This window comes from Euleptes europaea, chromosome 15 (genome assembly GCF_029931775.1).
Source record: "Euleptes europaea isolate rEulEur1 chromosome 15, rEulEur1.hap1, whole genome shotgun sequence".
In the NCBI taxonomy this organism is placed as follows: Eukaryota; Metazoa; Chordata; class Lepidosauria; order Squamata; family Sphaerodactylidae; genus Euleptes; species Euleptes europaea.
In genome coordinates, this window is record NC_079326.1 from 24739248 (window position 1) to 25027605 (window position 288358).

Sequence of the window (288358 nt, forward strand, 5' to 3'; positions counted from 1 at the left end):
CTCTTTGCTATCGGTGGGATATTTTGGGGGTGTAGCCTGAGGAAGGTGGGGTTTGGGAGGGGAGGTACTTCAGTGCCATAGAGTCCAATTGCCAAAGCGGCCATTTTCTCCAGGTGAACTGATCTCTATCGGCTGGAGATCAGTTGTAATAGCAGATCTTCTGCTATTACCTGGAGGTTATGGCAACAACAATTGGTCAGCCTGCTGTAACATGTGTTGAAATGAATAACAGCAGAAAATTGCCCAGCTTTTTTAAATAACCAAAAGTGTAATCACTTATAAGATAGTGTACATCACCAACCAATACACATAAACAATCCTATAACATCATATATATGTCTAAATCAATCCAGCTAATAGAGTCCACATTGGAATATTATTATCAGTTGCTCAACTTCCTTTTTGCAAAGTATTGTGTTTTCCAAGCCTCAGGTAAGTTAAAAAAGGAAATTCTTCATATGGTGCATTCATGGAGTAGTATCCTGACAGATGCACAAATCTTCATGGACAGACCACAGGTCTCACAAACCAGCCAAATAGTGCTGCAAAGCTACAGGGCTCCGGGTATCGTCCTGTTTCGACCCGTGTCTTCTTCAGGAATCAACCATGGCAGCAACTATATCTGCTCTTGCATTGATAGGAACGCTCTGTTCTCTCATTACCTGGAGGTTGGCAACCCTATTTGTGCCCCCAAACAAAGACTGCTGCATTTTTCTCTGTTACCTGTTTTGTGGGTAAACTGGGAGAGGACGAGGCATTTGTTCTGGTGACCTTCCTCTCCAGAATCTTTCAAAAAGTTGAGTCCCCAGCAAGAAGAGGGAAATTAAATGCGGAACCTCTCCGTACTGTATCAGCAAAGGAGCATATTAACGATAATTGAAATTCACCTCCACGAGGGGGATGACTCATCAGAAAGGAAAAAAAAAAACCACCCAGTGGAAAACAAGGTTGTGCAACCTTAACCAGAGTGTGTCACTGGCCGGTGGAATTTTTAGAAAGGCAGCAGTTTGGGCTCATCACTGTGGTTCGTGATTGCACACACCTGTTCAAGCCTGGAGGTTTTGCAACAACAAGAAATAAGGAAGCTGAACTTGTTTCTTTCTCCTGCCTGGTGCAGGAAAAAAAGCAGAAAACCACAGCTGCTCGAGCTGTTAACAGACACCGGCGGCAACCCCTCCTTCCCCACGAATGCCCCCCCACCCCCAATTACATAATTGAGGATAACGTTTTCAAAGCATATGGACCGGAGGTATTATCATCTCATTAAAACTTTAGGTAGGAAACAATCGAGCATATTCTCACACATTTCTGCTTGGGTCTCTATAACAAATGTTTGTAATTAGGGATGCTATAAACAGTTTATTAAATAATAAATGAAGAGAAAAGCTTGATGAGCTATAGAAAGAAGGTAACGGGCTTTTATGTATGGTGACATATGAGCCATGGGATGAGCAATGAACGACTGCTTCTCGTTTGCTTGATAAACTAGTCACTTTGGGCAGTATAAGTGAGATGCAGGCTGAGCTGCTGCTGATGGGCTAGCCCTCTCAAAGAAACGGGGGCTCGAAAGTTGACAGTCCTTACAATTTATTAGGTGGGGTTAGCACTGAAGATCCAAACTCTTAACAAAAGCTGCTCTTGTATGTTTAAGGTGCTTCTCTGGAATTGCCAGGTACAGCCAGACTTCCTTCTTAACTAGTTGAGTTAGCGGGGTGTGGTGGTTGGAGGATTGGACTGGAATCTCAGAGACCCAGGTTCATCTTTTCACCCTGTCAAGAAGCTCACAGGGCCAGTCGGCCTCCTTCAGCCTTACTAACCTTGCAGAGGCTGTATGGCATAGTGGTTATAGTGTCGGACTAGGATCAAACAGATCAAGTTCAAATCCCCACTCTGCCATGGAAACTTGCTGATCGATCTTGGGCCAGTCACAGGGTTGTTGTAAGGATAACATGGAGGAGAGAAGAACAACGTAAGCCAAATGAGGAAGGGAGAGGAGAGCCACGTGTGGTGCTCTGAGATCCTTGGGCCATTTCTCTACAGCCCAATGTGAAGAAGTTCTGCTGTTGAAGCTTTTCCTACTGTAGGAATAAAGTGAGGAGGAATAAACAACACCTGACAGTTTTCTGTGCATTGGACTATAGTGAAGAAAACTACATGTGGTATCTAAGAAGGCAGCCCTGCTGTAGACCCCAATCCTAGAAGATGTTCCAGGACTGTAGATTTTAACTGGTGTTCAGCAGTTGTACATTTCATATACATTGAAAGTTGGCAGCTCAGGCAACGTTTTTGCTTCCATTATTAGTTCAAATTTTTAACATTTTTCTTTCATCTATTCACTTAAGGTCACAATCCAGGGCTCAGGAGTGCATTTCTCTTATGTCTGCACTACCACAACCTGGCCATGTACATCCAGGATTAAAGAACAGTGCTCTCAAGGTAATGGGTATAACTTCAAGCAGGTTTGATATCCAGAACCTACAGGAGAAAGCTCACACCCTGCCAGAAATGTTATTCGTCTTTAAGGTGCTACTGGACTCTTGCTCTTTTCTACTGCTATTGACAAACTAACATGGCTACCTATCGTGATCCAGAACCTACAGGGTTAGGATACTGTGAAAAACCAAAACCAAAGCATTCTAATACTGCAATGTATAGTGCAATTCTAAACAGAGTCATACCTTTCTAAGCCCATTGACTTCAGAGGATTTAGAAGGGTGTAACTCTGTTTGGATTGTGTGTATGTGTAAAGTGCCTTCAAGTCGCAGCCGACTTATGGTGACCCCTTTTTGGGGTTTTCATGGCAAGAAACTAACAGAGGTGGCTTGCCAGTGCCTTCCTCTGCACAGCAACCCTGGTATTCCTTGGTGGTCTCCTATCCAAATACTCATCAGGGCTGACCCGGCTTAACTTCTGAGACCTGACAAGATCAGACTAGCCTGGGCCATCCAGGTCAGGGCGATTGGGATTGTACTGGTAGTTTATCTTTGTGGCCAGGATCCAAAGAGCTTCATGTGTAGGGTTGCCAGGTCCCTCTTCGCCACCTGCAGGAGATTTTGGGGGTGGAGCCTGAAAAGGGCGGGGTTTGGGGAGGGACTTCAATGCCATAGAGTTCAATTGCCAACGCGGCCATTTTTCTCCAGGTGATCTGATCTCTATTATTACTAACTTACCTCTGAAAGAATTTAGCTCGACTACCTCTAGCTTTAAATTTAACCTCAAACATTTTTCCAACTGTTCTACTAGTAGGGCCGTTTACGGTATCACCTGCAAATGCGGGAAATTGTACGTAGGCAGTACCCTTCACCCACTCAAGTTGCGCATAGGGGAACATAAGTCAAGAATTAGGGTGCGAAATTTTGACGCCCCTTTAACGTCACATTTCATTAATAATAAACATAAAGAGAATGATCTCTGGTTCTTTGCCATTTGGATTTATAAGGGTAATTCCTTTGATGTAGACAATGTCCACCGGCCGGGAGGTGCAGATCTATTTAAAGCCCCCCCCCAGCCCTGCCGGGAGTCCCGGCAGGGCTGGGGGGGGGGTCTGGAAACCCTCTGCGCTGCCTGCGCAGACAGCGCAGAGGGGCTTGTTTAAAGGCCCCCCCGCGCGCCTTCAGGGAATCCCCTGAAGGCGCACGGGGGCCGAATTTTCCCCCGAACTCCGGATCCCCCCGAATTTCCGGGGATCTGAAGCGGGGGAATTCAGACTGCGGCACGGCCCAAATAAAAACAGGCCGAATTTTGCCGAAGCCGAACTATACCGAATTTCTTTTTTTCAACAGCCCTAGCTCTAGCTGCAAGCAGTTAAGAGCAGAGCAGCCTTGGGGGCGTATGTGTATTACTATTGTTATCAATGAAATTGTTTCCATTCTAAAGGTATGTTATTTTGTTGTACCCAGCTTCTGTTTCTTATTGCATATATATAAAAAATGAAACTGAATGAAACTAGACATAGTGTAAATATAAGTTTATTGTTATCTATAGGAGCTTTGTCTCCAGTGAAACGGAGAAATGAAGAGCTGATGAAGCTGCCCCTGCAGCAGTGAAAACGCGAAGCATCCAGACGGCGTTTCTCGCGTCTGTTGTTCTCACCCCGCACCTGTGGGATTATAAGAATTTATGAACTTTAAGAATTTGCGTCTCCATCCCGCATTTGTGGGATTATTGTACAACAGTCCTGTGTGACCAACAATAAGTTTTGAATTTTTTTTGACTGTTTGTAATTTATCTTGTTTGTTACTGAGTTCAGTTTTGTTTCCTGTGTGTGTTCTAGTGTTATTGTATATATATATATATATATATTATAATTTTTCTTTGATGTATATTTGCACTTTTCACCTTTTCCACTGAATTTATATAAATTTTGCAAGTATTTTCAGAGTCCCGTACTAACTTTTCCGCAGCTTGACTATTTAGTACGTGTGCAATTTTTGCTCCAACTACCTGGCAGTTGGCAACCCTATTCATAGGCAAAGGAAAACACCGTCATGCACACCCTTTTTTTGTGGGGAGGACTGATTTCCCCCTGTATCCTTAGCTGCAGCCCCAAAACATCATTGCATACAACTCTGAAAGGTCATCCAGATCTCAGGAAGAAAATCTCAGGAAGAACATTGTGTGTGTGTGTGTGTGTGTGTATGGAGTGGCTGCAGAAGGGATTGGAAAATACCCAGCATATACATGGAACACTAATATAGCTTTCCAAATCCCAGTCATAGGATGGTGGAATATCCCACCAACACATTTAGCCAAGATTCACATTAGAGAACTCCCAGCATGTTCTGGGCTACATCCTGAAGACTGGACCAAGCATTGGTTCTATTTTTCAAAGAATAAAGTATTAGGTAAAGTGTTGTGTAATTATTTGGGATTGTGCAATTGCCTGAGAGTTTAAAATCTGGAACTTCCAGCTCTCATAGGTACCAGAGCCAATAAGGGGGATAGCAACTGAGACTACATTTCTCCCCATTTTCAGAGCTCCTTTGGAAAATACACACAGCCCCCCTCCCCCAAATCCAAACAGAAACTCCCTTTCACGTTTCTGCATTAGCAGCATTAGTAGCAGGGGCAGCGGGACAGCATTTTCTTCCCAGGTAGTCTAAGGCTGTACCTAAACAACAGAATGCAGGCGAACATATTGGTCCACTGGATGGAAGCCCCAGTAAGAATAGTTCTAGGAGGATTCACAAAGCACTGAGAACTTCCAAATTATACACAGCTCTTTCTCAGGCTCAATGTTAGAGGAAAAGGAAAAGGAAAAGCGGAAGAGTGAGAAAAATGTTAGAGGGCAATGTTAGAAAGCCCATTGGCAGTATACTGTGGTCTTAACATTGTGATTTAAGAAGCACGTTGCGGGCTAATAAGATTCATTTGTGTCCAATGCAAAAGGGTCACAGGTTGTCCCAAGGCATGCCAGAATAAAGAAGCCATGATCATACTCTTTTTAAAACTGCAGAAAGCCAGCAGTGATATGAAACTATCTTTAACAGTTCATCAGGCATGAACCAAGCCCTGCTTTCTGGTGCTTAAACAGGTACGTGCTGCTAGCAAATCAGGAGCTCTGATGTGGATGGCCTAGGCTAGCCCGATCTCATTAGATCTCAGAAGCTAAGCAGGGTCAGCCCTGGTTAGTATTTGGATAGGAGATCCCCAAGGAAGTCCAGAGTAGCTATGCAGAGGCAGGCAATGGCAAACCACCTCTGAAGTCTCTGGCTCAGACAATCCTATGAGGGGTTGCCATAAGTCAGCTGTGACTTGGCGGCACTTTACACAGTCAGGCTGCACAAGCATAGTCCTGGTTTCAGTCCACAAAATGCACACACGGCCCTTGGTGCTTGAACGTTTTCTCCTGTTGCATCGGGGCCATAATCATGAACATCATTCTTTATTTTGTTGAATTTTCTTTATGGTTTTGAAAGCATCTGGAGACATGGAGGATGTACGCTTTGGAAAAAAGAACCACCTTCCCCACACACACCTTTTAGTAGTGTTATTGCAGCCAGGGCTGTGGCACATGAGGAGGGTAGGATATGCCTCCCCTCTTGCCATTTTCCTGACCTGAAACAGCTACAGGGAACTCTTATTTGCCCCTTTGGCCTAAACTTTTCAGTATACATAGATTTATCCCAGTTTTCCAACAGCAGCTTCCCAAGGCTGTTTCAGTTTGGATAAGCAGTGCGTAAGAGGAAGCTCAACCCATCCCTTCCTGCACACTGCAATCCCAATCTGAATAGTGTGCCTGAGCTTAGAAAATAGCTGGGAGCTCCAGAATTCCCCACACGTGTTTGGTTTGGCCCTCGGCCACAAAGCCAATTGGGATCCCTTAGGCCAGACACTCTTTCTCAGCCTACTGACATGACAGGATAAAATGGCTCCTTGGAAGAATGATGGGATAAAAATGTGATAGAGATAAATAAGAAATGATTGTATTCATAATATTGTCGAAGGCTTTCACGGTCAGACTTCATTGTTTCTTGTAGGTTATCCAGGCTGTGTGACCGTGGTCTTGGTATTTTCTTTCCTGATGTTTCGCCAGCAGCTGTGGCAGGCATCTTCAGAGGAGTAACACTGAAGGACAGTGTCTCTCAGTGTCAAGTGTGTAGGAAGAGTAATATATAGTCAGAAAGGGGTTGGGTTTGAGCTGAATCATTGTCCTGCAAAAAGTATCAAAGGAAATGGGCTAACCATTGTCCTGTAAGTATCCAGATAATGTGCTAATGAGGGTGTGGTATGTTAATATGGAACCATTGTATCCTGAAGTGATCTGTTAATGTGTGAAATCCAAAGCTAATCTGCATGGCTATTGTTGAGTGTAGTCTTTGTTAGTCTGGAGGTTTTCAGGACAGGAAGCCAAGCCTTATTCATTCTTAAACTCTCTTCTTTTCTGTTAAAGTTGTGCGGATGTTTATGAATTTCAATGGCTTCTCTGTGTAATCTGACAAAATAGTTGGTAGAATTGTCCAGTCTTTCAGTGTCTTGGAATAAGACCCTGACACAAACAGGACACAGGGTCTTATTCCCTGCAGGCATGATCAGTCCCTTTCAGCACAATTCTGTTCCACACAGTAGATGTAGGAATGAGTTTTACCCTCTTCCCCTCCCCACTCTCCCCTCTCCAGTGGCCATCAACTAGACACCTTATGTTAGGTTCATTGCTACCTGCCTGTCCATTCCTATAAACAGAACATCTTGCAGGTTTCCCTTAGAAGTATCCTTGAGCTGACTCATACAAAGGAACTTAGGGTTGCCAGCTCCGGGTTGGGAAATATTTGGAGATTTTGGGGGTGGAGCCTGAGGAGAGGGACTTCAGTGGGGTATAATGCCTTAGAGTCCACCTTCCAAAGCAGCCATTTTCTCCAGGCGAAGTAATCTCTGTCACCTGGAGATCAGATGTAATAGTGAGAGATCTTCAGCCATAATTTGGAGGTTGGCAACCCGATTTCCAACCTCCAGGTAGAGACTGGAGATCTCTTGGAATTACAACTGATCTCCAGACCACAGAGGAAAAGAAATACCTCCCATTCAAAAGAATGTCTAAAAACATGCAGAGATATGTTCAGAACAGAGTTGTCAACTCTAGGTTGGGAAACACCTGGAGATTTGCTGGTGGAAGGCAGAGTCTGGAGAGGGGAGGGATCTCAGTGGGATATAATTTCATAAAGGCCACCCTTCAAAGCAGCCATTTTCTCCAGCGGAACAGATCTCTATAGTCTGGAGATAAGTAGTAATTTCATGAGATCTCTAGGCTTTACTTGGAGGCTCGCAGTCCTAGCCAGAATAATGTGTCTGTCACTTACAAGCAACATAGGAATGGATAGACTGTACCATAAATGTCTGACATATATCTATAAAACTGTAGTATGTGGAGAAGCTCTAAAAACTGTAGAAATAAAGGATATTTTAACCAATCACTTTAGTCATGTTGTGAAATCCTGGAGTTTTTTTAATCTCTTCCCTGATTCCCAGAATCACCTTTTTCTTTAAGCCATCAATTACTGAATGATTTTTGGTGTTTTGGTAAATGAGGAAATGGAATTTATTGCTTTAATATGTTTTGTTCTCTCCTATTAACTTTCTTAGCATTTCTATTTTCCTGTTATGGTCTAGATTTTATTGTAACTCAGGACTCCTCAGACTCTAAGAGCCCATTCCTGAAAGGGGGGGTGAAGCTCCTTAGGAGGATGCACGACCCCATGCCAGTGTGGGTGCCACCTTATCAAGGAATAAGCTTGCCCCTACGCCGGCGTGGGGACAAACATGCTGGTGTCTGGGCGCCTCTGTCCCCCACTGCCAGCGCATTCACACTGGCAGGGCTTTCCCAGAAGGGAAAGCCCATGCTGGTATGGGGAGGGGGCATTCCCAGGAGGGTAGCTGCCTTTAGACAACTTTAGACAGTTGTAATAGCAGGAGATCTCCAGCTACCACCTGGAGGTTGGCAACCCTACCTCTGAATCTTTTATGCTTGCCAATGTTTTCCATTTTCTATGCATCATGGTTGTGTTTTCCATTCATTTTACCAGAAGAAATGCATTTAAATAAATGGCAAAGCTGATACATGTGCTGATGGGCCTCAGGAACTGCAGAGATAACGTTTCAGTTATGTTACAAGTCCTGCTGAATTTTTCCTGCTCCTTCACTATGAAGAAACCAAACATGGTCCTTGCAATTTGCTGCAAAAGAGTCTGCGAATGCTCCGCCATCTCCGACCTTCTCTTTCCCACTTCTTGTTGTTGAGAATAAGGAGGATTTTGCTGGCTATACTCCCAATGCCCAAGTAAAGTTTCACTTCTGTTCTCGTTTAGCAACTAAACTTTCTTTCGCTTGGAAGCATAACAGGCTAGTTCTTTCTGCAATATTAAAAACACACGGCTAATTAAAAAACCCAACAACACCCAACACCAAATACAGGAACGATGAGAGATGTGAAGCAACACAATGTTAAGCAATGTGATTTGCTGAAGTCGAAAGACTGGGCCCGATTCGTTTAAAAAAGCCATGGCTGTCTACAGATGTAAATCACTTATAGGCTTGCCAGGTCCCTCTTTGCCACCGGCGGGAGATTTTTGGGATGGTGCCTGAGGAGGGCGGGGTTTGGGGAGGGGAGGGACTTCAATGCCATAGAGTCCAATTGCCAAAGCTGCCATTTTTCTCCAGATGAATTGATCTCTATCAGCTGGAGATCAGTTGTAATAGCAGGAGATCTCCAGCTACCACCTGGAGGCTAATAATCAAACATACAGCACTAAGGCCAAAAATACCATACTAAGTAAACGCCATAAGATGCAAAAACAGCTTTTAGTGCCAAACTTCAACCGTGGTGCAACAATACTATAACAAAGCTACTATTATTACAATCTCTAAAACAATCAATATTATACAATATAGTACAAAATCAAGCACAACATACAGAAATGGACCAAGGAGACGAAGGACAATATGCAACGGAACACCACGCACAAGTGTAAGGTGATGTACAAAGATACAGTGTTAACAGAAAGGTCCCAGCCAGGACCGCAAGTCGAGGCTTCTCTTTACGCAAGAGCCGTAGCGAGGTTTAAAGAGACAGTGTCTTCTAAAGTGGAGAAGTTATACACTTTGGCCGCTTTGGCAATTGGACTCTATGTTATTGAGGTCCCTCCCCTCCCCAAACCCCGCCCTCCTCAGGCTCCACCCCCCAAATCTCCCACCGGTGGTGAAGAGGGACCTGGCAACCCCATCTCTAGGTGAACTGATCTCTGTCAGCTGGAGATCAGGTGTAACAGTGGGGGATCTCCAGATAGTAACTGGAGGTTGGCAAGCCTAACCACTAAGTAGTACACACACATACACACACATACATATATATATATACACATAAAGTACCACCGATGCACTGGATATGAAAGTTTTATGTGGTTTCAAAAACGTGATTTCCCACAAAAGATTCCCATTATGCAACAAAACAATTTTTACAAGTTGCATCAATCTATGCAAGTTTACAAGGTTTTGCGAATCTTATCCTTGTTTTGCTAATTGCATTAGCTTCATCAGAACTCTGTTGCTGCTGTACAGGAAGAATCTCGTCTTTTTGATTTTGTTCCCGTTGCTTTAATCCAGAATTTCATATCCAAATTATATAACAAATGGTTTGGTTGCATAACTGGAATCTTTTATGGGAAACCACGTTTTTGAAACCACATAAAACTTTCATATCCATTGCATCAGTGGTACTTTTTGTGTGTTCCAGGTACCACTCCCCTTTTTGTGTGTGTGTGTGTGTGTAAAGTGCCGTCAAGTCGCAGCCGACTTATGGCGACCCCTTCTTGGGGTTTTCATGGCAAGAGACTAACGGAGGTGGTTTGCCAGTGCCTTCCTCTGCACAACAACCCTGGATTTCCTTGGTGGTCTCCCATCCAAATACTAACCAGGGATGACCCTGCTTAGCTTCTGAGATCTGACGAGATCAGGCTAGCCTGGGCCACCCAGGTCATATTGTATGCTTAATCACTTCGTAAGGCAGTTCAGAAAGCAGTTGACAAGCCGAGGAGGAAATGCAGAGCCTTGTATTGGGGCGAGATACTTTTTTCTTTTTCTTTTTTGGCCAGGGCAGGTAAACTAGATTAATAACCGAATGCTCATAAGAAGGTTTCATATCTTTCCGTCAGAGGGTAGTAATTAATGATCAAATGTTAATGAAGAAGCTGGGCTGTTGATGCCATTAATTCAGCTCACTGGAGCCAGTCCTGCGGAGGACCTGCCACAGCTGTTACTGCATTTGCTTAATTATTCCAGTGCCTTTAGGCTCTCTCCCCCCCCCCTTTCCCTGCTAACTGCAGGACAGTATGTTTTCAGTGAAGCAGAATTATGAAGGATGCCCTGCTTGCTGGGTAGTGCCAGGCCAGCTCTGTTCAAAAAAACCTACAGGCACCGCAGAGGAAGCGCAGAACGAAACCCACACCATTTTTGGATGGAAGCGCCGAGTGGAAAGGGACAGTTGGGGGGTGGGGGGAGAGGAGAGTGCACACGCATGAACATGCACTGCTTATGGCTCTCCACTGATTGGGAAATATTTCATTAAGGGATCATTTAAAAGGCGGATGATGAATTGATTGCGTCTCGATGAATTGGTACGTGGTCCAAACTTCAGTATTGGTGCCTTCATGAGATAGCGAAGGTAGTGTGGTACAAGTTACAGTGCAGTAAACACAAGCTCTTGCTCATTATTTAAGGACTGCTTTACATTTCTTTTTAATCCCCTCTTTGAGTAACATGCCAGCACCAAAATAGCCTCCAACAATAAACAACAGTGTCTCTAAATGTCAGCCCCACTGATTAAAATTGGCCCTTACTGATTAATCGGGATGTTCAGACAGACATTTTTCTTGAATCTTATCTTATAATGACTAGCCTTATTATATTCCAGGAATGTTCTCAATATGAGTCTCCCTCTTAGAAGATAGTGTTGAATTATGCACTATACATATTTTTGAACTACTGCATGTATTTATTTGCAACAACAGCCCTGTGAGGCCTTGTACACCTTTAACAGCCCAGTGAGGCTTGGTTCTAAGTTTTTATCACTGTATTCATTTCTCATTATCATTTGAGGCTTATACTTTGTAACCTTGTTTTCATTGTTTATCTTGTATCCTTGTATCCTTGTTTGCCTGTTCACAGCTTGAGGTTTCTGTGTAAATTTCAACACAGTTAACCTTGTATCTTAGTATCCTTGTTTGCCTGTTGTAGCTTGTAGTTTCTGTGTGCCTTAACACAGCTTATATGATTTAACAGTACCTTTCATTCAAGCTCCTGCGCATTGTTTGATTCATTTCCTGTTGGTGTAATATTAATATTGCTTAGGTTTATAATTACTTATTTTGAAGTTTTCATATATTACCCCATTTGGGCTTACTTTAGTTTTTTATAATATTGAGCCATGTGCTGCCTTCTCCTACAACCTCCAGGTACTAGCTGGAGATCTCCTGCTATTGCAACTGATCAGTCCACCTGGAGAAAATGGCCGCTTTGGCAACTGGTCTCTATGGCATTGAAGTCCCCCCCAACCCCCCCACCTCCGCAGGCTCCACCCCAAAACCCTCCCGCCGGTGTCGAAGAGGACATGGCAACCCTACATGGGGCCTTGCCTGCTAGGCTGGAGCAAAGCTTAGCTTGTTACAGATGGTAAGTAGTTAGGGCAGTTTGGGGGGAAATAGGAACAAAGGCTACGCCCACCCTCCCAGTGACTGGCAGATCGCCTGCTTGCCCTTTATAGGAAAGATGCAGAGGTTTCAATTGTGCATGCTGGAAAGCAGACTGGCAGGCAGCCAGTGCTTCAGAGTCATAGGGAATAAGAACCACATTCACACGTGCCTTCAGCAGATAATATCCTCATCATGGCACCAGCTTAATCAGTTTACTGATCAGTGTGTGTGTGTATGTAAAGGGCTATCATGTTGTAGCTGGCTTATGGAAACCCTGTAGGGTTTTCAAGGCAAGAGACTAACAGAGGTGGTTTGCCATTGCCTTCTTCTGCATAGCAACCCTGGAATTCCTTGGTGGTCTTCCATTCAAATACTAATCAGGGCCAATTAGGGTTGCCAGGTACCTCTTCGCCACCGGCAGGAGTTTTTTTGGGCGGAGCCTGGGGAGGACGGGGTCTGGGGAGGGGAGGGGCTTCAATACCATAGAGTTCAATTGCCAAAGCGGCCATTTTTCTCCAGGTGATCTGATCTCTATCGGCTGGAGATCAGTTGAATTAGCAGGAGATCTCCTGCTATTACCTGGCAGTTGGTAACCCTAGGGCCAATCCTGCTTAGCTTCCGAGATCTGACGAGATCAGTACATTAAATTAACTGGATGCTGTTTTCATGTGTTGGGCATGCAATCTGGGTCAGAAGACCAATAGCAGGCAAAGCAGCTACAAAGTCCTGAGCCAGTCAAGGTAGCCTTCCCTTTATCATTACACTCCTCTGACCAAAACTCTTGAGCAGAAATAGGGAACAGGCAATCCATCACTACAGACTTGGGTGGATAGAAGGAAAGGGATATGGTTCCTCTCAACACATGGGCCGAGGAAACACAAGCAGAATCAGTGATGATGAATGAGGATACAAGACAGAACTGCTGATTCAGGGCCTTGATCTCTCAGCTGACTATATTGGATTTAAAAGCCTTGCAGCCAGAGGGAGACACAATATATTTGATTCTGCCTGATCACATGCAAAGCAAGTAGATTTTATACAGCACAGGACATGGGTCCTTTTAGGGTTGCCAGGTCCCTCTTTGCCTCTGGTGAGAGGTTTTTGGGGGGGGGTGGGGTTTGGGGAGGGGAAGGACTTCAATGCCATAGAGTCCAATGGCCAAAGCAGCCATTTTCTCCAGGTGAACTGGAAGTTGGCAGCGCTAGGTCCTTTGCTGTATGTTGCTGGAGTGCAATTTCCCCCCCCCCCAGTCTCCTATATACAAAGCCAGTGGGCCTATGATAAACATGCTAGGAACCCCCCCCCCCCCAACCCTACAGGGTACAGCTTGATAAGACACAGAAGAGAGGTGGTTTTTTTGGGTTGCCAACAGACCTGGAGAAAAATGCCCTGTCCCTTTAATAGAGACTTAAAGTGTGGGAATGGATAGCCGAAGCTTTTTGTTGAGGTATATAACGTCACCTGTAAGTAGGGTTGCCAGCTCAAGATTGGGAAATACCTGGAGATATTGCATGTGGAGTCTGAGAAGGGCACGGTTTGGGGTGGGAGGGACTTCACTGGGATATAGTGCCATAGAGTCCACCTTCCAAAGTGGCCATTTTTTTCTGGGCGAACTGATCTCTGTCACCTGGCGATCAGATGTAATAGCAGGAAATCTTCAACCACCACCTGGAAGTTGGCAACACTACCTGTAAGTAACATCTTATGACGATTCTATTAAAGCAAGGACTTTTCCCTCTAATTAATAAATAATAATACTATTGTCGAAGGCTTTCACGGTCAGAGTTCATCGGTTCTTGTAGGTTATCCGGGCTGTGTGACCGTGGTCTTGGTATTTTCTTTCCTGACATTTTGCCAGCAGCTGTGGCAGGCATCTTCAGAGGAGTAATGTCTGAGAGACATTGTCCTTCAGTGTTACTCCTCTGAAGATGCCTGCCACAGCTGCTGGCAAAATGTCAGGAAAGAAAATACCAAGACCATGGTTACACAGCCCGGATAACCTACAAGAACCAATAATAATAATAATTTATTGGATTTTTAGGCTGCTCTATACTGACAAGTTGAGCTCAGATTAGCTTACAACATCAGTTATACAACTTAAAATCAATACAATATATAAATAGGCTAGAACATCAATGAAAACCAAAACTGTAAATAATAGACTCGAACATCAGTTGAAATTGATGGCGCCCTTCAGTTATAATCCCTTAACAGTTGGCAAAGATGGTAAAACACCACTCTGGATACCGCTGTGACCTGTGCCACCAGTTATAATCCCTTAACAGTTGGCAAAGATGGTAAAACACCACTCTGGATACCGCTGTGACCTGTGCCACCATTGTGAAGTAGGGCAAAAACGAACAGTACCAGGCTGAAAGAATTAATGCAAATACCATCTATATTCGTAATTAAGGCAATACAAAACAGGACGGAGATCTGTGGATACATAAAACATCAAACAGCCACACGGCACATACAAAAAGTACAAAATCGCATACAAGGATAACATACAAAATTACCAGAATGGATATCAAGCAGGCAAACCCTCACAATCAAAGTCCAGAGTCCAAAGAAGTAGGACCATTGTAAAGTAGGTAGGGCTGTCAATTCGGTTCGGCCCAAACCGAAAAACAGCTGAATTTCCCCTGATTCGGCGGTTTTTTGTTCGGGACGAACCGAACTCAAAAATGGCGGGAAAACGGGGGAGCCAAATTCAGCGAGTTCGGAGTTCACGAATAAATTCGGCAAATACAGGGCGCAGCAGCATAACCATAAGTAAGCAGCATTCTCCCCCGGCCAATCGGTGGCCAAGCTGGGTCTTCTTCTGGCCAATCAGTCAGGATTGAGTACTGGAGGAATCAGCTGCTGCACGGCCCGGCCGGGGAGAGAAAGAGAGAGAAATCCTCGTGGGGGGTGGGTGTGCACATTCACTCCTTTCCATGGCTGCAGGGGGCGCATTTTTGTGGGTAGAGACCCCAAACTTTCAGCGGAGCTTCAGATGAGCCTTCTTAAGAGAACCCAGTTTGCAAAACCATATTTTTCTGCATATCTGAGGAGTTCATTGGGTAGGTAGCAATCTTTACCATGACTCTGGGTTGTCCCCATTGCATAGCTTTTGTGATCCACACAGGAGGGCCAGCTAGTTTACTATCAGTTATGGTGGTGATTATAATAATATTCTTTGTCTGTTGAGAAGGAGCCATTTGACAATTAGCATGGTAACCATCTCAATTATACTTGCTTCATATTTTTGGTTTTTAAATCTAAGCTCCTTTTGCTCTCCCATGTTGGACGAGGGCTACCTTGTCAATGCAGAATCCAATCTGTCTTGAGATCCAGCACTCGATAGCTGCTGCTTGTCTCGCTCCCAGACTGAAGTGCTTAAAAAAATGTGAGGCATGACAACAATTTCAAATCACTCTGTAACCCTGCACATGGTGATTTAAAATAATTGAAGCTCTTCAAATTTTTATATGCCCTTGAATTTGGAAGCATTCTCAGTTTGAAGCATATACCGTACACAGTGATTTAAAATTATTAGAGCTTTTCATATTTATCAGAAAAATGATAGGGAATCCAGCCCTTGGCAATGCAAACTGTTTTAAATGATCAGAGCATTGTGTCTGTTTTACAGGTGGGTCTGAGCCTGTTCTGGAACTTTAACAAAATGGGCTGCGCATTGCTTTGGGGAAAAAGTCATTTAAGCAGTTTCATATTTTCTGAAGGCAGAGTTTCTTGGAAAGTCAAACATCTTCCATCATTTTAAAAGCTATTAGGCTTTACGTGGCGCTGTTTTAATAGAAGGAGTTTGCACTTTGAAGTGATACTGGAAACGGCTGAAGTGAGGCTGTAACGTGCTTTGGTGTCTTTAAGGGATGAACTTCCACCTGCAAGCTCTTATGCATTGCAACTGGGAGGTTTAAACACATACTTTATGTGCAAGCAGGTCTTCCATAAGGCCTGAAGCTGTGCCCAGTTGCTTCATTGGAGTCTCTCATTAGGGCCAGCGATTGTGTCCTGCAGGGCCAGTCCCTCAAAGTATGCATTAGGTAATAGCATGTGCAAATGGGTATTAAGGCATGTAATTGCCCAAATTGTGTGTGCCAAATGTCCATCTGCTGGCACTGATTGTATAAGGCTGAGAGTGGTTCCTTTCTGAAAATGCTCCAGAAGTGGTTTAAGTTGATTTAAATTTTCAAGGAAATGTTAAAATGAATGCTGGTGCTTCACACATCAAACCCAGCATATTTCACATCGACAAACAACAGTCTTCACCTCAACCCTCCTTCGGTAGCATGTTGAATGCAGGGACACAGTTTTGTGTGAGGATTTTTCAGGATTTATCCAATTTATTCAGATTCTTGAACATTAAAGTATAAAGTATACTTTAAAGTATATAAAGTATACTTTTAGGCCATTTATGCAGGGTCAATTTTGATGCTCGCTCAAAGCTCTTTTTTCAAATGTGACCTTTAAAATGCCTATTCACGGTCCCGGTGCAAAAGGAGAAATTCTACCCCCCCCACTCGCCTGCTCCTTCGTTCCTTCCATTAGCAACAGCCGCTTGCATAACTAATGCGCGGCTGTGATTTTGCATGCTTCCTTGAGGGGCTTCTTCAAGGCGGGGTGGAGCAAACACAAACAGTCGTGTTAAAGGGGCTCTTAAGAAATGCGCAGCAGGTATGCACCGGCTTCGCAGTCACTTCCTAAATGATGGTTCAGGGTAAAAAACTCAAAAAAATATGCAGGGCACTTCAGCCTGGAACACACCCAGCATAAATGTCCATATACTTAGTCATATGATTAACTGGTAACTTGAGGCTCAATAAGGATGTCTTGAAAGAAATCTTTGGAAATTTCATGTGATGCTAAATAAGGAGCTCATCTTCTTTCCAAGAGAATGAGAGATTACAAATAGCACTTTATACCAGTCCTCCAAAATCAGGGCACAATTAATGGTGTAATCTTTGTCGATAAAAATCTAAAGGACTTAAGCTCAACAGACCTTACCATTGTTGGGCCCCATCTTGGTTGCTAGCCAGCCAGAAAACAATCCTGGAAGGTTTGGGGGCCTCCAGCAGCTCTATTCTCCTGTTATATTATTGGACATAGGAATGGTGGGTTTTCTATCTTGGCTAGTTTCCATTCATCCGTTTTCAAAACAGACTCACAATGCTGTCTGGGCATTGTGAAGAGATGGGAGATGCAGAAGTGTGGTTTCAGCACAGGGACCTGCTCACTTTCTAAGTGTGCTGTAACAATGCTGGGATAAACCTCTATCCTCACCTAGGAACAGATTTTCTTATGGCCTGGAAAGGTTTCTAGATCTTTGTCTAGACGAAGAAGATCTTTGTCTAGAAGAAGATCTTTGTCTTTCATGGGCCACTTGGCCAATGGAAGAGGACGGTTTCTACAGCTCAGCACCTACTGTTTTCTCAAGCTCCCTCTTTTCCTAGCCTGGGAGCTTTTCATTGGAAGCCATGAGGACCTGCTGGCTCCCTCGCCCCCTCCTGTGGGTGAGAAATTAAAATGTCAAAATGTGGGGAACTTGGAAGAATAGAGCGCTCCCTCCATCTGGTGGAGTCACTGGTAGACGGGGGTGGGAGGGTGGGGGTCACATCTTATTGGACCACCTCATGGTCTGAAGACCTGAGGTCACTCCCTATGTTCCCTAGTTTCTAGAGCTGGCCCCATAGCACATTTTTAATTGAATATGGAGTTTTGACACTGAAATGAATATCTTCTGTATTTCTCTCTCCTCATTGGGGTGGGGGGAAGTAAAACATTCGCACCAATTACCACAGAAATAAAGCTGAAGATGTTTAAAGGCACAGAGAGGGAAAAGGTAGTAAACGGCTGCTGCTTGAAGTGAACTGACGCGGACATATTAAAACTATGAATTCTTAATTAGGTTGTTTATTAAAAGTCAACAAACCTTATACATAACAATATGGCATCTATCTGTGTTCAAAGGCTGTAAATTACTTTTTTGCAGTTGAAAGGAAATAGGTTTTACAGTAATTCCTGTTCTATTCTTTGCAAAAATAAATAGAGTCTTAAAATAATATGAGGTACATTATTTTTATAGGCAGTGGTAACAGATTTGCACTTTTAATTTGACTGTGTTAAATGTTATGGAAGAAGGAGGTCACATTAGGGTGAACTGTCTTTATTGTTATCCTAATACATTTAAAAGGAGACATTCAAGTCCTACTAATTTGTGTGATAATAACACCCTCATCAGGGCGGTCCAGAGCCAAGGAAACTGCTTCCTCTCATTCATTCTTTGACTGACTTCTATTACATGTATTACCATGCATTAGGACACTATGTAAATGGGCCATCCTTTGAATGTCGTTTTATGAGAGTGCTGCTTTTGAGTATTATACAGGTATCCCTCTGCTGGCATTTTTGAGATGACTTTTCAAAGTCAATCTGTGATGATGATAAATGGCAGACATTTTTTTTTTTTTACAAGCATTACTGTTTCTTTGTCTCTGGCCCTAGTGATATTATCCAGTGCAAAAAAAGCAGTTTTGAGTGAAGGGTAACTCAAAGGAGTGTTAACCATTTCCTCCTGCTTCCAAATGCTAGGATTAATCTGATGGTCTTTAATTCGTCATTGAAACAAGGCAGGCTTTTTTTTTTTTTAAATGATTTGATTCCCCTCATATAGAGGTATGACCTAACAGAGGGAATTCATTCCCTCTATCCCCACAAAGACAATGTATATGCCTGCATTTCCTTAGCATTGAGCTCAATTTCTTGTTCCTAATGCAGGGTCATGAGCTCTGAACCCACTTGTTGACTGAATGCACGGGGAAAGTCAGGTTGTGAGGTCCCTCTTCGCTACCGGTGGGAGGTTTTTGGGGTAGAGCAGAACAAGTGGAGAAAGTTCGCACCATACAGACAGCCCAGTGATTGTGCAGAGGTTAGTGTGGCCAGTGAGCTCATGCCCTCTCTCCCTCCCCATGCATTTAGTCAATGCACAGAGGGGTTGTGTGTAGAGGGCTACTATGACCAGGGGTTAGGGTTGCCAACCTCCAGGTACTAGCTGGAGATCTCCTGCTATTACAGCTGATCTCAAACCAATAGAGATCAGTTCCACTGAAGAAAATGGCTGCTTTGGCCATTGGACTCTATGGCATTGAAGTCCCTCCCCTCCCCAAACCCTGTCCTCCTCAGCCTCTGCCCCCCAAATATCCTGCTGATAGCGAAGAGGGCCCTGGCAAGCCTACCAGGGTAGAATTCTAATTCTAGAAGAAGGTAGCCCCCTGCAATGAGGACAGCCCTATCAAGATAGCATTATCCAGACCAGTACACTGTGCCACAAATACAAAACAAGACTAGAAATAGGTGCAGTGCCAATAACTCCACCATCAAAATGTGTTTATATAATCTCTTGATTAAAATAAAATTGAAAAAGGAACTGAAATTTTATTTTCTAAATACTGGTTTCTGATAACCGATCATAAGTTTAAATGAGACTGCCCCCAAGATAATAACTAAGTGGGCTGGGCATCCTTTAGGACAACTAAGTATGTCAGGCCAACTCAGGCCTTCCCTGAATTCCAGCCTTCACTATAATGTGTTTATTTATTCATTTAATTGGGTTTATAGGCCGCTCTTTCCCGGACAAGCCAAGTTCAGAGCAGCTCGCAACCTTTTAAAAACATGATTAAAACCAACCCATGATTCACACAGAATTTAAAATACAAAACCAGATGACTTCACTATAATAGCAGTAGGGTTGCCAACCTCCAGGTACTAGCTGGAGAGCTCCTACTATTACAATTGATCTCCAGCCGATAGAGATCAGTTCACCTGGAGAAAATGGCCACTTTGGCAATTGGAGTCTATGGCATTGAAGTCCCTCCCCTCCCCAAACCCCACCTTCCTCAGACTCTGCCTCAAAAACCTCCCACCAGTGGCAAAGAGGGACTTGGCAACCCTAAATAGCAGCATAATTATAATCATATTAATGTAAGCAGCAGTAAAGTTTATACTATTTGTAGGAACATAGAAGAGGCAGAAAGAGGAGAGAAAAAGGGGGGGAAACGCCCAATCAGATTGAAAAAAACCTGTTGCTGTTCTCAACCATATGCCTGGTGGAACAGCTCAGTTTTATATGCCCTATGGAACTATTTTAAGTCCTGCAGGACCAGAATCTCACCGGACATAGTGTTACACCAGGCTGGGGCTAGAGCCAAAAAGGTCCTGGCCCTGGTTGAGTACAGCCAGATGTTCTTTAGGCCAGGGATCACCAGTTGATTTTCTCGAGTTGATCGAAGCACTCTTGGTGTGTGTGTGTGTTTGTTATCAGGAGAATTAGTCCTGCAGGTACGATGGTCCCAGACCATTTAGAGCTTTGAAGGTCAATACCAAAACCTTAAACCTGATTCGGTATTCAATCTGGAGCCCATGCAGCTGGTGGAGCTAGGGTTGCCAGGTCCCTCTTCACCACCGGCAGGAGATTTTGGGGGGTGGAGCCTGAGGAGAAAGGGGTTTGGGGAGGGGAGGAACTTCAATGCCATAGAGTCCAATTGCCAAAGCAGCCATTTTCTCCAGGGGAACTGATCTGTATCGGCTGGAGATGAGTTGTAATAGCAGGAGATCTCTAACTAGTACCTGGAGGTTGGCAACCTAGGTGAAGCACTGGTTGAATATGTGAATATTTTCCTATTCATTGTTGACATGGTAAGGCCTTTAAAATATGTAGTGGATGTTTCTTCTGCTGATGCCCTCATATGATGAAATCTGAGATTCCCCATAATCAGGAGAACAGTAGTTTTCTTGCATTTTCAAAACATTATAAATCTCAGAGGACATCACATATCAGCATAGTACTTCGCAGGGATATTTTCTGTGCAAAACCCAGCAGACCAAGGTTATATTATTTATTGAAAACATTTCTATGCCAACTTTCTACCCAAATAGGGTCCCCAAGGCATTGAATATCAAAATGTTATAACATTTCAACATTAAAACATCAGGACATTTAAATAGTACTTAAAATATAAGTGTATATAAAATATTTATAAACAATTTGATAACAATTCAATATAACTACACAACAAGGGAGGAAGGCCAATGACAGCTAGTGGGGGAATGCCAAACAAAACGAAAAGTTTTCATCTGCTTGCGGAAGACAAGAAGAGCAGTTGACAGATGAGTCTCTCTGGGGAGAGAGTGCCAAAATTTTGGTGTCACAACCAAGAAGGCACTTCTTTGCATTGCATCTGTCTAGCCTCAGATAGTGGGAGCCTCCAAAGCAGAGCCTCCAAAGATGAGTGGAGTGGATGGGTAGGATCATATGATAGTAGACGGACGTTTGATTGGCTTGAAGGTAGAAAAAATAACTGACAGACAAAATTAGGGATAAATATTGAAAAAATCTTACTTGTATGTAAGCCCCAAAGTGGGATTTTAAGTAGTGCTTTGCACATGGAAATAAGAAAGGAAATAAGAGAGGTACAGTTCACTCAAAATTTCAAAAATATAGATGTTCTCACCAAAATTACCTACCTTATTTCTTTACAGTAGTAGAAAAGAGCAAGAGTCCAGTAGCACCTTAAAGAGTAACAAAAATATTTTCTGGCAGGGTATGAGCTTTTGTGAGCCACAGCTCACTTCTTCAGATACAGCTAGAATGTGAATCCATCTGTCTTTAAGTAGAGGAGAGTGAATTCAGACAAGCATTAGTATGTAAATGTTAACAGTATGTAAATGTGAATAAGCAGGCGTGATGGGATTAGGTGTGGTATGCAGAAGAGTCTGTGATACCTGGGCTGAATAAAGACCTTGCATTCATGGCTCATTACCAATGCTGATTTCTCCACACCCATCTTTCCCCTGGACATCACAGACTCTTCTGCATACCACACCTAATCCCATCACGCCTGCTATTCATATTTACATACTGTTAACATTTGCATACTAATGCTTGTCTGAATTCACTCTCCTCTACTTAAAGACAGATGGATTCACATTCTAGCTGTATCTGAAAAAGTGAGCTATGGCTCACGAAAGCTCATACCCTGCCAGAAAATATTTTTGTTACTCTTTAAGGTGCTGCTGGACTCTTGCTCTTTTCTACTACTGCAGACAGACTAACACGGCTACCCACTGTGAATTATTTCTTTACAGTTTTCCTCTTTTGAAAAACAACAGCACTTTTTTCCTGAAGATCACTTAGGTTTTAAGCATTGTTTGACCAGTAGATATTACAGTTATTAAAAAAGAAGCAGAGAAAACTCTTTTCTCAGAGAAACATGTTCGAAACGAACATTTCCATTCCCGAAACTCTGACTTGGAAATATTCGTTTGGGAACTTTTTTGTGACCAAATGGATACATTTCATTTGACTTCCTTCCATTGTGTCACTTGCAACTAAACCTTCGCAAAAAATCACAGTGCTTGAGAGCTGGGGGGAAAAAATAAGCTCTTTTGAAAACCTGGCTTCCAATCTTTGCAGATTCGTCTTCAGTACTTAGTGCCATATGTGCTGCAGGAACAAGGTGCTGTACCACAAGCTATAGATAGAATGTCAGCTTTGAAATTTTCCACTTCCGTTCATTTCTATCCTACGAATGTTACATAAAAGTACCTTTTGTGCGTTAATATTACATAATGCTGAAATGGCTGCGGTCACTTTACCGCTCCAAACTCCCATTTAGAGACGAAAGGGAAAGTGAGTTTTACCGTGTTATTGCATTACCTGGTTTAGCATGTTCAGCTGAATTATTAATTTTCTGTCTTGTTAAGTACTAGATTCATGGCTTTTGCAGGAAGTGAAAATGCATGCAATGTAAAAATATGCTGGGAAACAGTTGTAAGAAACATCATTAAGCTCGGGTATTGCATAGCTTTGTGTGTGACAGTGACAAGTTTCTTAACAACAGGATCAGCTGTCATTTTCACATAGTTTATCTTTTTGCTTCTACTCGAAGCGACACATTCTAAAATTCAGGAGACAGTCAGGAAAGTTTGGTTAAATAATTTACATGTAACGAACGCTGCAAAAAGTCCAAAAAGGGGTGAACAGACCTGCCTGTAGAATTATTTAACAACTGCACGGTCCATTGGAGGTATTTAAAGTTACTTTCCCCTAACAGTTAGAGATACAGGGCAGGATCAGCCGGGAAATTTTCAACCACAACCCTTAATTGAATTGATGGAAGCTGTGCAAGTACTGGATATCTGTGGTGTTGTAGTTAGGGTTGCCAGGTACCTCTTTGCCACCAGCGGGAGGTTTTGGGATGGAGCCTGAGGGCGGGGTTTGGGGGAGGGAAGGGACTTCAATGCTGTAGAGACCAATTGCCAAAGCAGCCATTTTCTTCAGGTGAACTGATCTCTATTGGCTGGAGATCAGTTGTAATAGCAGGAGATCTTCAGCTAGTATAGGGTTGCCAGGTCCCTCTTCGCCACCGGTGGGAGGTTTTTGGGGCAGAGACTGAGGAGGGCAGGGTTTGGGGAGGGGAAAGTCTTCAATGCCATAGAGTCCAATTGCCAAAGTGGCCATTTTCTCCAGGCGAACTGATCTCGATTGGCTGGAGATCAGTTGTAATAGCAGGAGATCTCCAGCTACTACCGGGAGGTTGGCAACAATAGTGGTAGTGTCTTTTGTGGTCCTACCTTTTGTTTCAGGATGGAGAACTTTCTGGGCAGTTATGCCCTTGTAGCAGGCCTGCATCACTTGTGGCCCACTAAGCCAAAAGCAGACCACCGGTCAAGCACTGTAACCCAGCTTGGGCTTAATCACATATTTCATAGCCACAAGTGTTTCCTCTCCATTTGGATTTTAAAAATCTGCTAGAGGGATCTCCCAGGGCTAAGATGCAGGCTGGTATAATTCTGGAGTAAGCCTCAGGTTTGCAGGAAAATATGAAAAATAAAAAGGTGTGGTACTGGACAAAATAAAAAAGCGTAAAAACATCGAGTTCTTATCAGATTACCTCACAAGATCTTAGTGGTCATTTTCAGTTTCCCAGGCAAACTGAAACAACTGTGCTGACGTTTAGAGCAAGATGAGAGGAAGCAGAAGCTGGGTGGGGTGGGGTTTTTTTCCCTCTGCCCCACAGGTCCTCAAGGGTGTCCCTCATAGAATCATAGAGTTGGAAGAGACCACCAGGGTCATCTAGTCCAACCCCCTGCACAATGCAGGAAATTCACAACTACCCCCCCCACACACCCGTAGTGACCAGAAGATGGCAAAGATGCCCTCCCTCTCATCATCTGCCTAAGGTCACGGAATCAGCATTGCTGACAGATGGCCATCTAACCTCTTCTTAAAAACCTCCAGGGAAAGAGAGTTTACCACCTCCTGAGGAAGCCTGTTCCACTGAGGAACCGCTCTGTTAGAAAATTATTCCTAATGTCTAGATGGAAACTCTTTTGATTTAATTTCAACCCTCTGGTTCTGGTCCGACCTTCTGGGGCAACAGAAAACAACTCGGCACCCTCCTCTATATGACAGCCCTTCAAGTATTTGAAGATGGTTATCACATCCCCTCTCAGTCTTCTCCTCTTCAGGCTAAACATACCCAGCTCCTTCAACCTTTCCTCACAGGACTTAGTCTCCAGACCCCTCACCATCTTTGTTGCCCTCCTCTGGACACTTTCCAGAGGCTTTTATTTTAACTGCCAGTCTAGGAGTGAAAAAAGCTACAGGGTTGTCAGTAACCTGGCAGGCTGCAATTAATGACTAGTATATATGGGAGGCAGCCTGTTCTTAATCACTTATGGGAAAAACATTTGACTTAATTAAAGCGTGTTCAGTATAGTGTATATTAAGAGATTCTTACATTGAACCGGGGAGGGAGCGCCATCGTACAACAGTACTTTGAAGAAATAGCTATGGATAGTTAACAAGGGCAGTTCTGTGTTGATGGCTGCTTCTTTATTATCCTCACCTAGAAAGTACGGGCCAGACTTCAAAACTCTGCACAGCTGGTTGCTTCCTTCAGGGGAGCCGTGAGAGAGCCAGTTTCGCCAGCAAGGAGCATATGCTTATGGTTCAGGAGGGGACCATCCCCTTCCCCTCCTCCCTTCCTCTCTCTCAAGGGCAACTGCTCTCTCTAGAACACTTGTACCTTCCCATGCTAGGTTTAAGATAATTGCTCCAGTGGAAGTGTTATTATTAATCCAACTTCCAATGTCAATTTAAAGAGAAGCATGCCCTTAAAAGCAAATCAGCCCATGACTCAATTGGCTTGTGATATTTAGTTCCGCATTTAAAAAAAAAACTAAAAAAAAACCCTACCCTCAGCTGAGAGCAATCGCTGTTTCCAGGTTTTTTACCATTGTACTTTTTTTTTTTAGTTTCTGTCTCAAAGTGCAAGTTGAAATACCTTTTTAAAAACTTGGGAATCTACCAAGTTCTCAGATTTTTATAAGGTAAACACATTATATAAGCTTTGAGTAGAGGACGTCCTTTCAAAGCTTTAAAAAAATCTTCAAAGATTAACTAAATAAATAAAAATGGTAAAAATAAACTGCTTAAAAACAAGTTGGCTAGGAAGTAAAACAGAGAGAAAGAGAAAAAAAACTAACATGTAATTTCACCACCTCGCAAGGTTTATGCTCACAGTTATTTATGTATTTAAAACATTTCTATGTCACCATGGGCATCTCAGGTTCATAGGGTTACCAGGTCCCTCTTCGCCATTGGTGGGAGGTTTTTGGGGCAGAGCCTGAGGAGGGCAGGTTTGGGGAAGGGAGGGACTTCAATGCCATAGAGTCCAATAGCCAAAGTGGCCATTTTCTCCAGGTGGACTGATCTCTGTTGGCTGGAGATCAGTTGTAATAGCAGGATATCTCCAGCTAGTACCTGGAGGTTGGCAATCCTACAGGTTCAGGAGGGTGTGTATGATGGCAGTGGTGACTTTAGCAGTTTCCCACATATTGCTTATGAACCTTGTCCACAACTCCAATTAAATTCAAAGCCAACTTACAAAGGGCTCCCTGCTAGCCAGACTTCCCCATTTGTCCCTTTCCAGAGGAAATTTATCCTTGTAACAAACAGCAGACAGACACTTGAATCTATAATCCTCATGCATCCAAGGAATAATGGACATCCCAGCATACTTAGGAACATATAGGCCTGAAAGATGTCATGAGCATGACCCTCTCTCTGCTGCTGATTCCCTTAACTTCACAAAGCTTTCTCCAAGAGTATCCCCATAAATCCTGGAATGTTTTCTCTGAAAGAAAACTAGACAAAAAATGGAGCTAAATATGAGTTGGGAAATACCCCATGCTACTTTTTAGGTACAGGGGATCTAGAAGAAAAGCTAGACTAGGGATTCAATAACCTGCAGTGGGAGAGAGCAACTTGCAAAGTTTGCTTTAGCCTTCCACATGTGGAAGTCTTCTGTTGGATCCAATTTGCTACAAAAGTTGAGCAGGAGAAAAAGGTCTTTAATAGTAAAGGAAGAATGGGTGTAGTGAATTTCTCTTAGTGGGGATTTTCATGCTACTGAGCCAGGGACGGATTTAGGTTTGATGAGGCCCTAAGCTATTGAAGGTAATGGGGCCCTTTATATGTCCAGCTGTCCTTTGTCAGCAACAAATTGTCACTGAATATATGCTATATGGTAATTTATGACCCTAATAGGTATCTACATGCAGAATGTCGGCACCCTATATATAGAAATGAGCAAACCAGTGATATTTTAGGAAGCAGGCTAGCAGGCGGGACCCATTACTTACATCATAGGAGCCTACACAACACAAAACACTGTTGCTGTATGTAGGTTTTATTTTATTTGTTTTTTATCTTATATTTTGGAAATGTACATCCAGTTTTTTTTTTCCTTTAATTTTTTTGGGGGGGCCCAAGAGAGCGGGGCCCTAAGCTATAGCTTGTTTAGCTTATACATAAATCCGGCACTGTACAGCTACCACAGGAATGGCCCTGCACTGTATATCTACCAATCTAACTTCCAACATGGAAGTTAGACAGAATAGCATTTCCTTAGATGTCTCATAGAGGAATGAATATGGGGTGGAGATACTTTCTTCTAAGACAGACTTGAACAACTTGTAACCCACAAATGATGAACTTCGGCTATGTATGGGGCCTCCTAGGTGCTTGATTCCTACCCCTTTCTTGGAGTCCCATATGGATAGAAGAAACAGTGGATTTATCATGCCCATGTAGGGTTGTCAACCTCCAGGTACTAGCTGGAGATTGCCTGCTATTACAACTGATCTCCAGTCAATAGAGATCAGTTCACCTGGAGAAAATGGCCGCTTTGGCAACTGGACTCTATGGCATTGAAGTCCCTCCCCTCCCCAAACCCATCCTTCCACAGGCTCTGCCACAAAAATCTCCCGCTGGTGGCAAAGAGGGACCTGGCAACCCTATGCCCATGGCTTTTACAGGTAGTGGATACCAGCTCTAAGATTCCTTTCAGATTCAAAAATGGTATTCAGGTAAAATCTTAAAATACACACTGAATCTGTTTGTGGAATATCCCCAAGTCATAATATGCAGCCCATCTCTTCTGCTTGGGTATCATTAAAGAAAAAATAACCAACCCTACATACAGAAGAGAAAAACTCTCCACACAGCATTGCCATTCAAATATGCTTATTTGTACCTGCCTTAGAACTACACTACTATAAAAGCAGGATTTTTCATATCTCAAACTGCACTGTGATATCACACCCCCAGCAGTCAAGCGACGGAAGGTAGTAAGCAGGTTTTGCATACCTCTAGCCCAGATACGTGTTTTTCACTGCTGAAGTTAGTCTCATGGTGGTGCTACGAGGTTTGTAAAGATATCGACGCTCGCAGGCACTAACTATTCCAGGGGTCTTTACAAGAGAGTCTCTTCTTTGTCTAACTGCAGACTGGCTGTGAAAGAAACATTTCTTCTCCACTAGCAAGCTCCATAGTCCTGAATATGCACAGGACTATCAAGTTCGTTACTAGAAAGATTGATAATTGATTTGATATCCAGTAGAAAGCAAAAAAAGTACCCAGCTTGCTGGGGGTAAAGGGAAGATGACTGGCAAACCACCCCTTAAACAAAGTCTGCCTAGGAAATGTCGGGATGTGACGTCACCCCATGGGTCAGGAATGACCCAGTGCTTGCACAGGGGACCATTATCTTTTAGAAAGCAAAATGGTCTTTAGACAAGGGGAAACATTTGTATAAGCACAAGACTCCACTTCTGTGTGGACAAATACTTGTTTATAAACTTAAAAAGACTCTTCCCCCTCAGTAAGCATCAATCATGTTTGTTGCCATCCAGGTGCCATATAATGTTAAGGGCAACTGAATGTTAGTTTTAAAAGACAGGTGGGAGAAAGTGGTCAGTTACAGTTTTATGCTAATCCAAAGAGGGAAATTAACTATGGGGGATAGGTGATGTGAGGTATGCATTCCGCCATCCCTAATCCCTGCCTTCTACCTGCCCAGGGCTTTTAGGATTTTAAGAGCTCTGAATACTGTAAAGCTGAAACAGCCCCGGTGAGAGACAAATTCAAAGAAAAGTGCTTCCTCCCATCTTGATTAATCACACCCCACCAATGATTCTGTAAATTGTAAAGGGGGCAGAGCTGCTAGTTTATAGTACACTGAAATGGGAGGGGGGTAGGGTTGCCAACCACCAGGTGCTGGCTGGAGATCTCCTGCTATTACAACTGATCTCCAACCGATAGAAATCAGTTCCCCTGGAGAAAACGGCTGCTTTGGCAATTGGACTCTATGGCATTGAAGTCTCTTCCCTCCCCAAACCCTGTCCACCTCAGGCTCTGCCCCCAAAACCTCCCACTGGTGGTGAAGAGGGACCTGGCAACCCTAGAGGGGGCTGAAATTAGGGCTGGGGAGACAAGGAGGCACATTCCCCAGCCAGGCAATCTCATTACTATACTCTAACACACCAGAAATATGATGATTTGGCTTGGTAATTTAAACTGTATTGTCTAAAATGGTTAAAAAAGAGATTTGGGGCTGGTTTTACATCACAGAATCACTTTAACTCATGAAGATGCATTCTCATGGATTTTGAGCTAAGAAAATGTAATAAATGCTATGCAGTAGCTTTGGGTTATCTCTTGCAGACCATGCAGGGTTATATCAGTGTCAGGATTTTATCCCAAAATCTGTTATTCATGCATCTAAAATAAAAATCTTCAAAAATAAAAAGGAAATGTTAAGTACACCTCTTCTTAACATGTAGACTTTTAAACCTGTTGAACAACTAGATTGGTTTCATTTATTCACTGCCTTTCACCCCAATGGGGACCCAAAGCAACTTACATTGTTCTCCTCTCCTCCATTATATCTTCTCAACAACCCTGTGAGGTAGGTTAGGTTACACACATGTGACTGGCCCAAGGTCATCCAGCAAAGCTTCCATGACAGTGGAGATTAAAGATTGGGTCTTCCAGATACTTGTCTGAAACTCTAATCACTACACCATATTGACCCTCAACTAGAGTGCTGCTAGCACTGTGTGCATATTAAATAAAGCATTAAGGACCAAGCTTAGATGTGATGTTTTTAAAGTGTTGTGTCAGAGTTCCCTGGACTAACTCTGTCTACTTGCAGCCACACAGCAGCTGTGGGAATGTCAGTTTAAAAATAAAGGATCTCCTTATTGGGCTCAGGATGCTACCCTGCCATTTTTCCATGCTGAAATGGCCTTGGGGGAGGGGAGTTGTTTCCTCACTTTTACCACCTCATGTGGAGTATTCGGTGCACAAGGAGCAGCAAAACTAGGAAAATAATTCTCCCAACTAGGATTGCCAGCTTCCAGGTGGGGCCTGGATATCTCCAGTCTATAAACATCAGTTCCCCTGGAGATAGGGTTGTCAACCTCCAGGTACTAGCCGGAGATCTTCTGCTACTACAACTGATCTCCAGCCGATAGAGATCAGTTCACCTGGAGAAAATGGCCATTTTGGCAATTGGACTGTATGGCATTGAAGTCCCTCCCCTCCCCAAACCCCGCCCTCCTCAGGCTCTCCCCCAAAAACCTCCTGCCAGAGGTGAAGAGGGACCTGGCAACCCTACCTGGAGAACAAGGCAGCTTTGGAGGGTGGACTCTATTGCATTATATCCTTCTGGAGTCTCTCCCCTCCCCAAACTCTCCCCTTCCCCAGGCTCTGACCCAAACCTCAAAGAATATTCCAAGCTAGAATTGGCAACCCTACGCCCAAACATTTTATCAGGAAAATCACAGGGGAAGGAGGCAGGAGCTCTCCCTCCTCCCATGGTGATGTTCTGAGCCCAGTTGCGCATTCCTTTATTTTTAAACTGACATTTGTAAGGAGATAATTGGAGCTGGGGAGCTCAGACCCGACTCTTTAAAAAATCATGTCTAGTTTGGCCCTAATTCTGCAACTAATAGTAGTATTACTGTGAGTGGTAATAAAGAAGCAATACATTCCACTCTGTTTAAGACTTCCAGTCCATTTGCTGTTTACACTGGATGCCTCTGGGAGAGTCTTCAACCCTCTGCCCTATTTCCTGAAAGGTTCTTTGGTTTTATCTTCAAGGGTTTGCTTTATTTACTAGACTCTGACCTCTCCTTTAGTGTAAGTATATTGCTTAGTGTTTGAGCTCATTTACTTAGTCAGCTAAATAAGTGCCAAATATTGTTCTCTTGCAGGATGTTCTTCCTGGAATTCCACGGCACACCAAAGAGACATTCAGTGAGAAAATGAAAATAAGGTCAACTTTCCCTCAGGAGTGCAGAGTACAAGAAATATGCTAACACTGCCTGAGACTTCCTTCCCAGAAACCTTGAAGCCACTAATGCAAACTAGTTATTCCAACATATCTGAATCTACAGTTATTCTCTCTCACTCCTGTTTCTGATGCTGAAGCTGATGATGAAACCAACAGCGAAGCCCCTTGGATCATAATTCATTAAAAAAAACTGCTTAAGGTTAATATTAAGTTCATACATGTCACGTGATATGGGTAGGGTTGACAACCTCCAGGTACTAGCTGGCGCTCTCCTGCTATTACAACTGATCTCCAGATGACAGAGATCATAAAATGGCCACTTTGGCAATTGGACTCTATGGCACTGGAATTCCTCCCCTCTCCAAACCTCACCCTCCTCAGGCTCCACCCCAAAAACCTTCCGCTGGTGGCGAAGAGGACCCTGGAAACCCTAGATATGAGGCATTCCAATTTTCTGACAACTGAATTAGTTACTGTTGCTGAGAAGGGATGCATTTTTTTTGCATGTGGAAATGCATTGTTAAGTTAACTTAAAAGAGCAAAGATTTTGGGCTAGTAGCTTGGTTAAAACCATTTTATTTGGCCAGATAAATGAGAAGTGTGTGAAACGAAATCTTGTAAAAACTCTGTTTAGCAATACGGCCATAGCAACATTGAGGGAATGCATACTTTTAGAATCTTAGTGGACCTCTTCACCCCATACTAAGTTTCCAGAAACCGTGAATCATTTTTCTTGAGAGTCCAGATCCTCCAAAAAGGAAGCAAAAGGAAACTGAGAACGTTTCCCCAGAAAAGCAAGAGCAAATTAATGTCATATTCTCACTTTTGGGGTTTACTTACTTTATTTCTTACTTTATTTACTTACTTTATTTCTGCATGCATGCTCAGAAATAAACAGTAGTGAGTTCAGTGGACTTACTCCTAAGTGTATGCCATCAACATTTTCACCAGTTTAACGATGGATCCAACCATAATTTAAACCTATTATGTCCTGCTGATTTCAGTCAAAGAGTTAAGTGCTTACGTTTCCCCTATTAAATTCAACAGGACTTACAGCGCATTCCTGAAATGAATGCCTGCACCAGGCTTAGGAGGCAAACTAGCTGCGTTCCCTCCTAAAGAGGTTTCGGCACTGCCAAAACCTCTGCCTGGTGCCACAAACCCGAGGGTTGCATGGGAGATGCGCCAGCTAAAAGCTGGCATATCTTTACAAAAATAAAAAGGGGCGTTCCTGAGCCGAAAGTGCTCGGGAGGCCAACTAACGTCGGCACCCGCCTCACGGCCGGTGCCGTTACGCCCCGAGGAAGCCTCCCGGGGTGCCGGAATGCCTCCTGGCTCACCGCTGTGGCCTGTGCTGGCAGCCGGTGGCCGGCGGCAGTGGTCAGGGAGCAGTGCCCGACCCTGCACTCCACTCACGCTTTGGGCTTTGGGCCCATTTTTCAGGAATGGGCTGTTGGTGCTTAAATTAACAGCTGAATCATGCACTTTGTTGGTAAATATCAGGCAACAAAGAAAAATGAATATAATATGAATTCCATTTTAATACATCGAATGTCACTGTTATAGCAAGTTATTTTCCATGCACTTTTACAATTCTCATGTGAAGATTTAACAAGGATGTTTGCTTCCCAAATACAGAATTTGGCTGCATAATCTGATGTATTCAGTAGGCAGACTGGAGACATCTGTATCCTCATTAAGAGTTCACAGTGACAAAATACCCTAAAACAATTGATAACAATACTTAGTACTTACATAGATTTTAAAGTACTTGGTGCATTTCACATATATTATCTTGTAAAATCCTTACAATAACCCTTTAAGTTAAGTCAGTATTATTATCCCTGTATCACAAGATGGGGTTGGGAGAGGTAGGGTTGCCAGTGTAATGATGACAACCAGTGAGAGATTGGCCCTCTCTGGTGGGGCCTTTGTGGTGCTATAGTGAGCCAGCGTGGAGTAGTGGTCAAGAGTGGTGGACTCTAATCTAGAGAACTGGGTTTGATTCCCCATTCCTTCACATGAGCGATGGACTCTAATCTGCTGAACCGGGTTGGTTTCCCCACTCCTCCACATGAAGCCAGCTGGGTGATCTTTGGCTAGTCACAGTTCTCTTCAAACTCTTTCAGCCTCGCCTACCATATGAGGTGTCTGTTGTGGGGAAGGGAAGGTGATTGTAAGCCAGTTTGACTCTGCTTAAAAATAGAGAAAATCAGCATATAAAAACCAACTCTTCTTCTTGTTAGTGACATCACTGGTGCTATGATGATGTCACTTCCAGTTGCCCTGGAAGTGATGTAATCATGGCTCCTTCTATGGCTGCAAACCACCATTTTTCTCCAGCTGCCCAGCTGAGCTGCAGTGGGAAGGGGCAGTAGGGGGTTGAAGTGGGAGACCTGGCAAGCCTGGGAACAGGCCAGGGAAAACAGAGAGAATGGCTTGCCTAAGCTATTTAATGAGTTTATGGCATAGGTAAGATTTGAACTAGGGACCTCCACTATCACAGCTCATTCCCTTAGCTGTCATGATACACACTCTCTCTGGTGGCATTATAAAGGTCAAAAGTGTTTCAGGGCAATATAGACTATGATCTTAAAGCCTCAAGGGGGTACAGTTATTGCAACATAAAATATTGTTATTATCACTTTAAGGTTTATTTAGAAGAGCTTTTCAGAAATTGAGAATTACATTACAGTAACTTTTGAACGGATTTGGCCTTGAACACACGAAGCTGCCTTATACTGAATCAGACCCTTAGTCAATCAAAGTCATTATTGTCTACACAGACTGGCAGTGGCTCTCCAGGGTTTTAGGCTGAGGTCTTTTGCAACACCTACTTGCCTACTCCCTTTAACTGGAGATGCCAGGGATTGAACCTGGGACCTTCAGCATGCCAAGGAGATGCTCTACCACTGAGCCACAACCCCTCCCCCAAAAGTGGACACATGAACACATGAAGCTGCCTTATACTGAATCAGACCCTTGGTCTCTCAAAGTCAGTATTGTCAACTCAGACCGGCAGCGGCTTTCTAGGGTCTCAGGTAGAGGTCTTTCACATCACCTACCGTACTTGCCTGGTTCCTTTAACTGAAGATACTGGGGATTGAAGGTGGGACCTTCTGCAGGCCAAGCAGATGCTCTACCACTGAGCCACAGCCTTTCTTCACAACTTCCATTGATGTTAATTGGAATCCCTCTTAGGCACCCAAAACCAGAATTTCAGCTTTGGCTCATGCCTTTATTTAAGCAGGGATGCAGTGCTTCGGCTGGGGATGGAGGGCGGGAAAGAAATGGAATAAATGAATAAATAATATATATATGACTATATATGCAAATCTAAGTATCCAGAAGTGGCTGCTGCCATCTCTCATTAGCGTGGAAGGGTCCAAAGGCAACAGAGATGGGCTATTATTTTTGTCCTTCGTGAAATTAGTACATTTTTGGAAGCTGGTATCCTCTCTTTCCCCCCTCCCCAGTACCCTACTCTCACCTAATATTTTCTATATTTTCTTCACTGAATCAACAAACATGTGAAGTCACTCTGGAAAAAAAAAAGCTCTACAAGATCCCATGTGAGATACAGTTTCAATTTTACGGTAAATTTCCTGTTTTATGGATTCCTTTCTAAAAAAAGCTCCTTGTGGTATTCTTTGGAGAGCACTAACTTTTCTTAAAGCGTACAAACCTTCTGTCCTTTTCTCAGCAGTTTTACTATAATTTTATGGCTCTCCCTGTCGCTTATTTTTCTCAAAAACAGAGGGTATTCAATACTATTTTATTCTATCTGCTTTGAAAACTTTAGATTACAATCATTTTAATATTTTGTAAAACAGCAGCTTCTTAAAAAATGAATCCATTTTCAGTTAATTAGTGGATGCTTTCTCCTCCATAAGGATATCTTGAATTTAACCCAAAGTAAATGTTATGGAGATACATAAAGGGTGCCAAACTGCATCTTTGACCTGTACTTTCTTTATAATATCTAGTTTTAAAAAATGCAGAGCATGACATCAGTGAGCCCAGAACTTCATTGGCTGTATTTAAAACTCAGTTGGTGGGAAAACTTTGATGGCAGTGACACTGTGTCATGCATTGTGTTTTGTTCGATGTTGCGGGAAAGAATTTGGTTAGAGACATGGACTGGCAAAGGCCACATGCAGGGCCCAAGTATAAAGGTAAAGGTCCCCTGTGCAAGCACTGGGTCATTCCTGGGTGACGTCACATCCCGACATTTTCTAGGCGGACTTTGTTTACGGGGTGGTTTGCCAGTGCCTTCCCCAGTCATCTTCCCTTTACCCCTAGCAAGATGGGTACTCATTTGACCGACCTTGGAGGGATGGAAGGCTGAGTTGACCTTGAGCCGGATACTTGAAGCCGACTTCCGTCAGGATTGAACTCAGGTCGTGAGCAGAGCTTTGGACTGCAATACTGCAGCTTACCACTCTGTGCCATGGGGCTCATTAGGGCCCAAGTATAGGGGGAGGAAAATAAATGGCCTACTTAACTGGCACCTGGATTTCCAGTCTAGACCATTACATGGCTCGATCTATTTATGTCATTTCAGAAATAAAACCATACCCACCTGGCTCAACAATTAAGGGTTGAGAAATACCTGGAGATGTTGAGGGCGGAGCCTGAGGAAGGGGAGGTTTGGAGAGGGGAGGAGCTTCAATGTCGTAGGGTCCAATTGCCAAAGTGGCCGTTTTCTCCAGGTGAACTGATCTCTATTGGCTGGAGATCAGTTGTAATAGCAAGAGATCTCCAGCCACCACCTGGAGGTTGGCAACCCTATCAACAATAGATCTGTTAGTTGAAGTGATGTATAGCTCGTCTTTGTTCATTGCAAAGCGAGAGTAACACTGATTAAAATAGTTTCTGCCATGAAGTTATGATTCTTTGCAATGAATTAATATTTTCCAAATATTCATGTTAAAGAAGTTGCAATATAAATGATAGAAGTATCATTTCAGGAAACTGTAGGTTGTTTTTTTCTGAACCCATGTTGTAGAGTTTAGTAATAAATGTGGGGAAGAGCACAACTGTACCTAGTCATGGCAGGCCAGATACCCACAGGAGGATTTGCATGGCAGTGAAAGGTATAAAGCTGTCATGGCAACATTGCACCCGGTGAAAACCCAAAAGTGATATCACAACATTGGGGGTGATGATCTAGGATTTGTCAAAACTCCATTGTTAAACCATAGATTGTTTACCAAATCCTAGAGCAAAACCCAACATCATGGCATCAGTCCTGGTTTTTGCTGCAAGTGACATCACATGGTGGCTCAATGCTGGCACTCTTATTTTCTCCTTATTTTTGTCCCACTGGCCTTTGAGTTCCTGGTAGGTAATGGAGGAGATGTTCAGGAGGTCTCCTGTCATAGAGGGAGACCAGAAATGTCTAATTCTACCTTGTTTTGGGATGACGAAATAACTTGAGCTGACCTTGCAGTTTTCTGGGGCTCAGTCTCACATGTCTTCTCATGACCTACTGGCCTTTTCTACTTTCTCCCATAAGGCATGTGCTCAAACCACTCCTAAGCCTCTCTTGTGGTAAACACCACCAAAAGTTACTCACTCATGGCACCTTGCTTAGAAGCCTTAGCCTTCTCTCCCAGAGAGATAAAAAATAAGGCCGATGGTGCAAAATAAAGTAAATAATATTTTATTACTCAGGTAATAATCTCCAAAATTCCCTACATGCTTCGCCAAGAGGCTTCTTCAAGAGAATCTGTTAGTCTTGCAGAGATTTTCCAAAAACAGTACAAAATCAGAGGAGCAAACATAATTCATTTAACCTGTTCCAGCCTATATGCACATCAATTACTCAAACTTGTACTCTCTTTAATACACAACCACGTAGACTATTTACTTTATAAGGTTGCAGACAGTTCCCATTAAGATACAATTACATGGTGGGATTCAGAATAGGGTTACTAACCTCTATGGGGGGCACTGGAGATCTTCTAGAATTACAGCAGCTCTCCAGACTACAGAGATTCGTTCTGGAGGAAACAATAACTTTGGAGGGTGGACTCCATAGCATTACATCTTTGCTGAGCTTCCTCTCCTCCCCCATTTCTACCCTCCCAGGCTCCAATCCAGATCTCTAAGAATTTTCCAAGCTAAATTTGGCAACCCTTATTCAGAGGCATCTTACACTCTTAATACACCATTTCCTCTCTTTAATGGAAACAACAAAATACCAAGACTTCTGATGAGCAATGCGGCGGGGCCAGAACATAGGGTTGCCAGGTCCCTTAGCTCCACCGGCGGGAGCTTTTCGGGGCCTTGGCTGGCACACACAATGCATGTGCACGTCCTGCACACCTTGCCTATGTCACTTCTGGGTTTACCTGGAAGCTATACTGACGATCTAGCAATCTATGCCAAAACACTATGGTTTTCATAGTGTTTCGGGGGAGGTTGCTAGAGCATCTGTGTCGCTTCTGGGTAAACCCAGAAGTGACATGGGCATTGCTCATGTGCACACATTGCCTGCCGACCCTCAGCTGGTCGATGGGCAGCTGGGTGGATTGGCAGGATTTTGCCCACCACCACCAGGCACTTGGCAACCCTACCAGAACAACAGGGTCAATATTATGCATGTGGACTGAAGAAGGGGCCTCATTATTTCCTACAGACCTCAGGCAAATTCCCCTAGTTGCCCCCTGACAGGCAGCTCTGTTGGGGTTGATACAAATTAACAAAGGCCATTTGTTTGTGCAGGGCTTCAGAGGAACATCTCCCCCATTATGTCCTGTCCTGTCCTTTATACTCTGAGCCCCGGAACAAGTTTCTGGCAAACATTCTTTCAGGGTCACAATTGTCATCTGATGCTGACAGATTAATCTATTTGTTGTCAGATAAGGACCCGTATATTTCCAAAAGAATGGCACTGCATGGCCTGGCAGCCAAGACAATCAGGGCAAAGCAAACCATGAAAGGTGGCAAAGCTGGTTAGAGCCAATTGGGCATATTTCAATTTTTAAATTTTTGTATTCTTTTAATGATTCTGGTTTTGTATATTTTAACCTGTTATTATACTGTTTTAGATTGTAGAAGAAGAAGAAGAAGGTTGGTTTTTATATGCCGACTTTCTCTACCACTTAAGGGAGACTCAAACCAGCTTACAATCACCTTCTCTTCCCCTCCCCACAACAGATACCCTGTGAGGTGGGTGAGGCTGAGAGAGCTGTGACTAGCCCAAGGTAACCCAGCTGGCTTCTTGTGTAGGAGTGGGGAAACAAATCTATTTCACCAGATTAGCCTCCACCGCTCATGTGGAGGAGTGGGGAATCAAACCTGGTTCTCCAGATCAGACTCCACCGCTCCAAACCACCACTCTTAACCACTACACCACACCGGCTCTCTGTTTTAGTTTGTAATGGTCTACGGCCTTATACAACAAACTTGACTTGACTAACAAAGGTTGGTGTAGTTTGTTGCATGCATGTTGTTACAGTTTGGAGAGTGCAAGTCATTGAGGCCTTCGCTGACATTTTAAAGGAAAGAAGCCATTTCCATGAGTTAGTAGCTAGCTTTCATCTTAATCAGGCTGCATAAATGGTGACAAATAGCATCTTTGCATTCAGAAAGAGTACAAAGTTACTTGGTAAAAATCACTACATATGTTAGACCTTCTCAGCTCGTGCTATAAATATTAAAGATATGTGGGCACGGAATTACATGAATGCAAACAATAACAGGAGCTATGGAGCGCTGTCTTCGTAGAAATTATTTTTGAAAACAAAAACAATTGCAGATGCAGACTGCTACAACTCCTTACCACCAGTATATTGCTGCTGATGCCATTCTATGGTGTAACACCATCTGCTGGGATATAGGAGAAGTCATTTTTTATAAAGAGAGGAATTGAACCAGACTAGATTCTAGGAAGTTGATTACAGCGCTTCAGGAAAATCCATAGGTAGCACCTTGACTTTCATGGACCTAGGTATTCTCTAATGGCTCTTTTGAGGAATTCCTTTATCAGGAATGGCATTGCAGGATCAATTGATTTACCCCCTGGAATGATTCATGTCCTTGGCCCTCCCATATGATTACTTGATTTACTCCCATGGCACTTGCACATGGAGAAGCTGCTCCTACACTGTTGCAGATCTGTGCAAAAGTGTCCTCGTATGTTGGATGAACTGTGTATATAGATGGAAGAGTGGTGTGTTATGGAATAAGTGCTGTTGTTTGCGCGGAATTTTGGAAATGCATGGATAATTTGGAGAAGCAACCCTGAGCTTCCATTTGAGTAGTGATACTGAAGGTACAGATTGACTCGGTGCACATTGTGACCCCGGTGGATGGCGTAGAAACCATGAGGAGAGGAAGAGATGGTAAGACAAGCATGCAGGATTTGATACAGGAGTTCAGTTCAGGTCTGTGTGTCTTGTGATTTCTTACTAGATAATTGGCAGTATAGTCCTGGAATGTGAATTTACTGGTTTGAGAAGATGATCTTCTTATGTGCCCATCTGCCATCTCCAGGTTCCATGAGGGGATAGGATAGGATAGTGACCTCAGTCTGGAAAAGAATAGGTAACATTACACTTGGGTACCATAAATGATCAATATGGCCACTTTAAAACACTATAAATTAGATCCATTGGAATGTTTCCATGGACAGAAGCAGTTCTGCCTGTGGGATGTGACTTTCTCCCCTCTCCCTCCTGCTGCAGCTCAAAATGTCCCCTGAGGTAGGTTGGGTTGAGAGTGTGTGGGTGGCCCCAGGTCACTCAGCAAGTTTCCGTGGCAGAGTGGGAATTCAAACCTGGGTCTCCCAGATCCTAGTCCGACACTCTAATCTGGTGGAGCAAACCCCCTCACACACAATAGCCAGCAACTTCTCCCTGAAAACACACGTGAACCTTCATTGTAGGGAAGAACTGATAAGAAGAGGAAGAAGAAGAGTTGGTTTTTATATGCAGACTCTACCCTTTAAGGAGACTCAAACTGGCTTACGATCTCCTTTCCTTTATTCCATTCTTTATGCTTGTGGACCAACTGGTCATAAGCAAAACAAATTCAGTACATTCCATAATACAAAAATAAAATATCTAAACAGTACAGTTAAAAAGAGGTATCATTAAAAACCATAGATAATTTTTTTTACCACAGTGAGGGTTACATTTGGGTCAGTATCAGCCAATAACTTTGTAACTATCTCTTGCTGTAGGGCAGGTCCCCACCTCTGAATGTATATTCTGATCCATTTGTCTCTGGCGAGATCATGCTTTTTACAATCTAAAAAAAAAAAAAAAAAAACCAAACAGTGTCCAAACTCCCTGATCCACAATCACAAAATCGCTCAGAAAAGGGGACCCCTGAAAATCTGCCTGCTAACTCCCCCAGTGGCAGTGCATTTAAGGCTTACAATCTCCTTCCCTTCCTCTCCTCACAACAGACACCTTGTGAGGTAGGTGGGGCTGAGAGTTTGAAGCGAACTGTGACTAGCCCAACCCAAGGCCACCCAGCAGGCATCATGTGTAGGAGTGGGGAAACCAACCCGGTTCACCCGATTAGAGTCCGCAGCTCACGTAGAGGAGTGGGAAATCAAACCCAGTCCTCCAGATTAGAGTCTGCCGCTCTTAACCACTACACCATGCTGGCTCTCTACCAATGATGTCACCATCATGCCATGAGTTTGTGGTTTGGCTTTCTATGTAGCATTATGTCTTCTGTCGTTGTCCTTTTTTGGGGGGGCATGGTGGTGGCTACCAATGCTTCTGATCACGGACAGTTCTGCTTGTTTTCTCATGCCTGCACAGAGAAAGCATACATCCTTCTGTGCAGCATACAAGGAATGCTGGTTTGTGGTGACTGTGTATATTTTTAGCTCTGAAGAGAAGCAAAAAAACTGTTCAATATTGGCACAGTTGAAAGGGATAAGTAATAAGACTGTTGCGTATATGTACATTGCAATCTTCGAATAAAAATTTATAATAACAAATGGATTTAAGTTTCCAATTAATGAAGTGATGCATGAACATATTCTAGGCACATAATGGTTTTCAATGGTCACACTAACAAAGAGCATTAATAAATAAGTTCTTTCCAGCTAAATTATTACATTTTCCTGGATTTTCTGGATGGCATGTGAACAGGGACAGGAAATTACTGTTGAGCCTTATGTCAGTCAAAGGCCTCAAGAGAAAGTGAGTATCTATTATATGCTTTATGAGGACAAAGGAGATATCTTTATTTGTATACCTAAAGGCTTGTTTAAAGTTCTAATCGGCTGCTTATCATGAACAGATAGCCATAAAGGCACTATCGCAGTGAGGAAAAGCGGCATGTTTTGTTTGAAAGGGCAGCCTAAGAAACTGGAGTATATTGTGTCAGTTTGCAGCAATGCTATATTTTTATACGGGGACTAGGGCTGTAAGTGAAATGGAATTGTTCAGGAGGGCAATTTTAGAAAACACTTTAAAACACTATAAATTAGTTCATGGCGCTGTTCAATATATACAGTATCTTGTACTTACTGTATTGTTTTCTAATTTCTCTAATCCAGTTTCTGCATTCTTTATGACATGTCATCGTGTCTTTTACTGGTTTTATCGCATTGTTTTCTAGTCCTGTAATCCAGCCTTATGCACCGTTTATTGTATGGTTTATACTGTTGGTATAGCAAATGTTGTAATCCTCCTTGAGTCTCAGCAAGAAAGGAGGACTATAAATCAAGAAATCTATCAATCAGTGATCAACAACCTACTTTGTGATGTAATGTAACTTTTTTTTAAAAAAAGAAATACATTCAATGTTTCTAATTCTTTTTTTAAAAAAAATTCATCTTCAGATAACTGAGGTAAATAAGGAAAAATGGGAAAAGGTCTTGAAACATTTTGGGGGGGGGGAATGAGAGAGAAAGAATTCCATGCATGCTTCTTTGGATACTATCCACAGTTAATGAAGCAAACCATTAAAAAAAGCAATGAGGAATGTAAATATTTGAACCAAGCCACTGTCACTTCAATAACCCTAAGAAGAAGAAGAAGAAGAGGAGGAGGAGGAGGAAGAGGAACAAGAAGAGTTGGTTTTTATATGCCAAATTTCTCTACCACTTAAGGAAGAATCAAACAGGCTTATAATCTCCTTCCCTTCCCCTCCCCACAAAAGACATCCTGTGAGGTAGGTGGGGCTGAGTGTGACTAGCCCAAGATCACCCCACTGGCTTTGTGTGTAGGAGTGGGGAAACTAATCCAGTTCACCAAATTAGCCTTCGCCACTCGTGTGGAGGAGTGGGGGATCAAACCCGGTTCTCCAGATCAGAGTCCACCACTCCAAACTACCACTCTTAACCACTACACCATGCTGGCAGGTTTTGCCACAACTAAAGCTTCAATGAGGTAGCATGGCTACAGCCCTCTTGGCGTGAAAGAGAAGAAGAATGGATGGAGATACTGTCATTCAGTAAATCAGAGGAACAGTTGAACCAGCCAAAAGGGTTTTTAAGGGCTTGTCAAAAGACTTGCACTAGTGAATCCCTCCCTGGGCAGAAAGATCTGCCAGCTGCCCATATGAACTGTGCCTTGGTTCATCCCACAAGCTATTCTCCCTGTTGGTGTCTCATGCCATTTTGAGGATGGTTCTAGGAATCCTGCCTTCAATCCGTTCCTACCAGTCTTTTTACACATGACAGAAATTATGTTACAGACAGAGCAGTTCAAAGTATCCTGGATGACTTCCTCATACTGTGTATGTTTCTCATTGTCTTTCAAATGAGTAAATGATCCAGTAATGTCCACAAGAACATATCAGAAGCACATGGCGGTAAAGAAAACTCGGTGACAAAGGTTCTGATCAAAGTTCTTTCCAATCTGATCCCCCCGTTTTTGATGAAGAAGATTCACGTGGAGACAATTTAGCAACCAACCTCAGTGTTCAGAGCCCAGAGACATTCTAAGGAAATCCAAGGCTCCAGCTAAGCCACATAAAGAATATCATTAAAATGGAAAAAAAAAGTGGTGGGGGAGGGGGAAGAGAAGGACTATGGATAAATGTCTAGGAAGTGGAGTCCTTAACTTGCTGCTTCTGATTTCATTCTTTGACCTAACTTCAGGTTGTGTAACTCTCTGGGTTTTAAAACTCTCTGGGTGTAACCTCTGGGCTAGAAGTGGTTAATTAGTGCTTTGTGTTACACTGTGTTGCATATGACCCAACCATAGATAAAAAGGTTTAAAGGTCTCTTGTAACTCTGCAATGCCATTTGTAACACAAAAATAACCCCCTTTCATTACTGGCCTGCTACTGTAGCACACAGGTTATTTTTTCTCCTTCTCTGCAAAGAGGGCAGCTTTCGCATCAGAAGAATTCTTGGCAAATTAATGCGCTACCTCTTGGGCTAATTAAATTAGAAAGGATCAAAAATACAGAGCGGCTTTTGTGGTGGACACAATGTTGTGCTTCATGCATCTTGCTCAGAGAGGAATTTCTGCCATTTATCCCCCTTTTTGCCTCTAGCAGCGTTCTGGACTCTCTAACACAGTCAAGTTCCTAATTTGCCTCAATGAGAGAGAATTATTAACTGATAATAAGAAAAGGAGCATTCACAGCTCCAGGCTTGGCTATGCAGAAAAGGGTGAAACTGCACACAGCACCTGAAGCACATGCAATTTTTATTAATTCTGCCTAAAACAAGGCATTCAGGAGTAAAATTGCTGTGCAAATGACAAAAACAATTATAATATTAGTCTCCTCGGTTCTGAAAATGTGAACTGCTTTATCTCAAATAGGGCTAGCTTAAGCTAATAACAAGTTCACCTCTCCTTATGCCTACGCGAAAAGAATCTGAGTTTGAGCACTTGCGTTTAACTGGCTGTTCTATAATTTTAACTATTTGCAAATGCACCATGGAAATATATGTTTAGCTATCAAAATAATTTTTCTGGCTGGTTCCTACCAGCTTTTATTACTCATTATTGCCCAGTTCCCCTTCCTCAGTGCAACCTCACATGGCTTTTGTCCACATGGGGCACATGATCTCCTGCATAACCTCCTTGTGGGTAAAAAGAGACCCCTTCTTCCTCTTTAGTCCATCACAAACAGGTAGGGTCCAACCCACTGTGTTGTGTGTAGGGGCTTTTACCAGGACTATCAATTACACAAAGTTTACTATGGGTTTGGATTTTAAATATTTATGTAAAAATGAGAGGGATGAATTAGACTGTTCAGCATTATGGAGTTTCGGCCCCATTCTCAGGAATGGGCTGTTAGACTTTTTTTGGATATTTTCTAGGGCTGTTGATATAGCAAAGGTTGTATTTTGGCACAGCTACTATTACTCTCGCTTATCTCTGCCATACATAAATGGCACAGTCCCTGATGGAGATCCTTCTAAAAAAACAAGGATGGAGAGGTCAGGGACCAACAAGGAATCAGCACAGGCTGGGAGCAAGATTGCAGTGTGCGTAATTCAACAAAATTTCTGTTGAAGAAGCAGATACTGAAGAATAACATGAAGGAGGCACCTTGGAGACTAAGGGTCAAAACGCATGGTCACTTTAGCCTCCTTTACTCCCTGTTTCAGCCAGGATTCAGCCAGGATCGAACGCATGCGTTTTCACCGAACGTGCGTTCGATCCTGGCTGAATCCTGGCTGAAACAGGGAATAAAGGAGGTTAAAGCGACCATGCGTTTTCACCCTAAAAGTGCATTCCTGAAGGGGGATGAATGCTCTTAGGAGCTGGCGTGACCCCTACGCCAGTGTCCGTGTCACTTATGCCGGCCCTTCTGGACCGTGGCAGCAGCGTGGGGCTCTGGCACCAGAAGGGCCTTCCGCCAGAGTTCTCCCTGTGCAAGTCCCCACGCTGGCATCCTGGGAGGCGTTCCCGGGGTGTTCTGGGGGGTGGAGCTGCGGTTAGGCAGCTTCCAAACCCCTTTCGCCCTGGGAACACCTCCTGGGATGGCAGCAGTCCTGCACCTAGGGCTGTTGATTCGGTTTGGCCCAAACTGAAAAACAGCCGAATTTCCCCTGATTCGGTGGTTTTTAGTTCGGGATGAACTGAACTCAAAAATGGCGGGCAACCGGGGGGGGGGGCGAATTCAGCGAGTTCGGGAGTTCACGAATAAATCCGGCAAATTCAGCCGTCAGTAAGCAGCATAACCTTCAGTAAGCAGCAGTCTCCTCCCCCGGCCAATCGGTGGCCAAGCTGGGTCTCCTTCTGGCCAATCAGTCAGGATTGAGTACTGGAGGAATCAGCTGATGTGCGGCCGGGCCGGGGAGAGAGAGAGAGAGAGGGAAATCTTCCTGTGTGTGTGTGTGGGGGGGTGCTTGTGCACATCCGCTCCTTTCTGTGGCTGCAGGGAGCGTATTTTTTGGGGTACAGACACAAAACTTTCAGCAGAGATTCAGACAAGCTTTCTTAAGAGACCACCCAAGTTTTGTAAACATTGGGTCAGGGGGTCCCGAGATATGGGCTCCCTTTTTTTCTTTCCATGGCTGCAGGGGGTGCATTTTTTGGGGTTCAGACCCCAAACTTTCAGTGGAGCTTCAGATGAGCCTTCTTAAGACACCCCCCAAGTTTTGTAAACATTGGGTCAGGGGGTCTCGAGATATGGGCTCCATCCCTTTTACCTCTCCCCCCTTTTCCATTTCCGTGGCTGCAGGGGGTGCTTTTTTGGGGATACAGCCCCCAAACTTTCAGCATAGCTTCAGACAATCCTTCTTAAGATACCACCCAAGCTTTGTAAAGATGGGTTCAGTGGGGGCAGAAATATTGGCTCCCCCCTTTTCTCTTTCCGTGGCTGCAGGGGGCGCATTTTTGGGGGTGCAGATCCCAATCTTTGAGCGGAGCTTCAGGCAAGCCTTCTTAAGAGACCACCCAAGTTTTGTAAACATTGGGTCAGGGGGTCCCGAGATATGGGCTTTCCCCTTTCCCCTTCCCCCTATTGGGATGAATGGATCAGCTGATCCTGTGCATCTCCAGAGCAAAACCTCCCATGCCTAATTGGAATCGTCTTGGATTACAAGTCCTCCCCAGCCCCTCCTGATGGAACAGAAGACAGCCACAGTAAGACCCCTTTGGGGGCTTTAATCTATAATTTTTCTCCTGTGTGTGTGTGTGAGGGGGAAGCAGAGTCTGTGTGTGTGTGGGGAGGGAGCAGTTTCTGTGGGTGGGGGGGAAGCTAAAGGAGGCTTTTGCCGGTTCTGCCTGGGGTGTGTGTTCCCCCTCGAGTCTCTCTCTCCATGGTTTGAGGGGGGGTTTCAGTTGTGTGTATTCAGGTTTTCCCTCATTCATAAAAAACGTCTCAGCTGATTGTCGGGGCTGGGAGCTTTGTGCGTGGGCAGCAAGCTCTGCTCAGAGATGCACATTAAGGGTGGGGGGACCCCTTTCGGGGCCCATATCTCAGCCCCCCCGATCCAATCTTTACAAAACTTGGGGGGTCTTTCAAGAAACGTCATTTGAAGCTCTGCTGAAAGTTTGGGACCTCTACCCCCCAAAATGCCCCTCCAGAGCCGCGGAAAGGCGCGGTTGTGTTTTTAATGGCTTTATTCGGCCGAATTTTTTTTCCGAACTTTGAATTCCCGCCGAATTGCACGGACCCGAAGCGGGGGAGTTCGGACTTCGGCATATGCCGAATCTAAACGGGCCGAATTCAGCCGAATCCGAACTATACCGAATTTTTTAAAATTCAACAGCCCTTTTTAGGTGGCACAGTCCTGCTTTCTCCTATGGGGGGGGGAAAGGCGTTTTTCCTGGTTTTATTTGGGGGGGAAAGCTTTTTTCCCCCTCCACGGTGGAAGCTTGTGAGGAGGCTTCTCAGCTGCGCCATCCCAGCCGCTGTGGTTCCCCCTTCAGGAATGCACAGTAACAGAATTCTTTTCCAACATACGCTTTTGTGGACTGCAGAGCCCACTTCTTCAAGTGGAATGGGTAGATTCTCACTCTGCATTTTTGTAGGAGGTATATATAAAAAATGCAGAGTTAAGGGGTTATGAAATGCTGGAAGTAAAATATAGACACTAATAACTTGTTATACTCAGCTAGTTAACAATTGTAGTTCCAGGTTTTGTAAAATGTTAAACAATAAGATAACAATCCTAAAAAAAATCCTCTGGTGGGCTCCTGAATCTATTTAGAAAATCAATTGACAGCTTTTGGTCAACTAATTTTACATTGGACTGAAAGAACAATGTTTGAACTTAAAAGGTGCCTAAGCAAATGTGTGTCTTGACCTGGATGGCCCAGACTACCTGTCAGATCCCAGAAGCCAAGCAGGGTCAACCCTGGTTAGCACTTGGATGGGAGTCCTCCAAGGAATACCAGGGCTGCTAGGCAGAGCAAGGCAATGAAAAACCACTTCTGTTACCTGTGAGGGGGGAGCACTGGATCTTTCTCTCGGCCTCCTCTCTCTTCATCTTTATTTATTTGTTTGTTTGTTAATTCATTCAATGTTTTACCTATAAACTAGCATTTACACACAAATGGGCGGGGTGGGGGGGCAGCCGGAGAATTGTGATTGCATAGTTGCTTATTTCTCCAGTTTCCTTTAAGATGGCTTCCTGGGGCTTCATGGGAGGGGTGGAATGAAGGCTGACTGGAAGAGGAATGGGAGAAGGAAACTAGAATGGGGGTATGGGTAGAGAGATCCGGGGTTTGCTATATGCCCACAAATGGCATCGATTTGAACTGAGTTGAGCTCAGAGCAGACTTTATAGTCACGTTAAAACAGCATCGAGAAGATGCGGGGAAAGCGAGGGGTGGGTGGGTGTGAAGTGAACTCTGAGGGACAGAAAAATCATGCATAACTCCAACAAAGAACCAAATCAGTTCAGGGGAGAACATGAGTCAAAATACCCATGCACAAATGGCCTTTCTTTTTAAAAAAAAGCAAATCAAGCCTGTGGTGATTTCATTGTATATATACTCACCCCAATCCAGTATTCTCTTGTAGCCTGGATATAGCCAGCCTTTTCTTTCTAGCTGGAGCTTTAAAACCAGCAGGAGTGTCAAACATATGGCTCGGGGGCCGGATCCGGCCCTTTGAGCGCTCTTATCCAGCCCACAAGCCAGCCAAAAATGCCACTCCCCCACTCTCGAGCTGGGCTTGCTAGGCATGGCCTGGCCCAATCAAGTGGCATTTATGTCATATCCGGCCCTCATAACAAATGAGTTTGATGCCCCTGCTCTACAGCCCTTTCACCAAGCCTGTGTCTATGTGTATTTTCATGTTTTTGAATGTCAGAAATGTACAAAATAAGTTAGACAGAAATTTTGTTTCAGGTTTTGTGCTGTTATAATAAAATCCTTACTGACCTAACTCCCTTATTGCTTTTCCCAGCCCTTTTAAGCATCTTGCAATGTTCAGTCACAGTAGCTAAGGAGAGATTTTTAGGATGACTTAAGCACAAGTGTGATAATGATCATGAAAAATCCACCAAAGTGAATCTTGGGTGCATGGGGCTGCAGCCCACCATTTTAAAAATATATATTCAAAAAACTATTTTCACAATTAAAATTTATGCAGGGAGAACCAGAGCCTTCCAGGGGGCAGGGGACAATGCACATGACAGGCCCCAACTTGACTATGGCCTTATGAGCGGTGTTGCCACCTTCACAGAATCTGTTCTTTCTTTCTCACATACAGGTACCCTCACCAGCAAGAGTGTCTTCATTTGTTTAAATGATGAGGGCAGCTTTTATTACTTTTTCTTTATTTTTTTATTTTAAACATTTCTTTGCTACCTTTCCACCCAAATAGGGTCTCCAAAGCAGCAAAAATCAACATTAAAATAGCATTTAAAATTTATATATATATATATATATATATATATATATATATATATATATATATATATTCAACAATTCAATAAAAACATAAACAAACACACCGACCTACACATTTTAGCATTTATGGAGGTCCTCTACAGATGGTTCCATGAGCATATCAGTGTGCCTATAGGGTGAATATCGTTAGAGAAATAATTAAGAAAAGCCTTCATTGTCATTCGGCTGATTAAATTGAGATCTGCACTACTTTTAAGGGTTATCCATGTTTGTTTTATTTTTATTTCGACCCTGCATACTTTTTTCATGCGTCTAAAATGGAATACAAAGGAAGATGTATATATACACACACACATACATATAGTGTGTGTGTGATAGGGCTGCCTGGGGTAACCGTATCTGATGTGTTAATGATTCATGTGAAGTCTTGTTAGTTATATTCACATGTCTTTTTCAAAAAGAGATGCTGTCAAAATACTTTTTATCTTGCTACCATTTTTGTAAATACATTTTTGCTTGTTTTTTTTAATTGATAGGGGACATAAACTGTAATAATTCATGTAACACGATGGTTTCTAACCGAGCAACCTAAATTTACACTAATTTTTTTCTCACCACATCCTACCCATTTCAGCCCCAATTTTAAAAGAAAAAGGAAACAAAAGGCAGAACATCTAGGCCCTAGAGCTCCATAATTAGTGTGTGTGTGAGAAAGGGAGCGAGGAGAAAATCCCGGTATAGGAGTCTATTCTGCTATCATCATTTGTGTAATATGAGTCCTTGGAGGCCCCATCTGAAATCTGGATTCTGCGTGTCAAACAATGAACAAATGCTTACAGACAGTCTCTATCCCAAGCAGAGTACAATCTTAACTATACAAGTTCTAGGGACTCACAGATGGGAAGTGAGATTGCACTTTCTAGTTATATCCATTTAATCAATACAGTATGTTTACATTGTTTGTGTGGGATGAATCTGTACCTCACACTGGCATGTACCTGCCAATGTTATTGCAGCTCTCATTCCCCAAAATCACCACACACACATTCGCTTTGATGAGCTCTGCTTCTCATTGTCCTAGGGCTTCCACGTCTGTAATGAGTTCTCATGTTTGGTAAAGGATTTGTAGGCACATTTCCATGTCTAAACAAAAATCCCAACTAAACGGTCTCTCAGTAATGTTATAAGAGAGTCTCACCTTATCTTGTATGTAACCTGGTATGCCAGTCCCACAAAGCTTCAGGGTTTTTTTTGCTTCAGGTATTAGAAATAACTGTTTTGCTTTTCTTACAGTTAGGATTGCTGGTTCCTTGGTGGGGGATACCCTACTCCCAGGTCCTGTTTCCCATGGCTATTGAGAGCACTGGTGGGAGAAAAATAGAATTAAAAAATGGCCATCAGTAGGGTTGCCAGCTGTGGGTTGGGAATACCTGGAGATTTTGGGGGCAGAGTCTGAAGAAGGTGGGGTTTGGGGAGGGGAGGGACTTTAATACCACAGAGTCCAATTGCCAACGCTGCCATTTTTTCCAGGTGAACTGATCTCTATCAGCTGGAGATCAGTTGTAATAGCAGGAGCTCTCCAGCTAGTACCTGGAAGTTGGCAACCCTAGCCATCGGGCCTATGGCATGATGTCACTTCCATGGAAAACCTGGAAGTGATATCGTGCCTCTCCAGGAATCACTGGGAACTGGGAAAACATAGAGTTTCCCACAATCCCTAGAGAGGAAACAGAGGGTTTTCCCAGAAGCAATGTCACACCATCACCAATAGCCACCTCCATGTCCCCTTTAGGGGACAGAATGGTTCCCAGGGCAATCTAGCACACCCCTTTGTCTAAATTAAAGACATAGGCGTGGAACATAGGCGATACATGGGAGGACAGATTCTGTTGGACCAGCTGGGATTAATCCACTGAGGCCTGTAGCTAGTAATCCCCCCTGTTCTCTCTCATTTTAATTGCTTATCTTGGGACTGATCTCACATGGAAGCAGACAAGATGCAACCTGTTTAGCCCCATAACTTCCAGGTTTTCTACAGTAGGATCCTGGTGCACACCAGCTGTAGGGGAATGATTCCATTTGCAGAGGCCTTCAGGAGGTATCCATGAGGTGAAGAAATCTATTACAAACTGTATTTAACCGATGGTTACAGGCCGTGGCCAGTATACTTCTGCCATACTCACTTCCAGTGGGCTACACTTTCTCATCAGTAGTACTTGCAAATTCTTTCTCAGACATATTTATTATTTTTAGCCATAGTGCAGTGGAGAAGTTTAAATGTTGGAAGACCCAGTTTCAAAGCCCCACTCACCATGAAACTTGCTGGGGAGACTGGGGAGCAAACCCATCATTCTACCATGAAACTCTAAGTGATCTTGGACTAGTCGTTTTTGCCAGCCTAATCTGTCTCATAGAGCTGTTGGGAGGATGGAAGAGCCATGAACCCTGCCTTGAGCTCCTTGGAGGAAAAGTAGTATCAAAATGTAACACATAAATAAATACGTTTTTTCTACCTTTCTGTCCCCACATGATGATCACCAAGGCAGCTAACAACAATAAAAATCGAAAAACAATAAAAGTAAAACAATGAATATTAATAACAGCACCCAATAATACAATAAAAAGATCAGCAACGAAAAGAGGCATTCTTGGCTGGTAAACCAGGGATTGATTTTCCCCAGTCCAATGTGAATAGAACACGAGGCCATATTGGCTACAAGGAAAAAGCTGTCATCCATTGGGAAGGCTGAAAGGAGCAGCTTCATTGCTGTTTCTCCCTTGCAGCATAGCAGGCAAACCCCTGGATAGACAAAACCTCTTGATTTTCAGCTACTACTAGAAATACCACACATTACATACTTTGACCTGGATGGCCCAGGCTAGCCCAATCTTGTTGGGTCTCAAAAGCTAGGCAGGGTTGGTCCTGGTTAGTACTTGGATGGGAGACCACCAGGGTCACTACACAGATGCAGGCAACGGCAAACCACTGCTGAACATCTCATGCCTTGAAAGCCCTATGGGGTCACCATAAGTTGGCTGATAGCATTTTCTATCACCACAACAACTACATATCCAGTGTGGATCTCCTTAACGCCTACCAATTAGGTAGTCCCAGCTGGGCTTCTAGATCAGCTTGATCTCTTGATCAAACATGGCTCTCACCTCCTCCACAATTGTTCTAAATTCCTCTCCAAACTGTTGCTGTGATTCCTCTGTTCTTCACTGGGACACTCTGATTTCTTCTAGGGCTGCTCTTGTTTGCTTTATCTTGGCTCAATCACACCAGATCACAGTTTGTCTCCAAAGAAACACAATCCCACTTCTGACATCAGTGTAATGCTCTTGCCCCAGTTCTCTGAGCGGTGAAAAGTTCCAGGCACTGCTCCACTGGGTGTTGTTTCCTTTGTACCAGAAAGCACTAGAGATTTATGGTGTCTTGTAATATTTGCTTTATTTACAGATATACAAACAGAGCATATATTGGAAACAAACAGGCACCCATGTAGAAAGCAGCAGATCTTAACATCCCCTGCCCAAGACAGCACCTCAGTTTTCAGCTAGTTCCAGTTTGAAAGTTTTTTTGTTTTCCCTTTGCCTATGTCCATTCAAACTATAACCATCCTGTTTCTCCCCTGCATAAATGCAGCAGAACATGGTAGGTGGAGCCATACAAGATGCTGGAAGATTAGTAATTGAATCTCTATAGCATTTTTGAGACAGAAAGAGCTGACACATGAGAAAAGAATTCAGACAGGGGACAAATGGGTGGCAAGGGCTTAACTTCCTTCACTTTTGCCTGGTTTTGCCAATTGCAACCACAGTTACTATCCCCATGCTATTATTGACCTTGGAAGGAAGATGAGCAAAAGACATACATGGACATACATGACATACATGGACATACATGACGGTGCCTTATACTGAATCAGAACGTTGGTCCATCAAGGTCAGTATTGTCTACTTAGACTGGCAGCAGCTCGCCAGGGTCTCAGGTGGAGATTTTTCACCTCACCTCCTACCTGATCCTTTTCACTGGAGATGTCAGGGATTGAACCTGGGAACTTCTGCATGCCGAGCAGAGGCTCTTCCAGTGAGCCACAGCCCCTCTCCAATATGCCTTTAATTTTTTGCCTTCCATGGCTAGCTAACAGTGCAGGGGTAGAAGTAGGTTGATTTGATTTTTCTGGCAAAACCATGCCAGAGTGTAAGAATTAACCACCACCCCCACGGTTACAATCTGAATGGTAACAAACAAACTGATAAGATCTAATAATGGATCTAGTCTAGCTAGACCCAAGACTCCACTTTTGCAGCTGAATTGGATTTACTGAAACTCTTTCACTTCTATATGAAGCAAAACTGTATGAGAGAAGCCACAATCTCAACACATATAATTCATGAGTAGAAGATTCTCAATTTTTCAAGTAAAAGGATCTCAGGTAGGTACTGAGAAAGACTGAAGCTGAGACTAGGGCTGTGCATATTGATAAATCTGAACCAAAAATAAACCCGAAATTAGCCATTTTGGCAATATTAAGGTTTATTTTCAGCCGAATAACAAATCTGCCCAGAGCTGAATAACTGATTCCTAAAAAGCTGAATAGATATTTGGCTTTTTGAGGTTTTGGCTATTTGCCTTTGCTCAGATGCATGGCTCTGTTCCTTCTCCCATTTTTCTAACTTTGGCTGGTTTTCTTAGGACCCCATAGTTGGGGTCCTTTTGAGGTAGGGGTTGTGTTATTGGAACCATCTTGGTTTGACCAACCTTCCAGGTATATCACCCAACAGAAGGCTAGTCTGCATAGCAGAAGAGCATTTAAAAGACGGGGCACACCCAGTCCTGTTTGGAGGGCTATTCCCTCCAACTAAAAGCACCAGCTTTAGCAGCTGCTGACCAAACTTCTGAAGAAGACTCCCTCACTCATGTGGATGAGCAATCTCTTTCAGAACAGCTGCCTTGGTTAAGACGTCAGCTGGCTCCAATATCACCCCTCCCCTGAAAACCTGCTTTCAAACTGAACGTCGCCCTGAGCAGTAGCTTCGTTTCCCCAAACTGTGACCATCTCTTGAAATCAGATTTCTGATGAGTATATTAAAGGACTATTCACAGAAAGTCATTTGCCACCAAAAGAAATGGTTTATCTGCCTTGTTTTTCTTGCATTAAGCAGTTTCCCTCAGTTTGGAAGCTAATTTGCATGGACATCATGCAAAGTGATCCAGATATGAACTGAGCCACCAGACACTGAGGCGCCAATCGGCTCTTTCCACCAGTTTTCAGCAACGCTGACCTTTTGAACCTGAATACTGATTGACAGCTTGGCTCTCACAAATGCTTGGAGGATGGGGGTGACCCCTTTGTAGGCTGATAAAATTTGACCCCCTGTCCCAAACATCACCAAACTTGGGTGTCCATCTAAGGGGAGTCCTTTGCAGCTATACTGCAAATTTGGTGGGTCAACCTCAAAAAACACCCCCTCCAGAGCCTCAAAAATAAATTCCACAAACTATAACGGACCCAAATTATTTTTGGTAAACCCAGAAATATAGCTGAATATCCATTTACTGGTATGGGTACTTGGCTTATTCTGGGTTTACTGAAAAACATTGGGCCCAATAAACCCGAACCTGAAATTTGCCTCTTTTTTTGCACAGCCCTAGTTGAGACCTCGCAGAGTTGGAGTAAGTCTGAACACACAGAAAGACTAATGGTCTGACTCAATACAAGGATTTGGTTGGCTTAAAAATTCAAATAAATAAATAGCATCCTTTCTCCAAGTCATACAGTTTGGGGTTGCCAGACTGAAATTCTTTGTCAATACTTTTTATTTTATAAATTTCTAGTTCTGTCTGTTGAAGAACATAGAAACGGTGATATGTCATCTTATTTTTAAGGGTGATATAGTCCACAAAGCATACCCCTTTTCCATTTTAATGGAGCTCCAGTTGTCTCCAGAATGTGTCAGTCATGCTATTTTGTCAGCAAAAGGGAAAGACAGAGAGAGCGTGTACAGCACTTAGGCTATGTGCTTGGGGAATAATTCTACGATGCATCAGGGAGCAATATGTGAGTCTGAAATGCGCAGAAATCTGAGCTATTTAGTCTACTGCAGAGCTGATGAATAGACCAGGAAAGAAAATGTTGCTGAAGCTTCATCTCATTTGGCCAATATTCTGAACCCCGTAAACTGGTGGCTGACACTCTTTGGTAAGGATCCTCCTTAAACAGGCGTTCTGTGACATGTTCTCTACATCACAACCAAGAGTGGGGACTTGTGGCAGAATATTCTCTATGCCATCTTCCCAAATGCAGGTAGATACCACACTGACACCGCAAAGCTATGTCACAGCATTGGCAAGCTGTGAGATATCCACCTGCCATCTCTCACAAGAACTGGACTGTCATGTCAATTCTGTATCATCCTTCTCGTCTCTTATTTATCTCTGTGGGTGTGGTGATGAGAATGTGCTTGCCTGATCATTAGGGAAAACTGGAGCAAAGTCTTAAAGGCAAGTGTTTTTAAGCATGCCATGATATTCTAAGGAGCCCCGTGGCGCAGAGTGGTAAGCTGCAGTATTGCAGTCCAAAACTCTGCTCACGACCTGAGTTCGATCCCAATGGAAGTTGGTTTCAGGTAGCCGGCTCAAGGTTGACTCAGCCTTCCATCTTTCCGAAGTCGGTAAAATGAGGACCCAGCTTGGTGGGGGTAAAGGGAATATGACTGGGGAAGGCACTGGCAAACCACCCCGTAAACAAAGTCTGCCTAGGAAACGTCGGGATATGACATCACCCCATGGGTCAAGAATGACCCGGTGCTTGCACAGGGGACCTTTACCTTTATGATATTCCAACAAGATGAATGGGGCAGATATTTTAGAATTTTAGAATTAAAGAAGTCTTTTGACCACACTGTATTAGGTAGGATTTCCAACCTCCAGGTGGGGCTTAGAGTTCTCTGGGAATTACAACTGATCCCCAGAATACAAGGATCAGTTCCCTTAGAGAGAATAGCAGATTTGGAGAGTGGACTCTATGACAACATATCACTGCTGAGCTCTCTCTTCTCCCCAAACTGTCCCCTCCCCAGGACCCACCTCCACATTTCCAAAATTTCCCAACCCAGGGTTGGCAACCGTAATTAATGACGCACAGCAATCAAGCATAACAAATACATGTTTGAAGCCTAGTTTTTAAAGAAAATCCATAATGACTCTTTTTGAAAGTATTCATATTTCTACCTAATAAATCTATTCTTAAGTATTGTATCTACCAATTTACCACTGGCTTGGTTAAAGGATTGCCATTCCGTTAGTTACTTGGATTAGAGAAAGCACTGTAGAGTTGGTTGAAGCTCAGTTTGACCTGCCGAAGCATTTCCTGCTTTGTCCTTAGCAGAGTCAATCTGACTGAAGCAGTGGCAGACTTTTCTTACTTATACCTGCAAATACAAGTAGTCTCCAATTTCCTCATCTGGAAGAAGCAGAGAAAAGCTTGCTGGGGTGGTCATACAAAAAGGGATATTACAGTGAAGCTGTCACAGTCAGCAATTTGATATTTCACTACTTTCTGAACCTTTTCTGCAAAATCAGATGTTAGCATAATCAATGCTGAGTTCTCAAGGATTGCCCTGAGGCCCTTTTGGGTAGAAAGGTGTGTGTGTGTGTGGATAGATAGATAGATAGATAGATAGATAGATAGATAGATAGACAGAGATATCTTTCCCCAAGGAAGCATTTCTGCTGTGTGGAAATGGCACTTTTTAATTACCTAATCTTTAAAACTTATTTAGAAAATATATCTTGTGCTACTCAACTACAGGAGTCTTCATACAGTTTTAAATCAAATGAGGAAAATGCCTTACCATCATGATTCTTTCACCTTTTCCCTCCCACTTTTAATATTTACTTCTTTTAAGACTCTGACAGATCTTCTGATTTCAAAAGTGACTTGAAAAAGTTGTTTATTGCTACCCATAGCTTTGCATTGGCTCATTGCAGCTGAGTTTTCCCATGATTCTTGGGTGCGGATGCAGTCTATGAAAAGTAAGTATTTTTTAAAGTCTCCCCGTGGGGGTGGGGTGCGGTGGGGGAGAGGAATTTTTCAAGGTAGTCACCAAATTTGCAGTGTAGCTATGCCTTTCTATTGTGGAGGGGGGCGACCATTTGGGGACCCATAAAATTGGACCCCCTGTCCCAAACTTTACCAACCTTTGGGGTTCATGCAAGGAGAGTCCCGTACAGCTGCGAATTTGGTGACTCTACCTCAAAAAATGCCCCCTCAAGCGCATAAAAAAAATTCCCATAGGGAAAAGCCTGGGGAAAGCCGAAAAAAGCCGAATACCTATTTGGCTTTTTTAGCAATCGGTTATCAGGCTTGATTCCCAGTTTTAATATTCAGTTGAAATTAAACCCAAAAGAAGCCAAACGGCCTTTTCGGGTTTATTTTTAGTTCAGTAAACATGATATGCACACCCCTACTGTGACATGATCTTGCAAAATATCGACATTTTAAATTTTTTTCAAAAGGAGGGAATAAAAAAAAAGAAACCTTTAAGATTTTTATGTAAATGGGGGGTAGATCCCCCAGACTGTAAAGATACCTTCTCCTTCTGTACCAGACCCTGTTGTGCACATTTTTTGATTTGCACTCTGGGTCTAAATTCAGGATGACAGAGAAAATTTGATAAGATATAAATACACAACTCTCTATTTTCCGGTGTGCACCAACCCTTCTAGTGCACAGTTGCAAAGGCTTTAGTAATGACACGGCAAAATGTAAACCCATGCTTGGGTGTGTGTATGAGAGCACATAGAGTTTGGGATGAAGCAATCACATGATCATCACTCCACACTAGGGTTGCCAGGTCCCTCTTCGCCACCGGCGGGAGATTTTGGGGGCGGAGCCTGAGGAGGGCGGGGTTTGGGGAGGGGAGGGACTTCAATGCCATAGAGTTCAATTGCCGAAGCAGCCATTTTTCTCCAGGTGATCTGATCTCTATCGGCTGGAGATCAGTTGAATTAGCAGGAGATCTCCTGCTACTACCAGGCAGTTGGCAATCCTACTCCACACACTCTCCACTATGTAGTTATTAAGCTTCATAATGTAGTGCAAAATAAACAAAGTTTACGCCAAATGTCCAACAAGACAAATTTTACTTGCCCTATAAAAGAGAAGAAGAAGAGTTGGTGTTTATATGCTGACTTTCTCTACCACTTAAGGGAGACTCAAACTGGCTTACAATCACCTTCCCTTCCCCTCCCCACAACAGGAGGGAAAGGGACTTTACTGTCATTTGCTTATGTCCCGAGACTCTTCTTATATTGTTTGCTTTTTAAGCGAAGAATGCACCAGTGCAACAACGTACTCTCTCACACATTCTGGATTTTTCTCCATCAAGATAATAACACTGTTTTTAAAAAAATGTCAGCCTTTTTGCTGGGTCAGAAAGGGCTGTTACACTATTTTGTAAATGGCAGAGTCAGTGTGGATGAGACAAAAAAAGTGCTGTGAAACAGCATCCAAGTGAAGCCTGCCAAATGAGCACCAGGTAACTCATAGGGCTCCCATATCTGTCACTGCCAAATTAATTTTAGTTTTTGAAATTAATTTCCTCATGTTTCGGGGAAGTAAGAGGTGAATTAATTATTGCCAGCTTCATGGTACCATCCAAAGTGTGTCAGTCCCTGATTTCAGATTAGCAGGAAGGCAGTAATGATTGAGTTCCCTCTCCTTTATCACTTGAGGATTCTTTTACATGCCAAGACAATATACAACATCTCCAAGGGATACCTGGCTCTTACAGCATTCTCATTGCTTTGCAAATATGCTTCCCCATTGTTGAATACTGGAACAGAAGCATAGTGTGTGAGGATTTGTCCCACTGCTAGATTTTTTACCTAAGCAAATTCTAAGGTTGTCTGTTAGCACACACGTTAAAAAATAAAGTTTACTCAAGTTGGTTAAAGTATAATTGCTCTTCCTCACAAGAGATACAAATCTTGGCTTGGAATTTAAATCAGATTCATGATGCAGAAGAAAATGGGGAACTTCCAGGCCGAGCATTGCTGGTGGATCTGTTCATGTCTGGTTTCCGGCGAAAAATTACCATCATCATGGGATTTGCTTCATATTTAGTTGCTGCGTGGCTCTTTATGGTTGCACGTGATGAAAACTGTGCAGGGAACAGAATTAGGTAGCTCAGAGTATACAAAGTGAAATAAATCCTGAAAGTTGTCAAACAGATGCAAATTTACCATTGGAATGGGAGTCCTTAAAGGCTATGCGAGTAAAGAAAATACGTCTTGGATCTATAACAAACAGTTATGTGAATGGAGAATTCTGCTCTACAAATGGTGCCTCTTCTAGATGCATCTTGATGTTGCTGCCCTAAGTTAACATGTTGTATTATAACATTTTGTTCTTTTTATCTATCTTGACAGGCAGAGCTAGTAAATGTTACATGATTAAGTGGTCTCTAAAAGTGTCTTTCATTGATAGTTGATTTCATATCAGATCATAATTACTCTGTATCAAAGCTCTGTAGGCTGGGTAAACTCCAGTGAGTACATTAAGGGTATACTTTTAAAGCAATGAAAAAGCTCATTGTTCTCCTGGACATTATCCATAGAGGGACTTAAATAAAAATTAACTGAAAGTCCAGGATAGGAAAAACCACTCATTATATATGATAATTAAGGAACACACTTATTTCCTTTCATATGACCTTGATTTTTTCTTTGTCTACCACACAAGATACTTCGCTCATCAAAGTCATGAAAACATATTTGTTGGTTTGTTTTTTACTATTACTGCTTCTCTTTGACCACTTGATGGCTTCGATCCATTGGAAATTTCTCCTGACAGGAAAAAAAATTAAGAACATAAGAACATAAAGCGATGCTGGATCAGACGAAGGCTCATCAAGTTCAGCAGTCTGTTCACACTGTGGCCAACCAGATTTGGCCACATATATGCTGACCACTAGGGTCGTACAAAAACAAAAATTCACTAAATTTAGGGTTCGGGTTTATTGGGCCTGATTTTTTTCGAAAATATTTTTTTGACAATTGACCCTTTCAAGGAGATATCAGATTCCTCCTAAAGAGTTTGCACTGACCTTTTGGTGTTCTCCAACTTATGTAGGTATATCCACAGTCTGATCTCACTATGACCCCCCCCATTAGGGGGAGAGAAAAGCCCCATACTTGACAGTAGGGGCAGTTTTGGGTGTACAGATTACAAACCATTACAACCAGCAATAGAGCAGGAAATTCTGGGTTTAACAGGGAGTAACAGGATGCACAGTTAGCTGGCGAATTACATCATTTCTAGTGGGGCCACAAGAAGGCGGTGGTCCTATATTATGTGCTACTCCAAATAACTACTCCAGTAACTAAGAGAGTCACAGTTACTCCCATCATTTACCCATACTTAATTGAATTTCTTCACTTGACATTCAGAACATTAGGCAGAAATCATGTGTCAACACCCACCATGGGCCTTTGCAAACTAGGTAAATGAATATGCATCATCATTTTAAACAGAACCATTTCCATCTCCCCTGTATTGCAAAATAATTTCCAATCACCTATACATTTAAACAAAATAGAACAAATTAATAAAAAAGAAACAGTGATGGAGAAATAAAAGTAATTATTTGATTATGTACAAGGAATAGTGCCTAGTTTCCCAGTATATTCAGTGACGGCAGGGACCATTTTTAAGGATATTCAGGTAGAATGTGGTTATGTACACTGCCAAAATAATTCTTGGTTTAACTGTTGGGAACTTCATCAGGGCCAGGCCATCCATCAAACGAGTGGTAAATCTGTACAGATGCCAAATAATTTTAGTGCCAAGGTATACAACTTCTCATTCTATATGTGTGTGCTTGGCTGTGTTGTACCTCTGTAGATGGGGAGGAATGCTGGCCTGAAACCTTCCCCTGGCAATTCTATGTGCATGAAAGTATTTTTTTTTTTTTAGTTCAGGAGCATCAAGACAGCCAATTCTCCACCTGTAGCTTAAAATGGTACACTCCAGCAACAAATATATCACATGGGTCTGCAAATTTATTTATTTATTTATTTATTTATTTATTTATTTATTTATTCATTCATTCATTCATTCATTCATTCATTCATTCATTCCCCACCCGCTATTCCTGGCCAAACCCAGGTTCCAGGCAGCTAACAGCATCAATAACACACAACTCAATAACACTATATATAACAAACTTTAACACTTTTTAAAAATAGTTCCTAGGTAAGGTAAAGGTCCCCTGTGCAAGCACTGGGTCATTCTTGACCCATGGGGTGATGTCACATCCCGACATTTTCTAGGCAGACTTTGTTTACGGGGTGGTTTGCCAGTGCCTTCCCCAAGTTCCTAGTTACTAATTAATTGAATTAAACTAGTGGCACTCCTAAAGGGACTAGGGCCATAGTGGGCCTGAAGAAGCAGTCAGGGCCCACTGATTGGATGATGACAGCATAGAAAGGGAGGGGGGGTATGGAGGCCAGCTCTGGTGATAAACTGTTGCTGCCCTCGACTATAGGCCTGGCAGAAAATCTCTATTTTACAGGCCGTGCAGCAATTTTTTAGGTCCCACAGGGCCCTATTCTCACTAGGAAGGAAGTTCCACCAGGTTGGGGGCAGAAAAAAACCCTGGCCCTAGTTAAGGACAGCCGGACACTCTTTGGGTCAGGGACCACCAGTAAGTTGTTATAAGTAGAGTGTAACACTCTCTGGGGTGGGGCAAACCAGGAGAGATGGTCCCATAGATACGATGGTCCCAGACAGTGTAAGGCTTTACAGGTTAAAACCAGCACCTTGAGAACCAGCGTGGTGTAGTGGTTAAGAGCGGTGGTTTGGAGAACTGGGTTTGATTCCCTACTCCTCCACATGAGTGGCAGACACTAATCTGGTGAACAGGGTTGGTTTCCCCATACCTACACACAAAGCCAGCTGGGTTTCCTTGGGCTAATCACAGTTTTCTTAGAGCTCTCTCAGCCCTGCCTACCTGTCTGTTGTGGGGAAGGTTATTGTAAACTGATTTGATCCTTCCTTAAGTGGCTGAGAAAGTCAGCATATAAAAACCAACTCTTCTTCTTCTTGAACCTGATCTGGTGCTCCACCTAGAGCCAATGCAGTTGACGGAGCACTGGCTGAATATGGGCCTTCATCAGGGTCCTCGTGATGGCCCTTGCTGAGGCATTCTGTACCAGCTAGAGTCTCAAGAGCAGCCCTACATAGAGTGAGTTACAGTAATCTAGCCTGGAGGTGACTGTTGCATGGATCACCATGACTAGGTCTGGGCGGGAGATGTAGGCCACCATCTGCCTGCCACCCTGGCCACAGCTGTGACCTGAGCCTCCATCAACAAGGAAGCATCAAGAATCACACCCAGGCTCTTGACGGTGGGCACAAGTGTTAATGGCACAGTATCATGAGCTGGGAGTTGGCATGCCACCTCAGGGCTGCCCTGGCAGAGCCACAGGACCACCATCTTTGATGGATTTAGTTTTAGCCAGCTATGTCTCAACCATCCAGCCACAGCCTCCAATCACCTGGCCTGTGTGTCTGGGGTGGAATCTGGATGGCTGTCCATCAGCAGATAAAGCTGGGTGTCATCAGTGTACTGGTGACAACCCAGCCCGAAGCTCTGAACAACCTGGGTGAGGGGGCGCATGCACATGCCAAATAACATAGGGGAGAGGATCACTCCCTGTGGAACCCCACACCCCCAAGTGTGCCACTGGGATACCTACTTCTGTCCCCATGGAGAAAGGAGCGCAACCACTGAAGAGCTGTGCCCTAGATTCCAATGTTGATGAGACAGTGGTCTAGAAGATCATGTGTCAAAGACAGTGTCAAAGACTGTTGAGAGATCTAATAAAATCAGCAGCCCCAACCCGCCTTGATCCAGTTGTTGACGGAGATCATCTGTGAGAGCATCCAGAGCCATCTCCGCCCCATAAGATGTTCTTGTGGCTTCATCGTGAGCCTGCCACCAAACTTGCTCTAGCCACTAAGCTCCCATTTCTTCTCTCAGAGGTCTGTAGTATACCACAGATCCCGGCTGAGATGGAGAAGAGAGCATCGGGAAGCAATTTCATCAACGGCTTCTGAGAGTCAACAGTGCCAGTTCTCCACCAGCTTATCTAGGGAATCTGCAGGAGGAATGGGGTCCTGCAGAGAGCTCTGGAATCCAATTGGATCCATGAGCCTCCACAGGTGAGCAAAAATCCGCTCGTTGCCCAAACAGGGAGGAGATGGGAAGTCAATCCAAGCCTTCAGGATAAAGTGGTCTGACCATGGCACTTCCTCAGTCGACATCAGACCCCTATCTATCCCTGACCTCCAGCTCCTCCCCTCAACAGGCGACGACAACAAAGCGACGGTGATGGCGACTGAGGATCGTACTAGAACAGCCAGGGATGGAACAACAAAGGCAACCATGTTGGGTCAGCCAGCCCAGGCCGAGTCTAAAAACTGCTAGGTCACACCGGCAACTCAGGGCCTAGCTCCAAAATCACACTTTTGGGTTGTCACTGCTGTTTACTTAAATCTTTGATGAAACCTTGGTAATTCTACTAATGTCACTAATGCTCACTTCAAGCTCAGGAAAATATACATGATGTGAAGAATTTCTCTTCCTTGTTATTTTTTTTTTTTACAAACAGCGAGAGCAAGCTTGAGTGTCAGTAGGAACATCGCTTGTGCGGGACTTTGAAATCTAGCGAACGATAGATTTCACAAATCTGCAAGTGTCACCGAAGTCATAAGCATCAAATGCAGGAACCTCCTCCCAACTAGACAGATGCTTATTAAACAACCACTGTTTAAAATGCACGCAGGTGAGAGGCACTGGAAGATGTCTAGCAGGTGCTGCTGTGGTCAAATGTGGACAAACGGCTAATGCAAATTGTCGTCTATACTGTACAAAATGAAAGTCTACGAGAGCGCTGTCAGAGTGCCACATATAATTACAGTCAACTGCTTCGTGACACATTTTTGTTCATCGACAATGATTCCAATCTTAGACTCCTATTCTGCAGTAAGTGCTCTTAGGACTGCAGCCAATGTGTTTTAAGTAGTCTTCATCAGCAATTATAAAATGGAAATTGCCAAGTAAAACTATGCAAGCAGAGGCCATACTCAAATAAATACTTATGCAGAGAAGCCAAACATAGAAAATTCAGTGGATATCCAGGAAATCCTATGTAAAGGCACTTCCAAAAATCCTTGTGTATGTTTTTGAGATAATGTTCAAGAAAAATAAAGGGCTAGCTGTTCCCTGACTCTCATAATTTCTGTAATGTTGAAAAAAATTCTTTGTGCTATCAATATATTTAATTCTAAATGTGACCCCATTAGTGGATACAAATCCAGATAAATTTCCAAGGGTTTGAGCCATGAACAGACAAGACAGATCTTTCTACAAACATGAGAAAACCCCCAAATTTGCAGAAAAACTTGAAACCTTAATATATACTGTATATCGGGGAGTTAACCCCTGAAAAATAATACAAGCAGTGCCTGCAGCTTTAAGAAAGGAATGCCTGATCAATGACCATTGTTGGACTTGCTAGGCAACCACAACAGTATTGCCAGCTTTTCAGGCTTTGTTTCTGTCAGTAAAAGGGAGGGGCAGGGCTCTTTCCAGGGCTGTTTTGGCCTTTGAGGGAGGACTCATTGAGGCCAGTCCTGGCAGCAAAACTGGGCAAATTGATACACCATGATCTGCATGAGTCACATAGCCAAAGCCCGTGTTGTGTAGTGGTTAGAGTTTCAGACAAGGATCTGAAAGACCCAAGTTTGAATGTCCCATCTCCCATGGAAACTCACAGAGTTACCTTCGGCCAGTCACACACTCCCAGCCTAATCTACCTTTTTGTGAGGATAAAATGGAGGAGAGAAAAATGATGTAAGCTCCTTTGGGTCACCATTGGGAAGAGACCCATACATTAATAATAAATATAGCTGAAGATAGCAAGCAGATAAAAGGCCGGTTGCTCATCGGCTGGCAAGAAAAGAATGAAGCAGGAAAAGGAGAGAGGGTATGGGGCCTGCCAGGAGGGTGGGTAGAGAAAAAAATGGAGAGCGGGATAGAGGGGGGAATGAGATGCCTCCTGCAAGTCCTTGTGGGTCCCCCATTTGTAGTTTTATAATTCACACAGTGATTACAGCAAAGGTTTGAATTTAAAAACTAAGATGAAAGAGATACAACAAACAGATCACTTAATGCCATGGAGGGGGACCAGGGGAAAGAATAAGCTCTGAGCCAGAGTTCAATTTGCCACCATACTGTCATTTCAGTTGTGAAGTCAGGAAGACAGGTATAATGACCCTTCTCCTTCTTCTTATCTCCCAGCTCCCAGTAATCAGCTTCCCTGACACACACAAACCCCCTCACCATGTTAAGGTGTGCATCCAAAATGCTTCATATTGTATTTCGGTCACATTATGAGAAGACGAGTCACTGGAGATGACAATCATACTAGGAAAAGTTGAAGACAGCAAGAAAAGAGATGGATTGACTCAATAAAGGAAGCCACGGTTTGCAAGATCTGAGCAAGGCTGTCAAAGATAGGACATTTTGGAGGACATTGATTCATAAGGTCGCCATGAATCTATCAAGAGACTAAACTCCTAGCAGAGTCACTCAAGATGGAATGATCACAGCTGAGCCACCAAACGAAGATGCATCCACCACCTTAAGGGATCAGTGGCCACGTCCGCAGAAGAGAACAGGCAGTTCCAGTGGTGATGGGCGCAGAGGAATCCTTGAAGGTTAGCTACTTAGCAGAAGCAGTAGTGGAAGGTGACACTGGCAGAGGATCTTTCATAGACAATGGCAGTGCCACTACAGCTAACCCTGGTTAGTACAGCACAGAAGAAGGCACTGGTAAACCACTTCTGACCAACCTTTACCTTGAAAACCCTATGATGAGACAATCAGAGCTCTGAGTGTCAGCTTTTTGGCTCCGCCCACTCTTGGTCTCTCAGCTTCTGCTGAAGATTAACCCCTTGTTCGTCACAACAGGTTCACACTGCGACTTGAAAATCCAAGGCGACCTCTGAATTCACACTGTCTGTCTTTACCCTCACAGTGCCATCATAGGTTGAGTTACACCCTTCTAAATTCATTGAGTCAAAGGGTTTAGAAGGGTGTAACTTTGCTTAGGACTTCAGTGTTTGCAGCCTTGGTCAAGCCCGTGTCCTTTCATCCTCAATCTACTTTGTTGCCAGTGATATAGGTATAATAATACTGGCCTGCTTTAAAGGATTGGATTACTATGATATTGTAAGCAAAGTGCTTTAAGAACTTGAAAAGTGCCACAGAAATGTTAAAAATTATTGCCATCTGGCACCATTTCCTATGTGAAGAATCACCAACTTCTGTTACAGATAGGCGAGAAAGAAAAGGACTCATGGCAGAGCTAGCAGTAGAGGATCAGTGGATGCAGAAGTGCAGGTACAACATAGTCCTTAATTTTACAGATGGCCCCGTGGACCACGGCTTTTCTTATGTGTTATTTCACAGTAGAGGAAATCATAATTGGAGGACAGATTCTTCGCTGGAATAAACTGGCAAAACTCCTTTGGCTTCAGGGACGCTACACTATTGGCACACATTTTCAAAACAACAAACCAAAACAATGTCTAACTCACGTAGCAGAAAAAACTCAAAATGCTTGGAAACAACAATGCCTGAACTGAGTCTGATAAGGAGATTATGAAGAGCTCAACAAAAGGAATACACAGGGAATGTTTTAATTTAAAAAGTACTTATTGATTATGCCTTACTTGCAGGGAATGATACTTGGATGTAAACTCACCCCCCTCTTGCTTTTTGAGCAAGAAAACATTAATGCTCACCCATCTGCAGTAGCAACGTAGCTTCAGTTTGGAACAATGAAAGCCAAGCATATGGTATTCATCATTAATAGCAGCAAAAGTAGCTTCACTCTGCCACTGTTGAATGATTCCGTTTCAATCCTAATCTGAACTAAAATAAAGTTATGACTGGTTGAAAGCAGTGTCCCATTCCCCATTTTAAAAAGACATAATATTCTTGGACTACTTGCTGGGGGGGGGTTATCAGGGGAACAAGATCCTTCATATTAGCTGTGCTTCCTTTAACTCTTTAATTTAGCCTGATTCTCATATTTTGTATGAATTTGCTGAGGATCTGCAAAATGACAGAAGCACGGGGGCTTTCTTGACAACCTCAGGCTGGCCATTCTACAAGGTGGGAGCCACCACATAGAATGCACATGAACAAGCAGTCACCAATTTGACCCATTTGCAGGGTGACACCTTCAGAAGGTTTTGATTGGATGGGCAAAGCTGTTGCTGTAGAGAATAGCAGGAGCGGAAGTCTTGCAGGTAGATAAGTCCAAGATCATTAAGGGATTTGCAGGTGATGTCCTGATCCTTGTGGTACTCCCTGCCCCAGGATGTGGTGATGGCTACCAACTTGGAAGGCTTTAAGAGGGGAGTGGACATATTCATGGAGGATAGGGCTATCCATGGTTCCTAGTCAAAATGAATACTAATCGTAATGCATGCCTATTCTCTACAGTATCAGAGGAGCATGCCCAATTATATTAGGTGCTGTGAAACACAGGCAGGATGCTGCTGCAGCCATCTTGTTTGTGGGCTTCCTAGAGGCACCTGGTTGGCCACCGTGTGAATAGATTGCTGGACTTGATGGGCCTTGGTCTGATCCAGCAGGGCTTTTCTTATGTTCTTTTGAGCTAGCATGGTGCAGTGATTAAGAGTGGTGAACTGGAGAACCAGGTTTGATTCCCCATCCTCCACATAAAGCCTGCTGGGTGACCTTGAGCTAGTCATAGTTCTTCCAGAACCCTCTCAGACCCACCTACCTCACAAGATGCCTGTTGGAGGGGGGGGGGAGGGAAGGCAATTGTAAGCTGCTTTGAGACTCCTTACGGTAAAGAAAAGACCAGCCGATGGCTCCAAAATTTCTATTCATTTCAAGTATCTGCATACCCAAGGGTATAGCTTAAGGTAGATCCACACGTAATTGGATATTGTATTATTGTTGTGCTGTAGTAATCATTCACTTCCTCCTGTGTGGACAAGACAATTCAGGAGGTGAATGATTATGATGGCACAGTGATGTGTGGATTCAGATAGATAAGCATAGTATGATATTTTCCAGTCAAACAAGCTAAAGCCAAGCAAAAGGAGGAAAGACATAGGTACCATAAGCATCCCCAGCAGTAACCATACATATTCACTTATTTGTTTATTCCTGAATACCCTGCAATGCATCTTATACACTGTGGGGATTTCAAGAGTTCCATTAGCCTGGTAATAGGAGGAAAGCCCGAATAGTATAGTGTAGTTTAGTGGCTAGACTGTTGAGATTACAACCCAGGTTCAAACCCCCAATCTACCATGAAGCTCACTGGGCAGCCATGGGCCAGCCTCTCTCCCTCTCCCCTAAGCAAACTATTGTTGTGAGGATAAAATGAGGGAAGGGACAATGTCTGCAGTACTGAAACTCCATGGAGAGTGAGAGGGGGGAAAATCAAAGAAATAATAAAACCAGCAGCAACAACAAAAGTTTTTAAAGTAACATGTGACATTGGAAAGTAAAATATCACAATACAAGCGCTGACCAATGCAGGCTCATTTCTGGGTACCAAGTAGGGTTGCCAACCTCCAGGTAATAGCAGAGGATTTCCTGCTATTACAACTGATCTCCAGCCGATAGATATCAGTTCACCTGGAGAAAATGGCCGCTTTGGCCATTGGACTCTATGGCACTGAAGTCCCTCTCCTCCCAAACCCCACCCTCCTCAGGCTCTGCCCCAAAAATCTCCCGCCGATAATGAAGAGGGACCTGGCAACCCTAGTACCAAGATAACTGCTGCTACCTTCAAATCTCAGTTGCCTTTGAAGTGTAAAAGAAAAGTTGAAGAAAAAATTACCCCAAAGCCTTACCAAATGAAGCAAGTAGACCAAAGAACGATGTCTGTCTAAAAAAAAGTCAGGCTGAGTGAAACAGCTCTCAGACATGTGAGGCCTGTTGAAATAACACAAAAGCCCTGTACTCTAAACTCCTCAGTAGCCCTACTCTAGAAGAACCAAATGTTGATATATAGTAGGAAAAAGATCTTTATACTCAGCACAAAGTTTCATTTACATTTGTAGTTATGCATAGCAAGTGATTATTGATTCAGCAGAGAATGGTCTGTTTGGGTCAAGGTTGCTACTTCTGTTCCTGGCAGAACCGCCTGGATTTTAAATAGATGCATGACAGTGTGAAATTCAGCAGTTGCTGTGTGATGTAAAAAGCATTACCTGTTGGATTTCTCACCACCGAGTAGAAGAGAAAAAAACAGGAAAGCATATAAGGAAGAAAGGAAACTATCATAAAAATGGCACCACTATTTATAAATGAAACAGTTAATCAGTGGAATGCTTGTAGCTTTACATTTCTCCCCTTTTCTAACGAAGCTTAAAACCCTGTGTCTAAGTTATAGCAAAGGCCTTTTAGGACACATGAGAATGTGACAAATTCCAACAAAGAGTATGAAAATAAAAGTGAATAATGAAACGAGCAGATCTAAAACAATGTGGAGGAAAATTCATATTTTCCATATATGATTGCATGGATCAAACTTGTAGTCTTATGCAGCCTCCAGTTTAAAGTACATTTAAAGTAAAGTAAGGTACATTTGAGTTTGTTGTTTTTCTGAACCCAGGTGTATTTTTGTAAAAAAAAAAAAAAAAAAGGGAATGGTTTAGGACTTGATTGATAAAGTTGTAGTGCATTTATATGTACAAAGTTGTAGTGCATTTATATGTGATATGTTATATCACCTTCCTAAAAGTAGGGTGCTTGCTCGAAAAAGAGGCAGCCGACTTTTGTTTTCAGACAAAGGACCCAGGAACGGGGCAACGTTTTTCCTCCCTCACAGGTGATGGAATATGTACAAAGAATTTAGCAGAGAATGGAAGCCCTGTCCTCCTAACAGATGGTGATGGCCCTGTTGCTAGGATAAGGCCTGAAGAATTTAGTTTTTAATTCCACATTATTTGCCTCAGTGCCATGAATATCCCTGGGTTTCCTGAGGCGAAAATAGAAAAAAAAAATACCCAGAAAGAGAAAGAAAAGCAACACAGAGATAGAGAGACAGAGGAAGGCAAAAAGATTGGAGCCAGGTCAATAGAAGCTTTGGGGAAAATGTCTGCTCAGCTGTCTGCAATTCACCTGGATTTGAAAGGCAGGCAGGCAGGAAGATTGGTTTGGCATGAGAACCAGGCCTTTGATGCTTTCGATACCGCAGAGAAAAATACCAATTTCTTCCCATTAGGAGTCTGTTGACTCTCCTAATTAAGATAAACATGTTTCTGAAGAAGGTAGCGCTCACAGTACTACATTTGTAAAAACGACTATGTGCTTTTCAAATAAACACAAAAAGACATGTGCCCAAACTAGTGCTTGGTGGTCTGACAAATACTTGAGAGGAGTATTTTGTTTAAGGGGGGGGGGAAACCCTGCGTTCTTAAAAAATGGAAAAGTTTTATTTCCTCTAGTGAATTAAATATGTTCTTTCAACTCAAGTAAATAATAACTGTATGCACACAAATACTGTATATATAATTGTATATATAATATACATACATAGATACTACATATATACATACTCTCTCTGTGTGTGTGTGTGTGTGTGTATGTATATATATATACACACACACATACATACATACAAATGTGTTGTTGTTGCTGTTATTAATCTACTGTCAAAACATTGCATGTTTCAGTTTGTATCCTCTCATTTGTGAGTAAGTCACAGTTCCTTTCCCTATTGCTAAGATGCTGGGTTGGTGTGTACATCAGTGTTTTGCTCTGAGAACAGTTAAGTACTGTGGAACCTTTAGGTACCATTTTTTCCCCTGAATTTGAGAAATGAAAAGAAATAACTATTAAAAATCCTTGGGCTGTTTCAGTTTGATCCATTCAGTTTCCCCTGTTTAGAAACGCCAATCTTTTAAAAGGTTCAAAACTGGGAGCCTTGTAAGCCAAACCAGTATTTTAGCATGACAGAATATGAACACACACATATGAAGCTGCCTTATATTAAATCAAGCCATCAGTCCATCAAGGTCTGTATTATCTACTCAAACTGGCATTAGGTCCTCAGGATGGGTAGCGGTCTTTCACACCCCTTACTGCCTGGTCTTTTTAACTGGAGATGCTGGGGATAGAAACTGAGAACTTCTGCATGCCAAGCAGAGACTCTTCCACTTAGCTACAGCCCCTCCCCAATATGATGCCTGGTATATTCTCATAGTCACTGAAAAACACTTATGGTGGTATCAGATTTATTAGTAGTTTATTATATGTTCTTTGGGATGTTCCCAAAATATTTACATTTTCTTAGTTCTATCATATGTGCAAACACTATGTTCTGCACATCCATGTCAGCAAGTACCTCTTTACAGAGCACACTGAGTAGTTGGTGCGGTTGCCGAGTCACAGTTTTATAATGATGTTATTTGCATCGTTTCAATTTGCTGTTTATTTTAAGAGCCAAAGTAGACAGGCTGGCAGGACATCCCTGGCCATTTATGCTTGGGAAATTTGCCACTCTCCGGGCGCACCGTTTTCTGATCCGAATTCTTAAAACTCTATGCATGGGGGCTTTTTGCCCCAAAGATAATCCAGGAGTACCTTGCACTCAAGTATTCATCCCAAGTAAAATACAGAGCTTCTGAGTCCCTCCCCCCAACAAGGCTGCTTTTTAATTGTCTGTGGTGTATTGTTTGAAATGTGTCACCAGCCCCCACCAGCCCCACAGAAGTATTCTTTAATTGGTAATTAACCGAGTGGCCCTGATGTCTGAAAACTCCTGCCGTGAAACTGAACAAGAGAAGGGGGGGGAACGCTTACTCCTGGGCATGTTTACTCCAGTCCCACTAAATCCCGCTGGGCTTACTCCCAAGTAAGCATGCACAGGATGTCTGAAAGCCCTCTTTTTTTGTTTTACAGTCGAATTTTAGCGATAAAATGCTAAAATAGTAAACTTAAATGAAGAGCAGCTGAGGATAAGGCTCGGAGCTCCCTTGCCGTTCAGGCAATTCACTACCAAATTGCCCAAATTCGGGGGGGGGGGGCAACAAGTCTTTCCTTCAGCTACTCTTCATTTATGTTTACTATTTTAGCATTTTATTACTAAAATTCCACTCTTAATAAAAAGGGGGGAGGGAGCCCTGGCCCCCACAAGCCCCACAGCTGGATTCTTACATTTGATTTGATCCTAGTGGCCCTTTTGCAGCCAAAACAGAGAAGGACCCCCTCACACACACACACACACACACACACACACACACACACACACACACACGCACACACACACCAATTTGTTTCTGGCTATCTCAAAGCAGGGCTCTAGCGCTGGCAAACTGTAAAGAACTGCTGAAACTGACCAGAAAGGATGCGTATGTGGGGGGGGGGGCAGTTGGCGCCATTCCCCAAGATTATAAAACACACTGCTGAAACTCACCAAAATTGCTCCTAGGGGAGCGGTTGGATGAGGGAGGGACAAGCGAGAATGGGTGTGGAGAGAGAAACCTGAAGTTAAAAGTATGCACAAATTGCCTTAATTAACTTTGCTTTGGGATCGAGGCAAAAGTCTCCACACTGGCGTCCTAGGAGGCATTCTGGGGGTGTCCTGGGGGCGAAGCTGCCATTAGGCAGCTTCCTATCCCCTTTCATGCTGGGAACGCCCCCTAATGCAACGGCATTGCTGCACTACCTTTTTAGGTGGTGCAGCATTGCTGTTTTCAACGGGGCCTTCCCCCCATTTTGGCCTTTTGACTATTTTGACCCTTGTTTCGCTCTGAGGTGGCTTCGAAACCTCTGTGGAGGTGCGCAGCAGTGCCACGGCCACACCATCCCCAGCTACTCCAGCTTTCAGGAATGGGCTGTCAGACGATTCAGTCTGTGGTAACAGAAGATAATATTTTGATTTATGGAGAATTCCTGGATAATGCATACACAGGTTCGCGCCTCCAAACTCAAAGGTGCTTCTATCCTTGCAGCCTTCACCCCATACTCCAAGCTTCCCCAGAAGGACAGGGGAGTAGGGGATCCTTAGAGTGGGATGCTGTTGAACAGGAAATTTGTAGAAATTACCTATTGTCCTGTTGTGTAACCTCATTACCAATGGAGCAAGTGTGTATGTGGGGATTTCTGCCGATTTCACCTTCTTCCTGCAGCTGCTGTGCCACATCCCACTTTGCACCACCTTTCAAAAGAATTTTGCATAAGTCTGAAGAGGGAGAGATCTATTGCATGAACATCCTGTCCATGCTTCACACAATCCATTATTTGCTTAATCAGAAAACCTGTATGCCACCTCTCCAGAACCTGCTCGATGCTGTTCACAGCTAAAACAATGCCAGCAAGGAAACATAAAAAAACAAGTCATACTAATTAAAAACAAGTAAATGGGAGCCAGCGTGGTATAGTGGTTAAGAGCAGTGGTTTGGAGCGGTGGACTCTGATCTGGAGAACCGGGTTTGATTCCCCACTCCTCCACATGAGCAGCGGAGGCTAATCTGGTGAACTAGATTTGTTGTCCCACTCCTACACATGAAGCCAGCTGGGTGACCTTGGGCTAGTCACACTCTCTCAGCCCCACCTACCTCACAGGGTGTCGGTTGTGGGGAGGGGAAGGGAAGGAGATTGTAAGCCGGTTTGATTCTTCCTTAAGTGGTAGAGAAAGTCGGGATATAAAAACCAACTCTTCTTCTTCTAAATAAAAACATGCCAGGGCATAAAAGCAGAGTAAAAACTAACAGCAGTCTAAAATGATATTGATAAAACAGTCTTCAGGATTGCAGCCGTCCATAAAACTCCCCCCAAAGATGGATCTCCTTAGTTAAAAGCTCAGGTAAAGGGAAATATTTTAGCCAGGTGCCTGAAGATGCATAAGGTAGACTCTATGGAAGGAGGAGAGCATTCCAAATGGAAGTGGCAACCACACTAAAAATGCACCATCTCACCTTTTCTGGAAAGGACACAGAGAGCAGGCCTTGAAAAGGGGGATCTTAATTGGTGGGCTGGGTAACAAATATAGGATCTATGCCACTGGATTTTGTCTGAATGGGTCTAGCATGCAAGTTAAATTTTGACGGTCCTGCAAATTGCGTTTTGTTAGGAACGTGGTCTGAGCTCGTGGGGTCGCAGAGGAAAGAATAGGTTGAGCCATTTACTGGGCATTCTGAATCCCTCCAAGATTCATTTGTTTGAATACAAAATGTTACATTGGAACTAGTTCTTAAGCTATGAATTATTTTTTCCTTTTTAAAAAAAATCAGTTTTGTAATGGTTCTTCACTATATTATTAATCTTCTGATCCACTTATTTTCAAAGGAAAGCACACTGTTATGTAGCACTGTCAAAGCAGAAGCCAACATTAATAATTCTGTTTCCCGCTGTATGTCTGCAAACTTGTTTCCTAAGTATTTTCCTTAAAGATACCTTGATCTTCATTTCTTTCATACTGTTTGATCAGCTTAGGCTGGGCTTTTTCACATTAAAGCAAAGGTTGCCAGTGGCAGTGCTACCTCCTATGTAATGAAACATGCATGTTTGTCTTTTACTTATTTTATTCCTTAAACTTATCATTCATATTTAATACTACATGCACTTGACTTTTTAATTCCTTATATTGAATGAGAGGCACACATAGCACACACTTGCTGTGGGTTTGTTCTAAATGCTCATAATTGCTGTTCTTCATTGATGGAATAATGCTGGTTTCTGATTTATGACCCTTTCAAACAACTTGGAACAAAATTCTTCTGTCAGAGTTGGAAGTCAATGCTAAACTACACAGGCAGACCATTCCTAAAAGGGGGGGGGGTAGATCCGTAGGAGCCGGAAGTGGTGGAGCCACACCACCTCCTCTAAGAGTTCCCAGCCACCATGGAGAAAAAAAAGCCCTTTAAAAAATAAAATAAGGGGAAATGGGAAATTCCCCATTGAAAAAAGCGAGGCTGCACCATCAAAAAAGGTGACACGGCCCTGCCGCTGCTCAAAGGGGTGTTCCTGGGCCGAAGGAGCTGTGGAAACTGCCCAAAGGCAGCTCCACCCCTGCGAATGCCTCCCTCACACCAGCGCAGGCATTCTCTTCCGGGATTTAGATCCTAGACTGGCTGCGCTGGCGATAGGGGCCGGCGGAACTCCGTTGCTCCCGGATGCTGGCGTGTTTGGCCCCATGCAAGCGTTTTTACCACTTTCTCCCATGATAAAGTGGCACCTACACCGGCACGAGGTCACGCTGGTTCTGATGGAGATTTGCCCCCCTCCCTCAGGAATGCAGCCTTAAGAAGCCTAGAGAGTGTAAGAGTGGAATGCTAAGCAGAGTTACACCCTTCTAAGTCCATTAAAGTCATCCCTTCTTAGGACTGCACTGTAGATTGGGTAGGTGGAGGTAGGAACAGCCTGAGGAACTGTAAGATCCAGTGCAGAGCTGATGGAGAGATGTTGGGAGTGGAATGGTGGACACAGATCTATCATGCACAACTATCCTATACATAAACTGTTTTTTCCATATAATGGCTTTCTCCTCCACATATACTCGTAATTTTCTGTGGCTGTTTTGCTCTTCATACATTGTTCTTCTTTCTCTTGCGCATGTCCCCTTCCATATATATTACACATCTATGTTCCGCTTCTCAGGCTGAAATGATAAATACACACTTACTAGGAAGCAAGAGCCACTGAAGACAGAAAGTTATCTTCTTTCTTGCTCTCCATCTCCCGCATCCTTTCAGTCTAACTCCTTCCTCTCTGTTGTCATACCATACATCCTGGCTTGTTCTATAGCACATGCAGGTTGCACACTATGCCTTAGAGTTCAATACATAGGTTTACATTCTGAAGAGAAGCTATATCCACTACTTCAGTGCTCAAAAAACTAATTTATAGAAAACTGGGGGAAGGAGCACCTTTAGCATCTCACATTAAGAAAATTTATAAAATGCTAGAGCTCAATGCACTGCATGGCAATCCTAAGCAGAGTTATACCCTTCAGAAAAAAAGGGATTGTCCATGGTAAACAGGGGCAGGTGAAACATGTGTTATCACTATACGAACAGTCGAGGTAGGCTTCAGTTTTAAATTCTAAGATACCAAGTAACAGCTCACCAAAAAGATAACACAAAAGCAATTTGACGAAACTCTAACAGCATTTGCCATACATTTCTTTCTCTCTGAAGGGAAGATCTTAATATATTTAGTGTTCTGATTTCTCCTCAGTAGTTAGAAATGTTGCATAAAGTGGTTATTAATAAATCATTAAAGGCTCTCATCTCATTTAGCAGCCTAACTATGATGTTATTTTGTGTTTTCTGCTGCATGGAAACACTGTCAAGAAGAAGGAACTGTTATAACCAAGTAACTTTTTAAAATGATTAAAAAATCAATTGACTTTCCAGTAATATTCTTCTACTTATTATTATTTTTAAAATGGTGAGCCATTGTGGTGTAGTGGTTAAGAGTGGCAGGACTCTAATCTGGAGAGCCAGGTTCGATTCCCCACAACTCCACATGAAGCCTGCTGGTTGACCTTGGGCCAGTCACAGTTCTCTCAGAACCCTCTTAACCCCCGCAGAAGCAGGTAATGGCAAACCACCCCTGAACATCTCTTGCCTTGAAAACTCGTTGGGCTCACCTCACCATAAGTTAGCTGTGACTTGACGGCACACATGCACACACATTATTGAATTATTCACTGGTCAGAATGTGCAGTGTCTTCAGTTAATAGCTGTTCATCTTACATTAAAAATTGAGCTGCATTTTATTGAAATCTCTTGCAGTATTCTCATAGTTACAACTTTGGCTGTCAATCGATTAAAAACTGTTAACATGAACTTCTTCTTCATTGGTTTCATATTGTTCATTTTGATTTTGTTCACATCACTTTTTCCCACATACTGCCAAGACTGGCTTGCTCTCCATTTCACCTCCTGTTCTAATATGTTCAAGATGGCCTCTACCACTCATTAGATTGGATCCCACCAGCTTATTTCTAGTGATAAAGGGAGGAGGGGTGCCCTTTGACCACTAAGGAGGCAATTCTGGAAATCATGGGATTTCCATAGACCAGAGTTTCCCAAACTTTTTGAGTCATGGAGCACTTTGCAGGAGATAAATTAATCATGGAGCACTAATTTTCACCTAGCACCTATATACTTAACCAAATGACAGTAGTATTTTTCTTTCCAATCTCTTCATGGCGCACTGGGAGATGTTTTGCGGAGCACCAAGTGCTCCTTGGAGCACAGTTTGGGAACCTCTGCCATAGACCAAGATGTGGGACTGGGCTGTTGTAAAGAGGACAATGAGGTGAGAAGAAGTTGGCTGGATCCAACCTAATATATGTCCAAGGCTACACACTAAAGGGGCTTTCCTCTGTTCTTTTTCTTCCTTTTCTTCCATTGACTTGTATAGCCTCCTTGCAGAACTTATTACATTTTCTACATTCTCTTCATGTAGCTGTTGGGATGGGATGAAGAACACTTTTTAGACTTCTTCTTTGGAAAAAAAACTTATAAAGGACAATGTAAAACTGTTGCTCTGTTATCATCACTCTGCATCAGGCTGAAGGTATTGAAGAAGCAAACATCAGTAGAGAAACTGGTTGGGTTCATAGATAACAATGGGAAAACTACAGGTAGCTGGCTTATGCAGACCAGCTGTCTTTGGAAGAAAGTAAAATACTCTGGCAGTCCTTAACCAGTCAGTTTTGAGGGGAAATTCCTCCCTTGTCTTAAATATGCAGCCAGTGGGATCTTGATCTTGTCTTTATTGTGTTAGGGGATTACTGTGCTTCTCCTTAATAACCTTAACATCCATAAATGTTGCCAAGACACAGATTACAGAGAAAGAAAACAAGAGCTCTTCTATTCATCCACCCTAGCACTGGTGTTTTTGAAGTGAGGGACATCGTTCCTAATAAAATTGCTGTTGTTTATTAAGTTTCATACATTTACACACTCAGTCATCAAAATAATAGAAAGTTAACATAGCAACACTGATGAAATCAATAATTAATAGACGTGATCCACTAGGTTTGGAAGTTGCCCCCCATTATATGGGTGAGGAGATCTTCCTTGGGTCTGAAGTCTATTAGACACAGAACTCTAGAACCCAAACTTTTGTGTTCTGTATATATATCTGAGCCCTGACCTGGATGACCCAGGCTAGCTCGATCTCATTAGATCTCACAAGCTAACCCGGGTTGGCCCTGGTTAGTACTTGGATGGGAGACTACCAAGGAAGTCCAGAGACAGCACACAGAGGCAGGCAACATCAAACCACCTCTGTTTATCTCTTGTCTTGAAAATCCTGTAAGGTTGCTACAAGTTGGCTGCGACATGACGGAACTTTACACACACACACACACACACACACACACACACACACACATGCCTGAATTGCAGCTCCATGTCCACTGCTGAAACCCAATTTTTAGTAAACTATACTCTAAATGACATCAGCAGATGACATCAGGTAATAGGTAGTAAAGATACATATCTGCAGTTCAACATATTTGCAAATTGTACACACCTTTCCTTGTTGTCTAGTAGTCTTTATCAAGACAATGAAGAAGAAGAGTTGGTTTTTATTTGCCAACTTTCTCTACCACGGAAGGGAGACTTAAACCGGCTTACAGTCACTTTCCCCTCCCCTCCCCACAACAGACACCCTGTGAGGTAGGCAGGGCTGAGAGAGCTCTATCAGAGCTGTGACTAGCCCAAGGTCACCCAGCTGGCTTTGTGTGTAGGAGTGGGGAAAGAAATCCAGTTCACCAGATCAGCCTCCGGCACTCATGTGGAGGAGTGGGGAACCAAACCCGGTTCTCCAGGTCAGAGTCCACTGCTCCAAACCACCGCTCTGGTTAAGACCACACTCCCAAATCATCTTTTGTCCCTTTACTTTTGGGTAAACGTGGAGATTTAAGGATTTTTTAAAAACAACTTTTAATATTACAGTTACCATATTTGATATTTGAAACTGTTCCCCAAGTTAAATATCTGTGGGTGGATTGATTCTAGTATATGTATATTTACATATGCATGAAAACTAAGGGCCAAACTAGATGTGGGGTTTTTCACGTTCTCCATGGGGACTGGCAACCATATGCCAGCCGCTGGCCTCCATGGAGAACTAACTATAAAAGTGCTGTGGGGCTCTGCATCTGGTCAGAACTGTGCTGCAGAGGGATGAGGGGCTCCTGCCTCCCCCAGAACATTTTACCGACCCAAAACAGTGTCAGGTGGTGTATTTGCCCCATTGGGCAGTTGCACCCAATGCACGTGCAGCCCCCTAATGGGGCAAATAACAACCCCAGGGTTGTTTCAAGTTGGTAGCACCATTAAAAGGGGACACAAGAGACCAATTTGTTGAGTCCTCCATCCGCATTGCTTTTTGTGATGTTAATTTTTGAACTGTCAAGCATGATGATGTGCTATAGAACATTAGCAATCCAATCCTAAGAAGAGTTACTCCCTTCTAAATCCATTGGAGTCTGTGGGAATAATTCCAAACCGTTGTACTTAGAAGTAAGTCCCATGTTATTCAATGGGGCTTACTCCCGGGAAAGCCTTCTTAAGATTGTAGCCTGTGGGCTTAAAAGGATGTAATTCTGTTTAAGACTACTCTTCTACAACCTCCCTCTCTTTAAAAAAAAAAGCCCCCTTTCTTTTTAAATCATCGAAGAACAAGTTTTTGCAGCATAAATATGTACAACATATAAAGTAAGTCAGAAAGAGCTTTCAGCAAGTGTGAAGAAGCCAGAAGCAAGCCTGAGCCTTGCATTCTGGGGACAAAACAAGGAAGCATCATTTAGTAGAATAAGAGTGGGTAGCACTCAGATCCTTATCTGACTAACTTGCCCACTTTGCTGCCCTCTGCAGGGGCTTCTTTTCTTGTACAGTTAATGCTGTATATTCCAACAGAGCAAACCTGAGTAGGATTCTCGGTGGATTGGCTTAGGAATGCTCTGTTAGTTTAGCACCCTGTTTCATTCAGTTGGCCCCGGAAAGTCAACAAACACAGTATAGATGGCAAGGACTTCCCCTAGGGTTGCCACCTCTGGGTTGGGAAATAGCTGGAGATTTTGGGGGTGGAGCCTGGGGCAGGTGGGGTTTAGGGAGGGGGAGGACCTTAGCAGGCTATCATGCCATAGAGCCTACTCTCCAAAGCAGCCATTTTCTCCAGGGGACCTGATCTTGGTCAGGTGGAGATGAATTGTAAAAGCAGGAGATCTCCAGGTGCCACCTGAAGGTTGGTAACCCTGATCTCCCCTGATGTTTCCTCTTAGCGCTGATGTTTAGAGGTTTACTCTCACTGGTTGTGGAGGGTTACCCTTAGTCACCTTGCATAGTAGCCTATATAATTACCTCTCTGGGGTTGGGTGGGCTAAAGGAGGTCAGAGAGAGTTGCTGCTCCACTTCCTCTATTGTGTCTTTGACTAGGGAGCAGAGGCTACTGTAACCTCTAGGTCATTCTCCCATCTCCTGCTGGGACTGGGGGTCACTGGAGGGGTTGCCCTCCTGACTGGTTTGCACTCATTTTACCCCTATCCGCAATGGTGGGACTTGAAGGAATCTAGAGTCATACTCTGTTGTTTCCCCTAGATAGCCCTTCCATAAACCAATGGATTGCCCCAAAGATATCCTTCATTTTCTAGTGGGAGAAAGGCCTGGAACGGAATGAAATGCAATTCTTGCCGTGCTATGCTGCCTCTGCTAAGCACCTCTCCTATCAGGAAATGGGCCTCAGGTTTTATCTTCGATTTCCTGGTGAGTGCTGTTGAGCCAAACATTTCTGGCCAGCACTGGGCCCCATGACAGGCCATGGCCTTCAGCAGATGCCTGACCATGGTGGAAACTAGAAAAGGATGGTAACCAGGACCCCTTGTCTAGTTGAAAGGTGGCAAATCAAAGACTAGGTGTCTGGTTGATGTGAGGGGAAAAACCTTATCTGGGCATGACAACCCAAGGCAAGGAAAATGAGTAACGAAAAGCCTTTCTTGAAAGAGTTCCAGATCGGTTACAAAAGGAGAGAGGACATTGTAATAGTTCACCTCTTCCTTGGTTCTTGTGCTTTCCAGCGGGTCTTGCAAAAGAGAAATTCCTATTGGAAGGTTTCCATTATTTGCAACATGTCCTAGTACATGATTCTGTTCTCCCCAAAGAACTATTAGAAGCCACATTTCACATTTGGCTACCTTTCACTCTCTGTTCTGAGTTCCCAAGAGTTAATTTCATCATCAGGAAACACTTCCTGATTTTAGTTCTGTATTTCAGTTGTTGTTATTCTTTTTTATCTTTCTATCACATCAGCAGTTTCCTGCCAGGAGAGTGGTTAGCTCACTGCCTTCAAAGATTAGATTTTGAGGAATAGGCAAACACTGCTTTCAGTTCTTCCCAAGTCATTTTACTGTGTAATCGTAGCTACCTGATACATCCCTGGCACATGCCTAGTTGTTAAAAATCTGCCTTAGCTGTAGGTAGAAGTTTAAAACAGACTACCCACATTTTCCAGTCTCTAATTAAGACCAATTCAGCAAGTAAAACCTCCAGAAACAAGGCCAAGAAATGAACAGTATGTGCCTCTGCTAGTTCCCCCCCTTTTTTTTCTGAGGCGGATTCTTATTCTTGTTCCAGAGTATCCATAAATAAAGGCCTGTGGAGTCTTTTCTTTTTTCTCCAGTTTTGGTTTTAAACCGAGTATGTACTGTTGAATTTGGTCAAGATCCTATTTTAATCACTTTGGGGTTTCTAACCTGTTCAGGTTTCATAATCCAGCTCTGAGGAAATCACGGAAGACCAACAACTAATGTTACGAGGTTTTTGAGCCTGTAGCCAGTATTATAAGGGGAAATTAATATGGTGCCCCCTTCCTCCCCCAATTATTAACCATCTGCATCAGTTGCTAAGGTCATTTATTGTAAGATGGCACTATGTGGACATGCAATTGACAACGGCAACATAAGTTGATTTACTCATTATTTGATGTATCTGGAAGAATTATGACCATAAATAGAAGTTTGGAACGGTAACCTTTGATTTTTAATGTTTCTTTTTTACATGTCCACAGAAAGTTGTTCCAACAAATGGAAGAAAATAGAAGTGGTGATGTGTGTATTTGCTTGCTTGCTTGCTTGCTTTTCTTTTGTTTTTCTCAGGTAATTCGGAGCTTCCCAGTATCGAAGGGTTTGTTGACTCGCATCTTTGCCATTCTGTCTTTCTGTATACAGGATCCTGTCTGCCTGTTTCCTCTATTGCACTATTTTGTTTGTACTACTGTAATCATTTTGCTGGCCCAGATCTGTGTGGGTGTGCTGGCAGCTTTACAATAAAGTTACATGGGAACTGAGTTAAGGTTGAATATTTATTAGAAGAAGCCATCTGGCGTCAGGCAGTCTGTACAGGGGGGGCTCATTTCTTTAGTAGTCTCTCCTCTCTTTTTTTCTCCAGTTCTTCCTCAGCCTCTCCACCCCTCCCTTTTCCTTTCTCGTTTTCACATTTCACATATGTGAAAAGTAGGACACACATCTTTCCACATTTATTTTTTATCCTCCTCGTTGAGACGAATAACCCCCCCAACCCTGCATATTCCTGTTTTTATTCCAGCGCTTTGCTTTTTCCTCCCAGCTACCTCCTTAGCCCTCATTCTTACAGTGGCATTTGCTGCTGATGGCAGCCAGCAACATGCTGCAGGATTCCCACAGTTGATCCCCCCTGCCTGTGATGCAGCAGCTTTGAATAGTCCCTGAGCAGCTACAGTTTGCTTAAACATCCATCTCCTGCCCCCTTCCTTGCTTCTCCTCCTCCAGCTGGCAGCCTCATAAAAGAGCCCCGTTCCCGAGTGGAGTGTTCAGAAAGCTTACTACTCCCCTTGTTAAATAAACTGGCTAGCAGAAGGGTGTTGGTATTATTTCACCCTTTTGAATTGCACAGCCAGGCTTCAAAATGGAGACCTAAATTTCCAAAAGATGTTTACTTTACTTGTTAAGCAGCTCTTCATAATTCAATTGTTCTCTCTCTCTCTCTCTCTCTCTCTCTCTCTCTCTCTCTCTCTGGTTTTTCATGAATAAATATCATACTTCAGTTACAGCATTAGGCCCCAATTTTAGGACTATATCAAGAAGTCCCCCCCCCACGGGGAAGTTATGACATTATGATCATTTTGCAAGGTCCCTCACTTGAAAGGTGAATTTGCATCATGTCTGGGACATTTCCAGGTAGGATCCCAAATAATTCATCTTATTAACTATTAGGACATCGGTTGGGGTCACACTACAGATGAACAGAAATCATATATACTCTCCCATTCAGGAATTATGTGTCCCATATGCTCTGTCAGTTAGAGTCTCCATTGTCTTTCTCAGATGCTAACTGAAGAAATATTCTAGCTTAGTTTCCAGGGGCACACCTACATTTCGTAGGAGCAATATTAATTTCAGATGTGCAGTCATTTGATCAAACACCAAAGGAAACTGGGAAAGGAAAGACAAATTGACTCACTACCACACATGCACATCTCCTTATAGGTAAGTGGCAAAAAAAAAAAGCTTGAAGAGGGACAGGAGATCTAGGTGTGTGAGTGTAAAGTGCCATCAAGTCACAGACAACTCATGGAGACCCCAGCAAGAGGCTTTCAAGGCAAGTGAGAAGTAGAGGTAATTTTTCATTGCCTTCCTCTGCAGTCTTCCTTGGTGGTCTCTCTTCCAAGTATTGACCCTGATTAGCTTCTGAGATCTGATGAGATCTATAAAGGTAAAGGTCCCCTGTGCAAGCACAGAGTCATTCCTGACCCATGGGGTGATGTTACATCCCAATGTTTCCTAGGCAGACTTTGTTTGCGGGGTGGTTTGCCAGTGCCTTCCCCAGTCATCTTCCCTTTACCCCCAGCAAGCTGGGTCCTCATTTTACCGACCTCGGAAGGATGGAAGGCTGAGTCAACCTTGAGCCGGCTACCTGAAACCAACTTCCATTGGGATCGAACTCAGGTTGTGAGCAGAGCTTGGACTGCAGTAGGGCTGTCGATTCAGTTCGTCCTGAACCAAAAAACAGCTGAATTTCCCCCGATTCGGTGTTTTCCGGTTCGGATAGAGCCAAATTCAAAAAAAGGCGGGGAAACGAGGAGCCGAATTTAGCGAGTTCGGGTGAATGCTGAATAAATTCAACAAATTCAGGGGCTCTGAATCAGCAGCATAACCGTCAGTTAGTAAGCAACTAGCAGCATTCTCCCGCAGCCAATGTTGGCCAAGCCGGGTCTTCTTCTGGCCAATCAGTCATGGTTGAGTGCGTTAGCCCAGCTGCTGTGTGGCCCAGGGAGAGAAAGAGGGAGTGTCTGTTTGTGTGGGAGAGAGAAAACCCACGTGGGGGGGTGCGTGTGCACATTCGTGCCTTTCCACAGCTCTGAGAGGGCTTGTTTGGAGGTAGAGGTCCCAAACATTCAGTGTCATTTGAGGGGACCCTTCTTGCAAGAACCCCCAAGTTTTGTGAAGATTGGGTCAGGGGGTCCCGAGTTATGGGGCCCGAAAGGGGTCCCCCATCTGCCCATTGCAATAAAGCCATTACAAACACATTCACGGCTTTCTGCGGCTTCGGGGGGGCATTTTTGGAGGTAGAGGTCCCACACTTTCAGTGTAGCTTGAGGGGACCCTTCTTGCAAGAACCCCCAAGTTTTGTAAAGATTGGGTCAGGGGGTCCCAAATTATGGGGCCCGGAAGGGGTCCCCCCGCTCATCTGCTTATTGGAATACAGCCTTTAAAAACACATTCGCGTTGGGCCATACCATTACCTTGGCCTGGAGGTCTGGTTGCCTTGGCAGTTGGGCCGTACCATTACCCCGGCCCAGGGGTCTGGTTGCCTCAGCAGTTGGGTCATACCATTACCCCGGCCCGGGGGTCTGAATAAAAGGCAATTAATCCCGAGTTATGGGGTCCCCCCCATCCACCCATTGGAATGAATGATAGCAGGCCATCCTTAATGTGCATCTAGAGAGTGGCAAATCCAAGGCAAAACCTCCCGTGCATAAATGGCCAGAGAGTATGTGTGTGTGAGTCTGCTAGAATCATATTGGATTACTCCTGAGTCCTGATTCCCAGTCCCTGCTCCTGATGGAAGAGAAGAAGAAATCCACAGTAAGACCGATTTGGGGGCTTTTCTCTATAATTCTCTATACTTTTTTCCCCTCTGTGTGTGTATGTGGGGGGGGGAGATTCTCTCTCTCTCTCTCTCTCTCTCTCTCTCTCTCTCTCTCTCTCTCTCTCTCTCTCTCTCTGTGTGTGTGTGTGTGTGTGTGTGTGTGTGTATCAGCTCTGATGCATAATTTAGGCAAACACTAGCTATCCTTCCATAATTCTCATTGAGTTGGAAAACTCAAATGTCCCAGAAAACCAGGCCTGGGATTAGTATAGACATTCCTTTCCTGTCCAGGTCAGCAATCTGAAAGTTTGAGACCTCTACCTCCAAACATGCCCCCCCTGGAGCTGCGGAAAGGCGCGAATGTGCTTTAAATGGCTTTATTCGGCTGAATTTTTCCCCGAACTCCGAATCTCATGCCAAATTCCACGGATCCGAATTGGGGGAGTTTGGACTTCAGCATTTCCCAAATAAAAACAGGGCCAAATTTTGCCGAATCCAAATTTTACAGAATTTTTTTTCCAACAGCCCAGTACTGCAGCTTTACCACTCTGCGCCACGGGGCTCTTGATGAGATCTATAGCCATCAAAAATTAACAGCCCTAGCCATGAACACCAATTCCAGTAGTCCTGTTCACAAGTTACAAGGAACTCACGTACAATCTGTGTACAGCGTACACTTGATTGGTCTTTATACATGCATTGAATAATTCTCACAATACATTCAACACATGTACAGCTGAACGTGTGTTTGAAACTGCACATTTATCTAGGTACTGGTCCCTGATTTCATTTGTAAAGTGAATGTTCATTAGCTCTTTCTTACAAACAGGTGTATGCATGTACACGCAGGTTGTACATGCCTTTACTGTAACGTGAACAGGGCTAGTGAATTTTAACATCAGGGAGTTTGGTTTCCTCTTAATCTAAGAGCTTGGTTCAGCATGGAAGGAGATAAACTATGCCAACATGGCTCATCTTGTTTTGGAAGGGCCTCCTCAGCATGTGATTAGATCATTCAGTTTCTCTGCCCACACAGCTCTCAACATCTGAGACTCTCCAAGATGTCAGATTTTAAGGCTTTTCATAAGCTATGAGCTACTGTACATTTGGAAGATACCTAATTATACCAAGATGTTGGAAGACATCAGAATTGTTGCCTATTCAACGGCATCATATCAATTTTTTTTCAAAATTAGTACTGGACTCTATGTATTTAGATTGGTGACCTGGACAGGAAAGGAATGTCTATACTAATCCCAGGGCCTGGTTTTCTGGGACATTTGAGTTTTCCAACTCAGTGAGAATTATGGAAGGATGGCTAGTGTTTGCCTAAATTAATCATCGGAGCTGATACACATATACATGCAGTCCATTGCCTTGTAATTTCAAGATAGATTGAACTATATCCTTTGAAATGTTGTATCTCTGAGATGACCTAGTTAGCATCTGAAATCTGATGAGAATGAGCTAGTTTGGGCAATCCAGGCCAGGGCAATTCTCTCATTACTTTTGTACAGTTAAACAGATATTTGTCTATGGCTGGGACTGTTTGCTTGAGGAAGAAACATAAATCTGATCTATTGCCATGTTAGTAATATGGAGCAAATTTGTAAAATGACACGCTTGGAATTAGCCCTATTGAACGTCAATCTAAATTAACATTATTTACTATTAATTTATTCATATGTGTTATTTATGGAAAAGAATACAAATGGCAAAAGCCAATGGTCTCTGTATTTAAAACATGCAAGGACTGAATTAGTGTAGGAATGGTAGGCAGGAGGTGCAAACTTTGCCCAATACAAAGCAACATGCACAGTCTTGGACAGGATGTCACTGAGCAAGACTTGAGAAGACATCAGAGCCAGACTGAGGATGTTCAAGTAGGGATCGCTGTCACCAATTAAAACAATCATAAAAAGCCAGACATTCCATACTGAAATAACGAATAACAGATCCTCAATGCTGTGCTACCTTTTAGCGGAACATTGAGAGATGAGGGTTGGAAAGAGACAAGACAGACAGTCTGCATGCTCGATCGACTCTGAAAATATGACCTAGAAATGATAGGCAGAAACAAGTTCCCAACTCCCTGTGATCTTGGCAATTTCAAAACACACTATGTAATCCGTATTATTTCTGCTATTATGACAATTTAATTCTTTGAAAGGACATTCTTAGTTCCTTGTCTAGCCTCTCGTTCTCTGTCTCTCTCTCTCCTTTTTGTTCACGCACATAACTAAAAGAACATTGGCTGACTTAGTGGTTTTTAGTCCTACACTGAAAATAACACTTGTAGCTCCTGTTGTGAATGCCAGAACTTTCCAGCTTCTCCAGTCAGGTTTTGTCAGCTGCCCTCCATTATAATCCTTGTTTAGAGGGTTGTCTTTCATTCCAGCACATCCCAGCCCCATAAAACATAATGGCCATCCCTGATTTCAGAACCATATAATAGGTATCATAAACTTTTTAAAGATTGACAAGATTTTACCCCAAATGTGTTAGAAAGTTTTGTGTGTATGTCTGTGCGCACATGAAAGTATCGGCTGCGACCAGACATCCACTAAAGTCTAGTTCTTTCGGTGGGCTGCCAAAATGAAAGCTACTTTTTTTTTCTTATTTAGTAGCCAGTTTTTGTGGTTTACTTACAAAAACAATCTTTAAAATATAATTATACATTTTTCTGAGGGATGAGAAGTTTCAGGGTATCTCTGAAGATTTAGAGTATTTTCGCAATATTGGTTTTGTTTACATATAAGCAAGGAGATCATATGGGAAGCAAACAGTCACTCTTCAGCAGCTAGGTAGAAACACCCAGTGCTCTTTCTCTTTGCCCATTCACATGACAAAACCACTGTTTCTCTCACAAATACATCTGAGAGAACTAGAGATCCGACACCCACAAGTAGATCCCAAATCAGAACCACCCACAGACATGAAATGGACATCAACAGTACAATCTTAAGAACACTTTTGTTGGAGTAAATCCCATTGAACAGACCTCAGTAGGATTCTGACAGTGCATTCCTGAGCTTTCGGCATGTGGGGAACGTGGGGAAGAGGCACCGCTGCGACTCCCCCTAAGCCATTTCCCCAGTGCCGAAAACTCGAAAAAAAGACTTTTAAAGGCTTTAAAATTTTAAATGGGGCTTTTTGCCCCATAGAGAACAGTGAGGCTGCGCCTGCTAAAAAGCAGGTGCTGCGCTGCCATTCTTGCTGCCGGTATGCCAGGCTGAAAGGGGACAATGCCCCTGGGGATGCCAGAATGCCTCCTGGAACACCGGCATGGCACTTTATGCCAGTGGGACGCTGCTGGAAGGCCCTGTCAGTGTCCCAGGGTGGCGCTGCTGCAGCATCCGAGCATCCCTGCCAGCGCTGGGGCCACTTACGGTGGCATAAGTAGCCCAAACACCAGTGTGGAGGGCCCCAATGCCAGTGCAACCGCTTCCTGGCCTCCTGCGGACTTTTGTCCTCAGAAGTCAGGAATGTGCTGTGAGTCAACCTCCTAAGGATTTCACTTTAAGGGTCTTTTGTTAAATCCCTGACTCTCAAAGAGGACCATTTTAGACAAAACCTTAATGATAGTCCCATCAACTGTAATCAAAAGGGCCAAACTTTTTATAATATACTGACAGCATAAAATAAAGTGACTATAGGTTAAATTCAGGAATAACCAATTTCATTAAACTATCCGTATGTCATAATGTTTATATTTGTGGGAAGGTGTTTGGAATAAAACTATTGAAATCGTATGCAAATGATAGCGATCACATCAGGCTAAAATTAAACTTATAGAGGGTTTGCAGTATGTGCATTGAGCAAGCTGATCACTTGTGCTTTATTTTGTCAACTTTTTAACAGAAAATCACTTCGTTCCAGAGGCACCAATCTACAGATGAGGGTTTTTAAGCTTCCATTTAAGAATCACCCAGTGTGCCCATACTAAACCACAAACTGCATTTATGACGTCTCTGATTTTTACAGAGTGTTTCAGTGGATGAGATGGAGATGACTCCTAGACAGGGTTAAAAAAAAAAAAAGGTCCTTCTGTGGAATATGAATTTTTATCTCCCTTAGGAGTTTACTGCAGGCATCAATGCTTTATAAATACCATAGCAAGGGAAGGAGTTGTCGTTCAGACCTGGAGACTGTGAATATTGATGGGACACAGTGGCCAGATGCAAAAGGGAACAGGTTGATAGCACCTTGGGAATTTGCCGCCGGTGGGGCCTTCCGCCAGTGTTCTCGCAGTGCAAATCCCTGCGCCAGCATCCGAGGAGGTGTTCCCAAGGTGTTCCGGGGGGGCGGGGAAGGGGGCGGAGCTGCCTTTAGACAGCTACCAAACCCCTTTCACCCCGAGAACACCTCCCGGGATGCTCGGCAGTCCTGCACCACCTTTTTAGGTGGCTCAGGCCCACTTTCCCCTATTGGGGGGAAAAGCCCCCTTTCCTGTTTTTATTTTTGAAAAAAAATTTCCCCCCCCTCCACGGCAGCCTGGAAGCCTCTGAGGAGGCTTTTCAGCTGCGCTGTCCCGGCTGCTGCGGTTCCCCCCCCCCCAGAAATGGGCTCCAAGTCTTTTCAATCCAGTTGGCTTTAGTAAAGTCTAACAGCCCATTCCTGAGAATTGGGCTGAAACTCTATAGGAGGCGGTGTGACCTCACCGCCAGCATAAGTAGGGATCAGTTGTAATAGCAGGAGATCTCCAGCTAGTACCTGGAGGTTGGCAACCCTATCCAGTACTCAATCTGGAGCCAGAGCAGCTGGCAGAGCACAGGTTATATATGAGCTCTTCAAGGGGTCCCCGTAAGGACCAGCGCCACCCCATTCTGGATCAGCTTAAGTTTCTGGAGCAGCTTCAACGGTAGCCCTGCAATACAAGCCCTTCTGCCAGCCAAACTCTTAGGCCAAAAATAGAGCTGCTGTGTTCCCTGCAGTGCCATAGAACATTCACCCACACAAAGGTGCATACACAGCTTGAACTTTATCAAATGTTGGGTCATGGCTGCCATTCTGATTCAAAGGTCCAAGTATCCTACGAAAAACACACAGATCAGTGGGTGACCTCTTTCATTTCAGCCGGAGCCAGTCAGCACACAAAAGCACAGAGAGACCCTTTTGTATGCGGGAAAGCAATGAAGGTACTGGAGCTCTCATGTGTGTGTGTAAAGTGCCGTCAAGTCGCAGCCAACTTATGGCGCCCCCTCTCTGGGGTTTTCATGGCAAGAGACTAACAGAGGTGGTTTGCCAGTGCCTTCCTCTGCACAGCAACCCTGGTATTCCTTGGTGGTCTCCCATCCAAATACTAGGACTGTTATAAATGGGCTGTGGGTGTAGGATGCTGCACCTTAAGTTTAAAGAATTATGAATCACGGACTTCTGTGGATGAGAAAACAGTTCCACAGATGGTTTTCTAGGTTGGTTTTGATTTTCTTGAGTCTTTCACATCTTTGAATCTTTTTAACAGAAGAAGAGCTTAAATGACCTTGATTTTTGACAATAAATATGGTAACACCTGATTAAAGGCAGAAAGCTTTGGTTAGAGAGAGGATACCCAGCAAAGCGTAGTTTGTCAGTCAAGATTAGCATTTGATTATGGTGTGTATTCTTCTGGGTATGCTCTTGAGCCGGTTTCTACTTCTGGTTTTAACATTCCGCAGAACATCTATAAAATCAGCAGGGACAGTGCTAATAAATGTATAATGTTGTTTTGTATTTCTGAACAAGGTACCTCAGTAATTAAGTGAAATATTTATGATGAATATAAAACAATGCAAATTCATTTGTTTGCCTGAAAGCTAGCTTGTTATTTATTTAGATTTATCTTTGAATGATCATTTAGACTGAATCTCACCATGAACAAAATGATATTTAATACAAAGGAAACTCTAGGATCTTGCACTGTAACAGAAGACATAATATTACTTTGCCTGATAAGTTATGCAGAGAGATATCAAACAAATAACTTTGACCACACTAGTAATCTTTTGTTTTTCTCATTAGATTACACTAAAGCAGGTTGCCTCTGCAGATAACGATGACAAACCTTGATGATCTAGATGCTTAGGAGCAGAGCTAAAATGAAAAGCTCTTCCAAATTATAAATCAAAATTAATTGGCTCAATCCAACTCAAGTTTGTTATGCCTGAGGGTCAAACCAGACAAGTTGTTGGAAGATCCCTGACAATTGTTTTCCAGTGTTTTAAAAAATTGAAATAACCAGCCATCCTATAGGATCAGAGTGTAGGGAGAGGAAATGTAACCTTCATCACACTCATAGTTCTTTTATGCATGGGTTGGATCTCCCTGCTTGGACCTGGGTTCATCGCACATTAAAGTAACCCGGGTTGGAGGAAACTGTATGCATTGGCTTGAATGATCAGGGATGAAACTGTGTGCTAATTGAGCCATGAATACAGAAAAACAGTCTCCCAAGCTCAAATCAAGTCCCATCCCTTTAAATGCTGCTCTGTAATTGGCTTACTTTGCCATGCTCCCTGTGAGAGAAGATTTCCTTCCCCCAAAACCCAAGTGCCGCATAACAAAGCATTTTAAGAACAAAAAAAACAAAAAACGGAGCAATCTGAAAGAAGGGGGTGGAGAAATCCAAGCCTTGTTTTTAAAAAGCCTTTCTTTTGCTCAGAAAGAGCTCTGAGGTAGCAAGAAGCAGGAAGCACTTGAATCCTCGCTTCTTTACACACTGCTTTGTGATTGGCTGTGAGAGAAGCCAATCTTCTGTTTCCCGCTGTTTAACCACATGCATGCTGCTTCGAGGAGGGGGTTGAAAAAGGGTGGGGCGTGAAGACGCAGGGAAGCTCAGCCCGAGAACTGAGTATGCATGCTCTGTGACTCCGGAATGAGCCAGGATGAACGGTTTAATTTGGGCCAGAAGAGGAATGGGAAAAGCCGGGTTCATTTTGTGTTGAAACAGCATTGAGCTTCTAAGGAATGCGATATCATGCATACTGAAAAATTTGATCCTGGCTGAAACTAGGAATAAAGGAGGTTAAAGCGACCAGGCATAAAACACCTCTGTGTTGAAAATTGAAACCAACCTTTCCAGGTGGTTAACTGTGAAAGAGAAAAAAGACAGCCACCCTCTTTCTGCCTGTTTTTTCCTCTTCCAGGGTCATGACTTCTTCAGTGGCTGGTTTCAATCAGTAAAATCACATGAGGAGTAAGCCTCCCCTCTGCCCATGGCTATGATCTCGATCAAGCACCTGTGCACCTGCTATTCATTTTTAAAAACCACTGAGAAGATCCTTAGGGTTGCCAGCTCTGGGTTGGGAAATACCTGGAGATTTTTGGGGCAGAGCCTGAGGAGGACAGGGTTTGGAGAGGGGAGGGACTTCAACGCCATAGAGTCCAATTGACAAAGCAGGCATTTTCTCCAGGTGAACCGATCTCTATCGGCTGGAGATCAGTTGTAATAGCGGGAGATCTCCAGTTAGTACCTGGAGGTTGGCAATCCTAAAGATCCTGCATCTAATCAAGTAGGATCTGGCTCATAAAAGTTAATGTAACAGCTTGTTAGTCATTAAGGTGTGTTCCAAAATTTGTTGTTGTACTGAGAAGATCTAGTGATGGATCCGTCCGCAACTGAGGTTTGGCCCTCAGTCTTATAGAAATGAATTGGAATTGACTTGTCCTATTGATTATAATAAAGCTTAATTTAACTGGATTGGGCCCTCTGTATATTTTAAATTTTGGCACTGATATCATGTTGCCAGTCTGAGTTCTATTTACCTTTGTTGGCTTTGATAATATATGTTTGATAGGATTGTTGTATAAGTACTTTATTTTAAATGTTTTTAATGATGCAGTGTTTTAATGTTTGATGTTCCCACCCTGGGGACCCTCTTTGGGTGGAAAGGTACATAAAACGTTTTAAACAAACAAATACATAAAATATATAAATAAATAATGGGGATAAAATAGAAGCAGATAGTTTATTACTACTGTTGTCTCCCATCACAATGATCCAGAAACTCTGGGGCTTCTATGAGCAATATGATTTACAGAACACACTCTATGGATCCAAGGAACACACACACGTGAAACATTCTTAAACAGTGAAGATAACAAAGTGCCCCTTGCATGTCTACAGTGGAGACCCATGCATGTTTGACCTATAGTTAAAATACTCAAATAAGGCATGATTTATTTCTGCTACTACTATTAACCACTACTATTACAATCACCATCTACTGCTACATACTTTTTCTTCTTCATAGTTTCCAGTAATGTGTGAAGATGCTTATGTGCAAGAATTGGGGGCTGGTGCTTGTAGCAGAACTATGGAAGCCCATTGTCATTTTGAGGAGTTAGGTGGCGTGCAACATTTCTCCTTTTGTGCCCGATTCACTTTTCAGACCTGGATGCTTTGAGCAGACATTTGCCTTTCCTCCTTTCCCATGAAATGCTGAGGGTTAGGAGTGTGTTGTTTATACCTTAAAAGTTACAGGAGTAGTAGAATGATGCTGTAGTCATTAGAGCTAATCAGCTGACCTCAGGAGGGCTTGTGATATATTATCTCCATCAAAGTCCGCAATGTATCATTAAAATTACAGGTGTAAGCAATGTATGTCAGATAATACATAAGTCTGTGGAACAGTCCTAATGGACAGTGTCAGCATGGACCAAGACTTGGGAAGGTGCTGCCCCTCAACCAGTTCCAGGGGCTCCATCCACTGTCGATTCTCCAGTTGAAAGGACAGAAGCACTGCTGTGTTTTCTTTTTCTTCCTGTAACAATCTGCTGGTTGGCTAAAGAAGTCTTCAACTTCCACCCCACGCATGTGCCTGTTGCCTCTGAATCCTTTTAAGGGAAAAGGGACCGTTGCCTTTTGGTGGTACACTTGTGTGAGAATATTAAATCACATTTTATGGATTCTGGACAAGACATAGAAGGTCAAACTGAAGTCCTCCATTGGGGGTTGGTTGGCACAGAACCACGAAGCAAGAAGATGTCATATTGAGTCTGTGTTTCAGGTATCCAAAAACTCTAAATATTTGCCAAATAGCTCTAGTCCTGGCCCTTCTCCATTTTTACAAGGGCCTGAAAGGGGGGGGGGACCATGTACCCAAAATAATATCCTGTAAAGAATTCCAGTTAATCTGTCTTTTTCAAAGCCGCCTCAACCAGGACTCTAAAGAGGCAACACAGAAATATTCTAAATATATAAATAGTGCCATTCTGCACTATTAGAGAATCTCTAAAAGTTCAGAATGCCTCTCGGTAATCCATAAGGGCATCCATAAGTAAGAGAAGAAGAGCATAGGGAAAAGTATAACTGGAGAGTATCTCTGGAATATAATTTAGAATGGACTTGATCTGCTTATGCCTAAACCTTTCTGGAGAAGATGCAAACTGTTTTCATTTGTGCTGGCTTTTAGTGGCTGGAGCACAGCCAGAACAGAGAGGAGGAGTTGTTTCCACCTGAGGCACATGCTAATTCATTTTTAATAATGATTTTATGTATGTTTTGTTTCTTTGGGTAGTCTGCTGCAAATGTGCAGAATGGCACTATTTATGTATTTAGAATCTTTCTATCTTGCCTCTTCAGAGTCCTGCTTGAGGCGGCTTACAATGAAAAACCCTGGTATCAAAAACAAGCCATTAACAGCAAGCCGTTAGATATTAACAGTGCAAAAACTATCCATAAAATATACCTGAACATTAAAAATCTGATTAAAAAACCCCTGATTAAAAGCTTTGGTAAAAAATATGTGTTTCGGCCTAGCACCTAAAAGAAAGTAAAGTAGGCACCAGGTGGGCCTCTAGGGGGAGGACACTCCAAAGGCAAGGTGCTACGACAGAAAAATGCCTTGTCTCTAAAAAACCTCCAGGGAAGGAGAGGTGGTAAGCTCTCCTTCCCTGGAGGTTTTTAAGAAGAGGCTAGATGGCCATCTGTCAGCAATGCTGATTCTATGACCTTAGGCAGATCAGGAGAGGGAGGGTACCTTGGTCATCTTCTGAGCATGAAGTATGGGTCACTGGGTATGTGGGGGAGGGGAGGTAGTTCAGAATTTCCTGCATTGTGCAGGGGGTTGGACTAGATGACCCTGGTGGTCCCTTCCAACTCTATGATTGTACGATTCTATTATTATAGTTGCTATCTAGAGTGCAACAGAGTGCAGAATTTGAAAGGCAGATCTGAGCTGACATTTTGGATAATATGGGAGGAGATGGTCCTTCAGGTACCCTGGTCCATTTAGGGCCTTGGGAGTAAGAACCAGGGCTTTGAATTGTGCCTAGAAACAGATGGATAACCAGTACAGATCTTTCGGTATAGGGCGTGATATGATCCTTATAATCAACCCCTGACCATAGCCTGGCTGTCACATTTTGGACCAGCTGAGGTTTCCAACCCATTTTCAAAGGCATGTAGAGTTAGGGTTGCCAACCTCCAGGTGGTAGCTGGAGATCACCTGGGATTACAACTGATTTCAGGTGAAAGAGATCAGTTCACCTGGAGAAAATGGCTGCTTTGAATGGTGGAACTTATGGCATTATACCCCATTGAAATTTCTCCCCTCCCCTCCCCTCTCCAAACCCCACCCTCCTCTGGCTACACCCCCAAAATCTCCAGGTATTTCCCAGCCCAGAGCTGGCAACCCTATGTAGAGCACATTACAATAATTTAACTTGGATGTTATCAGATCATGAATAACTGGCCAGACCACACTTTTTGAGGAATGGCTGTAGCCGGCGAAGCAGCTAGAGCTGATAAAAGGCATTATGTGCCATGCGAGAGACTTGAGTCTCCAACCATAGGCCAAGATCATTTAGCATCCACAAGCTATGAACTTTCTCCTTCAGGGGGAGGGCAAACCCTTCCAGGACAGGCTGGCTCCACAGCTTCTCCATTGACCAACAGCGTCTCAGTCTTGTCTGGGTTGAGCTTCAATTTATTGGCCCTCATCTATCCCATTACCTTCTTCAGGCACCTATTCAAAACTTCCACAGACACATCTTGATTAACTGTTAAGGAGAAATATAGCTGGGACATCTGCATTTTGGTGGCACCTCATTCCAAATGCCCGTATGACCCTTCCCAGGTCATATTCCCATATGACCTTTCATGTATATGTTAACTAGCATGGTGGCACTTTACTCCAAATCCACTGATGATCTCTCCAAGCAGTTTCATGCATATGTTAAGCAGCATGGGGGACAAGCTGGAACCCTGTGGGACCCATAGCATAAACACCATGGGGCCAAACAGCAGTCCATCAGCACCGCCTTCCCAGCCATAGCCAGCCTCTTCAGAAAGATACCATGGCTGATGGTATCAAAAGCCACTGGGAGGTCCAGGAGAATCAACACTTCCCCATCACTCTTAAGGTGAAAGTCATCAGTCAGGGTGATCAAGGCAGTTTCTGTAAAAACCCAAAAGAGACACGGATGCTCTGACAATCTTGGATAAAACTCTATGGAAACCATAGAGTTTTGGCCGAGATCACTAGAGCATCCGTGTCGCTTCTGGGTAAACCCGGAAGTGATGTAGACACGTTGCGTGGGGTGCATGTGTGCGTTGCAGCCACGGCCCCGGAAAGCTCCCGCCGGTGGAGCTACGGGGCCTGGCAAGCCTAGTGCTATACCTCTGTCCTATGTACTGTTGTTCCCTCATATTTGCACTGTGAAGGCTGAGGAAAGACCAAACTCATGGCTGTAAAAAAGTACAGCTGTTTCCATCAATCTTTGGAGAGGTCTTTTAGTTTCCCCAGTCCATCCAGAATCCCCTGTGTTCATAAGGTCCCACTATTGCATAAACAAAGCTGCAGAATCAGCAGCCTAGGTGTGTGTGTGTGTCTATAGACACACACATATATGTTCATGCTAATCGAAAATAGATTTAAAAGGTAAATACAGGACCGCTTCAGAAACCTAGATGCATTTGGCAGAGTCTGAGTGGTTGTCAGTGATGTCATAACAATATTTATGATGCCTCATAAATGGATGGCTCTGACTGTTTTCCTTATTTTTATGTATAAATTGCATTTTATAATGGCAATAAAACACTGCAGACTGCACATTTCAGGGTGATTATTGCATTTCTCAGGTGGTTAAAGTTTCTCTAACTGCTTCTCAGCTCAGATTTCAAGAGCCCTTGCCCAGTGTTGAGGCCAATACCAAGTTGTATTTAAGGGGGTGTGCACGCACACTCCAGCATGCATCCAATTTCATGTCTCATTTCACTTTTATGTCCATTTTTGTTGTTCCTCCTTCTGCAGAAGTTTCTGTTTGCACAGACTTTGTCTATCCAGCACCACAAATATATTAATAAACACTACATTTGTGTAGTTGTGCCTATGCATCAATGCATAAAGAAGCAATGATGTCTATAGGGTTCCCAATTGCAATCTACCTTGCTTCCTTTGCCTGCTGACTCTCAGCTGGTCTGCGGGTAGAATCTTACCACTGTGGTGCATGTCCCAGTAACATCTAAATTAGACTACTGCATTGTGTTGAATGTGGGGCTGCCCTTGAAGTGTGTCTGGAAGCAACAGTTGGTAAAGAACTCTGCGGCCAGAATGTTGACTGAAGTGGATTGTAGGGATTATATCCCTCTGGTCTTGTTCCAACTACAGTCACTTCCAATTTGTTTCTGGGCCCAATTCAAGGTACTGGTATTAACCTTTAAAGCCCCATATGGCTTGGGGTCAGCATATCTTAAGGACAACATACTCCCATGTGAATCTACCCAACCACTCCAATCATCTTCAGAGTTCCTGCTTCAGATCCCTGCCATCTGAGGCTGGAGCTTGGCAACTCAAGAAAGGGCCTTCTCTGTCCCCGTGACAAAACTCTGGAACTCCCTCCCTAGGGAGATTTGCTGGTCTCCGTGTATTGTTGTCTTCTGCCAGTGTGAAGACTTTTTTTGTATTGCTTGCAGCCCCAAAGGCCCATGAACACATGAACTGCCTTCTACTGAATCAGACTCTTGGTCCATCAAAGTCAGTATTGTCTACCCAGACTGGCAGCGGCTCTCCAGGGTCTCAGGCAGAGGTCTTTCGCATCACCTACTTGCCTAGTCCCTTTAACTGGAGATGCCGGGGATTGAATCTGGGACCATCTGCAGATGCTCTACAAACTCAGCAACTGCCCCTCCCAGAAATGGGGTGGGACAACTGTTGAGGAGGATGAACCCTACACAACCTGTGTAGGGAAAAATTAGGCCCAGCTTTTTATTGGCTACAACTGCAGGAGCACTGGCACAGCATGGGGATCGATCCCTGTATCAGGCGACCCACCTGCCATGTGATATGACCCCATCCCCCCATCCCATCTGCCAGGAGGAAAGCATGGAGTAGCAAACCTGGGATCCACCTGGTTGTGAGCCTCTGTGTGGTTCCCCTATCACCTGGATGTGAGAGCCAGCTGACAGCCCCCTAGCTAGGCATGCCACTGATCGGCCCCCACTCCCACGACCTCTTTATAGGGATCCCCAACAGGGGAGGTGTGCATGCATGCATGGCCTCCCCCCAACAGGATCTGTCCCTATGCCCAAACCGCAGAAGCAAAAACTACCTACAGAAGTGGCAAAGCAGAAGCAAAAACTACCTACAGAAGTGTAACTAAATGGTATTATACAAAATTCCAGGAAATAAAAAAACCCTGTGTTTATACCTTTTATTTGTTTAAAATATTATATATATACAGTCTTCACTGTTTTCCAACTCGGCAGCCCTAAGCTGGGTTGAATGGCTGCCTATGACTTAGGCCATCCAGTAGTGTTTTCAACGGATGCGACATTCGAAGGTGGTTTGTCATTGCCTGCCTCCGCATGGGCTGCAAGAGTTCTGAGAGAACTGTGATTGGCCTAAGGTCACCTAGCACGCTTTATGGTGAGGAGTGGGGAACTGAACACAGTTCTCCAGATTATAGTCTGCCACTCTTAACCATTGCACCATGCTGTCACTCAGAAAATGTTGGCATGGTGGTCTAAAGTTGTAATTTAATTCTCTTTCAAACTGATAATTGGAGAAAGATTTTGAAACACTGGATTGCAACAAGAAGCTACACAGTATTTACTCAAATGCAAGATTAGATTTTGTCCAGATACGCCAAGAAGGAGGAGGAGGAGGAGAGGAGGAGGAGGAGGAGGAGGAGGAGGAGGAGGAGGAGGAGGAGGAGGAGGAGGAGGAGGAAAGATCATCTTAATTTTTTATACAAGTTACAGAGATGTCCAATAATTAAAAAACCTTTTGTGTGTAACAGTTTTAGAAGGTTATCTTACATTCAGGGTCATCTTCCTTTTGAGTAAATACTTTTTTCATGTTCCTTGAGCTTATATATTGTATTACATTTTATATTCCTGCATGAAACTGAAGACATGGTGCCTCATTATGCAGAAAAGTACCAAACCCCTGAAATATCCACTAGACTGTTTCTACTGAGAACTACTTCCCGTGTTTTGATATGTCGTTGTTTTTGACTGTTTTTTATTCATATTTTGTGCTGCGTCAGTTTCATGCTTTGTTTTCTTCTGTTGCTATAAACATTGGATGGGAGCCAAAGAACCATGAGCAGAAGCTCTGTTCATGGAATAACTCCTACAGCTTTTGCAGCCCCCTGTGGTACACAAAAACACTGCTCATGGGAGTAAGGGGACCCCAATGAACAGCATAAGGAGAGTTGCAGTTGAATGGGAAATAGACAGAATTCTCTGGACACATACGGTCTCTTTGATCATCTGACTATTTTTAGAGGTGTAGCAACAGGCTTTCAGCTACATCTTGTGACACCCACCCCCCCAAAAAAACATTTGCCCCTTCTGCAATCAGCTGTGGAGTAATTGTGATCTAGATCTATGGAGATGTGTGAGCTCCCTTTTTGGAGTGCTTGTGTTCATCTGCTTGTTGCCACTGTTATAAAGGTGTTCTGAAAATGTCCATACTTTCAGCTTTCTTTATCATCTATTATTTTGTTCTGAGTTTACCTTGGATTATCTGTGCATATTCTTTGCACTAGAAACCACTTATGAGAACATTTAGGATATTACTTCAAAAGATTTTGGCTTTGCAGTTTTTACTTAATCATGTTGGATTTCCATGTAAGTAAACCGGCTTTCATAAATCCATTCAGTGATTTGTTGATGATAAGACCTATTTTTCTTGGCAGAATTTGCAATACCATCCGTCATTGAAATGCCCACTGCAAATTCAGGTCAGCCAAACCTAAGTAAAATGATACACAATCCCAATTCAGTCTCAATGTACAAGCTAACCATACCTTTCAAATTATAGGGTAGATTTTCAGAGGTAAAAAAAATGGAAGGAAATATCAAGCTACCATTGAAAGTAAGTGGGCCTTATATAACTCAAAGTTATTTTTATGTTTGTAAATCCACATTTTCTTTATTTAGAAGTAGTTAGTAGATCCTTGTGGAGAAGTTCTTGGAGGAACTTAACAGATACAGAGGCTAACTACTTCAAATCTGGAGGTTCTTGTGTGCCAGAGATGAGGCAACTGATGTGTATGGCACATGTAGACTTATGTTATTACAAATGATGATTCCCCTAGTTGACATCATATTGTAAAGCCACCACAAGAAGGCTGCTTGAAATCTGGTCTCTGAACCATTAGCTGTATGAAGGCAGCCATTTTGAACATATAGGGTTACTATCTGTTGAGATGTGTTGTTGTCATCACTTCATGAATAGATGTAACTGACTGTTCAGGCACAAAAAGTGGGCAGTACAGTCTATTCAATATTGGTAATTTAAAGGATGCATCTGATGGTGTGGCCACTAATAGAGAACAAACTGCAAGTGATTCTGTCACCAACAGGCAGCCTACTTTAATCACTTGCCCATGATGACCATGGGGGATATGTGTCTTTTCTCCATGTGGAACAAACATTGTATGCACTGACCTTCAAACTGCAGTTTCATCAACCCAGAACTTTCAAAGACCAGTATTTCTCATGTATACTATAACTTGTGGCATAGTCAAATAAACAAGTCAAGTATCACAGTACTGACATTGAGTTTTAGATGGCTTTAAAGGAGCATTAGACAGACTCATGGAGAAACATAAGAAAGGCCCTACTGGATCAGACCAAGGCTCATCAAGTCCAGCAGTCTGTTCACACAGTGGCCAACCAGGGGCCTCTAGGAAGCCACAAACAAGATGACTGCAGCAGCACCATCCTGCCTATGTACCACAGCACCTAATATAATAGGCATGCTCCTCTGATGGAGGATATGTCTATCAGTGGCTACGGTGGCCATGGTGACTAAAGGCAACCTCCATATTCAGAGGCATTAAGCCTCTGAATACCATTGCCAGGAGGCAATATCAGGGGAATGCCTTGGTCTGTATGCCCTGTTGTTGGCCCTCCAGAGGAACTGGTTGGTCACTGTGTGGGACACGATATTGGACTAGATGGACCACTGGTCTGATCCAGCAGGGCTCTTCTTAGGTTCTTATGATTGCTCTGAAATAATATTTTCAGGAGTTTAAGACCTACTGGACTACTGAGTCAGCACTCCGTCTGGTAAGAATTGAGTGTGTTGAGTCTTTGAAGTAATTAGCCCTGCACTGTGTCATGTTTTGAAAGTGAGGTTTTTTTTTTTTGTTTTTTTTTTAACATGGCCAGACCTGGTCCTAGGTCAGCACAGCAAGAGGCTTCTTGGAGACCAACTTGGTGTTGTGTGTATTCACTAACACATAGCTCCTACTAAAATGGTAATTGGGTAATTGATGAATATATATATATCGATCAAAATTATACCTAGAACTGTCCCTTTTTTTTTTTTTTTGGTTTGATGAAAATAACACAAGAAGCATTAATCATTTTTGTGTTTTTATAAAGTATCTAGAATAGTTGGCAATCAAGAAATACTATATTAGTGCTACTGCTATTGTGTGTGTGTTAAGTGCCGTCAAGTCGCTTCCGACTCATGGCGACCCTATGGATGAAAGTCCTCCAAAATGTCCTATCCTTGACAGCCTTGCTCAGATCTTGCAAACTGAAGGCTGTGGCTTCCTTTATCATGTCAATCCATCTCTTGTTGGGTCTTCCTCTTTTCCTGCTGCCCTCAACTTTTCCTAGCATGACTGTCTTATAGCTGTCAATAGCTACTGCTATTACTACAGCATTATTGAGGGTACCTGACACTGTGCAGTTTCACTTTAGAACAGAGACCACTAAGAGGGAATATGTTAGAGGTTTATAAGATTATGCATGGGATGGAGAAAGTGGACACAGAGAACTTTCTCCACCTCTCCCAAAATACTAGAACTTGAGGGCATCCAATAAAGCTGATGGGCAGTATGTTCAGGACAGACAAAAAGAAATACTTCTTCACACAACAAATGATTAAAATGTGGGATTTACTGCCAGAAACTGTACTGATGGCCACAGGCAAAGATGGCTTTAAAAGAGGAGATTAGACAGATTCATGGAGGATAGGTCTATCACTGGCTACTACCCATGGTGACTAAGGGGAACCTTAACATTCAGAGACAGTAAACTACCAGTGACCTCCATGCCCAGTTATTGTCCCGCCAGAGTAACTGTTTGGCCATTGTGTGAGACAGATCCAGCAAGGCTCTGGATCAGGTTCTTGTCCTGATCTAGAATTGACAATGGAGAAGACTTGAGAAGGAGCTGAGTGAGGAACATGGTTAGCAAAGGACAAATGTGAGCAGGGATTGCTATGTGTAGTGAAGTCTGGTTACGTTTGTCAGCATGTGATAGGTATAATAGCCGCAGAGCCAACATACTTCATAGTTAATTTGTGATTACAATATATATGACAAAGGCAAGAATAAGTTAGATATCACTGAGCTGTAGAGTTGGAAAGGGCCATGCAGGCCATCTAGTCCAACCCCTGCTTAACCCAGGATCAGCCTCAAGCATCCCTGACAAGTGTTCATCAAGCTGCTGCTTGAAGACTGCCAGTGAAGGGGAGCTCACCACCTCCCTAAGCAGCCGATTCCACTGTTGAACTACTCTCACTGTAAAATATTTTCCCTAATGTCCAGCTAGTACATTTGTGCTTATAATTTATACCCATTACTGTGAGTCCTATCCTCTGCTGCCAATAGGAACAGCTCCCTGCCCTCCTCTAAATGACAGCCTTTCAAATACTTAAAGAGAGCAATCATGTCCCCCCTCAACGTCCTGTTTTTCAGACTGAACATTATGAAGTCCCTCAGCCTTTCCTCATACGGCTTGGTCTCCAGGCCCCAATCATCCTTGGTCTCCTCTGCACCTGCTCTACTCTGTCCATATCGTTTTTGAAATGAGGCCTCCAGAACTGCACACAGTACTCCAGATGCAGCCTGACCAATGCTGTGTACAGTGGGACTATGATATCTTGCAATTTGGTTGTTATGCCCCTATTTATACACCCCCAGACCGCATTAGCCTTTTTTGCTGCATCACACTGACTGCTCATATTCAGCTTACAGTCCACCCATATCCCCAGATCCTGGTCACATACAGTGCTACCGAGAAGTGTATCCCCCATCCAATATGCACGTTTCTCATTTTTGTTACCCAGATGTAGAACTCTGCACTTATCCTTGTTGAACTGAATCATACATACATACATACATACATACATACATACATACATACATACATACATACATACATACATACATGAACCTTTATTGGCATAATAACCATATTGGCAGATGCATTTATAGAACTGAATCTTGTTCACATCTGCCCCCTCTTCCAGCGTGCTCAGATCTTGTAGAATTCTATCTCCAAGACCAGCAGTGTATTCTGTAAAGCTTAACAATGCAACCAAATCCCATTGCGAAACGCATTCCTGCTTTAGATATGTTGTCCCCAACATAATTTCTAATGTATAGAATTGGAATCATTTGGACACTAGTGGTCTGTACAACTGTCCATCATTTCTGAAGCCATGTGAAAGAAGGGGACTGGGAAAGCCCTTGCTTCAGAAAGTTATACATTCAACACCATTGTGACTGTCTGGCAATGTTAAGGACCATCTGTTAATAGTAACGTCATTCTCAAAAATTCAGTTTTCAGCGACCACATTCTCTGTAGTCATTCCATATGCCACAATTAATCAGAAAGTTGACTAGCCTGTGAGTAGAATGCTCTCATGTTTAAAGGTACCAGTCCTTTTCTGAGCCAGCAAGGCCTGTATTTAATTGACTTAAGTTCTGAGAATAACATTCGGCTCTGGGCAGAAAACCAGGATACAGAATCCACAGGGCTCCATTTCTTAAACACAAAAGTGGGTGTGGCGGGAGTTTCACATCTCATTATCCCTTAAAATGCCAATCCACTTCGCGTTCCACATGGGGCCGAATAACCACAGCCCGTACGGATTTCTACAGTTGTAATTAATTTCCCATCTTGCAATCGCTAGGAGTATGCATATGGGTGGCTTCCATGCATGTCAATTGCTCTACCACACAGGAATGCACAACATTCTTTTTATTTCTTCAGGCCTCTCCAGAAAATATCGATTTGGGTCCAGATCTTTGTTGGGCTTTCCCTTTGAATCGTGTACAAATGAGAGGGCCAATCTATGGGCCTAAGTGAGTCAAGGCTGCTGCCTAGGACAGCATTTTGGAGGGAACAAGGCTTTTGCTGCAGAAGATTTTCCCTCCCCCATATTTCTTCCGAAAGGAGCTCAGGATCAAGCAAGAAGATGCAAGGAAAACCCAGATGCTAGTCACTGCAGAGGCAGATAATAAAAATTTATTTGCCCAGGTGTAAGGCTGATAATGTGGTGGGTAAACAAGCAGCTTGGGATCAAATTACTCAGCCTCCCTGAAATTTCACACAGGGACTCTCCCTGGGAGTGATGCTTGGCCATGTGGTGTGGGTAAGAAAGCCCAGAAGGTCTGTGATTCAGATTCCCCCTGCTTAGGGTTGCCAGCCTCCAGGTACTAGCTGGAGATCTCCTGCTATTACAACTGATCTCCAGCTGACAGAGATCAGTTCACCTGGAGAAAATGGCAATTCAACTCTATGGCATTGAAGTTTCTCCTTAAACCCCACCCTCCTCAGGCTCTGCCCCAAAAACCTCCCGGTGGTGGTGAAGAGGGACCTCGCAACCTTACCCCTGCAGTGGTGGTAATAATGGAATTTTATACTTGGCTTTGGATAGGCAATGAAAGGTCTTGGTGCCTCATCAGGAACAACCTCCTCAGTCAATGCAGGAATATCCAGGATGGGGAAAAGCTTTAATTAGTTATTCTGGAGTAAGCAATGTGAGAACTGAGAGTCTATATGAAATGCAACGTCTGTATAAGCTAGAATTATGCTCCCGTTTGCACGCTTTTTTTTTTTAAAAAAATGGTTCATTTCCATGTATTATTCCATTTAAACCAAAACACATTTCTCTTGCAATTCATTCTCATTTTCCTTTTTAACAAAATATGTTTCTCACATCCCTCTCTCTCCTATTCTTACAGGAGAAGTGAAGGAATTCTGACTGGGAAGCAAAAACTGTTACAAGCTCTATTAAATGAAATGAAATGAAAAGCATTTTTTGTGACTACCCCCCCCCCAAACACACACACATACAAACTCTTACTTTTCCAGGCATCCCTTTACCTACCTTCATGAAACAACTTATACATTCGTAAAACCGTCATTGAAGGCAGCTCTGCAGTTTTATAGAAAACAACATGCCAGGGATGCAAAGATCTTGCCAGTTCTGTGAAAAATGACACCAATTAAAGCTTAAATTGCTTGTTTTCTCATAAGGTACATATTTTCATAACTTTGAAATCAAATAATTGCTGCTTTTATATTAAATACAATAAAACAAAAAGGATGCTAGTTTAGAGGAACTGCTACAAGCATTTTAATATAATTTTCCCACCATTTAAAGTCACAAAATATGGAGAGCAAGTCAAGTATGCAAAGTTCCAAGGAGATGAAGAAACTCCTTCAGATTATTACATCATTTGTCTTTCGTGTCAGGAAATGTGCATGTGATTTCATTGTGTGATTAAATGCCAAAAAAGGCATATTGCGCTTATCTAAGTGATTACAGATTTTTATTCATTTTTTAAAAAATATTTGCTAATACTTTGACATTAGGTGACTATTCTGTAAAGTGCCAAACAAGTTTAAAATACATAAAACTTCTCTTCCTATCCTTGTTTCTGTGTATGTGTGCTTCATCTTACTTTGGATTAATGATGCACAAAACAAAAAAAATTCCTTCATGGAAACTCAGTCCCAAGTGATTTCCAGGCTGTAAACTGAGTAAACAGTCCTTTTCTTATTGAGTGTCTGTGTGAGAGCATGTTGTCTCTGGAACACATCATATTAATTTATAAAAACACTCCGTGTGAATCTTCAGCACATTTTTTTTTTTGGTTCAAGAAAACTAAAAATAAAAATTGCTTTTTCAGAATGTCTCACGTTCATGTAATTCGCTGGTGGTAAAAAAAGAGGACATAAATCTCAGATTATTGTGCTTGCTAGACTTATACATGCACCGCTGTAAGTTTTATTTGCAGTTATCTATGCTGCTGAATAATTTTTAGGTTTTCTCTGGCTGTTTATACTTAAGGAAATGGTATCAAGTATAAGTTTGCTTATTCATTCAATCCAGGAATTGCTGGTAAGTATGTGAGCTCCGCCCTGACCTGGATGGCCCAGGCTAGCCTGATCTCGTCAGATCTCAGAAGCTAAGCAGGGTTGACTCTGGCATGTATTTGGATGGGAGACCACCAAGGAATACCAGGGTTGCTGTGCAGAGGAAGGCACTGGCAAACCACCTCTGTTAGTCTCTTGCCATGAAAACCCCAGAGAGGGGGCGCCATAAGTTGGCTGCGACTTACACACACACATGAGAGCTCCAGTACCTTCATTGCTTTCCCGCATACAAAAGGGTTGCTCTGTGCTTTTGTGTGCTGACTGGCTCCTGCTGAAATGAAAGAGGTCACCCACTGATCTGTGTGTCCTTCATAGGATACTTGGACCTTTGAATCAGAATGGCAGCCATGACCCAACATTTGATAAAGTTCAAGCTGTGTGGGTGAATGTTCTATGGCACTGCAGGGAACACAGCAGCCCTCTTTTTGGGCTAAGAGTTTGGCTGGCAGAAGGGCTTGTATTGCAGGGCTACCGTTGAAGCTGCTCCAGAAACTTAAGCTGATCCAGAATGGGGTGGTGCTGGTCCTTACGGGGACCCCTTGGAGAGCTCATATATAACCTGTGCTCTGCCAGCTGCTCTGGCTCCAGATTGAGTACTGGATAGGGTTGCCAACCTCCAGGTACTAGCTGGAGATCTCCTGCTATTACAACTGATCTCCAGCAGATAGAGATCAGTTCATTTGGAGAAAATGGCTGCTTTGGCAATTGGACTCTATGGCATTGAAGCCCCTCCCCTCCCCAAACCCCACCCTCCTCCCCAAAAACCTCCCACCAGTGGTGAGGAGGGACCTGGCAACCATAGTACTGGATCAGGTTCAAGGTTCTGGTACCTACCTTTAAAGCCCTAAATGGTCTGGGACCATTGTATCTGTGGGGCCGCCTCACTCGATACACTCTCTAGAGAGTGTTACGTTCGGCTAAAAACAACTTGCTGGTTGTTCCTGGACCCAGAACCATCCAGCTGTTTTCGACCAGGGCCAGGGCCTTTTTGGCTCTCACACCATCCTGGTGGAACTCTCTGTCAAATGAGGACAGTGCCCTGTGGTACCTAGCTCAGTTCCACAGATCATATAAGATGGAGATGTTCCACCAGGCATACAGTTGAGGACAGGGAGGTTATATGCATTGACTGGCCTCCCTGCCCCCCTTTCTTGTCTTCCTTTCCTCTTCCTTCCTTTTTTTTTGGACCCTTCCCTCCCTTCTCTTGTTCCTTCTCCATCCCTGTTGCTGTTGCCTTTCCCTGGCCTTGGGCAGGTGGACCTCCTAGAGGTCTGACCTTTTCAAATCTCCATCTTTGGCCAACTCCATGGGTGAGACTATTTTATAGGAGCTAGCTATTGAGCCAGGGTGCCCTATATGTCTAAATTGGGTCCAGTTTTAAGCTTTTATTTGTATATTTTAATGTTAGTGCATTTATTTGCATGCTATCTGATTTATTGTACTCATTTGCTGGAAGCAGCCTTGAGCCCAGCAAGTGCCGGATGATTTAAGTATAATCTTAAATCATCATCATCATCATCATCATCATCATCATCATCTTTAAAAGCCTTGCTCCATGGTTGCTCTCCCTCTGATAACTGTGCCTCTCCCTCTGATAACTGCTGAGCAGTGATAAAGAAGAGATGAGGCTGACTAACAAGATAGAGGGCCCCTTCCTTCTTCCCTCCATTTGAAACAAGGTTTCTTCTCAAAATTAACAGACAGACTTGTCCTGTGAAAATGACTGTACATCTCTGCTCCATGTCAGCTTGGGATAAGGGGGAAAATAATGCTTTAAATTAAGACTGTACTTAGTAGTGAGATATCAGAAGACAGCTAAGCCTTCTCAGTCACTTGGGGTACATAAGCTGATACGTTATAATGAGATCCCCAAAGTCCTGTGATCAACCCAGAGTAAACAGAATGAAATACCGACGGGTTTGCTAATTATACGAATCTGTTTTAAAAAGCGCTCTGAATCCTGTCCAATATGAAAGGATATGAGTTGTGTACTCTCTTCACCAACCCCTTAGTAATAGGCTTCATTGTACTTTTGCTGTGATGATCATTAATTTAAAAAACCTGTGACATGTGCAAAGAGGGTATTTCGGGGGGGGGGCGAGTCAAACCGAAGTTATCATTTTAATCATCGTGTTATTTAAACTAACATTGAAATTTGACATCTTAGTTTTTAGACACAGGCGAGCAACGCAAGCAAATGTGTCTCTCTGCAATAAGACAAAGATTAATGCCATGTGTACGGAGGATTCTCTACCACAATTTAGAATTCTGGTGGCGCCATGACGCCCCTGTTTTATATGGTGGCTTGCCAGAAGAAAATTACATAAGCCAATTCTGAATGCATTCCTGTTGTACTCTTTTTTTTTTTTTTTACACAACCACATTTATGTAAGTAAATAAATAGCTTGATGATGAATATTTCTGGAATGATCTCTCAAAACTGAATTCACCTAGCATGTGTAGAAAGCAATATACAGCGACTTAGGTGTGTTTATTTTGTTTAAAGGAATGGAAAAAGTTCTCTTGAGGACAGAATCAATTTCTTTTCTTTTACAAAAAAAAAAAAAAAAAACTTCTAGACAACTAACCACAATAGAAATAGGTTCTTTTTTTAAAAAAATGCCGTAATGGGAGAATTCTTTTCAGCTGGAGGGTGTTTTATTATTTAAATTGGAAGCTGTTGTTTCTCAAACATATATTACATTATAGCATATGATGTGTGATATATTCCCCATACATAGGCATTTGTGTCTTAAATACCCTCTGAAAATGCTTATGCACCATATACAATATAATGTGGACTCATAAAGTAGCACAATAGTTTTGCCTGAATGTAGCTGCAATTGAACGCATGTACAGTGCAGGCACCTTGAGAGGAGACAATAAAAATCATTGCAGCACAGATACACACACACACACACACACACACACACCTTACATGGAGATAGTATGATGACAAGGGAAGTATCAATTGCTAATGGCTAAAGTGCCACTTCACTGAAGGTGGAAGGATCTGATAACGGGTTTGCATTTGTTTTGCCAGAAACGATCAAAACTTTCAAGAGACCCAGGCCACCAAAAGATCATGTTGAATTGGGTCCCACGGTACATTGCTGGCCTTCCCTCTGGGCCTTCCCTCCCACCACCCAGACTCCATCCAGAGATCATATCAAAACCAATTGCATGCCTTGCTGTTAGCAGCAATTGGTTTTCTGTATGTGTACTAGGGTCGCCAACCTCCAGGTACTAGCTGGAGATGCCCCTCTATTACAACTAATCTCCAACCAATAGAGATCAGTTCCCCTGGAGAAAAAAGGCCGCTTTGGGCATTGGACTCTATGGCATTGAAGTCCCTCCCCTCCCCAAACCCTGCCCTCCAAAAACCTCCCACTGGTAGTGAAGAGGGACCTGGCAATCCTAATGTGTAACTTTTTTTCCCCATTCCTTCCCTCATATTTATATCAAAATCAGTATGGCATAGGATCTGCCTGGTTTGTTTTATCTTTATAACCTGAGTAGTAACTTACTCAAGGTTATGCTTCACTGTAATGGGAGCATAGCATTTACACCAGCATCATCTTGCTCAGAAATCAGGGTGTTATGAGCCCCCAGACTGTTGTCCCTCTATACAGTGGTCCCAAATGTGGTGCCTATGGGCACCATGCTGCGCACCAAGTGCTTTTATAAAATGGGCGCAGCTAAGTGGGGCTTTTGCCCAGGAGGGCTTCTGATTGGCTTTGCAGACAAAAAGGCATCCTGTTAAAAAGTGCTTCTGCCTGAAATATTGAATAGTTACTATCAGAGTTATACATAACCACATAAGAACATAAGAAAAGCCCTGCTGGATCAGACAAAGGCCCATTAAGTCCATCAGTCTGTTCACATAGGGGCCAACCAGGTGCCTCCAGGAAGCCCCCAAACAAGATGACCGCAGCAGCACCATCCTGCCTGTGTTCCACAGCACCTAAGATAATAGGCATGCTCCTCTGATCCTGGAGAGAATAGGTGCGCATCATGATTAGTAACCTTGCCCGCTGACATTTTATGGTGGGCTCTGCCTCTTGCAGCAGCCATTTTGTGATTGTTCTTACTGCCCTGTCAGAATTTCAAAGGTGCCCAGAGGCTCAAAAAGTTGAGGACCTCTGCCCTAATATGTATAAGGGAAGGATAACTTGGTCGATAAATTCTTCAGAAGCCTGAAAAGTTTCAATCGAATCTAAAGTTGCCAACCTCCAGGTAGTAGCTGGAGATCTCCTGCTATTACAACTGATCTCCGGCCAATAGAGATCAGAAAATGGCCGCTTTGGCAATTGGACTCTATGGCATTGAAATCCCTCCCTTCCCCAAACCCCTCCCTCCTCAAGCTCCACCCCAAAAACCTCCTGCCAGTGGTGAAAAGTAGGGTTGCCAGGTCCCTCTTCGCCACTGGCGGGAGTTTTTTGGGGCGGAGCCTGAAGCGGCCATTTCCTCCAGGTGAACTGATCGCTATCGGCTGAAGATCTGTTGCAATAGCAGGAGATCTCCAGCCAGTACCTGGTGGTTGGCAACCCTAGTGATCTGGCAACTCTAATCGAATCCCATGGAGAAATTATGCACTACTTTGTGGGAATATCCTGTGTCAAAGTTAAGTTCTTATGCTAGATGTAGAATTTTTTTTATTTAAAAATAATATTTAAAATAAAAAAAATAACTGAGAAAGAAGACCAGGGTCTGTAAGGTGAACCTTGGGTCGACTGCAGGACTTCAGAATTTGTTTTTCTGAATGACGCTTTCTATGGAAAAAGACAAGCTATTCCTGAAATTCCCTTTGTGAAATAGGGTAGGGTATTTGTGGTCAGAAAAAAAGAGAGGAAAACACCAGTGTTTGTACAGAATGGCTTGCAGGTACCAAAGCACCTTTTCTGAATCATGATCAATAATCTTTACATAGGAAGCAATCTTAAGCCTACGCATGTTCTTCAATAAGGCTTGTGTTTGTGTGTGTGTGTTAAGTGCCGTCAAGTCGCTTCCGACTCATAGTGACCCTAAAAATCAATATCCTCCAAAACGTTGTATCCTTAACAGCCTTGCTCAGGTCTTGCAAATTGAGGGCTGTGGCTTCCTTTATAGAGTCAACCCATCTCTTGTTGGGTCTTCCTCTTTTCCTGCTGCCCTCAACTTTTCCTAGCTTGACCGTCTTTTCTAGTGACTCTTGCCTTCTCATAATGTGACCAAAGTACAACAGCCTCAGATAAGTCATTTTAGCTTCTAGGGTCAGTTCAGGCTCGATTTGATCTATAACCCACTGTTGTTGGGTTTTGGGGGAATATTTTTTTGGCAGTCCATGGTATCCATAATACTTTCCTCCAACACCACATTTCAAAGGAATCTACTTTCTTCCTATCAGCTATCAATAATGCTTATTCCCAGGAACATTGCTCTAGGATGGTGGCCATATAAGCCTATTATGCATATGGAATTAAAAAAAAAAAAGTAAGTATGAGCTCCAATCAGCAACAAAAAGAAGCCTACCACAAATGAAAGGGTATAATGCAACACAATACTGGTGTTCAGTATCTCTATATATTTTATAATTAATGGACAAGGCAAATAGTTCTGAGGCTGCATCAACATCTCAAACTTATATCTATTTTATTCTTTCTTTATGGCCCCTGTGATTAGTCCCACCAAATGAATCCTGGAAATTTAATTTATTTGGTGAAATGCTGTGAATTCTCTGCTAGAGATTCTTCGCCATCTTAACAGAACCCCAGTTTTCATGATTCCCTGGGAAGAGAATTATTGTTAAATCAGTTTTACTCTGTAGCATGCATATCCCCCTCTAGTTATGTTTTATTGTTGGTTCTCAATTTGTCTTTTAGAAGTATGAATTCCTAAAACTAAAAAAAGTTAATCAGGAGTTTTTACGGTGTAAAGATCAACTTTACAAACTTGATTGTTTCTTTTAAAAGTCTGACTTTAGAATAATAAAATAATCATTCTTGCCCAGGCCCAGAGTTCATTCAAGTTGGTCCCTAACCCGCCAGTCTCAACATCATGGTATTAGGACTTTCTTATTTTGCAGCAACTGTAGTTAAAAATTATATCTGTCAGTGCTGCTCATGCACACATGGCAATAATTGGCATGATCTTGGCAAGACGCCCAAAGGTCTGGCTTATGAAATACTTTGGCATGACTTGAGGCAAAGGCCTGTCAGATTAAATAGTTTGGCAACTGGAGAAGAGAAAGAGGGCTCCTGGCAACCTAAAAAGAATGAGTGGCATTGGAAATGGAGAAGGCCTAGCAACGTTGAAGGCAAGGTTTTGGCAGAAGAGACGTTAAGGCCAAGAATACAAGGCAGAAGGAAGCCAAAAAGAAGACTGGCAGGAGACCTAAGAAGTTGGCCTCCAGAGAGACAAAGAAAGAGAAAAGTTCTTAAAATAGGAAGTCCAGAGCGTATCATCAAAGGATTCAACTGTGGGAAACCTGTCCAGCTACAGAGGCAGTGAGTCTGAGATGTTTGTTGTTCAAATTTTTTTGGAATACCACAAATACATAAAACAGGGGATACTGTTCGAAAAAACAAGTAGCTGGACTCTTAAAACTTTCTTCGGAGACATCCTACCACTTGCATAAAACCATTTCTTCACAAGGCAGACCTACAACATGCGTCTCTAGATTGCATCGCTTATCTTATTGATTAGATCCAGAAAGCAATGGTTTTTCCATGTGTTCTTGTTCCCGTGGGAGAAATATAAAATAATTTGAGATGGAACAGAACCTTATTAAGGCTTAACATTTTATCTGCAAGGGGTTATTTATAAGCCTATAAAGACTGGAAGAAACTGGGGCTGTCAGCGTTGCAGAAATGGAACACGCATCAACAATAAGGGGCCATAAGGATGACAGAAGCAAAATTCATGTTTAAAGCATGGATAGTAAGAGCTAGGGTTGCCAGGTCCCTGTTGATCACCGGTGGACGATGGGGGGCAGTAGGGTTGCCAACCTCTAGGTACTAGCTGGAGATCTCCATCATCTCCTGCTATTACAACGGCTCTCCAGCCAATAAAGATCAGTTCATAGGGTTGCCAAGTCCCTTTTCACCACTGGCAGGAGGTTTTTGGGGCAGAGCCTGAGAAAGTCAGGGTTTGGGGAGGGGAGGTATAGAGTCCAATTGCCATACAGTCCAATTGCCAAAGCAGCCATTTCTCCAGGGGAACTGATCTCAATCAGCTGGAGATCTCCAGCTAGTACCTGGAGGTTGGCAACCATATCAGTTCACCTGGAGAAAATGGCCGCTTTGACAATTGGACTCTATGGCATTGAAGTCTCTCCCCTCCCCAAACCCCGCCCTCCTCAGGCTCCGCCCCAAAACCCTCCCACCAGTGGCGAAGAGGGACATGGCAACCCTAGGGGGCAGGGTGGCCAGATCCAGGTTGGGAAACTCCTGGAGATGGAGCCTGGGGAGGACAGGAACCTCAGACGGGTACAATGTCATACAGCCTATCCTCTAAAGCAAGCATTTTCTCAAGGAAAACTGATCTCTGTAGATTGGAGATGAGCTGTAATTCCAGGGGATACCAAGGTCCCACCTGGGACTGGCATTCCTAGTAAGAGCAGATGTGAATTAAAAATAAATAAATAAGAAGTCCATGTTTGTGAACAGGAAATTCATCTTTACTGACCCAGTGAGTGTCTTGGAATGTCATATGTCTTGAAATGTTCAAAACATCCTTTTTAAACACAATTTTAATTTTAAATGATTTCTTTGGCCTCAATGCCATTGTTTTGTGTCATAGGCCTTTGGCTCTATCCCACCCAGTCTCCTCTTACATAGCCTGCAGTACAATTAAAAGCAAACAAACAAACTTCAATTCATGATTTTGATCCCACCATTTTTAAACACAGCATTGTTTTACTAGAAGGGATTGGGCATGTGTCAGGGCAAAATGATCTGTCAGTTCATTCAGTCATCGATTTAGAAATGTCTCGATGCATCAATTAGCACTAACGGGTTTGAGTTGAAAGTTGTATACTTTGGGTCTGTCACTGTACTGTACCATTTCTTTCTGAAGTCTGAATTCTGCCTACATAAAATACCCCTCCTTGCAGAAAATAAGTATGATAGAAGGTGTTCTAGGGGTTACTTTTGCTAGTTTTTGTGTGGGAGTATTTTATATGAGGAAGCGTTTAAACATTTGCCGTCTTACCCTGTAGTCTGAGATGGTACACCAAACACATGTAGGTTGGTTGGTATTCTTCTCCTGTTCTACCTATAAAACAAAGGGGACACAATCCAGAGTTCCTTTGAGCACACTCAAAGACTAGTTCTTGCCAAGCAGGACTGTCTGTTTTTTTTCACTCTGAGTCTTTCTTTCGCTCACTTTTTCTCTCTTTCCATCCCATGCTACATTGCAAGTTACTTTGCAAACTCTTCAATTACAAATGCACCATGAAGCATGAAAGAGGGAAGGTCTCTGATGTTTGAAAACAAACATAAAACCCCAGGGCTGTTATAGTTTTAGGTATCTGTTTGCTCTGAACTATACTATTAAGATACCGTATATACTCAGGTATAAGCCGACCCGAGTATAAGCCGAGGTGCCTAATTTCACCCCCAAAATGGGGAAAAATTAGGCACCCACGTATAAGCCGAAGGGGAAATGCACCCCCCCCCCCGCAGGCTTACCTGACCGGGCTCCAGGCGCGCAGGCAGGCGGTGGCAGCGGCCCCCTCCCTGCGTGCAGGAGGCCTCGCAGGGTCAGCTGGCAAGCAGGAGGACCGGCCTGGGTGAGGTGGGGGGGTGAGGTGTGTGTGGGGGAAGAAACCACCGCTGCCGCGCAGAAGGTGCGATCGCGCAAAAGGCACGCCAATCACTCAAAAGGCGCGACTGCGATCGCGCAAAAGGCGCGATTGGGTGGAGATGGGGTGGGGGAGAAGAAGCCGCCGCCGCCACGCAGAAGGCGCGATCGGGTGGGGTGGGGGGAGAAGGCGGGACAGCCCCCCCATCAGCTGGCCGGCGGGAGCGCGCTGGGAGAGGGCCCGGCAGGTGAATTACCGTATTGACCCGAGTATAAGCCGAGGTGAGTTTTTTAAGCCAAAAATCATGGCTAAAAAACTTGGCTTATACTCGAGTAATACGGTAGTTTTACGGTATGTTTTATTTTATTTTATTTTTGCATATGTGGGTGTTTTTGTAACCCACCTTGTTCTAAATTCTTTGGGAAAGCTGAAATATTAGACAAACACCTAAATACCTATGAGATGCAAAATATGGAATACATCTGAACATCTCTTCCACGTGTCTGAGTTCATCCCCAGTGGTATCATGCCCTAAGTGGGAACAGAATATTACCACTGAAACGGCCATTAAAAATACAGAACCCCGATCCTTGTTAGTATGAGGTGACAATATCTAGGCAACCCCCATGTAACTTTAGCTTAGCCAGTTGACAGGTAAGGATATTCATGGACGAGAGGAAGTGAAAATTGCTTTGACAATATTTAAACCTTATAATATTTTAAAGTCTTGTGTGACATTAACGTTGGTATCTAGGAATGTCTAAACGCAGATTTAATAGAGGGATATAGGATAATCACCGTGTTTGAATGACAGTACGAGCAGTGAAGATGGATGCTTTGCAAAGAAGCAAATTTGGCACCCTCATATAAATACAATTTGCAGATATAGTCCAATCCTGTTTAAGAAGCAATAATTTTTTGCTCGCACTTTGTATAAATTATATAGTGATATCTGTTTTCTTATCCATTTTGAGTGACACACATTGAGAAGCAGGAGACAGAGCAAGAGTACACCTAAGCAGTTGTCCCTGCTTCAGTTGCCACAGTCTGTCTTCACAGTGATGTAATGACAAATGGGTGTACTGTTCTACATGGCTAGGTTCAGACTGGGTGGCCAGTCTCCCAGGTTAAATTCAGGAGTCAATTTAGCTAACTTCAACAAAGCATGTAGGATTTTGCACCTATATGGATATCACGTCAGTGTGGGTGGATTATTTCTATTTTATATTTGTATCCCGCCCCTCCCCCACTGTAGTGGGGCTTGGGGCGGGTAACAACAAATCAAATACATTTAAAAACAGAAACAATTAAAATAGATTTAAATCCATAAAATACAAATAAGATGGCACCCTAAGTTCCCAGAAGAGTTGACTCCCGAGAATAACAAACCCTCTACTTAGAGGGGGGGCGGGGGCTGAGGGGAGCCTATAAAAGGTGGACTTTGCCCAGTGACTGGTAGATGTACAAGAGCAGCTGAAAATCCTTAACCATGTGCCTGGTAGAACATCTCCGTCTTGCAGGTCCTACAGAACTGGGCCAGATCCCACAGGGCCCTGTTCTCCTCAGACAGAGTTCCACCAGGCAGGGTCCATGGCTGAAAAGGCCCTGGCCCTGATTGAGGACAATCAGATTGCTCTTGGGCTAGGGACTTCCAGTAGATTTTGGGAACTAGAGTGGAGCATCCTTGGGGGGATGATATTCAGCTTTTCGGATTTCGGCTATTCGCCTTTGGTCAGATGCACGGCTCTGTGCCTTCTCCCATTTTTCTATCTTTGACTGGTTTTATTAGAACCCCATAGTTGGGGCCCTTGCGAGGTAGGGGTTGTGTAATCAGAGCCAACTTAGTCAGACCAAACTATCCATCACCCTTCAGTGAATTAATCTGGATAGCAGAAGGGGCATTTAAAAGACTAGGCCCACCCAGTCCCATCCAGAGGGATAGACTCTCCAACTAAAAGCACCAACTTCAACAGCTGCTGATCTGGCTTTTGAAGAAGACTCCTCACCCACAAGGACGAGCCATCCTTCAGAAAAACCACCTTGGTAATGACTTCAGCTGGCTTCGATATCACCCCCCACATGAAAACCTTCTCTCAAACTGTAGGTTGCCCGCACTGTGACCATCTCTTGAAATCAGATTTTTGATGACTATATCACTATTCACAGGATGTCATTTGCCACCCAAAGAAATGTTTTCTGTGCCTTATTTTTCTGGCATTTAAGCTGTTTTCCTCAGTTTGGAAGCTAATTTGCATGGAAATCATGCTATATGCCCCAGATACAAACAGAGCCCCCAGACTTTGTGATGCCTGCCAATTGGCTATTTCCCCCAGTCCTCAGCAACGGTGACCTTCTGAACATGAAAACTGATTGTCAGCTTGGCTGTAGCCTCTCACAAATGCCTGGAAGACTGGGGCGACCTCTTTTTGGGCCCAAAAATTGGACCCCTGTCCCAAACCTCACCAAACTTCAATGCCCATGTAAGGAGTCCCTTGCAGCCATGCTGCTAATTTACCGAAATTACCAAAAGAAATCAGGCTCAATAAACCTGAGCCTAAAAATTACTGAATTTTTTTTGCACACCCTTAGATCCAACACTGACATTACTTCTGGCACAACCCCAGAAGTGTTGATGTAGCCCTGATTGACACTTTAGGACTCCCCCAAAGCTCTATGGTGAATTCATAGATTTTGAGGAGGGGGGTTCTATTTAGTTAGTTAGTTAGTTAGTTAGTTAGTTAGTTAGTTAGTTAGTTAGTTATCCTGCACCCTCCCCTCACAGGGGACTTGGGGGTGGCTTACATTTAAAAATACAGTAAATGCAAATACAATATGAATAAATGAATGAATGCAATAAATAGAGCAATAAAACAATTAAAACATTTGACTCAAGAACAAGTCCTATGAGGAAAGGTTGAAGGAGCTGGGTATGTTTAGCCTGAAGAGGAGAAGACTGAGAGGTGATATGATAACTATCTTCAAGTACTTGAAGGGCTGTCATATAGAGGAGGGTGCCGAGTTGTTTTCTGTTGCCCCAGAAGGTCGGACCAGAATTAATGGGTTGAAATTAAATCAAAAGAGTTTCCATCTAGACATTAGGAAGCATTTTCTAACCATTAGAGCAGTTCCTCAGTGGAACAGGCTTCCTCGGGAGGTGGGGAGTGCTCCTTCTCTGGAGGTTTTTAAGAAGAGATTGGATGGCCATCTGTCAGCAATGCTGATTCTATGATCTTAGGCAGATGATGAGAGGGAGGGCATCTTGGCCATCTTCTGGATGTGGAATGGGGGTCACTGGGGGTGTAGCAGGGAGGTGGTTGTGGGTTTCCTGCATTGTGCAGGGGGTTGGACTAGATGACCCTGGTTGTCCCTTCCAACTCTATGATACTATGAAGAACAGATGACTTTGAGAAATTAAGTCAACTGACTAGATCCCCGGTTTGTAATGTTAACCAAAGCTGCATGAAACAAAGCAGCCTTACATGCCCTACTGAATGCTGGAAGATCCCTCAGTGCACGAACTTCCCTGGGGAGCTGATTCCAAAGAGAATGGACCATCACTGAAAATGCCTTTCCCCTGGTGGTTGATGAGCGAGCCGGGCACCTGTAGAAGGCCCTGCAAAGATGATCTAAGGAGGTGAGGGGGGTCATACTGGGAGAGGCGGCCCTGCAGGTAAGATGGTCCCAGACCATTTAGGGCTTTATACTTTCAAATTGCACCAGAAGCTGACCGGAAGCCAGCGCAGGTGCCAAAGTTCTACAAGGCTGTGCCGATGCATTGACATCACTTCCAAGGATGTGCGGGAAGTGACATCCTAGCATCACAATACTTTGTATTTCCATGTCCTTCCCCCTGTCCACCTCCCGCTGGTTGCCAGTGCCTGGCTGGCAATCTCAGCCACAACACTGGCAAACTGTATGTTTCGTGCAGTGCTTTACATTGCCTATCTGTAGCCATGTGAAACATCTGTTAAGCAGTCTCTGCCTCTTGTGGTGTAGGCAGAGTTGGAGAGGAGAAGCAGCCATTCCCTTCACTAAAGGTTCCGCTAAAACTGGAGCTGGAACTGGTGTTCTATATGTACAACCTCGAGCTGTTAGGACAGGCTGGGAAATCAGGTATGTTTCTCCTGTTGCACGTATCCAGCCCATTTCGGTGCAAGTCTAGCCTGTAAATTGGGGGCAAAGATTATAAGGCTCTTTGACCAATGAAGTGTTATTTAAGTGCTTGGGACTTCAGGCCCATGAGCGTTTAGTAGGAAACTGGACCATTGAACTCAGTGGATCTATACCTACACAGGAGTGGTCTGTAATTATAACAGCACACATACAGAGTTAATATCCGCCGATTAAGCAATCTAAACCTTAGTCTATGTTGTGCTATATTTTTATTGTTTTCTTTTTTTAACAAAAACCCTCCAAAGTCCTCCAACTGTGTAGGCTGGCAAATGTGATGGAGGAAAGGCACCCAGCCTGCTTATGTCAGTAACATAATTTTAACACAACAAGACAAATGTAACCAGGCATGACACATTGGCATGCTGACACATGAGGCCGTGCATTTAAAACAAAAGCAATTCGCTGGAAACCATACCGGTTTATTCTTTTCCACCAGCAGATTTATTTTATGAGATTCAATACGCTGCCCAGAGTAGCTGGAGCTTTCCAAAAGGTACCTTTAGTTTCTCGACCCTCCAAGTGCATTTGAGCAGTTAGTCGCCTAAATGGACACTTAGATAGTTGGTGCATAGCAATGTCCATAACACTCACTTGTACAAAAGAAATCCAGGTTCAAATCCTTTATCGCAGTTTTTAAAAATCCTGACCTTGTTCCACAGAGTTCTGGATGGCACACAAGGTTCTCTCCTTCATTTTATTGTCACAACAGTGAGATTGGACCAAAGTCACCCAGGCATCTTCATGGCTGAGTAGGGATTTCAATCCAAGTCTCCTCAGCGATTCTCATCATAGTACCTATGGGTTTAATGGTGCTCATTTGCTTCTTTCATAAAGAATCATTTTCCAAAGCATAGAGCAGGTCCTAGCTTTCCTCCACCCCATTAAAAACAGCTGCCTCTATTGTAGATGGATACTTGAACTGCAGCCTCACAACTTGTTGTGATTGGCCCCAGCCCCCCAGGGCAGTCATTTTGTGCTTGCTCCCACACAGGAATTTTGTGGTGGTACCCATACCTGTCTTCAAATTTCCCTAAGGCTCACCAAGACTGGGGACCTCTATAATATTTAATCCCTTTAGTGACTTCACCCCCCTGGCTTTATCTGCCATGATGCTTCTCAGCTTCCAGAATAAGTCATTTATTTTAGCATAAATTGTTGAGGATTTTAACTATAATTGCTATATTTTAATGGATAGAATATGTTGTAAGCTGCCCCGAGCCCAGCTTTGTCGGGGAGGGGTGGGATAGAAACCGAATGAACACACACACACACACACACACACACACACACAAACAAATAAATAAAGTGCCTCAAAGTGTTGTTGTGTGGCTAGGCTTCTGCTCTGATTAAGGAGAAGGTGGGTTAATTAATAATAGTTCACTATTATATACAGGTTGAGTAGCCCACATCTGGACAGCTTGGGACCAGAAGTGGTCCGTATTTTGGATTTGTCCATATTTTGGATCTCTTCAACTGTGGTGAGGAGGGAAGCTAAACTGAAGTCTGGGCATGCTGCGAGTGAGCCTAGACTTCAGTTTAGCAGTTTCCCTTCCTGCTGCAGATGAAGTTTGATCTGACTGACAGCCATGCCGCCCAGCCTCTCTGGACTTGGAAAGGCCAGGCAGTGTGGCTGCAAGTCAGATCTGTGCTGCCCGGCCTCTTGAAAGTCAGGAGAGGCTGGGCCGCGTGGATCTGCCTGCATGCCAGTTCGAAGAGTCCAGTTTTCAGGTCAGTCCGGATATGGGATGACAAGATAAGGGATACTCAAACTGTACTGTAGATGGGAAAGAACAGAATGTAGAATATAACAGGCATTAGGAATACAGAGAGACCTGGTTCCAGAAACCTGCCAATAAAATCATTTCCAGTTGCTACTGCAAGATGTTCAGGGGGAGAGTCAGAGTTGGCAAGAAACCACCAAAGCAGAACAGGCTGATGAAGAGACTGGCATTGTCTTCCTGGTCAGGAAGGAGAAGAACTTGTAAAGCAATAGGTGAGGGTGGCAGGGAGGTCAGAGAAATTTTGACAGTCAGGGAGGGAGCCAGAAATAACATAGTGCTGGTACTCTTGCTCAACTTCTTGACATTGATATCTCCGCTATGGACTAATCACAAATTCTTGGAGCAATGATCATTTCATTCCTGGAATTTTGGGAGTGTTTAGGGTTTGAGGAGGTGCAGGAGTGGGGAGTGAGTGAGAGGAAGTGGCCCCAGAAAACAACTGTTTGGCAGCACATGTAGCCTTTAAATATTAAAGGGCCATTATGTTCTACAGGAAGATCTGGCCTGCAAACACTGGAGGCCAGGTCTACCACTATAGTGTTTATTGTTGGCCATCAAGTTGCAGCCAACTTACAGCAACTGCATAGGGTTTTCAAGGCAAGAGACATTCAGACAAGGTTTGCTATTGTCTGCCTCTGTGTAGCTACCCTGAGTATTCCTTGGTGGTCTCCTATCTAAATATTGACCAGGGCTGACCCTGCTTAGCTTCCAAGATCTAACAAGATCGGGCTAGCCTGGGCTATCAAGGTAGCATAGAAAACAATTGCCCTTAAAATTTAAAGGGCATGTGCTCTGCTAAACAGCTGTTTGCGTAGTCATACCCCTCCCTCTCTATTCCTGCTGTCTCTGAGGTGTACTTAGGGGGGATGGGAAAAAAGATCCCCAAATTCCAGAATCCCCCCCAAAAATATATATATATATATACTGGAGATGGAATTCCAAGCCAATAAAAACATTCTTGAAAATTTGGTGTAACTGAAAGCCCAAATTGAAATTAATACCTTTTTTTTGAAGTGCATTCCTCTGCCAAATTGACTGAGAGAAATACCTTTCTATATACCTCCATACATATCAGGACAAGTTTCCAGTTCACTGAATGATGGAAATAGTTATGTGGTAAGATCGCTCCTCTTTACTCGAAAGATGCATCTCATGCAGTATTTATGAATGCTGGGTCATTCTTTTAAAATAGTATGTTTCTTATTACACTTTTTTCTCGGACCAGCATCTGATAAAAGAAAATGTATAGTGCATGTGTTAAAAATCATGTTAAACCTTTGTGATTCATATGTGAAACCCATTTCTGTGTCACTATACATGATGTTCTTTGTATATTGCATTGGCTGAAGTTTAGTGCTTTTATGAGAGTAGAAGATTATAGCAATCTGGTGTTTGACAAGTCAAATGATAGGCACCAATAGCTCTTACCTTTGGAACATGCTGTGCTTTGATCCTGCTGCAAAGTCTGTAGCATTTTCCTCTTGGTGACATGATCATCCATTATCTAATAAGACTAAAGCATTTTATTTTGCTTCGATAAGCTGTGCTATCCTATTACCAACTATCCCAGAAAGCCTCCTGTGAGTTTCCAAAGTGAACGAGAGGCAATAATATAATATCTTCTGCTCAATGGTTGCAGTACAGTGGTGGAAACAGCTGGACAGGGGACTCTTCACTCCAGTGGAGCAGGGATACATTTGCAATTTGCACTGTGTTATTAGCATTCTGTGGAATCGCTGCCACATGCCATGATTTGAACCCTGATAAATTGTGAAGAGTCTATGACTGGTGTTTTTTTTTTAAAATAAAGATTGATTGATGATTTGAACCCCCCTCCTAGGAAAATTTCTGGGTTCTGGATTTTGTTCTCATGCAGAAAGTTGTTGTGCATTGATACTGCACAACATGTCTTCTCAGTGTTTCTGCTCTTACCATATGTTAGTGCCTTTCATGTGGGGGTCTTAGCTTTGCAGTGGCAAGAGACATCATGATTGGTGGTAACTATGCCTTGAACCATGGGGAAAGAAGGAGTATAAATGTTTTAATAAATAAAATAAATAAACACTGTTTGGTTACTATTGGATTATAGCTTTTGCCTTGTAGTCATACTCTCTCAGCCCCACCTACCTCACAGGGTGTCTATTGTGGGGAGGGGAAGGTAATTGTAAGCCGGTTTGATTCTTCATTAAGTGGTAACGAAAGTTGGTATATAAAAACCAACTCTTCTTCTTCTTCTTCTTCATCTTCTTCTTCTGTTTCCAATTTGCTGCTGAAGTGCTATAAATATGTTCTGCCACCTATGGCCAGGGCACAATGACTATCCTCCATACTGGAAACATAAAACTGATCCATATCCCATTCAAGACTTTAGGCAGTTAAAAGGTTTATTTGATAACAGCCCTATGGTCACATACTTTCTCAGAGATCACTATATTTGGGGAAAGTGTTCCCCAACTTATATGTGATTCTGAAGATTACTCACTTTATCACTAACAAATGTGGATGAGCTCTCACAAATCTAACTCCATCGAGGGCTTATTTGGCCCACCCAATGTCCAACACAAGGCTTTTCAATAAAATGTTCACATGCCCACTGTGAGCCATCTAGTGTAAGGGAAATCAGTAATGTACATGCATGTGTGAATTGGACCTATGGATGAATTTAGCTCTGTTGTATAAAACATATTGGTCACATCAGTGAGAATTCTGAATCAGCTCCTTTGCTTGAACCATTGTTTTCTTAAAAGATTTCTCATTTTGAGCATCTCTGATGCAATGTCTCTGGCTTGTTTTGCTCTTTCAGCGTAAGTTACAGTCAAGGTAATATAGGTTAACTTTTGTGGTGGTCAGTGTATGGTTCATATGTGAATGAAAGGCACCTTGTAATGGTTTCTCAATCCATGGCTCTTGGTCCAGAGTGGAGAGGTGTTTGCACATCAATGTGTTGTAATTACATGCCATTCATAATGCCTTTAGCAGCTTATCAGATATGTTACGTGGCCAGCTGATCCTCATTCAGATGGACAACAGTCAAGGTAATATAGGTTAACTTTTGCGGTGGTCAATGTATGGTTCATGTGTGAATGAAAGGGTGGTGTTCATATGGCAACTGCTGTCCGCCATGTTCTTCAGCAGTAGCTAAAATCTGGAGCAAAATGTTCAGAAGAAAATGTTCTGAAAAAGGATTGCTCACTAAGGGAACAAGAAAAAAAATCGTATTTCCTACTGCTAACATTGGCTGATTCTTGATATTTGTCTGGGCTCTAATCTAAGCTAGAACCAGAAAAGGGGAGGTTGTGAAAGGGGGAAAAAATTGCTTTATGCTGTCCACAATATCAAATATCTACTTACATTTGGAAATATTCATAGTTTAGTCTCTGGAAGCTTCTTGAAATAATTTCGTTATACAAGACAGTGGTTTATATCCTCCCTTTAATTTCTGAAGTAAAGTTGCTTCTAATAGTATTAGACAGGCATTTCTCTTTCTTCATACACTGATTCTTAGTTATGTTTAAACTGCCTTTCATGTGTGGGGTGCTACTATTCTGATTGAAGTCAACAATGAGACTTCAATTGATTTGAATGCATAAATGTTGATATTCTTCCTTTCTTCTCTTTCTGCAGTTGTCTATCAATATTTGGAGAGGTACAAACGTATTCCCTCTTTATTAGGTTAGCAAACACGGCATCATGAATGAAATCTCCCTCAAGAATCTGTAATACAAAGCAAAGCATCTATCTGTCTGTCTGATACAAGCCTATCTATGACCATTCTTAACACATTCTGCTAATTGGAAGACAGATATTCCACACTGAAACAAAACCTTAATTATTCTAGGGTTGATTTGATACTTTGTACAGACACCTAAGTTATGACTGTGTACATACTATTGATGAAGTCTTCAAACATGTTTTTCCTTGCAAATACCTGGAAGCAGAGCCCTGATTTGTTTAGTGGGTCATCAGCATTTTTCTGTAGTATGAGTCACTGTGTTTTAGGAACCATCTGAAGGTTTATCAGAGGTCTTTTATGCATGGGGATTTTAACCTGGGTTCGAGGCTCCCTTGGCCCATACTTTTCTGATCTGAATTCTCAAAACCCTATGCATAGTGGTTGTTTGCCCAGAAGAAAGTCCTGGAGTATCAGGAGTAAGTTTTTGTAATGCAGAATCACCAGCACAAATACAGAGCATCTGAGTCCCTGCCCCTTGAAAACATTGCTTTGTAATTGGCTGTAGTCTGCAAAGGGATATGCTAAAAGGAATGATAGGATTGCCCACTGGAAACAATGGGTGATGCTGGAAGGCCTATTGAAGATCATGGCATCCAGGATTGCCAATTGACTTGCATGGGCTCCAGTGAACTACATTACAGCACAAAAAGAGATGCAAAGAAAATGTGGAATGGATTTTCCATTAAGGTCACTTGGCCCAGATAGACTACTCTGGCACTGGATTGACAGCTCCCAGAGTGCATCGTCATTCCACTCTGGGGCTGTCATTCCAGTCCCAGAGCACAGATTCTGTTCCCTGGGTCTGTCATTCCACTCTGGGGGCAGTCAATCCAGTGCCAGAGTTGTCTATTTGGGCCAAGTGACCTTAATGGAGAACCATTCCTCATTTTCTTTGCAACTGTTTTTGTGCTGTAATGTATTTCAATGGAGCCCATACAAGTACAGCTAAGTTGGTTCCTGATTATGCAAGCACTTGCTTTCTGCCTCCTCCCCGCCCCGCCGCTCAGCTGGAGGAGGAGGGGGAAACCCAGAATGTGTTATGCACCCAAATAGGTACAATTTCCCTTTCCCTAGATTTAACAGCCACTGGGTATCCATCAACCACTTCACACTATAAAAAGAGGAAATGAAATTTATTTTTTCCTTGACACTATAAAGAGAAAAGTTGCCACATCTCTCAGGCAATTGACCATAGCTACAATTTGAACCAAGTTGATATCAGAGCAGACTTTAAATCCGAGGCAAAACAGCATTGGGAAAACTCGAGAAAAGCACAGGGTGGGTGCAAGGTCAACTCTGAAGGATGGAAAACTCATGCATAACTCCAAGGAACAGTCCAGGGGCGAACATGAGTCAAAGTACCCATGCATAAAGGACCAGAGTCTATAGCTCAAAATTCACATGAAGCTCCTTAATACCAGTGTCAGAGCAATGGGTCTATCATGGTCAGTAATATCTACCCTGACTGGCCATGACTCTCCAGAATCTCAATTAGAAGTCTTTCATATAATCTACTACCTGGTCCTTTTCCCTGAAGATGCTGGGGATTGAATCTGGGACCTTCTGCATGTGAAGCAGATGCTCTGTCACTGAGCCACGAACACTTTCCTAATTTTATGAATATTATGTGTGATGCATATCCAAGAGTCATCTGACCACGTCACCATTCACTCAGCTAAACTCAGATGAACAGATTCAGCATATCACTTTAATCTGAATTAATTTTAAGTGGAAGTGTAGTGTGGATTTTTGTATGGAGCAACTGTTATTTCCCCCTGTTAATGCTGTATCTTTTCTTTTTGCTTCCTCATCAAGATTTTATCCAAGGGTGGGTCTTGTGCTGACTTTGGAGATATGCAGCTTTTCTTATTGGTATTGAGTCTTGCTAAAACCTTCAGTAAAATCTCACTTTCATATATAGTGATTTTTTCCCTGTGTGTTAGAAAGGAAAACATTTTCTTGTGAATATATAAAAAAAAGAAAAGAAACTTTTTTTTAATACTGCACTCCATTCACAGACCACATCAGAGGTAGTCTAAGAATAGAATAGATCAAGTATATTTTATGGAAATATAATGAGAAAAGGATGTGTTCCCAAAACTCACTCTGAACAAAGGAATGCAACATAGTCAGGAATACTTTAATGTGCCTAACAATTTTCTCATGTGAAAGGCTGAAGGAACAGCCTTTGGTATGAATCTTCCAACTCTCGCCTGGCACGCGCAACTTGAAATCAGAAATAGTAAAACTATACATTACAAAAAGGAAGAAAAAACAACAACAAAGGAAGAAAATGTATGAATTGTGCAACTCAGAACATTATTCCAAGAGAGACAATTTCAGAACAGCAACAAAAATACTGATATGTAAGAATAATAAATATATTTATTTGCTCAAACATCTCAGAAGTATCTGTGTTTCAGGAATCTCCAATCACACTTACTATTGACTGCAAAAAAGATTAATACAGGAGCAAGATACAGATAGTGTTGCATGTGTTTGATTTCTGTTGGCTTTTACCAAAAAGTGCTCTGTTATTTAGAAATGTGAAAGTATTAATCATTTTCAAAGCAATTACAAAACACAGGTACATTGGGAGAAGGTAAACCTACCTTGTTAAATAATGTATGATTTTTTGAGCCATGCAGTTTCTTAAATATTGCATTATTCTGAAAAATATTCTTAAATGAACTTGTAATTAAAACTGCCAATGCTGATTAAGGGAATGGTGCAAAATATCACATTTATATGAGTAATACATTTGTTTTAGTCAACTGGACACTGTACAGATATTAAATTCTCACTATCAATATACCCAAACCGAAAATCGATACGTATCACATATCGATATACCAAAACCGAAAATAAACTTGAAATTAGCCATTTCAGCAATATTCGGGTTTTGGGTGACCAAATACCAACATCTGGGAATCTGTCCGAAGCCAAATTGGCGGTTCCCAAATTAGATATTCGGCTATTCTAGGTTTTGGCTATTTGGCTTTGGGCAGATGCACAGCTCTGTGGTTTCTCCCATTTTTCAATTTTTGACTGGTTTTGTTAGGGCCCCATAGTTGAGGTAGGGGTCATATAATCAGAGCCAGCTTGGTCAGACCAAACTAGTCTGGAAGGGTCATTATAAAAGATGGGGCTCACCCACTTCTGTCCAGAGGGATATACCCTCCAACTAAAAAGTGCCTGCCTCAACAGCTGCTGTCCAGGCTTCGTTCTGAAAAAGACTGCTCACTCGCACAGATGAGCAATCTCCTTCACAAGAGCTGCCTTGGTCATGACTTTGGCTGACTCCGATTTCCCCCCATGAAAACCTGCTCTCAAACTGAAGGTCGGCCCGAGTAGAGGCTTCGTTCCCCCGCACCGTGACCATCTCTTAAAATCAGATTTTTGATGACTATAATAAAGGACTGTTCACAGGATGTCATTTGCCACCAAATGAAATGTTTTGAGTGCCTTATTTTTTCTAGCATTTATACTATTTTCCTCAGTTTGGAAGCTAATTTGCATGGACATCATGTTATGTGCCCCCTGTTGGCCGGATGAACAGGGGGCTGATCCCCAAAGTAGGGAATCCCTACTTTGGCTGGATGAACAGGGGGAGGGTCCCCAAAGTAGGGAATCCCTAACCCTTGGCAGGGGTCTGGCAGCCCTAGCATCCTGGGACCCATCCCCACTCAGCAGGAATGGTGGTGGCAGAAGGCCTGGGCCAAAGAGGCCCGATGCAGGTGAAGTGCTAGACTGGCTGCATGCAACCCCATCCCAGAGTCATGCAGTGAGAGCAATACTTCTTTACAGGATCCTGGCCAATGCACAGCTTTAGGGGCTCAACATCTGCCAGCAGTACAGCTGACCCTGATTACCTCCCAGCCTATTTAGGTTGAGGCTTGGGAAGGCTGACTGGAACAACTGGTCCACTAAGTGCTAGCCTGTTAATGTTCCCAAGTCTCACTATTCAGGCCTGAGGGTGCTTCCCAGAAGAGACATGACTCTAGAGTGCAGGAAACGTTGCTTCTAACATTTCAATTGATAACTGTAGGCTACTTGGCACTTTGAAATCAGACTAATTATAATATAATCATACTACAGGCAAAGAAATGAGGAATTCATAGATGTTGGTTACTTAAACCTGTTGCAGAGATAGCTCCAACTAAAACAGAGGAGTGAGGCCAAGTGAGCAATGTGAGCTCCACCCCCCCCCCCACTTTGTTGCTGAAGGCCATTGGGGGGAATTAGAGATGCCAACCTCCAGGTGGGAGATGGGGATCCCCTGGAATTATAGTTTATCTCCAGACTACAGAGATCAGTTCCCCTGAAGAAAATGGATGTTTTGAAGGGTGGACTCTATGGCATCATACGCCACTGAGGTCCCTGTTCTTCCCAGGCTCCATCCCCAAATCTCCAGGAATTTCTCAACCTGGATCTGTCCCCCCCCCATCCCCCCATGAGTGGCCAGAGGAAAGGAACAACCCTAGGAGGAATATTTTTTTTAAAATGGTGCTGCACTGCTGGCACAATGTCACTTCTGGTGACTCCCTGCAAGTGACATCACATCTCTGGTGGGATGACAAGGAGATGCTCTAGTATTGTGGCAAAACTCTAAGGTTTTACCATTGAGTTGGGGCAAACTCTAAGGTTTTACCACACAGTTTTACCCGGCATTACCTTGGCATCATGCTGGCGATGTGACATCACTTCTGGTATTCATCAGAAGTGACAATGAACCACAAACATGGCACCATTTTCCCCTGTTCTTATGTTCCCCTGTTAGTTGGCCTGATCTTTGGATACTTAAATCCAGAGACTTAGCTGTGAATGGGCAAGATGGATGTTTATGCAAACCTAAAAAAGCCCCAGGTTTGAAAAAAAAATGGGAAATCTTAAAAAAAAAATACATTGAAGGGTTTAAAAAACCTGAAAATGATAAAAGGAGCACTGGTAGCTTCAAGCATTGGACTCCCTCAGTGGCTGTTGCTAGGAAACCACAATGTTCCAAGGCTAGGTTCTGTTAGGCCTCAATTTGCGCCTGGTATGACCCCATCCCCTCCCCGCCAGTTGCCAGGGGGTACCTAGCAACCCTATAAGTGCCACCTAGGGTTGCGAACTCTAGGCTGGGAAAATCTTGGAGATTTGGTGTGGAGTCTGGGAAGGGTGGGGTTTGTGAAGGGAAGGAACCTCAGCATTGTATAGTGATATGGATTCCAGCCCCAAAGCACCCACTTCCTCCAGGGCAACTGTTCTCTGTAGTCTGGAGATGAGTTGTAACTCCAGGAGACCTCCAGGCCCCATCCTAGTGCCACCCCTCTAGTTTTAAGTTTCCTCCCCTTCCAGACCTCTTTAGTCAATCTTGCTAATTCAGACTAATGCTGAGTCTGAGCTACTTGCTGATGCCAGCTCGAGCTTCTATTTTCCTTGCAATGGTTCACTGTTTCTGAGGCCTTGTATAATGGAGAAGACCTTTCCACCAGCCGGTTAAGTGGTTGCAGACTAAATATTGTTGAAGGCTTTCACGGTCAGAGTTCATTGGTTCTTGTAGGTTATCCGGGCTGTGACATCACATCTCTGGTGGGATGACAAGGAGATGCTCTAGGATTGGGGCAAAACTCTAAGGTTTTACCATTGAGTTGGGGCAAACTCTAAGGTTTTACCATACAGTTTTACCCAGCATTACCTTGGCATCATGCTGGCGATGTGACATCACTTCTGGTATTTATCAGAAGTGACAATGAACCACAAACATGGCACCATTTCCCCCCATTCTTATGTTCCCCTGCTGGGTCACACAGCCCAGTTTGTAGACTGTCTGGAAGGAGCAATGGTTTCTTTAATGGTTGGCCACAGAAATTTTCAGAATACTCTGAAAGACAAAAATGCAGGAAGTATAAGAGCTTTTACATTTAAGGAAAGGACAAAGCAACATGGTATGCCAAATGTGTTATATTTCTTTAAATCTACATTATATCTTTTTCAAAAAGATAATGAAAGGTGACCATGTTATTTCAGTTTTTCTTAACTGAACAAATTAAATAAAGGCTAGTGATAGGGTTGCCAGGTCCGCATTAAGTAATACCTGGAGATTTTGGAGGCTGGCGCCTATAAGGACTGAAATAAATCTTGCCTCTGACAATGTAGCCTTGGGATCCCTGTCACTTAGTAAAAAGGCATTATGTCAGACACAGAGGCATTAGATTTATATGTTAAAAGGAGAGAGATATAATGTGATCAAGGTTCCTCATAGGAGTGGCATTCCAAGAGGGCATGAGCTACTGAATCAATAGAGCCAGAAGAGCAAGGACTGGTCCTGTCTGGGTATGGTATATTCAAAATTCTGCCCTGCATAACCATAGAGGGGTTAGCATTCAGTCTAGCTAAACAGAAGGCTCTAGATAGACGAGGAGTTGTCAAATAATAAGTATAAGCGGGCAAACCGCATGGTGGTATTCCAAAAAACTGAGAAGAACAAACGAGGTGAGCACAAAAAGTAGTGCGACTGCACATATCAGGAGGACCATAGGTAACATGGAATGGATGGTTGATGGCCTCTTGGCAAATATGATTGTAATATCTGAAAAGAGCTTTCATCACAGGCATAAGCCTAAGACATGTGAAATGGGGCAGAGCTTATTTTTTTATCAATATCTTAATGTATTACATTTATATTTCACATCTTCCACCACGGAATTCAAGGCGGCTTACATAGGATGCCCAGAAGGAATCCCATCCAGGATCTGATCAGACCCCCGACTTGCTTAGCAAGGATGCTGAATTTGGTGCTGGGCCATAGGAACTCTGCCAGATGTGTGTCTTGAGGCTGTATCAGCCATGACCCAATCTTTAGCTGTGGCATTCCCCTTGCATGTGAGGCTAACTTTAACTCTGCACAGTATCAGCAATCAAATGCCTGTGGAAGTATGGCTTTTGTGGGTGCTTATTTCACAGTAGGGTTGCCAGCTCCTGTTTGGGAAATACCTGGAGATTTTTTTGGGGTGGAGCCTGAAGAAGGCAGGGTTTGGGAGGGGAGGGACTTCAATGTCATAGAGTCCAATTGCCAAAGTGGCCATTTTCTCCAGGGGAACTGATCTCTATCGGCTGGAGATCTATTGTAATAGCAGGAGATCTCCAGCTAGTACCTGGAGGTTGGTGACCATTTCCACAGTGAATGAGGGTTTGTGTCTGTGTGCAACTTTATCTTATAAGATATTTCTGTATTAATTATATCAAGCCAGCAGTGGCTTTTCTTCTCAAGATAAAGGGAGAATGAGAGGGGAGCGCTTTTGAACACTTAGGCGATATGTAGTTTTTACTCCTTTGCGTTCTCATATCTTGAAGACAAACATAATTAGTCTGGCAACTGATAATACAGCAAGCATTTATCTAACTAAGCTCTCCCTTCATGTAATGTCAAACCATGATATGCTATATTATTTAGTGCCTGATTGATGAGTATTTGGGTTTGATTTTATTTATTAAAATGTGATTCTTAAAATAATAGCAGCTGCGGCCTTCAAAAATCCGGAGAGGGTGGTCCAAACTGTTGCAAATAAGTTGACACGCCAGTAACTGAGTTTCAGAATGAAACTCTCAGCAGATGTCCTTCAGCGGCAGTGTTAAGAGGAATGGGTGAGCCTAGCATGTTTTCCTGCTTAATTTAATTTGGGAAAATTCAACCAGAAAATGAAGTTATTAGCAGGTTGCTACTCTGAGAGATAAGATGATGTCACAGGAAAGCAGCCAAGTGGGTTGCATGTCAGAACATAATATATGTGTCTGTCAGTACCAAATGATAGATCAGCTATAAAAGGGTACGGAGGGGGTGCAAGTCGCACGCTCAGAACAAGAAACACTAAATCTAGAGCTTGCCTTCTAGGGGTAGTTGCAATTGCCCCCCACCCTCAAAAAGGCAGTTCTTAACATGCTACCTTTTCGTCATGCTCAGAGAATGTCAAAGACAAAGAAGGCAAGCAACCTGTAAAGAGAGGCACGGCATCCTACACAAAGACTGATGGAAATAGAACATTTTGTAGAACTCCTAGCAGAGTATCTTGTCCATTCTAGCGGTCTCCATTCCCTTTCCCATTGCAGGCAAAGGAAGTAAAAGTATAAAAAATGTGATGCGCTGCATATTTTAGTCTCCATGATGGCAGAATTCTAGATTTGGAACTGTGGTTGAATTGAGTTTGGATCTTATCCTTCAGTTCTGACTAAGTAAGTCTATTTGTGCTGGTGCAACAAGTGCTGGGGGCACTAGATGGTTTTACCCACTTTCCCCTGTTCCATGGAGCTGCCTGTCCCATGTGGATGTTTGCTAGGGTTGCCAGGTCTTGATCAGCGGGAGGTTTTAGGGGATGGGGATGGATTGTCACTTCCGGGTTTACTTCCAAAAGCCCCACATCACCGAGGCCGATTTAGCACGCAACCTCCCAAATTTTGCACTAAATTAGCCTCTAAAGCAGCTATTTGTGCTAAATTTTGTGCTAAAGCAGTTCTAAATCAGCTGAGTAAACCTGGAAGTGCCATCATTGTGAATGTGCGCACATGCGCTCCCCACTCCGGAGTGGCTGGGTGGATTGGCGGGCAATTGCCCACCAAAACCACCCACCTGGCAGACCTGATTTTGCCCACCTGGGCCCCCCAATCCCTGCCATCACTTTGCTGATGTTTAGACAGCTACTGGGGAAAGGGGGAGTAGGGTTGCAAGGTCCCTCTTCGCTACCTGTGGGAGGTTTTGGGGCGGAGCCTGAGGAGGGCGGGGTTTGAGGAGGGGAGGGACGTCAATACCATAGAGCTCAATGGCCAAAGCAGCCATTTTCTCCAGGTGAATTGATCTCTATCAGCTGGAGATCAGTTGCAATAGCAGGAGATACCCAGCTATTTGGCAACCCTAAGGGGGAGGCAGGAAAGATCTGACTGCACCTTCCACAGGGGATACGTAGTATCTAAGCCAGAGTCATGGAGATTTGTAAGCCACCTTAGGCACTATCAGTTTAGAGTGTGGGGTAGAAATGTTTTCCATAGCTAAAATGATAAATCCCCTACTTATGTGTAACAAAATATTTTACATTTAGATATGTGATATTGTGTAAGAATATAATCAAATTGTATTTCCGCTTTCCTCCAAAGGACTCGAGATGGCCTTTTTGCCTCCTAACAACCCTGTCAAATAGATAATAACTTGCCCAAGGTCCTTCAAGGAGGGTCAGGGCTGAGCAGGAATCTGAATATGAACTTTCCAAATCAACATCCAACACTATCTCCACAATATTGGACAGGCTTCCTAGACAGCAATAAGGATTACATCTGCAATATTACACACACACCCCTTGATGCCCAGAAATATTGGTGACCCTGAAGCCCTTGAAGGGATGTCCAAATTTAGGGTTTCCAGGTCCCTCTTTGCCACAGGCAGGAGGTTTTTGGGGTGGAGCCTGTGGAGGTGGGGTTTGGCGAGGGTTAGGGACTTCAATGCCATAGAGGCCAATTGCCAAAGTGGCCATTTTCTCCAGGAGAACTGATCGGCTAGAGATCAGTTGTAATAGCAGGACATCTCCTGCTACTACCTGAAGGTTGGCAACCCTATCCAAGTTTGCAAGCTTTAGATGCCACAATAAAAAAATATATACAAACAGGCTTCTAATAACATTTTATAATGGTTTCATGTGATAGGTGGATATTTAATGTATTTGGATTTTTGCTATACACTCTCTTAAGGTGCTTTACAGGAAACATGGGATAAAAATTCATAAATAAATAAACTCTCCTTACTGATTTACACTTTTCATTAATACTCAAGGCCATGGTTGTTGGTGACACTACCAATAATTTCATATTTTCTTCCATTGTTAATAGAACAGTGTTGAGCAGAAAACCAAATCACTCTCGAACTGTCTTAATATCCCATGGGAAAAATCTAAAATATATTCATTGTGTACTATTTAAACACACTTTCTATTTTTGTACATCAAGGGCATGAAAATACATCTGTCTAAACATTTTGTAAAGAACTTCCGTTGTGCCTAGCATTGGGAAGTCGACGAGTCAGAAGCCAAAATCTGTTGGAGTGGCTCCATCAGCACACAAATGTACCTGGCTGAGCTCATGCCACTCTTAAAAATCCTCCAAACCTCAGTGGGGATCCTGTGCATTGTTTACTGGGGATGGGCCACACTAACTCATGAGAATCACTGAATGTTAAGGTTGATTATTAGTTGACAGACTCTCTGGGTGGCTGGAGGTTTATGGGAGAATTTTCCTAGGAATCACCCGTGGACATGGGGTGTTGTTACGATGTTCAGATGATGCTAATGTTGCAACAAATTATTATTTTTTTGACACAAGCAAGTTCTGAAGCAGATAAACAGAGATAGTCATGTTGGAGCTTTTGTGAACTTCAGGACAGGTGTTCCATGGTCAGACTCAGGCTTGGGAACCTGAAGCTGCCCTGTGACTTGGAAAATTTCAAGAGGTATGTCCCCAGGGGGATGAATGGCAGGAGCCATCGATCTGGACTTCCTGTTACCTTATGCTATTAACTTCCAACAGACAGGATGGGCATCACAGCTGTCTTAGAGCTCTCTCAGCCCCACCTACCTCACAGGGTGTCTGTTGTGGGGAGGGGAAGGGGATTGTAAGCTGGTTTGATTCTCCCCTAAGTGGTAGAGAAAGCTGGCATATAAAAATCAACTCTTCTTCCTCCTCCTAATGGTTTATTTGTAATTTCAGTCTCATTTCCTGTGTCTGATCAATTCCTTCTCATCAATATATCTAATGCACAATGTGGCCATTTCTGTGGATACTTAAATCTGGAGCCTGGAGCCTTGAACAGACAAGACAGATCTACAAACCTGAGGAAGGCCCCAGATTTGCCCCCCAAAAAACTTCCAAAAATGATAAAAGCATAGCCCATAGCTTTAAGAAATGAATGCCCTCAGCACCAGTTGCAAAGCTAAGTTGCAAACCTAAGCCATCAAGCCTTAGGTTCTGTCAGTAAAAGGCAGGGGTGATGGACAGGGCTCTTTCCAGAGCTCTTTTGGTCTTTGAGGGAGGACTCATCAGCAACAGGCATGGCAGCAAACAATGGGCTACTTGGTACCAGGCAACTTGCATAACTCCCCCAGGCCTAGCCACTTGCTACTGTTCAATAGCAGCCATCCCGCAACACCAAGATAGCTAGTGTAGTATAGTGGTTAGAGTTTCAGATTAGGTTCTGGGAGAACCTAAATTCAGTGCTTTCAAAACTGACTGATTTATATGTACACACACGTACACACAGAGTCTCCTGTGTACAGAAGGCTGTTATATTAGATCTATTTTTTTAATCAAAAAGCCAAGAACACAGACCATGCAATACCTTTTCCTAAGGCCAACCCGATGACACAGGATAGTGTGCAAGCTATTGAGCTCTCCAGAACTCTTCATCAGGCCAGAGGTTATAAAATAAAAAGGAGGGGAAAACCAGATTTTTTTCAGGTCATCATGATCACAACACCTTCGTGTGGTAATTTTTGAACATCTTGCTTATGTCCTTGCTTATAAAAACCCAACATCTGTTTACTGATCAGATTCTGCTCTTTGTAACAGCCAACGGATGTTGCTGGATTTGTTCCCACTTGCTCAAAAAACTCCTTTTTGTTCTTCTTTCCCCTCTGAAAATTCTTATTCTGTTTGCAACTGCAATGTGAAACTTGAATTCTAAATGGCTCCCTAGTTTAAGATTTGATGTTCCCTAGCTGAGCGGCAAAAAGCAATATTGCTACATTTATCTTTTTATGAAATGCATTACACAGAGTATAATTTGTGTCTCTATAATAATCTACTGTTTTCAATTAGAGATTAAGCCAGTTACTATAAAGGTCTGAAGAAAATACAGCAACTTAATTTTTGGTGTGTTCTGCCATGAGGATGGTGGGAAACGGCACTTTCTGATCCCCACAGTGTAAGGCAAGCTCACCAATTTTATATTCTGTTTACTGTAAATCAACTGCAGAACCGCAACCTGTGGCACTAAGCCAAAGAAATGAGATTAGCAAGTAGGGAAAACAGAAGATAATCATGTTTACAAAACTTGATGAACATCTTCCCTCATGCTCCATAAAGACCGGAATCAATTCTCATCTGAAGTCGCTGGAATTTTGCTTAGGCATTTCTTGTTTGGATGATGGGTTCAGCAGCTTGAGAATTTATTTATTTATTTATTTATTATTTGTGAGCATTTGCGATCTGTCTACCCTCCTCAAAAATGTGTCCAAATCAACTCATACTAAAATCAACAACAAAAATGTGACAATTAATCACTATAGAAATTTTGGGAATGTGGTTTGGATGATGGATACATTCATTTTGAACGTACCTTCCAATATCTCACAGATGAAAACAGAAACAGACTTGTGTGCATATAACCTGCCTGTTCTCCACCAAAGGGATGCAGCCTGAGCACAACCAACCACAGCAATTGTTGAAAGTAGTCCTGTGTTGACTCTATGGGCGCTTTCATCCATCCTGAACAATTTACTTTCAATCCACTTTCGATGCACTTTAACGATCGTTTGCAAGTGGATTTTGCTGTATCACACAGTAAAATCCAACTGCAATGTGCATTTAAAGTGGATTGAAAGTGCATTATTCAAGATGTGTGAAAGCATCCTATTCGTTTACTCTGCAATAGGCCCACACTGGTTTGTAAAATGGGTGCAAGGAAGACTGCTGCGGAATAAATTGAGACGTTTGGGCTCAGTCATATTCAGCAGTATTTACTATTAGTCAAGATAGTTATTGGAGGAGGGGAAGGGGGTAGGAGAGCTAGTACTTTTTGGGTTTTTTAAAAAGGGTATCCCCTGAATGTCTCCCAAACATAGCATTTTCCCAAACAAAATAGTACTCTTTACCAATTTGAGGTGTGTGCAAGGGAGGGCCTGTTTAGACCCCAAGGTCTTAGAAGAAATTTGCATTTGACCCCCACATTTTGGCCAAGAGAGAGGGATGGTGATTTGCAAGGGAGAGGTATCAGAAAAGACACCCTATATCTGATTCATAGGGATAGAGGTAGCCTATGTTATTTAAATGAATCTTCTAAACAAAAACACTGGGGAGGAGAGCCACTGAGCAAAGATAAAGAATGAAAGGAACTCCCTCCCTTTTTCACACTCACACTCATGATGGGAGGACTTGGAATATGTTATTATATGCCATTCTGCAGGAAACTCTTCTGCGGTATTGTTCTTCATGTAGAGTGCCAGATCCATTCAACATTGCTTTACACTTCTGTCACCCTTATCACTCAAGAGACAATGCGCCTTGGCTGTAAGTGGTGCTCTGATGGCATGTATTCATTTCTAGGACTGGTGTACTTATGCTGCAGTCAGACACCCAAGAGGCAGGAGAGGAATTGACAGAATAGGAGATGCTTTCAGTGAAGGGCACCAGGACAGGAAGAGAGCTGTAACACACTGATTGTTTTGCCAGTGATATACATGATATTTGTCAGCCAGGTGTTCCAGAAGAGATTGACACGATTTTACAAGTTGAGTACAAGAACTGTAATCAAGAGTTACATAATTTCATAAGACAAGACCAAGAGGAATACATGATAGGAGTGTGCATAATTAGAACAGTGCTAAGAGCCCCATGGTGCAGAATGTTAAGCTGCAGTACTGCAGTCAAAAGCTCTGCTCACAACCTGAGTTCGATCCCGACGGAAGTCGGTTTCAGGTAGCCTGCTCAAGGTTGACTCAGCCTTCCGAGGTCGGTAAAACGAGTACCCAGCTTGCTGGGGGTAAAGGGAAGATGACTGGGGAAGGCACTGGCAAAACCACCCCACAAAACAAAAGTCTGCCTTGGAAACGTCGGGATGTGACATCACCCCATGGGTCAGGAATGACCTGGTGCTTGCACAGGGGACCTTTACCTTTTTAAAGAGAGAGGTTACCTTCACACGACTGGGAATCTAACTGAACGAGGCAGTCCCAAATGACCAGTCCTCAATGACAGAGCATATGTGCTAATGGAATGAAAAGGATCCTCTCAAGATGGAGCTGGAAAGTAAGTTCCCATTTCAGGCTTTACTAAAGAGTAAAGATAGCAATCTCAAGCTGATTTTTACTGGCTTGTAAGAGAACTTCACAAACAATCTAGTTCCTGGTTTCGGAAGATGAGGGTACAGTTTTGTGCTAGCTTCTGTTTTAAATGTGGTACGAGATGCTGGCTGGCTTTCAGACTGATCTGTTATTCCCTGTGTAGTTCAGCCAATAGGAGAGGGAGTTGAGAACTGCTGGCTGAACAAACATCCAATCCCTGTTGCAGGCTTTTGCTGCTAGTTGTCTCACCCTTCCATAGAATAACATAGGATTAGCTGGTTGCCTTTTAGGAGCCAAGTGTGTGGGGGAGTTGAAGGAATTGATGACTTCATGGTAATTAGACCAGATCTTTGACTTGTTAAACTATAACTGGATATGGCAGGAGTAGAGTGTGTTGCTAGTGTATAGGTTAAGATTTCCATGTCCCTCCTCGGAACCGGCGGGAGATTTAGGGAGGCGGGGTTGGGGGCAGTGATCAGCATAATCTACACAATTAGGCCACTTCTGGTTTATGCAGAAATGCTGGCATCACGCTGGGGGGACGCTCTAGCACTTGTGATAAAACGTTATGGTTTCCATAGGTTTTTTTCCGAGTGCTAGGCCATTCCCCCTAGCGTGATGCCAGCACTTCCGCATAAACTGGAAGTGATGTCACCAAGTAGATGATGCTGATCACTACTCCTCTTTTCCCCAGGGCTGCTTCTGCCCGTCAACCAACTGAGAGGTGGTGGGCAGCCCGGTTAATTGGTGGGCAATTGTCCGCCATAACTAGGCAACAGGGGACCCTATTATAGGTTGAAATAATCAGTGAACACCCTGAGACATCTAAGGATGAAGGGCCATTCTCAAGCTCACCTGTCATTGGCTTGAGAGCTGAGGTGTGTGTGTTGGGGAGAAGAAGCCCTTGTTGTTGAGATGGATCAACCAAGGCCTTAGCTGCTTTTGGTTCAATGAACTTTTTATTTTGGCTGCCTGAATGAGACAACAACAAGGGCATTTTCAGACAACTAGCTGGCCACAATATGCGGCTAGCGGGCTCTTGTTGGCTTGGTGTGTCAGCACTTGGATCTGTACCTAGAAGTAAAAAAGATTAGGTCATAGCAGAGGGAATACAGGCCTTATGCGAGAGGTAGCTCCATAAACAGGCCATGTGGGCAAACAGAGCTGGCAGCAGTGTGGAGGTATGACACAGTCCACAGACCTTAAACTGTATCGCTGAAAAACAGTGACAAAATCCTTAGTGGGGATAAGGCCAGCAGTAATCCCTGAGATCTTACAAAGTTGTGGCAGAGGACAGTAGTATAGTCCATGACAGAAGGACCAATGTTCATACACAGCTCCTATTAATGTCACTGAGTTTTGTGCTGTGGATGTTCCCTAGATATTTTGTCCATTCACTCTCCATGCTCGCATGCTTGTCCAATATGAGAATTTCACATTGATCTTTCAGGGGCGGGGGCAATTAATAGTGCAATCCTAAACAGAGGCACACCCTTCTAACCATGTTGAAGTCAATGGATTCAGAAGAGTGTAACTCTGCTAAGGACTGCACTATGAACTACAAATAGGGTTGCCAGGTCCATCCCCACCACCAGCGGGAGGTTTTTGGGAAGGAGCCTGAAGAGGGTGAGGTTTGGGGAGGGAGGGTCTTCAGTGCCATACAGTCCAATGGCCAAAGCAGCCATTTTCTCCAGGTGAACTGATCTCTATCGGCTGGAGGTCAGGTGTAATAGCAGGAGATCTCTTACTGGTACCTGGAGGTTGGCAACCCTAACTACAAAATTATGAATGCTTGAAACTTTTTTGTCTGGCCCCATTCAGGTAACATAGAATTTGGTAAAGTGAGGAAAATGGTGCAACCTTCATTTGCATTTTCTTTGAAGCAGAGGAAAAGAGAGCATCATTCATTCTAAAAATTGTGTGATGCTATGAAAACCCAGGACAGGCAACACTAATGGGCCTAACGTTCCTTCAAACAGATGCATCAGGACTTTATTGCTGAAGCATAATTTCCATTGTTAAAATGGGAAAGCGGTGTGTTTCTAAAAGGGGGTTGCTCTGCTTTCTCTCAAGGAAAGCTGGCAGATAGTGTTAACAGTCCTGCTTCTTCCTTGGCAACTCTTGCTGAGTACTTTGCATGTTTTCGGCTCAATTGGTTGACTTCATGAGTGTTAAGGGGTCCACCCATGCAGAGAGATGCAAGGTTAAGGCCTTAATTATCTTAGGTGAAATGCTTTGATTCATTTACCCAAATTGCCTTCCAGAAATGTTAGAGCATTTAGAGTATTGTTTAATAAGGTATTAATTGACTTTTGCACATTTATTTTAAATGTCAAAGCCAACAATGTAGGTCGGGGGGGGGGGGGCGGGGGGGAAGGAACTCATATGTCACACATGTGTTTCCATCCTGTTGGTTATGGCTGGTTTCTGCTTTGCAATGGCACACAAACTTCCTTCCATCAGGGGAGTCAGGGAAAGGTAGGACAAGAAAGTATCTAGTTCAGCAGTGGAAGAAACTGGATGGATTATGGAGGGAAGAAGGAACCTTGATTGCTTTACTAAAAGCCAAATTCTTCATGTCAGAAACAAAACACAATGACTAAGTAATTCTGCACAAAGCTTTGCTTTCAGATGTGAATGGCTGTTTGGGATTGCAAAGGTGTAAAAGACAGGAAATGTAACCCATTGTGGACAGGCTTTTTACAGAAGCAGGGACAGAAGCAACAGGAGAAAATAAGAAGAAGAGTTGGTTTTTTTATATGCTGACTTTCTCTACCTTTTAAGGAGAATCAAACCAGTTGACTAGCCCAAGAAGTCACCCATCTGGCTTCATGTGTAGGAGTGGGGAAACCAACCCGGTTCACCAGATTAGAGTCCGCCGCTCATGTGGAGGAGAGGGGAGTCCAAACCAGTTCTCCAGATTAAAGTCCACCACTTTTAACCACTGCATCAAGCTGGAAGGCAAAGACCCACTGGTAGGCAAAGACTTAACCACCAAAAGGCAGTCTTCCATCTACTTTCCATGTCTACCTTTTCTTTTCTTTTTAAAGAAGTCTATTAGGATTGAGGACATGATTTTATTTAAAGCAAAGCCTAGAATGCTCAAAAAAGGAACATGAGGAAAAGCAAACACTCTTGGAATTTTCATTTTAGAAAAAAAAGGAAAGAGGACTAAGGGGGGGGGGGATGGCAGAAGTTTATAAAAGTATGCAGGGGGTAGAGAGAGTGTGTTACCTGAAATGGACCGGGGGGGGGGGTTAGCTTGTTACAGGGTTTCCAGGCGGATAAACAAGGGATCTGTTATCAATGTACATAAAGGTTTTATTCCAGAGCAATATTCCAAGGTAAAAAGTAACAGAGGTCAACTAATTCAAACTAAATGAAGTCTTTATTCACTAGCAATCAATCACACAACTATGAGCGAACTGAAATGGCATATCTTAGAACTACAAATGAACTGCAAATGAACTACAATAAACCACCCTCCTCCTTCCAAATGTGCATGCACACCCATACATGCACACACACTTTGAGGATGGGGTAAGGATGAAGATGAGATATGGAGGGGGAAGGAAGGATGTTCAGATGGGCGATACTACCTGACCCAGGATCTGTGGGAGGCTGAGAACTGTGGGGAGTCCATGCAGCAGAAAAGTCTACAAGGTGGTTACAGGGTTATCCGGGTAGTGGGGGAACCTGGCACACATTTCACTGATCTGGATTGGCCCCATAACAAGACATGGGACCCCAGTTTCCCAGGGTCAGGATTGGTCCAAAACATGAAGTTCGAATTTGACTGAGCAGCTTGAAGGTGACTACTGCCCAAATCTCGCAGAAAGAGTAGGAGGTGACCCCTGACATTCCAAGGTGAGGCAGTTGGTCAGTGGGCTTCGCATATTAACAAAGAACCGGGTGCAAAATGATGGTAAAACTATCATCTTAAAGCTCATCCTGGGTGGGTTGGATGTTAGACTGCTTTGATGAATGGTTGGATCAGCAGTGATACTTGATGGTTGTCCATTAATTGGAAATGGGTTATATTGCTTTAATAAAGCATTCCTTGAAGCAAGGGGTATGCTTGTATTATGCGTGTCTTGGAGTTTGGGTAAATGCTGGGGTTTATGTCTACCAGTGACATCTGGCCTCTGGGACAGAATGTGTTTTGGTCATGGCAGACCAGGTGTGCTTTCTGAGACTCCCCCTAGGGACCCCCACCTCACTTAGGCTTTTAGGCTTCAAAACAACTAAGAGGAGACTGGGGATCAGATTCAGGGTCTCATCAGAAGGGAGGACAGGGGTTTTACAAGTGAAGGGAGAACTCTTTCTCTCTGTTTTATAATATTAGCACTTGGGCGCAACCAATGAAGTTGATTGGCAACAGGATTAGAACAGACAAAAGGAATTATTTCTTTACGTCGTCAGTAGTTACTGCTGGTAGATGTAATGATGCCTATGAACATGGGTGGCTTTAAAAGGGGGTAGACGGATTCATAGAGTTTTGATCCATTAATGGCTACTAGCCATGGTAACTAAAGGGAACCTCCATATTCAGGAATCTCAGGTTTGAGAGACTGGGGTCTTGCCAAACTTATCCTTAAATATAAAATAAAATGGCAATTCCAGTCCCCGTTTCCAGTTGCTGTTGGGTTGCTATCAGTTATATCAGCTATTCTAAGCCAAGACCACAATTGTATGAGTTTGGATTGCCTTGGTATGGATGTGCAAATTGGGTGGCAATAAAAATCAGGCATCACATTTTCATCCTATATACAAAGGAGATAATAACAACTAACCTGACATTTTGCTTTTGCTTCTGTAGAGTATGTCTTTAATATGAGGGCTACTTCTTAACATTTAAAGGAACTTTGACAGCTGAGTAATCCCTTCATCATTTAAGTATAACAAGATTTTACTATTAAGTACGTGGATTGGAAATGGAGTGCTTTTTTCATTCACACTATAAACAGTTATGCTGGGTTTGTAATCCTGCTGTCAGATTGTTCACTGTTTGATATTAATCAGCAGGTTTATGAAAGGTGCAATAGACCACAGAAGTGAACAGTGAAGAAGTCATAAATGCTACCTTCATAAAACAAGAGACTGCAGCTATAATCTTCTGACACTTATTCTAGAGATATTCCCTTGATTTCAGTCGGGGTTTCTGGACTAGAGCTCCATACATTTCCCAGGATCTCATTCTATTTCTGATATTAAAACACTTTCAATGATCTTGAACCTGTGTTTATATGGAGAAGGTCAGAGGCAATCAATCAGTCTTGATGTGTTCATTTATGCAGCATAAAACCTGGAATATGGATGAGTGTATTTCCGCCAGTTTCATTTCTTTATTATTTGGGTATTACTCTCTGTGCTATGTTGCATTCCTTATTAGGTCTAATCTAGACAATATGGTTACCATGGGGATATTTTTGTTTTTTTAAGTTACACATTTGTCCAGTTATAAGAGGTACCATGGGCATTCAGTGTGTTCAGCTTCCCACCTCAGCAATTCACAAGTATTCTGTGATGATTTGATGAGATCTTTTTATTCCATGGCAATTACAACAGTTGCATTAGGCTTCTGGGAAAGAGCCTTTTAGTATCTGCTGGCAATAGAGTTCTGATCCTAAACTATCTGAAAGAATGGAGACTATCTAGCTATTTGTACATCTACAATTCATTCAAAATAATGACTTCTACAACTTCCGTTAGATAGTAATGGAACATTTAGAATGTTGAGAGAGAGAGAGAGGAGAGAGGAAGAGCACTAAACTGAAACTTTAAAAAATGCTTTACATCCCATCATTTGCTCTTGTCTGACATCAGGTCACCAGCAAGGAAAGCTGTATCATGTCATTCTGGTTTAACTTGAAGAAATTCTAAATGCTGCAGCTGCTAGTCCCATAAGTTCATTAATGTCCTCCACTCTATGTTACTGGTGTACACACGTGGACATTCATTTTTTAAAAAAACCCACTATAGGCGTAACTCAATCATCATTCTTGTTATTTGATGTTTAACTGATAGCATATGTATTCTTGTGCATTGGTAAAACACCACAGAAAAAAAGATTCTTGATAGAACAATACATATTATTGCTCTCTCATAGGGGTTTATCTATGTGCACAATGGTAATGCCAAGAGAGAGGGAGAAGATGAAAATGGCGGACTGAAAAACTGAACATTGCAGCAAATGACTCATGTCCCACACTTTGTACAAAAAATATAAACAGTGAAGGATTATAATGCATGAACTCTACTTTGGAAACAAGATGAGATAACTCAGAATTCAAAAAGCTGGGAGAAATAAAGAGGGCAAGAATTTTGAGACATCCTTAATGTATAAAAACCAGACTTGGATAATAAGGAAAAGCCTGTCTGCCTATATGCTGTGCAGTACCTAGGTTTTTTTTTTTTTTTAAGGTACTCAGTATTATTAAGTTGGATTTAAAGGTACCATTCCACCAGCATAATATTACTCACATAAGTAGAATGACATTTCTGTTGATGAAGAAGGGGAGGCGTTTTGCTTATTCCTCTTACTATTGCCAAATGAAACAAAAGTCTTTACCCACTGGCAAAAGCAGCAACAGAAGGGGACAGACAAATGTCCATGGGGAGAGAGTTCCAGTGCTTTGGTGCCATGACTGAGAAGTACCTCCAAAGATGACCGTTATGGTCGGTTGGGTTCATTAAGTTGTTTCCAGGTATGTTGGTTCCAAACCATATAGAAGAAGAGGAGTTGTTTTTTATATGCCGACTTTCTCTGCCACTTAAGGGAGACTCAAACCAGCTTACAATCACCTTCCCTTCTCCTCCCCACAACAGACACCTTGTGAGGTAGGTGGGGCTGAGAGAGCTCTAACAGAGCTGTGACTCGCCCAAGGTCACCCAGCTGGCTTTGTGTGTAGGAGTGGGGAAACAAATCCACTTCACCAGATTAGCCTCCTCCGCTCATGTGGAGGAGTAGGGAATCAAACCCGGTTTTCCAGATTAGAGTCCACTGCTCCAAACCACTGCTCTTAACCACTACACCACGCTGCCTTTTGAATGCCAAAACTAGCACCTTGAGTTGTGCCCAGAAACAAATGGGAAGGTAGTGTAAGTGTCTCCAGGCTGGAGTGATATGGTTCCTACAGTCCACTCCAGTTAACATCCTGGCTGTGTCATTCTGTACCAATTGAAGTTCCTTAATGCTTTTCAAGGGCAACCCCATGTACAACATATTGCAGTAATCTAATCTGGGTGTAACCAGGGCATGCACCACCGAGGTCAGATCTTTTCTGTCCAGGAAAGACAGCAGCTGGCTAACCAGTCAAAGCTGTGAAAAGGCACTTTTGACCACAGTTGCCACTTGCTTATTCAGCTGTAGGCCTGGATCCAAGAGTACCCTCTTACTACAGACCTGTATCTTCAAGGGGCGTGAAACCCCATCCAGAATGGGTGACTCTTTAAAGCCCAGGTCAGACCTTCCACCCACCAGTAGCACTCTTGTCTTGTTGGGCTGTCTGAAGGAGATTGCTCATCCACGAGGATGAAGAAATCTCTTTTGGAAGCCTGGTGAGGTGGCTGTTGAAGCCAGCTCTTTTAGTTGGAGTGTATATTCCTCCGGACGGGACTGGGTGAGCGCCATCTTTTAACCTCAAAAGGGCCCCAACTATGGGGCCCTAACAAAACTAGTCAAAAAAAAAAGAAATAAAGAAAAAGGAGAGAAAGCACGGAGCCATGGCTCTGAGCAGAGGTGAATAGCCGAACCTGAAAAGCCTATTATCTATTCGGCTTTTTTGGGAATCACCTATTCAGCTTCTGCTTTATCCCCAGGTTTTGCATTTGGTAAACCCTAAACCCAAAATTTACCCAAACAGCTAATTTTGGGTTTATTTTCAGTTCGAGTTTATCGATATGCACAACCCTAGTTCAGGCAAATGTCTCCTTCTTTGGCAGTATTTGCTGCACAGCTGCCTCCTCTTCTTTGGTGATGGTGGGAAGTGCTATCAATTCACAGCCGACTTATGGTGACCCCGTAGGGTTTTCAAAAATGGTGAAAAGAAGTGGTTTGCCATTGCCTGCCTCTGCATAGCAGCCCTGAGGTTCTGAGGTGGTTTCCCAACCAACAACTATCAAGGGCCTATCTTGGGTTATCAAGATCAGGCTATCCTGGCCTATCTAGGATCTTTTCCACTATGTATACATATGGTATGTTCATTTTTCCTGCAGTAATATGCCCTGGTCTGGATTAAAGAAAGAAGGCATTGGTATCTTTAGTTAAAGATATAGTAGAAAAAATGTATTTGGCCCATTATGGATAATTCTCAGCTGGAGATGAAAACCTTAACAGCTGCATCTTGTGAAATGGCAGGCTGTGTACCATATAAACATGAATGTAACAGTGCCAGTGGAGACAAATCCTCCCCCTCTTTCCTCAGACATTTTACTGAGACCCAGGAAGGAGTCAGAAAGCTAAAAAATTACAACTTGTACTTACAACATTTTAAAAAGACATCCCCCAAAAGCAAAGTAGAACAGTGATATATGAAGAACATCAGGGACCAAAAATATGACAGAGATAGTCAGATGATACATAACCAAATGCAATGTTGAACATTATTGAAAAATAACGAGAACCAGTGTGATACAGTGGTTAAGAGAGGTGGACTCTGGAGAACCGGGTTCAATTCCCCATGCCTCCACATGAAGCCTGCTGAGTGACCTTGGGCAGTCACAGTTCTTTCAGAACTCTCTCAGCCCATGCAGAGGCAGGCAATGGCAAACCACCTCCGAACATCTCTTGCCTTGAAAACCCTATGGGGTCACCATAAGTCAGCTGTGACTTGACAGCACACATACACACACAATTCAAGAATACATATGTTTTTGTTTAGTTTTTAAATAGACTTCCCTTAATTCTTATCACAAAGAACTCTCTGCAAATGAATATAACAAGTAATATTTTGTTACTTTGGAAAGATCAAAGTTCTAATATTTTCAGGAAACATGTGTGATCCACTTGGTGATAAAGTGTGCTAAAAATCCTTGGAGAACTGATTGCAGATAATTTTTTCCTTCCTGTTCATTGTTGCATCTTTCTGATATGCAGAGCTGTTTTTCCCCCCACAGGTAAGAAAAAGATTCAGAACAGTTTCAAAATGACAAATCTTGCTTGGAAGACATTATGTACATGCACAGAAAACTTTAGGAGAGGTCATCATACGTGACCTCCTACAGGTTACATTGTACTTTCTTCACGGAATTTTCTCCAGAGTTGAGTCTTGTAATGTCCACTCTAGGAGATTACTTGTACCCTCACAGAGTAGATTATGAGATAAGATTCTTTTTTGAGGTTTAACAAAGGCTGTGGCTTTTTAAATTTGTAATGGATATGTAAGGAGGAAAAACTGTTAACCTATGTAACTCTCCAACTTTCCCTTTTTCTGTCATTCCACTCTTCAGCTTTTCAACCTGTCCCTCCTTCTTTCCCACTGGCAGCGCTCATGGCCTCTCCTCTTTCCCTGCTTTCTTCCTCCATCTCCCTTCACTTTTTCTGTCCTCCCTGCTTTCCAGCTTCCCCCATCCCTTCTTATCTCACCTAAAAGCCCATGCACCCTTTCCGTGCTTTCTTCCTCGCACGCACCCAACTACCTTTATCAGTCCTCCAGTCTTCAGCTTTCCTTCCTCTCTTCCCCCATCAGTCTCTCCCCTTTTCTTCTCCCACCCATGTACCTTTTCTTTTCTACCCTTTCAGCATCTCTTTCATTTCTCCCCTTCCACTGCTTTCTTTTTCACCCTTTTCTGTATTTCCCCCTATTTTTAACTGACAGAAACTGAGGCTTAAACGGCTCAGCAATAGTAGTGGTTGCTTAGTAAACCACAAAATGGACACAGAGATCAGATTCAAATTCATTTATTAACACAGCAAATGCCATTAAAATTTGTATCAGTTACGGAATTAAAACGAGAATATACAGTAACTAAAACTATAGGATATACAATTCATAGACAGTTTATATAATCTAAACAAATCTTGAATTAATAAAACATTCTCCATTTTAAGTCAAATTCCCAAAGGCACAGAGATCTCAGAATTTACTTTTGTGAGGTACTAGTGGGCATAATCTCTTAAAGCTACAAATATTGTTTCTATTATTTTGGGATTTTCAAACAGCCAGTGTACTGGGACTTCCCTCAGGTTTTCCCCAGCCTAACTGTGTAGATTTTTTAATCCATACTGTAGGGTGCAGTTCAGAATTTGGTTAACCAATCCAGCCTCAAGGTTCATGTGGCATGGATGAGTGTGGCCAGTCTGGCTGAGTCTCCATAGATTTACAGAACATTTGCACTCTGCTCCTGGGTTTGCATCTTTAAAATATTGGCGGAAAACAAAATAATCAAAAGGACCATACAGGATGGCAGCAGCAGGATCAGAAGAACCCCCTATTTTCTTGGTAAGTGCCCTCATCTAAGAATTGAGCAAAGCCTTCTAAGGGTAACTCTCCTTGCCTCTTTCTCATTCTCTTCTCCAACACAAGCTGCACTTTCCTAAGGTCAAATTAGATGTGAGCTAGAATTCTTTTAACACAATTGCCAGTTGCATATGAAGACATTTGTGTGAATTTGCAGAGTTTAAGTCTGTCCCAGTTCATCTCAGGATTTCTATATGGTGGTGCGTTTAGCCAAATGTTCCATTTCATGTATGAATAAGATGGTATACTCCCCTCACTTCTGAGGAGCGGTCTGTACTACTTTAGAGACTCCCTTTTGATTTGGCTCTCAAAATATCCTCTAGACATTGTCACTAGAATCTCAGATTTAATTATTTTGCTTCTTGATTAAGGCAAGTTTTAGAACACTTGAAAAGCTGAGCATTTTTGTAAAAGATGCCAATGAATAATTTTGACTGACTGCATGAAACGTCTTCATGTAGCCTTAACACAGATAGCAATGATCTGTCCTGAGGCATTATTATCCTTATTAACAAGTACTGGCAGCTTGCCAGCCAATTAGCACTCCACATTCTTTTCAGTTCCTCTGATCCCCCCTCCCCTTATACCTTGTTATTAATTTGATACCATTGCTGAGCAAATAGTTCACAGCATATAATTTAACCAAATGACTATTTCCTCTCATCTTAATGCTTGATATTTCTGTCAATCAATGTTTTGCTGACTGTGCTTATGAGCCTAATTTGATTTTTTTTAAGTCAGTATTTACAGTTTCAATGTGCTTTCTAGCAGTGTCTGCATTCATCATGTGATATTCCTTCTGGGTCCTGATTGGACAATGTTTCTTTAACAAGCTGGAAAGAAGAATATGAAATATAAAAGTGACAAAGGACAGGAACTGTTTAAACAATGGTACTTACTGAGGAAACCAAAGAAGAGTGAAGTTATGGGCTTTGGAATAGCATTATTGCTGTAAACTAGACTTCTGTAATTGACTGACTATAGAGTTTAAATTAAATTTTCTCCAGTAACATTCAGAGTAATTACCTTGCTCCCTATATGGATACAGTTGTACAGAATTTCTTCCTGGATATTTTCCCATGCTTCTTTTCAGTGCTAATAATGGATTTGAGGTGTGTCCCCCCCCCACCCCATTACACAGCTGGTTTTATCTCACGGACTGAAGGTGGAAGCCCACTGCATTTCCATTATATAAGATAAAGCTACAGAAAGAACATTTGTATTTGAAAACCAAGATTTGTTGTAGTATCTCACATTCTGGAATAGAAATGTGTACAGCTTCCTTGTGAAAACCAAAGCGCCGTAAGGGAACACTTCCCAAATCAATAAGGCAGAAAAGAAGAGAGCACAGCAGCTAACAGAAGTGACTGATTTATCAGCCTTTTTTCCATTTCCATGTTTACTCTTGCTCATCAGGCAGGATATATACTGTTGTAAAATCTAGATTTGGAAATTTTATTAGATCCTATTTAGATAGGCCAACAGAGTGACATGAATCATACAAGAAAAAAAGTCCCTAGTAACAATACACAGATATGCATCAAAATTAGAAATGGAACAAGTCATCCTAATGTTAGAACCTAGAATCAGAAAGGTGCTTGCTGAAGGACACCTTCTATTCCATGACACCCATTCCAGTATCCTTTACAAAGAGTAGTAAAGACAATCTATTCAATTTTTTTTTTATTTTGATCACCATTTCCCTGCCTAATTTGCAAAGTGTTGAGGTTGTTTGTGCTTGGAAAAGGTCGTTGTACCATCTTGCCAACTCTTATTACATCATCTTCCAGTCTGGTCACACAGTTGAATTTGTGGTATCACATTAAATTTCACTACAGCAAACTGTGATATCATTAAGGGCTGAGATTTTCCTATTTTCCGAAGCAGAAGGTATAGCTGAGGTGTCTGAAGAGAAAATTCCTCTTCACACATATATTATCCAAAAGACAGTTGTGAGGAAGCATGGCAAATGATTGACCAGTTAGTTACACTTCTGTAGCATAGGTATTTTGTTTCTTTAGCTTTATAGTCAGTGTGAATTTTCCTGTCATGATAGTTTCACTTGCTGAAATGTCAGTGCCAATCAGCTATTTATTTATTTATTTTTGCTTCTTCAAGGTTAAAAATATGAATGCTTCGGTGTACTTATTGAAAGGTTAGAAAGTACACTGAACTGTTGACTAGTGTAGAATTTATTTTAGGAGCAAACATAAACACGAAGAAACCATAATCTTGGTGTAATGTAGGAATCTAATTAAGACTAATGAGGCAACATTAAATTTAATGTATGATACATTTTATAAGCCTTACCATTAGAGCTGCGGCAAGCTGTTCATCTAAGCAGCAAACTTTACGGAATAAGCCCCTAAAGACATTCTTAAACAACCTGGGCACAGGCCTCTGTTTGGCCCTTGTTTTATATGTGTCATATATGCTGCAATCGAAGTACGAATGAGAATGGGGAATCGTGTGAAATCCTGTAATCATGCTTAGTGGTCTCTAAGGTCCAATTTATATGTTACCTGAAAGGTGTGGTTTCTGCTTTCCCATGGATATTCCCATGAGATAACAGGTCACATTAGAGGGATAAAGTACCCAAACCAATGCCATACCTTAAGACACAATAAGAACTCTGCTCAATCCGGCCAAAGGTCCATTCAGTCTAGCCCCCTTTCCCGCCATTGCCATCCAAAATGCCTTTGTTGTTGTTGCTCCTCTCAGCAACTGGTATTCAGAGGTACATTGTCTCTCTGGAGATGGTGGTGCCCATGTGAGAACTTTCACATGAGCTGGTCATCTCACATGGTCCCATTACCTGTATATTGCTGTGGCAGAAACCATTCTGCTCATCGAGTAAATGAAACAGCCATCCATTAATCAATATAATGGAAAGTAAATTAAGAAACGTGAGTGTGTGATGAATGTGAAGATCAATGGGAGCTCAAGAAATAGGTTCCAGTTTCCATCCAAAATGATTTCCTTTGTATTGCAAACCTTCACTAATGTAGACTGCTTGTAGTGACAAGGTTAATGTAAATATTGCTGGCTAGTTTTTGTACCATTCCTGAATGTATGTAGTATTTACCTTTCCTTTTATCCCTTAGAAGCTCCTTGATCAATTGATCTTGAACAGCATATATCTAGTGTTGGAGGGATATAAGGATTGAAACAAATCTTGCCACTGACAATGTAGACTTGGGGTCCCTATCGCTTAGTAAAAAAGGCATTATGTCAGTCACAGAGGCATTGGATTTGTATATTAAAAGGGGGGAAATATAGTGCGATCGAAGTTCCTCGTAAAAGCGGCATTCCAAAAGGGCATGGGCTAATGAGTCAATAGAGCCAGAAGAGCAAGGACGGGTCCTGTCAGAGTATGGTATATTCAGAATTCTGCCCTGCATTACCATAGAAGGGTTAGCATTCAATCTAGCCAAGCAAAAAGCTCTACAGAGACGAGGAGCTGTCAGATAATATGTATAGGTAGGCAGACCACGTGGAGGGGGTATTCCGAAGAACTGGGATGAACAGACGCGACGAGCACAAAAAGTAGTGCTGTTATAATCGAACTATTTAATGCGCTTTTTAATTTTGGAAAAAGCTTCAGTTTTCCCAATATCTGATAACATATCCTGCGAGAAGCCCAACAACGCCAGTTTCTCATCTAAGATTTTTTGCCATGAGGATTTAAAAGGGTCATGCTTCAGAGAAGCTAGGAACCCCTCAGTGCTAAAGCACAGTTTAAGGTGTAGTTTAAAGGCGGCCAACCACGTCATAGTTTCAAGTGACATTTGGCCAAACTCGGAACGAAGAGTAATGCCAGCAACACATCGAGGGGCATTTAGGAGTTTTCGTAAGAACTGAAGCAGTGGACGATCTATAGATTCATTGATGACTGTTATCCAGATGGCAACACCAAAGAGGATAATTGGGGTAATTTTCAGGTTAAAAACCTGAATAGCCCCTGGAATATATTTGCCACCTTTGGTGTGAAAAAGTTGACAATAGCACCAACCCCAGGTTTAATTTTGTTGGAAACTGCTTTTTGATGGGCATTCCAATTTAGGTTATGGGAAAACAGAATGCCAAGGTAAACAAACTCCTTGATTTGGTCAACCTCAAAGCCATCTAATACCCAGCGAAAAAGAGGCATTTTTCTCCTCTTAGTGAAGATCATAACCTTAGATTTATGGTATGTAGTATTTAGTCTTGCTGAGGTATTGAAATATCCTGCAAGATTTCTTATGTACAGGTAGAAGGAAGTATTTCCTAACTTCAGTTATTGTGTGCTTGTTTTAGGGATGCCAGCTTCCAGGTGGGACCTGGTGATCCCCTGGAATTACAGCTAATCTCCAGAGATCAATTGCCCTGGAGAAAATGGATGCTTTGGAGGGTGGCATTGTAACCCACTGAGATCCCTGTCCTCCCCAGGCTCCAGCCCCAAATATGCAGAGGTTTCCCAACCTAGATCTGACAACCCTACAGGCCCTCCATCCCCTGCCAGTGGCCAGAGGGGACCTGGCAATCCTAGTTTATTTGTTGTTGTGTGTTTGTTGTGGAGAGAACAGTGGCATGTGTGAAATACTCAGAAACGTTTGGATGGTTAATCTCTTTGCACCCTTGGAGATAATTATATCTTGCAAAAGCTCCAATGGGTTCAACAGAAGAAAGGGCTAAGCACACACTTAAATATTTCATGATGAAATCATTGGGATATTACTGCTTAATTTTGGCTGCACCGTGCTATTTATTTATTTATCTTTATAACCCAACACATTGCTTGGAGTAAATAACAATGTAAGTAATAAAAATACATATTTTCCCATAAAATGCTCATATTTGCTGAACCTGGACTGCTAACCATTAAGCAGCACTCATCTGTGTCCTGATTGCATAATGTTTCCTTTGTAAACCAGAAGGAAGACATCAAAGTTCTCCTGCAAAATTCCTGGAATGTCTTCCGACTTGTGTGTGTGTGTGTGTGTGTGTGTGTGTTAAGTTTCATCAAGTCATTTCTGACCCTATGAATTAACGACCTACAAAATGTCCTATTGTTTACAGCCTTGCTCAGGTCTTGCAAACTGAGAGCCGTGGCTTCCTTGATTGAATCAATCCATCTCATGTTGGCTTTTCCTGCTGCCTTCCCCTTTTCCTAGCACTATTGTCTTTTTTTCAGTGTCTTGTTTTCTCATCATGTGACCATAGGGTTGCCAACCTCCAGGTGTTTGCTGGAGATCTCCTGCTGTTACAACTGATCTCCAGCTGATAGAGATCAGTTTCCCTGGAGAAAATGGCTGCTGGGCCAACTATGGCATTGAAGTCCCTGCCCTCCCCAAACCCGTCCTTCTCAGGCTCTGCCCCAAAAACCTCCTGCCGGTGATGAACCTGGCAACCCTATGTGACTGAAGTACGAAGGCCTCAGTTTAGTCATTTTAACTTCGAGGGAGAAGTTAGGCTCGATTTGATCTAGAAAGGAAACCCCAAAATTCATGAAGTAGTCTTTCAGGATGCCACATTATTCAACTTGCTGGTTGGACCTGATGGATTAATCAGGTGCTTTAATCGAGAACATGTTCTGAGCTGAACCACTCCTCACGATATTTATAAATCCTTACCTTAGAATCAGCCTCTTAGAATAAAAAGCAGAACTAATGCCACTGTAGGTGATGAAGCACAGTCATAGCCTGCAGAGCATTCTTGTTAAGATGTGGGACACCATATTTCCAGGCCTGAGGAAGGGGCCATTTGCTGTCTTGTGGCCTGGTATTTGAAAGGACTAAGAGGGGATTGGCCAGCAAGCCAGCAGGAGGACCACTCTTTGTTTCCTTGCCTTTTTCTGCCAGGTGTGCTGGTGGATGTTTATCATATCATATTTCACAATCGCATACACAACTCAAGACCATGATCCATCTCCATGAACACAGCTGTGCATGTGAGAGAGGGCTTTGTCCTCAGTTGCTTCTTTGTTGCATAGGCATTACAGCAAGGCTGCCAATACTTTTTACCTCCAGTAAATCCTTCCTTCCCCAGGGTCCCAGTTTAGAAGACATCTTCCCATCCCTGTTGAGAATAGTATGATGATCTGCTCCCATTTGTGCTGCTGTACCCACAGGGGGACACATGCCTTCTACTGAATCAGTAGCTGCCTTCTACTGAATCAGACCCTTGGTCCATCAAAGTCAGTATTGTCTACTCAGACCGGCGGCGGCTCTCCAGGGTCACAGGCAGGGGTCTTTCACATCACCTACTTGCCTAGTCCCTTTAACTGGAGATGCCATGGATTGAACCTGGGACCTTCTGCATGCCAAGGGACAAACTGGCTTTACTTTGAACAATAAAAATGTGCCATTTTAAAAATATGAGAAAGAACCTTCCTCTTCCACATAATCTGTGGAAGCTCCCTAGGATTCCTTTGGTAGAATGGTGCATGTCTTTTGAATTAAGCACAGAAGTGTATTGCCACTTCTGCTCTTCCTTGGTAACTTCCTCCTTTCCAAAGCATGCTGGACATCATTCTCACAGACAGAAGCAGATTTTATTGCAGCTGATTCTGGCCCTGGCTAATCGCTGATCTAATAGCCTCTGCCAGTGTCAGAAACACTAAAATTATTCCTGTTCTGAGTTTTCCCTTTATAGGCCTCCCCCTTAAATACCAAGAAACATTTATGATCTGCGTGGACTGTGAGATACTGGGCAATTTTGGCTTTGCTAGTGGAATGGATTTTCCATGGGGAACTTGTACTGTGTTCCTGTAATCTTTATTACTCTGTGGCTGATTTCTTCACCAAAAACCAGTTCGAGCCAATTTGAAAGCACAGCACATTTGTAAAAGGAACATGGCTCAAAAACACTTGAAAGTTTTGTCTGAATTGATTTGCCCCCTTGAAGCAAACCTTTTTCATTCCTCATTGCCCCCTCCCAATGGTACATGTGTGCATGTTGAGAACTTTTCCTAATAGTATACTCAAGGTTTTGCTCTGACTGCTAGTCACTAGGAGGAAACATAAGAGGGCAACACTGTTGTGTTTTACAGCAAAATGGGTGACCTATTTATGAGTGACGAAAGCAGCAAAACCAGGTTGCCCACATGGGCGGGCAGTAGGTGATGAAAAAGACCTCTGACTGAGACCCTGGAGAGCTGCTGCCAGTCTGAGTAGGTAGTGCTGACCTTGATGGACCAATGGTTTGATTCAGTATATGGCAGCTTTATATATCATGTATCACATGCAGTGCAGAGATCTCTGCCCACTCAGAAGACTCCTTGGGTATGCATACAAAATTGTAAACTGGCTTTCAAAATGGACAAGAAAATCCAGGAAATGAACGGTTATAGTAGCGCAATATCCCACAATGCATGAGTGCCACCCTAGCGCTCACATTCTGCTTGCTGTTAACCGGTTAGCAAAACAGGATCATAAACCTCTCAGTCCCTGAATCAATACCACGAAGTTAGTCTTGATTTTAACATTCTCGCCCCATCCACAAGAGAAATGAATCTGCACAAGATGAGTGAAAGAAAAAGAGGGGGGGAACACTTGGTGGTCCTCATGGTTTAAATAGGTAAGTGTTCCTCAGGAAAAAGCCATCCTCATTGTCTTCATTGCTCACATCTCGCTTTTAGAAACAAATCTGCCACAAAAGCACTTCAGAGTCTTTTCCTAATGTCACTCCAAAGTTAAAAAATATTTGACTTCAAGGGGGATACTGCCCAGCTTCCCAAAAAAATTAATAGAATTAGTCATAAGAACTATTTTTAGCCAAAGTTCAACTTTATCCATGTATTTTAATGTGGGAAAAATGTGTCCTTTTCCCTCAGCTAATGTTTGATGCTTTCCAGCCCTCCTGTGAATGTGTTTGAGTATCTGAGGGGGCTCTGGAGTGGAGGAGAACTTCCTCTTCGATTCTCTCTGTTTTCTTTCGTGAAAATGACATTCCTAAGCTGTTTCACTTTCTGACAGGAAATGGAAGCTTGCCAAAAATGATTAAAGTCCAAGAAAGCATAACAGTTCCAAAGCTGCAGCAGTTCTTTAGGAGTCCCGAGTTTGACATTATGTCAAACAAATGTGAAATATTGTTTATTAAATTTGAATAATACGGGGAAAGGGGAAAATGGTCCTTGGCTTATCATGCTAAAGTTCTTTATTAAGTCTGTAAAGGACTTCCTAGCTCTAATAAATTGAATTATATTCATAAATATACATGCATGTGAACATCAAGGTTGGAATTGGTCTATACTGCAATACCCCCATGCGTTCTCATGTTCCCATGAAGTTAGGGAAGTTTGTGAAAGGAAATCCTTTCTGGTTTCTCTTTTACCGCAAAGGCTTGCAACTGAAGCTGAAACAATGAAAGTAGAAATCTAGGAGGGAGCTGGGGGGAGGTCTGCCAGCCTCCAGGTACTAGCTGGAGATCTCCTGCTATTACAACTGATCTCCAGCCGATAGAGTTCAGTTCACCTGGAGATAATGGCTGCTTTGGCAGTTGGACTCCATGGCATTGAAGCCCCTCCCCTCCCCAAACCCTGCCCTCCGCAGGCGTCGCCCCAAAACCTCCGCTGGTGGTGAAGAGGGACCTGGCAACCCTAGCTGGGGGCTTCCCAGTGTTTTTGCATTAAATACAACATATCTGCCTGTTGGCCTGAAGTCATGAGCGTGTCCTTAATGGAATGAACTCCCCTCCTCTCAGGGAATGTGGTCTCCCTTGAATCCAGGGTGGCTGATCTGGAAAAGGTGATACAGGAAGAGAGGTCTGTAGACAAGGTCCTTCAGGAATTTGGTCGAAAGATTCCACCGCTATGGTTGCAGCGCTTCTGCTGTTACAGAGAATTAGGGTTCTGAGGGAGGAGTGACTGGGAGGTGATCCCTCAGAAGGTAATCAATTCCTTGGATGATGAACAGATACTGTCTAGCTCCAAGGAGATGACTCCAGGCAGGGCCAGTGCTACCATTAGGAGAACTAGGCGGTCACCTCGGGCGCAGACCTCAGAGGGGCCCAGAACTGGCCAGAGGGGCACCATTTCAAACTGATCCGTTTCTTGAAAAAAAAAATGCAACTGACAATTTATATATATTTTTTATTTTAAGGTAAGTACCACAACAATGCTATGGAATATAATTAATTATAATCTCTTATAAAAAGTTTTGTGCTTTTATTTTTCTACAAGACATCTGATTTTGGAAAATTGGTTAGCAATGGGGGAGGGCACAAGTAGTTAGCCTTGCCTAGGGTGCAAAAACGACTGGTACCAGCCTTGACTCCAGGGTAAGGGGGCATCTTAGGAGTCGGTGATTGGATGGCTAGAAACATAGCTGGGTTTGTGATGGATCCAATGACTACACAATGACTTGCCTCCCTGGTATGAAGTTCATGAATGTCATGTTCCGTACAGAGCAGGGCAGGAATCAGTGATCGTGGTTCACATTGACATTAATAGCTTTGGTAAATGTAGACAAGAGCCCCGTGGTGCAGAGTGGTAAGCTGCAGTACTGCAGTCCAAGCTCTGCTCACGACCTGAGTTCAATCCCAACGGAAGTCAGTTTCAGGTAGCCGGCTCAAGGTTGACTCAGCCTTCCAACCTTCTGAGGTCGGTAAAATGAGTACCCAGCTTGCTGGGGGAAAAGGAAGATGACTGGGGAAGGCACTGGCAAATCACCCCATAAACCAAATCTGCCTAGTAAACGTCGGGATGTGACGTCACCCCATGGGTCAGGAATGACCCAGTGCTTGCACAGGGGACCTTAACCTTTTAAATGTAGACAGGAGACCTTGGAGGCTAAATGTAGGCTTCTGTATAGGATATTAAACTGAGGACCTGTGAAAACACTCAGAAATTTATCTGTTCTATGTACAGGGCCAGCTGAACAGGCTGAGTCGAGGAGTTCAATGTGTGGATGCAACCGTGGTGGTCAGGAGGAAGGGTTCAGATTTGTTAGGAACTGAGCAATGTATCGGGACAAGCATCCCTTGTATAGAAGGGATGGCCTTCACTTCAGCCAAAATGGAAACAGACTGCTGGCGCTTAACATTAGAAAGTTTGCAGAGTCACTTTTAAACTGACCCGATGACATCCCAAGACAAAACGCTCTTAAACTCAGAATAGAACCTCTGGATAAAAGAATGGAAAACTTTCTTGTTTTCATTGTTTTTTTTGTGTGTTTTTTTGCCCTAGGACTGTGCTATAGTTTTTCAGTTTGCCAGCCAGCGTCCTCCGAGATTTCTTGCCCTGTCATTCAGGAAATACAGCCATTCATGTTTACATTTTCGACAAGCTAAATTGATTGTATGAGTCAGTCATTGTCACCAAGGACTATTTGTCACTTCATAAAGAGCCACAATCTGCTATGCCGTAAAGGCAGGAGGACCAACAAATAAATCACATCAAGCAGTGAGGGTAGATAATACCCATTCATTCCTAATTGGTGTCTTCTCCTCGTATTTACTCATTTCTCTGTGATTCCACTATGGATTGACACTGGAGGAGGAAAAAGTCCTCTGCTGTCAAAGATGCTAGAGTGTGCATCAGTGTGCATCAATGTGCTCATCTCTTGTACAAACTTCAAAATCAGATTGAGGGCTGCTTCACACATTTCATGCAAACAAAATGGCGTTTCTTACCCAAAGCACTCTTGTCAAGAAACTGCACTCAGTCCTGGCTCGCCGATAAGTGCGGCATTATTACAGAAGCATTTGCAAATGGATGATTGTCACTTGGATGAATGTTTACACTGGTATAGTTAGCAAAAAAAACCCTTAATATTGCGGTAGAGTAGCTGCTTTACATACAAGAAGGTCCTAGGTTCAATCCCTGACTTTTCCATTTAAAAAAAAAACAGGTATTGGATGATGTGAAATGCCTCCAACTAAGATCCTAGAGAGCTGCTGCTAGTCAGAGTGGATAATACTGATCTTTAAAAGACCAATGGTGTGGAGAGGTGGCATATAAATTTGCCAGATAAATAAATAAATAATGGTCTTACTTGTGAGACAGCAAGGTAGACTTCCTCTGAATGTGGAGGATCCACTTAAGTACTTTGATTTAATAGTTCTTGATAGCCTTTTCTCCTTCTCTGTGAATGTATTGAGACAGCAAGGGAAGAAGTAAGAACATAAGGACATAAGTCTGCTGCAGTACAAGACAGCTCTGTGTGTTGAGTCAGTGGGGGAAACGTCATGGTAAATGATAACGGGGACTGGATAGAACCACTGTGCTCTTGTGCTCCCGACTATGTGAAGGTACCAGATAAGCACCAAATGGTGACGTGTTATGTCTTAGCCTGGAATTAGGATAAAAGTTCATTCCCCAGTACAATCGGGGCTCAGTCTTTCTGCTTGTCAACTGCAGGCTGGGCCACAGCTGTAATAAAACTGTTTTCTCGACTAACGGTCTCGGGTCTCTCTCCTCCACGAACCTCCGTTTTTCCGCAACACTTGGTATATGGCATCTTCATGTGTTGGCGACATGGGGCCTATTTTAAATATTACCAGTTAGTTACTTATTATAGTCATGATCTGCCCTTCCTTTAGAAAGCTCAGACAGGCTCATATAGAACTCCTGGTAGTCTCCCTTCCAAGCACTAATTAGTTCATCACTCATTAACATCAACAAAATCACAATAATTGGAACTCACAAACAATTTGCTGGGCCTCCAACCTCTTGAGGGCAACAGTGTATCCACTGTCTCCTTCTACCAAATGGCTTGGAGGTAGGGTTTCAAGGCATGGTTGGGCAACCAGCGGGAGATGGGGGAGGGGACATGGGGGATCCATTCCTTGAATGATGAAGAGATACTATCTAGCTCCAAGGAAATGACTTCAGGGTAAAAGGGCATCCTAGAAGTGGGTGATTTGATGACTAGAAGCATAGCTGGGTTTGTGATGGATCCAATGACTTCACAGTGACTTGCCTCCCTGTTATGAAGTTCATGAATGTCATGTTCTATATAGTGCAGGGAAGGGATCAGTGGTGCATATTGACACTAATAGCATTGGGAAATGTAGGCAGGAGATCTTGGCCACTCCATGCTGTGGTGAGACATGGGAGCTGGGGAATGGGATCCTCCCCCCCCCCCCCCACTGGGAGCCTGGCAACCCTGCTTGGAGGGAAGTGGTAGCTGCACTGTTGGCACTCTTCCAACAAGGAGAAAGAGAAACACCAAGAGCACAACATGGGCATGCAGCTTGTGTACGTGTCCTCTGATCTCTGGAGAGATATAGCATAAGCTTTGTATGCAGAAGGTCCCCAGGTCAATCCCTGGTGTAGTGGTTAACAGCGGTGGTTTGGAGTGGTGGACTCTGATCTGGAGAACCAGGTTTGATTCCCCACTCCTCCACATGAACGGCAGATGCTAATCTGGTGAACCGGGTTGGTTCCCCCCTCCTACACATGAAGCGTGCTGGGTGACCTTGGGCTAGTCACAGTTCTATTAAGAGCTCTCTTAGCCCCACCTATCTCACAGGGTGTCTGTTGTGGGGAGGGAAAGGGAAGGTGATTGTAAGCTGGGTTGATTCTGCCTTAAGTGGTAGAGAAAGTTGGCATATAAAAACCAACTCTCCTCCTCCTCCTCCTCCTCCTCCTCCTCCTCTAGTTACAGGATCCTAGACTCCAAATGACGGAAAAGATCTTTGTCTGACAGAAACCTAGGAGAACCTTTGTTGGACAATGCTGAGCTAGATGAACCAATGGTCTTAGTCAGTATAAGGCAGTTTAATAGGTTCATATGGCTTCTTAATGCCTGCACAATAAATCTAGATTCATGTGATTGCCCAACGCTACCCCTGTAATCTCCTGCATATCCTATGGGGCAAATCTTCCAAGCACGAATTACTGGGTGCAAAGCATTTTGATATGGGGAGTCATTATGATAAGGGGAAAATACATCATTTAAGTATGAGGAAAATATCCACATATGAATGGAAATGGAAATATAAAAATGGGAATAAAGGAGTTATTGGATGCAGAAGATGCCAGACTCATCAATGAAGAGAACAATGTTTATTAGCAAGCCCTTCTGAAGCAACTGATGAAAAATTACCACCAGTTGACAAGGAATCAGGGAAGTCATTTTTATGGTCTGCTGCTAATTTTACCTGATGCGATGAGACAATTCTAAACAGAGTATATCCTGTGTCATGTCATTCCCCCATATTCATTACCATCATCGATATGTTTCAGAGGTTTCTGCTGATGCAGAAACATCCCATTTTAACTAGGAATGGTCTAATCTTATAAAACGATTGCATGTCTGTATACACTATAATGTATATGCACATTATTTATAGAGAAATGGAAGATGATGCTATATATTTACATACATTTTGCAAGAGAATTGACAGGTTTCCAATACTGCAAGTGCTTTCTACATGGTAGATCATTAAGGCGAAGTTGAGAAATGACCCCAGTTCTTTTTACCTTTAAAGGTAAGGTTTAATAGCTTTCTATGATTTTTAAGATTAAAGGAAAGTGATAACTTTTCTGTGTTGTTTGTTGCCTCTGTATATGACTTGCATATATCCAATCACACAGTCCCAAAGACTCAATGGCTCTCAAGTCTGTTTCTTATGTGTTTGTCAAGAGTAAAACACTTTGTAGTTTTTTGATGGAAAATGCCTTAACCCAGTCCACTTTAGTTCACTCACTCCCGGGATTGCAATGTTTAATTGTTCCATTTCTCGTTTTACAATTTCGAGCTTACCTTGATTCATGCTTCTCATGTTCCATGTTCCTATTATATGCATTCCAAACAGATCTGGACTTTCTTTTTGCATCCATTCACATCAACATTCATTATAACATATGAACAGGCCTAGATTGTACATGTGTTCACAGTAACTTGTGGACAGGGCTCTTATTTTGAATGAGAATGGTAATAAATGTCCTATCTACGGGTACCAAATTTCCAGTCGTTAACATATAAGAGACTATCCTAACAATTATAAATGTGTAAAGTATAAAAGTCCCTGTCAGTGTATCACTGAGTGAGGGATTCAGTCATTGAGAAAGGCAGGAACTTCTTTATACAGCCCCTCAATTTTATTGCTTCCCTACACTCCAGATGTTAGTGTCATCCTGGAACATGTTTCATGAAATGCCAGTGGCAGCAATCAAACAAACAAAAACACCAAATAAATAAAAATGGAGGATGGGGACTGCACTGCAGAATTAGGCCAATGTTTCAGCCCATTGGGCTTGTTCCTCAGTGGCTCCAGTTGCCTGCAACAAGCAACATAATCAGTTCCACTTTGCTTGACATGACAATGGCCTACTGAGGGTTATTACAAAGACCTCAGACCTTTTGTTTCCCCGTGTGATTCCATAAATAGCAGAATGTAGCATGGATAGTTGGCCAGTCAGTGGGGTGTATATAAGAACCAGTGTGGTGTAGTTAAGAACATAAGAACATAAGAAAAGCCATGCTGGATCAGACCAAGGCCTATTAAGTCCAGTAGTCTGTTCACACAATGGCCAACCAGGTGCCTCTTGGAAGCCCACAAAAAAGATGACCGCAGCAGCATCCTGCCTGTGTACCACAGCACCTAATATAATAGGCATGCTCCTCTGAACCTGGAGATAATAGGTATGCATCATGACCAGTAGCCATCTTTACGAGTAGCCATGGATAGCCCTATCCTCCATGAACATGTCCACTCCCCTCTTAAAGCCTTGCAAGTTGTCGGACTAGGAACTGGGAGATCTCAGTTCAGATGGTGAGACATGAGTTACCTTGGGCCAGTCTTTCATCCTCAGTTATCTCACAGGATTGTTGTGAAGGCAAAAAGGTAAAGAGGAGAACTATGTTCGCCTCCCTGCACTTCTTGGAGGAAGGACTAGATAGAAGCGTATAGGCAGATACGAGGCAGAAGGTAGAAGAGAGCCATAGGGGGAAAAAAAATCTCTTACCTGAAATATACTTAGGGTTTTAGAGCCATTTCTTCATGAATTCTATGGTCCAGAAGTGCAGCCTCTATTAAGGACAGTGGGCAGTGTCAGGGAGTATGCAAACAGCATACAAGTAGGCAAGCAGGAATATTTGCAGTGCCTCAGAGACGTCTGTCATGCTGTCAAGTTATGAAATAAAAAGGGAAGGTGACTCTGTTTGGAGTCCATGATGATTATGAATTGCATAGGCATTGTACTGCCCACAACTGTCCACTTGTTATACTTAATACTATTATTCAGGTAAATGTTTGTGGCACTGAAAGCCAAGCACAGCAGCAGAGAGTAAAAATGCCAATAATATCTAAAGAGGGATATCACTCATAACGGCAAGTGCGAAACATTTCCCTCCTCTCCCTCTATGAAGCACACAAATCAACATCCAACGTGGATTTGAACAAGTTTTCTCAAAGCACACAACTTTAATAGGAGTGCATTCATCGGCAACACATGATACAGAAAAGGTCAACAGTTAATTAAATAATCCATCACCTTAGGATAGAGAGCAGTTCTCAACTCTGACAACCCATGACAGAAATATTAAAAGGTCAAAAAATGAGTTACTATAGAATTCTGTATTGTTATTGTGCATTATAAAGATGTGGCTTGACTTGAGAAACATAACTATGTAGGTACCGGGAGGGGAGGGGCTATCAAACTCTGTCAGCCCAAATATCTCTTGTAGGATAGCTGCTACCTTGGGATATGTCTAGAAAACGAATCAAAATCCAACCCCACATATGCCTCATTTGTTATCCTCAGAAGGGTAACTAACTTGAATAAAATTACCTCCAGCTTCTGGATCAGAGCTTCTGGATCAGAGCCAGCTAGGCCAGAAATGGCTGATTTTTCTGGAGGCACCATGATGTTGGCACCCATTTCCATTTCCTCCCTTACTTTAAATTCCATTTTCCCTGGGCGGCAAGGGGAGAAGGGCTGTGAGCGGCTCAGCATATATGTGCCTGACGGGCATGCCATCCATCTTTTCACAACAAGGTCTCCTGCTTTTCCACTAGTACACATTGCTGAAGATTCTTCTCCGCTTGGTATTCATTCATTTTTGTAATATCTGTCTCATTTGCGAAGCAATTAACTGACCACATGAATCAATAGGCAAACCCTCCTTAGTTCAATTCAGAAAGGCCTTGCCTGATTATCTGTTGTCTAAACACCAGAAAATAACTTGTTTTATTGTAAACCCAGCTATGGAATTTACATATTACACTCCCAAGGACATCACTGGAGCATGGCAAAGTCTGAATGCCTCTCCCCAATCCTGCCTTAAGTCCCTGAAGTTTTCCCTACTGTCCCTTTCCTCCAAATGTACCCGAGGAAAGTCTTTCTAGAGGTCTCTCCGGAAGGCCTCTTTTCTTCCTCCTTTCCTGGTGCCTGACATGGCAGTATCCTTGAGACTCAGAGAAAAGGCAGTGTCATAGACTATGACAATGTCATGCTAAGTATTCCGATATCTTGGAGAATTATATTTCTGAATGTTCCCGATGCCTGGGGTCCTTCCATTTCATTACTGAAAGTTGCAAGGATGGGGATAAAGAGGGAGCCTTCCTAGAGATGCTTTAACTGAGGCCTTCTTAGCCACATGACCTAACGCCTGAATGGAAAGAGTGGCTCCAGTGGTGAGGAAATGATGGTCACGTTTTTGACACATTTACCTAGTTCATTGCAGTTCGGACTCCATTTGTAATGTATTTAGAGGGGAATTAAGTATAACATTGCTACTATGAGCCTAGGGTTACCAACCTCCAGGTAATAGCAGAAGATCTCCTGCTATTACAACTGATCTCCAGCCGATAGAGATCAGTTCACCTGGAGAAAATGGCTGCTTTGGCAATGTTAGATTCGCTGGTCCTAGACCATGTAAGGTTTTAAAGATTTTTTTAAAAAACCACCTTGAACCTGATCTGGTACTCTACCTGGAGCCAGTGCAGTTGTCAAAGCACTGGCTGAGTATGTGTTTGCAGTAGGGTTGCCAACCACCAGGTACTAGCTGGAGATCTCCTGCTATTACAACTGATCAGCCGATAGAGATCAGTTCACCTGGAGAAAATGGCCGCTTTGACAATTGGACTCTATGACGCTGAAGTCCCTCCCCTCTTCAGGCTCTGCCCCCAAAACCTCCCGCCGGTGGCAAAGGGGGACCTGACAACCCTAGTTTGCAGTGGGGTCCCCGTAAGGACCTGCACTGCAGCAATTTGTATCAGTTGGAGTTTCTGGGCCAGTCTCAAGGGCAGCCCTATGTAGAGTGAGTTACAGTAATCTAGCCTGGAGGTTACTGTCATGTGGATCACTGTGGCTAGGTTGGGGTGGGAATGGTATGGTACCAGCTGCCTAGCCTGGCGGAGTGGTAAAAAGCTACCTTGGCTGCAGCTGTGACCTGAGCCTCCATAGATAAGAAGGGATCAAGGATTACACTTAGATGGCAGGTACAGGTGATAATTACATGCTGTCAAGAGCCGGGCTAGGCAGGGGTGGTACCTCAGCTCTGAAGCACCCCTGCCTAGCCATAAGACCTCCATCTTCAATGGATTTACCTTCAGTTGGCTCTGCTTCAACCATTTTGTCCCAGCTCTCAAACACCCGGCCAGTGTGTCCGAGGCGGTGTCAGGCTGTCCGTCCATCAACAGGTAAAGCGTGACAACCTTGCTCAAAACTCCAGACAAGCTGGGTGAAAGGGTGCATAAGTAAGGTAAAGGTCCCCTGTGCAAGCACTGGGCTATTCCTGACCATGGGGTGACGTCACATTCTGACGTTTACTAGGCAGACTTTGTTTATGGGGTGGTTTGCCAGTGCCTTCCCCACTGGTTCATTATTTAATTCATTCATTTGTGCCTCACTTTTCTCCCTGATGGGGATCCAAAGTGGCTTACATTTTTCTTCTCGCCTCCATTTTATCCTCACAGAAACCCCGTGAGGAAGATTAGCCTGAGACAGTATGACTGGTCCAAGGTCACCCAGTGAGCTTCCATGGCACGAGTGGGAATTTGAACCCGAGTCTCCCAGATACTAATCTGGCACTCTTAACCACTACATCGTACTGGTTTCCTACCTTCTCATTTATTTAGTTTCTATTTTTGATAGTTTTGCAGTGAATATGTGATCCAATATGTTTGCTCTTGCTTTGTGTTTGATTCCCACTCCCTCCATTCAACCTTTATTCCTGTTCTTTATTGTTTCTCTTACTCATCATAAGTCACCAAAACTGTAAATATCTCGATTCTCTCTTTGCTTTTAACCATCATAAAACATAACTGGGTCACCTTCACTGATGGTTTACCCTGTTCTTTACTCAACTGAATTATCCACATTCTTTCAAAACTCTCCGAGAACAGACACTGCCCCACATCTAACTGAAAAAAAAAACACATTTCTTCCTTCCTTTTTTATTTTCAGGGTTTTGAATTTTTTGCACCTCTCATTTACACATACACACACAAAGTTTCAAACACAGACAAATTCAAGGCTCTGATTTACCCCAGTGTCTAAAAACGAGGATGTAGCAACTAGCACCTGGATTGTTATACTGATCGAGAAGCACATTCCTCCTTATATATTTCTTTGGGATATTTCTATGCTGCCTCTTCAGACTCCTGCTCCAGCCGATTTACAATTAAAACAATGTCATGATATAAAAACAAGCAATTAAAAACAAGCCATTCAATCTGGTTGCTAGCAAACTTTCTTAATCTCTCAAAACATTAGCATACCCTTCAACCTTCCCCATCCCCTCTACCCAACCCGTGAAATCTCATGGGCAATCGTATGTCTATATCTATTGCAGAGCTGAGCTGCAGTTCAATAAAATGATACCTGCAATTCCATCAGGATAACTAACATTTATAATTATATTATGCAAATACATTATGCAAGTAATTACGGTATCATTTTGCATATCAATGAGATACAAAATCAGTACAAAATATCTCTCTTTCCCCTTCTCAGCCTGCAATAAATACATGTTTTTATTAGTATTGTTGCCGCTGCTAAATTTTGTGTCCCTTTATTTTTCCTGGCTTTGCCATGCACTGTCTTCTCTGGCTGTCTGTATCAGTCTCTCAGTTGAGGTCTGGCAAGTGTTATATGATTATTTTATCTCTCACTGTAAAGTGTTTTGAGAGACTTTGTATGAGAAGCAATATAAAAATTAATTGAATTGAACTATGGCTTCACCTCCCCACTTTTTAGCGTAAAAACCTTTTAGAGCAAAAACTGCAACACTATGGGGAAAAGAGAGAGAGAGACAAGATTAAGACTGCCCAGGAAGAGAGGTGACACAACATGACAGGACCAACCCTGCATGAGTAGTTTGGCTGGTACACAATTGGTTATTTGTTAAGGCCAGTTCGCACACAGAAGCAGCACTTCTTTTACCGGTATGGTCGTATGCTCAAGCATGCAACCAAGCGGTGAAACTCTAATAAGGGAGGGGAATCCTAAGGAGGTCTACTTGGAAGTAAGTCCTATTGCACCCAATGGGCCTATTCCCAGGAAAGTGCTCTTAGGATTCCCTCTTAAGAATCAATTGATTATTTAATTTATTTATTTAATTCTACTTCTATCCTGCTCTCCCCGACAAAGCCGGGCTCAAAGTGGCAACACCCATCAGCCGTTTCTGTGACTGTTTTGCCCTTTTTCAAGAAGCTTTACGATTAAGGGAATGGTTTCATTGGTACCTGATGGACACTAACAGCCCATTTCTGAAAAATGGGCCCAAAGCCCTTAGGAGGCCGACTACGGCATCCGCCGGCGCAGGGGCCCACACCCCCGGTGCCCGGAAGGCGCCCCTGCGTGAGTTGCCCCAGCGCCAGCATGCAGGGCCAGGCACCGCTCCCTGACCACTGCTGCCTCCCGCCGGACTCCGGCCGCTGGCACAGGCTGCAGCGGTGAGCCAGGAGGTGTTCCGGCGCCCCGGGAGGCGTTCCCAGGGTGTCACAGCACCCTGGGAAGCGTTCCCGGGGTGTAATGGCACTGGCCTTGGGGCGGGGCCAACGTTAGTGAGCCTCCCAAGCACTTTTGGCTTGGGAACGCCCCCTTTTATTTTTGTTAAGATATGCCAGCTTTTAGCACCGGGCACTGGGTTTTTGGCACCAGGCACTGCCAAAACCTCTTTAGGAGGCAACACTACTAGTTTGCCTCCTAAGCCCGGCGCAGGCATGCCTTTCAGGAATGTGCTGTAAATTTTCTACACGTAAGCCATGTAGACATGTCCAATAACGTGTGGAGGGGGGATTCTGTACAAGGTTCCTATTCAAATCTGTTTCTAGTGTTTTCTGTTGATATATTAGTGATGTTAAAGTGACACAAGACAACATCCAAGCAAACATCCAAGCATTCTTCTCAAAATGATGGCAAATTTTCAAGGTGACAAAATGAAACAATGGACATCTTTCCTGTTTCTCTTAGTTGAAGCCCTGTGACCTGGGCTGTTGGATGGATGGGAGCAACAAGACATGTTTTGAAAACATCAAGAGAGATTAGGATGCAATGAGCATAAGAACATAAGTTGAACCCTGTTGGATCAGACCAGAGGCCCCTCAAATCCAGCATCCTGTCTCACACAGTGACCAACCAGTTCTTCTGGAGGTCTGGAGGTCCAACAATGGGGTATAGAGGCCAAGACCTTTCCCTGATGTTGCCTCGTGGCACTGCTATTCAGAGGTTTACTGCCTCTGAATGTGGAAGTTCCCCTTGGTCACCAAGGCTAGTAGCCACTGATAGACCTTTCCTCCATGAATCTGTCCAATCCACTTTTGAAGCCTATCGCCATCACTACATCCTCTGACAGCGAATTCCACATTTTAACCACTCACTGTGTAAAGAAGTAATTCCTTGATCTGTCCTGAACCTACAGCCCATCAGCTTCATTGGATGCTCTTGAGTTCTAGTATTTTGGGAGAGGGAGAAAAAGTTCTCTTTGTCAACTCTCTCTACCTCTATCATGTCCTCTCTTAGTTGTCCCTTTTCTAAACTAAAAAAGTCCCAGACTCTTCAGCCTTTCCTCATAGGGAAGGTGCTCCAACCCCCTAATCCTCTTGATTGCCGTCTTCTGAACTTTTTCCAGCTCTACTATGTCCTTTTTGAGATACAATGACCAGAAATGCACACAGTATTCCAAAGGAGGCCGCACCATAGATCTATACGGGAGCATTATAATATCCGCCATTTTATTTTCAATAATGTCTTTCAATGTCTTTTTCACAGCTGCAGCAAACTGAGTTGACATTTCATTGAGCGGAGATCTATGATCCCAAGATCTTTTCCCCTCTCAAGTCTCAGCAAGTTCGGACCCCATCGGCCTATACTTGAAGCTGAGATCCCCACCCCCAGTATGCACCACCTTACAATTACCAACATCAGACTTCATTTTCCACACTGCTGCCCACTCAACCCAATTTGTGGAGATCCTCCTGGAGCTCTTCACAGTCATCCTTGGTTTTCACCATCCTGAATAATGGTGTGTCATCTGCAAACTTGGCCACTATACCACTCATCTCTAGATCCTGATAATTTAAGAACAGAGTCCTGGCCTCAATACCGATCAGTGTAGGAACCCACTGCTTTCTTCTGTCCATTGTGAGAACTTTCCATGTATTCCTACTCTTTGCTTCCTGTTATTTAACCAATTTTTAATCTATATGTTTTTCGAGTGACATAATTGAGGAAAGGTTAGGGAAGTAAACTTAAGGCAATACAATCTAGAAGCAAAAATGATGAAAAAATATCTTAGACCTGATGAAATTACAGGATATGGACATTGGCCACCCAAAGTAAAGCACTTTACAATCCCACTGCCAGTTAAAATATACTCCATTGATGCCAATGTCCCTAACTTTAACTGGATCATGCACCCAAACTTTTAAGATGATGTAATGCCTTCAGAGTTTATTATTTTAGCTGAAGTAACAAACAGAACACCCCTTTGTAAATCAAACACACATCAAAATGCATTCATATGATACTTCTCTCATGCCACCAAACAGTTTGCATAATTGTTCAACAAAAGGAGACCCATGTTATGCAAACTTGCTATCTCTTCCCAAACAATACAAGTGTCAACCAGCTTTTCTTACATCAGAGGATTAGTGTTGTATGGGGAAAAGTCTTATTGATTCCAGCTGTATGTTTTACAGAAAAGGGATGGGAATCTGGCGCACCAGAAAAAGAAGATGATTTTGCCCAGTTTCATAATTTTGAACTATTACTTTTTAAAAAAAGATCTATTATTAGTCATGGAATACTTGGTTTCGGTCTGAAAATTCTGTTTTCCCATATGTGACAGTTTTGATTTTATAGCCCAATTAGTCGAACAGGAAAAACTATCAGAAAAATAAAATGCAGCATATCCCTCTTTCTTGTATTTCCCAGACGGCTAAAAACAAAACCCTTCCAGAACACTTGATTTGCAACGAATTGAAATTTTTCTGAAATATGATGTGCTGCCAATCCTCTTCTTCTCCGGTTTTCATATCTCGACTTAACCCTAGTGTAATTAGTGTAAGTAGGGAATTTTTTTTGTTATGGTTGCTCAAGTGTAATGATTGCTGTTATAGCAGCTTGCAGAAGGAAAGATATATGATATTGAATGTTATGTCAAGGAAATATAAACATGCTTCATTTCTTCATTAGATAATGTTTATTTATAGCACAATATATGTCTACCTCCACTGTACCATTAAAGTTTTGACTGCTTTTTAACTATAAAATTTGATATTGTTGTGGCAGCTGCACTACCCAAATGATTGCTATAGTACAGCTGTTATCAGAGAATAAGATTTATAGCTGCACTACATGGCATAAAGATATGTGCATATTTACTTTTTTTTTTTATTACTCACGTCCTATATTTTAATGACACAAGGTGGGATGAAATAGCACAATAATAAATGTTCGCAGCTTGCAAAAAAAATTGGAATCTATTGTAAAAAAAGAGAGAGGGGGAGATTGGACATAATTGTCTATTGTATAAATCATAAAGTAAGCCCCATTGCTCTCCTGAACAGACCTACATTCTGATCCTAAGTATTACATTAAATATAAGCTGAGCTTAGGGCCAGAGGGCCAATTTTGACAAATTCTTATGGCTTGTAGGTTGTCTCCTTTGGCCATTATGACTCATCCTACAATGGGTGTAGACAGGTGAGAGGTTTTTTAGAAAACTGAGTTGAAGGCCATATGATAGAGGATTTGCTTCAAATGTATACTTGTTCTCATTTCTCACTTTTGCCACTAACAGAATAGCGCTTGCAGCTTTTCCAAGTGCCACAAATACATGCAAAACATGTGAACAGAGGATTCCCCCCCCCCCAATGGCCCTGCATCCCCCACAGGCACCATGGCTCCCAAGGTAGGGGAAAAGAGGAGAGGGGATAGAAAGAGAAAGAAGAGGGGCAAATAGTCTAGGGGGAGAGAAATAGAGCGGAAACAAAGGGCATTTATGCAGGGGAGGTTTGTGTTTGGTTTGCTGCACAGTTTTCTGTTCCAAATTCTGTTTATTGAATGGCAGACCCAGGTCCATCACCACCCCAAGCTACAAACCTGCTCCTTTAGGGGTCTTGCAACCCCTCTAGAAAAGGAGACATCCCAATTTCTGGGTCAGATCCCCCTTCCCCCAGTAGCACCTCTGTTTCATTGGGATTTTCTTTTTATCCTTCATTCCGAGACTGCCTCCAGGTACCTCTTCATGATTTCCCCAATCTCCCTATTACATCCCTATTAAATTGGCATATTGAAATGTGCAGCGCTTACTTCATCTTGTGGCAACTCATCTCCTGGTGAGCATCCCAGAGTGGGCAGAGTTTTCAGTTGGAATGAAACTGAAGCAATCACATGACTTTGCATTCACAACATGCTAACTTGGTCTAAACTGCTTGGCTGCACCCATCCTTTGCTTTTTGGGCTTTTCTAAAATAATGACAGGCCAGCTTTCCAACTAAGTAGGTAGTCACCCTATAAACTTAAAGGAACTTTCATTCAGTGACAGTGCTATCCTAAGCAGTTACATCCTTCTGAGCCCAGTGACTCCACCGTATGTTTCTTTTATCAGATCAGAATTAAGTTACTTGCATTTTTCATTATTTTTTTTAATGTAAAGGCTTCTTAATCTTCAATAACTAGGGACCACTATCAGCAATAGAAAGCCCAGGGTGTATTTTTGTGACATATTAAATTGGGATGTTTTAGCTTCAGTGGACAGAAACCAGACATAGCACTAGTGCTGTAAAAAGATTTTTTTTACATCACCTGTTGAGCCAATTTTGCCAGAGAATAAAGACAAAACAATCGGTGATAAAATAGACAGAAAAGAAGTAACAGGGGGAACGGTAAAATAACACTAGCTGTGCAACACTGAAGCTGTAAAAGTGAAAGGAAAATCTGAGTTAAGAGTAGAAAAATATTTATGCCTCTGTTCCTTTGTGGCTAGTCTTTACTACACATGGTTCTAGGCACTATGTAAGGAGAGTCCAAGATACTGGCTTGACTTCAAGTGTTAGGCAATTCTTTTAGAAAATAGTATAAATATTTCAAGTACTGAGGCAGATGTTCTAAAATATTTTAAGAAGCCTGAACTGCTGATCTGCTGCTGAAGCTTCAGACTTCCGTCTACCAAATACTTAAAACACAAATATTAGCAGTGGTGGAGTTTCATTTAAGACTCTTTAGGTCAGTATTGGCATCAATTCATTCCATTTAGCCAAAGTCCTTGAATGTTTCACAGGTGTATTTGGATTGATGTGGCATTCTCCTGTAGTCATGTACAGAAAAGCTCTGTGTATGCTTTGAAGCCTATACTATGTCTCGTGTGGCATACCAGAAGCTTGGAGTTTCAACTGCTCTGAGATATTTTAGCGGGTCATAGGACTGACAGCAGGAAGAGAAGCTCCAAATCAAATTTGTCTTCAACAAATGTCCATGAGTGGAGTCTTCACTTTGGAGCCTTGGTGGAATGAAATGGATTTACTCTCCTCTCTTCCTTCCCATGTTAAATGAATATGAAGCTACTTTACGGCCATTTATGCTTGGTAATTAGCAGCGCTTTCCAGGCTGAGATACCCCGCATATTTTCTTTTTGAGTTTTTCACGCTGAACCGTCATTCAGGAAGTGACTGTGAAGCCAGCACATACCTGCTTCGAATTTCTTAAGAGCCCCTTTAACTTGACCATTTGTGTTTGCTCCCCCCCACCTCGAAGAATCCCCTCAAGGAAGCATACAAAATCACAGCTGCGCCTTAGCTATGCAAACAGCGGTTGCTAACGGAAGGAACAAGGAACAAGGAGTGTGGGGTGTGTGTGGAATTTCTCCTTTTGTGTCAGGACCATGAATAGGCATTTTAAAGGTCACATTTTTAAAAAGAGCTTGGAGCGAGCATCAAAATTGACCCTGCATAAATGGCCTGTATGTTTCATGCATACAGTGGCTATATATTTCATTGACATTTCTCCCTCTTTTTTTGCTTCCTTTCTCCACAAACCACCAGCCTACTCTGAGTGAATTACAGAGCGTTCCAAAACAGAGTTACACACTTCCACTGAAGTCATTACCTTAGAAGGACAAACAGGTGTCAGCGGTGGCCAATTGAGGCCCTTCCTAGGCGGAAAAAGCCTTGCCACTGTAGCGCATGCCCTGGTTACAACTAGGTTAGATTACTGCAATGCGCTCTATGTGAGGCTTTCCTTGGGGACTCAGTCAATCCAATCAATTGCCCAGAAGCTACAGTTACAGAATGCTGCGGCCAGAGTGTTGACTGGAATGGGTCGTAGAGACCATATCATTAGGCTTACCAGGTCCCTCCTGTCCTCTGGCAGGAGGTTTTTGGGAGTGTGGGTGAGGCAAAATCACGCCCACACGTGGCTGCACCAGGGCGATCACATCACTTCTGGTTTACACCCGGAAGCGCCGCATCGCAAGGGGCCTTTACCACTCAAACTGGGAGTGTGAGTGGTAAAAGTCCCCTTGCGATGCATTTACACCTGGAAGTGCTGCATCACAAGGGGCCTTTTACCACTCAAGTTTTAGTGGTAAACTGCCCCCTGCAATGCGGTGCTTCCGGGTGTAAACCGGGAAATGCTGGTAGAGGGTTCTGATGGACAGCCCAATCTATTGCTTCACACATGAAGCTGCCTTATACTGAATCAGACCCTTGGCCCATCAAAGTCAGTATTGTCTACTCAGACCGGCAGCAGCTCTCTAGGGTCTTTCACATCACCTACCTGCCTAGTCCCTTTAACTGGAGATGCCGGAGGTTGGACCTGGGACCTTCTGCATGCCAAGCAGATGCTCTACCACTGAGCCACAGCCCCTCCCCATGTTCCAGGCTTTGTGATGGGCCCTTGGCTCCCATGGAGTTTCTCATAATGTAAAATGTAATCAGTGCATACAATTTTAAACTCAAGTATAAGTTTTTTCTGTACACAGTTAAGGAACGGTAAGTGGGATCAATGGCATTATTAAGAAGGAATAATGCTAGAGTTTAAGAAACAGAAATGCATTCATCCATTATATGATATAAATTAAAGCAAGCTGTCAAAATGCAAGCACAACAATGCATCTTTACCAAATTATTTTGCGCAGTACATTTAAATCACAGAACTGTTATGGAAGAATTAGATAAGGGGTTCAAGTAACAAAATATCATGTGAAATGCTGGTTTTGTTTTGTTTGCTTTTTTATAACTTAAGTATCTCCATCACTAGCTAGGATCCACTACAAGCGCAAAAGTACAACCCCAATAAATCATGATAATTTATATCAGTGTAATTCTGGGAAAGAAGCATCAGGGGTTATACTCGAGTTGCACTTCATATTACTCAAACTATAATTATTTTCATTAAAATCCACAACTGCTTCGAGCAAATTTAATTCTAAACACACAGCACTGCACGTTTTGCAGTGCACACAACGGAGGCACAAGTGTGTTGGGAAAGAACTGAAGTCAAGTGCAAAACAGCCAGCCCTTTGATTTATACTTTTTAATTACACATCTTTGTAGACACACAATCAAAGCATTTTATGCACTTCTATGATCTCTTTTAAGCAGAATATCCAACTAGCTCGCTCAGTGGCTGATCTGTTGATTAAAAGTCAGTGTCAACTCACGAAAATGCCGTCAGGTGCACGTAAACACCACCTCTTTAAAAGGTTGAGCATGACAAGAGAGCACTACTTGGTTTTAGGAGGACGAAAATGCTCCAGCAGTTCGTGGGAAGGAGCACACTGTTACGATAAGGAGTCTAAAAGAGTTCTCAAGAGGTTCTAATAATCTAAAACCTCACCTTACTGCTCTCTAGTGCCTTTCGCCTTGGAATTTCAAATAATTTTTACAAACATTTAATTAAAGCTGAACTCTGTTTTGACTCATATGGTGCACACTTTCCTTATTAATTAATGCCGAACACCAGCACTTTATAAATGACACTGAAATCCATAGCCATTTTTATAATTAACTGGGGGAGTTTTGAACCAGGAACTAACAGCTGCTTTGGATTGCACTGTGAACTAGGTACAGAAGTTATTTATTTACAATAGTTGCCTACCCACTCTTCACAGGCATGCCAATTGGGGACCCAGAGGCCATTTTTGCATGGTAATTGCCCCGCAGATTTTTTTGAATTTTGCACGCTGAACTGTCATTCCAGAAGTGACTGCGAAGCCGGGTGCAGACCTGCTTTGCATTACAAAAGAGCCCACTTAACTCGACCTTTTGTGTTTGCTCTGCTGCTGCTGCGAAGAATAACCAGAGGGAACCATGCAAAACAACAGTGGCGCGTTATCTATGCACATGCTAATGGCTATGCAAACGAACAAAGGAGCAGGTGAGTGGGGGGTGGGTGGAATTTCTCCTTTTGCGTCGGGACCGTGAATAGGCATTTTTAAAGTCGCATTTTAAAAAAGAGCTTTGAACGAGCATCAAAATTGACCATGCATAAATGGCCAGAGAGAGGGCAGAAGTTATAGGAGCCATGTGTTTTGTTGCAATGTATGGGCACAGCGTTAGTAAAGGTAGTAAAGGTTGCTGCTGTGGGATAAGCTCTATTTCTCCTTTCACTTACTTTTCTACTGATCCATGCACATGGTCCTGACTCCAGCGTGGATTTTCATCCCCTGGCAGGAGCAGGTATGTGGATTTCTACTGCAGGGTGGTCCTTACATTAGCATCTCTACTGACACGTACCTGGCACCCACTGCAGGGCAGATTTTCACCACTCTGCCTGCTTCACTAGAGCATTTATCTAGGTAAATAGTCTCCTTGGCTGTCTGAGGTCCCTTTTAAGAGATCCACCCTGTAATGTTTAGGCCCAGGGCCAGCCTCCAACTCATCTCAGCAAGTGACATCAACTGCTCAATTGCTACTTTGCCTCAGTCTTCTCTTGCCAGGGAAACAGTGCTCAACCTGGCAAAAACAGAACATAAGATGAGGGAAGGGAGTTGCAGCCTAGGATAGGCATATGGGTGGTACGTAAACACCTAGCTCCTTTAAATGAAACCAAGTCCTCAGAGCCAGATGAGTTGCTTCTGAGGGTACTAAAGGAACTTGCTGATGTAATTTTGGAGCCTCTGTTCATCATTTTTGAGAATTCTTGGAGAACAGGTGAGGTGCCAGAAGATTGGAAGCAGGCAAATGTTGTCCCCATCTTCAAGAAAGGGAAAAAGGAGGATCCTGGTAACTACCGGCCCATCACCTTGACATCCATACCTGGAAAGGTTTTAGAACAAATTATCAAACAGTCAGTCCTTGAACATTTAGAAAAGATAGCTGTGATTACTAAGAGTCAGGAACTGGGTATGTTTAGCCTGGAGAGGAGACGATTGAGACATTATATGCTATCTATCTTCAGGTATTTGAAAGGCTACCACATAGAGGATGGAGCGGAGTTGTTCTCTGTTGCCCCAGAAGGTTGGACCAGAACCAACGGGTTGAAATTAAGTCAAAAAGAGTTTTCAGATAAACATTAGGAAGAACTTCCTGACAGAGTGGTTCCTTAGTGGACCAGGCTTCCTTGGAAGGGGGTGGCTGTCCTTCCTCAGAGGTTTTTAAGCAGAGACAAGCCAGCTAGCTTTCTGCATAGCCAGATTCTCCTGGAAAAGGAGGATCTGGCAGCTCCCGGCCTTGATTAAGTTTGGACATGTTCAGAATGGAGCAAGTGTGAACCCAGGGGCTCAGCCTGTGTACATGTCTTCATGGTGGCCCTCTTGCTTCACACTCATGCTAGCTGTGCTCCGGGATTGGTGCAAATGATAATACAGGTCATCTAGCATCGACACGGACCAGGCTCAAATCCCATAAAAATTAAGTCCAAGTCTATTGACAAACTTAATTGTAATGAACATCTCCGGGGGAGGGGGAGATCATGATAAAATGGCATCACTGCCTGCCAGATAAAATAACATCCTAAGTCTCATGCCACTGAACTGAAATGAGGGCCGATCATTATGATTGGCCTAATGCAGTTCTCATCTGCTTGCAGAGATCTGAAAGCTGTGGGAGAGATATCATTGGAAGCTCTGGGATTTTCCTCTGAAGTCATTCTGAATTAACAGCTAATGGGGAGCCTTCTTTGATAGCTCTTTTATAATTAAATGCAGCTGGATGAAAAATCAACCACAAAGGGAACTCAAGTTTGTTTATCATTACTCCTGATTTTGTTAGCAGATGTTTTCTGAGTACCTTCGAAGCCCACTTAATTTGTCTCCATTTAATATGAAGCAGGTAGACTTTGATTAATAAACAGAACAATAAATTCCTTCGTTCATTTTCAAAATGTTTCTGTCGAAGACTGCAATCTTAGGATGCTTATATGGAAGTTATTTTCTTTAGATGCATTGGAACATGGAATATGTATGCAAGTTTAGAACTGCATAATATGTTGAACTGCATCACAAATTGCACCTTTACTGTAACTTCATTGCAACTTCAAGCATGCAAGCATGCACTATAGTTCCAGTTGTCATTTTGGTCACTCATAAGAACATAAGAAAAGCCATGCTGGATCAGACCAAGGCCCATCAAGTCCAGCAGTCTGTTCACACAGTGGCCAACCAGGTGCCTCTAGGAAGTCCACAAACAAGACGGCAGCAGCACCATCCTGCCTGTGTTTCACAACATGTAATATATTCGACATATTCCTCTGATCCTGGAAATAATAGGTATGCATCATGACTAATATCCATTTTAACTAGTAGCCATGAATACCCATCTCCTCCATGAACATGTCCACTCCCCTCTTAAAGCCTTCCAAGTTGGTAGCTATCACCACATCCTGGGGCAGGGAGTTCCACAATTTAACTATGCTTTGTGTGAATAAATACTTCCTTTTATCAGTTTTGAATCTCTCACCCTCCAGCTTCAGCAGAAGACCCTGTGTTCTAGTATTACGAGAGAGGGAGAAAAGCTTCTCCCTGTCCACTCTCTCCATACCATACATAATTTTATAGACTTCTATCATGTCTCCCCTTAACCGCCTTCTTTCCAAGCTGAACAGCCCTTCAATGGATTAACACCCCTTCCTATGGATCAACTGCTGCAACATAGCTACTAATGTACACCATGAAAGGTGTAGCAAAATCCCTTTTTGTTGTCCACTGGGAACTAGAAATGCACAGTTGTACCACAATTGTTGTCTGCTAGGACTATGCATTGGTGATCAGACGCTCAGAAGCAACCTGCCCCTTCCCTGATATAAAGATAGCCATTTGCAGAGGTCTGGGTGATACATCAAAGAGTGGTGCTCACCAATGAAGTGTGATCATTCCTCTGCTTGAATCACAAGTTGTCTGCAATTTGCAAGTAGAACTCTTGATCATTTTTTAAATTGAGTGCTCAAAATTATTCTAAGTTGTATTGCAAATGCTTTGTGTTTGTGTGTTCTCACATTGCCTTCCTGCAGCTGTCCATTCCCCACGTGTCACCCTCGGCGGGCCACCCAACCTGCCTGATAAGAAAAAAAAAATTAACTTGCAAATTTATCTTGATCTTCCTAGAGGTGGGAATCAGGAAGCATCATGACATATATCTTGAGGGTTCAAGTCCATTTTTGCCTGCCTGACCCCAAAGTCGAGTGTGTTTGTGTTAATGGAATGCTCCAAAATGGATCACAAATATTGTGCAGATTATTGCACTGGTGCATAAGAACCATAGTTGACCCAACAAGGAGTTGAACTTGTAACAACATGCTGCTGCTGCTGAATGTTGCCATCTTTACAGCATGTACACTATCAAAATATGGCTGACTTCTTTATGATAACCCCAGAAAATCAGTACTCCAAACACTCCAGTAAATTGTGCTCATGAGCCAATGGCAGTTATCTGGCCAACTATCATATTGAATGTGGAGATGAAAAGCCCTTCAAATACTGTTATTTTAAATTGTAAGAAACTGCTGCAAATGGGAGAGGGGCTTACCTTGACAGAACATGGCAATGCAGGTACCATTTCACCGGGGGTGGGGGGAGCTTCAGATCTTCTAGGAAAGGACTTAGAGGTAGTATAAAAAGGTAATAATGTTTCCAACAACTGGAAAAAAATCTGTCACGGTATTATCATGTGGGCCACCTATTATCAATCAATCATTTATTTTATGGTCATTTGACCAAAAAAAGATCTAATCAAAAGTAACAGAAATTTACAATAAAACAGTATAAATCAGTCAAAGAATGCACAAAGTAAAATATATCAATAAAATCCCATAACTAAAGAGACAAAGAGATCTCTGGAAATTGCTGCCCTAAGAACACCATCAAATCAAGAGGTGAAGGGAATTCGCTACCAAAAATGTCAAAAAAATCATCATAGAAGTATCCAGAAGGGCTCTGGATACTTAAATATTCTGTAAATGAGGGACCTCTGGAAAGTGCTGCCCTAATAACACTATCAAATTAAGAAGTGAAGGGAATTTGCTTCCAAAAATGAAATTTGATAAAGAGTCTGAAATGCTTGATAAATGGCCTGCAATTAGGGTTCCAGTCTCCAGGTACTAGCTGTTACAAATGATCACCAGCTGATAGGGATCAGTTCACCTGGAGAAAATGGCCGCTTTGGCAATTGGACTCTATGGCATTGAAGTTCCTCCCCTCCCCAAACCCCGCCTTCCTCAGGCTCCACTCCAAAAACCTCCCACCAATGGCAAAGAGCGACTTGGCAACCCTACCTGCAATGGTATTTTTTATTTAATATTATTGATGGCCGGTAGATAACGGTATATTCCAGACGTTTTCTGACTTTCAGTTTTCAGGGAACACTTTTCATGACATCTGCTTAAAAATCACTCTGTGCTTGCCACAGAATCCTCGCTTGTTGCAGAGGATTTGGGAGCATTCATGGTTTTTACTGGTCAAAGCAACATTCTGCATGGACAAGGGTTGATGACATCCAGAGACGGACTTGCCGCCCTGCCTCCGGTGTTTCACAGTGACTGTTGCTAGGTTTCCTCCTTCGTTGGTACCCACTGAGTATCGAGGGCTTCTCTCCATCCTGTTCAGCTGATGACGGCCAAAGAGAAACTTATCATTTCCCCAGAGTCCTGGATATTCTTGGTATTAGTCCAGGATGTATCGGAAGCCTTAATGAAGGACTCTTTCCCCACTTTTTCCTCATATGAGTTCAGATGGCCCATTTGTTTTTCTTTACAGCATGCCTCCTGTTGCAGATTTTTAATAATTACTTTTGTACATTTTCTAAATGGGTTTAATGAGTCAGAAATTGAATTAACAAAAAAAAGTCTTGCTTTTCTGTACAAGTGTACTCAAATTAACATTTGTAATTTCAGATCCATGTTTGATGATCTGCTGCAAACAATACATTCATACTTATGAGTTTGTCAATGCTTTGCATGAGTTTTCTGTGGCGTTGTATTGAGTTTTTCAGGCTACTATGAAATCAAAGATTGTAAAATAGTAACAACAAAAAACCAAATAGTTAAGGATGGAATGTTCAATATGGCATCATCCAAAACATCCAGCAATGCTGATTTGATAAGAAGTACAGCAAGACTAACTGTATAATGGCTGAGACATTATATATTGGAAGATAATGTCATTTGACACTTTTTTGTCCATTGAGGAAAAAAGTGAATTCAAGAGGCTGGAGCAGCCAGTGACATTTCACCTAAAGTGAAATGAATGTGGTGGTTTAAAAAATAAAAATAAATTAATATTAAAAACAGTTATAGACCCGCACAGTTCTTTACAATTTTTCAGCAGAATCCCTTAGTCTTACACTCTGACCACAGGTTTACACAAATTATAAATTAGTTATTTGCACAGTTATTATAAACTAGTTATACTACACGTTAAAACTCGTAAAGGCCTTTGGCTACCTAAAAATACATATTTACTTACATTAAAATTGTTGGCATACTGGCGTTCTCTGATGGATTCTACAGGCTTCCACACCAAACTTTGCCATTCCCGCTGTAACCTGTGGGTTTTCAGACTATGAGCAACATTTTATGAATGGCCAGAATACCTGCTAAGCCAAGGGGAGATAAACTTAAAATTAACCTCTTGCTATAATGGATAGAGCAGTAAAACTTTCTCAGTTGTTTTGATCTCCCTTAAAACACAGGGACATACCCTACCCACCAAGGGAAGAATGTGGTGGTTCCTTTCCAGATAGAACATTGGAAGAATTTTGAAATTCAGAGTGTTTTGAAAAGACCATCAATGTCTGTCAGGAGAATTTCATACCTCCTTGCAGAAAAACCAAACTGTTAAGAATCGGCACTCACTATGTGCCAGTGTGCCACAGTTGAGTTATGACGACATGTCCATCTGGTATTTTTTTGCAGGCCACTATATCAACTAGGGAAAAAAAGAAATGTCTTATAGCACTGAAAATAATGAATTTGTGTCCTTATAAGTTTCATGCAATGAAGAACTTCAGCTCGTATAGTTTTTCCCTGTGACAGTCTAACTATGCTTGGAGATGTTGTACCTGACAAAATTCTTCCTTCTACCAGTTTCTTAAAAGTGACAGGAGTCCTCATAATCCATTTATTTGATGATATAGCACTGACTTCTGCACACATTTGCCCTGTGATTAGTTAATATACCCAACACAAAGAGCCTCAAATTGGCCTCTTGTTAGAGCAGCCTTTGGACAGGTTTGGCCATGTCAAAGTAAACAAAAATGGATCTGGCTAGAGCTTTTTAGAAAAAGGCAAAAATTTAAACAAGGCTTCTTATTCAGAACTGCCAACTTGAGCAATAGTCTTTTAAATGAAAAGGGTGTGTGTGATGAAAACGAAATACGATTACCAATGTCCAACGCTCCACGATGCCTCCCTAACCAAGTAATTGGGTTTTATAAAAGAGAATTCTTTTTTCCCCAAAAAAACGTTTCTAAAGAACAAAAAAACACCCCCCTGCCCCCACCTTGTTGTGAGCAATACTGTGATATTGCAGGAAACGGCTTGCTGCGCTCCGATATGACACTCAAGTGGGTGACTGAGAGCCAATCAGGTACTGCCTGTGGAGATGTTTTTGTTTGCAACATTTTCACACATATTTATTCAAATAAAGCTTTTGTTTTACCAACACTGCAAAACACTGTGCCGCATTATGCTGTGATTTTGAAGTGACAGCACCGAGGGGACTGCCGTAAAAGACTTGAAGGCAACCGAGTCTGAAAACTAAAGCTTTGTTATTGCTTTGTTAGTTCTGAAGTCATGCCGTACATTTAAGATTTACACGGCAGTGGGGGGGGGGAGAGAAGAGAAACACCCTTAAACTCATGTCAATGCTGTGTTTTGATTATGAGCAAAGTGATTTCGGTCTCATAATCTTTTCTATAGAACTTCTGTTTTCATTATTAATTTAGATTTTTAAAGAAACCCCATTGTTGTATTTGTGTAACATATGGCAAATGGATCTGAATATATTAACAAGTAGTACCGAATAGCTAAAATAACAGTTCATTCCTGTACATGTATACTCAGAAGTACATTTCACTGGCCTGTATCTTCCCACTCCACAAAGTTGGAAACCTTACTCCAAATTAGCACTGCCTTCCTAAGTATAATCACACCGTTCTAACCCCATTGTCTTTAATTGACTTCAATGCTTAAAATTCCATCACAGGAACTGCTATGTAAGTTGGCGGAAGGCTTGTTAGGTTGGAGGTTTCAGATATGATGGGTGGTTGGGTACAGGCCACTGTGCATTACTAGCTTTCACAGTTTAGTCAAATTCATGGAAAACATGTCCACCACTGGATGTTACCTATGGCACTCTGTGATTAGGAGTAATTTGGCTCTGAATGGCAGAACATAATGTTATGCCTATTATGGCCACCATGCAAGCTGTCCTTAGAATGTGGTCATCCATCATAAGAGGGACTGGATATGTCCACCATTGGACTAGATGTATCCTTGATCTGATCCTGTACAGCAACATTTATGTAAGTCAGTTCTTAACAGTTCAGTATGACTCACAAGGATCACACCCTAACTGATGTTGTCAACTCAAATACAGGGCATAAATTGAATTCAGTGAGAGAGAGATATGTAACCCTGAGTCCACTGTGGGGAGGGATAAAGAGTCAGTGCATTCATATAAGGGGGGAAAGGCACAGTCTTCCCAGAGTAGGGTAGTGTACAAGTAAACCCTAAGTAAACCCAAAGTAAGTGTATAAGTAAACGCGAAATTAGCAGTTTCGGCAATATTCAAGTTTTGGGTTGACCAAAAATACCAAAACCTGGGAATCTGCCTGAAGCTGAATAGACGATTCCTGAAAAAGCTGCTTTTTGGGTTTCGGCTATTTGCCTTCCGTGGAGTCTCCAATTTGTGGCCCTTGTTGCGTTTAAAGGACAGCCATCTCCTTTCTTCGTAATCCTACCCCCTGGCTGGTTTCCAGGGCAGCAGGAAGGAGCAGGCATCTTGGAGTGACCAATAGGAAGGCTCACTGGAGTTTCCCATGTGGCCAATAGCAGCAGTGCATTTTGCATTGCTGCAAAGCCATCTGGTGCAGTCTACCTGGATTGAAACAGAGAACAACCCAGAGAGGGGGAGGGAGGAGGGCCAGGAATTATCAGTGGCCAATAGGAACCTAGGTAAGGAAGAACAGTGTTCTTTGGCCAATCACATAAGGTGTTTTTTGGTTGTAATTATTTCCAAACTTTTCTGTGCTTGGCCAAAGACAATAAAAGCAGGTCTGGTTTTTTCCTATAGGGAATGGGGGCAACCCCTTTAGCACCCCATAAAATTGGACCCCCTGACCCAATCTTCACCAATCTTTGGGGTTCATGCAAGGAGAGTCCCTTCAAGCTACCCTGAAAATTTGTGACCTCTACCTCCATACATGTTTATCCCTCTCTGACAATCAGTGGGACTTGAAAGCCCTTCATTTTGACTGGAACTGTGCCTAGAAGAAGCAGGTTGTGAGTTTTGTCTTCTCCATTTCTTAAGGTGGATAACACAATCTCTAACATCAAATTCAGTGCCAAGGTTGACTAACTTTTTTACTAATGCTAAAAGTAGTCATGCAGTCATGACTCAAAAGGTGACAGTATTCTACCCAGTCATCTCTAACAAACGCTGCTTTCCACAGCAGTTGATTTGCTTGTTTTCTGAACACATAGTCTAAATATGTACGGCTAAAGCTTACAGCATTTTGGGGAATCTTTCTGCTGTACAGACTTTGCTATCTACACTGAATCTACCATTACCCTGGTATGTCCTGCAGATTATCAGTTGATTAGTGCAGTGTTGAGCAGAGGTATGCTTGAGCTGATGGAACACAGAATCAGTGCATCTGAGATTCAAACTCCATGTGGGCCTGCTAAGAAACCCTTCTAGACCTAAGAAATTCAGTTTTTTATTCCATTTACTTGAGTCCCATCTATATTTTCTTCTACCTTTATAACAAGTACATCATATATCGCGAAAAACCAATATTTTTGTCTTTTTCCAACAGATTTCCCAGAGTACCATATAGAGACACAAGACTGCAAAGAGGGGGGGAATATGTATACTGGAACTCCAGCTCAACATGATGAAGATGTGTGTTGCTGTGCAAAGATCAAGAGGAGGAAACTGGAATATTTTGGGCACTTTTGAAGGGGAGATGGAGACCATCTGGGGAAGAGGATGCTTCAAGGAAGAGTGCCAGGACAGAGATAAAAGTGACGGCAAAGGAAATAGTGGCTTGGAAACATCAAAGAGCAGGACTGAATACAGAGCAGAGATGAAAAAGTAATCTTGAACCAGAACAGACAAATTCATGATACTGTCAGCATTCAGAGGCAGGATTTAGATCAAGGTGGTCGGTTGGATCTAAGTCAAGTGTCAGGAGATTGGGTACAAAGTCACATTTAGGAAACCAGAAATTCAAAGGCACAGTCAGGAAGCCAAATTGAGTCCAAAAGCAGGTTATTGGAGCCAAGATCTTATAGCTGAAGCTTGGAAACGGCACCCAATTAAATACCAGGCAATCAAGCAAAAGCTAAGGAGTCTAGGAATGGACACTGGGATCTCTCAGTGTCAAATCAAGCAGCAAATGGATTACACAAACATTTCTTACAGTTCTTAATAACCTTTTGGGAATGGGGTTTGTATGTTGGAATCAGCTAACAAGATGCAAGCGACAAAGACAATCTGGTATAAGTTGCTAAAGCCACTCTAAAACAAATTCAAAAATTCTATAGAAGTTGACTTCAGAAACTTGGGTCTAAATCAGAATGTGAATCTTTGAATTCAAATTCAGCACAGATCCAAAAGCTTTTGAAGCTGAAGACTGACTGTGCCATATGTCAGTGGAAAGTGCCATCAATTCGCAGCCGACTTAGGGTGACTCCATACAGTTTTCAAGGCAAGAGATCTTCAGAGGTGGTTTGCCATTGCCTGCCTCTGTGTACCAAAGTTAGATGTCTTTGGTGTCTTCCATCCAAATACTAACCTGCCTGGTCCATTCAGGTCAGGGCATATGTAAAATCTAAACGCTTTGGAAGATTTCCTTTGGAGGACTGAAAACGCAGAAGTCCTGGAAACCAACCTTCTGATATGTTTGAAACTTTGAAAGGCAGATATTCTCAATTTGAAATTAACAGAATAAGGGTGCTCTTTGAAAGTTAACATGGCAAATAGGTATAAATAAGTCTGGATTAATCCTTAGGCTAAGTACCACATTAAAGAGGCAAAGATATTATGGTATTACTATATTGCAATTATCTTTGTAAATGCTGATATGTGGAAGAGGGATCTAGCCTGAATCCTGGGCTCAGCACCATTTATGTTTCTCATAATTCAGAATATGAAATGCTCCTGTATCTATTTTTTCTCTTTCTTTGGGCCAATCAACTCTAGCACAGGTAGGAAGCATAGGCTCTATTACCTTCCACAATCAGTAGCATGCTTGCAAGGGACAAAGGTAAACTTGCTTGTACTTTGTAGAAAGCCGACCACTACAAATGGGGAAGGAGAACAGAGGAAAAGAGTAGACTGCATTTCCCAGATTAGGCAATAGGCAATGTACCCACAGGAGACAGGAGCAAACATTTTGCTTGAACAAGCTGGAAGGCAGTCATGCAGGCTAGCAGTTGCAAAGACATTGGGAGAGGGGTCAGTAGAGGCAAATGCTTTCCCTCCCCAGTAAAAGGTAGGAACAAATTAGATGGGATGGCAAGATATGTGGGATGAGGAAGGATCTAAGAGAACTCTCAGTCTGCATGAGAGATCACAGAGAATCACATTATTGAAGTCTCTTTGAAACTATAAAAATGGTTTTGCCATTAGCTTTACAATCCCCGCAGCAGCTACTGGCTACTACTTGCCAATTGTTATTAGAGAGAGAGAAATCCCTCCACATGTAAGCAAAGCAGGGGGCTGAGCAAGTCTAATTGTAAACAAAAATGGAGCGAATGGGTGACCAAACCTAAACCATATCCCCTCTTCCATCACGATCTCCCTTAATCAATAGAACTCAGGGAGTGGAGAGAAAAAGGGGCAAGGATTCTGTTTCCCTTGTCCCTACAGTCTGTTTTTGATTTAAGACAGGTACCCCCAGAAAAAAGAAAAACTCGCTCAAATGCTAATCCAATACTAAATGTTTCATGTGCCTGCTCTGCAGGCAACATTTATAACTGCCTAAAAACTCAGGATGTTTTATCCCATCGGTTTAGCAGGCTGGATCTCTGAGGGATCATGCTTAAGCAGCTCTGCTCAGAAGCAAGTTCCATTTTCTTCAGTGGTGTATCTCCCAGGATAGTTCACTTTTGCTGTGTATCTGATAGTGCTGTAACTAAAGTTTCAGAAATAGAAGTAGACAGACATCTGTATTGGAGAGGATGTAGGAGCATGTGGATGAGGGGCTGATACATTCATAGAAGGTTAATTTTGGCTCGCATGCACAGGATTCTCTGTAAGCAATAAAAGGCAGAGACAGAGCAGAACATTTCACACACATTGGCTGAGGCAACAAAACTCCTGACTTCTGAGGATCTCAAGAGAGTCTAGCTATTACCTTCCCTGCAGATTTAGGTCTGTTTGGGTCTTACAGGCCCAAATAGATGTCCATGCTGATTTGGGTCCAAATTACATTAGCCCAGATTAATATGTTACAATTTTTTTGTGTTTCTTGCTGATGATATAAAGGCTTTGAATCAGATGGTCCATGGGAGTTCTGTACCTTCCAGACTCGTGTGGAGCCCTTTCTCCTTGTAGCATTCACAGTTTTCTCCTTCTTAAACCAACCTGTTCAAAACTTATGTGCGGCCATGCAAGTAACTTCATTTCACAGATAGAGCCAATAGGAGCTCCACAGGATGTTTGAATAGGGTTGCCAACCTCAAGGAGGTGGCTGGAGATCTCCCGCTATTACAACTGATCTCCAGTCGATATAGATCAGTTGACCTGGAGAAAATGGCCGCTTTGGCAATTGGACTCTATGGCATTGAAGTCCCTCCCCTCCCCAAACCCTGCCCTCTTCAGGCTTTGCCCCCAAAATCTCCAGGTATTTCATGAACTAGAGATGGTAACCCTATGTCTGAAGGAGGAAAAATAGTAAAAATGGGGAGGCCCCTCACTCAGATGGGTTTAAAAGAAGATTAGACATATTCATTTATTTATGTATTTGTTTTATTTGGAAAATTTATATGCTGCCTCTTCAGAGACCTGTTCAAGCAGGCTTACAATTAGCATAATAAAAGATAACAATTAAATCATAGCCATTAAAAACCCACACAATCCATTAATAACAAACCAGGGTATGAAAACAATAAAACACTCGCGTCAAGTAACCTGAAATGTCCCCAGGCCAGTTGCATACCATATAGCAGGCAACAGTTATAAAACCTCTTCATATAAATCCCCTTAGCCTAGGTTTAACAAATGTTTTAGTCTGGAATCTAAGGGAAAGTAAGGTAGGTGCCAGGTGACCCTCAAGGAGGAGAGCGTCCCACAGGTAAAATACCACCGCTGGAAAAGTCCTGTCTCTGGCTGCCACCCATCTCACCTCTTCAATCATGGTCAGAGAGAGCAGAGTTTCAAAAGTGGACCTCAGATTTACGGAGGATAGATAAGCCCATGGTAATGAACCAAGATGGCTGAATGGAACTCATACCTCTGGATACTAGTTTCTAGGAGTCAACAACATGAAGAGGCTTTGGCCTCTCTGGCCCACAGGTGAGGCTTCTTCGGCATGTGGTTGGACTACAGTGGGGAACAGGACTTGATAAATCACAGATATGATCCAGCCAAAGTCATCTTTAGATCTGAAATGCAACAGAAGTGTTGCAAGTGTAAACCAGTTGTTGATATCAAACGAATGTCTTTAAAATATGGCTGTGCAAGCTTCACCTGGAAAGAACAAGCTCCCATAAGCTAGTCAGGGATTAGTGTTGCTAGGTCCCTCTTTGTCATCGCCGGGAGGTTTTTGGGGTGGAGCCAGAGGAAGGCGGGGTTTGAGGAGGGGAGGGACTTCAATGCCATAGAGTCAGTCCAATTGCCAAAGTGTCCATTCTCTCCAGGTGAACTGATCTCTATCAGCTGGAGATCAGTTGTAATAGCAGGAGATCTCCAGCTAGTACCTGGAGGTTGGCAAACCTATCAAGGATCTTATTGGTATTAGCACCTTTGACAACAAAGCAGGCTATATATAATCTGGGAATACCTGCATAGTTGTGCTTTTTCAAAAGAGAAAGGTATGCACCCCTCTGAGTGCAAGCGCAGTATGATTAAATGTGGGGATCTAGCTATGTTTCTGGAGATACCATCTGCCAAATCCTTGTCAGACACCATGGCTAAGCTCTTGCATTGAAAAGAGGGGTGATTGCCCTGATAAACTAACCTGTTTTCCTCGATACATAAATCAGGAAACTGATTCATATACAACACCCCCCCACACACACACACAAGAATTTCTGCCAAAGTTTTGCCAGAAATGAAATTCAAAGTCAATATTGGAGCTATTCCTCTGGAAAAACCTCTAAGTACTTTTGAGGAAAGTTCAAGTCATTTCAATAAGGCTAGTAAAATTTGTCAAACCCCAACAGTTCCACTGTATTTTTCCTAAAGTGAACTCGGAAAGGAGTTGAAAGATTTTTCCTCAACAGGAAATCTAATCAATGTTGCAGGAAGCTAAAGGAGTTTCAGCGCTGGTCGGATTTTTTCTGGGAAGGCTTACACCCTTATAGCAGTAGAAAAGAGCAGGAGCCCAGTAGCACCTTAAAGACTAACAAAACTTCTGGCAAGGTATGAGCTTTCATGAGTCATAGCTCACTTCTTCAGATACCTTGTAGCAATTAATGTATTGGAAAATAGATGCTTGCATAACTATTTTATTTTTTAATTACTTCATTTATAGTCCATCTTCTTGCTGAGACTCAAGGCAGATTACAAGATATAAAAATGAATTCATAAAAATAGCAAAGGCCTCCAAATTAAAAACAAAAAAGCATAGTAGGACTAGGATTACAGAATCGGGAAAACGATGCAAACAAAAAATCTCTTTAAAGAATGACATACTATAATGCAGAATGTGGGTAACAATGGATACCAATACCTAAGGATGGATAACAATATAAACAGTATTGCCAGTTTTTCTTGACTGTTCCGGTGTCTTTAACAACAGCCTGACATGATGAAGCAGCAATCCTTTTCCCATCAAAGAAAGGCTAAAGGGTTTGGGGCTTTCCATTGTGTGTGTTCAGTCAAGTCACAGCTGACTTATGGCGACCCTGTAGGGTTATCAAGGCAAGAGACGTTCAGAGGCGGTTTGCCATTGCCTGCCTCCATGTGGGCTGAGAGAGTTCTGAGAGAACTGTGACTGGCCCACTGTGAAGAAGACTAGAATCCAGGAAGTTGTTCTGGCTTAGGGGCCAGTTGATGGACAGTTAAGGAAATCTGGGAGCAGCCACTGAAATGGTAACATTCAGAACTCAGGGAGAGAGAGAGGGGCAGTTCAGTAAAGCGGTTGATTCGGTTCGTCCCGAACTGAAAAACAGCCGAATTTCCCCTGATTCGGTGGTTTTTAGTTCGGGACGAACCGAACTCAAAAATGGCGGGCAACCGGGGGGGGGCGAATTCAGCGAGTTCGGGAGTTCACGAATAAATCCGGCCAATTCGGGGCGCAGCAGCATAACCGTCAGTAAGTTCACCATGGACAGGACTCTGAGTAGCTAGTGAGAGCTGTGGGATTTCAGAGGAGAATTTGTCCTCAGGAGTTAAAACCAAAGAAACACTGTTTAAGTTGTTTGACCAAGACAGGGTCAGCAACTGGTTCATAAGGACGTTATCTCTAAGTGCATAGAGTGCGTCTTGGTATTGAAATTGGGAAATAGCTCTGAGGGAAAGAGAGTTCTCAAAACCAGGGAGAGGGAAGTCAACTCAGGTGTACTGAGGGATCCCTAAAGGGTTGAGGAGAAATTATTCTCTAGAGTCCAGAGTGAACCCAGTCCAGTTTAAGGATTAAACTGGTGAAATGATTTGTGTAGGTCCTTACTCAAGAAAACTTAAGCAACCTTGTGTTTTAAGTAAACCCGAGTGAAATCTGAACAAGTAATTGATAAACTAAAGCAAGCCTCCCAGTGAAAACAAATATCCAGCATTTTTAAGTGAATTTAGTGTTAGGTAAAGGTAGACTGGGTCATTCCTGACCCGTGGGGTGACGTCACATCCCAACATTTCCTAGGCAGACTTTGTTTATGGGGTGGTTTGCCAGCGCCTTCCCCAGTCATCTTCCCTTTACTCCCAGCAAGCTGGGTACTCATTTGACCGACCTCGGAAGGATGGAAGGCTGAGTCAACCTTGAGCTGGCTACCTGAAACCAACTTCCATTGAGATCAAACTCAGGTCCTGAGCAAAGTTTTTGACAGAAGTACTGCAGCTTTGGGGCTTCTGAATTTAGTGTTACCATCTGAAAACAACCAATCCTCTTTTGTACATATATTTAAGTGTGAAGTGCCTACTTTTTACTGGTTTATGACCAACCTATTACCATTCTGAGACCACGTTTGCCTGTTTAAATCCTCATCCTACGTTGCTGTTATCAATAAAATCTGTTGTTTTGAACTTTTACCTCACCGAGCCTTTGTGTGCCATCAATTTCTGACAGATATAGTTCGTGGAAAGATCGTTCTCCCCCTCGATCTGTGACACCCACCGTCATGCAGCAGGCTTCATGTGGAAGAGTGAAGAATCAAACCTGGTTCTCCAGATTAGAGTCTGCCTCTCTTAATCACTATGCTACGCTGACTTTCTGTCAGTTTAGAACTGGACAACTAAAGGGGACATGTCGGAGGTTTGTAAGATGGGGGGAGAAAATGAGAACTTTTGCTGTTTCCTGAAATACTAAGGGGCATTCATGAAACTGGTGGATAGTAAATTGATGAGAGGCAAAAGAAAGTACCCCCCCCCCATCCAGTCCATAATTAACTTGTGGAACTCATTGCCACAGAAAGTAGACATGGTCGCTAGCTTAGATTATTTTAAAGGGAGACTATTAGCAAGTGCCAAATGGACTTTTTACACTGAGAGACAGGAAAGCTCTGAGCAGCAGTTGCTGCCAGACAACAATGGCAGAGGGATTTAGCCTTCATTCATCTGGGCCTTCCGGGATATCTGGTTAGCCATGACAAGAAACAGTATGTTTGCTTGTGTGAACATTTGCTCAGATCCAACAACGGTTTCTTATTCCTTTATCTGAGGCAGCACAATGGAAAGCATATGATCTGGCCACATGATTCATGTCAAGCCAAATCTTGCAAACTGACAGTTTCAGACATCTGGGTGGGAACATCATTTAGTGTTTAGTGGAATAATGGTTAGATTGTCAGACCAGGAACTGGAGACCAAGGTTCTAATCCCCTCTCGACTACAGAAGCTTTCTGGGTGACCTTGGGTCATCCACATTTTTTCTCAATCTAGCCTACCTAACACGGTTGTTCTGAGAATAAAATGGAGGAGAGAAGAATGTTGTAAACCGCGTTGGGTCCCCATTGAAGGGAAGGTGGGGGTATGAATGAAATAGGAAAAAAAATCTCCACCCCATGAAAAGCATCACTTGCATTATCTGCTGCTGTTAAAGGCACAGGAGCAAGGCCTGAAAAAAATGTGGCAACCCTAATACATGGCTAAAAATGAGAGAAGCCTGTGATCTGGCATAAGGAACAGGCAATTTTGCATTCTCAGCCTCATTTCATTTCACCTATGGAGGCAAGCCCAGAATATATACATCTGTGACAGCTCTCTTGACTTTCCCAGAAAAAGATTTTAGAAACTCTGAAGCGGTTGGTTTGATTACTCTTAATTGGGCACGATAGCTTGAAAAGCTGGAAGCAAGAAGAAAGGGGGCGAGACAGTAATCGTAATGTTTCTGATACAAAAGGCAAATTTAAAAAAAAGGGGGGGGGGAGGCCAGAGCAGTAGGACCTGCAAATGGTTAACATTTCCATTTGTCTCCACTCCCTCCCTGGAAGCATTGTTTTTATTCTGCTGTTAAATCTTCCCAGACGTTGGGTCTTGTTTGATCTGCAGAAGAAAAGGTTGACACTCTGCAAGCGGGAGCTGCTGAAACATTGGTTGGATTAAGTAGCAAAGTGTCCCATTTCTGCACTGGGCCATTAATCCACTCTTGGGGGTGGGGGGAAGAAATCAGAAGACATTTGGAAAGTTACTTTAGTGTTGCCAGTGCTTTATTTGAAATATGTCTCTCTGATTTAGTAAATGATGTTCCCACTCAGATGCCTGACACTGTCAGTTTGCAAGATTTGGCTTGGCATGAATCATGTGGCCAGATCATATGCTTTTTGTTGTGCTGAAAGAACCAAATATGCCATTTAGGAATATTAATCATCTAAGCAGCTCCCAAAGGATGATGTTGTGTAAATATTCAGGCTGTGATCTGTGCTGGAAGGCTCCAGCAGAGAAATCATTTTACCCCCCCTCCCCCCGGTGTAGTCCCATTAGTTTGTTCTGGGGAGTACTTCAGAAGTTCTGATCTTGATGTTTCCCACATGAGAGGAAAAAAAGAGATGTAGATGTTTCTATCAGTATGATAGAATTTCTGTAATCTAAATTTAAACTTCACTTATTCAGTTCAGGCATTCTGATTGGTGATGTTCAATCAACTCAACTGTTTGGTTGCACCAAGATGATAAAGGCAACCAAATGCCCAGGCACAAAATGTAGCACATACCATTTAAATTATGCATCTTGGCGGCAAAGGTACAAACAGGGGGGAAATTTGTGCTTGAAAAGTCCACCACTTTAATGATCCTACTGTGATCCTGGAGGACACATGCCTTCTTCACCAGTAATCAGGAAGGTTTAGTGTGCTAACTGTGCAGGTGCCAAAGCTACCTCAAATCGTAACACAGATAGCCTTTGACCTTCTAGCATAGACAACTATGTATGAAGAAAAGCAGGGTCTTCAATCCTGATGAGCCTGTGGGTACTTTTTGGAATTTTGAGAAATGGTAGTTAGCACCATCACAAAATGGCTGCTATTGGAGGCAGGACCAATCACAAAATGGCTGACGGGTAGCAATTACAAAATGCTGAGAGGTTTTAAGTCAAGAGTTTTTGGCTAAACATTAGAAAGAACTTTCTGACAGTTAGAGTGGTTCCTCGGTAGAGCAGGCTTCCTCGGGAAGTGGAGGGCTCTCCTTCTTTCGTGGTTTTTAAGCAGAGGCTAGATGGCCATCTGCTAGCAATGCTGATTCTGTTAACTTAGGCAGATCATGAGAGGGAGGGCAGGAAGAGTTGGTCAGTGTTTGGCTCTTGTGGCCCTTTCTTACATGCCCAGGGTAATGATGATCGCCACTTTGGGGTCAGGAAGCAATTTTCCTCCAAGCCAGATTGGCCAGGGATCCTGGAGGGTTCCCCCTATCTTCTTGGCATGGAGTAGGGGTCACTGGGGGTGTGTGGGGGGAGGTAGTTGTGAATTTGCTGCATTGTTCAGGGGGTTGGTCTGGATGACCCTGGTGGTCCCTTCCAACGCTATGATTCTATGATTCTAACCCTAAGAAGAGTTGTTTTGAAGAAGAAGCAAGCAGGTACCAGAAAACATGCCAATGGGCACCATGAGAACCACAAGCACCACACTGGGGATCTCTGCAGTAAAGCACATAGAAGGATGACTATAGAGTTGGAATTTGATTTGAACTTTAAGCAAAAACATCAAAGTGATCTGGTGAAGCTTACCTTGTATGTAAATGAGCAGCATGATTGAATTACAGTTGCATTTGTGTTAAGGTCTGCAGCATTCCTCATTCTGACAAAGAATTCCTTCTACAGCAGATTTGTATGCATTCTTGTTTATGACCTTACAGTACTACTGTATGCACCAGCATGGTGTAGTGGTTAAGAGCGACAGAGGGTGAAAACGCATGGTCGCTTTATCCTCCTTTAATCCCTGTTTTAGCCAGGATCGAACCCACATTAGGCGAAACGCATGCGTTCGATCCAGGCTGAATCCTGGCTGAAACAGGGATTAAAGGAGGATAAAGCGACCGTGCGTTTTCGCCCAAACTCTACAATGGAGAACCAGGTTTGATTCCCCACTCCTCCACATGAAGCCTGCTGGGTGACCTTGGCCTAGAACTCTCTGAGCCCACACAGAGGCAAGCAGTGGCAAACCACCTCCAGAAGGGCACTCAGAACAAGGGCACTCAAAGCAATGGAAATTAACAAACAAGGCTCAGTAATACAAAGAATCATAGAATCATAGAGTTGGAAAGGACCACCAGAGTCATCAAGTCCAACCCCTCATAGAATCACGAAGAAGGAAAAGAAAGTCCAAAGAAGAAGGAAAAGAAAGTCCAAAATGTTAACTAGAAGTGCACTGAAGATCCTGCCCTCCAGAAGGGCACAGTGCCCTCCCAAAAGGGCACTGAAGATCCTGCCTACTACAGTTGTGCTATGCTCATAGCCATTATGATGTTGTTGTGTTTATATTAAATGTTTGTTACTTTGAGTGTTGTTTTCCTGTTTGAAGCAATTTCACATTTGTTTATAAGGCACCAGTGTGCTGTAGTTTTATTGAGTTTGAACCCCCCCCCCAATTTTCCAATAGGGATCTATGTAGCCAGGGGTCTGCTGGGTTACACATTGACTGTTGTACACAAGGGAATCTACTGTGCAATTCAACCCAAGGTTTTGTTCAAGCTCAGGGCTGTAGATAGTTGGACCCAGGCTTATTATGGGGAGGTAAATTTCTTTTTCCAAAATTCACTTTTTAAAATATTGTTATAACTTCAGGACAAGAAGCACCTGCCAACATTGTTTCTTCTACACACCTTTTAAACAGAACACAATCCCTCCGCAGGTAGGTTGCTTCCCCTGCCTGTTTGGAGAGCCAGCTTGGTGTAGTAGTTAAGAGTGGCGGACTCTAATCTGGAGAGCTGGGTTTGTTTTCCCACTCCTCCACATGAAGCCTGCTGGGTGATCTTGGGCCAGTCACAGTTCTCTGAACTAGGGTTGCCAGGTACCAGTTTGAGTGGTAAAAGGCCCCTTGCGATGCGGCACTTCTGGGTGCAAACCAGAAGTGACGCTATCACATCTGTGCGGCCATGCACACGCGATCCCTGCCTCAGCTCTACCCCAAAAACCTCCTGCTGGAGGAGAGGGGGGACCTGGCAACCCTACTCTGAATTCTCTCAGCCCCACCTACCTCGCAAGGTGCCTGTTCTGGGGAGGGGGAAGGGAAGATGATTGTAAGCCGTTTTGACACTCCTTAAAGGTTGAGAAAAAGCATGCAAGGTATAAAAACCAACTCTTCTTTATTGAAACATTTATACATAGCCTTTGCCTCTATTCATGGATTCTCAAAGCAGCTTACAAAAGGCTTGTCTAAAAAAATGGGGAGAGCACAAATGATTTAAAACAAACAACCGAATACATTCAGCTTAGCCCAAAGAAGCCACAGCTTTATTCCTCCCCCAAAACAAGCATTCAGCCAAGGCCCTCTCATACAATTCTGCTTTGCATTGCCTTTGAAAACAAGCCAATGACAGCACCCTCCTAACTCCTGTGGGAGGCTAGTCCACAAGAATAGCACCACTGCCAAAGAAGCCCCCCCCCCCACGATCGAGCAGCAACAAACTTGAGAGGAGGAACAACCAGGGGGGAGGATCTGAGTCCTGAATACTTTCACACTGAGAGAGAGGGCCTTTAAGGATTTGTGTTACAGGTCATGAAGGTCTTTAAAAGTAAGATCCAGCACCCTGAGTTGAGCCTGGAAACATGATGGCAGCCAATAAAGCTGTTTAAAAATAGGACTGAGATTTTCTCATTGCTCTGCTCTAGACAAGTAGCTAAAATGTGTACCAACTGAAGTTTTGTTTTCCCTCTTCCCTGCAGTAGTGGTAAGAGACAGGGACACTCCAGCAACCCCTTTTTACTGGTCGGTTGAGACTACTTGCATTGTAAACTTTGCGGGGGGGGGGTGTTGAAAAATGAAGGTGAATATAAAATGCAATAAGACAAAATAAGATAATGTAGCCCAATTGTTGTAGATAGGTATCAGAAAGTGTCAAAAATGGTTCTCATACTAATTAATTTAAAAGGCTCTTTTGGTCGAGGTGTGGGGGAGAGAGATCATTTACTACTTAAGGTACTACTTAAGGTCTTTTGTGGGACAAAGTAAAAATGGACCGAGGTATTATTCTGAATAGGGTTTGTTTTTTAAAAGGGAAATTTGGAAAAATGCCTCGTTTGAATTTATATTCCCTTTGTGATCCATCAAGGAGGATCCATCTCCTATTCAAATGACTAGTCAATATGTTCGTTGGATCAAATGCCATGAATAAGATGCTCAAAATGCTTCTGAGGAACAAGGGGGTTTCTTTAACAAGTCATAAAGTGCTTTTTAATCCATTTCTGACTTGTTAAAGGCTCACAGATTGTTCCATCGTGAAACCGTTTCAATGACAGTTTGGGTGAGGGAGGGAAAAAAGAAAAAAGGACGGGATTTAAACAAAGGTCAGGCGGCAGATTTAAACAAAGGTCAGGCATCATTTCTTCTCTCGTACTCCCAACCTTTGGGTCAAATCATTTCAGGTGGATGATTTTATGACTAATTTGGCCTGGCCCCTGTACAAGCCAAATACTTCCCCTTTAAAGTTCCGCAGGGCCGCTTATGGAGAGGTTGCGCAACAGAGTGTTCCGTTAATGACTGTGCCGCTCTTCCCTACACAGGATACTGGAAATCCCAAGGACATTCGCAGGAATTACTTGCACTCTGTCCTCTAAATGTGCCTTGTAATAATGTCAACTATTGTAAAGCAGCATGTCCAAAGGATAGAAGGCATTTGTGCTGGAGCACAGACAAAGCAACCATCTGTCTTAGCAGCCAAGAGCGAAACTGTGAGCTGTTCAAAGCTTTGTCTCTGAAAGTGGAAAAGAGCAGGAGTACTGGAGAAAGAACACAGAAGGTCTAGCTATCCCCAACTCTGTTAGCAGTTAATCGTCATGATAACAAAATAGAAAGTCCATGTTCAGAGGCAGTCTACCTCTCAATATCTGATGCTAGGGACTACAAACAGGGAAGGCTATTGTTTTCATGTTTTGCTAGTAAGGTCCCTGAAAGTATCTGGCTGGGAAATACTGGAAACAGCTGAACTACATAGAAATCAGTCCAATCCAACTGGACACTTCTTACGATCACATGAAATGTCTCTGACTCCGGAGCGCCAGTGCATTTGGTTAGTATAAAAAGTGACCCCAACAAACCAAACATCACCTTCCATACAATTTGCAGTGCAATCTTGTGCAAAGTTACTCCAGTCTCGGTTCATCAGTATTAATGGTCTTAGTCTAGAGTAACTCTGCATAGGATTGTACTGCAAGTCTCAAATACATCAGCACAGAATCAATATGCTGTAGTGGTTAGAGACCTGGATGGCCCAGGCTAGCCTGATCTGGTCAGATCTCAAAAGCTAAGCAGGGTTGGCCTTGGTTAGTTTTTGGATGGTAGACCACCAAGGAAGTCTAGTGTTGCTAGGCCAAAGAAGGCAATGGCAAATCACATAAGAACATAAGAAAAGCCATGCTGGATCAGACCAAGGCCCATCAGGTCCAGTAGTTTGTTCACACAGTGGCCAACCAGGTGCCTCCAGGAAGCCCACAAACAACACAACTGCAGCAGCAGCATCCTGCCTGTGTTCCACAGCACCTAATATATTCGGCATGCTCCTCTGATCATGGAGAGAATAGGCATCCATCATGACTAGTATCCATTTTTACTAGTAGCAGTGAATAGCCCTGTCCTCCATGAACATGTCCCCTCTTAAAGCCTCTCCACCTCTGATAGCATCTTGGCTCTGACTTGATGGTACTTTATACACACATACATACACACTCACAGTGGTTATTGTGAGAGATTAGGGCTGGAGAGGCCCAGGTTCAAATTCCCAGGTGTCCTATGAAGCCAACCAGCTCACATTGAGCCAGTTACTCTCTCTCAGCCTACCCTACCTCATGATGCTGCTGTGAAGATAAAGTGCAGGAAAAAAGAACCAGGTACATTGCACTAAAGTGCTTGGAGGAATGGTATAAACTCCTCCTTCCCAAGCACTGAAATCTCTTCTTTTCCCCTCATATAGTACTCCAGGAAGCAATGCAGAAAAAGGAACATGGATTTATGCCTACTTGGGTGCTCAGAAGACGACAGCAATGCCAATAGATTTCAGTACTAAATATCTATACTTGAAAAGGAATGTTTCCACTAGAGGTTACTTAGTGTTTTTTTATCTGTATTCTTGTGACCATTTTTTAAAAGTGCAGAGGGTCATTGACTTGGGATTGAGAAAATCAACTGGAAATGTAGTCATACTCCCAGAGCATGCAAGCTTGACCTGGGCATTGTGTAGAATTCCTTTTGACATTTTTATCCGAGCACTATAAAGTTGTCTTTGGAACTGGGACAACAGCGGCACAGGTAAACTTCCTCCATTTTAAAAAAATGATCTGGGATTTAGTTCATGGGAACCAAGCCTAAACAGATGTGAAAAGTTCAAATAAAGGAAGGCCAGATTAAATGCACTTTTGTGGTTCAAAAATCAAAACAGATGTTATTATTCAACCACCAAAAATCTGCACATTTTAAGTACCGTTAGGTGACTGACCATCTGAAATTCTTAGTTAAAATAATGATGTTCTTTAAAAAGATATTGCTGAGGAACAAAATGTATTTTGAATCACAGCAAAGTATTTTTCTCTATTGCAACAACATCATATGGATGGATCTGGGAGTACTGCACCTGGATTGGTGACATATGACCTTTATTTGTGGGACATCCCATATTTATTTTTTTGGTGTATACATCTCACATACTTTGTCCAAGGAGCCTAGGGCAGTAGATGTGATTCTTCTGCCCTCTGTTTTATCCTCACAACAACCCTGTGAGATAGGTTATATTAAATTGGTGACGAACAAGTAATTGTTCTGCCTCATTGTGGCTCAACAACAACAGCAAAAGCATAGGCCCTTAAGTTCCTTAGGAGGAGGAGGGGCCTAATCTGGCTACCACCAATGAAAGACAACATTAAGGTTCAGGGAAGGGTTTGGATGCAGATTGTGGGGGAAAGCATACATACGTTTCTTGGGTTCCAGTATGCTTCTGGGAAATCCATCACTCTCTGCCTGAACAGCCTGAAGGGTGGGGCCAGCTCTGCTCCTGGAAGCAAACAAAGAAAAGTGGAGCCAGATGTGATTGCTTGTGCAGGGCACTGTTGGGCGCTATGAACACACAAAGCTGCCTTAGACTGAGTCAGACCTTGGTCTATTAAGATCAGTATTGTCTACTCTAACTGGCTCAGTCTCCAGTGTCTGAGGTTGACACCCTTCACATCACCAATCATATCACCAACTACCTGGTTCTTATAACTGGAGATGCCGGGGATTGAATCCAGGACCTTCCGCCTACCAAGTGAATGCTCTACCACTGAGCCACAGTCCCTAGCTTTGATCTGGGAGAAAACATCTATGAAGATATTAGGTAGGTAGACTAAATTTGTATCCTAATTATATTAAGCTTATATTATTACACTTCACATATTTTCCTGCCCTTTCTGGAGGAGTTCAGCACAACACACATGGTTCTCTACTTGCGGTCGTAGGGGCAAAGCGGCCCCACAAGGAAATGGAAGGGAGGAGGATAAAACACACATACAGCAAATTGGATTAACAAAGGCATCTGCAGTAGGGTTGTGCATATCGAAAAACCTGAACTTCGCAATGTTTTCCAATAGGGAATGGGGGCGACCACTTCCAGACCCGGTAAAAATTGGACCCCCGACCCAATTTTCACCAAACTTTGGGGTTTGTGCAAGGACAGTCTCTTCAAGCTACGTTGCAAGTTTGGTGGCTCTACCTCCAAAAACACCCCCACAGGAGCTTCGAAAAAATCCCCATAGACTTTAATAGACCCAATTTTTCGGTAAACCCGAAAATAAGCCAAATGCCAATATTTACTGGTGTGGGTATTCGGCTTATTCCAGATTTACTGGAAAAAAATCAGGCCCAATAAACCTGAACCCAAAATTTACTGGTTCTTTTCCCCACAACCCTAATCCACAGTGGTACTCAACCCCAAAGTCCCTTATTGGGGTCACCAAAAGGGAGAAGGCAGGCATGCAGGCGCATTGTCTCCAAATCGGATCTGTCCTAATGCCAAAAACCGCCTAAGTTGTGGTGAAATAAAACAGAACAAACCATGAAACAGAGGGAGGGTGGGTGGGTCCATTGTTGCTGATGAAACAGGCTGCTTTGGCAATTGGACTCAATGGCATTGAAGTCCCTCCCCTCTCCAAATGCCACCCTCCTCAGGCTCTGACCCCAAAAACCTCCTGCCAGTGGTGAAGAGGGACCTGGCAACCCATCCCAGCCACACAGTGGAGGCAGAAATGGTCAGAGGCGGATCTACTGTGAAACTAATGAAGATTAAGCTTCAGGGCCCCTAATCCCGGAGGGGCCCTCTGAAGCAACGTTTTTAAATGAGTGAATTTCTCAACAAAATCGATGGAGTTTTTTAGTGATTGAATCATAAGCCAATGGGTTGAAGTACTTAATATTGACTTTAGAATATGCTCTAATACCCATTTTACATGGCCTGAAAATGTCCCTGTAATTGGTAAAATTTCAAAAAAATCTTGGGGGCTTGCAGCGCTCAAACCCTCAGCTGTAAGGGCTCACTGAGCTAGCCAGAATCTATTCACAGCCTATATTTTGGAAGCTGGATCCTCAATAGTTCTGTAGTTTTATTTCGTCACTGTATGGCCCATTTTCAAGGACTCCACCCCACCCCCCTGTTCTCCACCATTTCAGCCTCAAGGTCCTCGCAAGGGCAGCAAGGCCCTTTGGACCTTGTTGGATGATGCCCTATTGTTACTGGTTGCGAAGGGGCCTCCATAACAGTTCAAGCTTCAGGGCCCCAAAAATGCAGGCCCACCACTGGAAATTGTAGATGCTGTTCGCCTGGGAATAGCTCCATTTCGGAGCGGAGCTGCAGCCCAAACAGCCGCAATAGGCAGTCCTGCTAAGTTACGTGGCTGCATGCTTTATTTTATCCTCATAACAACCCCATGAAGCAGGTGAGGCTGTGAGAGATCGGTCACTCAGAAAATCTCATCATGAGATGGGGGTGGGGAGGCTGAGCCAGGCTCTCCTTGGTCATAGCCTAACCTACTTACACCTGGATTTCTAGCTTCAGTCAACACTTGCAAAGCTTAAAACTTCACACTAGTGGCTGATGCCACAACTTGAGACAAATGCAACTCCTGCTCTCTTATCTCTACCACATAATTATGTTTTGGTGAAAGTGTTTCAAGTACAAAATGAAGATATAGAAAACAAAAACTGCCCCTCTTTCTTCTATAGAGAAATCTATACATACTGGGGACAGTATATAACAGAGGAGAAATATCCTGCATTTGGTATCTATGCAATCAATTTATAAGCGGCTCCATTAACTCTTTGTTTGTCTTGATAAAGTCTGTAAGTTGTTTTGCTCCAGAGAAATGCTAAAGCTGAAAGCTGATGCCTGTAGCATCGCTGGGGCTTGAAATGGTTTTAGCTTTTCTTTCTTTGTTTTGCACTCTGAATAAACATCAGGGCATAAATGAAATAAACTTTGCAACTGATTTGGAACATCTCTTGGTTTGCCGCCCCTTTTTTACCAGCTCTGCTCTTGTCCTTCTAATACCAAACTTATGGAAGCTTACCAGAGAAAGCTGTCCCCAACAATTATTTAAAAGATAGAAGGAGCTTTTCCTGTTGTGTTGCTTGTATAGCATACAAACTGAAATGAAGGTCTATAAACTATTAACAGCACACACTATTTACAAGATTTGGGGAAAACTATGTTGAGAGCTAGTGTGGTATAGTGATTACAGTGTTGGACTATTTATTTATGTAATTGCTTCATTTATACCTTGCCTTTCTCTCCAATGGAGACCCAAAGTGGCTTACATCATTCTCTCCTCCATATTATCCTCACAACAACTCTGTGAGGCAGGTTAGGATGAGGGTGTGACCAAGCAAGCTTCTGTGGCTGAGTGGGGATTTGAACCTGGGTCTTCTATAGAGTTGACAGGTTGCTTCTCACCAGGTTGCTTCTCACCAACTCTCCTATAGAGTTGACAGGTTGCTTCTCACTATGGTTTCCATAGAGTTTTGGGGTGATTACTAGGGTGTCCATGTCGCTTCCCATGGGTCGTGCGCATGCCAATCGCAGCCCCTTCCATTGGCCCTCTTCAGCCCACCAAACAGCTGAGGGCCAGCGGGCAGCCCAGTGGATTGGCAGGCTTCTGCCCACCCCCACTGGGCAGTTGGCAAGCCTAGTCTCCTAGATCTGACACTCTAATCACTATATCACATTCACTTTCTATTATATACCAGGAGCCATATATAACATAGAAGAAATATCTGGTGTTTGGTATCTATGCAATCAATTTAAATAGCTCCACTAACTCCTTATTTGCCTTAATAAAAGCTGAAAATTGTTCAGTTTCAGAAAAATGCCAAAGCTGAAAACTTCTGGATTAGGATCTGAGATACTCTGCCATGAAAACTTGACAACCTTGGCATACAGTGGAAGAGGAAGGGGGTGGGAACTTTTTTATTTTTTTTGTGTGATGTTGCAGCAATGGTTTGATGTAAATTCTGGCAAATAACCTAAGTGTCCTCATCATGTTGGCATGACATTCTAGGATCACCTCCAAATCTCTGTGGTTTTACCATAGAGTTTGGGGTGAATTCTAACGTGCTGCCCCAATGTGGTAGCTCCGTCAAGTGGTGACAAGCAGAATGGGTGGATGGTGGGTGCTGTAGCAGGAGTACACCTAGCAGTTACAAATGCTTAATCTAACCTACCTGACAGATTTGTTGTGATAATAAAATGAAGAAGAGGATAATGATGTAAATTGCTTTGGGTCCCCATTGGGGAGAAAGGCAGGGTATATATCAAGTAAATAAGTTAATACATAAATGTGTAAGAAAAATACTTACCTAGACCCAATGTGGGTTGAGGCGGATCCGGCTTCAGAATTCCTTCAATCTCCAGAGCAAACTAGCTGACACGGACAGCACTTGGTCAGTTGCCTCACAGTTTTGCAGCTACTGAAATTATAGCAGGACATATGTCAACATTTTAATTTCTATGGCATAGGCCTTTAAAGAAGCAGGATAAAGGCCAGGAAACAGGGTGGACACCTCATAGAGGTCAAAGCATGACTTAATTTCACCTTAATTTGAGCTCAGAACTTAGCATGACTTAATTTTAGCCCAGCCTTAGTTGTTCTAAGGTACTATTACAGCTTTTTGGATCACCGTCAGAATGCTTTCTCCTCCCAACTGAGCAATAGCAGCCAACCTGTGCACAGGAGTTTCGCCATTAGAGGTTACAAGTCAGTCAGTTTAGGGAGGCAGACCCAGAGGAATAAACATTCAAGGGGCATTAACTTGTGAGCAATGCCACCTACTTTATAGTGTATCTTTAAGTTGCTTTGGCCCTGATACTCAGGTTGTAGGGCTCAGTGCCAGGAAGTGCTGCCAGCAGACAGAAAAATTTCATGTTTTTTTATCACAGGGTTAATGTGTGGAAACGGGCAGCTGAAGCTATTCACGGCATGAAGGTAAATAACATCCCTTTAAATTTCTATTAAAGTAACAGGCTTTTTTCTCTCTCAAGGCAACTGGAAGCCATAGTTTCTGGGCCTCCAGATAGTTATCCCCACATTTGATGGCTTCCTTAAAGACTTCTACACATGGCTACTAGGGGTTACTACAGTATGTGTAACTTGGAAATGGGAAGCAATAACGTGGTACTAACAGCTCAATTATATATAGAGTTGCCAGGTCCCTCTTCACCAGCAGTGGGAGCTTTTGGGGGGCAGAGCCTGAAAAGTGTGGGGTTTGGGGAGGTGAAGGACTTCAATACCATAGAATCAAATTGCCAAAGTGGCCATTTTCTCCAGGTGAACTGATCTCTATTGGCTTGAGATCAGTTGTAATAGCAGGAGATCTCCAGCTAGTACCTGGAGGTTAGCAATCCAAAAGGACATCTCTGTACCAATTCCTAAGGTTAGTAACTAAGCACAGACTATGGCTATATATAACTCTATGATAAGTGTATTTGAATGATCCACAAAGGCTACAAGGCCAATGTTACATGAAAATTACACTGGTACTACAAAAAGTACGAAAAGTACAGTCACATTCATTCCAAAAATACAATCTTCTCTGAAGGATGGTGCACAGTGACGATGCTTAGGGAGACGATCGTTTCACAGTTCTTCATCAGTCCCGTTCCTGTACCAATAAACATATCTTACAATATTGTGCAATAAATATCTAAACTTCTATATTAACAATATTATCAAATATCAAATCATGCTTATTTCAAGTTGTTACTTACAGTAATCATATTTGCACACTTATTCCTTAAGTTTAGCCTCAGTAGCTCCAATACTGTCTCCAATGATGATTAATCTTCTTATTAAGTACAACAGCAACCACATACAATTTTTTAGTTCCAATATTTCCAAAATGGATATCTATTCATAGGTTGCACAAACAGATTCACCTTTCCTCTGTTCCCAACTGGGATGCAAGCAGTTGTGGAAAAGATCCACATCAGCGCAGCTTAAGAGTACATTAACATGACATCTCAGTAGATCCTTAAAGTGATACACACTCAAATGAAGCATGTTAAATCATTTTCCAGATTTAACCCATATGGTTCTAGGGAATTAAACAGGTGTATGAAATATGCTTCCTTTTGCCTCAATAATCTTTCAGTGTCCCTTCTATCATATAGTTTACCATGCAGTTTCCAGACTACAAAGAAATGCAGGTCGATAGCATCATGGTGAAGTTTAGTGAAATGAGTCACAACAGAAGCTGAGCAATTTTCTGCCCTAATCCTTGACCTGTGCTCCAAAATTCTAGCTTTAATGGGCCGTGTACTGGACCCTACATAAATCTTCTAGCAAGGACAGATCAAACAATAAACACAAAATCAGGTGTTACAATTGGAAAAATCCTTGAGCTTGAATGTAAAGTCAGAATCATCCCTTCTGAACTCTTTTACTTCCAGACTTAAATTGCATGCCATACAGTTCTGACAGCGAAAATGGCCTCTCCTAGTATCAGATTGTTCTTGAGTAGATATATCAGTATGTACCAATTTGTCCCGTATGGATGTAGTCCTATGGTATCCTATCTTTGGTTTTTTCTCACAGCCAGGTATATCAGACGCTAAGTACCAATGTTTATATATAATGTTGGTAATATGGCTGGATAAATGCGAAAATTGAAAAGCAAAGGTAAGCTGGTCATGCTGTTGTTTTTTTTCCTCTCATTGGAATCATTGCAGTCTTAGAGTGGTCTATTTGGGCCCAGATACCGTAATTCCACTTTGGGGTCTGTCATTCCAGGCCCAGGGCAGGTCTCTCTAAATCTGTTCCACATTTTCGATGCACCTTTGTTTGCTGTAATGTATTTCACTAGAGCCCATGCCAGTCAATTGGCATTCCTGGCTCCCATTATATCCAGTGGTCCTTCAGGCATGTCCCATTGTTCCCAATGAGCATTCTTGCCATATGTTTTAGTACATCCTGTCCCAGTTCTCTATTTATTCTGCCATAGAAGAACAAAAGGGCTCTGCTCCCCATAAAGGAGGGAAGGAAGGAAAACTGTGTCTCTCTGTGGCTTGTCTCCAAAAGTGTTTGGATGGAAGCTCTCCATGCTCCTCCCTTGCAAGGTTCCTAGTGGAAGGGAGAAATGCCATTGCTCAATGAACCAGTAGAATCAAGGAAAGACATGAGCACATGCTGCCTTCTAGGACTGCAGCACCTGAAGTTGAAAAAGCATGGATTTCTTCAGCTAGGTTAGTTTCATTTCACTAAGAATCCTGGATTCCTAATACCATTCCAAAACATCACAGTGATGACCCGAAACAGCAATTTCTATGTATATCTGCAGCTTCGGTATTTCATCATTTATGGGTGAAATTGTAGGAATCCCTCAAACCAAAGTGGTCTTTCCTTCAAATCATCAAGGGTGGTTGGATTGGGGCTGGCAATTTGCCTGCTGTCAACAGGCAAATGGCAAGCCTGGGGCCAGGCACACTACCATTGCACATCCTTGGCCATCCAGCCTGCCCTATCATCTGGTGCCTGCCCTTTCTTAGTGGGGTGGCACCAAAAAAGGGTCTCCCTGAAAAGAAGGGAACCAATCATGTGTATCTTGGTTGAGGTTAGAGAGATTACTGATTTTTTCCCCATTGGCAACTGTTGGCATGTTTTCTCTTTTCCGATGGAGATTTTGTCTCCAAAATAATTGAATGACAGATATACATTCATCAAGAAAAAAATAGTAGCCATGCCACACCAACACTGCAATCAAACCTCAAAATACAAAAGCATGTGGCTAAGGAACAATACTCATAGATTTAATTATGTACCAACATTATAACTACCTATATACACTGACTGAAATACATCCAAATTACATCCAAAGTAACAATACACAATAATTCTACTGACAGAGAATCAAGAGTCCATTTACAGTCCTTGAGCTTGTTCTTCCACATGTTGTGGATATCTCTTCAATGATGTAACACCAGTAGATCAGTTAATAAATAAAGTTATAAATCATCTATTCAGTATCAGTAGAAAAATGGCTATAAATAATCTCTTCAGTACTAGATGGGTTGCCAGCTCCTAAACCCGTTTCGTAAAAATCTTCATCAGAACTTCACATTAATCTTATTTGTCCAAAATGATACATAATCTGACACACTCGTCATTCCATTTGCATTCATGCAACTATTCCAAACATATATAAGCTCACCTTTCTCACAGGCAAACTGGGACCCAATGTAGGTAACGGGTTAAAAACCTAAATCACACAAAGTTTAAAATATTACGTTATGAAAACAGCCAGCAAAAACCTTATCAAAACATCATAAGAGACCCTTCCCCTTAAGAACCAACACACTACAGAAACCATCCAGAGGCTCTAAAAGCTTTCTTTGAAAGTTCTACCTTTAAGCCCTTACGAAATGCCAAAAGAGATGAGGGCTTCCTAATTTCTTCTGGAAGGTTGTTCCACAGGACTGGACCAGTTACAGAAAAAGTCCTTGAGTGGCCAGCAGTAGAACAACCCTCACAAATTTAAGATAACCAACAGGTGTTGGTATTCGGAGGGTCACTGTTGCATGGTCTCACATTGGGAGGGGTAATCCTTCAAATGACCAGCAGAGATCAGAAGTTGCCAAATTCCTTTGTCAAGAATCTGCAAGAATCCTGTTCTTTTTCCTTTAGTCCATGTGCTTTTCAGAGGCATCAACCAGAATTATATGACATAATACTATCCCTTTGGTCTCTGCCATATTATCACAGAAGGCTTTGAGAGGATTAAGGTTGCCAGGTCCCTCTTTGCCACCAGTGGGAGGTTTCTGGGGCACAGCCTGAGGAGGGTGGGGTTTGGGGAGGGACTTCAATGCCATAGAGTCCAATTGCCAAAGCAGCTATTTTCTCCAGGTGAACTGATCTCTATCGGCTGGAGATCAGTTGTAATGTCAGGAGATCTCCTGCTAGTACCTGGAGGTTGGCAACCCTAGGGAGAAACTAGGGTTTGCTGGGCACAACTATGAGTCATATAGGAGATATGAACTTTGATTTGAACTCTCAATGTATTTTTCAGTGCAATCTATGCGGAGTGACTCCAGTCTAAGCCCACTGAAATCCATAACTCTGTATAAGATTGGTCTATTAAAGTTGGCACAGAGATGAACAGTGGACATAGTAGAGATAGCATGGGACATAGGGAAGGGACTTGGGACCCTTTTTCACATGCCATTTTGTAACAGAAAATATGTTTCCTAGAGCTGCCATTTATCTCGATTTGGTCATTTTATACTTTTGACATTTGTTCCGAATTCTGCTGGAGATGGTGCCCACTATTGTGGTCATGCCCTTTTCATGGGCTGCCAATGTTGTTTTATATTCAATCTATGGTTTTGGAGTCACCTTCAAAGTTCTTATATTTTACGAAATGGCTAAAAAAATCTGTTGTGCCCTTGTAAATTTTTTATTCTTGGGCTCCTTTTTTATTCGAAATGTCATTTCTATATATCTTGTAACTTTCTATGCCATTAAAGGTTTGGATGGATGGATATCTTGTAACTTATGTTCATTCTGATCTAATTTATAGCCATATGCAAGCAGAAGCAAACCTGTGTGCATAACATTTCTAGCTGCAAGAAAAAGCATTTTCTAGTGGCATGCCTTTCCCAAGGCAAAAACAAAAAACCAAACCCCCAACAAAAAGACTCTGCCCCAATTAGATTATAGAAATAGCAACTATCCCTTATTAAAAAAGTAAAGGTCCCCTGTGCAAGCACCGGGTCATTCTTGACCCATGGGGTGACATCACATCCTGACATTTTCTAGGCAGACTTTGTTTGCGTGGTGGTTTGCCAGTGCCTTCCCCAGTCATCTTCCCTTTACCCCCAGCAAGCTGGGTACTCATTTTACTGACCTCGGAAGGATGGAAGGCTGAGTCGACCTTGAGCCGGCTACCTGAAACCAACTTCCGTTGGGATTGAACTCAGGTTATGAGCAGAGCTTGGACTGCAGTCCTGCAGCTTACCATTCTGCGCCGGGAAGGACAAATTGTATTCTTCCCCTTCCCCTTCCTCAACAGATGATCAGTATTATTACCAACAATTTGACTTGGGTTGTACCTGTGGGTGGGAATTTTCTACCTGGGAAAACATGCACCTGGGAAAACATGTGCAGGAAAGCTCACTGCTCTTCTGGGGAGTCCTTTCGTTGCCTAACAAACAGATGGAGATTACCTTGACTATGCAGTAGCGAGTGACTTTTGGAATTCTTCCATTGCAATATCCTGACAGAAACAAGTAAGCTAAGATGTGTGGTTTAAGCACCACACCCTATCTATCTAGAGTTTCTAGGTTTCAGATAACCCTGAATCAATTAACTAACAAGCTTGGGTATTGCTGATAGGGTAAAAAAAAAACTCTTGGGGTAAAATTGCACAGTGGGGTCATTTCATCTATACTTGGTTGAAGAGTTCACTGATTTATAGATCAGGCTGTAAAGGAGTGTTCCTCTCGAGCAAAACGAGGGAACTCTTTAAATATGTGATTATCACATAAAGCCTCCTTGGTTCATTCCACACCCCCACAGCTGAGTCAGTCTGATGAGGCACCGCTGAGAATACCTAGGCCCGCTGATGGCGTCACCGAGGACAGAAAGAACATTTGAAGGCTGAAAGCCAGCTGTTAGCTAGTCGGGAAAGCTATGCAGGAATAATACTCTTAAAAAAAAAAAGATCACACCAGAACTGTGGAAGGAACTCAGATTTCCCTGTCCAGTGAGGAGGGGGAAAAAAGGCTTTGCCAAAAACATCAGCATTAAATAACTATGACAGCAACGACGAAAAGGGCCAAGCATGCCAACTAGGAATGAGAACTCAGCTGCTCAGGAAAGGTTCGGTGTCCAGCTTGAAAATGGGAATGCTAAACAGCAACAACAGCATCACAAAAAAGAAATCCCCGCTGGATAAAGCCTGGAAGGGAAATGCATGCAAAACGTCATCTGCTCCTCGTTAGGATGCCGTGGCTCGACGTCATTGGAACTGGGGAACCGAAAAAATGTTCACAGAACCTGCACGGTGCACGCAACTCAAGTGTTCGAATCACAGCCGCTGTCCTCTGTCACTTTAGCCGACCCTTGTGGTAGGGCCAAACTGCTAATCCTGACAGATGAAAAAAGAACCCATCAGTGCTTAAAAAAACACAAAAATACTTGTCGCCCACTCCTAGCCATGTTGAAAGGAAACCTGTTGTGGTTAAATGACTCGGTCAGTTCTTCAGGGATTTTCCAAAGTTTCCTATAAAAAGAAATCTGTGGGAAATGAATGATTGCATAATAGCTAACACATGCCTATTCGTATAATCAGATTATCTTTTATGGCATTTGGGCTTTAATTGTCCTTACTCTGGTGAATTGCTGTCGTCTAACGCATCTCCTTCCCGAATTATTGACATGGTCCACCAGATTTAAAGATTTTAGACTAATAAAGGTATTTACTATTGGAATCTGGAAAACAAAGGCATAACAAGTGACCTAATTTTTAAAAAATATATATCTGTAAACATTTTTTTTCACATCAGTACTGTTGAAAATAGAAAGGACCTTCAAAGTAAGAGCTCTCTATGTTGAGCATATTGGAAGAAAAAATGGGGGTTGCATGATACAAATTATTTTATTTCCCATTTTACCAAAGATACACATTACCAAATGCTGTGATGGAATTTCCATGCATTTCTTTGGGATTTGTGAAGGGCTCTGAGTCTTACCAAAGGAATGGAAAGGATTTCATAGCAGAGAGATCCTGATGATTCCGTAGATCTAACAGTGTATTAACAACTATGTTGGCAACTATATGACAAATACATAATCCACTTATAAAGCATATTCCCAAGGATCTGCCCTGACAGTGGAAACGAAAGCTGTTAAATTGAGTCGCCTGCATTTTAGTGAATGACATGGCTCATTCTTTTAAAAGAAGAAATCTTGTGTAAATTCTCACAGAGCAACAATGCATGTTTCTTGAACATCTCTTCTCTACTACCCTTACGTTTAGATACTCTCACTGCCAAAACATGGATTACATTTTTAAACCTCCCTTCCTCCAGGGAGCTTAGGTCAGTATACATGGTTCGCCCCTCTCTATTATCCTCACAATAACCCTGAGAAATAGGCTAGCCTTTTAGACAAGTGAGGCTTTGAACAAAGGTCTCTTAGTTTGTAGTACAATAGTCCAACATCTCCACTACACTGCTGCTGTGCTCCAAGGATGTTTCTTTTTTGTCTAGAAAAAGCAAAAAAGAGGATGCACTGCCCAAAGTGTTCCCCAGTACTATGACAAGATGCCTACCTCTTGTAGATGCCTACCCTCCTGAGGGGGGGCAAGCTTCATAGGAGCCACCATGATTCTGCACTGGCGTAAGTGCCTGTTTAACCTGGGATAACGGGCACTTATGCCATCCTGGGTGGCATACACACCAGTGCCTGGGTGCCCCGGAGTGGAGCGGGCCTCCACCGGTGCAGGTGCCGCACTGGGACCTAAATGCAGGAAGCGGCAGGCTGCGCCAGCATCAGGGAGGCAGTCCAAGGGCATTCCAAGGGACTAGATGCAAGGAAAACATGTGACTCATATTTGTTCATCATATTTAGATATTTATATCCCACTTTCCTCCACAATAGGAACCAAACATTGCTTACCAACATTGTTTCTTCCTTTATTTTATCCTCACAACAGCAACGCTGTGAGACAAGTTAAAATGAGGGCGGGTCACAGGCCCAAACTCACTCATCAAGCTTCGATAGCAGAGTTGGAATTCAAACCTGGGTCTCCCAGAGCCTAGTCCAATACTCTAACCACTACACCATGCTGACTTTCTGACTCACAGTGTTAGCAGAGCTTACCATAGATGGATGGGGAGGTAGTATAGCACTAACCCCTGTGCTGGGCTCTTTCCATCAGAGAACAGTATATTTGAGCAAACAGGAGTCACTGCTTATATAGGATCAATCCTTCCCCAAGTGAGACAGCAGTGATAGGAGAAAACAGTTTGGAAAGACAGACCTATCAGTGTAATCCTCTCTGGTGGAAAGACCTGTGGAAGTTTGTTGGGTGGCCAATATCTCTATCAGTTCTTAGGGTTGCTAGGTCCCTCTTCGCCACTGGCGGGAGGTTTTTGGGGCAGAGCCTGAGGAGGATGGGGTTTCAGAGGGGAGGGACTTCAATGCCATAGAGTCCAATTGCCAAAGAAGCCGTTTTCTCCAGGTGAACTGATCTCGATCGGCTGGAGATCAGTTGAAATAGAAGTAGATCTCCAACTAGTACCTGGAGGTTGGCAACCCTATCAGTTCTATTTCTTATGAGTCACTCTCTCCTCCTTCCTGTATGAGCACTAAGCCAAAAAGGAAGGACCCAGAATCAGGGCCACATTCAACAATTTCCTAATATTATTGACAGTGGTCAAATTTTCAGTTCAAGTTAGTTATAACAACAACATTAATTAATACAGGGTTTTCCCCAGTTTGGGGTTTGATTAGATTGATGTGGAAGCATCTCTGGGTGCAGCTATAAGCAAAAGAACGCATCAGCAAAGCAAATGAATCAAACAATATATACACTGTCGTAATGACGATATCCTTTTATCGTGCATTTCTCCCTGCAGCTGATTGTATTTGCACTCTTGAAACTACATTCAGAGGAGTAACCCCGCTAACATGAATGGTTTTCTCCTGCAGGTCAAGCAAAACTGTTGCCTGAGTCTTGATATCTGCGGCTTTTAAGCTCTGCTTAATTGAAGGCAGTGGCTTCAGAATAATGTTTATTAACTACATTTTAATGACTTGTCAGTTTCCGACAACGCAAGCGGAAATACTTTAGAAATCACTTAGTAAACGTAGCGTCAATTGCTCTGTCATATTCATGGGCTGTGATGTCCTTTTTAAAAAAACACACACAGGGAGATTAGACAGTTCAGATTTAGAGAAGAAAATTGCTTTGCTAATCTGCAGGTATTTCTCTTCTTGATACAGCCACTAATGTCTAATCTTAGCAGCGCAGCCCGAATCATTGAGCTTTTCATTAAAGCTGAAAAGAATTATTTGCCAGGAATTTGAACTGCACTGAGCAAGTCCCTCCAACTTGCCACCAGTTGTACCCACTATGTACTGCGTCTGCCAAAGACCAAGCTGAAAGGCAACAAGCACATCATTCAACAGCTCATAGATATGTCGAAATCTTAACAATAGAGAGGCCTGGGATCTCTCTGCGCAAAGGTGGTGCTCAGAGAGAACACGGTGGCCATTATGCAATGGAACTAAGAGCCAAACTAAAAATGACAGTGAAGTTGTGGCTGCAGTCACTATTTTACAGAGATTTTAAACTGTCCAGAGGCCCTGATCTGTAGGGTTGCCAGGTCCCACTTTGCCACCAGCAGGAGGGTTTGGGGCGGAGACTGAGGAGGGCGTGGTTTTGGGAGGGGAGGGACTTCAATGCCATAGAGTCCAATTGCCAAAGAGGCCATTTTCTCCAGGGGAACTGATCTCTATCGGCTGGAGATCAGTTGTAATAGCAGGAGATCTACAGCTAGTACCTGGAGGTTGGCAACCCTACTTATCTGGCATGGATCCATGACAAAGCCCTTCCTCCCCTTGTGCCTTTCTAAATGCCAAAAACAGTAGGGTTGCCAACCTCCAGGTACTAGCTCACAACTGTTCTCCAGCCAATAGAGATCAGTTCACCTGGAGAAAATGACCACTTTGGCAATTGGACTTTATGGCATTGAAGTCCCTCCACTCCCCAAACCCTGCCCTCCTCAGGCTCTGCCCCCAAATCTCCTGCCAGTAACAAAGAGGGACCTGGCAACCCTACAAAACAGCCTTTGAGTGTGTGTGACTGCCCCTTCCCCCCAGCAGCTGTTTTGGCACTTGAAAAGGTGCGGGAAAGAGCTCAATGCCATGGGCCTACACTGGATCGGGGCCTCGCGTCATTTTAAAATTGCTGTAAAGTGGTGATGGAGAACTTGTGGCAGCTATGAGTTTGCTGTCATGTTTAATCTGGCTCTTAAGAACAGGCTAGTACAAAGGTGCGAAACACCCTTGGAGAATTACACCAAACTTGTGTGTGTGTGTAAAGTGCCGTCAAGTCGCAGCCAACTTATAGCGACCCCTTTTTTTTGGGGGGGGGGTTCATGGCAAGAGACTAACAGAGGTGGTTTGCCAGTGCCTTCCTCTGCACAGCAACCCTGGTATTCCTTGGTGGTCTCCCATCTAAATACTAACCAGGGCTGACCCTGCTTAGCTTCTGATTTCTGATGGGATCAGGCTAGCCTGGGCCATCCAGGTCAGGGCACACCAAACTTACCAGCACTTAATTTTCCCCCCTCAGTCCATATGTTCACATTTTAAAATACAATCCTATGCATATTGTCAAAGGCTTTCACAGTCAGAGTTCATCGGTTCTTGTAGATTGTCCAGGTTGTGTGACCGTGGTCTTGGTATTTTCTTTCCTGACGTTTCGCCCACAGCTGTGGCAGGCATCTTCAGATCCTATGCATGTTTACTGGGATATAAATCCCACTGGATTCAATGGTATGGTTTGCACTCAAAGAGGAAACATTGAACCAACCCTGGTTCTCTCCCAGATATTACGCACTGAAATGCTATTTTCCCCTATATTTAGAAAACAATAAAGATGAAGAGCTAGATTCGAGTCCAGGGGCACCAACAAGATTTTCAGGGTATAATCTTTCGAGAGTCAGAGCTCCCTTCATCAGGTACAAGTAGGAATGGAGCTCCCCGAGTCCTTGTATCCCAGTCAGGAGCCAATCCATACATCCTTTTCTAGCGCTAATAGGTGTGTTCAGCTCTTCTTGTGATTCCAGCTGTCTACTCATGGAAAGCCTGTTTTATTTCTGTACCACTTTCCTGTTGTACAATCTGAGGGAAGGAAAAAACTCAGAAATAGGAAACTCTTATCTACACATGCTGAAGGAGAGGGGAAAGATGCACACGGTGACCCAACTGTTCCTACAGGATATGGATTGTTCTGAACAGGGAACTCAGGTATTGCTGACATAAATACCAACTGCATGTGACAGTGTAGATTTGATAATGAAATAGATATCAATATACGAACATTAGAAAAGCCATGCTGGATCAGACCAAGGTCCATCAAGTCCAGCAGTCTTTTCACACAGTGGCTAACCAGGTGCCTCTAGGAAGCCCACAAACAAGACAACCCAGCAGTATTACCCTGCCTGTGTTCATAGCACCTAATATAATAGGCATGCTCCTCTGATCCTGGAGAGAATAGGTATGCATAAGGACTATGGTTGCCAGGTCCCTCTTTGCCACTGGCAGGAGATTTTTGAGGGGGAGCCTGAGGAGGGCGGGGTTTGGGGAGAGGAGGGACTTCAATGCCATAGAGTCCAATTGCCAGAGTGGCCATTTTCTCCAGGGGAGCGGATCTCTATTGGCTGGAGATCAGTTGTAATAGCAGGAGATCTCCAGCTACTACTTGGAGGCTGGCAACCCTAACAACTATTAGTATCCATTTTGACTAGTAGCCATCTCCTCCATGACCATGTCCACTCCCCATACAGAGAACTTAAAATAAATGACAGCCATAGCCAAGCTCTACAGGATGCTGGTCACTTTATTTCATGCAAGCAAGGAACGTACTGGCAGCAACAGCGCAGCACACGGATTACCCATGAAATTAAGGGCCAAACTTAATGTGCTGTGAGGGCACCAGCAGAGGTACACAGAATCATAGAGTTGGAAGGGACTACCAGGGTCATCTATTCCAACCCCCTGCACCATGCAGGAAATTCACAGCTACCCCCTTACACACCCCAGTCACCCCTACTCCATGCCCACAAGATGGGCAAATTTCTCAATTTCCTTTTTCCCACTGACCGAAAACAACCATCGAATGCAATATTTGACCTACATTCTCAAGCAACGGTGTCATAGACCCCTGCAAAAGTTGCCATAAAATCCAAAAAAGCCAAGTACTGCAGCTTGAGACATTTGAACGCATTTACATATTCACATTTCATTCTGGGGAAAAAGAGTTGTGAAACTGTCTAGTTTTCTGCTGCACTGTATCAGTCCGGTTGCCCTTCATTTTCTGCCAAGTGTTAACCCTGAAAATGGAAGAGAACTCCTCTTTGGGGGATGCTACAGGACATTTGAACATCTCAGGTGCTGGCTGTTGGCTTAATAAAAGGATAGGATTTCCATTAACTTCAGGCAGCCTTAATGTATTGTTCTTGTAGTGAGACAGTCAGAATGAGTCAGGAGCCAAAGAATACACTTTATAGACACAAATAATCGTAAATTCAGAATGTCACCTTTAGGCAGAGGCATTTTTATTATTGTTAGTGGAGCTGCTGAGTAGGTTTGATGTTTTATTCTCTTGGGGACTAAATGTTCCAGAGTACTGAAGCCCTATCTTTATCAGACTCACAAGAAGGGAGCCCAGCCAAACTTGCTTCCTATACTTCTCTATGATTGATAGCAGATGGCATGCTTTAAAATAAACCTATCCATTAGCAGTCCTCAGTGTTTTTACTCAAGGCATTTACAACTGTCTGAAGGGGGGGGGGGACCAACACACATTTGCTCCACGAGCTTGTTTCAGCCCACAACAGCTGTACAGGTGCAAATCTTTCATTAACTCTTAAACAGCAGTGAGATAAAGGTTAGCTTTTAATTTATTTGGATGGAGGAATCGCACTTCAAAGAAACTTCAAAGGAGGGGGGAGAATGGGAGAGGAGGGGATTTGGTATTTCATTAAAAGAGGAGGGGATTTTGTTTTATGATCGCCATATTAAGCAATAATGTATTTCCCTTGGTAACCCTACAGGGGATTACCATGGGGGAATCCGGGGGGGGGGGAATTCTACTCCCCAAGTTTGTTTCTGAGGAAGTGGTTTAAATGGCAAATGGGCAATCTCTGAGGAATGCTTACAGCGTGACAGACTGGATAAGACATGGAGGGAAAAAGCCTGCTCTCTGGGACATAAGCATGGGAACATTGAAGTTTGGGCATTCGTTTTGGCTAGTTTTCAGTTCAACAGACATGGACAAGTCTGTGATTAGACAGTCCCCACTTGAGGTACAAAGGAATCTGTTGCATTTATGTAAATGATAACATGGGGACAGCAACAGCATGAATTCATTGGTGCCCAGGTTTTTTTCCCCTTCCTAATCTTGGAGGAAAACCTGAGCAAAAGATTAGTGCCTGAAAATATTGTATGAGGAAAAGTGTGAGAGTTATTAAATGACAGCATCCACCCCTGGCTACATGGTGGCACAGTTTTTAAGAGGCAAAGCTATGTAAATGACAAGGACCTCTGAGATACCAGGGCTGTTTCGTTTTAAGGGATGTTTGGAGCGTCTTAAAGGTTACGAGCAAGTAAATAAAATGATGCAGCAAAGAAAGTTATATGGGGTATGCTCTCTCATTAGTGACTATCTTGTCTGTTGAAAAGATGAAACCAAGAGACTAGTGATATTGGGTTGTAAATAAGTAAAAACCAGGACATTTGAATATTAATCAAAATCAACAGGAGCAAATGTTAAATGTACTAGTTTAATATTCACTCACGGTGGAGGAACTGAAGACACATAGGGGCCCCTTACCTATGACAGTTTAGCAGTTGGGGATTTTAATTGCTACGCAACTTTGGTGACTTGTCTGTAGCAGAAATTCTTTCAGATGTGACAAATGCTTTAAATGCAGTAAGAAAAATCACAGAAATATGACAAAATACAGATGTCATGGGGGAGAGAAACTGATAGTAGCAGTTGTCTGGAGGAAGTAAGTATATCACACACACACACACACATGACATATATACTATGCTGAGGCGGTTTGCCATTGTCTGCCTATGCATAGTGACCTGGGACTTCCTTGGTGGTCTCCCACCCAAGTACTAACTAGGGTCAGCCAAATTAAATGTAATTCAGCCCATAGTGGAGAGGATTTTTCAAGCTTTTTTGTGGATAAAATCTTGTCACTCTGCCACAACCTCCCTGCCAACATTGATACAGTTAATGAATGCTTGGAAAAGAGGTCTTGCAGTGGCACCCTTTGGTGTGTGGGGTTCCACAGGGAGTGATCCTCTCCCCTATGTTATTTAACATCTATAGGTGCCCCCTTGCGCAACTTGTCCGGAGTTTCGGTCTGGGTTGGCACCAGTATGCTGACAACACCCAGCTTTACCTGCTGATGGACAGCCATTTGGATCCAGCCCTGGACACACTGGCCAGTTGGAGGCCGTGACTGGATGGTTGAGACAGAGCCAGCTTAAATTAAATCAATTGAAGATGGAGCTCCTGTGGCTTGGCTGGGGTGGCATACCAGCTCCCGGCTCTTGACAGCATGCAATTAACACCTGTGTCCACAGTCAGGAGCCTGGAGGTGACCCTTGATGCCTCCTTATTGATGGAGGCTCAGGTCACAGCCATGGCCAAGGAGGGCTTTTCCCATCTCTCCTCCTCCAGGCCAGGCACCTGGTGCTCCCCCCCCCTCTCTCACCCTGACCAAGCCACAGTGATCCATGCAACGGTCACCTCCAGGCTAGATTATTGAAATTTGCTCTACATAGGGCTGCCCTTGAGACTGATCCACAAGCTTCAGCTGGTGTAAAATGCCACAGCGAGAGTCCTTAGAGCCAATATACAGCCAGTGCTTTGTCAGTTGCCCTGACTTCAGGTAGAGCACTGGATCAGGTTCAAGGGGCTTTCCCTGCCCTGGCCCCAGCCTTGTGGAACTCCCTTTCTCAAAGGGATTTCTCAAAGATTTCTTCAGGCCCTGTATATCAGAATTATTCTGCCAGGCCTACAGTTGAGGGCAGCAATTGGCCTCCCTGATCCCACCCCCCTTCTGTCTATGTTTGTCATCAATTCACATTGGGAGCCCCTGACTGCTTCTTCAGGCCACTACGGCTTTATGCATTTATGATGAGCGCCACTTGTTTTTAATCGTTTAATTGATTAGATACTGGAAACTGTTTTAACAATTTTAAAGTTATATTTATGGTTTTATTATTTGTATTTTCTGTTTATGTTAGCTGCCCTGAGCCCAGCCTCAGCCGGGGATTGAGGGCAGGGTATAAACTGAAAAACAAACAAACCAACAAACAAATAATTTTTCCTAACTCTGAACACTCGTCTTTTTTAATATATGGGTCAAGAGGAGAGCAAACTCAACAAGATGTTATTGAGTTGCTGCTAGCAGGATTTACTCGAATTCCTTCCTACCCTGGTTGGATTTTGCGCTATTGCAGCACTATAGTAATAATTTGTAACTGGATTTTCCTGTGCAGACAAACCAATCCAGTTGTAAATAATTGCTACCGCACAATGATAGCACAATATCCAATAATGTGTGGAGACTGTTCTGGTCTCAACAACTTAACACATGAGCTGGATGGGATGATGGACCCCGCACATAAATTGTCCCCAGAACATCAAGTGAATGACTTTATGTGCCAGGTTCTAAGAGGTGTCAGTCATAAAAAAACACTATCATATTGCTTCCAGATTACCCGGTACATCATCTAGCTAAGTGGCAACTTTATAAATCAATTCATGTGCTAGAAAAATTCTGTATTTATTCACAATTTTAAGCAACTTTGATGGACTGCATCCCAATTAGTGAAAAGACTTTCACAGATTTGGATTCTTCCATCATGGTGCTGTAATAGTGAGAGAAAATATAACAACTGTGAATATTTGTTTTCCCCAACTATTAGAAGCATAGGGGTTTGGTACTATACTGAATCAGACCTCTCTATTTCACATAGCTGTAATAACACACCCTACAACACAGGTATAGTAGTAGCACATAAAAATAAATGTCTGGCAGTTTTAAAAATAAGTTACATGCTGATCTGAAAGAATAGCAGATAACCCTCACAGTTAACATATGACACTCATGATTATAGTTACATCAAATTTCCATTGTAAATGTTCTCATTTGTCAAACTATTTGTATATTGCAGATTAGAATTTATACTTTTAGAGCTTTCTGCAGATTTTTTTATGGGTTCAGTTTGTTCCCTCAGCAGCCATTTCTTGAGACAGCTGTCATGTAGGTATCCATGTGAACTTTCATCTGGGATGATCTGTAATCTCTGGTCTGGGATGCTGTGAGCTGAAATTTGGACTTTTTGGTTGTGTTTGCAGCGACACATTTTATCCCTTTCAATTGAGATCTTCTCCTGCCTTTTTAAGGAAATTCAAGGTGTTTTTTTGCTCTGTTTTTAAATAAGTTAATGAGAACAATGTTTTTGCCAAACAGCAGTAAAAGTGTAGTTAACTATATTTGGGGTAAAAACACAAGGAAGAACTGAAAATGGGAGAATGAGTTGTCATATAAAGCGGCAGAGCCCTATGATGCCAATGGGAAACAAGCAGTAGGGTTGCCAGGTCCCTCTTCACCACCGGCAGGAGGTTTTTGGGGTGGAGCCTGAGGAGGGCAGGGTTTGGGGAGGGACTTCAATGCCATAGAGTCCAATTGCCAAAGTGGCCATTTTCTCCAGGTGAACTGATCTCTATTGGCTGGAGATCAGTTGTAATAGCAGGAGATCTCCAGCTAGTACCTGGAGGTTAGCAACCCTAACAAGCAGCTTTGTCTGAACAGGTTAAAAAAAACCCGTTAGCAGCCAGAAACCACATTGACACAAAAAATCCCTTAGCAACCTGCTGCTCAACTGGATTATAAGGGTCGTTTGAAAGGGTCCTTAAAGAGTTATATGATGCTTTTTATAATCTAAACCATTTTTATTGTTTCAACTAATAGTTGTCTCCAGGGGTGTAACTCTGCTGATACTGATTGCCATTCTATCCTATTGCCACTAGAGAGACTTTAGCTGTGAGGTGAGATGATGAAAGTTATAAAGGAAGGGCAGAGAATTTATGTACCAATTTAAGTATGTAACAGTCATGCTTTCCCCTCATTATATATTAGTATCCAAATCAGCCTCAGTCCAACTTTAATAACACATCTTTTTATGTATCATTGGTTTCAACAAACTACAATTGTGAGTGTTTAATAGGGTAGCCATTATTGACAGCAAGCAACATTCTTCTTATACAAATAAGGATGCATGTTTCTAGGACTAGGGTTGCCAACACTTTTACTGCTCCTTTAAAGGCATATGGACATGCAGAGACTGAGCAGATACCCATTACTTTATCTTCATGGAATATGATCATGGATGTTTAGTACTGAGTTATGGGAGTTATGGCCTGTAAAAAAATTGGCCACCTTACAGCAGGCATGGTTATTTCATATTTATTTAACCCAGCTGACTTCTTGGTAGCTTGTTGTAGGCCCTAAAGTCTTGCTATTGAAATCTCCAGAGAAACAGCAGGAAACAAAGGGTTGTGCTTTTCCTAAACATGAGGGTAGTTCCAGTATTTCCAACCAATTAAGTGTTTCAACAATTAAAGAAAAGCATAGGCTTAGAAGTGCAACTAAAATGATATCTGCAGTTTTGGAAAATGGGTCAGTTCCAAATGCAGCCTGTGTTCATCCGGTATGAATTGCTCCGTAATCTGCATTTTTCAACCAATCTTCAGAAGGAATATGCACACACACACACACACACACTCAAAGCTTTAGTTCTTTTAAAAACCAGTTGGGTTCTTTGATATCAGAATTAAAGCTATTTGCATCCATAAAACATTTCCATTGGTTTCAATGGAAAACACATTTCCATTTTTCCAGGAATAGTTACCAAGGGCCCCGGGGTTGTTGGATTTACAACTCCAGACTACAGAGACCAGTTTCCCTGGAGGAAATGGCAGCTTCAGAGGTCCTTGCCGAGCTCCTTTCCCTTCCCAAAGGCCTCCCTCTCCAGGAACTGCTCCCAAATTTCCAGGAATTATCCAGATCAGCACAGGCAATTCAATCATGGAGAAATCTCCCTTCACATCCAATTGAGATGAAATTCTCAGGATTCTGCTCACCCAAGGGATGCTCCCCACCAAATACCAAGCAAATAGGAGAATGAACCCTCTTTCTAGAAGCAATTAAAATTCTCACTTGCAGAATTGGTGCAGGCAATTGTGAATGGTTCGAGAGTGAGCTTTTCCTTTTTTGGTACCATACAGCAGGGGTTGAAGGGTTTTTTAAAAAACAAAACAAAAACAAGGGTGGGAAGAGGAGAAAATGGAGGAGAAGAGGTGATATAAACTGTTTTGGGTCCCCATTGGGCAGAAAGGTCTGGTGTAAAAGAAGTAAATAAGTTACTAACTGTGAATGCTTATTTGTGTACTTAGTTTGTATACTTTTGTGTACTTGTGTACTTTCAGATTACCATTCTAAACTGGATGTCATCCATTGTTGGCCCATTTCCAAGTAATATGATACAGATATGGGCATTCATACAGCTCATTTCAATTTGTCTATGAGCCATCTCTAAAGTGCTCTGGTCAGTTCGAACAGTACGACTGTTGTTTTCCTGCTTTTTTTGTCAGCACATTCTTTTCCGACTACAGTGACAGGCATGCCAATAATGTTGCTATAGCACTATAGTGCTATAACGCTATAATGCAAATCTTAGAATATTCAAAAAATAAGCTGAAAAGAATGCCATGCAGAAAAAGGCAGGTGGAAATAGTGGTTCTTTCAGAAGCGCTCCAGACAGTTCAAACAGCACACCAGAATGATTCAGGAGCACAAGGAAGAACTGAAAATGGGAGAAAGCAGTTTTCATATAAAGCGGCAGAGCCCTGTGATACCAACGGAACACAAGCAGCTTTGACTGAACAGGTAAAAAAAAATCCGTTAGCAGCCAGGAGCCAAACCAGTTGTGTCTCAATTGACACAAAAAATCCCTTAGCAACCTGCTGCTGAACTGGATTATAAGGGTAGTTTGAAAGGGGCCTTAAAGAATGTGGTAGACAGAATGGGGGAAGGGGAGGCCGTAATGGCATCAGAGAGTGGGAAGCCATGGGAAAGTAGTATGATAATGTTCATGTGCATTTTGTACAATCAAACTTACACAAGCAACAGTCTGTTGAGTTTTCATTGGTGCTATTCGGAACATGGATAAGATGCAAGCGGAACCTGTAGTAGATAGAGCATCTCAAATGTCTAGTAAATCCTTCCTGTGATCTCCATATGCTCTTCTAAGGTTTGATGTAACAGAAGGCAGGTTTGGCTCATTTCAGTAGCTAGTAGGCTACAGTTTAGAAGAGGAAGTGATACATTCTGTATCCAAATGGAACATCTGAAGGCCAGTTAACCTTCATTTGTAGTCAGTTAAAAGGCACTTGCTGAGTAATGGGGAAGTGGGATGGATACTGTCGGCAGGTAAAATGAGTTTCACAGTTTGGAATTCATCTGGATGCCAGATCTGTGTAATCCTTCTTCCTTGGTGGTGAGGTAAGTAGCTCAGACTTCTTTGTCATCTTCTAAAACTTCCTGTGGCACAGCAAAGACTCTTTGCCCTGCTTAGTCCTCTGGTTCAATTCTGACTCAGAGGAAGAAGCGCCACCTTTTGAGTCATCGGCCTCATGACCTGCAATATCCTGGACTTTTCAAGAAGGTTTCCAAGAGCCAAGAAATGCTTAGGAATGACTGGTGCTCGTTTGGGAGTAAGATTTCATCCCACAGTTTGTACATTTTTGAAGTTGCTGCGATGCTCTATGATTTCATTTTCTCCAGGAGGAAGGAAAAATGCAATCTCCACCAAAATCTGGAAGTGTCTGCACCTCTCCCTTGGCTTTTAAAAATGAGGGTATTTCTTGTGGCTGGGTGGTGCTGTCATTTGGACTGGCAGGTATAACATAAACAGAAACAATCCATTAAGGGTGAAAGGGGGAAAAATAAACCTTTTTGGAGAAGATTTTAAAAGTTTCCTGATGGATCAGCATCCTTGAGCTTAAGCATTCCCATATGCACGTTGACATTTTAAAATATAAGTCTTAGAGAAAGATAAGAAGGAAATTGTGCAAAAGGCAACCTTAAATATTTTGAAGGACAACTTCCTGGACTATACGACAGTTGGCAAGACATCCAGGGGAAAAAGAAGCATTCGGTAAAGCCCACTGAGTTGAATCTACTCGTTTAACGAGTGCGTTTGTTTCAAAGATTTGATAGCTTTCTGTTTACTAACGCTCCCATACCTATCAGTGCTAGATTTCAGTGTGGTTTTTCTTATATTAGTTGACATGTGTTTTGGATCAGTCATCCAGAATGTGGGAGTTTATCCGTCAAGAAAACACTGTCAAAAGGATTTGTTCTGCAAAAGCCAAAATTGAAAATTAAAAAGTGAAGTTTTATCCGCACGAGGATGGCTTCTTGCTTCGAGACCCCTGCAAACAGAAGCCTGAGCCCAGCCAACGATGGAATACTGTGCAACAAAAGGCAAGTTGTGGAGTAATCAGGCAACACCACTGTGACGGGTGTTGTGTGACTATTACAGCAGAACAATGTCGGGCTTGTATTTTGCATAAGAGGCACACTACTGATTGAAGCTGAGCGATAAGACAGAAAGAAGCCACTGCCAACAGTCCGGAATCCAGTCCTAACACACTGGTTCCTCTATTGTTGCGACGCACACAGGGGTGCTGAGAAGGAAGCTGAACAATTTCCTGCCTCCACCGACCTGGCATTTGTTAAGGTGACAAAAAGTTTAATGCTCTCTGACAATTGGGGTCAATATCGCCTGACTCCAGTAGTTACTCCTCCGGTAATTTAGGAAAACCAAATACGAATGGAGCACATTACTCACCTAAAAATAGCAACCGGTGTAGTGGGTTCACACAATGTTGTCATCAATGGCATCAGGAAAAGAAACATAATCAAACCCCAATGAGAAAATTGATGTTACCTGTCTTCTGGTGTAGCTGACTTATATCTGCTTGCTGAAACCCCACATACATATAGAGTTGCTGGAATGGAATGCAATTGCCACATCAAATCTTATCCAACAAGGAACTTCCCATCAAGTTTATTCTCATCTGCTCTGAGGAGCAGCAATTTTCCAAGCAGAAATACCAAGTCGAGTCCACTGAGACCTCTAGGAAAAACAGGAGCTGTTCCGTTGACCTGTGCTTCCTTCCTAGCTTAGTTACATGGATGATTTATACTACATGCCTCTTCACCATGCTTCACCCCCACATCGGCCTGCACAACTTGTAACTCACCAAACCAACAGAGACCCAGCAGAACCTTCAATCAACTTCCTGCTTTTTCAGCCTGCCTGTGATTGCAAACAAGGTGATTGTTAAGCTCCTGACAAGCTACGATAGACAGCTGCCATTAGAAGTCATCATCTCTGACAGTTACAGAGACCCCAGTGCTAGGGTTGCCAACTTCCAGGTACTAGCTGGATATCTCCTGCTGTTACAACTGATCTCCAGCCAATAGAGATCAGTTCCCCAGGAGAAAATGGCCACTTTGGCAATTGGGCTCTATGGCATTGGAATCCCCCCTCACAAAACCCTGCCCTTCTCAGGCTCCACCCCAAAAATCTCCTGCCAGTGGCAAACAGGGACCTGGCAACCCTAGACCTTATGCATACCTATTCTCTCCAGGATCAGAGGAGCATGCCTATTATATTAGGTGCTATGAACACAGGCAGGATGGTGCTGCAGCCGTCTTGTTTGTGGGCTTCCTAGAGGCACCTGGTTGGCCAGTGCCCCAGCATTCCTCACCACTGACGTTCTTCTGTTGGCTGGACCTGGGATAGGATGCTGTTACGTAGGGTTGCCAGCCTCCAAGTGGTTGCTGGAGATCTCCTGCTGTTACAACTGATCTCCAGCAAATAGAGATCCGTTCCCCTGGAGAAAAGGGCCGCTTTGGCCATTGGACTCTTTGGTATTGAAGTCCCTCCCCTCTCCAAACCCTGCCCTCCTCAGGCTCCGCCTCCAAAATCTCCAAGTATTTCCCAACCTGGAGCTGGTAACGCTACTGTTACGTGATCCCTCCCTTCAGCAGTGGCTACAACTGGGCCTGCTCCCATGGCCTGCAATATTTCTGGAATCATGCCATATCATTCTTCTCTTCCCCATCCACCTGCCATCCTGGGACAAAGAATGGGCGCTGGCGGCTGCTTCCTGTTGCCACCCCTCCTGGAGCTATTTTTCCTCTTCCCCATCCATCAGCACCTACTCCCAACCACCACTGGCTCTCTGATTGCTCATTCCCGAATACCAGCTGCACCTCTCTGCAAAGGGCAGAGTTTAGGGTCTCCTTGCACTGACAAGGCTAAAAATGAGCGGATATGTGCTGGAACAGAGTGCAGACAAGAAAGTGGCTGCAGTGGTACCTCCTGCTCTGAGTCTCACAAGAGGGTCTTGGAAAGAAGGCGGCTAAGGGGAGACATGATAGAGGTCTATAAAATTATGCATGGTTTGGAGAGAGTTGACAGGGAGAGGTTTTTCTCCCTCTCCCATAATACTAGAACTCGGGATCATGTGCTGAAGCTGGAGGGTGAGAGGGTGAGAGATTCAAAACAGATAAAAGGAAGTATTTTTTCACACAAACATAGTTAAATTGTGGAACTCCCTGCCCCAGGATGTGGTGATGGCTGCCAGCTTGGAGGGCTTTAAGAGGGGAGTGGACATATTCATGGAGGAGAGGGGTATTCATGGTTATTAGTTAAAATGGATACTGGTCATGCTGCATACCTATTCACAGGCAGGATTGTGCTGCTGCAGTCGTCTTGTTTGTGGCTTCCTAGAGGCACCTGGTTGGCCACTGTGTGAACAGACTGCTGGACTTGATGGGCCTCGGTCTGATCCAGCAGGGCTTTTCTTATGTTCATATGTTCTTATGACTATACCAGCAAGAAACAGAAGTTACTTTCAGCCTAGCTCACTGCCTCGCCTGCTCACTCTACACATGCACCCCTTACTCTCAACATGTTTTCCTCTGCCAGCTGGACATGGTTGAAACAGTTGGCCATGTGTCCCTGTATCGTCCTTTGTGTAGGGACATTCAGTCTCCATACATAATCCCCTATTTATACTTCCCAGATTATTACGTGTCTCTGAAATTGTATTGTATGCAGATGTGCTGATTACTCTATCTGTGTGTCAATCTTGGCAGATCTGTAATCTGAAGAAATATAGATAGGCTGGGGTTGCCAGATCCCTCTTCACCACCAGCGGGAGGTTTTTTGGGGTGGAGCCTGAGGAGGGTGGGGTTTGGGGAGGGGAGGGACTTCAGTGCCATAGAGTCCAATGGACAAGGTGGCCATTTTGTCCAGGTGAACTAATCTCTATCGGCTGGAGATCAGTTGTAATATCAGAAGATCTCCAGCTATTTATTAGGAATCCCTAGAGAAAATATGAATAAGAATGATAGAGTCATATGCCAATATAGTTTTGCTGCAGCTAGGATGGTTATTGCTAAATCTTGGAAGCTTGTAAATAGACCTTTAATTAAGGACTGGAGGGAAAAACTATGGTTATATATGCGGATGGCTAAATTAACAGATTCCCTGCAGGGGAAGGATATGGAAGATTTTAAAAATATGTGGTTCAAAGCATTCTCATATTGGGATAAACTGGCAAAAATGAATTTTATGTGTGTAGTGAACAACCAACAAGATTTTAGCTATACCATATACTCAACACTTGATGGAACTTGTGATAATCTGAGATATATTTCTGAAAATTCTGCAATAACTTCATACACATACACACATGCACACACATACCTGGAGAGCAAACATGAGCAAATATATCTACATTTTTCATATTTCTTACATTTCTGGATCTTAGTGCTTTGGCTAGTGGATGAGTTTGTAATGCAACAGGCTATACATTCAGAGGGTTCCCCCACCCCCCAAAAAAGAGCCTCATCCCCTGCAGGAAAAAAAGTGAATAATCCTAGTACACTTTTGCATCCCCTTAAATAAGCACTCTCTTGATCGCCGTTGATTGGTTAGACAAATCTCCGGCAGCATTGGTACGATTGGACAGAATCCTGCAATGTCCGGGAGCTGAGGTAAGTGATCAAACGGATCCCTCTCATTTTTAATTTCTGCTCTAATCCGAGCGGTTTGTGATTCTTCGAGCCACATTTGGATCACTGCCAGCGCTAAAATATAAACAGCGAGGGGTTTATTTTGCGGATGTTCTCCAGCTTAGCGGAGAAGTCTTGAAAGCAAACCAAAGCCTGCGAGAAACTCAGGGACGATCTGGCCTGGCCCACTCATAGCTGCTGGAATGTGGAAAGTATGAAGACATCTATTTTATTGCAAGGGATGGAAAGCACAGTCGCTGAGTGGGCTGAGATACAACTTTATGTGTATGACAAGCATACTTTTCAAAACGGCAAACGTGGGTGTAACTTTGGGACTCGGTACAACTGGCCTTTTAGCCCTCACTGGAGAATGGTACAGCCCAAGGGGGGGAAATGAGGTTTGGAATCGAGAGTGTGCATTTTAATTACACTCCAGGAACATATTGGAGTTGGCACTTCCAGAAAGGCTCTGCAGTATATTTGTGTTGTGATGAGTGTTCCTCTCATTGCTCCATTAGATGACTTTTGGAAAAGGAAATGTTAAGACCTAACAATATAGTGATGGACAAATAGTGATCATTCAGGTGAGGTGCCTACATTTTTTGGAGGGGGGAAAGACTTAAATCTTCTCATTCTGCTGAGAGAAGGCACATGTAGAAAAGCTGAAAACATATCCTTTGGACAGTTTGGGGTTTTATTCATGACACAAACTCTTTCTTTCCCTTTTGAATCCAAGTTCTTTTGCCTCTGCCAAAAACCATGCAAAAGCAGCCAGACATTTCTCCTTGATTTCAAGGGTATCTTGGCCAAATTTATTTTTACCTTTGGTCTTTCTTATTTCCCCTGATATGATTTTGCAAACACCAGTAACATGGAGCAAAGGACAGCTTCTAATTTTAAATGTAAAATGTAAGGTACACTTAGGACATTTCATCAGTTATATTTATTCTGACAACTGGGGGAGAAGGTTTAGGTTGCTTCACTCAGTAAAGAAATACAGCCAAGTAGGGAAAGTGAAGAGTTCTCTGCTCAACATACTTGTTTCCCTTCACAATTCTTTCCCCATTTCTACCTCCCCTGGATTTTCTGAGAAATATTTTTGGACTAGCTCTTCCAAAGAATTATGGCCTAAGGCAGGAGTAGCCAACTGGCAGACTAAGGACCAAATGTGACCAATGAAAGAATGTTATCTGGCCCCCTGATTGGCCTTGCCAACTTTGATTCAAAGAGTGATAATGTTTTTTTAAAAGGTATTGTTTCTTTCATAAGAAAAGGAAAAATGTTTTCAAAAGTTGTATGCAGGTTAGGGTTGCCAGGTGTTGGTGGTCTCACAGCAGGAGGCTCTGGCAGTAGGTATGCTAATGGGTGGGGAGACTCTATTCAGGCCTAAGAAGACACCCCCAAAATTCCTGCTCATTCCAACCCAAAAAGTGATCAGATAATCTTGCATTATGGAGTAGGTGGGTATAAAATGGCTACTGAAGGCAGAGCTGACTTAGTCAGTCTTTAGCCTCTAGAGATTGGCTAGGCTGTGCTGGGCACCTGTTCCAACCCAGCCCATCAGCAGCCTCATGCATAGGGTTGCCAGCTCCAGGTTGGGAAACACTTGGGAGATTTTGGGGGTGGAACCTGAGGAGGGTGGGGTTTGGACATTGGATGTACTTCAATGCCTTGGAATCCAATTGCCAAAGAGGACAATTTCTCCAGGGGAATTGATCTCTGTCACCTGGAGATCAGCTGTAGTAGCGGGAGGTCTCCAAACACCAACTGGAAGTTGGCAACCCTGTTCACGCACAATTTTGAATGTGTCCCCAACATAGTTATCAGGGACTGATACATAAGAACATAAGAAAGGCCCTGCTGGATCAGACCAAGGCCCATCAAGTCCAGCAGTCTTCCAGTGAGAAGGCATGATCATTGACAGAAAGTGGAAATGTAGTATTTAAAAAAAAGGTAAAGGTTCCCTGCGCAAGCACCGGGTCATTCCTGACCCTTGGGGTGACGTCCCATTCTGACGTTTTCTAGGCAGACTTTGTTTACGGGGTGGTTTGCCAGTGCCTTCCCCAGCCATCTTCCCTTTACCCCCAGCAAGCTGGGTACTCATTTTACCGACCTCGGAAGGATGGAAGGCAGAGTCTTGAGTCGGCTACCTGAAACCAACTTCCGTTGCGATCGAACTCAGGTCGTGAACAGAGCTTGGACTGCAGTACTGCAGCTTACCACTCTGTGCCACGGGGCTCTTCTGAAATGTAGTATACCCAAATATTAAATGGAGCATCCCTGTCTGATATGAAGATGGGCTCACTCTTCTGGTTGGATGACGTACTGATGTACAGCTCTGATTATTGTTGTTCTCTCCTGTTTGCCTCACATCTGCTATAAAAAGAAAATCAAAACAGTAAAAACCAGAATAATTGTCAGATTAGAACATTTCTGATCATTTCCAAATAGCGGATATAATTCTATTCAGATTTGGATCATTTATTCCATTTCTAAAGGGGTGTGGTTTTGGACAGATATTGATTAGAACATTTTTGTCTGCACATCCCTGCAACAAAATCTAGAACTGGATATAAGATTTTCAATGCAAGTGTAAGGGAAATATTGACTTGTTTCAGTTTCTTGGTGGTCTGTGCCTGAGCTGGTAGACTCTTGACACAGCTAGAATGAGGTGGAGGTACTGATTGTATGTTCGGGTTCATCTGTGGTTTGTCAGTCTGTTCTGCTACAGAACTCACAATATTTGCACAGCTGCCTATACAGCCCTTTGTTGACCAATTCATACAATTTAAACTTTTGCATAATCCTAGCCAGGCTGCAAGTGTACTAGTAGCACAGTGTGATCCTGCAGGCAACCTGAGGGAGTGCTGAGCATCTGCAGTAGGCTTGGGTGTCCTTGGTCCAAGTTTCTGAGAAACATGATAGAGGTCTATAAAATTATGCATAATTTGGAGAGAGCGGACAGGGAGAGGTTTTTCTCCCTCTCCCATAACACTAGAACATGGGGTCATCTGCTGAAGCTGGAGGGTGAGAGATTCAAAACAGATAAAAGGAAGTATTTTTTTCACACAACACTTAATTAAATTGTGGAACTCCCTGCCCCAGGATGTGGTGATGGCTGCCAGCTTGGAGGGCTTTAAGAGGGGAGTGGACATATTCATGGAGGAGAGGGGTATTCATGGCTATTAGTTAGAATGGATACTAGTCATGCTGCGTACTTATTCTCTCTAGTATCAGAGGAGCATGCCTATTATTTTGGGTGTGGTGGAACACAGGAGGATGGTGCTGCTGCAGTCGTCTTGTTTGTGGCTTCCTAAAGGCACCTGGTTGGCCACTGTGTGAACAAACTGCTGGACTTGATGGGCCTTGGTCTGATCCAGCAGGGCCTTTCTTATGTTCTTATGTTCCTGGGCTGGATAGCAACCATTAGGCTGTCCCTAGAGAAAAATCCAGTAGATTGGTTTTGGATGGAGGGCAAGCTGGAGTGGAGGCCTCAACGATCTGATACATCTTTGTAGTGTGGCGGAAAGTGCCATGAAGTCGCAGCTGGCTTATAGTGACCCTTTAGGGTTTTAAGAACATAAGGAAAGCCCTGCTGGATCAGACCAAGGCCCATCAAGTCCAGCAGTCTGTTCACACAGTTGCCAACCAGGTGCCTCTAGGAAGCCCACAAACAAGACTGCAGCAGCAACCTGCCTGTGTTCCACAGCACCTACTATAATAGGCATGCTCCTCTAATCCTGGAGGGAATAGGTATGACTAGGTTTGCCAGGTCCCTCTTTGCCACCAGCGGGAAGTTTTTGGGGTGGAGCCTGAGGAGGGTGGGGTTTGGGGAGGGGAGGGACTGGAGTCCAATTGCCAAAATGGCCATTTTCTCCAGGTGAACTGATCTCTATCGGCTGGAGATCAGTTGTAACAGCGGGCGATCTCCAGCTAGTACCTGGAGGTTGGCAACCCTAATCCCGACTAGTATTCATTTTGACTTGTAGCCATGGATAGCCCTATCCTCCATGAGCTTGTCCGCTCCCCTCTAAAAGCCTTTTCAAGGCAAGGGAAGAACAGAACTGGGTTGCCATTGCCTGCCTCTGTGTAGCAACCCTGGATTTCCTCGGTGGTCTCTTATCTAAGTGATAAGCAGTGCCAACCCTGCTTAACTTCCAAGATCTGATGAGGTTGGGCTAGCCTGGGCCATCCAGGTCATCTTAAACCATTAGAAAGACCCCTTTACTTTGGACTTATGCACCACTGCAAAGGATATATGGTATACTAAGGGAAAGTGTAGGCTTTTAAAAGATCAGTGGAGCAGAGGTGAGCAACTCTGAGAGTCCAGTCCTAAGCAGAGTTACATACTTCTAAGTCTATTTGAAGTCAATGGACTTCAATTGTGGTGTTAGATAGGAAAGCAGATGTTGTGATCTTTAAAATAGGTTTAAGTACATGGTATTCTCCTGTCCTGTTGATGTAAGAATACTTTATTTAATAATACTAATCTTCGCTTAGAGTGAAAATTAATATTTATGCCTATCCCTATCTACAAGCTACAGCTTCCTATTAACACAGACATTTTAAATTATATTTTAAAACTATTGTACAAACTTGCTATAACAAAGCATTCCTCAGAGCGATATCATTTTAGGCTAATAAACACACTCATATTTAGAGGATTCTCCATGAAAATGTGAGGGACTAGCAGCTTTGAAACCTAGCTGGATTCATGTGCTCCCCTGCCGGTCAGAGGATGTATTAATTTGTCTTAACAGGGAGTGGAAGCTTAGTGAGTCTCCAAACTAAGCAAAAGGGAAAGAGTTAAGCTTCTCCTCCTCCTCTCCTCTTCTAGTTGGCAGAAAGTTTGCAGTTTAAAATTACACACTGACTCTGGTGTAGAGACACAAGAAATTATAGAGCAGACACTGTCCAGGACAACGTATAATTTAAAATGTACTAAAGAATGTATACCGCATGGCAAAATAAGTGAAGTGCTTCTTCAAATATAAGTGTTTTGGATAGAAAAGCTGTAATTATCCACTCCTAGGGAAATGTTTGCATTCATTCTAAATCAATATTTACTATTCATCTCTTGTGTTCAACAAAACAAGGATTTAACTTTTTTTTTTAATTTTAATGAGGTACTAAGACTACAATAATTCTACAATGTAATTGTCTCGATACAAAATATTGCTAAATTGTGTTGCTATTCTGGGAAGGAGCCGTTTGCACAAAGAAAAACGGGGGAGTGGGGGGACATCCCTATTTGTGAAATGTTACTACAGTAACATACAATTCAGACTCAGCCAAGCAGGGAGATCCACCAAATTCAGGAGCTGTTAAGCTGTCTCTCTGTTAAGGCCCTTAACTTGGATCAGTCGGGTGAGTCTTCCCCTCCCCCGACTCCTCAAAAATATGGACCTCTTTGTAATGATGCCTTCACAGCTGAAGTTTCCACAATAAGGTGAGCAGAAAGGATTTCCCCCCCTCCTGGTTTTCGAAGATATTTTACCAGTTGCCCCCCCTCCCCAGCATCAGGGGAAAAGGCCATAAGCAATTAATAGTAACAGAGGGAGACATTGCTTTTAACCACCGTGGTGGAAACCCAAAGCAATTCCAAAGAGATTTATGGAACAGTTACAATTTGATAATAAGATCTCCCCTTTTTTTACAGTCAGTGCTTTCATTGTTCAAAGAAGTTGGCTGCCTCCCAGTAGCTGCTCAGCCTTTCTCAGCCCCATCTACAAGCAGCAAAGTATCTGGAATGGACCAGAACGTCACTTTCAAGTCAATGATTTTTCAGCCTTAATTAGACCAGTGCCAGGGTTCTCAGAGAATGAAGGAGAACCTTCCTTAGCAGGGGTAAGAAACAGAAGGAAACATGCAAGCTTTTCTCTCACCTTCATGCATACAGTTTGTTTATGAGTTTGTAAGGAAGTAATCCTAAGTGGCTATTGTACTCTGCAAATGAGAAGTTATCTTGCAATGGAGACCCCAGAATATTAAAATTAAATGATCCTCACATTTAGCAATTAAGATCTTTGCAACTGGTAGCCAAAAATGGGGGGAAAAAACTGAGAAGGGTTACCAATACTGTAGCTCAATGCCTAAAGAAAAATCATAGCTTATTTTAGATGCAGAGTTGCGGGCACAGCATCTAAGGTAAACAGAAGGATGGTGAGGCACTACTAACAGGCATGTAAAAAGACAGCCGACATATTGCTGGAGTGACAGACCACAACTTTATTGGTTTACAGCTGACAGAGCCTTGGCACAGCAAAGAAGAAGAAGAAGAAGAAGAAGAAGAAGAAGAAGAAGAAGAAGAAGAAGAAGAAGAAGAAGAAGAAGAGGAGGAGGAGGAGGAGGAGGAGGAGGAGGAGTAGTTGGTTTTTATGTGCTGACTTTCTCCACCACTTAAGGAAGAATCAAACCAGCTTACAATTACCTTTCCTTCCTCTCCCCACAAAATATACCCTGTGAGGTAGGTGGGGCTGAGAGAGCTCTAAGAGAACTGTGACTAGCCCAAGGCCACCAGTTGGCTTCATGTGTAGGGACAATGGATCCAGGCATTGACCAACTCACCTGCCTGCCGATGGGCAGACCACCTACCCCCGGCCTGCCTGCTGGGGAGGACCATGGGATGGCAGTGCATAGGACTCCACATGGGCATAGGCCACTGCATGGTTCCCTCTGCCACTTGGGGTGAGGCTGCCCTGGCAGCCACTGAGCTGAGCATGTCCCCTGCAAGTCCTCATCCCAAAATCCCTTAATGGGAACCCCAAAGCTGGGGAAAAGGGGCATGTGGGCCAATCCCCCCCCCCAAAAGGATCTGACTCCATGCTGACACAGCCAACAAGTTGTGACAAACCTGGTGATCAGAACATGAACCTGTAACAATGTGATTGAGGGTAGGATGTGTGGGACAAAGACATGAGGCTGACTGACTTAGGCGATGCAGCAGGCCTCTTTAAATCCCAGACCAGCAGACCCAAGGGAGGACTCCCTCGCTGCGTACCACTGGCCTGAACCCCACACTCCTGGCCATGCCAGGTCGCTGAGAGCGGCTTCCCCAGCCATTGCAATGCTGGGCTGTCGAGGGCCCAGTGGCCAGGACGGCATTGCCTTCCTCCTACTCTTCTGTGTGCTCACAAATGGTGCCCGGAGTAAGTCCAGGGGCCCTTGCTTCTCCTGCTTGATGATTACAAAGAAGCTGTAAGGCTGGAGATAGACTTTTTAAGAGAGTGCTGAAGGCAGTCTAATTGCTGCTATGCTGTAAATGCTCATCCCATTTTCCCTTCTACTAAACAGGTTTTCCAGGTGTTTGTACTGATTCAGAGAACTTGTAAAATCTGTTTGGGTAGACATGACATGGATCCAAAAACCGGTAGTGAAGAAGGACCTGGCAACCCTACTTGTGTGTGTGTGTGTGTGGGGGGGGGGACAGTCCTCTCTAGGAACTGCTGAAAGCCTTATGGTTTTATCATAGAGCTTCTGGTGTGACATCACTTCCAGATTTTTCCCAGAAGTGATGTCATGCTATCACTGATAGTCACCCCCACATGTCCCCATTTTCCCGGTTTCCTGTTGGACAACATGAGAAGTGCTCCCAAAGGCCTTTTTTGCTCTATCTTGCTTAATTCCCATCCTTATTACAGCCCCCATATTCCACACTGCTTTTGTCCATGCAGGTCCCATGATTGTCCTCACAACTTTTTTCTCAACTGTGAGGATTCCCTTTCTCCCTTTTTCACAAAGGGAAACACTGGCTCGATCTACCCAGTGTTTTTTGTTTTTTTAAAGATCATTAGGTGAAGCCCTTCATACTTCCCAAGAAGTAGAAGCATGATATTTATCTACATAAGATGCACACCCCTTCCCTTTTTAAAGCAAAGGTACTTTTGGGACGAACAACTATGACACGGACCTATTCAATGTATGAATGTGATGTTGTGACCAAGGAAGGTCAGGGGCCAGCATGCCTGGAGAAAAAAGACACTGTATGAACCAGCCCTAAGTTTCTACAGCCAAAAGGAAAAGCTGAAGGGGACCACTTGAGCATAGTTTAATGAAGCGGGAAAGGACTGTGAACATAGATTTTTCAGATGTAACTGGAAGGCAGCAGCAAAGTATATTGCTGAACCTCATATCATAAAAGATAAACAAGATGTTGATTACTTTAGAGAATGTCTGCCTGTGAAACATTATCTCATCCTATTCACTGAGGGTAAAAGAAAGAAAATGATTTCGAGATATAGTGCAAATGTCTCCCCAATGGCCTGGTTAACGTCTTACACATAGAATAAAAAAAGGTCAAAGTAATGTGAAAGTTCTAGCTGCTGGGGATGCCATGACTTCCTGACTGAGACGCTCTGCTTTTCATAGCTGCATGTCGTACAGACATCCAACAGGTGCAGTTTCGCGAGCATGCTGTGATAGGGAAAACTCTGCCAGCTAGTTTTGTGTCCATAAGCAGCTGAGATAGGATTGCTAGGTCCCTCTTTGCAACTGGCAGAAGATTTTGGGGGTGGAGCCTGAAGAGGGCAGAGTTTGGGGAGGGGAGGGACTTCAATGCCATAGAGTTCAATTGCCAAAGTGGCCATTTTTCTCCAGGTGATCTGATCTCTATTGGCTGGAGATCAGTTGAATTAGCAGGAGATCTCCTGCTACTACCTGGCAGTTGGCAACCCTAAGCTGAGAGTCTCTGCCACAAAATCAGGTGGCAACCCTATTGTAAGATATGTATGGTTTATAATGGTAAAGCCCGTATGAATCCATCAGGGCCTTTAATCGAACTTTCCTTATGGTGTATGTCCCACTAGAATAGGATGACAATCCTAAAAACGTTTGTTAGCCGAAATGTGCTTTGATTGGGGAATTAGCGCGCATATGGTAACTATAATATTTATATAGCGGGATACAACCAATATATACCAGAGCCGGAATCTGTGACCTTAGAATAATGACAGAGGCAAGGGATTCCAAATTAAGAGAGTTTATGTAATTCAAGCATTCAGTGTAGCAATACAAACATACAAAGAGTCTAGGAGCAAAAGGTGGTAGAAAGAGATGTTTGCCAATGTGGCAGGCTTACGATGATGGGAAATACTGTACCTATCTTAGAGCGGAGTTGTCCTGAGTTCCATAGGCTAAGAGGAATAAAAAGGGGGCAGGGGGGGTCCCCTGTGTGTTCGAGCATGTCTGCCCACTCTGACAGAGTGACAGTCAGTATGAAAGGGGAAGACCTAAGCTAAGGTATGGATAGTGTGGGATCCCAGATATACAGTTCTCTGGGGGCGGGGTGATTGGATTACCCCTTCGTGGTTCCCATGTGAAACAAAAGGTGACAAAAACACTAACGATCGGCAAGGACAATTTGAATAAACTATCCTATTTCCATTGATTTGCGCAATTCCAGGAGAGTCAGGAGTTTCTCGCAGATTGGCTTAATGATCTAAAACAAAGGCATGCCATCGCTATGTCCGGGGCTCGTCACTTTGCATAGCCAGAGGAACGACTCGTCGTTGGTATCAGGATGTCTTCTGATGGGCTATCAATCATGCTGATGAGGCTGGGGAGGGGGGTGTTGGTACAGACTATGTGTGAGACAGCTCCTTTCAAGATGGCTCCTGTTTTTCTGAAGGCACACAGGAAAATGGATTCCCTCTGGTTCGCTAGAGGGGTAGACCTGGCCTTGGTTTCTTGGCTGCCGGCTTCGCAGGATGCATGGGAGCCTTCGTGTCAGTTTCACTGGCAGGTGTAGGAGCCTTCCCCATAGCGTCTGGGGCTTGGCGCGCATCTGTAACAGTGGCAGCACACATCTGTTTGGGGTTGCCATGACCAGTCTGGGAGATTGGCAACCCGTTTGCTTACACGTTTACTTCAAAATAAATTCCATCGAAATTCATGGAAACTACCTCTTAGCAAACTTAAGATTGGTTTGTAAGTGATGAAAATGAGCTTTAAAAAGGATCATTTAAAGAGTTAAAGAAGATAAATAAAATCTAGCCCCACTGAAGAGCTTCAGACTGATCTGTGTCTAAAAATGGGCCTACCTCATTTTGGTTTATTTAAAAAGCTTGTATCCATGCCATTTGCATGCCAAGCTTCAATGAGATGGAAATGGATCAGATACAAAGCCTTTAAAAAAAAAAAAAAAAAAACACAGGTTTTATAGTGGAACTGGTAATTGGCCCTTAATTACCACTGGCTCAGAAATATAATACTGTAACTCCAGAACAGTGAGCACTTAGGATCCCATCTTTGATTTTAACCTTAGGTTGGCAGGCTAACACCTCACCACAAAGCCAAGTCATGTTTATACTTCAATATTTTTTTTCTCCTGTGACATGGAAAAAATAAAGAATGACAGGAGGAAAGCATTTTTTTTACCTTCATGAATTGTTGTGTTGTTTTCTGTTGTTACCTATCTTCATTTGAGTGGATGAACCCAGTATCAGAAAGGAGATGGCTTCAGCATAACTGTAGTTTGCCATTTTAAAAAGGTAAAGGTCCCCTGTGCAAGCACCGGGTCATTCCTGACCCATGGGGTGACGTCACATCCTGACATTTCCTAGGCAGACTTTGTTTACGGGGTGGTTTGCCAGTGCCTTCCCCAGTCATCTTCTCTTTACCTCCAGCAAGCTGGGTACTCATTTTACCAACCTTGGAAGGATAGAAGGCTGAGTTAACCTTGAGCCGGCTACCTGAAACCAACTTCCATCGTGATCGAATTCAGGTCGTGAGCAAAGCTTGGACTGCAGTACTGCAGTTTACTACTCTGCCCAGGGGGCAATTTTAGGCACCTTAATAAACTGGATTTGGGAGTGAGAAGCGCAGGGGCCAAGTATTCTGATGATATCTTCAGGATACAATTCAGGATGGAATTGTGATTCCCCTAAGAGGCTCTCTCCAAACTAGGTGAGTGGGAAACAATGTGTAGGGTTGCCAAGTCCCTCTTTGCTACTGGCGGGAGGTTTTTGTGCCAGAGCCTGAGGAGGGTGGGGTTTGGGAAGGGGAGGGACTACAATGACATAGAGTCCAATTGCCAAAACAGCCATTTTCTCCAGGTGAACTGATCTCTATCAGCTGGAGATCAGTTGTAATAGCAGGGGATCTCCAGCTAGTACCTGGAGGTTGGCAACCCTAACAATGTGGCAAATATAAGTGCAAGGTTGATGCACTTTGGAGCACATAGACCTAACTGATTGGGTCTGACCTGGGGTGACTGAGAAGAGATCTTGGGGTTGTAGTGGAAATTTGAATGAAAACATTAGCTCCGTGTGTGGCAGCCACGAAGAAGGCATACTTCATGTTAGGATTGAAAATAAAATTCTCAGTATTATGATACTCTTATAAGGATTTATGATGCAGTAACATTAGGAATACTTGTGTCCTCCCTCAAAAAGGGTATCTTATAGAGGGCAGGAATCATAGCGGTCAAGGGATTAAAACATCTTTTCCGTTTGGAAAAAGAACATGTGGGGAGGGCTGGGTTAGGAGTTTATAAAATTTATGCATGCGAAAGAAAATATGGAAAGAGAGAACATTTTTTCCCTCTTTCTAGATGCTTGGAGGCATACAGTGAAATTGATGAGCGGTAGGAGAGACAAAAGGAAATACTTCTTCACTCAACAAGTAATTAAATTATGGAATTCACTGCCAGTGGACATAACAATGGGCACAAGTTTAAATAGTTTTAAAAGGGGATTATACAGATTCATGAAGAAGTCCTTCAGTGGCTGCTAGCCAGTGCTTTTTTGGTTTTAAAAGGGGGGTAGTACTAGGCTTGCCAGGCCCTGTAGCTCCACTGGCGGAAGCTTTCTTGGGCCGTGGCCGCATGACAAACCTACGTCACTTCCAGGTTTACCCGGAAGCGACGCGGACACTCTAGCGATCTCGGCCAAAACGCTATGGTTTCCATAGAGTTTTATCCGAGATTGCCAGAGCATCCGTTTCCCTTTCGGGTTTACCCAAAATTGATGCGTGCACACGTGTGCACTAGCATGCACGCAATGTCCTCCAGCTAACAGCTGGCCGGCGGGTACCCTGGTGGATCGGCGAGATTTTACCCGCCACTACCGGGCACTTGGCAACCCTAGGCACTGTGTGTGTTAAGTGCCGTCAAGTCGCTTCCAACTCATGGCGACCCTATGAATGAAAGTCCTCCAAAATGTCCTATCTGACAGCCTTGCTCAGATCTTGCAAATTGAAGGCTGTGGCTTCCTTTATTGAGTCAATCCATCTCTTGTTGGGTCTTCCTCTTTTCCTGCTGCCCTCAACTTTTCCTAGCATGACTGTCTTTTCCAGTGACTCTTGTCATCTCATGACGTGACCAAAATACAATAGCCTCAGTTTAGTGATTTTAGCTTCTAGGGTCAGTTCAGGCTTGATTTGATCTATAACCCACTGATTTGTTTTTTTGGCAGTCCACGGAATCCGTACACTCTCCTCCAACCCCACATTTCAAAGGAATCTATTTTCTTCCTATCAGTTTTCTTCATTGTCCAGCTTTCACACCCATACATAGTAATAGGGAATACGATGGCATGAATTAATCTAGTCCCCCGTTGTTTGACCCCCCAAGGCAACTGCTTGGTCACTCGGTGAAATGAGTCTGATCCAGCAGGGCACCTCTCATGTTTTGTGGTCCAGAGTCAATAGCAAATATTTTGTCAAGCCAGCTCTAAAGTCCATTGACCTTTCAGATGTGTAGAGCAGGTGCTACCACAAGGCACTTCTTCTGGTCAACTAATCAAAGAGTAGCTCTATGGAAATCTTATCAAATAATGAAACTTGCTTATGTACGCTGTTCCACTGCCACATTTTTCTCTCAGTTCAAAGTTTTTCTTAAATTTGTTTCAAAGCTTAACATTCAAACAACAATTCATGGGCTTGCTCAAATGAAAACTAAATAAGGTCTCTATAACATAGCTCTTTTGTGTCTATTATATTTGCTGCTATCTGGGCTTTGAAAATTACCAAAGAAATCAACAATAAGATAAAATAAGTGCATAGACATTGGATTTCCAGTTTATTAAACAAAGGCAAGAGCAATAATTAGTGGTGTTATAAAGCTCAAATCTGTGTTCAGTTGAAAAGGAAACATCTCTCTCTGGCTGTATTTCAGGGGTAAACATTGCCTCAGGGTTGCCAGTCTCCATATGGGGCCTGGAGATCTCCCAGAATTACAACTGATCTCCAGATGACAGATATCAGTTCCTCTGGAGAAAACAGCTGCTTTGGAGGGTGGACTCTATGGTATTAAACCATGCCGAGGTCCTTCCCCTCCCCAAACCCTGCTCTCCCCGCGCTCCACCCCAGAATCTGCAGGAGTTTCATATCCTGAAGTTGGCAACCTGAATTCCCTACCTTTTTATAACAACAACAAGAAGAAGCTTTTATTTATATCCCACCCTCCCCTAGCCAGGCTCAGGGCAGCTACCAACACAATATTTTATTGTATTCACTTGCCTTAAAAACGAAACAACATAATTCACTGAGTATTTCGTTGCACCACTGAAAACTAACAATAGGTTTGACCTCTCTTGATTTTCCAGATGGTTAAGGGGCCCAGACACATATTGGGTGCCAAAGTGACCCTTTTTTCATGAACCAAATCCAGTGATCTCCTGTGCACCAGCCAACTTGAAAATAGTCATGATAATAATCATTAATGAAGTGTGGAAGCTCCTGTCCTTTTTCCCTTCCTTGGGAGACGTGCCTTAATCTCTGGCTCAAAGCCTTGTCAAATGCTGCAGCGAGGAACTGGCAAGCTTGCTGCTGCTAATGGACTGAAATCTCAACCAGGTTGTTCATTCCTTGCTGTTTCCACACCCCAACCCCTGCTATTAAATACTGCAGCAACTAGTGAAGTACCGGTTTGCTAAATTTTAGGAAGTATTGTCTAAGTGGATTTATAACAGGGTGTTTTGAGTGGATTTGAGGTTCTGCCATGCAAAAAAATATTCAGAGGAATTTTTTTTTATCTCTTGGGCTACATCAGTAATTAAAAAAGAGACTGAAACAAGGGAATATGTTGCTAAATATCTTAATTTTGGGGGGAGGACTCAGCCACTCTGAGCCCGACCTTCGGCCGGGGGAGGGCAGGGTAAAAATGTAATAAATTAATACATACATACATACATACATACATACATACATACATACATACATTTAGTTCTCTTGTTTTTGCAAACTTCATACCTTCAGATCACAAGAAACACTGGTATAGTGATTAGAGAGTCAGATGAGAATCATTCTGCCATGAAGGTCACTTGGTGTCCTAGGAGTAGTCATTTTCTCTTAGTCTAATGTACCTCACAGGGCTGTTGTAAAGATCCAGTGGAGAACAGGAGATCCTTATATGCTGTTATGAGCTCCTTGAAAGAAGGGCAGGATAAAAAAAAAGTAATAGATAGACCGAAGGTGAATGATGCAGCATATTTAGACAAGGATGAAATCCTATGCGCACGTAATGGTGAGTAAGTCCCTCAGCATGATGAGGGATAAGCATGCATTGAATTCGACTGCACAGCAATGTTAATGTTTCATGCGTCACCCACCATTTTGGTACTCAGTGGAAGAACTGCTACTGTTTTAAGTCAAACTGGATACATCCAATGAGTACAGAGAATGTTGTTCTCTTGAAATTGGTGGGATTTTAAACAGCATTCAGGCCTCATGATTTAATGGGCTTTGAATGTGCCTGCATTACTCTGAGCAGTAGAGTGCCCTGTTAGAACAATCAAGCATCCATCTTATCTAGAATTCTGATTTCAACAATTATCAGCCAACTTGGAAGCTCACTGACTGGTATTTGTCCTCAGGGATTCATATTCACAGTTCTGTTGTGTACACGGAGCTACTTCGATTTGTTCTTTCTTCGCTGGAAAAGTGTTCCAGTCCCTTGATGAGACAAACTGGAACTGCAAAGAATCCCTCCATCATCCACATTGTTTCTTTGGTGACAGAAAAGCCTAAGGGGACCTCAGAATTCCTAATCAGCCTGGAGCTTCATTGTGTAGTTTCCCGTACTAACCTACATGCACACTCCAGTCATCTTCAGAGGCACTGCTTCAGTTGTCCCTGCCATCTGTACCTTCACATGATGGCAGCCTGAGAAACGGCCTTCTTAGTTGTGGCACCAAAAACTCTGGAACTCTCTCCCCAGGTAGATTGGTCTTTCTTCCCACTGTTAGTGTCTTTTGCCGGCAGGTGAAGACTTCTTTGTTTTATCTTGCATACCTACAATAGCGGGTGCTTGCCCCCGTTCTGTTTTTATTTATGTTTTAATTGAATTATTTTATAATTTTAATTGTATTTTAATTGCTCAAATGTTTTAATTTTTTTTTATGTTTGAGGCCTAGTGGACCCTGATAGGGTGGAAAGGTGGCATAAAATGTTTTAAATAAATAAATAAATATGGAATTTTGCTTTTTGCTATTTCCCAGCCCAACCCTATCAGAAGGATTGTAGTAAGGAAGCATGATGTGAAGTTAGGGTTGTCAACCTCCAGGTACTAGCTGGAGATCTCTCACTATTACAACTGATCTCCAGTTGATAGAGATCAGTTCACCTAGAGAAAATGGCCACTTTGGCAATTAGACTCTATGGCACTGAAATCCCTCTCCTCCCCAAACCCTGCCCTCCTCAGGCTCTGCCCCAAAAACCTCCCACTGATGGTGAAGAGTGATCTGGCAACCTTAACTACAGCTGTCCTGGGATTGTCCCCCACCCCAAAAGCTGAACACTGGTTCATTCACCTCCTTCTCTAGTTAAAGGACAACAGGGCACAGAAAAGTCTCTGCCTGCCCGGCTACGGAAGCAGAGATGATCACGTTAGATGGACCAGTCTTCTGACTAAGCGATAAGGCAGCTTCAAGTGTTTATATGAGAGATAATTCCTCCCATTAAAAATCTTCTCAAAGGTTTGGATCTATACCAGAACCCCAGTTATATGTGCCCCAATTTCCGATGTCAATTGAATGGTCACAAGGGACAGAGCCTTTCCTATGTTGGCACCTGACATGTGGAACACAGCCTGTGTTGCTATTTGCCTGGTGCCTACCATTTGGAGTTTTGGGTACTTAGTGAAGACATCCTGATCCTATTATGCTTATGGCAATTAACGGAGTTGGTCTTGGTATTCATTTAATCTCTTTTTATTCCTTTCAATTTTTGCTGCTAAATGTTTTGTGAGTATTGTATTTTTTCTGTTTTTACTGATGCAGGTTTTTTTTTTATTATTACTGTGTCATTTATGATGGTTTGAACTTTGTTGCAAACTATCTCAAGAGCTATGGGCTTTGAGGCAACATAGAAATATTTCAAATGGATGAATATATGTGTAAATGACAACACTAACCGACTCACGAGCTCACAGAAACTATAAGTCAGCTAAATTCTGTCTTGGTGTGTTTTGCCAGAAAAATGGTGACAATTCTATTGGGAGGATCTATATAAATAAGCAAGGACGTATGTGCATACACACCACCAAGAATACATACAAGTTAATAATGGGAAAAGCCGCAGCTTGGGCATCGACAGAAGATCTTGTATCAAGTGGTGAACGCTACATCTTTCAAACTATCCAATGGTGATTATACGACCATGAAAGACAGCTCTTTCTTCCACACTCCCCAATAATTTGTTCTCCAGGCACTTTAGGCATTACTATAACCTATGGATCTTGCACCAACTACCTATATAATCTAGCCCTACCATTCCAGAGAAGAACCTTCATGTTGGCAAGATTAAACGCCTTTCCATCGGCAGTGACTCATGGCAGATTTCTTTGTACACCTCACAATGCCCGACTATGCGCCCGTGACTCAAGAGTCCCCGACTCTGTGGAACATATGCTATTGGACTGCCCACTCCACAGCAAACCTCGCCATATAATGCTCAGCCATCTGTCAGATTCTTGGCATGTAAGATCAAAAAGGGATATGACTTGCTTCCTTTTAGCAGATCAGGATAGTAACCTCACTGCTCTAGTAGCCTCCTTTTTAGCTACAGCCCGCTCTGAATCTCCAAAGATCATCCAGTTCAAGAGAGCTCAAGTATTATATAAACTGTAATTTTAATCGATATATTATCATTACTAATGAATCATAAGAATGATTTTAATCCTATCTTCGCTGGCCGTTTCAGCGTGTTTTATTACTTCAAGATGCCAATAAAGGTATTGTATCGTAAGTTAATAATTTTCTTCTAGAATAGAAAAGGACCCCTTCTACCCCACCTCCAGAGACGAACTCTTTGGAAGGATAAAACAAGGTGACTCAATTTCATATGGCACTAGAGGAAGTGTTTGGTGGAGGAGGGTCTGGGGTTGAGCTGGAATGCTGGCCAAGACTGATTGCTTTTCTAGTGGCTGTAAGGATAGAATTAATTTTGAATTGGAAAGGAATTATGTGAACTGCCTGGCATTCAGTGGGTTTGTCATAGTTTTTCACTTATAAATGTACAGGCCCTGATTAGTGTTAAAGGCTCCAAGTGACAAAGACAAGTATTAATGTAAAGGCTGTGGGTTGTAAATCAATAGTTTAAATAAATGATTTGAACTGTTCATTATGGAAACTTCATTCTGAGAATAATTATATGTCTAAAAGTCAAAGTGAGATTTAAGTCCTCTGTTGATCTACAGAGATTTGGCAGTCATCATACATACTTAATCAGTCACAATGTACCTCTAGGCTTTAGATTGTAACTTCCCTTTACTAAGGAATACAGTAAATGATGTGTGTTTGTTCAAATTAGTTCATCCTACGGGCAATAGCTGCATTTGTAAAAGTGGCTGCTGAGGGCTCGCTGGAAGCATACCCCAGTGTCCACTTGTTGCAAGCCCATTAAGTCCTCAAAGGAGAACGCTGGTGTATCACAGAATTTCTTGGGGGAAATACTTCAGTGATGGACCAAAAGCAGTCAGCCACAACTGACAGGCATTAACCAAAAATAGCCTCCTCAGAATATCTCAGGTTTAAATTACATTTGGAAAGAATGAATCAGAATACATGTTGGGGTATTTGCAGGTTTGCATTGAATAAATAGAGAGTTATCTTACATGTGAAAGTGTCCAATCTGTTTTAGACTCACCTATCTGCTTGCCACTTATTTTGGGGGATCTGGTAAAAATCTAGATGGTTTCCATATTCGACAATATAGTATAGCTTATATTGAAAGAATTGCTCTCTACACAAAGATTCCCTTTGCTCTGCCTCACGGCAGTGAGACTCAATCCAATCGTTACATGAAAACACCTTTCTCAGCAGTATGGACCACTCCAGAGTGATCAGGTCCCCCCCAGATTTTGTCGCCCTAGTATGCACCCTGTATAGGCCATCATAATTTCTATATTGTGGGATCCTGCATGGCAGGGGGAGGGTTGGGGTCACTGGGGATGTGGGGGGAGGTAGTTGTTAATTTCCTGCATTGTGCAGGGGGTTGGACTAGATGACCCTGGTGGTCCCTTCCAACTCTCTGATTCTATGATTCTATATGTGCAAGACAGGGTTGCCAGCTCTGGGTTGGGAAAAACCTGGAGATTTTTGGGGTGGAGCCTGAGGAGGGCGGGGTTTGTAGAGGGGAGGGACTTCAATGGCATAGAGTCCAGTTGCCAGGTGAACTGATCTCTATCGGCTGGAGATCAGTTGTAATAGCAGGAGATCTCCAGCTAGCACCTGGAGGTTGGCAACCCTAATGCAAGATATCAACATGGAAGATAGTTATCTCTATTAGATTCACTATGGCCTTCAAACAGCGATAGAGATCTGTACACATTTTGTATCAATAGTATCCCCATTCCTCTGATTTTAAAGAACAGAAATTGTGTAGATGGAGATAGCCTTCTAAATAAGAGCTTCATGGTTGAAATCCATAGCATGCTCTTTCTAAGAAGTAAGGCTCACTGAACTCAGTAGAACGTATTTCTGAGTAAACATATTTAGGGCCACATACATTATATGCTTCTTGCAATATTCAGGTGAAACTTTTGACTTTAATAGGATCCATCCAGGGAAAGCAGGCCAGAGAAAATCACGGTTTCCCTGTGTTTCAGACTACATATGATTATTGCATAGAAACACCCAACAGCGCTTGCAACTGATTGGTCCTCATTTACAGGGAGAGAGAGAGGGAGGGAGGGAGGGAGGGAGGGGGAGAGAGAGAGAGAGAGAGAGAGAGAGAGAGAGAGAGAGAGAGAGAGAGAGAGAGAGAGAGAGAGAGAGAGAGAGAATGAATGAATGCTGGTATAGGATAAGAACTGTGACTATAGATATGTACCAGTGTATTTGACATTAAAGGGTTTGGATGGCATTATCTGCCTGTTATATGAAAAGGAGACATTTAGCAATTTTATTGAAGCAGATGGATAGCTCATGATAGAATATGATTTTCCTTTGGTGTTTGTATTATCGTATGTTAAAATGCTGTTATTATGCAAATAAAGGTTTATGTATGTATGTATGTATGTATGCATGCATGCATGCATGCATAGGAACACCACAGCTGGCCATAAAATACATTGTTGTATGTGATGAAGCACTGGAAGCAGAGACCCCACCCACCCACCTACTCCTGCTGGCCAGCTGAATATAAAGACAGACATTCCAGAAGTGATGGTGATTGATGATGCCTGAAGTCAGAAGAATCAACTCTTGCCAGAAAATGCTTAAAGGGAGTTGAGGGAAAGCAGAGAGGAGAATTGCAGTGGGAGGTTGGTTCCCAGACTCACAGGTGGATCCTCGCTGTGGAACGGCCCTTTCCTGTTGCAAGTCTCACCAGAGCTATCAGAATCTGTTGGGATGGCTGGCCTCCTGGTGGGAGTGGAGGATGCCCAGCCCCACCTCTTATTTCCCACTACTGCTCTGATTGGTGGCAGGATAATTTTTTGAAAGGGCCATTGGGCCTATGGCATGAGGTCACTTCTTGGGAAAACCCGGAAATGACATCAGCCCTCTGCAGGAATTACGGGAAACTCTATGTCTTTACCAGATGTGATGTCCCATTGTCACCAACAGCCACCCCACATGTCACCACCCACCCCTGTATCCCGTTTCCAACCCTAGGATGAGTACTGGGAAGAACCAGGTCAACAGCTTACAAAGGCCATAAATGAGAAGACCATAAGGACAGTGCACTTAAGCAGATGGAAAAAGATACCAATGACAAGGTAGACCTGTGATACAGCTGTTCAGCCTGCTAACTAAACAATAATCCTACACTCCTTGAGAGGACCAGGATTCAGAAGATCTTTTGAGGTTGCACATATACCAGGGAATGCTATCATTCAAAGGAGTCAGCCTCATCAAAGGAGTCAGCCTCTATACCTTTCTGTGAATCTTGGCTCTTCCCTCTCATATTATAAGAAAAGCCTGATTTGTTTTAGTAGGGTTTAGTGGAGTGGGGTTAAATATTTTCAGCTGGGAATGGCCATATTCAGGAGAAGAAACTGGTGTGATACAGTGGTTAGTGTCAGACTGGAACAGGGGAGACGTGGAGTTAAATCCTACTCTGCTATATCATTTGCTGGTGTCTCTAAGACAGTCACTCTCTCAGGATAGCCATGAGGATAAATAGGGTTGCCAAGTGCCTGGTGGTGGCAGGTAAAATCCCGCCAATCCACCGGGCTGTCTGCCGACCAGCTGAGGGCTGGCGGGCAATGCGGGCACTTGCATGTGCATGCTGCGCACACGTCAATTCTGTGTTTACCCGAAAGCGACATGGACACTCTGGCAACCTCGGCTAAAACTCTATGGAAACCATAGAGTTTTGGCCAAGATCACTGGAGCGTCTGCGTCTTGTGGGGTGTGTGTGCATGCTGCGCCAGGCGCACACACGCACCGTGGCTGTGGCCCCTCAAAGCTCCTGCCGTTGGAGCTAAAGGGCCTGGCAAGTCTAAGGATAATTGATGAAGAACCATCCTGAGCTCTTTGGAAGAAAGGAAGAATTAAAAAAAAATGTGCCAGACAATTGAAATAACACTTCAAAAGAACTGACATTTACAACTGGGTATAGTTTTGCTACAGTTTGCTTTAACATTTTAATAAAGTGGCCTTGAGTTAATCGATAGACTTAGCGACTGAAATGCAGTGCACACCGGGTGTCGATAGCTCCATGGTCCAGCCCATCTCTGTAATGTTTCACCTCCTCAAAGTGCAAGGAGAAATTCCAATAGCCACAGGAAGTTATTTCTTTCTTCCTTCAGAGAAGACCAGAATTAATTCTGGATTACATTATGGGGAGGGGATCTTTGTGTAAAAAGGAGTCATTGTGAGAAATCGATATTTGTGCCCAAGTGATTCATGTTAATTAATGTCCCTGCATTTAATAATAATAGAATTAATATTGATCAGTCCCTTGCTATAAAATGTTGCCTTGACATCTCTTACTGGAAATGGAAAGTTTCTGGATGACCATGGACTTTTAATAGGTTACCATGAGGAAAAGAAGACAGCTGCCTATAATTTCAGGAACAGGAGTTATGGTTGGCTTTAATCTTCTGCCTAAAATAAATAAAAATATTCACCTACAGACTGAATCCAAATTCTTTACATTTTGGGCAAAAATTTCCAATCTGCTGGAAATGCTTCCCTGTCTGGCATTTTTGTGCCCCTTAGAAAGCTGCTTATTCATTTTGTCACTCTTATTCTCAGTTGCTGTCACCTGCCCTCATTGATGTCTTCATTTTCCCAAATGGAACTGATGACATAAGGTTGTGGTGTCTTCAGATTCAGTATATGTCCCTGACTGGGTGTAACCAGCCAACTATATTTGTCCAGAAGAAGCAAATGTAAAAGGAAGCAGGGGTTTTTTTTTTTATTGTCTTGAGATTTATACTCTGCCATATTATACCATAGAAATCTTTGGATGGCCCAAAAGCAGCTTCAAACATATCTCTGAAGTAACAGCTTCATGTAACAACAATCATGATAGGAAAAGTTGAGGGCAGCAGGAAAAGAGGAAGACCCAACAAGAGATGGATTGACTCAATAAAGGAAGCCACAGCCCTCAAGACAGCAAGGCTGTCAATGATAGGACATTTTGAAGGACTTTGATTCATAGGGTCGCCATGAGTCAGAAGCGACTTGACGGCACTTAACACACACAACAACAACTAGGGGGGGTCTCTAGCAACATCAAGTATGATAAAGAAGAATCATCATACACTCAATTGAGGAGGGGTGATCAACCTGGCTTTTAACATGTGTCATTTAGGAGGTATGTAGCTGTTCCACAAGCACATCTCTTCACTTGTGTAAGGTGAGTTAGCCACAGGAAATTGTCACCTGGAAAAAGATATGTAGGATCAGAGACTAACTGGATCGGTCACATTTCCCAGCCCACTAAAATGGCTATGTTTCCATCCGAAAACTGAATATTAGTCACAGTTTTGTTCAATTGGTTAAAAAACAAGACTATTTCAAATTAATAAGAATACTTATGTACATCTCAAACAAATAAAGATTTCCTTCAAACACAAATGGAAAGGGCTTTAACTTATTGTTAAATATAAATTTACAATCAGATCTGAGGTCGGCCAGACACCAACTGGAGATAGTCCCATCAATGCAAGCACCAAATGAATACTCACAAATGAAATGCGCTTTCATAAATCATTCTAAAGTCATATTCCCAGTACACCTTCTGATAAATAATGAATACTTAAAGCAAGACTGTTAGGCATACGGCTTGGATGCGAGATCTGGCCCTAGAAGGAGTTTACGAGACTGCCTCCTTCTGTTACCACAGCTCTGCCGATCCTTTGTCATGCTGCACTGGCATTGCTTTAAATATCACCTCCTACTAGTTAACACAGTGGGGGCAGACAGTCTGGATGAGATAGTAAGAGACCTGGGCTGGCAACCTAGAAGATCAGAAGGGGCGGGTTGCCGTCACTCCAGAAGAAAGAATTGGCCAGAGATACAATACTCTAAGTGCAGTGCTATCTTTTGGAATAAAAGCAGTACATCCAAAGGGAAAAGGTCGTCAGATGTCTATTTAAGCTGGAGACAGAATAATTTATACTGAATGATGCACTTTATGGATGTGGGTAGCATTTCCATATCAGTGCTTTTGGCAAATATGGTCAAGATTTAACCCAGCCTGCTTTCCAATGTTAATCATCTACTTTTTAGCATATTTGTCATTTCTCTTTTACATGGTAAATTAACAGTGCCATCCAATACAGAGTTACACCCTTGCAAACCCACTGACTTCAATGAGAAGGGCGAAATACTGTTTAGGGTGGTACTGTAAATATATAGTAAAATCCTGGTAAAGCAGTATCAATCTTCTCGTTGAATATAAAAGGGGGATTTGAGTGCATTTGCTATTACAATAGGCATTTGTGCTATTTTACACTTACTGTTTTCAGCACAAATCAAATACAGAATTTGCAAATTACTGCAGAAATTTTGTGACCCGGTAAGTGGAATGCAGAATTCACACATTTGCTGATTTGATTTGAATGGTTCATGGGATTTTCTTTTAAAATGAGGAATAAAAATGTGGCTGCAAACATGTTTTGTCCTAAATAAATCTGGGCGGAAAAACAAAACAGATTACTCTGTTAAGGAGAAATGATATATAGGTAAACAAAAAACAGTAGATGATTAGGGGAGGGACCATGGCACAAAACCCCAGGTTCAATTCCAGATATCTCTACTCCAGGTATCTCTACTCCAATGGATCAGGTAGCAGATGATGTGAAAGGGCTTGACCTGTCACTCATGAGAGCTGCTGCCAGTCAGAATATTGAATCCAGCCAGGTTTTTCATTCAGTTGCCCCTAAACCCCATACTTTCTACATACCCCTATCCCATAAGACTTTTGTCTATGCACATCCCTTGAATCCCAAAATAGCCTGTTAGTGGTCAAAAAGGGACCCTTCCTCCTTTTTTCACCAGCAGGCAAGGTGGTTGGATCAGACCAAGAGTAGACAAAAAATTATTTAAAACATTTAAATAAAACCTATGAACACATAAACAGACAAACAGACAGGAGAGCTAATAAGAGTTAATGAGGGAATGCCAGTTTTGTTTTGTTTTTAAAGTGTTTTAAAGTATGGTGGAAGACAACAATTTATCTGGGGAGAGTTTTCCAATGATTTGGTGCCACAACTGAGAAGGCCCTTTCTCACATTGCCAGTCATCTAGTCTCAGACAGTGGCGTAACTTGAAGCAGAGTCTCCAAAGATGACCAAAGTGGTAGGGAAGATTCATATGGGAGAAGTCAGTCCTTTGATGGATTATAATTAGGCTTGTTCCATGCATCTGGTTAGGCCATAACTAGTGGAAAAACTAGCAGGTATAGTGTGGATTGTTAGATCACAGCTAGATTTCTATTCCCAAGATTGCCTTGTTTGGCAGGTATAGGCGATATATATAGCAGGTATAGGCTATAACTAGCAAGTATAGTGTGGATAGCTAGATTTCTATTCCCAAGAAATTTCTATTCCCAAAATTGCCTTGTTTGGCTAGATGGGTTGCAAAGGGGACACCACTGGTGCTCAGTAGCATCAATCCAGCCCTTAGTTACCAGAGTGGCATATACTGAGAAGAGGTTTAACACCTCTCAGCACAACTGTGGATATATTGACTAGGATAAATAAAACCAGAAGATGTACTAGGCAAGTTTGGAAGTTGGGTAAATTTACCTACAACTCTGGTACCCATTAGAGGGTACCTGTTAGTAAAAAATGGATGCTCTATTTAATCTTTAACAATATAGATCAGCCAACAATAAAATTCAGATTAATCCCAGTGCCTTTATTGGGGAGAGTTGTAGGTACAAAGTAGCTTTTTTCCCTAATCTGTATCTTTACTTGCTGATTGTTCTTTTATTATGGCTATGATTTAGAATGATTGGCTTGATGCCTCTTCAGCTGTAAATTAGGCTACAGGAAGGGAAGGGAATCATTCAACAGTTTTCAAATGTTTGCTTAAAGAAATTGACTTTGCAATCAGTTTGTCTCCTGTAAATAATCCAATGGCAAACCACCTCTAAATGTATCTTGCCTTGAAAACCTTACGGGGGTTGCCATAAGTCAGCTGCGATTTGATGGTTAAAAAAAATTGTTTTCCATCTGTACACTTCGCCTCATAAAACACAGGTATGTGAATTGGCTCAAAGATTTAAAATGTGGGAACTAAAAACAAGACTATTAACAAGAAGTGAGAAACAACATTTTAGGATCCAGGATCACCCTAGGGGCCATGGAAGTGGGCAATTAATTTGGTTTCTTTTCATATGTTTGCTTTTGATATATGTATTCTAAGAACTGCCCCTCACTGAACCACTGTCTGAGGTTTCATGGAGGGTATCCTGCATTTGATCAAGTCCCATCTGTTGTCCCAATATTGAAGCATGAGTCGAGCATGATAAGGAAAGGTAAAACAGGTCTGAAAATATTCTGCTTCCCTCACAGTAAGGATAATTTGAGAGCGATGCTTATGGGAGCTATGCTTATTGAGAGCTATGCCTACTTTGGAAAGAATGGATGCTGTGGCTCCACAACGCTTTTTTTCTTCCTACTCTCAAGAGACGCTGTCTGCATATTATAATAAGCAGTCTACAATAGAGTATTCTTCCCATTATCTGCACTTTGCCATTTATGAAATTCAGCCTGTTGATTTGTTTTAAAAGAGGCAATTTGAAAATTGCTATTAATAACCAATATTGAATTACACCGTGAATACATATTATACAAAAAAGTTATCATTTTGTATGTGCCATAGGAAAAAAAAAGCCCTGGATCTAAGAATTAATGCAAGCCATTTATACTTTATGAATCCAAAATCCTCCAGGATGTCCCCAAGTGCAGGAGTTTGCTCATGAATCAATGTGCTCGCTAAAGGAAATGTAAAATCAAATGTAGACAGACAGCTCCCTATTGAATACATATCCACTGAGACTAGGGAACACTTGTACTTCTAGAAGGGTGTGGAATAAATTATACTTGAAAGAATAATATTCTTCAGATACACCTATTTGGGTTGGCAGTAGGCCTCGTGCACTCTTCAGGGAGCTGCCATGACAACCACAGTAGACAGGTGGGTCTGGATGTGTGCGTTCTTTGCAGAATGGCAGAAGACCAGAAAAAAGAATCAATATTTAATGTGGAAGCTGCTTCAGACCCTCACATGCATAATTGATTTCCATGATGTGGTACAGACAGGCCAGAATCAAAGCCCTACAACAAAGCTAAAGAGTGAATCCAAAGCTCTCAAAGGTCCTGCTCTTTGACATGGCTCAAAGTAGCATTTTATTGAAACAGCCCATGTTCTGTGATTTTGAGTTTTATGTGTTCTTTACATCTGAGCACTTCTGGGAGTCATTTATTTTGTTCCATCCTAGGGTATAACAGAGCTTGTAGAACATTTTTGGAAACCATGAGTCAACTGGGAGACCAGGCAGAAGATACCAATGCCTTCCCTACATCCAACAGATTAAGGTGGCACTGTTATTTATCTGTTTTAAAATCTACATTTCTTTCCTTAGATATTTATATTGCACTTTCTTTCCCAATGCAGTTTACAACATAATTCTCCCCTCCTTCATTTTAACTTCACAACAACCCTGTGAGGTAGGCTAGGCTGAGAGAAAGTGACTAGCCTAAGGTCATACAGCAAGTTACCACCATGGTTAAGTGGAGATTCAAACTCAGGCCTCCCAGATCCTAGTCTGACACTCTATCCACTAAACCACACTAGGTTCAGATGAATGTCTGATGGATCAGTCATACTTATCAATGCTGTTGGTTTTATCATTATTGAAATATGAAGAAAGTATCCTTGTACATGGGGAACACTTCATATACCATATCTCTATATTATAGGAATACTTATGGCATTACTGACCCATCAGTCTTCTGCGCTTTTCCAGTATGTGTGAATGTAAAAAAATCATATAATGTAACATTTGCTGAGTGGGAAAGTAGGCCACTGTAACAGGGATGAACCTTTCTCCCTAACCCATGATTTTATTCAGGATCTGTGGGATTACTTTGCCTCATATTCCATTCCTCTTGAGTTCTGGTTTGTGCAGCAATTTAGTGATACACATATGTACTCCTGCACATTGATGAAGCATCATAAGAAAAGATCTTGAGGAAAAACCGTATAACGATATCAAGATGCTTGTTTTACAGAGCACACAGACTTGGGGAGGGGAGAGGAAGGAGACACAAATGACCCAAAGGAACTGATACCTGTGGCAAAGTATGCATGCTTGGTGATCTGACAAAATTCAGAAATTAAAAAATGGAGCAAACAAGAATGGCTTGGTTCTTGTGGGTAAATCTCTGACGATGTGAAGAATTTCTGTCAACAGAATGGGACTTCCTCCCCTCCCTCTCCTGCTGCAACCCAAAGTGATCTCTGAAATGTTGCTCATCCCAGGACCAACATGGGGAAACCAAAATCTGCAGTAGGAGGGAGAAACCAGAAATCTCTGCTTCCATTAGCAAAAATTTCCCACGGAATTCAACCCAATGCTAATGCCTTGGTTCTACTGATGAAAAATAATATCACAGACTTTCAAAATGCATGAAAAATCAGGATGAGGAAAATTTCAAAACTATGCTTATTTTAAAGTTGGCTATATAATACATATAAACATCACATCTTCCAAAAGGTTTGGATAAGAAAAGAATCAAACGACACACATTTTTAAATAGGCTACCTTGTTAGGGTTATGGAGGGAATTCATTAAGGGCATCTGTGAGGAACTGAAAGGGATTCAAAACCATATCCCTCGGAGGTTTCTAAATCCAGTGTTAAAAGTACGATTGCCAACCTCCAGGTAGGACCTGGAGACCTCTCAGAATTCCAACGGATCTTCAAACAACAATAATTTATCTTTCTGGAGATAATGGCTGGAGAAAACCTCTGGAGAAAATGGCTTCTTTGCAGGGTGAACTTCATGACATTATACTCCACCGAGGTCCCTTCCCTCCCCAAACCCTACTCTCTCCAGGCTCCACCTGCAAAATCTCCAGTTATTACCCACCCCGGAGCTGGCAACTCTAATAAAGGTGCCTGCCTTCTCACAATATTTCATGGGGATTTAAAAATATAATCTGAAAAACATACTGTTCCACATATGAACATTTTTTGCTGAGGAAAAAATATTTCCCCTTGACATACAGTTAAATATAGGAGATATGATAACATGCAACATGAACGTAACAAGGTATGAGCAAGAGGGATTTGCTTTTGACTAGTAAAGAAAGAGGCTTACCAATTCACAAATTTATTACAAGATTAGCCCTTAATGCCTGATAATCACCTTGTCAAGGAAAATTTCATCTCTGTAGAATGTAAATGAAATGCCAGGATGGGCCTTGAGCCTTGCTGCTGAGATGTCCAATATTTTCCTCAGCAATTTAGAGAGAAAGAGAGAAAGCCAACAGCCTCTCTAGCACCGCAACCAGTGTAGTGTGGCAAATGCTTGTCAATGATTATTGCAGAATTTCAGTTGCTGATGATGCCAGTTTACAGGAGTCTTTAGGAAGCATGCAAGAAAAATCGAGCACTGTTATCGTTATTCTAAAGATAGTGCTCAATCACATACACAACCCTATTTCTTAAGTGACACTATGGATGTTTCCCATTCCTAGGCTTGCCGACTACCTTGTGGGGTGGGCAAAAGCCTTCCCATCCACCGGGCTGCCCACCAACCCTCAGCTGGTTGGTGGGCAGAAGAGAGCCAGCAGAGGGACAATGTTACGATATCACTTCTGGGTTTACCCAAAAGCAACATGGATGCTCTAGTAATCACCCTCAAAACTCTCTGAGTTTTGGAGGCGATTGCTAGAGCATCTGGTCGCTTCTGGGTAAACTTGGAAGTGACGTTAGCATATTGTGTGGGTTGCACACACCGATCGTGGCCGCAAAGCTCCCACCGGTGGCAAGTATCGACTTGGCTACCCTACTCATTCCAGATGGGTATACTGCATAGCGAAGCAACAGCAAACACCAAGTTTCCCTTAACTTAATAGTTTATATATTAACTCTGAAACTTCAGGGCACATAACTTGGCTTGAAAAAGGAAACATAACAATGCTTAACAAAAGCTATTTCTTGTCTGCTAGGTCCAGAATTATCCTTGCCTGATTCTGAAGTAGGGATGCCGGCCTCCAGGTGGGACCTGGGGATCAATACGAGATCAGTTCGCCTGGAGAAAATTGATGCTTTAGAGGGTGGACTTTATGACTTTATACCCCAATGAGGTCCCTTCCCTCCCCAGGCTCCATCCCCAAATCTCCAGGAATTTCCCAACTTGGATCTGGCAACACTATGCCCTCATCCTCCGCTGGTGGCCAGGGGCGACCTGACAACCCTATTCTGTAAAGTTTGTGTAGGCCCAGCACTCCTACAGGTTACTAGCAGGCATGTGTAACTGTGTCCCCCTGACCCTCCTACTTGCACTGAGGCTTTCTGGGTTAGCCTCTTAAAGAGGGGAGCCATGTTAGCCACAAAACAAGAGGGAGGCTTGTGACACCATAAATTCCAACAGCCCCCCCGCTCTCGCCCCCCGAGCATAAGATTTTGTGGATAAGAGCTCAGTTTTTCAGCTTCATTGCATATATCTGCATTATGTAGACATTTTATTTATTTATTTAAAACATTTATTAGCCACCTTTCTCCCTTCTGGAACTCAAGGCAGCTTACACTATAACTATTACAAAAACACATTAACAACAATATAAATAAAGCAACAATGATAAAAACATATAAAAGGTCACAAATTAAAAAAAAAACCTGTTAGGACTGCCGATAAATAAAAAATCAGTCAAATAATTAAAAAATCAGTCAAATGCAGCCTTAAATAAACTGTCTTCAACTGCCTCCTGAAGATTGACAATGATGGAGCCAGGCACACTTCCCTGAGAAGGTTGTTCCATTATCATGGGGCTGCCACCAAAAAGACCCTCTCTTGTGTGACCATCAGGCATGTTTCTTTGATTGGTGGGATGGTCAGGAGGGCCTCTCCCTGAGATCTTAATTCCTCCGGTTTTTATTGTCTTGCTTCAGTTTACAACCGAGCTGTTGATTTCTGCGGAACCAAACGTGGTCCTTCTCAATGAGATGTTTTATTACATGCATTTAATATAGTTTATTCTAGGTTTATTCTGTGTTTATTCTTGTGGGACACTGTATGCTTCTATCATTCGATGTAATTATTCTGAACGCAATTCTTGATTAGAACACCCAATACGCATATCAGAATTTTTGTGGTCTACGTTGCTGTTCTTTTTGCTAATCTCCAGGAACTAGCTGGAGTTCACCCGCTATTACAACTGATCTCCAGCCGATAGAGATCAGTTTAGTTGGAGAAAATGGCTGCTTTGGCAATTGGACTCTTTGGCACGGAAGTCCCTCCCCTCCCCAAACCCCGCCCTCCTCTGGCTCTGCCTCAAAAACCTCCCGCCGGTGGCGAAGAGGGACCTGGCAACCTTAGATAGCAGAGAGCCTTGGCAAACAATAGGTACTGCCTTCAGTTCCCAGGAGCTCTGGTGGGATAATAATGTAATGCATAAACGAATGCAAACTATTTAATCACACAAACATTTTAAATACAAACTATTTAAACACATAGAAGGCATAATTCAATGGCTTCTTTTCTCCATTTTCTTATTTGTCTCCTGATTAAACATCTCACAAACAATAGATGAACACTTCCACAGTTAATCTCCTGTACTCTAAATGTACACGTACCTACTCAGAAATAAGTTCCATGGAATTTATACACACTTCCAAGTAAACATGCGTAGGATTGTACTGTATATGGAACAGTGCATTTTATCTCTCTTGCATCTGGCTTTTCATATTGCTGAAACCTGGAAAAATATTGAATCTCCCTAAGAAAAAGAGGACTGATATTATCAGGTCTCAGATAATTCCTTTTATTGAACATTTTGTCTATTTTTCCCTCTCTTTGCATATCCAAAGCATTTTTGTTTCATCTCATGATCCTTTTAAACTTCTAAGAATCCCACACTTTGCTGAGCTGGCATTCTTATAACACTTTGTTCTTCCCTCCTACAGGTACAGGGCAGACCAAATACATTTGCAAACCACACTGCTTCTTTCAGCCCTCAGAACTAAAAGACAGCAGTAGTGGGGAGGAGGCAAAATTTAAACAAAAACAAAAAAACTAGAAGACCTAGATTTTATTCCCTAAAAAGTTCATATCGAACAATCATATTCTTTAGGATATACATTAAGTCCATGTAGCTCAGCATTCTCCAGTGATGAACTGCAGTGGCTTCCCGAGTCTCAGACTAGATTTAAGAATGGGGTGGCAGAATGCTGTGTTGGATAGAATGGATTGTGCCACTGTACACTGCAGTTGAAAGATCATATTTTGGACTATATGTTTATATTTTTTAAAAAATGATCACAGCCAATAAAAGTTTTTTTTTACGCTTTCTGCTTATTTCACTACTTTTTAATACAAACAAATAAATAGATTCAAAGACAGAATCCAACTCCTACATTGTGAAGCGGTATATTCTGTTTCACCACCTCACCATTCTGAGGTCTTAACTCTAACTGAGCATTGGGAATTGCCATGATAACAGTAACTAATATTTTCTGATTTTCATTTTTATTCTATTTTATTTTTATTCTAAATGGGATACTTGGATCTCTCAACATAAAAACCTAAGAATCGTTCAGTTACTACTTGTTTTCCCCTTTTACCTGTCTGACTGTAATGCCCAGATATAAGGGCTGGTATAAAATACTATGTACACATATGCACACACATGGAAGCTTTGGGGAAGTTGGCATCCGGGAGCCATGAACTAACAAATCATGCTCTCTATGCCTGGTACGGCCTCACACCAGTAGAGAAAAAGCTCTAAATTACCTTCATCCTCAGGAATGTGGTTTCTGGTTACTAAGCTCACAAGATCAAGCACTCACTTAGTGACGCCTTCGGGCAATATCTATAGGCTATACTATTAGAGTGGAGTAGACACCTAACGTGTATTGGTGCTTTTGTGTATCAATCTGCTTGTCAGCAGCTATGGGCCTGTCCCATACGAATGCATAAATGATACTGACTTTCCTTTGTTCGTTGGTGAGTAACCTTGCATCTTATCTGTGGTTATTTCATCCCAGGTCTGTGTTTAGCTAAATAAAGAACTGTTGCTCTTAACTTGACCTCCTCCGTGTTGTCTATCATTGGCCTCTGTAAGACAACCAAGCATTTCATGACCAGAGGCTCTCCCTCTCCTCTCTCAATGCACCTGCCAGAGAGCATTGCATTCGACTGAAAAGAACTTGTTGGTAGTCCCTGGCCCTAGATCCATCTGGCGGTCCGCAACCAGGGCCAAGGCTTTTTCGGCCCTTGCCCCAGCCTGGTGGAACTATCTGTCAAATGAGGCCCATGCCTGGCAGGTAGGGTTGCCAGGTCCCTCTTCACAACTGGTGGTAGGTTTTGGGGGTGGAGCCTTAGGAGGGTGAGGTTTGGGGAGGAGAGAGATTTCAATGCCATAGAGCACAAATGCCAAAGTGGCCATTTTCTCCAGGTGAACTGATTTTTATTGGCTGGAGATCAGTTGTAATAGCAGGAGATCTCTAGCTAGTACCTGGAGGTTGGCAACCCTACCTGCGGGACCTAGCCCAGTTCTGCAGTTTGTAGATCAGCTGGTTTCCCTGCCACTCCCCCCACCTCCCTTTTTCTTCCCCTTCCCTCCTATTTCCTAATCCTTCCCTTCCTGAATTTCTTTTCTGTTTCTTCTCCACCCCTGCTGCTGTTTGCCTTCCTGGTCTTGGGCCAGTGGGCCCCTTGGAGGTTATTGGCCTCGCTGACTCCATCTCTGGCCATCCTCCTCAGTGGGGATTTTTATAGGAGCTAGTATCGAATTAGGCCACCATCTGCATTTAAATTGAGTTTAGCTTTATAGTTTTAAGTGATATGCTTTTAAACATTGATGTATTTATATCTCTGTATTTACTCAGATGGTAGCTGCCCTGAACTCAGCAGTGCTGGGATGAGGTATGAATCCAATAAATAAATAAATAGGTAGATAGCTAGATAGATAAGTTTTCACAGATAATTTCCTCTCTTCTGCCCTTTATTCAGATTTAATTCAGACCCTGACTACTCCCAAAGCCTATTCTAAAGATGCTTTTATAAGCCATCTGAAAATACTGTTGTCCAGGTCACATGAGAATCCTTTAAGCCAGTTGCCCAATGGCTGCTTTACAATCACTATTTAAGGGTTAAATGTAAAGGTGGGAAGCTATCTTTGGTCATTTGTAATAAAACAATATGTGTGAGTGTGAGAGAGATTTCTAGCTTCACAGAAAATAAATACCAGGAGACTGGTTGGTTTATACAAGACTTTATTGAAGAGGGGTGAGGGGAGGAAATCCACCCACCAGCTCCCTTGCTGAGGATTACAACCAATACTCTACTGCCAAGTTCTCTGTTTAGGTAAAGTATGAGAAAAGCTGTTGTTGTATCTGTTGCTTTGTTAACTTACAAAATAGTTCCTATCAAAGAGGCAGTAAGAAATGGACAGATTTCTCTGCTTAAAAGACAGCTGTTTCTTCAATAGTAATAGGTACTATTATTAATATGCCCTAAGGTAATGTTTGCTCTGAAATATCTCTAATTGAAATAATTTACCCAGCTCCTCCGAGAATTAGGGAACTGTTTTCATCATGTTCGCACACAGCCAAATAATTATGAGATGCCATATGGAAAAGACATCATGTGGCCGATGTATTTCTGAATGTATACTTTTGAAATAATTCCCACCGATAGGTTCCTGAGCTAAATTACAAAAAGGAGATGAATAACATTCGTGAAACAGTATATGAAGCATGCTTGATCTCTGTAGGTCTACCACTGCAACGGTTGCACTGACCATGGGTCAAAGATCCCAAAATGTTTCTGACGTTATAATGTGGGGCTGCAAAAGGAAAGATGCAGCGAGGGGGCTGGGATGAGCTTTGCAGTTATTGTCTTATGCTTTTTTTGTTTAAAGGATAATGCAGGTACAATAGGGACTCATTTTGCACTCATGCCATTTGTGTATTCCTCACATTATACCTAAGCAGACTCACTTACCCGCCAGTTCAGCTCATATCCTGCTGAGAGGTTACAAGCAAGAAACCGATCGCTTGACAAACTGTTCAGATGTGTCCAAGAAAATTTGATTGTCTCTATTCTGTACAATTAGAAGGCTTCCTCAGAGCAGCTGCCTCCGACCACATCCACTGCTGCCTCCAATTTTTAAAAGGCACGTAGATAAACAACAGCAGCAGCAACAGCAAAACACCTTGACACTTTTGAAGTGAGATTTACTACTTAGGAACCTTTGTGTGCCTTCAGAGTCTCCTCACAAACTCAGCTTATGTTGCAGTCAGTTCTTGCAATCGCTTCTGAAACAAATGCTGTCCGCTGCAGAGATGCAAAAGCATGCAATACATTCCTTCTGATATTGGTCATTTAAAAGATGCACCTGTCCATGTAGGTACAAAGAGGAAACAAATTCCAAACAATTACGTGCTTTCGAATACAAATTAATCAATTTAATGACTCAGCCAGGACCCTGGGCAATATTGCCTCTTCTAAAAAATGAAATGATTTAGAAGGAGAGTTGGTTTTCATACTCCGCTTTTCTCTACCAAAAAGAGTCTCAAAGCGGCTTACAGTTGCCTTCCCCTCCCCAGAACAGGCTGAGGTAGGTGGGGCTGAGAGATTTCAGAGAGAACTGTGACTAGTCCAAGGTCACCCAGCAGGCTTCATACATAGGAGTGGGGAAACCAACCTGGTTCACCACATTACAGTCCGCCACTCATGTGGAGGAGTGGGGAATCAAACCTGGTTCTCCAGCTTAGAGTCCCCCGCTCCTAACCACTACACCACGCTGGCTCTCAATTTAGGTTTTGGACTGGACAGAAGCAGCAGACACTGCAACAACCTGGCCCTGTAACATAAGTGGCTGCTGCACAGGTGTAAAGCTGTTCACCATTAGGGATGTGTGGGTTTGGATTGGGTTGTAATTGACCATCACAAATGTGCCACCAATTTATTGATGATCAGAGCAATTATATTTGTCAAGCCAATTGTTGGAGTTCACTGAGTGCCTACCACAGCAGCGTGCATGCACACACATTCAGCTTTCATGCCTGGTCATTGTCTCTTACAGCCCAATGGTGCTTCTGCACAATTCTTTTCTCTGAAACCAAATTTAAATCAGTCATGATTGTCTTGCAAAATGTTTTGAAGTTGATCCTACTTTTCACTTTCTCATTAATGATTCAGGTCATAGGTCTAAAACGCATGGTCACTTAGCCCAGTTCCAGGCCAGTTCCCTCCCCGTTCCACCCAGAATCAAATGAACCTACATTACCTGGAATGAGCAGGGACTAAACTGTGTGCAAATGGATCCGTGTAAACAGAAAATGCTGGTTTCTGCTGAGTTTTGGCTGTTTTGGCCTTTGAGAGAGGACTCATTGGGCTGGACCAGGCAGCAATCACTGTGTGACTTGATACCCAACTGCACGACTCACCTAAGCCTCAGTGATATGATGTCACTGTTGTATATTTGTACAACAGACTGATAGATAACAGACTAGAATGAAACAGATGCAAGTGCAAATTGAAGTATCTTTTTTGTAGCAGCTTAGGTAAGAGGTTTGTGCTCTTTGTTCAGTTTTATTTTTTACTGGTTAAGTTCAGTTCACTGAAATTCAGCCGTGGAACCAGTTGTTTAGGTGGGTAGTGGGCTCTCTCTTTCTGGATGTATCAAAGCAGTGGCTAGAAAGCCAGGAACTTGTCAAGAATGCTCTAATTTCAGGTATTTCCTGCACTGGGCAGTAGACTGAAGGCCACTTCCAACTCTATGATTCGATGAGTCAGTCTGCTCACTCTTGGGACTTTATGCCCGATACAAGCAGAACTACCATGGTAGGATATGTGAAAGTTTCTAGAAGGGCAAAGACCCTTTCATCTGCCCATAGTTTAAATGACCACATTTCCTTTTTCTGTATCATAGGAAGGTATGGAAAGTGGAAGTGTGTTCTTTTTTATGCCTCTTGTGAAATGGCCCTGAGGCTTAGGCTCACTGTTGGACTGGGAAACAACCTTTGGGGCTTTCCCATTTCTTGCCCTTGACATTTTTACACTTCCCTTCTAATTACAACTGACATTCCCACCCTGTCGACTCGGTTTGACCACACATGTTTCTCCTTCATATTTTAAAGATGTTCTGTTCAAAGTCTACTGTGGGGCCACACATTTCATCATCCTGGTGATTAAATGGACTTTTAAACAAAGGTAACATTTTCAGAGAGTTATGAACTGTTATCTTTTCTCCAAGAGCTTGAAATAGATATTTATAGTACCCTTGTGTTTTCTGGTTCAGTTAATGCAACACAGGAAAGGTAAAGCGTCTCAAATTCCAGAGTATTCCTCCCTTATTTTTTAAGAAAGGTCCTTTGGTGTGTAGCTTGATTAAAGCACAGCGAGAAGGTCATTGCCCAAACTTTATCTTCCCTAGTTTCCCACAGCATGTATTCCTCACAGGGAACATTTTCTCAGCTCAGGTTATTTCCAGAAATGTTCTCAAACCAAAAGAACAGTCCTTGCAGTAAAACATTTCATTCCCACTTTTTATCCTTTATCTCACAGTCCTCTGTTGACAGCACTTATGTTTCTTCGATTGACTGGGCCAAGAACAACAGAATTAATGATGTTGTCTCTTTGTGAGTGCATTATGGTTTCTTTTTTTCCTCCTCTGACCTTTCAGACATGGGAATCTTTTGTTTGTCATATTTCTTAAGAAGGGGGAAATCCTCTTCGTTTACACTGTTGCTGACAGTTTCAAGCCTAATCCTAAACTGTGCAGACATTAAGGTGACCGTAACAGCTGAGCAAACTTTTCCATAGGTTTTCCATTGGTGCATGCAACCCACACTTGAAAATCTGAGAAAGATAGATGTGCACTTCAATCCTAATCATGCACACTTTGACATATCTGCACTTATTTAACCCTCCACCCTTAAAACACTCACAGGATTAGAGCTATATTAAACTTTCACTTCCAGACTTTTTGAGGCAAATGTGGTCTTTCAAGAGGCAAGAAAAAGTCACAAAAACAGCCTCCCCATTAGGGTTGCCAACCTCCAGGTAATAGCAGAAGATCTCCTGCTATTACAACTGATCTCCAGCCAATTGAGATCAGTTCACCTGGAGAAAATGACCACCTTGGCAATTAGACTCTATGGCATTTAAGTCCTTCCCCTCCCAAACCCCACCTTCCTCAGGCTCCACACCAAAAATCTCTCGCCGATAGCGAAGAGGGATTTGGCAGCCCTACTCCCCATAGTAGTCTTTTCTCTTAGCTCCAGGCACCCCCCCCCCAATGAAGACACAAGACAACAGCATTGGGTTTACCAAGTTTATGTAAAATAATTAATTATGCAGATCTACACCAAGAAAACAAAAGTAATGACTAAAGGTAGGGCTGTTGATTCGGTTTGGGCCGAACCGAAAAACAGCCTAATTTCCCCTGATTCGGCTGTTTTTCGGTTCAGATGAACCGAACTCAAAAAAGGCGGGAAACGGGGGAGACGAATTTGCCAAATTCGGCGGTTCGGTGAATAAATTCGGCAGATTCAGCCCCCCCCCCCGCACCTTCACGGGGCTTCCATGAAGGCGCGGGGAGGGGGCCCTTTAAACAGGTCTGCGCCTCCCAGCTGGGAGGCGCAGATCTGTTTAAAGCGCCCCCTGCCAGCCCTGCCAGGAGTCCCGGCAGGGCTGGGGGGGTCTGGAAACCCTCTGCGCTGCCTGCGCAGACAGCGCAGAGGGTCTTGCCAGCCCCCCCAGCCCTGCCGGGAGTCCCGGCAGGACTGGGGGGGCTTTGAATAGAGGGGTTTGAAAAACCCCCCTCCCGGGACTCCCGGGAACGCAGGCGGGGGGCTGCCAAGCGCCTCTGCGCTCTCTGCGCAGAGAGCGCAGAGGGGTTTGAAGACCCCCCGAGTGCCCCCAGTGAGCTTCCCTGGAGGTGCGCGGCGGGCCCTTTAAACAGATCTGTTTGAAGACACCCCCCCGCGCGCCTCCAGGGAGCTTCCCTGGAGGCGCGCGGCAGGCCCTTTAAACAGATCTGTGCCTCCCGGCTGGGCCCTAGCTAAAATGACTAAACTGAGGCTATCGTATTTTGGTCACATCATGAGACGACAAGAGTCACTGGAAAAGACAGTCATGCTAGGAAAAGTTGAGGGCAGCAGGAAAAGAGGAAGACCCAACATGAGATGGATTGACTCAATAAAAGAAGCCACAGCCTGTCAAAGATAGGACATTTTGGAGGACTTTCATTCATAGGGTTGCCATAAGTCGGAAGCGACTTTACAGCACTTAACACACACACACACACACACATCATATTATTAAATATGCTAACATATTTAATGATCAGGTTGTGCTAGGCACCCAAGCAATGGCTGTCTTTGTTGGGATGACCCAACCTGACTCCATATTTGCCCTGTGTCTTCCGCTGGCCTCATTTATCTTCACCTGTACCCAATGTGCCATGAGGTGCCCATCAGAAAGATGTTGCTCAGCACCAAGGACACTCCTTCCCAGTTGCACTGCACCACACAGTCAATGATGCACTGTTCCATCACTGCTGATGCCTCAGGGTGCTTGCTGATCACCCCTACATATCGTGATCAAACCACCCTATCCCTGCCACACATGAGGGTTAGCCTAGCCCCATCTGCTGATAATGTCCTGCAGGCCCTGATGTAGATCTGACATCTCACCCTTCTGGCAAAAGATGTACACCATCTTCCCTATACTTTTGTGGCATATCATTTTTAATGAAGTCGTGTGATTCACACATACTTCCACTGTCCAAAATAACCCTTTGCAATGAACCATTAATCTTGGCCCTTGTGTGCTTGATCCTAGTGGTCTTCAGAGCTCCCCTCCAAATCCTCCGCTGAAGAAAATTAGACCAAATGATAGTGGTCCCTGTTAACAAACTTTTTATCTGTTTTAGACCCCTAAGTATTTTCCTCATTAAATGGTAAAGGTCCCCTGTGCAAGCACCGGGTCATTCCTGACCCATGGGGTGACATCACATCCCAACGTTTACTAGGCAGACTTTGTTTGCAGGGTGGTTTGCCAGTGCCTTCCCCAGTCATCTACACTTTACCCCCAGCAAGCTGGGTACTCATTTTACCGAGCTCAGAAGGATGGAAGGCTGAGTCAACCTTGAGCCGTCTACCTGAAACCAACTTCTGTTGGGATCGAACTCAGGTTGTGAGCATAGCTTGGACTGCAGTGCTGCAGCTTACCACTCTACGCCACGGGGCTCCCTAAACTCATTAGTGACATTCTTTTCATCTCCACCAGGTTGTTTTCACCCATATGCAGGATGAGAATATTGGGACTCCTGCCCTCCCTAATAAGAACATAAGAAAAGCCATGTTGGATTAGGCCAAGGGCAATCAAGTCCAGCAGACTGTTCACACAATGGCCAACCAGGTGCCTCTAGGAAGCACTCAAACAAGTCAACTGCAGCAGTATTCTGCCCGTGTTCCACAGCACCTAATATAATAGCATGCCACTCTGATCCTGGAGAGAATAGGTATGCATCATGAGTAGTATCCGTTTTTACTAGTAACCATGAATATCCCTCTCCTCCATGAACATGTCTGCTCCTCTCTTAAAGCCTTCCAAGTTGGCAGCCATCACCACGTCTTGGGGCAGGGAGTTCTACAATTTAACTATGCAGATTGAGGTTTTGGAACAGGAAGTCAGGCAACCTGGTGTTTCCACTGTCCAAGCAACAGGTATGGCTCCAAAGCCTTATAGATATTGTAGGCATGGATTTAAACTTATTTCTCAGTTACTCACTAGGGTAACTGCATTGGAGTCTGGCCTAGGGTTGCCAAATGCCAGGTACTAGCTGAAGATCTTCTGCTATTACAACTGATCTCCAGAGGATAGAAATCAGTTCACCTGAAGAAAATGGCAACTTTGGCCATTGGACTCTATGGCATTGAAGCCCTCCCCTTCCCAAACCCCGCCTTCTTCAGGCCCCACCCCCAAAACCTCCCACTGGTGGAGAAGAGGGACCTGGCAACCCTACCTACTTGCCTAGCCCCTTTAACTGGAGATGCCAGGGATTGAACATGGTACCTTCTGCATGCCAAGCAGATGCTCTACCACTGAGCCGCAGTCAGATTGGGCTGTTCACAACATCACTGGGAGAGGGAAGCCTCTCACAGTGCCCTCACTCTGACTGAAAGGTGGGTTGCCTATTGTGCAAGCAACTTCATAGTACATCAGCGCTATGTGTCAAGACTTGTTGAGACTTCTAACTTGGCATGGTAATTCATGAAGTCCTATAATGTGGGCCACACATATCTGAAGGACCCTCTTTCCCTGTATGAACTCATGAACCATTTATGTTTTAAACTAGTTACCGCTTGTGATTCCTCTTCCTAGGACCATATTATCTTCCTCTGCCAGAAACAGTGTCTTCTTTGTTGTGGTGTCAACCCTTTAGAATGGCCTACCATTAGAGGAAAGTAATACCTCTGCAGCCTTCTTTGAAACACCCCTTCCACCTTCTGCCAGGCATATAAGGACTCAGAGACCTCTATTCCAACTTGTATTTGACAAAGGGAGTTTTGACTCTCGAAAGCTGATTCTCCAAAAATTCTGTTGGTCTCTACTGGACTCAAATCTAGCTATTCTACTGCAGACCAACATGGCTATACTTTGGAATAATCTATACAGTGTGTGCTTGTTTTTTCTTGAGTTGAGTGATTCTCATGTTACAGTCAGCACATGTACAGCTGAACATGTGATTGAAGCCACACATTTATCCATGTGCTTGTCTCCAGTTTATTTTGTAAAGTGAAAGTGTGTTCTCTCTTTCTTACAAACAGAAGTATACATGTACATGCAAGATGTACAAGTATTCACTGAAACATATGGATAGGGCTACTGATTGCATTCATCTAGAACACACACCTAATAATTTGAACACTGCCATATTTTAATGGCTGATGTTATATTTAGCAACTTCTTTTCTTGTTTTCTTTGTGTTGTATCTTAAATTATTTTGCTGACATCTTGAAGCATTCGTCTTAATTAACATGAACAAGAATTCTTGCAAGGACCTGTACATTTCTAATTAAGAATGCTGACAACTTCCAGAATGGACTGGATTCTGTCAAGGCACCAGATTCTGGTTCCATCAGACTCATTCTGTGTTTCGCTGAGGGTTATTGAACTCTGAATAAATCCCAGGGTTTGTTCAGATAGTTTCCCAAGGCACAGAAGCCTTGGTGCTCTCACAGGATACCCACTGGTATTTCTGGGTATAGTATCTTTAGGTCTGTACTGAGGCACAGCAAGATGGAATCTCATAATCAACTAACACTGACATTCCAGGCCTCAACCCAGCAAAGGGCTCCAATCTAAAAATGCTCCAAACCTGCTCTGGATTATTTCTAGATCTGTGGTAGGCAACCATCCACATGAGCACACAGACCTTGGTTGTACTTAGGCATTCCCTAGGTCTTCTAATATTGTTTAGACAAAGATTTTCAATGCTATTTGGAAAGGAAGTGGATCAAATAACTATCTGCATCCCTGATTTCACACATTAATTGGAACAATCTGCACAGCACTTACACTGTATTTGCATAATGTCTGCCTGACCAAGAACCATACTTTTCAGGGTTTCCATTCATATGGAGAAAGCAAATTTTATGCGGACCTTCAAATGAATGTGTGTAGGTTGGGAAATGGAGACTGTCACCACAATCCTTTTCCCTCCTTATGCACATTTGGAAACACACTTGAAATAACTGGGGGGGGGGGGGGGGAGAACGCTGCCAGATGACGAAAGGAAATAGGCAACTAACTATGAAAAATAAATGAAAGCCAAATTAAATTTCAAATGGATAGGAAGGTAGCTCAGTCCTGGTTCTAAAAATCGGATATCTTTGTGTGTGCCAGGGATTCTCTGTTTGGATCACAGTTTATTCACAACTTGAAAGCAGGACCCTTGAATTTCAGGGAGGGGAATGTCTGGTTGCTTTTTGAATGTTCAAAATTGTGCATTTGCATGCTGCTTCCCCAGCCCAAGCAGTCATCCATTTTGCTTGTTATATGTTAAAGCATCAGTTCAAATCACTTAAAAGGGACACAAAATGGCATTGAGAATATGTGTGCATATGTTAAGTGCCATCAAGTTGTTTTAGACTTATGGTGACCCTGTGAATTAAGGACCTCCAAAACATCCTATCATTAACAGCCTTGCTCAGGTCTTGAAAACTGAGGGTCGTGGCTTCCTTTCTTTAATCAATCCATCTCATGTTGGGTCTTCCTCTTTTCCTTCTGTCTTCGATTTTTCCTAGCATTATTATCTTTTTAGTGTATTTTTGTCTTTTTGGTAGTCCATTGGTATCCTCCAACACCACATTTCAAAGGAAACAGCTTTCTTCCTGTCAGCTTTTTTCACTGTCCAACATTTGTAGTGTGGTGCTGGAGGAAAGTGATATGAATACCATGGACTGCCAAAAAGACAAATAAGTGGGTTCTAGATCAAATCAAATCTGAACTCTCCCTAGAAGCTAAAATGACCAAACTGAGTCTGGCTACATTATGAGAATACAAGACTCACTGGAAAAGACAATAATGCTAGGAAAAGTTAAAGACAGAAGGAAGTATTGTTATAAAAGACAAAAAGTGTATTGTTTTCTTCTTTATTTTGTCCTGATCAGTTAATATATTTCTATGTTTATCTTTCAGCATGCCTAGATATGCTTTAAGTTTCCCATTGATTTCTTGGATCTTGGGGAACAGATCTCTTACTCTTCCTTTTTTATTGCTTTCTATTTCTTTACACTGGTTTTCTATTTCTTTCCACTACATGTCAGTCATTGGAATGCTGCATTTAGACTTCTGATTCTACTTCTGTGACATTTTATTTTTGCTTCTTGTCTATCTTTAGCAATTTTAAGAGTTTCATCAGTCATCCATTCATATTTTTTTTGGCTACAGGAATAGTCTTTGCACATTCTTCCTTGATAATATATCCTGGTTTCCACCCATAGTTCTTCTGGTTCCCATTCACTTGAACTTAGTAATGCAAATCTGTTCTTTACATGGTCATTAAACTTTTCAGGAATGTTGTTTAGATTGTATTTTGCCACTATGAATGTTTTGGTGCTTTTCTCCAGCTTTATTCTAAATTTTGTTATTAAGAATTCATGGTCTGTACCACAATCAACTCCTGGTCTTGTTTTAGTAGAGAGAATAGAGCTTCTCTGTCTTCTGCTTCTGATTATGTAATCTATTTGGTTTTGTATGAGCTCAAATGTTGATCATATTTTTTGTAAAGCTCTTAGCATCCTTGACCTTTTTTTAAGTGTGGCGCCGACTCACCCAGCAGAGTCCCAGTTTGCCTGCCTGTGCTGGGAATGGGGGCGAGCGAGCCAAAGGTCGGGGTGAAGGTGGGGGCCATAGGAGCTCAGGGAGCTCAAGGGCAGCCAGGATGGAGGAGAGCCCCAAGAGTCTGCTCGGGTTGCCGACGCTGAAGCAAGTGTGGCATCTCAGCCCCAACACCATGTGCTTCACCGCGGGGGTGGCCGTTGGCTGGGAGCCTCAGTTTGAAATCAGGCCCAGGCTCTCGGAGGGGCGGCGCTCCCTGAAGCCAGACCTGGGTGTTTTCACTCAGGTCTGGCTTCCCTGTGTATAAGGCCCCCCCGCACAGCTCAGCTCTCGGTCGGCTTCCGATTGTCACACCCGCCCACTGCTGTAAACAACGTTTTGTTTGTCAAGTGTTTGGTTTGATGAGTGTTGTGTCTGTTTGTCACAACTTTAGCAGTTTGGCATCAGGGCCGGATCCAGTTTGGGGGGAAAGCTGGCCTGTGTGCCACTTTTCCCCACAGGGAGGATCCCATTAAAGGGTTTTGGGGGAGGCCAAAAGGGGACAAGCCCAGCTTCGGGTGCTGTCAGGATGGCCTCCCACCAAGTGTCAGGGGACCACAAGGCTGGCCACTGCCTTCGTGTGTCCCAGGTACCGCCATCTCAATAGGGTCCCAGCATTCGGGCTGAGAACAGTGCATTGGCCTGCAGACGTGCAGGTCAATGGGAGGATAATGCCCCCATGCCATGCCAATGCCTTGCTGCTGCAATCAATAAAGTTATGGCCATTTCATCCAACCTGGGTCGTTGTGTGGTTTTCTCTGCGCACACATATCATGGGTATGCAAGGGTCACCGGGCAACAGGTCAAGGTTCTTGGCTCGGGAGCACCCTTACACAATTAGGCACCAGGCTGGCAACCTTATTTTACCTGAATCTCTGCATCCTGTTTATGCTACTACTTGTAACTTCTCTGTCTCTTATTTGAAATTATAATGTAGGCTATAAATCATAAAGAGAATACTGAGGTCAATTCCATCATGAACACAACCTAACTTTTTTGGGGGGAGAGGGAAATAAACAAATGTTGAACTGGTGGGAAGGACAGGAATAAAATGAAGCTGGATGTGGGAAGAAAAGTGAAAAGAAAGTTTTCAGTCACTCTGCAGGGAATTGTGAAGGTATAAATGTTGGCAAACTACAATGCACAATAATATTATAAATGTAATGGCATGTATCACCTCAGAATAGTTTAGTGTAATGTGTACTTGTCCTAGTAGTTCCTAACACACACACACACCAAAAAAAAAACAAAGATAAATTTACAGGCTGAAAAAAACAACAACACATTCCATTAAGTGTAGAATTAAACCTGATCAGAAAATGTCAGTTTGACACCCCCCCCCCAAAAAAGAGAAACAAAAGGTGTGTGTGTGTGTGTTAATCTGGGCAAGTCCTGTCCTCAAGTTAACTCTGTATTGTGCCATGAACTGAGGAAATGAACTGATATCTTGACAAAGCTGAGCAAATCTATGTTAAAGTTCTTTATGAAATACAGAAATTAGATAAGAAGGCAAATGCACTTCATATTATGGACAGTAGAACTGAAAAAAATATATACTCATTTAAACCCTGAGTCCATTTATTATATAAAAAATAAATGAACACAATGTCCAACAAGAATACACATTATTAGTATTAGTATTAGTATCAACAGCAACAGCAACAACAACAACAATAATAACAATAATAATAATAATGAATATTCCCCAGAAAATGTGTCATCAGTGGTAATGGGGGAAGGGAGATGAATGTCCCTTGACTGGTTTTGTTATGAAAGGACAAACGTGCTCTTAGAATAACACTGGCTTATGGGGCGATTATACCCTAGTTATATCCCAGGAAGGGAGGGCCACAATTGAGCTGAGAAATGAAGCTGAATCCCAGTCTCAATTTCCACCATCTAGCTAATCTGTCAAAATGCCTTGAAGGATTACTTGCTGGTTTCCCCTCTGGCAGGCTCCTTTGCAGGCTTTGAGACCTTACCCCCTAAATTCTGATTGGCTCAATAAGGGAATTGGCCAGCTGTAGAAAAATCCATAAATATATTAGCCTGAATCGGAGTTCCATGTCAAGACCAGAGTCAAGATATCAGTCTCAAGGAAAGGCCCTGCCAGTCTGTGCCAAGATGTTCTGTCTTGGACCCAATCCCAGGAAGGATTGGAAGGTTCTTTGTAAGTATAGGATTCACTAACAATTTACCCTTAAGTGTTCTGCCTTATTTCTACTTTTACAAGATTATCCCCAAGTTATCTGTGCTTTCTAGGATTTATGTTTTGTTATTAAAGTATTAATATACCCAGGATCTCTGGGGTTGTGGTTTACTACAGACCTCTTGGAAATAATCCTACCCATGTTTCAGAACAGGCTGCTTCGCTTTACTACTTTACTACTGAAAGTGAACTACATCAGTGCTGAACAGGACTGAAAGAGGTGGAGAGGAGGAAAACCTGCATGGATCCATTTCTCTCTCATAGAACACATGCAGACACATCACTTTTACAGCTTGCAAAAGAGGCCAAGTTCAAAAGAATTCTCTTTTCTGTTGGTAAATCCTACCAAAGAAGAATCCCAAACATGGGGTGTGTGTTTTATCAATCAATCAAGTTTTATTTCGATACAATAAGGTCTGAATAAAAATCAAACTTAGGTTAAAATAATAAAATAAAATAATAAAAGTTGATGATTCTGGGAAGGATGATTTGAAGAAGAGGAGGGAAGATCTTCGATAGGGAAAGGTTTTCAATTAGCCGTTTACGAATCCCACTAGACTGGAGGCAAAATTTGGCTACTTGAATGGTTATCTCCCGAGAGGAGTCTGCTAAGAGAAGGTAAACTTTAGCTTCTTCCGATCTCCCAGGAAAGGATGACAATATGGGGAGAATGTACTGCGATCTTATGTCGTTGTAGAAGGGACATTGCAGCAGAACATGTTCTATTGTTTCCACTGTCTCTGTTTTGCATGGGCATAGTTGTTGATGAAAGAGAGTATGGAGATACCTGCCTTCCAGGGGAGCTGAAGTTAAGGCGTTGAAACGCACAAGAGTAAAGGGCCTTCGATATTTGGATACTTCCAGGAATCCAAGGTGTGTGTGTGTTTTAAGTAAGATTTAAAACACCAGACAACCCCCACCCCCCAATGATTCTTGGCCAACTCGCGGCGCAAAGCTAAACTAGCGGCCGGAGGAGGCTGAGAATCAAGGAGGGTTTATGACAGGTGCTGCCATGGTTTTGCCAAGGAAGCAGGAACTTGAGGGAGAGCAAAACCTGTGATTTAAGCCTGTCTGCACATATGGAACCTCAAAGCAGGCACAGACAGCAGAAAGCACTTTCACATTGCTTCGATCCAACTGAAATGTAAGCATAGCCAGCTTTGTAATCCTCCTGCTGTCCCCTGATCATTTGCTGCTGACTGTTGCCCTCCGTGCTGAAACAAGCCCTTCTTTCTATATTAGATCCTCTCTGTACACATGGTGTATAATTAAAAGACAGGCATAAGGCACAGGCACCGGGAGAGGGTCAGGTGGCTGAGGAAAGCCTTTTTAAAAGCCATTCGCACTGCTGCTAGAGGGAAATGGCTGTTTCCAGTTGACTTCAAATATTTGGAAATGCTGAATTTTAAAATGTCTTTGTATGAAGAGTCGCAGTTCTGAATTTTGAATATGAATTTTGGTGCTGGTGCACATTCAAATGTCTAGTTTGCAATTGCTTTGTGAGACTAGGTATTTAAAAAAGCCATATCTATTCTGAAATCTCATGTCACAGTTTAGAGATAAGGCTGGAATACTTGTATCCTACCACTCTGCTCCACAAAGTCTGAAGCGTTTCTCTAGCGTAAGGTGACTTCCTCCGATGAAAGTGACTCTTCTTCCAGAAGAAAGGCTTCCAAGTTTGCTGAGCAGAGTGCTAAGACACAAGCCATTAAAGGACAGGAATGATTAGGGTTGCCAGGTCCCTCTTCGCCACCGGCGGGAGGTTTTTGGGGTGGAGCCTGAAGAGGGCGGGGTTTGGGGAGGGGAGGGACTTCAATGCCATAGAAGCTTGCCAAAGCTGCCATTTTCTCCAGGTGAACTGATCTCTATCAGCTGGAGATCCGTTGAAATAGCAGGAGATCTCCAGCTAGTACCTGGAGGTTAGCAACCCTAGGAATAATTCAGTTCTGTATTTGTGATGTCTCCTTTCCATTTGCATTTCTGGTATTTTTTTAGCAAACCATTTCTGGCAAACTCATAATATTTTGTCACCATTTTACTGCGAAACCCAGAAATGGATTAACGCAAGCCCTTTCTGGATACCATCCTAGAGATACCGAATGCCTGAGAGAAAGAGGTATCAGGGTCACGGCTCCACACCAAATGTCTACACAAATTCCCTTCCTGTTTCAGGGGTCTTTTCTCTATGTAGATCCCTTAATCCTCAGCATACCCTTTTTAGCTGTCAAAGGAGCCCACTCCCTTTTTTTTTCCAGCAGAAAAAAATGGTTGGAACCAACCCATTCATCTGAGGGTGTGTAAAGATTTTATGTGCATACAAGTGTACAGCCCTGTAAGGATCTCTTTCTGTAAACAGTAACTTTTACACACCTACGGGTAAATGTCCCCCTCATATATACAGTGCCAAATAGAGCTGCCTACTTCTAAGGCCACTGAAGTCAATGGGATTTGACAATCTTAAGCACTGTCAATATACCAAAATATTTTTTGAAAAGGCCTGCAGCAACTGACACAAAAGTATGTCGCCCATCTATCACATAAAATAACAGTGCCATCCTAACAGTGCAGAGTTACACCTTTCTAAGTCGATTGACATCAGTGGATTTGGGATGATGGGACTCTGCTTAGAATGGCAGTGTAAATGCAGTAAATTCTACATACTACCCTAGTATTAGGTCAGGGCTTTATCTGAATTCTCTTCCTAGTCAAATTGCTCAGAAAAGAGACGTTGCTGATGCAAATCTTCATGGGCGTTTTACCTTTTCTTCTTTTGATGCTTGGTTATCTGTGATGAAGGTGAACTGCAAGTTACTTAAGAAAGGGTTTTTAATGAAAATAATAAATCAGAGGATGGATTTTAAGGGAGGGCTTAAGCACAAAAAAATCATGAGGAATGAATGATTATGTCCAGATATGCAAGTCTTTCTCCTGCTGGGTCAAATGCATTATATTCGCTTCAAGGTGTCGCACGAAATTACTAGTCAAAAAGGACTATTGTTTCTATGTAAGGGGATGCAGAGACACTGAGAAAGTAAAATGGTTACTCCAACATAGCAAGAAAAAGTCATTGACAATCTTCCAGTGAAACACGGAATCCTCAATGAATGATGTCAAACTATTCAATTCAATTCAATAACCTTTAATAGGCATAGTACAAAAAACAGCTCATACAGATTCTCATGAACGAGAACAATTCACTCAAATCCCTGCTGAACAAACCAGGGCCCCTACAGAGTATACAATACAATTAAGTGTAAAATATATAAAATGTACCATATTTTGGGGTTAAAGAGAAGGTTATAATAAAGGATTAAAATAATCTAACCATCCAGCTAGACTGTGATATAATAAACAATGATGATCATGATCATTACCCAATCTCTAGATAAACCACATCACAGCAGCAACTTAAAATATTAGGCAGGCTTCATAGATCCCCTTCTCAGTAACATTACCAAAATTTTTGCAACCAAGGCAGTTGTTTCAGGCTTGACATCGGACAGTAGAGCAGTTAACATTCGGCTTTTATTATTGACTAACTCAGTATCAAGCAAATCTAGTAGACAGTCATTATGAAGCTCCTCACCCAGGCGACATTCCAACATAATATGCATAAGTGAGTCTGGAGATCCTGAACCACAGGGGCAGATACGGAATGTGATTAAATCTACCTAGTAAGACCTTTGATGGAAAGGCATTCATACGAGCTAAGAAAAAAGCTCTTCTTTGTTCTGGGTTAGCTAAATTATGAAAATAATGATCCATGGAGCTAGGCTGGCTAAAGATACCAGAAAAAGCAGGTGAACATATATATGCCTTAGTAGGGAAAAGGATTTGCAGTTTATGATCCAAAAGCCTAGATACTAGAGATCATAATGAAGAACCTCTCATAATGATCATCATATAGGAAGAAAACCCAGATATGTGATAGTCCCGTGAACTGTGGAATTGGTTTTCTAAATTCCAAGATGAATTGCTGCTTTTCTGCCTGGGCTAAAATATTCATACATATGATGCTGTCGCATCCCCAAAGTATACCGAAGTGGTTAATATTTTATTTTCTAAACAAATATGGTAAGACAAGAAAAAAGATGTGATGTTGAGAGTGCTTTTATGTGGGTGCCACTCTTGCAAAGTCTTCTGGGTCATATGTTTGCTTTTTTAAACATTTGGTAAAAAGAATAAATGTCACGGGAAGGGACCCAGTCCATCTGGAATTAGCAGATTCCTCTCTGTTCAATTATCTCTTTCTTATGAACCAACTCATTTGTGTTCAGTATTTTTCTTTTTCATAAATATTGGAAAGGCATCAGGTGGAGAATGTAAGGGAGGTAAGTTTGTTTCTGATTCCCATCAGGAGAAATGCCAGCTGCTTTGTTTGCTCTTTGCTATACTCATTGCAGTATCTTCTGTCTTCCAAAGGCCTAATATTTGTGTTCACTTTCAAAGGGCATCTAAACCAGAAGCTTTCAAACTTTTTACCTCTAGGAAATCTTTTCCACATTTATTTTTCTGCTCAGGAAACCAATGCTTCAGATAATTCTGGAGCTATTCCAGGTCATGTACACAGTTCATGAAAGGTACTGGTTGGAGCTGGCAGGCTTCAAGGTGGCTGTATAGAAACTGACAGCACACCCAATAGCAATCTCCCCATTTCTTTTCCAGAAATAGAGGTCCCTCAATAGCAAAAGAAAAAAGTGGCCCACTGGGTTGACACTTTCATTGAGCTATCTAACATGACCCCAAGATCTTTTTGCCTCTCAGTCTCAGCTAGTTCAGAGCCAGTGTGGTGTAGAGGTTAAGAGCAGTGGTTTGGAGCAATGGAGTCTGATCTGGAGAACCAGGTTTGATTCCCCACTCCTCCACATGAGTAGTGGAGGCTAATCTGGTGAACTTGATTTGTTTCCCCACTCTTACACATGAAGGCAGCTGGGTGACCTTGGGCAAGTCACAGCTCTGTAAGAGCTCTCTCAGCCTCACCCACCTCACAGGGTGTCGGTTGTGGGGAGGGGAAGGGAAGGTGATTGTAAGCTGGTTTGAGTCTCCCTTAAGTGGTAGAGAAAGTCGGCATATAAAAACCAACTCTTCTTCTTCTTCCTCCTCCTTCTGTACTTGAAGCTGGGATTTTTTGTTCCTATGTTACCACCTTACACTTATCAACACTGAACTTCAGCTGCCACATGGTTGCCCACTCACCCAATTTGTGGACATCTCCTTGGAGCTCTTCACAGTCATCCTTGGTTTCATGTGCAAACTTGGCCACTACACGACTCACTCCTAGTTCCTGAGAATTTATGAACAAATTAATCAAATTAAACAAACTGATCCCATTACCAATCCTTGTGGGACCCCTCCATTGTGCGAACTGTCCATTTACTCCTACTCTTTGCTTCCTGTCATTTAACCAATTTTCAACCCATATGAGAACCCATTCTCTTATCCCATGAATGCTAAATTTACTCAGGAGTCTTTGGTGAGGTACCTGTAAAAAGTTTTTTGAAAGCCCAAGCATATAATGACTATTGGGTCACCATTATCTACATACTTGTTCACTTTCTCAATGAACTCCAAAAGGTTGGTAAAGCAGGATTTCCCTTTGCAAAAGCCTTTCTGATTCCCCCTCAGCGGTCTTTTATCTCTATATGCCTAATAATTCTGCCTTTGATTACAGTTTCAACTAATTTGCCTGGAACAGACGTTAGGCTGACTGGCCTGTATTTTTAAAAATCTGTGTAACATTTGCTACTCTCTGGTCTTCTGGTGGAGCAGCTGAATTTAGTGACAGGTTGTATATATATGGGTTAGTAAATCAAATATCTCACATCTGAATTCCCTAAGAATACCCGGGTGTATGCCATAAGGACCTGGAGACTTATTGCTTTTTAATCCCCCCAAAGGTCTAGAACTTCATCTCTTGTCACCTCAATTTGACTCAGTTCTTCAGACTCCCTTCCTGAAAATAGTAGCTGTGGCATGGGTACAGGCCCCACACTTCCCACAGTGAACACAGAAGCAAAAGAACCATTGAGCTTCTCTGCCATCTCCCATCCACCTTTAGCAATCCCTTTATTCTTTGGTCATTCAAAGGCTCAACTACTTCTCAGGCTGGTTTTCTGTTCTGGATGTATTTAAATAAATGTTTATTGTTTGTCTTGATGCTTTTAGCAACCTGCTCCTCAGATTCTCTTTTTGCATGCCTAATTATTGACTCACATTACTTTTGCCAGAGTTTATGGTGCCCCCTGTTCCATTCATTAGGGCAGACCTTCCACTTTTTAAAAGAAGCCTCTTTACTTTTTAATAGCTTCCTTGACTGGTGTTGTTAACTATGCAGGCACTCTTTTAGACTTGGCAGTGTCTTTCCTAACCTGTGGAATGTGAAGGCTGGGCTTCAATTAGTGTGGTTTTAAATAGCTTCCAAGCATCCTCTAGGGATATGACTCTCTTGTGTTTCCTTTTCAGTTTCCTTCTAACTTCCCCCCTCATTTTTGTAAAGTTCCCTGTTTTGAAATCAAATGTGACAGTTTTGGACTTTAGGGCTAACTTTCTATTGACATAAATAATGAGCATAATACCATTGTGGTCATTGTTTCCAATTGGTGCAACCACATTTACCTCTCTCACCAGGTCTTCAGCCCAATTCAGAATGGAGTCCAAGATCACTACCCCTCTTGATGGCTCTGTGACCAACTGTTCCAGTGCATGGTAATTTATGATGTTTTGGAATCTCATTTCTACAGCATGACTCAAACACATGTTTACCCAGTCAACATGAGGATAGTTGGAGTCTCCCAGTATCATAACATGATCTGCTTTAGTCACTTCCCTTATTTCCTTCTCCATCTCAAGATCAGCCTCAAGGGTTTGATCAGGTGGGCAAGAGTACACCCTCACTTTTAAGTAATTTTAGGGCCCAGTATTTCCACCTGTACACTCTGTTCTGTGGCCCTCGGTCCTGCCATCCTTGTGGTGGTGTAGGAGTCCAGGGTCGTTGTACCTCTACTGTCCCTGCCAGGGCCGGCCTCGGACTCTACAAATACTGCTTCTGTTGGGAATTTCATTCTCCTGATGTTTTCTAACTTATTTGATTCTATGCTCTTTGATGTACAATGCAACACCTCCCCCAACCTGTCCCTCCCTGTCTTGCCTATAGAGCTTATACTCAGGGATGACTGTATAGCATAGATTTTCCCTGTTCCACCATGTTTCTGAGATACTTATGATATCTAAATTGTCATTGAGCCCCAAGCACTCCACCTCTCCCATCTTGGCTCAGAGACTTCTAGCTTTGGCATATAGACACCTATAATGTGTTCCCATCTTGCCTCTCTCAGCCCTCCTTCACCATCCTGCCTTCACTCATATGTTCTATTATGCTCCTATCATCCCTTTGGACAGTCCTGAACTGGAGGCTCTCCCAGCTCCCATCTACTTTCACCCTGGAATTAATTTAAAAGCTCCTCTGCTTCCCTTTTGATATTAATAGCTAGCAGCCTGGTTCCCCTTTGGTTCAAATGAATCCCATCTCTTTTGCACAGTTTAAGCTTGTCTCAGAAAGTTCCCAGGTACCTTATCAATTCTAAACCTTTCCTCCCAACACCACATCCTCCTCCACACATTGAGACCCCTGACCAGTGCCTGTGTAGCTGACCATGTGCATAAAACCAGCAGAACGTCTGAGAATGCTGCCTTATAGGTCTCATATATGGCATTTAACTTTCTGCTTAGTAACTTATTTTTCCCCCCTCTGGGACCATACAAGTACATTTTCCAATGCCATGGGTGCCAGTGTGAACCATGACTGCTGATTCCTCCCCAGCACTATCTATCAACCTATCGAGACAGCACGTGATATTCATGGTCTTCACACCAAGCAAGTCACTATATGGTCAAACCTCCTGTCATAGACACCACACTATATTCCTAATGATCAAATCACCCACTACCAAAAGCCCACCTCCCCCCAACACTAGAGGAGTAGCCTCAGTATGAAAGGATATTGGTTCATTGCATCTCTCTTCCTCAGACTGATGCCATCTGACTTTTGAGACTCACTTTCCACAACAGCAGAAGAGCTGTCAGTACAGGAGTGGGACTGTTCTGGTAAGTTCCTGAATGTCTCATCCCCAAACTCCTTCTCCAGGTCAGCAACCCTAGCTTCAAGGGAAAAAACTTGCTCCCAGAAAACCAAGAGCTCCATGCCTCTAGCACCCCCCTGTAATTTCTGCCCAGTAGGTAGATAATCATACATCTGGCGCTCCCTGCAAAATGCTGGATAGCCCCTGCTCCCCTTCTGGCTTTCAACCTTCATAACTAGTCATTGAAAAGTATTTTAGAGTGAAATGGGGTGCTTACAGTACTTGAGGATGTGTGGATTTCCATAGCAGGAAGGATGCAGCAACACACCACCCTCCTAGCTGATGTGGAACTTGTGTGTTCTTTTCAAGAAACTTGGACAAGATGTGTTCTCTCCTGCTCTTCCTTGACCTCCTGCACGGAACTCCCAAGCTCAACTGCCCTGTTCAAAGCACTGGTCACAAGCCCCACATGGATCCTGAAGCCTCTTAAAGGGTCACCCCCAGCAGTCAGCTGACCCACCTCACTCAAGCAGCACCTCCTCCCAGAAGAACCATGTACTTCTAGTGCGCTCACCAAAAGCTGGGAGATTTTCAAACAGAAACACCCCAAACGGGGACCCCGAAACAGTGCCATTGTTGGTGGAAAAGTAGAAATGTTGTATGTGGAGTTGTCAATTGGGATGATTCTGATTATTGGCAGTTTTGATAGACTCTTCCAGTTGGATGGTGTCCTTTTCCTACACATATCCACTCAGGCATCTGTCCCCCTGCTGTCCTTCCTACTGCCGGAAAAAACTCAAAGCAGGCAGCTTACACTTCAGAATAATGGTCAGACCTGATTATGTTCATTCATCACTGGATGTTGAAGATCGTTGCAGTAGTATTAAGTATAATTAAAAATGGGTGTGGTTCCAGTCAGGCCTTGGGCTGATGAAACTGTGGGGAGAGAAGACAAAAATAGACAAGCCACTTTATACTGTTGCTTTACCTGCTGTACTTTTGGAAGCTCAATCCCTGGTATTAGTTTGAAACTATAGCTAATGTCAACTATAGTTTGTGTAACATCTGAATTGAGCCAGGGCATTACGGATGTTTCCAGTCCTTTCATCCAACTGAAAAAAACGGAGATTAAAGTTCAGCATCAGCAATCTTTTTTCTGGGATGCAAACTCTAAAGGTAAAGGTAAAGGTCCCTTGTGCAAGCACCGGGTCATTCCTGACCCATGGGATGATGTCACATCCCAATGTTCTCTAGGCAGACTTTGTTTTTGTTTTTTTGGGGAGTGGTTTGCCAGTGCCTTCCCCACTCATCTTCCCTTTACCCCCAGCAAGCTGGGTACTCATTTTACCGACCTTGGAAGGATGGAAGGCTGAGTCAACCTTGAACCGGCTACCTGAAACCAGCTTCCGTTGGGATCGAACTCAGGTCGTGAGCAGAGCTTGGACTGCAGTACTGCAGCTTACCACTCTGTGCCACGGGGCTCTAGTGCAAATTCTAGTGGTGTTTTAATGTCACAGTCTTCTATGATTGTTGAAGCACTGTATTGTTCTGTTTTCAGCTTTGAGTCTTCTTCTTCTCCTGCTGGAACTTTAAAGGAAAAAATAGACTAAAAGATTAAGCAGACAGATGTCTTTGCATCATCTGTGTAAAAGTTTAATTTTTGCTTAGGGAAGGGCAGGAGGAGGAGGAAATGGAAACAGTCTTTTTACCTTCTTCCCTGATGCACTGTAACTGCCACGAGCATGATACTGAGGCCCAACCACCTGCCCTTCTGCTTCCTCTAGATTTCCTCCAGTGATTTTTCTAAAAGTTTTTTTTTATTATTTTACCCAGAATTTGCTTGAGTACATCAGGAAAACCCTTGGCTGTTCACAGAGGAACTGGCCAAGTGGCATTGAATTGACCAACACACATTAGGCAATGGGATATTTGATACGGAAAAAACTTTGCAGCATATACCGTATGTTGACAAAGCAAAACTGAGAAAAAAATGTACACCTGAGCCATAATCTATAGTTGTTCTCCTGCTACAATCCATGCACCGCCACTGAACAGCTGGTCTGTAATGACTCTCCCTGACCAGTGGTTAGAGATGACTGAGTCATGTATCTAGGTAAGCCAGTTCTACCATAGATCATACACAGACTTCTCCAGATGCTGGCGCAACAATGCTCTGCCATGTTCAGAAACATTTTGTGAGTTCGGGATCTCATCCAGAGGGTTATCCACATGTAGAGACCTGCGCGGCCCTTTGCGGAGCCTTTTGTACTGCAACCCAAACCAACTGAAATGCACACTACTCATTTTGTATAATGTTCCCTCAACATCATCCTTATTTTTCTTGTTTTTAAACTTGAAAAATATACATACAGAAAAGGTTTTTTTAAGATATTTTATTTTTCAAGAAAAAACAAACAAACAAATTATATACACATACATTCACACAATTTGAACTCCTTCGGGAAGCCTATTTCATCTTACATTTCAAACATCTTATACATTGTTCTTATATTCTACATTTTGTACAATGTTCCCTCAACATCATCCTATTTTTTCTTGTTTTTAAACTTGAAAAAAATATATACAGAAAAAGGTTTTAGGCCCTTAACCAGTATATATTTAGTTATACGAGGTGGACGCCATCTCTCCAGTTGTTTCCCACAAGCCCATTTCAAGACCGTACTTTATTGCATTACTATACTGTGGTTTGAGTCACCGACTGGTTTGTTTGCCAAGATGATAAATTGTCATTTTTAATTAGCTTTATCGTTTTTTTAAAAAGGCTAATTACTGCACTTTTTACCGAGATTGTTTGATTTCCAATGACAAGGATGCCATGGTTACATATCTTAGAGAATTCTCCAATCTACAAAAGGATGATTCCAAAGTCCCTCTGGATTTTTGCACAATAATTCCTGAAGCAAAAGAAGCAGTTAAGGGGAAAAAAAAGTATATTAGCAAATACTATTGGGGGGGAGGGAGACATGTTATAATACAACCTCATATACTCTAATCACAGAGAAGACATTGCAAATATCCTGATAATCACATCCAATAGCTGTTGAAGTTTGTTGATGATGCTCCTGTAAACATGGGGATGTAGGGTTGCCAACCTCCAGGTACTAGCTGGAGATCTCCTGCTATTACTATTGATCTCCAGCTGATAGAGATCAGTTCCCCTGGAGAAAATGGCCACTTTGGCAATTGGACTCTATGGCATTGAAGTCCCTCCCATTCCCAAATCCCACCCTCCTCAGGCTCCAACTCAGAAATATCCCACCGGTGGCAAAGAGGGACCTGGCAACCCTATGGGGATGTAGTTTGCGGGGTGGTGGTGGTGGAAAGAAACAGAAATTTCATCCAACCATTTTTTTGTGCTAATGGGACTTCTCCCTGTCCCCATTTTACAGGATTTAGCAATACCTACAGATGAATTTCAATTAAATTTGCAATCCTATATGCACTTATTTATTTAGTACATTTTAATCTTGCCCTTCATCCGAGGAGCGGATCCATGATTCTCTGCTTCTCCAATTTATTTATTTATATTTATTTTAAAGTTGGTACCCCACTCTATCCCACCCAAGGCTGAGCTCAGAGCAGCTCTCATCACAATAGCAATTATAATATAATTAATTTTACATTAAAATACAAATAGAATTATCCAGTTCAAACATAATCCATGAGATCTAAAATCCAACTAGCGCCCAGTTTCATGGCAAACTTGTCAGCAGCCAGCCCAGGGGGAATGGTCAGGATCCCTGGATTAGTTAACACCAAATAAATAAGGGTGGGAGAAGAGAAGCCATGGCCTGGTAGAACATATCCATCTTACAGGTCCTGAGGAACAGGGCTAGGTCCCACAGGGCCCACATCTCACTTGACAGAGAGTTACAACAGGCCAGGGCCGAAAATGCCCTGGCCCTGGTTGAGGACAGCTGGAGACTTCTTGGGGCAGGCACTACCAGTAGGTTGCTATTTACTGAGCGTAACACACTTTGGGGTTCATACCGAGAGAGGCAGACCGGCAGAGACAATGGTTCCAGACTGTTTAGGGCTTAAAGGTTAGTACCAATACCTTGAACTTAATCTCCACCTGGAGCCAGTGCAGTTGCCGGAGCACAGGTTGAATGTGTGCTCTCCTTGTAAGGACCCTTGCTGGTGCATTCTGGACCAGCTGCACCTTCAGGAGCAGTCTCAAGGGTAGCCCTACATAGAGTGAGTTATAGTAGTCTAGTCTGGAGTTGGCTGTTGCATGGATCACTGTGGCTAGATCAGAGCAGGAAAGGTACGGCACCAGCTGCCTAGCCTAGCAGAGATGATAAAAAGCCACCTTGGCTACAGCTGTGACCTGTGCCTCCATTGACAAGGAAGCATCCAGGATCACACCCAGGCTCCTGACGGTGGACGTAGGTGTCAAATGCATCAAAAGCTGGGAGCCAGCACACCATCTTCGGCCCTCCCTGACCCAGCCACAGGACCTCCATCTTCAATGGATTTAGTTTCAGTCGACTCTGTTTCAACCATTTTGTCACAACCTCCAGACAACTGGCAGATGGAATAGTGTTAATTCAAATATAGTGGATTGGCAAATAAAATATTAAAATAGATAATTGTCTAACAGATCATAATCAACCATGTCGAAAGC